Source organism: Cupressus sempervirens, chromosome 9 (assembly GCF_028749045.1).
Source record: "Cupressus sempervirens isolate cs-2001-9-10 chromosome 9, ASM2874904v1, whole genome shotgun sequence".
Taxonomy (NCBI): domain Eukaryota; kingdom Viridiplantae; phylum Streptophyta; class Pinopsida; order Cupressales; family Cupressaceae; genus Cupressus; species Cupressus sempervirens.
Window position 1 is genome coordinate 523,740,786 of NC_143126.1, and position 288,358 is coordinate 524,029,143.

At 34.3% G+C, this 288,358-nt stretch overlaps 3 non-coding genes and 2 pseudogenes across 3 annotated transcripts; 1 reads left to right on the forward strand and 4 right to left on the reverse strand.

Moving 5' to 3' along the window:
• Positions 1 to 4,695: 4,695 nt before the first annotated feature.
• LOC149539651 (T-complex protein 1 subunit delta pseudogene) lies at positions 4,696 to 137,057 on the reverse strand (annotated as a pseudogene).
• On the forward strand, positions 136,867 to 136,985 carry LOC149539652 (5S ribosomal RNA; annotated as a pseudogene).
• Positions 137,058 to 138,608: 1,551 nt separating the features above from the next.
• LOC149539653 (signal recognition particle RNA) lies at positions 138,609 to 138,926 on the reverse strand. Its single transcript, XR_016356614.1, has one exon.
• A 14,960-nt stretch (positions 138,927 to 153,886) lies between these two features.
• On the reverse strand, positions 153,887 to 154,204 carry LOC149539654 (signal recognition particle RNA). Its single transcript, XR_016356616.1, has one exon.
• An 86,753-nt stretch (positions 154,205 to 240,957) lies between these two features.
• Positions 240,958 to 241,276, reverse strand: LOC149539655 (signal recognition particle RNA). The gene has a single exon (XR_016356617.1).
• Positions 241,277 to 288,358: the final 47,082 nt, after the last annotated feature.

The following is a 288,358-nucleotide window of genomic DNA, read 5'->3' on the forward strand; positions in this document are numbered from 1 at the left end:
CCACAATTAAAATTATAAAAGTATATTTCTAGGAGTAATTATATATCACTATTTTTAACATCTATGTTCCATGATCCACTATTATGATGAGAGAGTTCAAGGAATTCAGATTTTTTATTACGCGATAAAAGATAAGACAGTGGCATCAGTTAAAGCTAGCTATGGCTACATGCTTGATTGACAGTGCCTAGTAGTCATACAACCTGACATTGAAATGATCATAAAATCAATCCCCTTATTTGGAAAAACTCTTAACAATGAGATAGATACTTGTAGAATCTCTCTAGAGAAGATAGCATAACAATTATCAACACAAAAAAAGATGATTAATGGAAACATAAGCAACCTACAAAGCCCAATTAAGACCTACATAACTTATCTTCTGAATCATCAGGGTGCATACTAGGCCCATAGAAACACTAGAGTTTAAAACTTATAACCAACACCAAAAAAAACTACAATGATTATTACATACTCACACCAACTCATACCTATAAAAAATAGTAACTATTGGTCATTGTTGGGTTTTGAGACTATTTCCCACACTCCAATAGAGTCTCATATAATTTGAGACCAAATCTTTTTCCTCCTTTCTTTGCCATTTCAATCAAAATATTAGTTGTCAGATCCATTCCAAACATAATTATGTGAAGAACCCTTTCATGCACATTTCATCAAATATATCACAAGTAATAACCCCTCTATTGCATTGACATTCAAACACTCATCTATCCATGTGGAACTCACCATAGACCAAGATTATTGATTTCTCTTACAATTGTGTGTTTTGATTTATTTCCTAAAAGTTGGAGATAAGACATGGTTTCCATCAAATAGATCATATGCATGGTTTGTGTTTTCAGAAATAATTTACGCAATTGGTCACTTCCATCACATACTTCACTAGTTTTCCAATGTATTGTACATAGGTTGGGAAGTGACTATTCTTATTATGAAGACTTACACTTTCAATATCTTTCACAAAAATAACCAACGACTTAGTATTATTTGGGAGATTTGTGATAAAAAAAATATTTATAATCCCTTTTGATCACACTACAAGCCATAGTTTAAATGTCTTTTGTCAACAACATGAATAACAAGAATCAGGCAAAATAGACTCAACTTCAGGATTGACAATGATATTCTCAAATTTCAAAAATCACTCATTACAACCCTCAGATTTTACAATACAAACCAACTATAAATCATACTTCACATCTGCATTCTCTAACACATCTACAACCTTACTATAACACCTTGCTTGGCAATAAGCCCCTTTTGTTTTATCTCTTATCAATGACACCCATAGATTTGCATTTAAATCAATTTTGATTCTCTGGAGTATTATACTCTTGATATTTGAAATTTGAACTTAATGCTTCTTTGAAAATATTTTATAGTATAAACACAATCAACTCGCATATTCTTTTCAAAAAATCATACAATCTGAACAAAAATATAAAATATTGCTGCTACCATATATCCCAATCTTCGTATCATTGACTCCATATACTTAAAATTTTCTCATTTGCAAATATACATAACAAAAATATAGTAATTGATTTCCAAACTCTAGTATCTCACCTATTCTACTCTTCCAAAGGGTTCTTCAAAATCCCAAAAATGACTGCAACCCTCCAAACACCATGCAAATTATACTTGAGCCTCTATCACATTTCTTGGATGTTGATTCACTATATTTCACATGCAACAACTGATACTCATTAATTCTTGCTCCATTCCTTATAGGAATCAGGGTTATGGTGTAGACCCATGAGAGGGAAATTTCACACAACAAAAAAAACCTTTAAACCTTCCCTAATCTCTACACAAAGAAAGCATGCAACCATTATGGAACTGTTATCTAAAAGTGTGCAAAATTTATTGTTTACATAGTGAATATTGAGATTAACCTTGGTAATAACCCCATTGATATTAGGTATCCATTTAACATCAGAATTAGTTCTGGCCTCCATTTCCTTATATATAAAACTTAAGAATCATCACAACCATGAGATAAGGGAGAAGATATTAGGACTATAGTAAATACTAGTACACAAGTAGATTTTCCAAAAAAAAAACTTATGTATGTATGTATATAACTTTATCACTTGTAACTATAAATTTCAAATAGTACAAGCCACAATAGTTTCTTATAATTCTATGGTTCTCTTTATAAGTTTATAAAATTGAAGTTTAAAAATTAATTGTATTTATGTACATCTTTTTCAAGTTTGATATTTCTCTTTTTCCTAAATCACAATCCAAGAATATTTTTTCAAAACACATACTAAATAGTTGGAGATTGAGCCAAAAAATTGTAAGAATGATTTGCTAAAAGAGCCAAAAAAAATGATCTTGCATGATAATCATCTTTTTATGTTCTTTTTGGCATAATTGTTCTTGCATTTTATGATTTTTGGTGAAAACAAAATTCCAAACTAACTAAGTAGGTGATCCAAAATTTAATGATAATTGGTTGAGGCATGTTTACATACCTTATTTCACATGTGATTGAATGCTTCTTGAATGTTTAGGGTAGTAACTCCTTACACTTAACTCTTCATTGAAGTTATTCTCACTGCAACAATGACATTACCTCTAAACCATGCAAAGGATGTTGAAGTGGTTCCCAACATTGAAACACTCTTATAGCTTAAGAAATGGAAAAGCAAATGAAAATTAAATACATGATAAAATGTACAACTTTTAGTCTTTATATACAGAGAGATATCTTTTTAAAGTTTCTTATTACATATTAGCACAATAGAAAAATTATTCCAGCTGCATACACATTCCCAAATCCAAATAATAAAACAATAAAACTCACTCAACCTGTGCTAAGTGAGAAGCCATAACCTAGTTCAATTGGTGTAGTTGTTGATTGGCTAGCTTGATTACAAATTCCTATAGAACTGTCATTAGATTAGGTACAATAAAATGAATAATCAGTTGTTCCCAACTAGGATTAACTTGACTGGTCTATTTAGACCCATTGATTATTGTCACAAGATTATAAAAATAATTATATAAGGAGTGAGTTAGGACGTATATAGCTTAACCTTACATTGACTATAAACTACAACACAAAGGTTGCACTAGGGTATTATAGAATTGTAATTATAGAAAACTGCCTGATTCGCATGAGTGGGTGTATGATGGAGAAGAGCTATATTAGGTGAGTAAAGGACACCAATGTTTAGAGGAATAAAAATACATCAAAACAATTAGAAGCTAGAACTCGATATTTTTTAGAGTGAGTAGTTCAAGGATCTTGATCCCATGTATATGGGTATGTAGGTAGCCTGGTAGGTGGAGTATGCCTCCAGTGTGTAGAAGCCTTGGGCATAGTTATGTAGCACTTAACCATGCATGTATGTATGTAACTATTCTCTACTTAACAATGCCATCCACATTGGCGGGGGGGGGGGGGTGGGTTAGTTGAGCTTGCACGTTCAACACTACTTCATCTCCATTATTTTTTCTCTCTGAATCAAAGGTATATAACTTTATCACTTGTAACTATAATTTTGAAATAGTACAAACCATAATTGTTTCTTATAATTCTATGGTTCTCTTTGTAAGTTTATAAAATTGAAGTTTAAAAATTAATTGCATTTATGTACATATTTTTCAAGTTTGATATTTCTCTTTTTCTTGACTCATAGTCCAAGATTAAATTTTCAAAACACATACTGACTAGTTGGAGATTGAGCCAAAAAAATTAATTAATTAATTAATTTCTATTTATCTATTCCTCTACTAACAATAGTAAAATAATCTCTCATAATTTATTGTAGAATTGTGTTTGGCATGTGAGAAAGACATTATTTTCTCTTATGATAGAATTAAGCTAGCAAGCATCCAATTCCACTTGGAATGAGTACCATTTAATTCAGTTGTATCTATTCATTGTGAAGGCAACAACATCATACTAGTTGTGATGGATCGTAATTATTTATTCTCTTGTTTGAAAGCATTCTTATGTGCTTAATCCTTTCTTTGTCATTCCTTTTCTTGTAGTTTTCTTATACTTATTTTTTCTATTATTTTTACTTAGTAGCATATGTTTTCTATATCTTGCAAATAACCAAGTACAAATCCTATTATATCTTTCATTTTTAAAGGAAAGATAACATATATGAAAGTGCAAATAATTCATCATTCTCTAATCTTTACTTAAACTCGACTTTTTAGTTAATGGGAGCATGTTTTGTTTAATGGTTTGAGAAATTAACTACATTTATGCAGAGTTATCATTGTTCTATTTATATGACAACTTTTTGTCATCTCATTAAAATGCATTTCAGATAAATAACAGGGAGAGATTCACATGCACTATGTACTTAATTTATTTTCTTCCTTTCTCTGTCATGTGATGTGAATAAAGTTCTATAAAGTTCTACAGAGGAAGAAAATAAAGAGCCAAGGTATGTTGCATTGAATATTTTATAATGAATTTGTGGCAAGTGGTGCCATATTGATCTCATGCTTAGTATGTTTATATGACATTGGATTCTATTTTTGTGAAGTAATTATCAAGTTACATTTTTCAAGTTGTTTTCGTCTTGAGCTCCGCAATAGTTTGGCAAAAAATGATTTCTCATTTTGTTTAAAAGATACTACATAATGAACAATACAAGTAATACACATGATAAGAATAAGTTTAGTAAATCAAGACCAATAATTTTGTCAAAATAATAAATTTAAATTATTAAAGACATCCATTTTTGGCTCCAACTTCTTCTCCCTAAAGTGTTCAATATTAGTAATGGGTAAACAATTTAGTGTCTTGGTAATGAACTTGATTTCATCCCTTTCTACATCCTTGACCACCAAAGTCTTTGACTTGGATGGATAATGCATTGAAAGATTAGTGATGACATCTTGTACAATATTCTTTTGGATCAATAGCATGTTGCATCCAGTGGCTTTGATCTTCTTTATCATACCTAGAATATAATTCCTCTCCTCCTTCAAAATTCTATCCATTATTGTATAATCAAAGACCACAATGTTATGCTCAATTTCCATCTTGGGAGGCAAAATCTGGAACTATATTATGCCAATCTTTGCATTCACAATCCTGCTAGGGAATCCAGTCATATGACTTTCCTTCTTATCAAACACCAAACCCTTAACCATCTCTGTATCATCAATAGTCCCACCCAATTTTTGCAGAACTTTGATGTCCCTCAAATCCATAATGTTAGGTTTCATAGGGTCGATAATATTCAGGATGACATCAATAGCAAGTGGAGCCAATGAGGTAGAATATTGGCCGATAACCTTACTATTCAAAGAAGTGCTTGCACTTTTCACCAAAGAGTCACGATCTATCAATTCAACAAGAATAGTCATGGCAGTTAAAACCTCTACAACCTTCTCAAAGTCCCTATGAAAGTTCTTTGACATAATGGACGTAAGATGAACACCCTTGGATAAAAAATTCATGCATTGTTTAAGAATCACATCAACGATGACAACAACTGTTGGCATGTCATCACCAACAACAATATGCTAAGATTTTGAAAGCTCTATAAGCATTTTAGTGGCTAGCTAAGTTACCTCTATTTTTTAAAGAATGGTGGCACCATCATTGGTGATGATCACATCACTTGAGGAGGTGTAGAGAATCTTGTCCATGCCCTTGGGACCTAGTGAGGTTTGAACTGCATCTGCAATAGCCTTCACTACAATGATGTTGGCATGATGGATGATGCCCCGATGCTTGGTGTCAATGTATTTTTTGTCTTGGTAGCCGGTGCTATGCGCGGATGCTATACTGTGGATGTCATTTTCAACTTCTTCCAAAACTTCTCTGTGCTATCTATTTTACCTCTCAAAACCCTAGCATTAAATCAACAAATTGAATGCCCTCTAATGAAACTTTGAGTGTCAGATTGAATCCCTCTCACTAAAACAAGTTCATTCTTACTTCTCATTGTAGTCACTAGCGAATCTAAATACTATATGATGAGCTCAAGTAAAGATGATGACTCCAATATATAGCCTATCCACAAGAAAGAAAATGGAAATTGCTAAGAGGCGTATTGTTGAGAACATGTATTAATATGAATGAAAATGCATTTAAGGCATATTGTGGCCCAATCATTTTTTTTTGAAAACTCTATTTGTCGTTAGAATTTTGATGCTAATTATCATCAATGGAATAACAAACTCATCAAATCGTCTCTCCTTGGCATTGATAGTTTGGTGAGGTTTGTCATCGATAGTATAAAATATCCATTGAATCACCTCTTCCTAGCATTGATAGCTCATCATTTTGAATTAATTGTCTTAGCCAGTGTGTAACATAGATGGGGATGATTTTGAATGGATCTTCCCATTGATACATTGTTGACTATGGAATATGTTGAATGTTTGACACAATTCTAGTGACATTGAATTTTCAAAATTTTGACTAGAACCATGTTGAAAAATAGGTCCAATTTACTAGTGTAACTTGGATTATATTAAGATTTATGTTTGGAAGCCCCTCTTTCTCTTGTATTTCAAATATTGGTCTAGAAGTGGTTAGTTCATGACTTCATCTTACATAGTTTATATTGTTAAATTTATTGGCCTCCATTTCACAACTGGACATTTTGGTGACCGCCATTTCCTATACCTCTTTCTTTCATCTTGGAGTTATATATTTCTCTCTTGAGATCTCTCTTATCTTTCAATTTGGAGTAAGATTTGGTTATCTTGTGTAGTTAGACCTTATTTTTCAACAATTACATTCTCTAAGCTATTATTGTGCATAATAATATCTATAGTCACTTTTGTTCTTGTCTCTCTTTCTCATAACTATGATATTTTTGCAATTTTCTTTTATTTCATGGTGTTCATTTTTTACATGCCTTTCTTGAATATGGAATTATGAGGTTAACTAATACAAGGTTTCCAATTAAGGAATATTTCAAGACCATCATCAAACTTCAATGTGGATTTTCATTCATCTTCTAAATGATTTTATAGATTTTGTTAGTGATACTCCTAATCCTAATCATATGCCTAATCCTACCGATGATCAATCTCCTCATAGCCCTACTACCTTCCAACACCTTCAAAGCATGGTTCACAACTCTAGTATTAATTAATTTTTAATTATTTGATCTCCTTCACTATCTTCCACGCATACCCCTCACTCTCAAGATTATATATACAACTACTCATTCCATTCCTCATTACACTACATTTACCCATCACCCTCAAGACAAACCATTCTCTCCTTTCACCCTTTGCACTACTTATTTTTGGAATAAAAACACCACTAAGAGAGTAGGTGGCAAGTGAATTAGTGATTTAAAATAATTTTAAAAACTTGAAACAATTACAAGTTATAAAAATTTAACACATGAGCAAGATAGTTAATGAATAACAAAGTGACACAATATTTTAATGTGGAAAACCCCTTAGGGTAAAAAACCACTTTGAATCTAAAACTTTATTGGCCTCTTGGACAAATCTTTTAGAGCTACAACTCTAGGAAGCACCAACACCCAATTTTAGAAACACCAATTTCAAGGAACACTAACCCCTTACACCTAAAGCACCAACTTCATGAATACAAGAAGCACCAACTTCAAAAATGAACAAGTGAGATATAAAATTAGAGGATCATCTCTATTACAACACAAATCATGAATCACTAGTTTCAACTTCTTGTTGAAAACACAATGCAGGATATACTTCTTTTCTCCTCAAAACATCCAATATCCAAATATATTTTCTTTTTCCATTAAAAGATCTAATCAAATATTGATATGAATGAATGAAGAAACAATATATAACCCTTCTTCTACCACTGATAAACTTCTACAATGAAAATCAAATCACAAATATGAAATAAGAAACATAAAGCATTACCCTCTTCTTTGCTGTTAAAAATCTACCTGCAAACTATTCGATCTACAAGGAATTCCACACGAATTCTGCAACTTCCATCAAAACCACCTATTGGATGTTTTAGATGAATGTATCATATACTTATAAACCAAGAAATTTAAAATTTTGGAGGCAGGTACATACCCGAAACTTCCATTAGACCAAAACCTCTCAAAACTGCTAAAATTGTCATAACAATTTGGTAACTATTTCTGATAAATAGACCTTTTCTCTTTCCTTACATGTGTTATGCAAAAACTAACAAAAACCCATTTTAGATAACTCCAAAACCTTTCCAAAAAGGTATGATAGTTGGGGTTTATCTAATAAAAAATCTTGTCAACTTTCTAATAGACCAAAACTATTTTTTTTATATCCATTTTCAAAACCAATGTGAAAATTAAGTGTTAATTGTATAACACTTAAGTATTTGTCTTGAATATACTCTGAAAAATAGTGAAGGACATCAAATAAGATAATTACATGATGTTAGCCATACCATATGCTCATTATTGACATCAAGGACAACAATCAAAGACCAAATACCAAGGGTTCAACACTTATACCATGGGATATAATATTATCACAATACAAGGTTAAAAGGGTTTAGGTCTTGGTATCCATGAACATGGTATTAAGCCTCATGTTCACATTACTCAATGAAACCATATGCAAGGCCTTGGTTATGTTTTCTCTTCCCATATTCCTCCTCACTTCCCCCCCTCCACAACCTCATCTTCACCTTCTTTTTCCAACTCAATCTTTAACTCCTAATGACACTCAAGAAGCTTTAGCATTAATATTATACCACCAACTTTTTACTACACCTAAATTAAGGTGTCAACCTTATCAAAAAGAATCTGATTACTAGATTATCATGTCTTTTTTTCTACAATAAGGAAAAATTACCTTGTGATTGTATTGAATTCATTTTGTATGTTCATAATAAATTCAAAAATGTTAAAAATTCTTATACACAAGATATTTTATTCCTCCTTCATTAAATCACTGTGCATTTATGCTCCCTATTGGGGCTACCCTATGTTATTCTACATAATATGTTTAAAAGAGGCATAATAGGTATTTCTCTTTGTTCCTCTTAGCTGGGGGCCAAAATTCATCCTCTATTGGGATCTATTTTGGCTTCTTGATGCATGTTTTCTATACTTTAATATCCTTTCTATTTTGTCTTTTTGTAGAAAATCTCTCTCTCTCTCTCTCTCTCTCTCTCTCTCTCTCTCTCTCTCTCTCATCCAAGTGGATCTAGAAGGCCTAAAAAATTTCATAGTCTTAGAATCACACAGAATCAAGATTGATGACTAGAGCTTCTTGATACAATCTTGACACATTTTGAATCACGTCGAAAGGAGGTCATGGTGAAAATTTATGCTTGGTCAAAATTTAGGGCAAATTGGTCAACTAAAATTGACTTATAAAAAAGAGATAAAATTTGACTATCTTGAAAGTGGTCAACAATGGGTTTCAAATTAAAGAGCCCATCAAAAGCTTTCTAACTACATTCATTTTTATCAAAAATGGACTTCATATGTGATAGTTATGCTTGTTTGAAGTTAGAGGGAAAAAGGTTGAAAATGATGACATCAACATTGATGTCATAATCCCAATCAACCCAATGATATGGAAAATCAGCCCCATTTTGAAAAATGAAAATGGTCTTTTGAACATGATGATTATATATTCTTTTTTTCGAAACCCCAACATAAAATATGGATTAAAAATAATCCCTAAAAATATGGGAATGGAATATATTCAAACCCTTTTTACCCTACATTTCAAACAAAATATTTTTATTTGTTTGATTATTTAAAGGGGTGTTTTCGTTTGTATGGCTTGTAATTATAAAGGCAAAAATAGGGAGTTATTTGTTATTTATTATTTGGGGAAAATGGTTATTATGTTTGTTATTTGGTTTTAGACCAAATAAGGAATATTTCATGTATAAAAGAGGGGGTCATTTTCCTTTGTAAAATATGGAGAGTTTAGAGGAGAATTTTGGGAGGAATTAAATTATTGGGAAAATTTTGTAATCCTTGAGATGAATTTTGTAAGTGAGAAATTTTTGTAAGTACAAAGAATTGTTTAATTTCTTCTAGTATGAAAGAGACAGACTATGAAGGCCTAAAAGCTTGGATGTTGTAAGAAGAAATGTTTTGCCTAGTGACATTAATAAAGTGGTCCCTAAATTGAGAAGCAGACCCAGAGATGTAGTCCTAACATTTAGTTATCAACAATTTGTAGTTTCTCTTCTGTCTCTCTTATTCTCTTAATTCTTTCAGTTTTATTATTCTCTATTTTATATTTTTAAGCACACTGATAAATTTAAGTGTTTAAACATAAATTTTCTTGTAATTTCAATGGTTAAAACACATCAATTATTGCTTGGATTGGGGATTAAAATCTTTATTTTGGATTAAGTTATAAAACTTACAAATCCTAGTTTATAGATCACTCTCTCTCACACACACACACACACTCTCTCTCTCTCTCTCTCTCTCTCTCTCTCTCTCTCTCTCTCTCTCTCTCTCTCCCATAATCTTTCCCACATTTCTAGGTAATCTCTCATTTTTGGCATGACACTTTAGTTGCTATTTTATAACATTTTTGGGAATATCTTCTGGTAGTTTCATCATTTTCAAGATCATTTGGCACTTTATACTAGATCAAGTATTTCCTTCTTGCATCAAGTTTCTTCCTTCAAGGTGGTAGTAGAGTCTGGCTTCTAAGGAGAATATCTATCATCCAAAACATTCAAGTTATTATATCCTTCATCAAGGCATATCACATACATTCCATTCATGAGGTTTTGACTTTATGATTTCCTTTTCGATTCTTTGATTCAAGGCTATTACACATATTTGAGCACATATCAAATTTAATTGCATCTACAAAAGGAATTGTGTCCTTTATTTGATATATTCAATCCTACTACATGTTAGCATTTCCTTTATCATTATTTTTACATCTTAATTTCAAGGTTGATTCCTCAAAAAGGATTGACCAATGAAAGCCCTTATCAAACCAAAAATAAAACCAAGTTTTACGATTTCCAAGGGTAGGATATTGAAATTATGATCATATATCTAGTAATTGTTAGAATGTTTACAATAATTGAGAGTCAATGGGGGAGGGGGTGAATCGGTTATTAAAGGTCCACATGTACCAATTGAACAAAAAACTATCCTAAATAAAATAGACTTGCAAAATGTAAATATTAATAGTAAATCACCATATATAACATCCACACAAGTTTGACACTAGGATTTAATATGGAAACTCAATTTGGGAAAAACCACCAGTAATATGTCACAAATATTTTTGCTCTTCTAAAGTAAGCTTTGTTAGGAGCCAACCTATTAAAGGTTACAAATCACACTGTTAAATTGTTGAAAAGAGATTGTTTTGAAGTGTAGAACCTCTAATGGAATGATCATTATTTTTTTAATGATGTCAAACCTGCTATTTGTAGGTGAGACAATTTCTTTTTGGTTTGAATACTATCATTTAGTTGATTGATGAAGAGGATTTGAAAAGAGGAGATAACAAGAGAACCTAGAGAAAGGTTTAGTTATTTCGTGTATTAAAGGATCACAAAGACCAAGTAAGACATTGATACTATATTATATTGTTTATCTACTTAAAGTTTGTAATAAAAGATTACTCAAGAAAAGACTGGAAGAAGATCAAGTAAGAAAAGTGTTTTTCAAGCCTTGCTAAGTAAACAATGCTAGCCAATCAGAAAATAGTAGAAGCCAAGTAAAAATCAAGAGGTGTCAATCAAAGTTGAGAAACAGTGCAAGTCGAGTGAAAGTTAGTATATGCTGAGTAAAATTTAGTATTTATCGAGTAATAGAACAATATAGATGTTGAGTGATAGAAAATAGTGTTAAATCAAATATTTGATGAATATGAGCCAAATAATTTGATTTCTTGAATTATGTGAAGTGTGTGGAAGATAACTATGATGAAAATGTGGAATAGAATTCAAGGTAAACCATTTTGGGGTGAATTCAAGGAATATTGTAGAGGAAGTTTCCAGAGGAACTCAAATGGAAAAGTGGGCAGATTCATTGAATCTTACCTAACCCTAAAATGGATGATTGTGGTTAAGTGGAAAAAGATTTGTATTCTTTGTTTGTAGAGATAGCTGGCTAGAAGCAAAGGTTGACATGTGCAAGAACCAAAGGAAGACAAGGAGTCTAGGATTTTTTTTCATCTAGTAGCTAGATATAAGAGACTGTAGTTGGCATAGAAAGCAAGAAGGCTTAAGGGCATGAATGCTTGAAGGGTGAACAAGCTATCAGAGCTAAAGAGTATGAATGGAAAGAAGAATGGAGGATTGAACCAAAAATCTATAATCTTAAAGTGAGTTGTAAGTTTTTATCAGATCAATTCCTACTATTGCTTTCTAACAATTGTACCAGTGTGGATAAAATCCTTTGGACTAAGGTTGACCAAATAGTCATTTGTAAATCCTTTAACTAGGTGATATTCTAATGGAATGTTATAAATTCCTCTACTAAGGATCACTCCTAACAAGGTGATTGAAATCCTCTCACTAGGCCACATTTAACAATGTGTATTGTAACCTTTAATAGGGTTGCCCTTTCATAGGGCATCACTTTAGAAGAGTGAGATTGGGTAGCATGTTATTGATGGTTTTTCCAAAATTGGGTTTCCACATAAAATCCTTGTGTTAAATTGTGTGAATGTGCTTATGGTATTTCATGATTACATTTTTACAAAGTTATTTTGATCTGGGACAGTAACCTACTAAGTTATGGTATTGTATGATCTAATGGATACATGCATGTTATGGTTTTATGGATATGAATATGTTAAGAACTAAAAAAATTTATTTTTCCATTTGGACCTTGGATAATTGATTCACCCCCCTAGTTACTGTAAAGAATTTGAACAATTGGTATCAGAGCATTGGTGCTTGTGAGGAATAGTTTGAAGGTACTAAAAGCTAAAGATCAAGATGTATAGAAAGGAAGTGCCCAAATTGAACAAAGAAAACTTTTTTGCATGGAAAAGTTTGATGAAGCTACATCGAGGAGGTCTTGGAGACTATGCACAATCTACCATCACTACTGAGCATGTTGATCCTTTTGGATCCCTAACTACCGATAATCTAAAAAAGAAGAAAGAACACAATCATACAATGCTGGAGCTTGCCTTTTCCCTAAGATACTCAGAGTTTGATGACATCAAAGGATATGATACTGCAAAGAAGATGTTGGATGCTATATAAACAATTTATGGAGGAGATACAAATGTTTTGAGAACCAATGTTGAAAGTCTAAGAGGAAAGTTTGATGACATGAGAATGCAAGAAGGTGAGACCATTGTCCAATATTGTACAAGAAGCAAAGATGTTCTGAATGCTATTAGAGGAGCTAATGGTATTATTGAAGATGAGATTGTAATCAACAAAGTACTAAGAAAATTGTTTCCTATCTATGCTATTAGACTCTTTGCAATACAAGAACTAAGGTGTGTTCTTGGTAGTAATTTAATCCTGGAAGGACTGATGGGTAGAATCACCGCCTTTAAACTCTCTGATTTTGATAATTTCAAAACTAAAAATATTGAATCTTCTTTCAAAGATAAACTGTCATTAAAGGAACCTAAAGAGAAAAATGAAAAGGTCAAACATGTTTCTAGTAATAGTGATACAAATGAGGAGGATGTAGAAGAGCTTGAAGCATTTTTGGTGAGGAGATTTCACAGCAACAAATTGAAATAAAAATGTAAGCTACCTATCACATGCTTCAATTGCAATGAGGTTGGTCATATTGCTGCTATATGTCTAGAGAAGAAGAACAATAGAAGTAGAGACAAATACAAAAGTAAAAGAGATGAGAACAACAAAGATTATAAAGACAAAGGAAAGAAGTCTTACTACATTGTTGAGGAAGAAACAAAAGATGAATCTGATGACCATGATGATGAAGTTGTGTATGTTTCTATGAAGGATAATTTTGATGAGGATGAGGTAATTGCACTACTATCTTATGTGAACAAGAGTTATAGATGGACCATTGACAGTGGATGTTCACATCATATGACAGTAGATAAAAGTAAGTTCATTACCCTTGATTATTACAATGGTAATAGTGTAAGATTTGGTAATGATGCACCCTATTTGATAAAAGGTAAAGGATCAATCAAATTGATAGAAAAGATCATGTGTGACAATGCTCATTATGTAGAAGACTTAACTATAACTTGTTGAATGTGTCACAACTAATTAGTTTAGGTTAAAAAGTTGAATTTGGGAACAAGAAAGCAAAGATCTATGACACTGATGGAAAATTGATTGGAAATGGAGATTAGACTTGAGGTGATCTACTTTACCTTGATATGAATGATGCCACTTATCTTGTTGTAGAATTTGATGATGTGTGGCTATGGCACAAGAGGTTATCTCATGTTAATTTTGATAAGTTAGCCAGTATTAGTAACATGAAAATATTCAGAGGTTTTCCTAAACTAAAAAAACCTGATAATGTGATTTACAAACAATGTTAGTTAGGCACGATGACCAAATCTAGTTTTGAAAGTAAGACTCACTCCTCTAAAGAAATTTTGGAATTAATTCATAATAATTTGTGTAGACCAATTCATGTGCAAAGCTACAAAGGTGACAAGTATATTATCCTATTTTTTGATGATTATTCTAGGATGATGATAGTTATGTTTCTAAAATAAAAATCTAATGCTTTTCAAATGTTTAAGTAGTACATGGCAAGAGTTGAAAAGGATACTAGAAAAAACTTAAAATGTCTTAGATCTAATAGAGGTGGAAAATTTACATCAAATGAGTTTGAGATATTTTGTAACGATAGAGGAATCAAGAGACGGACTTCTATGCCTAGGACCCCTCCACAAAATGGGATTACTAAAAGGAGGAATATATCTATAATGGGCTATGCTAGAACACTGATGATGATGAAGAATGTTGCTTTAAAATACTAAAGAGAAGATGTAAGTACAACTGTCTATACCCTGACCCAAGTACAAGTCAAGAAAGGTACTCATTCAACACCTTTTGAACTATCATATGGATACTTACCCAATGTAAAATATTTTAAGGTATTTGGAAGAAAGTGCTAAATTCTTAAAGACAAAATGAATGGTAAATTTGATGCTAAAAGTGAAGAAGGTATATTCCTAGGCTATTCCACAAGAAGTAAAGCTTATAAGTGTTTAAATACCAAAAATAAAAAATTTGTGGAAAGTACACGTGTAAAATTTGATGAATATACAGAGGTACATGAAGCTGAACCTAAAGAATTAAAATCTTTTGTATACTTTTATGAAGGTATGCCTACTAATGAAGGTGTTGTAAATCAAGTTGTACATAAAAAAAAACAAGTATCAGTGACTGCCAAGTACATCCAATTGATGTCAAGTTATGTTTAGGAATCAAGTTATATTTAGGAGCTAAGTTGCAAACATAAGCTGAGGTACATTCTGATTTTGAGATAAGTGTACATAAAAGGAATGCCGATCTACCTAATAGAGTAGCACATAGTGATTCTAAAATTGATAGATCCATTGAAGAAAGAAGAGTAGAACTAAGATTTTCAAAGTATGTTAGGAGACATCACCCTGCTAAAAAAATTATTAGAGATAAAGAATGTAGACCAATGATAAGGAATAGGTTGAGATGTGATACATGTTTTTTGAGCATGCATGAGCCTAAGATAGTGAAAGATGCATTAGAGAATGAATACTGGAGTAAAGCCATGAAAGAAGAGATTGATCAAATTGAGAAGAATAAGACATGAACTCTAGTACCTAGACTAGAAAACAAGAAAGTGATTGGAACCAAGTGGGTGTACACAAAGAAGTTAGATGAGAATGGTGAAGTCACAAGGAATAAGGAAATATTAGTTTTCAAGGGGTATGCACAAGAAGAAGCAATTGACTATGAAGAAACATTTTCCGTAGTTGCAAGATTGAGAGGAGTAAGAACTTTGCTTGCTTACTCTGCATACAAAGGTTTCAAAATTTATCAAATGGATGTGATGTCAATATTTCTGAATGGTATAATAGAAGAATAGGTTTACATAGAACAACCTAAATAATTTTTTGAACCAACCAATAAGAACATGGTATGCAGACTACACAAATCTTTATATGGTTTAAATAAAGCCCTAAGAGAATGGTACAAAAAGCTTCACAATTATCTTGTGAAGATTGGTTTTGAGAAGACTGATGATAACATCAATTTGTACTTGAGGGAAAAAGCATGTAAAGGTATTTTACTATTTGAAATTTTTGTTGATGATATCATATTTGGAGGTCAAACTACATTATGTAAGACATTTGCAAATGAAATGAATAAAGAATTTGAGATGTCTATATTTGGAGAGATCAAGTTCTTTTTGGTTTGCAAGTATATCAAATGTAATATGGTATACACATCATTTAGTCTAAGTATGTAAAGGAAATATTGAAAACTTTTGGTTTGGAGGATTCAAAACTAGTTAGTACTCCTATGGTGACAGGACACAAATTATCAAAGACTGATGATTCTGCTAAAGTGAATCAAACATTGTATAGGTTTGGGATTGGCAAGTTGAAATATGTACTATATAACAAACCTAATATTGTATTAGTTTTTGGGATTGTTGCAATATTTTCTACAAATCCTAAGGAGAATCATTTGATGACTATTAAAATAATTATGAGATATCTGAAAGGAACAAAAGATTATGGTCTATACTACAAGAAAGTTGATAAATTTGAGTTAAGAGCCTATATAGATGTTTATTGGGCTACCAACATTGATGATAGAAAGAGTAAAAGTGGTGGAGCATTTTTATTATGAAAGAGATTGGTCACCTAGACCAATAAGACACAAAAATTGTATATCTCAATCTACTACTGAAGTTGAATATATGACTGCTACAATAAATTGTACAAATGGGGTATGGATCAAATAGCTACTCAAATTCATGAAGGAGGAAAATAATAAACTTGTGGTACTTTATTTTGATAATACAAGTGTTGTAAACATATCAAAAAATCTTGTGATGCACACAAAGACTAAGCACATTGCAATCAAGTATCATTACTTGAGGGAGTTGTTTCAAGACAAAGAAGTGAGGATGGAATATGTGAATACAAAAGAATAGATAGTTGATATATTCGTAAAAGCTTTACCTAAGGATGTACATGAATATCTTAGAGGTAAAATAGGGGTGATACCCCTATCCAAAGCTACTTAAGAAGCATGAGTTGTGCCCTGCATCAACTGGTTTGAATGTTGCATCTTGCAACTTGATGCAATCGATCTTACTTTAGGAGCTACCTAAAGTAATGAAGGATTTTAATTAGAAGATTTATAGTCACATGCAAGGTGATAGAGGGAGAACCTAAATTGATTATATCTGCATTAAAAGATGACAAGTCTTTGGCATTGTTGTCAAAGAGGGAGATAAGTATCTAAAGAGAGAAATAACCTAAAGAGAGAGATATAAGATAGATATATAGAAGGAGATTGACAAAGCTTACATTACCCTATATAGACGAAGGACATATATTGATAGAGGGAGAAATTTCAAAGATATTATTTTCTTTTTGGTATTGTTGTTGGTATTGGTTTGCCATCAATACCAAAGAGGGATATTATTGAAAATAGATTGTTTTGAAGTGTAGAACTGGTAATAGAACAATGATTATTTTGTCAATGATGTCAAACCTACTACTTTTTGGTGAGACAATTTCCTTTTGGTCTAAATGTTATCATTTGGTTTATTGATGATGAGGATTTGAAAAGAGGAGATAACAAGATAACCTAAAGAAAGGTTGAGGTATTTGTTGTATAAAAGGAGCACTAAGACCAAGTAAGACATTGATACTATAATTTATTGTTTATCTACTTAAAGTTTGTGATGAAAGATTACTCAAGAAAAGAATGGAAGAAGATCAAGTAAGAAAACTATTTGTCAAGCCTTACCTAGAAAACAATTCTAGCTGAGTAGAAAGTAGTAGAAGCCAAGTGAAAATCAAGAGGTACCAAGCAAAGATGACAAATAGTGCAAGCTGAGTGAAAGTTTGTATATGCAGAGTAAAGTTTAGTTGGTGTCGAGCATTAGTAAACTTTAGTGTTTTCCAAGTGAACTATTGTTGGCCAAGTGACAGAACAATATAGATGCAAAGTGACAACAAATAGTGTTAAATCAAAGATGTGACAAATTTGAGTTGACTAATTTGATTTTTTGAATTATGTGAAACGTGTGGAAGATGACTATGATGAGTTGGTGGCATAAAATTCAAGGTAAGCCATTTTGAGGTGAATTCAAGGAAGATTGCAGAGGAAGGTTCTAGAGGAACTAAAATGGAAAAATGGGTAGATTCATTGAATCTTACCTAACCCTAAAATAGATGATTGTGGTTGAGTGGAAAAAGATCTAAATTCTCTATTTATAGAGATAGTTAGCCAGAAGCAAAGGTTTTCGTGTGTGATAACCTAAGGAAGACAAGGAGTCTAGGGTTTTTCTTCATCTAATGATCAAACATAAGAGACTGCAATTGGCATACAAAGCAAGAAGGCTTAAGGGGATGAATGCTTGAAGGGTGAACAAGCTATCAAAGCCTAAGAGTATGAATGCCAAGAAGAATGGAGGATTGAACTAGAGATCTATAATCTACAAGTGAGTTGTAATTTTGAATTAGATCAAGTCCTATTGTTGCTTTCTAACAACTGTACCAATGTGGATAAAATCCTTTGGATTAAGGTTGACCTAATAGTCATTTGTAAATCCTTTAACTGAGTGAAATTCTAATGGAATGTTCTAAAGTCCTCTAATAAGGCTCACTCCTAAAAGGGTGATTGAAATCCTCTAACTATGTCACATTGCATAGTGTGTATTGTAACCTTTAATAGAGTTGGCCTTTCATAGGGCATCACTTCAGAAAGAAGAGTGAAATTGGGTAGCATATTACTGGTGGTTTTTCCCAAATTGGGTTTCTACATAAAATCCTTGTGTCAAATTGTGTGAATGTGCTTATGGTATTTCATATTTACATTTATGCAAAGTTATTTGGACCTAGGATAGTAACCTACTAAGTTAAGTTATTGTATGATCTAATGGATGCATGCATGTTATGGTTTTATGGATATGAATTTATTAACCACAAAAAAGTTTTATTTGTACATTTGGACCTTGGATAACTAATTCACCTCCCCCCCTCTCAATTATTCTAAAAAATTCCAACGTAAATGTGACTTTGTTAAAGGATTTAATCACTCTATTAGGAGTGGCCTTGTTAGAGAACTTTAGAACATTCCATTAGAATGCCACCTTGATTAAAGGATTTACATATGACTGTTAGGTCAAACTTGATTAAAGGATTTCAATACTGATACAATGGTTAGAAAGTAACAACAGGTTTTGATCAATCAAGTACAACTCACTTTGCAAATACAGATTTTAGTTTGCCTCACAAGATGATCCACTGACAGACCTTCATTGTCATCTCAATCTCTAATTCACTTGGCAACCCTTCAAGAAATCACACTTCTCCTTTTCTCAACTCTTTTTAGCCTTCTGCTTAAGTTCGCTAGTCAATAACATCAACTATTGTTCCAACCTTCAACCTTTTAAAAGTTAGCCCTTGTACGTCCTTAAATAGGTTATTTTGATCTTTTTCCACTTAAACACCATTGTTGGTCTTAGAGTTACAATCAGATTCAACATATACAATAAATATATCCACCTTTTGTTTATCCTCTTCTTTTCTAGAAACTTCTTCATGAATCCTTACATATAAATGCACAAAAAATGGTTTCCCTCAATTTAAATATTTGAGGTCATTCATCCTTATCTTCAACATGCTTTCCATATTTAGAGAAATCAACTTTGTTGGCTGAAAATTATGATTTCTCATAAACTGTCAAAATGTTGTTCCTTGGCCAACACTATTTTTGATACTTGGTCATCATTGGGATACTTAGTTGCTACTAGATTTCTTGTTCGACACATATACTATCACTTAATCAATACTAATGCTCGATCAATACTATTTATGCTCAACATATATTGTGGTTCATTCAACACTAGCATGACTCAAGATATACTTCAAGTTCCTTAATCTTTTTCTCTATTGCTTAGTCAAGCCTCTGCATTTGATCTATCTTTGATCACTTCTTCAAGGCTTTAGTGTTACTTTCTTCTCTACTTGTAACATGGTTTAAACAATCACTTTATCTTGTCAAAGTCTAACTAATCAAGTGTTCATTTGTGGTTTACTCTTCATAACTCAACCTTTCATCTAGGTACTTTTATTATGGCCAACTTCTCAAATCCTCTTCATCAATCAAATAGATATGACACTTAGATCGGATAGAAAACTATCTCACCAATAAGGTTTGACATCAATGACAACCTAACAATTGTTCCAGTTGTAGTTTCAAACAATAACTATTTGTTGAAACCTTTATGAAAAAATTGGGTCAATTTTTCTACCGTATCCCAAGAACATGCCTATTTTCCCATGATGTATCAAGACACTTTACCAACAAGTCGATGTCTTCTTAGAGGTCTAAGAAAAATAGCATTTTTTGGGCTTTCTATTGTGATTGTGAATTCAAAGTTCAGTCACAATTTCAAATCCACAATGTTTAGAGAAACAAGACATATTACCTTGCACATTTTGAGGTAAGAATTTTTTCATTCATTTTAGTTTTTATTCTAGACCTATTTCCATTTCTTAATTGGGTTGAATGCATATATTTAGAACCTAGACCTATCTTAACACTTCTCATTTAATCAATTAGTCCAATTTCACATTTTATAATTACACATCTTTAATCAAATTTACATTGCATGAAATAGTAATTTCTTGTGTACTTCCTTGATATAATATTGATTTAATAATGACATCCCTTTATTCATTTGGGTTTTTCTAATCTAACTTGCATTATATTAAGGGTTATGTTTGGAAGCCCCTCTTTCTCTTGTAGTTTGAATCTTAGTGTGGAAGTGGTTAGTTAAAAAATCAATGTCACATAGTTTATATTGTTAAATTCATAAGCCTCCATTTCACCTCCAAACAACTACATAACCCAAATTTGAAAAAGAGAAATTAGATGAAACCATTACTAGCATGTTTAGGTTGTTGGGATTTAGAAGACATTGTTACCATGGACCTTGGTTGGTGGTGACAAAACATAGTTATCATTGGATTTGAAATCCAAAATATGATTGATCTATTTTTAAGCTTTATTTTGACCCCCTTGAACTTTTGGAGTTTAACAATATCCAATACATATTTTTTTATTGGATTCATTGCATAGATTTGAAATATGTGAGATAGATTAATTAGGCTTGAGAAATGCCAAGGATCACCCTTGTATCATGTATAAGAAACCCATATGTATTTGTATTATAGGAAAATGAACGAAATACAAAGAGGTAGATCATTTGTCCTTTTAAGGTTTACACATTTAGAAGGAAGATAATCTACTAGGCTCAAGAACTAAATAAAATAATGACTGTTCTCTAAATATGCAATGATAAAAATGGAAATGATATAATGATTCAAAGTAAATGATAATATAGGAAAGTTATTAAAAAACTAAAAATAAGAGATTGATATAAACTAATAGAGATATACGTTCAAAAATGAAAAATTAGAAGATATATTTGACTTGTGAGTGAAATTTGGAAACATGAGATAGGGTATAGAATGCGTTCGATGCTCTCTACCTAGACATATAATATTTTTGGCATTTTGTTCCTAGTATTTTTTATTGAATTTTTCTAGGAATCTTTCAACAATACTAGATCTTTTTGGATTCTCTTTGATGACTTCACAACTTGTAACTATACATAGGTAAATGAGAAAGAAGGTTGGATAAATTTTTTTTCCTCACTCAAACCCTTTTTAGTAATCAACCTTGAAATTAAATGATATAAAGGAAAACATGATGTCATCTAAGAGATGATAAATTTAAAAAATGAAGTATATCATACCTTGGCAAAGAAAATGCTTCTTTGAATGTGATAAAATATATTGGTGTAATAGTTTTTTTGACTAAATATAAAAATCCAAAAGGAAATCAAGGTAGACAAAACCTTATGGAATAGATGTCGTAATTAACCACAATATTTTATTGAGGAGAAAAGAGAGAAGACTTGAATAAAAGTGGATGAATACATATTTTCTTCCCTGATAGAAATCCTTTTCTTGGCCTCCAATCGGGAAAGAGGCTAGATCTGTGAAAAAAACACCTTGAATGCTTGAGTGGAATGCTAGATCTTGAATGCTTGGACTCAAGATTTTGATGGCTCTTGAACTTGATTTTCTTCAATGCACTTGATAAATTTAGTAGTTAATTTTTGGAATAGTTTAACAATAGTATATGTACTTGATAATATATTATTGATTTCCAAATAAGGAGAGATATGTTGTTATACACATCTACAAAATTTTGGGGGTTAAATCTCAAAAAATCCAACCACAAGACCTAATTTCTTGCTACTATCTTGAGATAGGGCTTTGAGTCAAATTTAGGCCACAATCCTTGGGGATATAAATCTACTGACATTCTTTACCTGAAGGATGATCCATAGTTTGAACAAGGTGTCAAAATACTAGGGTATATGTAGGATTTATAGTTCAACTCATCCTGAGATTGAGGTACGTAACAAAGGCCACTTTGATTTATCTAACAGGCAAATTGAAAGAGTACTAGGAGGCATTTTTAGGACCCTATCCTAATGAAAACCTTGAGTCAATTTGCAATGAGGTTGGGGACATTGTGACTTTCATTAATCATGTTGTGGAAATGGAGTGGGGTCATGAGTTTTGTGAGAATGCTAATAGGTACTATGTCTACAAGGACATTATGCCCCATTTTTAGCCTCTTTCCTTGACTTGAGAGGAGAAAAGGTCCAAATTTTGATGCTCCTAGGGAAGACTTTTAAAGAAAAATACCTAGTCAATGATATTGAGGCTATTGCTCATGGAGAATTAGGGGTAGGGATTCCTTGGGTAAGTGAAATCAATAAGCTTCTACAACTTAGTTGGAATGTGGCCCTACAACCATTTCTATTGGGCCTGAGTATTGCGTAGTTGAAGAACCATAGGAAATGGGTGCAAATTGGTAGTAATTTTTTGCAAAAATGATTTCATCTAGATGAAGTGGAGGAGGGAAATAGTTAATTTTAAGAATTTGTAGACTTAATTGTGTTTTATAATTTCTACACAGACTAGGTTTTCTGAGGACTTATCGTGATTGTTGACATTTTTGTTTGGTTTCTATTTTGTCATATCAAATTACAATCATTGTACATACATCTACCTATAGATTATTATTTTTGAAAAAATATCAATGATAATTTTGTAGTTCCATTTAAAATTGTGTTTTATTGTCCTGTTGATTTCTTCAATATTTTGGCATTTTCAAAATTTTCTTGTAAAATTGTAAATTCATAAGAAATAGAATATATCATTTAATAGTGAATTAAAATTATAAGATTGAGGTTTAACATTTAACATGATATTAACATTTAATTTAAGTAATGGATTATTTAATTGACATTGTAATTAAGTTTTTGCTAAAATTAGCGAGGCCCAACACCCATTAGATCACCATAGATCAATGATATCATTGGTATTTCAGACCAGAGGGCAAATGCAAATCAATCAAAAATTCTCAATACACTAATGGAATGTTTAAACGTGCCCACCATCACTAACTATTAACGATGATTACATGTAAGAAACCAAAATGATCACCATTTGTTCAACTAAGCTCAACAACCCAAGGTGAATTTCATGCAAAATTTGAAGAATGTTCTATTCAAAATATTTAAGATATGATAGGTTATTGAGAGGGGAGGGGTGAATTAGTAACTCAAAAACTTTAAACAATTTAGTACTTTAACCATATATACTATTCACCATTCATTCATCTAATCTACTGCATATATGAGAAATAAACATTCATAACACATGTACACAGTGATTTGGTAACCCAAAAACCTTCCAAATAGAAAGTAAAATTGGGGTGGGGATGATACCCAAAAAATGTCATTACTGCAGTATGAGGTTGGCCTATTAAGGCTTACATTGACCACTTCTGGTGATCTTCCCTATTAGGAGCACAAAGGACTGCTAGGTCCACCTTGTTAGAGGATTTTACAAACATACACTAAAGTATGCACTCTGTTAGGAGATTTATACAAAGAGTATTAAGTCCACCCTATTAAAGGATTTACAAAATTGATTCACCTATTAGGATAAAATAGTGGATCTACTTACAACTTAATTGCTAATTAGATCCTTGAAGTACAGATCACCTCTTGTGACTGATGAATCTTTTACTACTCCTTGTAGACCTTGCTGAATATTCTGCTCTTTTGCTGATTCACATTTACACTTCTCAAAACATTACATGTCTCTCTTGATATTCTCATGCATATATTATAAATGATATAATACATTACATATATACCATTCCAATAATTACAATTGCAAGGTCAGCTAAAACACAAGTGAACAAAACATTACGAAGTCAGCCCAATAGTAAATAACTTAGGTTCACTGAACTGACTCAGTGACCTTTTGATACTTGGCATCCACTACATTACTTGGCATCATAATGCACTCGATAGAAGTGAAGGCTCGGTCCATACTAATCACTTGATGTAGTTCTGAACTCAGTAACCATAGGTGACTCGATAGATGTAGTTGTTGGAAATGTTTGAAAAGATCATGAATGAAGGATAATGGAACTGGTAAAGAATGTTTTCAATCATTGTTTTGTTATTGATGTCAAACTTGCTAGTTGCAAGAATGAAAATTGCTTTAATGATCGAAGTACTATTAATTGGTTGATTGACAAGGAGGTGGCAATCAATAAGATGTAACTAGAGTACCTAGAGAAAGGTTGAAGTTATGATGATATAATGAAGTATGATGATCAGCTAAGCCATTACTAAAATAATGTATTGATGACATACTCTAAGAGGATGGACACAATGTGATACATCAAAGATGTTAGGATTAACTAAGTTCATTAGAAAGAACCGAGTAAGCTAGTTAGAGTCAAACAGATTCTCAGTTGAAGTTGAGCAAGTTCAACTTCAGTATGATTTGAGTGATTACTCAGATGTCGAGTAACACCAAATCCTTTAGGTGTCGAGTAGTAGCAAAAGGTAATGAATGCCGAGTAAGTCTTCAAGTGTCGAGCGCTAGTAAAGATAACATTAAGAAGTCGAGTAACACAGAAGGTGTCGAGCATCAGTAAACCAATAATGTCGAGTTGCTGCATTATTTTGAAAATGAAAGATTCACCAGATCTAAGACGACATGGTAGTTATCTAGAATTTTGTGAACCAGATAGAGGATAAGAATAATGAGCTGGTGGCATAGAACACTATGTAAAAAAAATTCGGCCAATGCAAATGGATTTATCATGAAGTTTCTAGAAGAAATAATTTGGAGGGAAAATAATACCATTTTCTCAAGATAAAATTGAGATTTGAGAGGGAAATTGAGTATAGAACTTCTATATAAGGAGTTACAAGTCAGAGATCAAGGGTGCATGCAAGAGAGGGAATTGGTCATAAATGAGATCATGCAAAGAAGCCTAGAGGAGTAAGAATAGAGCATCAAGACTCTAAGTTGATGAAGTGACCAGAGAAATTACATTGGCATAATGAGTGGAAGAACTCAAGGAGACAGATCTTGAATGGTGAGCAAGTTGTCTACACTGCAAAGAAGAGAAGCCAAGCAAAGAAGAGAACTAAAGAGTGATCTAAAATCTGCATAGTTAGGGTTGCAAATCTGTATCAGGTCAAAACCCTTCTAATACTTTCTTACCATTGTATTAGATATTAAAACCCTACATTGCTAGGTTAGCTTAACAGCTAGGTGAATAAGCCTCAGGAAAAGAATAGAAGATCCCCAAGAGAAGGACAAAGAGATCCTCAGGAGAAGGATAAAGAGATCCTTAGGAGGAGGATAAGAGATCCTTAGAGAGGGATGAAAGATTCTTTCGAGAAGGTGACTGAAAATCCCATGGACTTGGGTGAGCCTAATAGCTCTATGTAAATCCTTTAACAAGGTGACATTCCAAGTTGAATGTTTTTAAATCCTTTAACAAGGTCACATTTAACAGTGTGTTGTAGCCTTTAATAGGGTAGGACTTTAACAGGGTAGACCATCATAAGTGGTTGAAATCAATTGTGCAATTATTTTGTGGGTATCATCCCCACTCCAGTTTTACCTTCTTATTCTTGGAGGGTTTCTGGGTTTTCAAATCCTTAGTGTTATGTTGTGATGCATGTTTACTTTTCATGGTTGTTTGATGTTCAATTGCATACATAATAATTTCAGTTATGTGCCATTAAGGATTTGTAGAAAAGGTTTTATTGGACATCATTGGACCTTGGATAACTAATTCACCACCCCCCCACTCTCACTTATTCTAAATAATTCTAACAGTAGTGTCACTCGGTAAAATTTGAATCCTTTGTTTACCTTGCTTTCACTTGGTAAACACTACACTTTCACTACTTGGTAAACACTGGGCTTCCATCACTCAGTAAACACTATGAAGCTCGGTGAACAATGTATGCTCAGTAGATACTACAGGGCTACACACCCACTCGGTAGCTTCATGAATACTCGGTATGAACTGCTTGCCTGTGCACTCACTCGGTAGCTTCAGGAATGCTCAGTATGAACTAGTTAAGTAATGAACCTACAAGGTAACCACTTAATGCTCGATATACACTATAGACTGAGTGATGAATTTGGTAATCATTCAAAATTGAGTAAGTGTTGTCACTAATGACAAATATAATATAATGCCAACAATCTCCCCCTTTGGCATTAGTGACAAAACACTTATAAGCCAAAACATATGTACATAACCTGACTAAATGAATTTTGGTTTTTTTCAAAATTGATCTTTGTAGAATTGCTGCATATACATTTCTATATATATCTTCTTGATGATGTATATACAAAGGTACTTATGTACACATGCTAACTATATTGAGTGCTAACTCCCCCTATCACTTATAGTGATAACTCTCCTCACTTATTATGTCGAATCCTTCCCCCTTTTTGACAATAATGCCAAAGGATTATATACATACAATTTATATGACTACACCAAAGTGAGATGAAATTCTTGATGTACCTTAAGGATGGTGGCAAAAGTATTATACCAAATCTGCTGCAAATTTTGACAGGTGGAGAGAGCAATTTGAACTTCTACTGATAATTGGATAAAGTGATCAGCCATTGAGAAGTTCTAATCTTGGACCAATGTTTTGCAATGAGTAATATGTTTCTGCATTGTGTCCATGATAGGAAGGAACATGTGTTGGATGTCTATGAGTGTAGACCAGATCTTTGCTTCCTCTCTCAATAGTTCTACCAATACATCTGCCAAATATCTAATTTTGGTGTGATGGGAGGTTGTGGAGGAGGAGTCCATCTTTAACTTGGATGCACTTGATTGCATGTCAATGTCAATCTTATTTAGCTTATCCTTTATTTCTTTAGTAAAACCAAAAACATCACAAAGTTTGGCAAAAAGTGATGTTGCATTATTAAAAGAATTTTCAAAATTTCCCAGAAATGTTGACAATTCAACTTGCTTGATTGCTATCTTTTGAGAAATATGCTCTAGCACCTTATTATCAAATTTTCTTTCAGCTTTCTCAATAAGTTTCTCTTGTCTGAAAGAATCTTCATTAAATTTTTGTACTGCCTCTTCTAACTGAATCAAAATGTGTTGAGTAGAATCTACTTCAACACCTATAGCATCTGTAATTATATCCTTGGCATTCTCAATTATTTTGTATTCCTTATTCCTTTCTAATCTTAACTATTTCTGCATAGCTTTCATCTCTATGAGTTGACTGGCTAACCTCATTTCTTTAATGGTAGCAGTGTCATAGTCAATCTTAGGAATCACTATTTCTGTGTCTAAGTCAATGTCTTCTCCAATTTCCTTTCCAGTGATCAGAAGTTTTAATGGATGCTTTTGTTTGACTTCTGTGATTACTGGTTTGACCTTAGGAACAGACACAATAGTGGAGATAGAAGGGCTAGCAGTGAAAACTGGGATAGGACTTGAGGATTGAATGCCAATAGAAGTGCTAACTGGATCAAAAATTGAAACACTTCCCAAAAATGGTATCACACTCAGTAGAGTACCCATAGTAGTATCTAAACTCATTGGAGTCAAAGTGGATACAGATGATACTAATGAAAAAAAAACTATAGAACTTACTAGAATTGATGAAAACAAAATTGTATAACTTACTGGTATACTCATTGTTGATGAAGGGGCTAAGGAGGCTGACTCGATGGTTGAAGAGGTGACAGATAGCTCGGTAGATAAAGTGCTTGTCACTTCAATTTCAGATACCTAGAGTTGGGAGGTGGCTAATGAAGTTTGAGCAATAGATGTGGCTGTTGTGCTCACAATCTCACTTGTAGAAGCTATCTCCAAAGTAGATGTAACAGTCTCTGGCAGAGAGTGAGGAAGGGATGCAATAACTTTTGCTGCAATTTTTATTGGATCTTCTTCATATTTTTCTTCCTTATGTGCTTCTTCTTCCTTGTCTTCTTCCTCTTTCTCTTCCATTAGTGCATGCAGATCTCCTAGAGTAACTGTCATGGATGGAGTGCTATCAAAATCATCGTTATCACTACTGTCATCATCCTTGATTTCAACAGGATCATCACTAGGCTTTTGCAGATGATAGATGTTCTTCCACATGTTTGTTGCATCTCTTACAACATTTTCAATGTCCTTAATTAAAATCAAACATGTGTGAAATCTAATCATCATTTTACCTTCATTGTTCTTCATTGCTACCTTTATTTCTGCTTTAGTAAAACTCGGTAGAAGATTCTTCAGGGATTGCTCATATATGTCTTTGACTATTTGGGTGGCTGACTCCCATCTTGGTTGCAATCTCTCCAATAGCTCTTTGGAGATTTGAGGGGAAGGCTGGTTTGGGGAGTATTTCCATTTTCCCATCTTATTGAGTACCAGTTGCTCAATCTACATTTTCTCTGCATCAGTCCTTGTTTCAAATTTCAATGCTTTGAAATTTGTGATGCTAGCTCCCTCTTCTAATTTTTTTATCCTTTCCTCAAATTTGAGTGGAGGCCTGACAAGTAAAGTTTCTTTCTTGCCTTGTCTAGTTCTTCTAGAGAATACTACAGTAGGCTTCTTCTTAGGTTTGGTGATAATTGTCTTCGCTTTCTTCTTTAGAGGTTCCTCTTCTTTTTCATATTCAATTTGTTCACCTTCTTCTTCTTCTTCTTCTTCATCCACACCTTTTCCTTTAGTAAGCATAAGAGGGCTAGTTGTAGTTTTCAACTTTGCTATCTTTCTCTTGCCTTTGCTTATAGCTTGGGGTAGCTTAATTTCAAGCTCAATTCTAGTCTTGGCTTCATCATAAGTGCCAAAGGAAGTAAGCTTAGGATCTATAAGTTCATTCACTAGTGCTTCAATAATGTCCCTGGCCTCATCAATATTCACCTCATAAGGAGAGGGTTTCACCCATGCAACTCGGGGTTTGACTACCTGAATGTATACCTTATCACAGTCAACCATGAAGCATACATCATTTTTGTAATCTTCAACCAATTTGGGCAGAATTCGAAACCTGTTGTTCATTCTTTCCTTGAAATCTTCAAAATAATTATCCATAACTTTTTCAAAGTTTACGTCCATGTCAGCAATGAACTCATTAATCTGATATAAAATTGGAATATCTTTTCTCCATACAATTGAGCCCTTTGATGGAAAGAATTTTTGAATATCGAAAAATAAACAAATTAATAGAGAACCAAATTTGTAGGGATTATTCTTTGAAGTCCTTATGCTATCCATGTTTTTGTTCAATTGTTTCAACAACAATTCTGACAACTCAAATTCAAGATTTTTCTTCACAATTTTGAATGCCAAATCAACAGCCTCACAAGGCATACTGTTCAAATGACTGGAGCTATAAATTTTGTGGGCAATGATGTGAATGCCAAACCTTAATTCAACATCAGATATAGTGTTGACCTTCAAACCTCTACCATCCCATTTAGCTAGGGTTTGCTTCTGTAACTCCTCCTGACCTAGGGTTTTGGTAGTTTTCACTTTATTTAGCATGGGGAGATTGGTAATCTTATGAATCATCTTCTTGGTGATTAACACCAGCTGCTCTAACCAAAGTTTCCCATTGTGAATATGACTAAGTATGTACTTGATCCACTTAATTTGGAAACTTCATGGCATGTACGAGATATGGGTTAACCCTTTGGTCTCTAGATGCTTATGCTCGGGTATCAAAGAGCCATCAACTCTCATTTCTTCTAGGGCATTGTCCATTTCTAGGTTTCCAATCTCTTGAATAGAACATTTGAAATGTGTATGAATGTCATTTATGAGAATTACCTTTGGTGGAGTTTGAGATTGAGCTCCATTAGGGTTGAGTGATTCTGCAATTGTTGGAACTAGCTTGAAATTTGGTGCCTTCCACTCCACACCTTTAACTAGCATTTCTGAACCTCTTTTTGCCTTGGTGCTACTACTACTCCTGGATGTCATTGTTGCTTGGTAGGTGTAAGAAAATTTTGAACAAATTCTCTGCTTGAAAATCACTTGAAATCGCTTGGAATTGCTAGAAATTTCTTAGCTCTGTAATTACGGTGAAGAATGAAATCAAATTCTGCCCTTTTGACAAAAATTTTTCCATAAATGCTTGGTACAAAGGTAGCTAAGATGACATAGTGCTTGACAAGTTGTCATTCACGTGCTCGATAGAATCTTACAATTTGGTGATCGAACAAAACTTTTTTTTACTCCCAACCTAGCTCAGTAAGGTCTTCTACCGAATTTCCTCGATAGATGCAACTTGGCGAAAGATATGCTTTCTTTGATCCTTGTGTATTTGGAATACTGATTTGATCATTTTTCTTTCTTTTATTTTGGAATTTCTTGAGATATTACTAGTGACTCTTGAGTGACATTGCCATCATTTAAACTATCTTGCTCGGTAGATTTAGGAATCCACTATTGCCTCATCTACTTCTGAATGTTTTTAGCTTTATTTTTCTTTTCATCTTCAATTTTTCTTTTGTTCATGCAATTTTTAGCTATATGATCGAGTTCTATACATGTATAGCACCTTACAGTAGTGTCCTTCTTCCTTAGGTGATGTCTTGCACAATTTATACCAATATGTCCATATTCTCCACAATAATGACATCTACACTAGGTATTGTAGTCCCATCCAAATATTTCTTTAACAAGTTGTTCAACTAGATTGAATGATTTGGATCTGCATTGGAATACCTTGTGACCATGCTTCTTGCATTTGTGACATTTTCCTTCAAATTTTGGTTTCTCCTTGCATTCATTAGCTTTATGACCATGCTGACTGCAATTGTAGCATTTACCATTGAATTTACCTTTTCCATTACTCCAACATTTGTTTGATGTATTACCTAACTTACCATAGTGATTGCAAGTAGGCCTTTGATTCCTTTGGGCACCTTGTGTAGAGGTTTCACCTTCTTCCTTATAACCAAGTCTAGCTTTACCTTTTTATCTACGAAGATCCTTCTCACTTTGTTGATTTAATTAAGTCATGTTTGCTTGAGATTTCATCATTCTCTCATTGATTTTCTTTTCAGTGATCAAGTCATTTTCCAAAATTTCATTGATTTGTCTTTCAGATCTTAAGTCACTTTGTAAGCTTTCATTGATTTGTCTTTCAGTGATTAAATCATTCCTCAGGCTTCCATTTTCATATCTCAAATTCATAATTTCTTCATTTGCATTAGATTGTCGATCCACAAGATCTTCATGTTGATTGGATTGATTATTTCTTGTCTCTAAGTCTTCAGTTGCCTTGTTTCTCTATTCCAAAACTTCACATAGCTTGATTGGATTTCTTGTTCTCTTTTAAGCTTTCTTACTTCTTCCTACAAAGAGCCATTCTTTGCTAGGAGTTCTTTGATTGCCTCATTAGCTTCATTTGAATTGCTTGATGGTAAAAGGTTTTCAATCTTTTCTTCAACATACTGATGGTTATTCATTTGTCTTGCAAGTTCCTTCCTTCTCTTTAGGGATTGAGAAAGATTCTCCTTTGCTTCTTTGAGTTGAGCCATGGCCATTTCCAGATCTAGCTTTTCATTTTCAATAGCTTTGTCAAGCCTAAATATCTCCATTGTCCTTGATCTTTGCTCAAGCTATCAAACTTTTATCCTAAGAACCACAAAAGCTCTAATACCAATTGTTGGAAATATTTAAGATATGATAGGTTATTGAGAGGGGAGGGGTGAATCAGTAACTCAAAAATTTTAAATAACTCGGCACTTTAACCATATATACTATTCACCATTCATTCATCTAATCAACTGCATAGATGATAAATCAAACATCCATAACACATGTACACAGTGATTTGGTAACCCAAAAACCTTCCAAATAGAAAGTAAAACTAGGGTGGGGATGATACCCACAAAACTTTGTTACTGCAGTATGAGGTTGGCCTGTTAAGGCTTACATTGACCACTTCTGGTGATCTTCCCTATTAGGAGCACAAAGGACTGCTAGGTCCACCTTGTTAGAGGATTTTACAAACATACACTGAAATATGCACTCTGTTAGGAGATTTATACAAAGACTGTTAAGTCTACCCTGTTAAAGGATTTACAAAACTATATCACCTGTTAGGATGAAATATTGGATCTACTTACAAATTGATTGCTAATTAGATCCTTGAAGTACAGATCACCTCTTGTGATTGATGAATCTTTTACTGCTCCTTGTAGACCTTGCTGAATATTTTGCTCTTCTGCGGATTCACATTTACACTTCTCAAAACATTACATGTCTCTCTTGATATTCTCATGCATATATTGTAAATGATATAATAAATTACATATATACCATTCCAATAATTACAATTGCAAGGTCAACTAAAACACAAGTGAACAAAACATTACTGAGTTGGCCCAGTAGTAAATAACTCGAGTTCACTGAACTGACTTGGTGACCTTCTAATACTCGACATCCACTACATTGCTCGGCATTGTCATGCACTTGGTAGAAGTGAAGGCTCGGTCCATACTAATCACTCGACATAGTTCTGAACTCGATAACCATAGGTGACTCGGTAGATATAGTGTCACTTGGTAAAAATTGAATCCTTTGTTTACCTTGCTTTCACTCGATAAACACTACACTTTCACTACTTAGTAAACACTAGGCTTCCATCACTCAGTAAACACTATGAAGCTCGGTGAACATTGTATGCTCAGTAGATACTATAGGGCTACACACCCACTTGGTAGCTTCATGAATGCTCGATATGAACTGCTTGACTACGCACTCACTCGGTAGCTTCAAGAATGCTCAGTATGAACTACTTAAGTGATGAACCTAAAAGGTAACCACTGAATGCTCGATATACACTATAGACTGAGTGATGAATTCGGTAATCATTCAGAATCGAGTAAGTGTTGTCACTAATGACAAATATAATATAATGCCAACATGTTCAACCAATTTTGTAATTTACACAAAGAAAGAAGAGACATGTCAACTGTAATAACTAGTATTTACTATTGTAATCACCTTTACCTAAAATTGACAAGTTATTAACTAGTTATGTTATATGGAAGGACACTCATATAATAAAAATAATGAGAGGGGGAGAGAGGAAGAGAGAAGGGAAAGGGAGAAGCAAACATAATTAGATATGTACAATGCTTGAATGATATCTTTCCTTCTCAAGACTTTATTTATTATTTAAAAATCTTGGTTGGTGTATATTAAGTTCATTGTCTTGTTAAAATATCCTCTCCTACTTGAAGCTTTCATAAATAGTTTTCACTTAAGATAGAAAGGTCTCAATTTTCCTTATCTCTTATAATAGATTTTGAGCTCCAAGAAACTCATACTTTGAGAAATACAAATTCAAGGCATCATATAAATCAAAGAGTTAGTATATCAAGAAAATTTAATCTTTGTAGAAGATTTTCTAAACAACTTTTCTAACGATCCTAGAATTTAAAGGGTTAGGATATCAATAAAATTTGACCTTGGTAGAAGCTTTTATTAATAACTATTTTAATGAAATAGTTCAAATATGATGGTTTATTTGGATAAGAATTAACACCGTCCTATACAAGAAAAAAATTAATGAATTTTTTTTTACTAATTATTTGTGCAAGCAAACATTAGATTGTTGCCTTTCACTATTATTTGTGTAATGTCCCCATCTTTTAAGCATCTCAGTGGAGTTCTTAGCCTTTACATTCTCCGAAGGCTAAGTGGAGAAATAAGAAGAAATTGATTAAATTAATTTCTTATAAATTCATTAAATTAATTAAAATTAAAAGGTGACTTTATATTTAATTAATTTAATTTTCTAGAAGCACAACTAATTATTGCATTGGAAAGGGGCAAGCAGTGCATTTTCTAGAAGTACAACTAATTATTGCCTTGGAAAGTGGGAAGCTTCTAAAGAGTGCAATTAAATAATATTTTTATTTCCTTCTAGAAGGGTGAAGGAAATGAATAAATAGGAAGGGCAGCCTCATTGTTGAGTATCGAAACTGTTGCCATCTACTCTTCTGAATAGCTTGTGGAACCAAGGGTTTTTGTATTTGTTATATTAATCATTGGGAACAAACACTCCCATTTATTTGCATAACTGAGGTGGTAAAATATCTTCCAAAGAGTTGCAACTATTGGAGAAGACAAATCAATCTTTTCATTGTACCAAATTTGTGGCTTAGGGCCAACTTTGTGGAGTAAGGAATAAGTTGGAATTTGCTACAAGAAAATTCATGTTTTTGGAGCAATTATAGGTTTTTATCTACTACATTTTGAATTGTTTGAGAATAGATATTTAGAGCATTGGTATGGTTTGTAAAATCTATTGTAATTTGATTTACATCAGAGTTTTATATTAGAATTTGTTGCCCTAATGTCTTATTGATGTAGATGCACATTTTCCTATTTGTAATCAGTGTTATTAAAAAAATTGCATATTCATTGTTAGTTTTTTGGTGTGTTCTTTGGAAGCATATTTATTAAAGTTTGGCATTTAGAAAGCAATCAGAATTTACATATGCAATATATCTCTTTCTTGCAAAGTGTTTGACAAAATGTCAAACAATTGAATTTGAGAAGGATTTTGTGTTTCACAAAGTTATAACCTATTGGGGTTATTACATTGGTATCAAAGCTAAATCTTGCCATCCCAAGGGTTTAGCAATCCCATGTAGCCACCTGGGGTTGGCTCTCATAGATTTTCCACTAGCAAGAAAGCTTTGATTGATAGGGAACAAGATTTTGATAGGCAACCAAATACCATGGGTGACAAGCAATAGTGTAGCCCACCAAGAGATAATAGGAATTAGGATTAGGAAACAAGGGAATTTTTCAAAGCAATGGTTACATGACAAGAGTGGATGAGTTAGGCTTTGTAGGTACTCACCACCATGGTTGAGAGCATGAACCCACAAGACAGATGGAATCAGGAACAAGGGGATAAAAGGAGTGTAGTGGGATCACCTAGAGCTCATAGAATTCTTTCCAGAAAAGTAGATAGGCCCACATGTCCTACCTTTGTTAGAATGGAACTAGTATAGGAGCTAGCGGAGGAAACTAAGGATGTGACATTTGCAGATATCCTTATTGATGCTAATGATGAATGAGAATTAATAACAATGTAGGTACGTGAGAGAATGACTTTTGATAGGTTTGTGAACCAAAGAAGAGAAGACTACCGTGTATTCAGATAGAATAGGAGATCTCATGGCAAGGATAATGAATTAAAATAGGCTACAAGGAAGATTTCCTTGACTACATTTGATGGGATAGAAAAATGACAACACAATCTTGGATTCACAAGCTTGATACCTTCTTAGCACTAAGACCTATGATAGAAGTGGAGGCAGTAAAATATGCCATGCTATATTTAGAGGGAGCTACACATGATTGGTGGTACTATGGGATGGTTACCCTTCAACACAATCAAGTGACTTCATATCATAACTTCATGGACAGGTTGGTAGAGAGGTTTGATAAGAAGGATCCAGAAGTCTACTTTAGGGAGTTGGCACAATTGAGATAGACAAGCATATTGGAGTATTTCATTAGTGATTTTTAGAGGCTATCTGTTATGGTGCCAGATATATCAGATAGGAGTTTGGTTGTTTTGTTCACAAAGGGATTATCCAAACCACTGAAGGGTTGGTTAAAAGCCTTTGACCCATTCAATTTGCAAGAAGCAATTAACAAGGCTGGAAGTATGGAACAAGCAGCCCTAGTAAATAAATTTTAGTCAAAAGGAGCATTATCTAGCAAAGACAAACCATTCTTCAAGAAATCTGATAGGAATGAAACAAAGGCTGAAAATAAAGATAAATCATTTTCTCCTTTGGATAGAGAGACATTGAATGATTTAAGGAAGAAAAAAATTTTTTTTTATTACAAAGGACCCTATGGCATGAACCATGACTATCCCTTGAGGCCAAAGGGGAAAGAAAACTGGGTTATGTGGGCATATTATGAGGATTTTCATTCTGAAAATTTAGACCAACAATCTAAAAAAGAGGAATCAATTGAAGAAAAGGAAGGCACAAATGATATAGGTGATGAGAAGACTAAAGATAGACATAAGGAGGCCGATCTTAGTAGTGTACAAAAAGAGGGATCATTCAAGATGAGAGGGGTATTGGATAGTCATCGAATTATTACTTTGTTTGATACAGGTGCTACTCACAATTTTATTGATTCCAAATTGATTGAGAGGTGTGGGATACAAATAGAGTAATTTGAGGGTCTTAGAGTGAAGGTAGCTAATGGCTACATCATCAAATGTGACAAGAAGATTATAGGTCTACCCCTAAAGATCAATAATTTGATTTCAAAGCAGATTCTTATGTTGTTAACATGGGTGATACAGATTTGGTCTTAGGTATGATTTGGTTACATGACATAGGGGAGTTCACTCTCAATTTGACAGATATGGAGATGAAGTTTTAATCAGAGGGGAAGCACCATATACTTAAGGCCATTCATGATAATGGGTTTAGGATGATGTCTTGCAAGTGCATGGAGAGCTTGTTGAGACATGACAAGGTTGAGTGGGCAGCCCATTACACTTTAATGCCATCATAGGGGTAGCAAAAATCAAAATATCATCCAAACATATAAGAACCTAATAATTAAGCACTATAAGATTTTCAATGAAATACTACTAGGTAGACCTCTAGATAGAGGTATTGAGCATATTATTGAGTTATAGGAGGGTGCTAAACCCATCATGATCACACTCTACATACATCCAAAGAGATTGAAGAATGAGATTGAGAAAACCATCAAGGAACTAGTTGCTATGGGGCACATTAGGCAATGTAACTCACCTTTTGCTTCTTCTATGGTTTTGGTGAAGAAGAAGGATGGAAATCTTAGGATGTACATAGATTATAGGGTCCTAAACAAGAAGACTATAAAAAATAGGTACCCCATCCCATAGATTGATTAGTTATTAGATGACCTACATGGAGCATGTTTCTTCTCCAAAATTCATTTCAGATTAGGCTATCATCAGATCCAAGTCAGAGAACAAAATATAAAGAAGATGACATTTAGATATCATTATGGCCATTTTGAGTTTTTAATTATGTCATTTGGGCTAACTAATGCTCCAGCTACTTTTCAGTCCATAATGAATAGGGTTTTTTAGCATTAGTTGAGAAAATTTGTGTTGTCTTCTTTGATGAAATCTTGGTGTATAGTAGGACATGGGATGAGCATGTGTGGCACTTAGACACAGTGTTGAGCATTCTAAGTAGGGAGTCCTTGTATGCAAAGGAGTCTAAATGTGATTTGGGATTATTAGAGTTAGTATATCTAGGTCACATTATTAGTGCTCAAGGAGTACACATGAATCCTGAAAATATTTGTACTATTATTGAGTGGCCTACTCTAGTGAACTTGACATAGTTGAGAGGATTTTTGGGGTTGTGTGGGTTCTACAAGAGGTTTGTTAGTGGATATTCCAAGCATGCAATACCCTTGATGAACTTGATGAGAAAGGGGGCTTTCTTATTGACTCTTGAAGCATAAGAGTGTTTTGATAAATTCAAGGAGTTGATGACTCCCTGTCCAATGCTAGCATCACAAGATTTTAGCAAATATTTTGAGTTGCACTGTGATGCATCTGGGAAAGGTGTTGGACTGGTGCTTATGTAGGACAAGCACCCAATTACTTATGAGAGTAGGAAGCTTAGGGAGCTTGAGAAGAGCTTCACCATTTATGATAAGGAAATGTTGGCCATAATGCATGCTTTGGCCAAATTTAGACAATATTTAATGGGTAGAAAATTCAGCATAAAAGCTGACTACAATAGTGTGAAACATTTCCTGGGGTAGTGAGATCTTAATGATAGGCAATAGAAATGGGTGAGTAAATTACAGGCATATGATTTTGATATTACCTATTTCAAGGGGAAAAAGAATGTAGTAGTAGATGCCTTGTTATGAAGACCCCACTTGAGCTTGATGATAGATATATCAGAGAATTGGAAGACATTTGATCCTTGTAGAGTATGCAAAGGATACATGGGCATCAAGATTCATAGATGGATTGATCCGAGATAGTGATTTCACCCTTGTGAATGAGATCATTATTTATAAAGGGCACATTTATTTGGTGCCAGGGTCAAAGGTGAAGAGGATGGTGTTGAGAGTTTATCATGACTCACCTATGGTAGAACATATAGGTTTTACAAAACCTACTAGTAGATTCATGAGCATTTTTTGTGGAAAGGGCTCAAAGATGAGGTGTTGCAATATGTTAGAGAGTGTCCTGCTTGCCAGCAGATTAAATAGGAGCACTCTTACCCAGCTAGCTTACTTAAGGCACTTCCAATTCCTAACAAGAAGTGGGAGTGTTTATCCATGGAATTCATCATAGGACTACTAAGAGCCTAGGGCAGAGACTGTATATATGTTGTTGTTGATCAGCTTACAAAGTTTTCCCACTTCTTCCCAATCAACACTACATACATTGCTACACAAGTGGCATCTTTATTCTTCAGAGAGGGATTTAGGTTACATGGTTTACCTCAAAGCATTGTCAGTGACAAGGATAATAGGTTTATGAGTCACTTATGGTAGGATTCATTTAGATTGTGTAGGACAAAACTCACTCTGAGTACTAGCTACCACCCCCAAATAGATGGCCAGAAAAAGATAGTGAACAAATAGGTGGAGGGAAAACTCAGGAATTACATAGCAGGGCAACAGAAGGCTGGGTTAAGTGGATATATCTATGTTAATATTGTTATAATTCCACTTATCACATATTATCCAAATGTCACCATTCATGGCATTATATGGATATGAGGCACCTAGTTTCATGGATTTGTTGCTATTAGATAGTAGACTACCTAGTGCTAGAGACTTATTATAGGAGAGTTAGGACAATGTGAAGGCTCTTAAGGATAATATCACCAAGGCACAAAATCAACAAAAGCAGTATGCTAATCAGAAGAGGACTGAGTGGACTTTTGAGGTAGGTGATATGGTATATTTGATGGTATAGCCTTACTATCAGTCCACTCTCAAGAAGAGTGGTGTGAAAAAACTTAAGTCACATTACTATAGTCCTTTTAGGGTGATCAAGAGAGTTATAGAGGTGGCTTATGAGTTGGATTTATCAGTAGAGAGAAGAGTCCATAATATTTTTCATGTGTCACATCTCAAAAAGGCATTAGGACACTAGATTGTTCCTTCTATAGTGCTTCCACCCTTGGATGATGAGGAGAAATTAGTTTTAGTACTAGAGGCTATCATTGAGTTCAAGGATAGGAATTTGAGGAGACATACTATTAGGGAGTACTTGGTGAAGTGGAAGGACTTGCCAGTAGAAGATGCCACTTGGGAGAATGAAGAAATTTTGTAGCATCCAAAGTTGAGATTGCTTGGGGACAAGCAATTTCAAGAGGGGCAGACTATAATGGCCCCATCTTTTTAGCATCTCAGTGGAGTTCTTAGCATTTATGTTCTATGAAAGATAAGTGGAGAAATAAGGAGAAATTGATTAAATTAATTTTTTATAAATTCATTAAATAAATTAAAATTAAAAAGGTGATTTTATATTTAATGAATTTAATCTTCTAGAAGCACAACTAATTATTGTATTGGAAAGGAGGAAGCTTCTAGAGAGTGCATTTTCTAGAAGTACAACTAATTATTGCCTTGGAAAGGGGAAGCTTCTAGAGAGGAAAATTAAATAATATTTTATTTCCTTCTAGAAGAGTGAAGGAAAAGAATAAATAGGGAGGGAAGCCTCATTGTTAAGCATCAAATTTGTTTCCATCTACTCTTCTGGATTGCTTGTGGAGCCAAGGGTTTCTGCAGTTGTTATATTGATCATTAGGAACAAACATTCCCATTGATTTGCATAACTGAGGTGGTGAAATATCTTCTAAAGGGTTGCAACTATTGGAGAAGACAAATTAGACTTTTCATTGTGCCAAATTTGTGGCCTAGGGCCAGCTTTGTGGAGTAAGGGATAAGTTGGAATTTGCTACAGGAACATTCATGTTTTTGGAGCAATTCTAGGTTTTTATCTACTACATTTTGCATTGTTTGAGAATAGATATTTATGGCATAGTTAGGGTTTGTAAAATCTATTGTAATCTAGTTTATATCAGAGTTTTATATCAATTTTTTTCCCCTAATGTCTTATTGATGTAGATGCATATTTTCCTATTTGTAATCAATGTTATTCAAAACAATTGCATCTTCATTATTAGTTGTTTGGTGTGTTCTTTGGAAGCATATTTATTAAAGTTTGGCATTTAGAAAGTAATCAAAATTTACATATGCAATATATCTCTTGCTTGCAAAGTGTTTGACAAAATGTCAAACAATTGAATTTGAGAAGGATTTGGTGTTTCACAAAGTTATAACCTTTTGGGGTTATTACGATTTTATAGAAAATGGCAAGCCAATTTTGTTGAAGTGAGTTAAAAGGGTGATGGTGTGCATAAAACTTAAATTTCTCATCTATCAAATAATTCATTTGTTTTGTAATAGTATTGGTTTAGTGGATTCATAAGCTATTAAATTTTTTAAATGGCTCTCACAATTTGATGCCTTCTATTTGCTAATAATTTGAAGGATGGATATGATAACCCTATACAAACCTTTCTTAAACAAGCCATCTCATTCTTGAAGATCATCCAAATAGTTTTCACTTGAAATAGACATCTTTCTTTTCTTTTCTTATAAGAGTTTCAAAGATCTACAAGACTTGTACATCAAGAAAATAATGAATTATTTTCAAAAAGAGAGATGAACTAGATCACTAGTATAAATGGTGAAAAGGTTTCTTTTATCATATTCAAACCCTAATATGTAAATTCAAATTTGGATTCAATATATTCTATTAGACAAGTTCTCCATTCACTATCATGCATTTTATTCACAGGTAATGTGTCTAGTGTACTTTCTTGACATGGATAGTCATGGGTTATTTGTAACTCCAAAATGCTTGCAAGGAAGAATTCAAATTAGAATTCTTCTGCCCATCTTCTTATTGAAATATGTTGTGACAACTTCTCTACCATTCTTTGAGGTGTCAAATCAACTTCACTTACTTTGTGACATGTCCAATCATGAGTATCTTGCATCTATTCTATGGTATTAAAGACTTATCTTCAAATTATCTATGTTACTTACCAGTTACCTCATCTTGTCATCTAATTTGTCTATCTTGGCTCCCTACTTGTCATTAGTGTACACTTAGCAAAACATGTCTAAGTAGATTTGGAAGACTACTTGTCTTCACTAGTTTTTCTTATGTAAAGCAACAGTTTGTCCCTCTAGGATGAATACATTTCCATTCCTTATTTCATTGATTACCTTTCATTTAATGATCAATACATGTTTTTTCAGTGACATCAATGACAACACTTACTCTTAATCTCACTATTAAGTTGCACTAGTCTCATAACTTTACTCCTTAGTCAATTATGCCAACAATCTCCCTCTTTGGAATTGATGGAAACCTTAATCAACTTCAACACTATTTTGTGCCTTTATACAATATTCTTAATGTCAAAGAACAATATATTGACTATTGCATACTTAGAAAATAAAACATGTCATTATCTTGCTTTCCTTTATTCACATCTCCCTCTGAAATAATTGAATCCTTTTGGTGCTCCAATATTGGTTTTCTTTGGTCTCACCACGGTATATTTCCTCTTTTTATGTAGTTCTAATTACTTCTTCTCTTTTTTGTCATATCATACTTCTCCCCATCTTGTGCTTCTTTTTCTTCTGATTGTGTAGGTGTTTTTCTCTACCAACTCATCTATTTCTTTTTTTCTTCTTTCTCTTCATTTTACCTCATTATTAATTCTCTCCCTTTGAAAGAAATGCCAAATGTGAACATCTATCATCATGTCTTTATGTCCCTCCCCCCCCCCCCCCCCCATGGAGTAGTCCTCCTTTGTTCATCAATCTAGTGTACGTATAATATTTGAATATCTTGGATTGATTCTTCACACTTTTTCTTTATTTAAGGAGTAATAGGGGCTTAACCTCTAACTTCCCTCTAAGATACTCATAATTATCATTTTGAAGATATTTTTTGAAGATATCTTCTAGCTTTTCTTTGGTAGGCATATATATGCTTTCTCTCTAAGAAAATGATGATTGATATGTTCTTTGTCTTGTAGTGCATGACCAGATTCTCTAATATGTTTATTGCACTAGTGTTGTTATAGTTATTGACCACTAGTTCCTCTATCTTCTCCTGAATTCCTTATATTAGTTGTTTGATACAAAAAAATTGAGCACAACTCACTATTTCTACCACATACTTAGCCTTAGTTATTGATTCAAAGATACAATTTCACTTTTTATCGACCCATGTTATTAGTCTTTCTCCAAGAGATAATGCACCTCAATAGCTCTCTTTCTATAATCTATGTTTCCTTCCTAGTCAACATTATTAAAAATACTATGGTCAAAGGTTCCCTTGTGAGGATACCACAAACTATATTCTTTAGTACCCTTCAAATATCTAAAGATCCTCTTTACAACTACTTGCTATGACTCTTTGGGATTGGTATATAATATTGCCACTATCCCTACTACCTATGCAATGTCTAGTCTATTGCACATAACATATTATAATTTATTAATCATTGATTAGTATTTTTCCCATTTCCTTTTGGGAAATCATCTTCCTTTGATAGTTTATAATTGGTCACCTTTGGGGAGTTTTCAACTTTTTACTCCTTTAGTCCAAATTTCTTTAACATCTCCTTTACATATTTTGTTTGACCTATGAATATTCTTCCCTTTAGTTGATACATTTTCCTTCCAATGAAAAACTTTATTTCTCCTATAATTGACATCTCAAACTCTTTTATTATCTCTTCAAAATTCCTTCCTCATTTTATAATCTCCTCCAAATATGGTGTCATCCACAAATGTTTTAGTAATGAGAAACCCAACTTCCATTTCTTTCCTCAAATAAATGTTGTTGTTATTGTCACTAGTTCTCATAAACCCTATCTTTATCAGATACAAGTGTAATCTCTCATACCATTCTCATGGTTCCTATTTGAGTCCATACATGGCCTTCTCTAACTTTCATACCTTGTCATTTTCAAATGAAAATACCTTACTTCATTCAATGTATACTTCTTCTTCAATCAATCAATTAAGAAAAGAAAACTTCACATCCATCTAGTACACTTTAAACCTTCAGTATGCTATAAAGACTAGGAGTATCCTAATTCCTTCCCATCTAGCCACTGGTGCAAAGGTTTCCCCATAGTTTATAGCTTCTTCCTATGAATATCCTTTATATATAAGTCTAGCTTTGTTTCTCATTACATCTCCATCTTCTTTCATCTTATTTTTGAATACCCATTTGGTACCAATGACATTCTTGGCCTCTACTCAAGTAACTAAGGTCCATATCTCATTCCTCTTTATTTGTTCAATTTTTGTTTCCATGACCTTCATCCAATCTTCATTCTTTAAGGCTTCTTTTGTAGTCATAGGCTCAATATGTGAGAACAAACAAGTTGTCTCTCTCACCTATATTCTTTTCATTACTCCAATATCCTTGTTTGCAGTAATTTGGTCTACTAAGTGGTTCCTTCTTTCATATTTTGCTAACACTAGTTCCTCTTCTAGTGCATCAACTTCTAGTTCCTTAGATTAAACTTCTTCTACCTATGTTTATTCTTGTGGAACTTGTACACATTCCTTTTTCTTGGTGCAATAAGTGGGGTATATAAAAAATATTTGTAATCCTCTTGTTTTTCACTTCTTCATTCATCATTTTGTTCTAACAACTCATCAACCCTTACATTCACATACTCCACTATTTTTTTTCCCCTAGTGTTAAAACATTAGTAAGCCTTGATTTTCACAAAGTATCCTAAGAAGATACCTTCATCACTCTTAGGCTCACAATTTGAACCAAAAAGTTGGCTCTCTCACCTTTATTCCTTTCATTACTCCAATATCCTTGTCTGCAATAATTTGGTCTATTGAGTGTTGTCTTCTTCCATACTTGGCTAACACTTGTTCCTCTCCTAGTGCATAAACTTCTAGTTCCTTGGGATTAACTTCTTCTCCATCTGTTTATTCTTGTGGAACTTGTTCATGTTCCACTGTTATACTTCCCTCTAAGATACTCAAAATTTTCCTTTTGAAGAGATTTAGTGAAGATATCTTCTAGTTGTTATTTGGTAGGCACATATTCTAAACTTAGCTCTTTTTCTTGAACTTTCTCTCTAAGAAAATGATGATTGATATGTGTGTTGTCTTGGGGTGCATGATTAGATTTTTTGATATGTTTATTGCACTTGTGTTGTAAATTTAATGACCAATAGTTCCTCTATAATCTCCTAAATTACTTGTAGCTTTTTTATCCAAACAACATGAGTTCAACTCACTATTGCTAACACATTTGCAACCATTGCTATTGATTGAGAGATACAATCTTACTTCTTATTAGCCCATGCTACTAGCATTGCTCCAAGAAATAATTCACCTCAATGGTTCTCTTTCTATCATATATATTTCCTTCCTAGTCAATATTAGTACAAATACTAAGCTCAAAGGTTCCCTTGTGAGGATATTGTAAATTTTATTCTTTAGTACTCTTTAGATATCTAAAGATCCTCTTTACAACTACTTGGTATGATTCTTTGGGATTGGCAAACAATCTTGCCACTATCCCTACTACCTATGCAATGTCTAGTCTACTATGCATCACATATTATAAATTATCAATCATTGATTGGTAATTTTTTCATTTCCTTTTGGAAAATCCTCCTCCTTTGATAGTTTAAAATCGGTCACCATTGGGGAGCCCACTAATTTGGACTCCTCTAGTCCAATTTTCTTTAGAATCTTACTTACATATTTTGTTTGACCTATGATATTTCACCCTTTAGTTGAGACATTTTCCTCCCAATGAAGAACTTTATTTCTCCTATAATTGACATCTCGAACTCTTTTATCATCTCTTAAAAAAATTCCTTTCTCTATTTGTAATTTCCTCCATAGATGGTGTCATCCACAAATATTTCAGCAATTACCAACCTAACTTTAGTTTCTATCCTCAAATAAATATTGTTGTTGTTGTCACTAGTTCTCATAGACCCAATCTTTATCAAATATGAGTGTGATCTCTCATACCATTCTTGTGGTGCCTTTTGAGTCCATGTATGGCCTTCTCTAACTTTATATTGAACTTTATATTATGTTTTACATAAGTTTTGGATGGATTCTATAATGCCAATTTTGATATCATAAAAATAAAGCATAAGGTAGAGTATTGGCAAATTGGTCAAGTAATTGATTTGACTTGTCAAATTAGGAACTTGACAAGGAAGGGATGAGATCCTAGATGTTAACCCTCAACTAGTAGAAGGAGATATTTATTTTTTGATACCATGTGATTAAGTGCAAGGATGAAAGATCAAAGAAATCGGTATAAAGGAACGTATTCTTGTTTAGCAAATTTTCCAATTGTATTGTAATAATATGATTGTTATATACAAACTTTAATGATTTTGGTTAAATAAAAATTTGATGGCCAAAATAGAGAAGAAATTTTTATGTATGATTCGATGCAAGGGACCACAAAGGACAAGATAGATATTGAAGCTATCAACACAATCAAGTTTTGATATTTCTATATACTACTTGTAAAGTTTTATCTGATTGTAAAAAGCAGTAATATCACCCACTTTTGTAATCCAACTCCTAATAGGGTTGAGACCTCTTACAAGGTCTAGCACTCTAATAAGGAAAAATATGCTATATGTATGTAATAGATTCCTAACATGGTCAACACATTTCACAAGGCACATTTTATCAATGGATCGTTTTGTGGGTACCATCCCCATTGGGAATTTTCCTTGGCTAGGGTTTCCCTAGCTAACAAAATATGGTGTTATGAGTTTATTTGTGGTATGCTTATTATTTATTTTCAATTTACTCATTTATATAAGTTCAAATTTAATATCTAATATCCATATTTGATAAAAAAATGTTTTGGAATACTAATTTATCCCCCTCTTAGTATTCCCTATTTCTAACAAAACTAGACTTGGTCAACTTACCTAGTTGGCAATCCTTGCACATTGCATTATTAGGTTTTATGATTGGAATATAGATTTTTTGGGTTGTCATTTTGCATGAGGTCAACAATAGGAATCCATTGCATAATTCCTCTCTTGAAAAGCTAATCTCTTGGGATCAACTCCAAGGTTTAGTATTTATTTTGCGACATACCAAAATTTGTTCAATTAAAGATAAATGTGATTTTTCATGAGGAGGCATTTTCTGGTTCTATTATGATCTTGAAATGGAGTGAAATATGTTCGTTGTCTCAAAATGACACACTAAAGAACAATAATTTTTGTATTTTCTATTTTTTTGATGAATACAATTCTAACAATGCAACTAAAATGAGTTCCTATTCTAACAAGGGGTTAGCAAAGAAAATTTAAAAACTAAAAGAAAATAATAAGAAATTGAAATAACATGAAATTGAAATCCTAATGGACATAAGCTACAGAAAACAACACACTATGAGTTAAACTTTTGAAGAAATTAGTAGGAAGCCAATGAAAACAAGAGTAGCGCTTCCTAGAATCCACCGATGCAATCGTCGGTGAGATACTTTAACAATTGTATGATATTTCACCTTTTATCAAATCGCAAGGCCATGAAAAGTGTGCTCATGCAAGACAAAAGGCTATGCAAGAAAAATTTGATGATTTCTTCTCAAGCTTGTTACGTCAACAAAATTCATAAAACTATAGCAAACACTAGAACTAAAAGATCGCACAACCAAAAATAATGCAATAAACCTTTGGCTCAATCACAATCTCATGAACAAAATTCACAAAACAATGACACATTCAGGAAAGAATCACTACACTCCAAATTCGAGCACCAAAAGAATAATTTTATTGCATAATAACGGTGGCCCTTGTTACATATTACAGTGAGGTATTTATAAGAAATTGTCTCCTCAATTTGTGTTGAGAGTGAGAAATATCTTTATGCAATAAAATGCTTTTAAAACATTAAAAAAAACTAAATATATATAGACTAACAATTAATATGGTGCTTAGAGGGACTCCATCCATGTTTTATTCATTAATTAGATGCACGAGCCCTTTACATGTCAAAAAAAAAAAAAAACATGAGAGAAAAAGTAGGAGTCTCTGCAGGTGCCAAAAATAGAAGTTGGTCCTTTAATAGGCATTTGTCAAAGTTAAACTACCATTAGAATACATTCTTGATGCATGGAAAGTGCTATTTTAACAAACAGTTAACTGTCAACGCACCTCTAAATTGTGAAGTTGCAGACCTCTATACCTACAGAGCTGCGGACCTCGATAGGGTAAAAATCTCAAAATTTTACCGTGTGTCAAAATTGAAATTCTAGTATCTGGATTTTGTTCTTCTTCATCCCAAGGCTATTTTTGGATGTTTTCCCTTAAACTTCTTTATCATCTCAACAATTTTAGCTGCATTTGAAAGATCTAAAGCCTCATACTTGTCTTTTACCTTTTGTCTATAATTGTCTACCTCAATCTGAGTATCAACAAATTCCTCGAGTTTGGTATCCAATTCTAACAAGGCTTCTTCTATCCTGAAGGCTTGTTGGATGTCCTCATTATCAAGAACATCCATAGAAATCATCCTGAAATTTTCCACTACTGTCTCTATAGGTAACAACTTTTCCCTTTCCTCATCTTCAAAAATATCCAAGCATGCATCACTATAGTGTCTCTCTACTTCCAAAATTCTTTCTTGGGCTTGGTCCTTGAGCTGATGAATCTCTTCATGTAATGTCTCCATTACTTTATTGCTATCTATTATTTCCTCTATCCAATCATCAATCATGTCTAATTCTTCTCTGGTATATACATCTATCAAAACCTAGTATCTTTGGCCCTTTATGGCTTGTAGAGTTTGCAAATCCTTACTCCAGGCACATACCTCATCCATAATACTGAAGTCTTGCTTCAAAATTGCTACAATTTTATTCACATTCTCCTACGTAGCATGCAGTAACTTCAAATTCTCTGTGATAATTGTAACACCTTTCTCCTCAAAAATTTCTCACCACTCCTGACACGCCTTCAAAAATAGGTCAAGTTGTACACCTCCCCCTTCTGTAAATATGGTATTCATAGTTTGCTCGAGGTGCTTAGGATCAAGAGGACCAACAACTTTAGCTAGATATCCTTTTAGGATCTCAACCTACCTTTGAAGTGCTTGGAGTTCAATCTCATCTTGCTCCATGTGCTTAAGAACCTTTTTGACTCCCATAGTCATCATTTGTCAGGCTGAATCTCATGTAGGCCTTCCAAATATAGCATTCTTTAATTCATAATCCTCGAGGCTAAGGCCTTCTGTATTTGTGCCTTGAAGAGGGAGAGCCACTTGTGCAAATAAATCCTGGTTCCTTATGCTGGTGACAAATGCCAATGGATTTGCCTCATGTGATGGAGACTCGATTTTATTCAGGATCTCTACAATATCACAAATGTCTTCCTTTGAAGCATAGAATTGAGGCATGATATGCGTCTTGCTAAGGACCTAACTCTTAATGATGAAGGACTATGTTCTACAACCTCCTTCCCTTTTTCACTCCTATTGGGAGTTGTATCCTATTGCAAGTTGTATCCAATGTCTTCCTTGATATATCCCTAAGTCATATCCACCTCTCCTATTATCCTTCCTCGAGGAAGCTTCTCAATGAGGTATGAAGATTGTGTGATATCAATTGCCTCCTAATGGTGTTCCTGGCACCATCTCTCAATTGCTTCATATGAGAGCCTAATGAATTGGTCTACTCTCAGAAGATGGAAATCCCTTTCAATGTTGTCGGGTCATAGATCCAAAACCACCTCTCTAGTGACACTCTTAACAATTCTCTCTTTAGGAACAAAATGTTGTGACAAGGCCATGATTAGTTTAGCCGATTGCACTGACCTGGGGTGAGACACTGCATTTACCAATCTGGAATAGGTTGATGTGGATACCAAGGCTAATCTCTCAGTGGGCTTGTTGCAAATTCTTAGGAATTCTCTAAGATATGTGTGTCCCAGGTTAGTATCTCAGATTTCTATGTGGTCATCATGGAATCTCAAATTAGAGGGTACAACTTGGAATTTAAAAACTAAAAGTTTGGGTGTTGCTTTGGATGTGGATGTCATTTGATCACCTGCACATTGTGAGAAAAAAAATTTATTAGTCCAAAGATAAAAAGAAAAAAAAAACTGTAAATTTAAATAAGTAAAAGAAAAAAATGCCCAATTTGCACGTTTTATTTATTTTTTATTTTCTTATTTTTAATTTAATTTAATTTAATTTTTTTAGAATTTATATATATATATATATATATATATATATATATATATATATATATATATATATATATATATATTTTAAAAATTTAATAAGAAAGATGGAAAAAAATGCATGGGTGGAAGTGCAAGTGTGTGAGCAGGGAGTGGGTGTGGCATGCAGGACAAAATGCACGTAATGTGTGGTTAGGTTTTGATGTGCTACCAAGGCCGGGCGCATGGTGCAAAAGGCTGAGTGTGTGCGGCACTAAGGTCTGAGTTGTGTGGTGACTTAATGCATGAAGTGCATGCACGCGACACTGCAGTCTAGGCGCAACGCGCACGGCGGGGGGGGGGGGGGGGGCTAAGGAGCATGCTTTGGCATGGCAATGTGTGGGCACATGGGCCATGTAGAGACATGCTACACAAGTCACACGATGGTACTTTGGGATATTGCGTGTTGCCACAGCTGGGGCAAAAATCTTAGGAACAACGTGCAAAGTGAAAATGTTATACTCATCAAGCTCAGTGCCAATGAGTGAGATGGCAATGTGAAAGAAAAGGTAAAAAGATATATGGGTGGGGGGTGGTTTATAACCCCCACATAGCGCACCTTAGCGCATGCACCGGTGCACAACACACACTCCGCCCTCGTGCGTGCTTGTATGCATGATTTTTTTTTTTTGAAATTTTATAATTTTTATACTTTTCCAATTTTTTGATTTTTTTGATTTTAAAATTTTTTATTGTGTTTTTTTTTTTCAATTTTTTTTGGTTTTCCTAATTTTTTAATTTTTTGATTTTGTAATTTTGATGACTCTAACGCTTTCGACTTTTAAAATACTTCTCTCGACTCTTGAACCATGAGTTCAAGAGTTTTGAAAAAAGTAGGGGCCCCCCATTCCTGAGTTAGGAATGGGGTGTGTGTTGCGAGACCACAACAAATAGCCCCAAAAAAAGGAAGAAATGACAAAGGCATTTCTTCATCAACAAACATTCTTCCAATGTGTGTCAAACACCAACCAAACTTCAAACACCTCGAACGTCTTTTAGATGACTTTACAATCACAACCTCAGAATTTGAAACCTTCAAGCTTAGTGTGTGCATGTGTATTCATTTCCTTTAATGCCTCAAGATGTCGTCGATCAAAGTTTTTCTGACAACTTAAAACAATCTTCCACTCCTAGCTCATTCATTCAAAATCTCCACGAAGGCTTTTCATCGATCAATTGCTTGACCACATGAGAGAATCAGTTTGAGGGCTCTTGGTGGGATGCCACATTCTTTCAATTTTTTGGCAAATTTAATAATTGCTCCATGTCATTCAGAATGTTACTTTTGATGAAGCAATAATTTGAATATAAGATACTTTATTTTTGAGGGCATATCTTTTTCCATTTAAGATTTTTAGAATCCTTCAATCTTAACACTGCATTTTCTCTTTTATTTCCATTTTATTTCTTTTTCTTTTTCTGTATCCTGACCATGCTTAGACTATGTAGTTAGGACATCGATGTTATTTCTTGGATTTGATCTCTTGCAAACATTCCTTGTGTTCCTCTTTTAGAACTTTCAAAAACTCTCACACCAAACAATGACCTTAGCAACCATTCGAGGAGACCCCTCCTGTTTGAACTAGTTGAAGTTTGGATCGTCCTTCATCACCTTTGACTTTGATTCAATAGCACATAAAATAATCAAATTTTTAAATTTGCAAAGTGTTGAGAACTTGTTGTTCTAGGCTTCTGATTTCAAGGATGAAAGTCCCCTATTTCCACAAGATATGTTGGTTTCTAAGTTGGTATAAGACACACAATCGTCCAAATGTTTTGACAAAGAAATACCTCTTCCTAAAATTAGAACCAAAGAGTGGTTAGTAAAATTTTGAGAGAAAATCTCAAGTACACCTTACCCCCTAGGACTAACACAACTTTGAAAGGAAAAACACAACTGAAACCAAACATGCAACATGAAAGCAAACACACTTGCAGGAAAAAAAATTTACTAAATTTATAAATAAAAATCTAACTAATTTATTTTTGTGTCTCTTTTAGGCTTCAAAATAATGCTTCAGAAATTGTCCATTTATGAGCAAGGGGAGAAATTCCCCTTGTAAGGAACTGAGCCTTAAAGTGTTTTCTCCAATAATTTATGCAATCTGATAATGGCCCATCCACAAATGTTGAAACCTTATATGGCTGCCCGAATTTTCTTTTGCCTTATCCCAAAGTAGAACAAGGTCAAAAATTTTGAATGATTTAATCGTGGCTCTCTTATCGAACCATCTTTTTACAATAGCTTGATGTTTAGCCATGTGCTCCAATGCAACTGTCTATTTCTCATTCATCTCTACAAGATACATCAATCTGATTTGTACTTTGTCAGCATCTTTAGCATACCCACTCATGAATTTTAAAACAAGAATTTTGAGATTAAGTGGGAATAGTGTTTCTTTTTCATAGACAAGCAAATATGGAGAAGTCCCCAAAGCATTTTTGACTCTCACTCGATCTATCCATAAGGCATATTTGAGTTGTGTATGCCAATCCCTAGGATTTTCTTTCAACAATTGTCTTATTACTATGATCAAGTTTTTGTTTGTAGATTTTGCTACCCCATTTCCTTGTGGGTAGTAATTTAAAGAGAACTTGGTAATGACTTTATTTTCAAGTGCCCACTAGGTCAAAAATGCTGATGCAAAAGAAAACTCATTATCACACACAAGGGCAAATGGCATATGGAATCTGGTAACAATATGTTCTTCCAAAAAGTCTATCACCACCTTAGCAGTGCAATTTCTGAATGTTTTTGCTTTCGTCCATCATGTGTAGTAATACATAGCTGTGAGAATAAATGCATGTCCTGTTGATGATGGTGGGTTGATCAGACCAATAAAAACCAGCCCCCACATTGTGAAGGGGTGTATCTCATACACAGGCTGTAAGGGCATTGCCAGATTCCTTTCTCTGTTGGCACTAGTCCAACATATATGGCAAGACACACATATTCAAAAGTATCCTTGAATATTAAGGGCCAAAAATAACCTGATCTTGAAATCATCTGAGCCATTGCTTCTACTGAACCATGTCCTATTTCATACTTGTAATGGAAATGTTCCAAGACTTCCTTGGCTTCTTCCCGTCCTAAGCATTTCAAATAGATCCATTCATAGTTCCTTTTATACAACTTGTTGTCATGTAACATGTAGGACTTGCATTTCATTTTAAGTCCCCTACATTTTGAACTATTCATCCATTTGTAGAAGATAATAAATAATGTCTTGATACCAAACATCTGTCACCACACCCTAATTAATGTCAACTTGTGATACAATCATCTTCTTCTAATCATCCTCATTTGTTTCAATCTCAAACTTGAATTCCTTTTCATTTCCATTTTGGTTATCAACTATCATCTTTGACAACCCTTGACCTCTGACTAATCTCATCTATTGAATTTCAAGATTGAATTCTTGAAGTATATCCATCCACTTTCCTCTTCTTTCACCCAAATCATTCTGCATCAAGAACATCTTTACTACTAGATTAGGTACAATTGCATACACTTTACTTCTTAGTATGTAATGACAGAATTTCTTTACCACCTTGATTAATGCAAAGGATTTTTTATCAAGGTTGGAATAATTGAATTTTATATTCTTCAAGAGTAAACTCATAAAAGAAATTGGTCTTTCATCTTCCTTTTCCCTTTTTTGTGTCAGGATCCTTGCACAAGAGTGTTTTGAAGCAAAGGAATAGATCTCAAAAGGTAACTCGTAATTAGGACTTACCAAGACTGGGGCCATAGAAATGTCAACCTTGATATCTTCAAATGATTTCTTTATCTTTGGAACCCATTCCGTCTTAGCCCTCTTTTTGAGTAAATCATTAAGGGGACAAACTATCTCTACAAATCCCCTTATGATTTTTTGCACAAAGTTTATCTTTTTGAAGAAAGACTTCAATTCCTTTTAACTGTAGCTAGTTTCACAATAGATTCAACTCCATCTAGATCAATGGAGATTCTAGCTTTAGAAATAACATGTCCCAGGAGCTTTCTTTTAGTAACACCAAATGAACATTTCTTGGGATTGAGAGATATGTTGTATTTATGACACCTATCGAATACCTATCTTAGATCAGCAATGTGGGTACTTTGATCTTTTGAAAAGATAGTCAAGTCATCCATGTAGATGATTATACATCTATTAATCAATCTTTTGAAAGCTTCATCCATCACTCATTGAAATGTAGCTCCTGTGTTAATCAGTCCAAAGGGCATTCTTATGTAAGAAAAAGTTCCCCATTTGTCGTGAAAGTCGTCTTTAGCCTATCTTCTTCATCAACCATCACTTGATTATACCTTGAATATCCATCTAGGAAAGACATCATTTTTGAACCTTTTACAATTTGTAGTACCCCGTCAAGTGAGGGCAAAGGATAGTTGTCTTTCTTAGATGCTAGAGTCAAGTTACAAAAGTCAACACAAAGACAAATCTCTCTAGTCCTCTTTTGCATGGGAACCAAATTTGACACCCATGTGGAGTGGCAAATAGGAAATATGATCTTACCATCTAGTAGCTTCTTTACTTCTTTCATGATTAGTGGTTCTATGATAGGATTTACCGGTCTTTGTCTTTGTCAGAATGGTTTGGTGTCTAGTTTCAGTGGGATGTCATGTGTGATAATCTTAGGATCATAAGTCTTTAGCTCTTCATAGCTCTAGGTAATAACATCCTTATACTTTTTGAGTAATTTGAGCATGTCTTCCCTTCTAGTTTCACACTTTTCCTATCTATACCATTCTTGGTTCTTCATCAGTACCCAAATTGTATGAGTCACATTCTTCGATTCCCTTTTCTTGGGTTACCCTTCTATTGAGTGATGATTCGTCATGATCAAAGACACATTCTAGTTCAACCATTCCTTTTGGAATAGTGTTGGTTTTTAGATTAAGAATCCTGTCTTCATCCTCAAGCTCATCATCTTCAAGTTTGTCATCTGGTGTATCATCAATCTCTTGTCCCTCAAAATAGAAACTGCACATGATAAACTCAAGTATATGTTGATCATCCTAAAAGACCTAAAAGTTTGTGATATTATCAGGAATGGATGGAATAGCAATCAATTCTATTGAAATTTTTTTCAAGTTGGTTCTTTCAACCGATTGTAAAGCACTTGCTGAAATGGCAAGAGCATCTGCCACCATGTTCTTTCTTCTTGGAATGGATTTGATGTTTAAAGCTTCAAAGTCATCCAATATATCCCATACCCTTTTCTGTAAGAAAGTAATCTTTTATTGTTGCAAGAGTATATGGATTTTAATTATCGTATAAAAAATTGAGAGTCTCCTTCAATTATGAGAGCTGTGACTCCTTTCCCTAGTGCAAAGAGAAGTCCTCAAATTAATGCCTCATATTCTACAGCATTGTTAGTACATCTAAACTATAATCGATATCCAACATAGAAAGACATAAGTTTTAGGTTGACCAATTCAATACCTGTACTAGCTCCCATCTTGCACCTACAACCATCAAAGAAGAGTGTCCAAATTGCATTTTCCTTGGGTTTTTTGACTTTATGCTTATTCATTTGTAACTTTTCTTTCACTAGAACCTTGAATGATTGTTTCTTAGGAATCCATTGTAACTTTCCTTGTGTAGGACTCAATGATTCCCCTTTGTAATCTGTGGATATAGGAAGTGTATGATTTTCTTGTTTATCTTGGATTTCCCCTATCAATTCTTTGATTTCCTCAACTTTGGGTTTAGGATGAATGAATATTGAAGTCCACCCTTTACCTTTTACATATCATCTTCTTCTTTGGACTTTAATCATCCTTGGAGGAGGAGAAGACAAACTTCCCCCATTTGATGAGGTATCACTTTATGACACATATAGATCTTTTCTTTCCTCTTCAATGTTTTCAACAAGGTTGGATGAGTTGACCAAATTTTTTCTTTCTGTGAATTCATCTGTTGAGGTATTTTTATCCTTATTTTCCATTGTGTGTTAGTACCTTCACTACTGCTTCTTGACATGATGAGCATTCAAACTCAGAGTGACTAACTTTGCGTAACCAAATTTTTTTTGGAAGGACAAGGATGTTGTGATTAGCTTCCTCTCCTAAAAATTGTAAATTACTCACTATACTATCTATGAACTATGTCACGATTTCACGTTTGGGTACTGACACCTTAGGTTCTTCATTCTAATCTTGAGGTGTATTGGTTGGAACCATATCCAATACCATCACTTTGTATGAACCCAAACCTAATTATAAGAATGATATCTCATTCGGGGCATTGTAATCTGTAATCATCATTTTCAATTTGGGCTTAGCATCTATCTTGATTTAATTGTTCAATCCTTTCCATGGCAACCACAATTGAGTGAATTTTGTAGAAAACCATCCTCTCAAAAATTTCATCCATTATCTACTTAGAAGCAACCCATATGTTTCTGGGATATCAACAACATGTATGTCAATAACATCTTGAATCTAAGGGTCAACTGTCAACTGTATCTGCAAATCTTTCAATACACCAATGACTTTTACCTCTATTTTATCCAACTATTTTACTACTCAATTGGAGGGTTGAGGACTAACTCCTAGCATTTGAGCTATTGATAATGGAATTATGTTATATGATGCTCCTGAATTAATGAGGCAATTGTGAAGATTCTTCTCATATATCTTGATGCTAAGCAAAAATGGGGGTACCTCAACTTTGTCTTTGAACATAGTGCGCATTGCTTCTATAGCATTCACTTGTTGAGATACTATCTTTTGAGGAACAATATTCGTATTGTGGGAAACCTTTGTATGATCCAATGTCTTCATAAGAGCTTCTCTTTGTTGTGGAAAATTTGTAACATGTCAAACATGGACATATTGGCCTTAGTCCTTTTCAAATCCTCTACCACATTCTATTTTTCAATGGACCAAGCGGGATTCTTTAGTCTAGATGGTACATTCATTTGATTCTGATTCTACCATCCTCCATATACTAGTCTTACTAGTGGTGGATTGTTACTCACTCTTGGATCAGGTGGAGTTGGTTGTAAATCTAGAGGAATCCCCTCTATCAAAAGTTCCTTTCCATTTCTTAGATTATACATATTTTGATTGTCATTGCAAAAAGCAAACATCTCATCATGTTGAAGGTCTAGTAATTGGCTAAATGGGAAGGAGAATTCCTCACTTAATGGTTGTTCACTTGTGTATTCTATGTAGAATCATAAGATTCCAATAGCATAGCATTGAATTGTATAGAAGGAGGATTGTCATTTACCTATGAATTTTGATTCATCTCCCGATTGCCATTATAGTAAGAACCATCATTGTTGAGCACATTTTGGCTATCATCATACTGATTAATATCAGCATATTGGATGTTGTTGTTGTTATCAGTAGGAATGCTTCCATTATTTGGATAGGTATTCAATTGTTTTTTTTGCATTTGGAAGCCATTATTGTGATCAGGAGGATTGAAGTTGTTTCCTCCATTGTTGATGTTATTATTCCTATTGAAGCTCCTATTGTAATTCTAACCAAAATTATTGTTGTAGGGGCCAACATTGTTTCTTTGGACATTTTTATTTTTTCCTTGTGACAATCTAAGATGTGTCAATTTATTGTTCATTTGTGACAAAGTCTTCTTCATTTGACCAACTTCTAAAATAAGGTTATTGTCTATTTCCACAGGAACTATGGCCTTCTATTCAAAGAAAGCTATTTTTGGATGGTCATACCCTAGATATGTTATCACATGATTTTGTGGAGCGAGTTCCTACTATAATGGAATTGGATTCATAGGTATGATCTGGCTAGGCATCATGGGTGCTCCCATGGTGTATGTTGGTATTGTAGTGATAGCTTGCAACGGAAGCATCATTCCTCCTCCATTAGGATTGGCTTGCTTCATAAACATGATTGCCTCTACGAAGACTTTATCCAATGTGTCAATATTTTCTATAGGAAGTCTTCTGAGAAAAATTGTAGTAAGATGGTCCATAGCATTCAGATAAATCTAAATAGTGGATTCAACAAGTATAGTGGATGGCATTTCCAACTTGCAATAGGCCATGTGAAAGCAATGGTTGAAGTGAGAAGCTGTCTCAGTTGGGTCCCTTTTGATTGATATGAATTGTTGATGTATCATAGCTAGATTGATGAATGTTTTGAATTGTTCCAAGAACAATTTTTTGAATATGTCCCAATCTCCAATGCATCTTGATGGAAAATTAATGTACCAATTGAAGGCAGTTTCCCCCAAAGAGTAGGGAAATATGCAAAGAACCACATCCTCATTAGCAACCTACTTGCAGTTGCAAATTTCTTTGAATACCTTAACATGATCTTCAGTAGTTTGAGTCTCACCATAGATGAATCTGGGGCAAAACTTCTTGGGGTTCTTAGACAGGTCATGGAGTACACCTCTCAAGTTTATTAGTAATTCTATGGAATTTGCAAAAAAGGCCATTGGAGGGTTTGGCAGACCTAATGTTGGTTGTTGAGGAGTAGCTATTGGAATATGTGGTGTTCCACCAAGTGGTTGGAGTGGAGGTGGGGTTGAAGAAGATGATGAAAGTTCGAATGGAAGTGGTTGAATTCGAGATGTTCCCTTGTCACTACATGTTTTGTGGAAGTGGGTCAGCTCAAGAAACTCTTGTGCACCTTGCATAGACCTTAATGCTCACTAAAATGTGGATTTTGGATCAATATCCTCCAGCTTGCATCAATCTTGGGAAAAAGCACACCTTTGCAGAAGTACACTTTCTCACCTCTTTGAATTTTGTGCACCATAGAGTTTTGCACACCTACACACCTACGAAGTTGTAGATCTATAGACCTATGTACCTATAGATATATGGACCTATGTACTTGTGAAGTTGTAGAGCCACGGACCTAAATTTCTCAATAAACTCAAAAAATGTCCTAAACTTGAGTGAAGCGCAGATTATTGTAGAAGTGTAAAAATTCCAAAACTTTGACAAATTTTATTCCTTTATGGGAGTTTAAAGGGGCCCTCCTTCTAGTGCCACTTCTATTGGGCGGTCATTTTGCACTAGGTCAATGATAGGAATCCATTGTGCAATTCCTCACTTGAAAAGCTAATCTTTTGGAATCAACTCAAAGGTTTAGTATTTGTCTTGCGATGTACCAAAACCTACCCAGTTGAAGATAAATGTGATTGTTCATGAGGAGGCCTTTACTAGTTCTATTATGATCTCAGAATGGAGTGAAATCTATTCCCTATCTCAAAATAACACAGTAAAGAACAATATTTTTTGTATTTTCTATTTTTTTGATGAATGCAATTCTAACAATGCAACTAAAATGAGTTCTTATTCTAACAAGGGGTTAGCAAAATGACTAACGAAACTGAAAGAAAATAACATGAAATTGAAAGCCTAATGGATGTAAGCTATAGAAAACAACACACTGTGAGTTAAACTTTTGAAGAAATTGGTAGGAAACCAATGAAAATAGGAGCGGCACATCCTAGAATCCACTGATACAATCATTGTTGAGAAACTTTAACAATCATATGATATTTCACCTTTTATCAAATTGCAAGGTTGTGGAAAGTGCGCTTATACGAGACAAAAGGCTATGCAGGCACAATTTGATGATTTCTTCTCGAGCTCATTACATTAGTGGAATTTGTAAATCTATAGCAAACACCAAAACTAAAAGATCATACAACTAGAAGAAATGCAATAAACCTTTGGCTCAATCATAATCTCATAAAAAAAATTCATAAAATAATGACACATTCAGGCAAGAATCACTACACTCCAAATGCGAGCACCAAAAGCATAATTTTATTGCATAATAAAAGTACTCCTTGTTACATATTATAGTGGGGTATTTATAAGAATTTGCCTCCTCAATTTGTGTTGAGAGTGAGATATCTTCATGCAATAAAATGATTTTAAAACATTAAAACAAATTAAATATATATAGACAAACAATTAATCTAGTTCTTAGAGGGACTCCATCCATATTTTATTCATTAATTGGATCATGAGCCCTTTACATGTCAAAAAAAAAAAAAAATGAGAGAGAAAGTAGGAGGAAGGCTTCAGTTGAAGTAGGAGTGTCTGGAGGTGCCAAAAATAGAAGTTGGTCCTTTACTAGGTGTGTGTCAAAGTTAAACTACAGTTAGAATGCATTCCCAATGCATGGAAAGTGCTATTTTTGGAACAAGCAATTAATTGTTAGTGCACCTCTAAATTGTGAAGCTGTGGACCTGCATACCTATGGACTTGCACTCCTATAGAGCTACAAAGATGTGGACCTTAACAAGGTTAAAATCTCAAAATTTTAGTGAGTTTTGTTCTTCTTCATCCCAAGGCTATGTTTGGATGTTTGCCCTTGAACTTCTCTAAACTCTCAGCAATTTTAGCCGCATCTAAAAGATCTAAAGCCTCATACTTTTCTTTTACCTTTTGTCTATAATTGTCTACCTCAATCTGGGTATTAGCAAAATCCTTGAGTTTGTTATCCAATTCTAACAAGGCTTCTTCTGTCCTGAAGGCTTTTCAGATGTCCTCATTATCAACAACCTCCACAAAAATCTTCCTAAAATTTTCCACTACTATCTCTACAAGTAACAACTTTTCTCACTCCTCATCTTCAAAAATATCCAAGCATGCATCACTATAATGTCTCTCTGCTTCCAAAATTTTCTCTCGGGCTTGATCCTTGAGCTGATGAATCTCCATGTGTAATGTCTCCATTACTTTATTGCTATCTACTATTTTCTTTATCTAATAATCAGTGATGTCTAATTCTTCTCTAATATATACATCTATCAATACCTAGTATCTCTGGCCCTTTATGGCTTGTAGAGTCTGCAAATCCTTACTCCAGGCACATATCTCATCCACAATACTAAAGTCCTACTTCAAAATTGCTACGATTTTATTCACATTGTCTTGCGTAGCATGCAATAACTTCAAATTCCCTATGATAATTGTAATGCCTTTCCCCTCAAAACTTTCTCACCACTCCTGACAAGCCTTTCAAAATGGGTCAAGTGTTACACCTCCCCCTTCTGTAAGTATGGTATTTAGAGTTTTCTCAAGGTGCTTAGGATTAAAAGGACCAAAAACTTTGACTAGATATCCTTTTAGGATCTCAACCTACCTTCAAAGTGCTTGGAGTTCAATCTCATCTTGCTCCATGTGCTTAAGAACCTCTTTGACTCCCATAGTCATCATTTGTTGAGCTGAATTCCATGTAGGTCTTCCCAACATAACATCCTTTAATTCATAATCCTCGAGTCTAAGGCCTTCTGCATCTATGCCTTCAAGAGGGAAAGCCACTTGTGCAAATAAGTCTTGGTTCCTTATGCTAGTGACAAATGCCAATGGAGTTGCCTCATGTCATGGAGACTCAAGTTTATTTAGGATCTCTACAATATCACAAATGTCTTCATCTAAAGCGTAGAATTGAGGCTTGGTACTCCTCATTATTTCCTTTTAGATCCATCTAGGGATGTGTCCTACTAAGTACCTGACTCTTGATGATGAAGGAGTATGTTCTATGCCCTCCTTCCCTTTGTCGCTCCTGTTGGGAGTTGTATCCTATTGGGAGGGCTTCCCTTCTATAGCCTTAGTCTTAGTAGACCCTGTAACCTAAACCTCAATGTCTTGGGAAAGTGGTTGAGAATATTCAACCATTTATCCCTCTGACACTTCATCGGTTGCCATTTGTTTTGGTCTCTCCTTTGATGATGACTTCTTCTGAACCTTCTTTTCCTCTAAACTCTAAGGTGGAGGAGTCATCGAGCCCTATTCTACCATTGTAACTCGTGGTGGAGATGGAGGAGTAAGATCAAGACCCTATGTATCTGGTGACATTTGCGTCTAGTCTTCCTATTGAGATTCACCTATAGGGGTGTCCCTAATCTTATCCCTGATCAACTCTATACCTACAGGCATGAAATTAGAATCGGACATTGAGAAAACATCATCGCCCTCTTCACTTTTCTCATCCACCCACTACTATACTTCATCTTTCAAAGAAGAGAGCTCTAAGGTTTCTGCTTGAGCGGATGGTGAGAGACCTATGGAACTCTTTCTCCTTTGCAACTCTGTGGCTCTAGCTAGCTAAGTTCTTCCTTATAGGGGCACTTGTTCCTCTTCTGGGTCTATTTCTTCCTCCTCTTCATCTCATTTTGGAATGCTTTTAGGAATAGATGGATTAGGCACATATCTTCTACTAATCCTTTGCCTCTTCTTCATTTGAATCTTAATTCTTTTCTTATGTTTTTTGGAAGTAGAAGGAGAAGCTAGCTCATCTTGCATAGGAGGAACGGAGACTTGTGGAATCTCTCCCTCTTCTGGTCGGCTAGACAAAATAGGAGGCAATTATGGTTCATCCTGGACTTGGGTAGCTCTAGTATCTTGGGACCCTTGTGGACTCTGTTCCTGCTACTGGGGAATCCTTTGAGGGGAGGTCGTCTTTCTTTTGTTCTTTCCTTTCCTTTTAGGAGGGTGATAATATCCAACCAGGCGATTAAGCTAATATACCATTTCTAGCCTGATAGGAGACTGACCTACGAAGGTAGGAATTGTTACTTTCTTTCCTCTACCTCTTTCTAGGTGAGCATGTGCATGGAAGATCACTATGTCAAGAATTGGATCAAGTGGAAAATGTTTCTTGATCTAATCCTTTGTCATTCTGATGACATGCCTCCCTCGATGATTAATATCATTAGCCTCCTCCCTGTCAACCTCAGCATTCATAATGGGTCTTTCACAATTTTGTCAGCATTGAATAGGGGGTCCAGTAACTCCTTCAAATCTTGTTGCCTTATCTCCTCTGGGATGTTCAACCGGAGAGCCTTTTTTACTAAATGCAAAGTCATCCTACAATAGTCCCTAATGCGGACATCGTAGTCATTTTTTGCGTTCATCTAGTAATCTTCAATAGAATACTCATGAAGGAAGTTCTTTCCTTCTAGACTCTTCACCCTCTCGACATTATCAAAATTGGGCCTAGGAGAGTTGTATTCCTCTAGGGGATAGTTCTCCCACTCCCATTCGAAGGATGGAATATCCTGTTTCCTCTTCACCTGATATGGTCCAATGACTAATGGCCATGCCTAGCCAGGTCTTCATTGCCTCTTTATCTTCTCATAGGCTGACTCAATTTTTTGGGATATCTCCACCAACACCAGTTTGTCACTTGGGTATCTCAGGAGCTTCTTAGGATTGATAGAGTCACTAGCTACACGCAGATATGTAAATGTCTTGAACTAGATGAAGTAGGCCCCGAGAGCTATAACTTGCACTTTGGCTTCATCACATAACCTCTTCCCATAGTCTCCCTCAATGAATTGAATGATTTCAAAGATGAACACATCATTCATGATTGTGTACTTCTTGCTCTATGCTGAGATTTTCTTCTTCACCAGCTGAGGCTAGACTATATATGGCCAAGCATTGGGATCCTGCATACTGCTTCTTCTGTACAAATTGGGATAGTCTATTGCCCTTACTGCAAGCAAGTATACCATGTAGTAAGTCATGTAAAACTTCTTCTTGTCCTTTACTATCCTCAACTACTCACAAAATTTTTCACTTAGTGTGGTGGCCCAATCTAGTGGTATCTTCACTTGTCTGATGGTCTCAATGAAGTTGACCATGAAGGTGCTCAAGTGACCTGCTGCAGGTAAGCCCATGACTCTACTTAGGAGAATGATAGAGTATCCAATGTCTTCCTTCATATATCCCTAAGTCATATCCACTTTTCCCATTATCCTTCCCTAAGGAGGCTTCTCAATGAGGTATGAAGATTGTATGATATCAATTGCCTCCTACTGGTGTTCCCTATACCATCTCTCAGCTGCTTCATATGAGAGCCAAATTAATTGGTCTCCTCTCAAAAGATGGAGACCCTTTCAATTGTGTCAGGTCATAGATCCAAAACCACCTTTCTAGTGACACTCTTGACAATTCTCTCTTCAAGAACAAAATGTTGTGAAAAGGCCATGATTAGTTTAGTTAATTGCACTACCATGGGGTGAGATGCTACATTTACCAATCTGGGATGGATCAATGTGGATACCAAGGCTGATCTCTCAATGGGTTTGTTGCAGATTCTTAGGAATTCTCCTAGATCTGTGTTCTCAGGTCAGTATCTCAAATTTCTACGTGGTCATTATAGAATCTTGACTTATAAGGTACACCTTGGAATTTGAAAACTATGGGTTTGGGTGCTACATCGAATGTGGACACCATTTGATCACTTGCACATTGTGAGAAAAAACATTTATTAGTCCAAAGACAAAATGAAAAAAAAAATTGTACATTTAAATAAGCAAAAGAAAGAAAAGGCCCAATTTGGACATTTTATTTATTTTTTATTTTATTTTCTTTTTTCATAGAATTATATATATATATATATATATATATATATATATATATATAAAGAAAGATGGAAAAAAATGCATGGGTGGAAGTGCAAATGTGTGAGTGGCGAGCGGGCATGGCACGCGAGTGCGCAGGACAAAATGCATAGAAGGAGCAGTTAGGTTTTGATGTGGTGCCAAGGTTGGGGGCACGGCATGAAAGGCTGGGCACGCAGTGCCAAGGTTCGATTTGCGCGGTGACTTAATGCATGAAGCGCTTCCACATAGCGCCGCAGTCTAGGCACAGTGCGCGGGGTGGGGGGGGCTGAGGAGCCCGCTTCGACATGGCAATGTTTGGGCACATAGGCCATGTAGAAACTTGTCATGTGGATCATGCAGTGGCTCTTTGTGATGTTGAGTGTTGTCGTGGCTAGGGCAAAAAATTTAGGTGCAATGCACAAAGTGAAAACATTATACTCACCAAGCTCAACTTCGTTGAGTGAGATGGCAATGCAAAAGAAAAGGTAAAAAGATATATGGGGGGGAGGGATTTATAACCCTCATGCATCAGGTTGGGTCTGTGACACGCCTCAGCATGTGCACTTGTGCACACGATTTTTTTTTTTTTTAATTTTATAATTTTTTATACTTTTCCAATTTTTTGATTTTTTTTTGTATTGTCTTTTTTTTTTTTTTTCTAATTTTTTAATTTTTTAATTTTTATGACTCTGACGCTTTCAACTTTTAAAATACTTCTCTCAAATCTCGAACCATGAATTCAAGAGTTTTGAAAAAAGTAGGGGGCCCCCATTCCTGAGTCAGGAATAGGGCGTGTGTTGTGAGACCAAAACAAGATTCACACACACTTATTTCTTCCTACCTTAATAATATTTTTTAAGTTTACATGGAATGGCCTCTTGTGCCACAAACAACTACTTTTAGACTTAGCTACAAAATAACTATTTATGGTAGAATTAAGGTTTTAAAAAAATTACCATTGCTTTGCTCTCATGTAGCCAACAATTTATCTATTTTTTTCTAGAATCTTGCAAGACCCTTTGTCAATCTCAAACCTATAATTCTTATTACTTAGTTGAGCTATGATCAACAAGTTGTATTTTAATCCTTCTACTAGATACACATCTTCCCATTTAGTGGAATACTTTATGGATATGAAACCCTTACCTATTACTACATAGGGAGCATCATTTATTAATCTTATCATTCTACCTCTACTTCATGGAACTTTATCTAGTCACTAGTCATGTAGTGAGAGCAACCACTGTCTATGATCCAATTTTTATTATGGTTGATGCTCAATATTATAGCTCTTTCTACTCATTCTTCCTTTATTGTCACAAAATCTATCTCCTCCTCATCATAATTAGAATAGGTTTATTCCTTATCACTCACACCTTTTGCAAGATAGTAATGCTTCTTTCCCTTTTTTTTGAAGTTTTTCCACTTCTTGTTCTTTTCCCATTTGTCTAGCTCAAGACATTTGGCAGCTATATATCCTATTTTTCTCCAGTTAAATCACTTAAAATAAAGTTTATTTTTATAATTTCCTTTCTCTCAAGGAAATATTCTTTCCAATAGACCCTCCATCTCTTCTTATATGGCTTAATCAAGAAATAGAGTTTTAAGATCTTTTCTATATCTAAAATTTCTCTCCACTTCTTTTTCCTTCTTGAGTGAAACAAGTGTAATAGAGGCTTTGAATGAGCCTCTCCTTTCTAATACTATTGTCATAGTTATTTAGTTTACATGTAGTTAACTTTCCAATCAAGGAATCAAGTGAAACTTTACCTTTCTTCAGTAATCTTAGATCCTAAATGCTTAAAACCTTTATAACATACTAAGGTTGTAGAGTCCTCAATATTTTTCTCACTGCATCATCCTCTTCTAGTTTGCATCCAACTCTTCTTATGCCAACCACTACATCATTTATCCTTTTTCTATACTAAATATTTTCTCCTTCTTGAATCCTCATGTTTTCATATTTCCCTCTCAGGCTATTAGACTTTGCCTTATGGATGATTTTCTCCTCCATAGATAGTTTTCAAGTTTTCCCATATTTCATATGTTATTTCAAGGTCTTCTACATCAACATACTCCACTATCTTCATGGTAGAAACATAGATTTCCTTCTCTTTTGTTTGATCTACATCCAATGGTGGTGCAGCTTGGATGTACTTCATCCTAACATGCTTCAAGTATACATCTTCCAAGGTTCTTAGATGCAAATTAAACTTTCTAGAACATGGGCATAATTTTCCTTCATAAACTTTGGTGCTTCCCTCTTCATCATTTTGACCTTTTCCTTGAGTGGTTAAACCTATATCTTCAGAGGACCTCAACTCTAATACCAATTATTGGTCTACATACTAGTGTGTATATTGGTGTGTATACTCTCAAAGGAGTGGGTAATTTGATCATCTAAAAAAAAGTTGATTTGTTACCATCCATAGATTTGCACTAAGATATGGATCACAAAACCTTTCTATAATCTTGCATCAACCATTTTACTTTCAATCAAGTTTTTCAATGCTTTGAGTGAGGATATAATAGTATTTTTTACATTTAGCTAATTTGAAAATTGCTAGGCAAAGAAGTTGATATCTCTATGAAAATGAAGGATTAAGTTGTAAGTTAAGAACAATCAATACCTAGTTAAATAAATGTTATAATGAAAGTGTATTTGAAAAAAAAAACATAGATTTTGGGTTTTGGGAATATGGAAAATATACAAGCCTCTACTCAAGGTAGAGAGCTAAAGAAAATGAATATGGGGCCAAAAAAAGTCCAATCCAACTAATCATAATTCATAATGATTTTTTGAACTCCATGTCCAACATATCCATACCATTGTCTTTCAAGTGTGATATTAGAGAAATTGTGTATTGGGAAAAATAAAATCATATCAACTTTGTAACTTTTTATGACAACATTTGACAAAATTTTCAACAATTCTACAATTAACATTTTCCACCCATGATAAGCATCATAACAATTTGAATTAATAGTTTTCCTTTAAATACGCATACTAATAATAGTGATAGAATTGACATGCCTATCACCAAAAATGAGCACATATGTTCTCATGTATTCATTATTCACAAATTATATTGAGGAAATATACATAAATTAAATAATTAACATATGATAATTTTAGCCACATTTGTAAGGTCGATAAGAGAGGAAATGATTAGATATTTGGTTTTTTCATTTGGAGGAGGTGAAAAGGTATTTGATTAAATAAAACATGAAGTACCTAATTAAATGTGAACCTTAGGTAAAGGGGATGTAGACCAAGTAATGAAATGAAATATGTGACAATGACTAGATGTAGGTGATGGATTTGATCGGTAATGCATAGGGACATTAAAGAGTTTATATGTTTCCCCCTTTTTATACAATGTGATTAATTTACATTATGTCAGAAAATATTAAAATTAGAGTGGAATGGAATAAAAGTTTGATAGAAAATTTTTTTGGTAGCTTAGGAATGATGGTGGAAGTGATGCCCTCTTAAGAGAGTTTTTTGGTGAAATGGAGCCTAGTATGTCTCTTAAAAACAAAAAGGTGGTGAGAGAAAGATATGTCATCATAAGTACAAAGTGACTTGAGAGAAATAATGTTAGGGATGATGTAATGCCATGCATAGACTAGATGGTGGATTAGGATGTGGCATATTGATTGATGTTACTAAGATAAATAGATGATATTAATCTACCTAGGTGAGACGATGAACTATTGAAGTGATATGATGAAAAATATGACATTGGATATATGAATGAAGAGGATGGATGATGGGTACATGTTATCATAGTAATATCATTAGAAAGGAATGAAATTTAATCTGATGTATAATATAGTGATATGTATAATGAAATAAGTGATTATGATGATAATGCACCATGTACATATGTACTTACACAAAAACATTTTTTTTTAGCTAGTATAATGATCCAAGGACTCAGTAGTGTTGGTACACCATCATATAAATGATGAAGGTTTCCATGATATTATGATGGACATAAGATGTAAAACTAGAAGCAACAAATGAACACAAATGCATACAAATAAGAAATAAAAATAATGCATGAAATTGTTGGAACCTTATTGGGAAACTGAGATATATTGAGAGGAGAGAAGGGTGAATCAAGATCTATAAAAATTTAAACAACTTGAATGTATTCACCATATTAACCATTTCATACCTCGATTATGTATAACATAACTTGAAATATCAAATGCTGAAATAAATCTAAGTATGTATCACATTCATGAAATGTAAACACATAACACAAAATATTTGGTTACCTAGAAACCCTCCAAGGTGAAGGTAAAACTAGGGTGGGGATAACACCTACAAATCTTCACCACTATAGTAACAAAGTTAGTCTATTAGGACTACAAATTTGATCACTTCTGATGATCTACCCTATGAGGGGTCTACATTTTAAGAGTTTTACAAAGAACATTAGGTCTACCTTGATTAAAGGATTTAACACTTACAATGAAGTAAGGACTTTGTTAAGAGATTTACAAAGGCCTGTTAAGACCACTCTATTAAGAGATTTACCTTGAATCAATCTGCCAAAATTGATTTAGTGCATGATCCTTCAGTCTGCACTTACAATGCTGATTATGGCTCTCCTCCTTCCAATCTTTGATATGATATATCTTTATTATTCTTGATCTCAAATTGGTTTTGACAAGTGAGTGTTAACACACTTAAGTTATTTACTTAGTTCATGCCAAACTAGTAGTACATGCTGAGCACAACATGTATATATTAGACCATGCCAAGTCATAGTGAGTACCAAGCCACCCATGTGTCGATTTACTCAAGTGTTGAGTAGATAGTATATGCCAAGTGACACAGGAGTTGAGTAAATAATGGATGCCCAACAATATAGTTGCTGAGTCATGGTAGAGAGATATTTGTTTTTAAAGGCAGAAACAACTATGTAAAACATTTTTGAGCTGACTTATGATTGAATTTCAATATTTTGGAGATAAGGACAAATCTCTAGTTGGATTCCCTATGCAATTACATACAAGAAATCAAAAAATGGGAAGGATTAAGTGAAAAAATGGATGAATCTTAGTCATAGATTCATACCTAATCCTAAGTCACCAAAGTCTTCTTAAGGAAGAAAAACCCTAAACTCTCTAGCGAGTGTGTAAGGAATTGAAGGAGCAAAGAGAGAAATTTGCATGCACAAAGAGAGCATTCGTGGTGGCTTAAAAGTTATGAAGTGAAATAACATTGCAGAATCAGTTAGAGTAGAACAAAGGAAAGGAAAAAGATACACAAAAGAGACATCTAATCAAGAAGGATCAAGAAGACTTCAGTTTAGATGTGGTTTTTTATCATGCAAGCAAGTGCTAACCATAGGATGAAATCTAAGACATTCTAATAGGTAATTCTAGTCAAAATCTCTTAAAAGAATAGTCCTAACAAGCTATATTAAATCCTCTAGCAAGGTGCTTACTTAGTTGTAAGTTAAAGTCCTTTTGCAAGGAACACTTCTAATAGGGTGTTGAAATCCTCTAACAAGGTGAGACCTTACAAATTTTGTAAGCCTTTAACATGATAGATCTTTCACAAGGTAGATCATGTTTCATGGTCAAAACATTGTAACCTTCATTGGATACACTTTATTACTATAGTAGTGAAGATTTGTGGGTGTCATCCCCACCCCAGTTTTACCTTCTCATTGGAGGGTTTCTAGGTAATCATATTTGGTGTCATATGTGTATGATTACTTATGTGTTTACATGTTTTAGATGTATATTCTTTACATTTTATTTTATTTTACTCATTGAATGTATGATATGGATGTGTGGTGAAAGTTTTATGGGTCCAATTTTTATACTATTGATTCACCCTCCCCCTCAGAAGTTTACCTTCCCTATTGTAATTCCAACAATTGGTATCAGAGCTTTGTTCTCTAATAGAGAAGCTTTGCAGCTTTGAGGAAAGATCTTGAAATGGAAGTCTACCAGCTAAGAAAGACTATTGAGAATCAAATAATTGAAATACAACTCATTCTACAATGACTGGATCAAGCAAGAAAAGATCTAAATAATTATTTGAAGAGAAGGAAGGAAATTGTTATTGTAGAGAATGTCACACAATACAAAGAGATAGACACTAATAAGCTATTTGTAGATGGAAACTCCAATGAATTTGATGTAGTAGTTGTAGATCTAATGGAAAATAATAGAGCCCAAGCTGACGAAATCAGAAATCTCAAGTTAGAGCAAGAATCACAAGCTATACTACTATGTGAGGTGACTAAACAAAGAAGAAAGCCATGATTGAAGAAGATAAAAGAGTTTTGGCCAACAGACTGGAAGAAAAATCATCAGAACTAACCAAGATTTCCAACATGCAATCGGATACTCTAAGTGAAATGATGTATGCCAACTATGAATTAAATTTCAAGGACATTGAGATAACTACATTGAAGTTGCAAAATGAAAATTTGTAGAATGACCTAAAGAGAGAAAATGAATTGGCTAAAAGTTTCAACAAGCCAAATGAAGCCATCAAATATTTTGAGCAACTATTAAGATCCCCTAGATCCAATAATGATACATTTGGACTAGGATACACAATCTTTGAAGGAGATTCATCTAAAAGTGCAAAAGAAAGGAACAACAAAGGTAAGAACTCCAAACCTACATGTCATAATTATGGTAAGAAAGGACATACTACTAATGTGTGTAGGAGTAAGACTACAAATCAGAGTGTCAAGCTTAAGAACATGGTATACTTCCATAAGTGCAACAAGCAAGGTCATTAGGTACATGGATGCAGAACCAAGACCATGCATACACAAAGATTTGAAGGATATTGTTACAACTATCAGAAGAATGGACATAGAGCTTTTGAATGTAGATTAAAACCCATGTGGTCATCAAATAGGAAAACAACAATAAGGATGCAAAATATTGTTAGGAATTCAAGATAAATCTTTAAGTTTTTCATGTTGTTGCCAAGCATGCTAAATTTTCTATGTGTGTCAACCAAAATGCTAGAAGATGTTGAGCTTACAAACTGGCTAGTTGATGTCAAGCTTGTAGTGGTTTCTGAGTGATTGAAATGTTAATGGATGTCAAGTGAGTCTAAAATTGGTTGATGTCAAGCTTACAGCTGTGTAAGCACTCAAGCATTACTTGCAGGGTTTCCAAAGGGTATTTGATCAATTTTCACTCATTTTTCATCATTTCAAATTCAAGAAAGAGTGAGTAGAGAAAAAGGTGATCTAGAAATCCATTCAAAGTATTTGTAGAAGATTTTAGTAGTGATTCTACACAAGTTCATCAAATTTCATAAGGTATTTATCAAGTGTCGAGCTACGTAGTTTAAATTTTATAACCCCTAGTTTCACATTATGGAATCTAGTTCAAAGAATGTAGAAGGAAAGGAAGTTTTGAATGTTTATTTAGTGAGTAATGAGGTCAAGCAACCCATTTTCAAAGCTATTCTTGATATTTCATACAAACAAGACCCTTCTGGTGCATTGTCATTGATTCAATCAAATGTGATAATGGTACAAGATGTAAGAAAATGCTATAACTATAAAATTGGTAGAATTGCTGATATGGAGATTAGGGAAGCATACAAAAAACTCTGTGATAATTTTTTTTGAAGGAAGAGTTCAAAATCATTGAGAGGAAGGGATTAACATGAGCCCTAGATTTTTTGAATGTATTCAAGACAAAGTGGATTAAGATAGTGCTTAGCTGAATCCATGATGGTTCATTATGGCTAGAAAATGGACCTATCAAAATTACTAAGAGAATAATCCATAGGGTTATTGGTTACCCACCCCTAGATTAGCCCAAGACATTGAGAAGTGATTCGAAGGAAGTGATTGACAAAAATATAGGAGCTATCTAGAACAAGAGAGGCATGGAAATTGACACAATCATTGATCATCTGATAAACTTTGCTATAAGGGTTATATCACACAAGTTCTATCAATCTAGTAGATTAACTAGTGTGCCATATATAGGTGTAGATGTGGGATACAAAATTGTAAAGAAAGATCACACATATGATCTAGCAGAGCTACAATTGCAACAATTGATGGAGAACCTTGGAGCAATCAGAAAGACAAAGAGTGCACAATGAAAATTTGGTTCTATATTGATTTCTATATTCTTTTATGTGCAAAACACATTCCCCTCATTTCGCACTGTGGGATGAAAAACCAATAGATTAGTAGTAGTACATAATTGTGAGTACACTTAGCAATTAGGAGAGAATTTTGAATCTTTGACGACAAGTTATTTTGAAGACTTCAAGAAGTCAATAAAGGAAAGATTAAGAATACTAGTATCCTTAGTTGAGAAACACTATGATGATGTATGTTTTCTTATGGATGTTGATTATACATTTGTACAAGCTGCTACACCAAGGGTGAGATGATTGAGACCATTAGGTTATGAAATAAATGTGGACGAGGCCTCTATAGCCATTACAAATTTACTAGAAGAATAGGTACATAAAACTACAAAGGTATTTGGAAATTATGAGATGGTAAAGTCCAAAATTACCATGGAATAGAAGAGTACCTTTGCCATGAAGAAAAAGGAGAAGATAGTGAAGAAACTAAAAGCTAAGTTTGGAGAGGGTGCTAAGGAGGAAGAAGAAACCCAAGAACAAGCACCACTTGCATTAACTCAAGGTATGGGACAAGACCAAGAAGAGGAGGATAATGAAGGTGTCGAGGGAGAAGAAGCTAAGGAAGCACCTACTTGTGTCAAGCCAAAGAAGATGAAGGCTAAGGCTCAACCAGTGACTAAAGTTAAAAAGGTAGCTAAGTTTAGTCAACCCAAGCCTACTGCACCTACTACAAGAGCTAGTACATGTGCAACAACCCAAAAAGCATAGGAAAAGACAAAACAAGCAGAACAAGGAGGTCAAGAGCATAAGAGACCGAGAAGAAAATATGTTGCACAAGCAGATTCTGATGAGGAGAAAATAGAGTCAGATGAAAATAGAAAATTTAAGGTGGTGAGTCATAATCCTCTTTTAGATCTTGAAAATTTATGTAAAAATGCTAAGAATAGTGTAGACCTCTCAAGATTTACACATGTAGATTTTGATAATTTGGGTAAAGTAGAGAAAAATCAAGTGGAGGAGGTCATATATACCATGATGGAAAAATTCAAGACAACTCCACTAGAACTTTCCAACTCAATGCCAAAGAGTCTATATGATAGGGTTGAGTAGAAATGGTACTATTGTCTAGACTTGGAGAAACAAATTAGAGAAACATCTCTAGCCCAAGTGATGCCTGAACTAACTAAGGCACAAATTGCTAAGGCTATAAAGAAATGTGTAGTGATGTTCACACCTAGATATAGAGCCTTTAGCATCTTGTAAAACAATATTGAGGATGTTGTTAAGAAGTCCACACAGATGTGGAAGCTCACTTATGGGTTGACTATAGTTAAGGAAGGAGAAAAAGCACCCATTCAAGTGAAGAATGATGAAGAAGATAATGAAAAATGTAACACTATTGGAGGACTAATAGAAATGAAAGTAGATGACAAGGAAACATCTAAGCCAGAGTAGCTAGAAGAATAGAGTGTTTAAGACACACAATTATCGAGTGTCAATCCTCTACATGTCACAAGTGACACTACTAAAACAACAACTGTCAAGGATGTTTATGATCTATTAGCTTAGAACATCAATCCTCTTACTAAAGATAATTTGAATAATATATTAGAGAAATCTACATTGCAAGATAAACTTTTTGATAATCTTGTTTTGGTCAGTGTGGATGAGCTACAAAAGTTAGTGACTGATGTTGCAAGGGAAAAGGTGAATCCACAAGAACCACCTTCTATCATCCATCTACTCACAAATGTACAACCTTTGGTCCAAATGCCAGAAGATACATCTAACAAGGTTGATACAATTTCCAAGATTAATACTATAGAGAATAGCATAGTGGAAACACAAGTTGCTACTATAGAATAACAAGAAATAGGCTAGATAGACTTATCTACACCTACAACACAAGGACAAGGTGCAAGTCAAGTCATTGTGGCAAAATAGGACAAGCTTGAAGAGAGTGAGATGACACCACAATTGAAGGAGAAAACTACCATCCAAGCCTTGGTAACCTTATTAGTACCTGGCACTCCATCAAGTCATACTCTTCAGAAGTCGATCACAGATACTACTCCATTGCAAATCTTAGTGCCAAGCCCAAGTTCATCAAAGGCTGAACAAGTAATTCAATATGGAGATGTGAGCCTTGATTGAAGAGATTATTTTTCCCAAGTATGATTATGTTAATATGACTATAGAACAAATGAGCATATTGCAACAGGCCCTAGCAAGGAAAAAGCATCAAGAAATTCTTAGAAGGGAGCACAGGCAGAAGCAGACACTACAAGATATTAAAGACATATTTTTAGATGCATTTAGTCTGCCAACTCTTGATGAGACCAAGCCACTAATGGAACAACTGACAAACATAGTGGAGAAGGTCAATAATGAAGACCTCGATACTAATGCTAAATTTTTAGAATGTTCAAAAAAGAAGTTTCAAAGCAAAGTCAATGAGAAAATATCAGGTGATATAGCACTAACACAAGTTGCATTGGAAACTAAGGTCGAGGATGTGAAGAAGGCACTTGAGAACATATTCTCATGTACACTAAATTGTGCAATCCCTCACTCTTCATCCAAGAAACTAGAAGTCACATTCTAAGTTTAGAGAGCCAAATTGTTGCATCGGGTGCAAAACTACCAATGAATCCAACTCAAAATGAGAAGTATTTCAGGACATTGCTTCGAATACAAAGTTAGTTAGCTATATTAATAGCAGATGACACCAACATAAGGGCCAAATTAACTAGCATCTAGGAAACTCTCACCCCTCATATGGAAATTTTGCACAAGGAGCTAGGTTATGCAAAAACCTTAATGAAGAAAGACCCAAATCTTTCTACCTTAGATGGTCTAGTCCACCTTGCTACCAAGCTAGCAATCCAAATGAAGTCATTGGATATAGCATGTGAGAACTAGGATGCAACTCTTAAGATGATATTGGATGTCCATAAATCTTTTTTGGGCAAACACAAAATAAGTGTATAGCCCATTGATATAAGTTTCAAAAAGGGGGAGAAAAATATAAAGGAGGAGAATAAAATATGACATGAGAGAATGGGGGAAAACAAGCAAAGAGGGAGAAACATCAAAATACATGAAGTATTAGATGAAAGAGTATCAACAAAACATCATCAAGTCAAAGTTTATCAACAGAGACACATTTACTCAGCAGGAGTAAATAATTTTGAATACAGAGAAGACATATCAACTCGAGGGGAATTATCAAATTTTGAGATTTTGAAGTTTTGTATATAAGTTGAGTTAAGATATGTTATGCTCATAAGATTAAGGATGATAATGTATACTCAAGTGTTTTTGACACTCATGTTAAAGGGGGAGATTGTTCATCTTAGATTGCTTTTGACAAGTTAGTGTCAACACACTTAAGTTATTTACTTAGTTCATGTCAAATTAGTAGTACATGCTGAGAACAACATGTATATATTAAACCACGTCGAGTCATAGTGAATGCTAAGCCACTCATGTGTCGAGTCACTCAAGTGCCAAGTAGATGGTATATGTCAAGTAACATAGGAGCTAAGTGAACAATGGATGTTGAGCAATATAGGTTCCAAGTCATTGTAGAGAGATTAGTGTATGCTAAGCATCAAAGACTTCAGATGCCAAATAAGATAGTCTTGATAGATTTTTTTTGTAAAGGCACAAACAATTATGTAAACCATTTTTGAGCTAACTTAAGATTGAATTTTGATATTTTGGAGATTAGGATGAATCTCTAGTTGGACTCCCTATGTAATTACATGTAGCCAATTAGAAAATGGGAAGGATTAAGCAAAAAAATGGATGAATCTCAACCATAGATTCATACCTTACCCTAAGTCACCAAAGTCTTCTTAAGGGGGACAAACCCTAAACTCTATAGCAAGTGTGTAAGGAATTGAAGGAGCAAAGAGAGAAGTTTACATGCACAAATAGAGCATTCATGGTGGCTGAAAAGTTATGAAGTGAAAAAAAATTGTAGAATCAGTTAGAGGAGAACAAAAGAAAGGAAAAGGATACTGAAAAGAGACATTTAATCAAGAAGGATCAAGAAGACATCAATTTAGAGGTGATCTATTATCAAGAAAGCAAGTGCTAACCATAGGATCAAAGCTGAGACATTAAGGTGATTTCAATCAAAATCTCTTAATAGAGTAGTCCTAATAGGCTATATGAAATCCTCTAACAAGGTACTTACTTATTTTTAAGTTAAATTCCTTTTGCAAGGCACACTTCTAACAAGGTTTTGAAATCCTCTAACAAGGTGAGACCTAATAGTCTTTGTAAGCCTTTAATAAGGAAGACCTTTCATAGGGTAGATAATCTTTCATGGTCAAAACATTGTAACCTTCATTGGATACACTTTATTCCTATAGTAGTGAAGATTTTTGGGTGTCATCGCCACTCCATTTTTAGCTTCTCATTGGAGGGTTTTTGGGTAATCATATATTGTGTCATATGTGTATGATTGTTTATGTGTTTACATGTTTTAGGTGTATATGCTTTACATGTTATTTCATTTTACTCATTGAATGTATGAGATGGATGTGTGGTAAAAGTTTTATGGGTCCAAGTTTAAACTACTAATTCACCTCCCCCACTCTCTCAGAAGTTTACCTTTTTTATTGTAATTCCAACAATTATGTCCTTCACTACTTCATTAGGTTTCTAACTTTGTTGCTTCACAAATTTCACTTGTAGCCTCCAAAACCTAACTCTACATAATACTTCACTTCCTTTCTCTTAAAACACTATACGAAAAAGGGTTTGGATGTTCTCTTCTAAAGACATGTATAGGGTCTTCTAGAATAAGATCAATGATCTAGATGTTTCCCTTTTTGTCTCTTTATTTGATTGGTTGTCCTTCCTTCATATGGATCAATGATCTACATCAAATTTCCTAACAACCATTGTAAAAAACTCTATAATCATTAAATGTTGTTTACATGTTAGCTCAAAATGGTTTACCTCAAAGTTTGTACCATTTCAGACAATCTTGTTCACTCTGTGCTACTTGACACATATTGTCTCTGATGCTCGACCGTAACTATTCTTCTTGTTGTTACTTGAACTTAATTAACTCAACTCTTTCTATATGACTCAACACCTATATGATTTTTTCCTCGGCATTTATTGAACTCGGCTTATATGGAACTACTCAACAACCAAAGACTTTCTTAGCTCCTATAGAGATTGGCAAATACATGATTATTTACAAGTCTTTCCATGACTTTTCCTATATAGAATAACTCACTCCCAATGATGACTGACTAAATCTTCCTTATATATGACTAAGTTTTTGACACTAATAGAAAATAAAACTCAGAGAGATCAACACTTTAATTGGTATCTTGTAACATATTAAAGAAACTAATAAGTTGGAAGATGGTATTGGATGGATGAATCAACCAGACAATGGAAAAATGATTAATGATAAGGATTGCATTAGATTTTTCCCATGATGAAGGTAAAATTTGATTGATTGATGACATGATGTTATTTTTGATATGGAAATGCATCCCAAGAAATACTAAAAAGATTAGTGAAGAAATATCTTGATGATAATTGGTTTGATTAATTTCAAATTAAACACAATATGTAGAATGATAAGTGTAAACATGCCTTCAGCACCCAATTTTTTAAAATTTTGCAAATTGATCCTGTGCATAATTGTTTTAGTTTCTTGTTGGTTTCTATTACTAATAGTGCCTATGTAAAGTTTTATCTGCGAAGAAGCAGTGTTGTATGCTCATGTTGAACTTGAACTTCAACCTCAAAGTTCAAGAGTGCAAGTTTGAAATGTAGATTCATTGGTTCAGGAGTTTAGGTTTAGAGGTTTAGAGTTTGAAGGCTTAGCATCTACAAATTCAAGAATGCAGATCCAGAAGTTCAATAGTCTAGAAAGATGAAACAACTTTAGGTTTTGAATCTGGATTCATCAGGGGCCCGCCATTAAAAGTTCAAGGTTTGGTTTCACCAGTTCAAAAGTGCAAATGAATGTTCAATATTAAAACTTCAATTTAGAGATCTAAAAACTCAAAATTTAGAATTCAAATTGAGAAGTTGGTGTAAGGACCCAGATATGAGTTCACTTCCCCTACCTAAATATGCAGATTTAGATTGAAAGTTATTTCAAGGCTCAAAATCAGAGTCTAATTTGGTGATTCAAAAGTCCAAATCTATTTCAAAGATCTAGATTCATTTCTAGTGTTTTAGATCATGATGTCTCAAAGATATGAAGTATATTATTTCACAAAGTTGAGAAGATGCAAATAGTGACAACGTCTCGATTACAACCTGAGGAGATAGCATTGAACATTAAATTCATAAACACATCCAAAGGTGTTATTTATATTATGAATGCTTTCATGATCATTAATATTTAGATTCAAGAGCAAAGTTGAGGAAGAACCCTATCGACAACAAAAGGCCTCAATTACAATAGCTAAGTCTAAGTCTTGTGGGAGTCACGAAGAACTTGCAAGAGCACTCAAACATCCTTAGAGATATGAAATCAATTGAAAAGTCCTTTGAAGCTCATGAGAAAACCTACCTAACAATGCAATGGAAAAGCCAAGTATTAGCTTGAAAGAATCAGGTGTGAATATATGCAATGAATGTGACCTTATAGGAGGAGAGATATGATTAAATTTATATTAATAAAGTGATGGTGCCCCCAACTAGTTATACCTAAATCAATTGGGGTTATCGAATCATATCAATTTGTTGTGCAAATCACAGAAAGTGACAACATGGAGTTCATGACATTGTATCAAGACCAATCATTACCTTTTTGATCAAGTCATTCAGGAGTGCACGATATATGTTTGAACAACATCATATCATTGATGATCAAGTAATGCAACAAGCACCCTTCTTCCTTCTTCCTAAAAATGGCTATGGTGGCAAAATAGAAAGCCCAAGCTATGGAATTAGAATCCCATGAAAATGGTAACTTGAAAGCACCGACAGTGCATGTGAATTGTTTGACAAAATGTCACTAGCATAAGAATCCTTAGAGCATGATGCTAAAGAACCACCTAAAACATGAGCAAAAATAAATGACACATATGGTCATGGAACTTCATAGAGAGAGGTGTTTGAATTGTCCAGAGGAGGAGATCGAATGCTAGGAATGAATCACAATAATGACATGACATATGTTCAATAGTCAAGATGAATATGTCAGGCTAGTTTCAAAATGAAAATTCTTTTATATTAGAACAACCCTAAAGAAGCATCAGGTATATCAATAGTCAAATCTCTCAAGAGCATGAGATGATAAAGCATTCATCAAAAGCACAAGTTTCCACCTAAATTGATGCACCCAAAGATATTCACATAGGAGATCAAAGGAAATGCCCCAAGTTGCATTTATATATATCCCAAAGTATAACAAATATGAAGGAAATTTGAACAAGTGTTTGATAGAATACTCATGGACATAAAGGGATAGCTCGGCCAATAGTAATGGTTTGCCCTGTCTACCAATTTGCAGTACACATTTCAATGGGAGTGAAAATTTAGAAGGTGTTGGCTAATCTCTAGACAAAATGTACCAAAGACAAAAAAAAAAGGTCAAATATGATAGTTTTTCAGATTCACTAAAACACAACAAAATTTTCTCAAAAAATTTATTGTTTTTTATCACAAAATATACAGATTATGAAGATCAAATGCTAAAAATTTCAAAAAAATTCACTGTGTTTTCATTTTTTTGAAATTTAGTCAATGGTGCAATTTGTAGGGAGGATAGCCACATCCAATTTAGAATTGGTTTATTGGCACCTTAGAGGCAAATGAAAATAAATGTTCGGTTTATATCTTGTAAATCCATCTCAAGTGATTAGTCATGTTCCCTCCTAAACATTAAAAGGGACAATCCAAAGTTTAAGAATGGTGGAAAATCATGAATATTGATAAAGTGTCAATGTAGCCTTAAATAAATCTAGTCTCCTTCTATTTCTACAAGTCTTGTGGTTGTCACAAGAGGAACATATATTCTATTTTTAATAGGGAAATAGAGGAGAGATTATTTGTTTTCTGCAAAAAGTTGATTGTAATTACAAGGAGAAAGCAATTTTATGGTTTCTTTTGTTATGTATTTAGAACAAAGAGAAGGTTGTATTATCAAATCTTGTGGTTTGAATATATCTTTCTTGGACTGGTATTGATTATGTGGTCATGTCCTTTCTATTTCGAATGCAATCTTGTGGTCACTTATAGTTTGTAGAATAAAATTTTCCTTCAGTTGCTCTGCAATGTAAAGAAGGATTGAATAAATGGTTGTGTGGTTATTTGCTAATCTTTCTCTTTTTATTCTCATTCATAAATCTAGCAACCACATTCATTTCATTTTTATGAGTGAATGTTAGAAAACCTTTATTTCTCCAAGTTAAAAATACACGTTGTTACTTAGTTCATTGAAAATATTTCTATGAGGGAGTTGTACCTTCATTTCATAGGAGAGTTATCAATCAATAATAACTCATTCAAAATTTAGTAACTTTTTGTTCTTCCATTTGTGGCATCTAGAGGCATACTTTTTAATTATTTTTGTAGGAAAAATATGTTTACTAACAATAAGGATCAAATTGAAGGATTTTTTTGGATGGATAAACTTCACCATAGATAGAGTGTTTTGAGGATCATGCCTTGGATTAAAGATGCATGGAATATATTTTATTTTGGTTGTAATTTCAATAGTGGAACTATTAGTAAGAGATAATCCAATCCTAGAGACAAGAAATAATGGTGGTTTGAATGGAATAGTTGAGGGTTGCATAGGATAGAGAGGACATAAATTGACAAAGGGATGTAAAGAGAGATTTTTAAGGACTACACCACATAATATTTAAATGTGTTCATATAAGAATGAAATACAAGTAATATTATCTAGTAAATTTAGTGTAGGTACATGGTATATGGACAAAAGGTGGTTATGCCAAGAGTGTGACAAACTATGCATCATGTGCATTCCAGAAAATTAATAAGATCAAGGTGTGTATGGATGAGATATTCACTAAATAGATACACTAGATGTATATAACTGAATAACATGATAGGAGGAACTTGTATTGTGGAATGGATCAGAAAAATCATCCTCAATTTTAAGGTTGACTAGCTAGTCAATTTATAAATGTTGCCCAAAATAACCTTTATCACTGTAGCTAATTTAGATGCTTCATTGATGACATGCTAATAGTATCAAGTTACTTTTCTATATTATTTCAACTAACAGTCAAATCAAAACTATGATAATACTCTTTAATAGTTGGATTGGCTTTGTCCAAACATAAACATTTCAATAAATGGCCACCATAATTCATACATTAAAGAGTGGTTGTAGGGATACAATAAATTTAGGATTTGAGTTGGACTAAGGATGGACATTTTTTGATTCAAATAGTGGACTTGAGGATTGAGATTGTTATGTATGATTTGGTAACTAGGACTTTGGAGGTGAATGTGTGGATTGATGGATATCAAATGTAGTGGTTTTGGATTTTTATAATTGGGACAAATATTATTTTTGGATAGTATACATATGTGTGATAATTGTAAAGTTGGAGCACTCCTATTGCATGCAATATATGATATTTGACAAATGAATTGCTTTTGATGACTCATGTTGATTGGATTGATTATTCTACTTTTCTCTGGGATTCATATGAACCTTTTCCCAGGGATAACTTTAGTGGCGAATGTTTTGCAATTGGAAAATCTCACTCATTGATGACCCCAATTTTGGTGAAAAAAATTGCACTTTTGCGGTGGTCATATGGCCCAAATTTAATGAAAATTGGGTCTCATGATTCGACAAATTGCCAATAATGATACAAAATTACTTCAAATTTTAGTGATGTCTTTGCCAATACAATTTAATCTTTTCACATGATACATTAAATATTTTCTCCTACAATATCCAAGGCTTGCCTTTATTGATAGTCATATTCATCATTGTGTGGTATAAATTTATGTTAGGTGAGACTTTAAGTACATATATATGACACATGTCTCTATTTCAGAGAGTTTCCTTGGAGGATGTAGTGCCTACCCCTAGTTTACTTTTCATGTTATTTTGCCAAATTCTTTTAGACCATCTTTTATGGTTATGTGTTATGATTTAGTGGTACTTGGTTACCTCATTTGATTGATGTTATTTCATACATAGTTATATATTTAATAAGCTACTTGATACTCAGTTATTCTATGTATTCATGTTTATTCTTTTAATGATGATGCTTTGTATGTTTTATATGGTGATTTGAGTTGCTTTTGTAATTATAGTTATATGAGTGATTTATATATGGTTTCATGGATTCTTACACCATTATTGCATGTATATGGTGTACATGTATGTTTTACTTTATGTTTGACGTTTTTGATGTGTTTGAGGGAGGGAGTCGTAGTTACCTACAAGTTAGGATCTACACGATGTACCAATCCCTTCCATTGCCTATTTGATTTATATTTACATGCATATGTACATGTTTGGCTTTTATGCAGATTGTAGGTACCAAAAATTGACTTCCCTGAATTGCCAAGATGAGTGTGCCCTATCGCAATATCTTAATGGTAAAGAGGGGAGATAGTTCTCAAGTTCAAATTCTAAACTTGAGCCAATTGTCCTAGAATATACGATAAGTATCTGAGTTATTTATTCTTCTGAATTTGTCAAGTGACGTGAATTCGATATTTTTGACCCTTGAGTTTGAATTTGTACTGTCTTTTAGATGAGTTTTCTTATTTAGTTTGTGGGTCTAATGTGATTTTAAGTTATAATTAAATCAAATAAAGATGTTATAAAATGATTTAATTTAACAAAAATATTATAGAGAAAAAAATAATTTTTTTATTATATTTAATTAATTGAGAAATTAATTAAATAGAGGGAATAAATTTAAAGATTTAATTAAAATTCTAAATTTGGTGTAATTATATTAACATACTTTAATAATAATTAATTTAGAAGTTTCATTTTAATAATGAACTCTAAATATTATTATTATTTAAATTAATAAATATACTTTCTAAATACATCTTATTATTTAATAAAAACAAAGTGAGAATAATTTAAATAAATTTTATTCTAATTAAAATGAAAAAAAGCATGCACAAGGGAATTAAATAAATTAAAATAATTAAAGAGAAGGATTTTGCATGTTCGTAAAATTGAAACCCTAGGTTGAGAAATTCTTTATTAGGAGATTAGAGCTCATTTCTCTACACACAGGTTTTGGGCAGCAAACTTTGGAATTGGAGCAAAAGAATTGTTGAAAGTTTTGGAAGGTTTAGATTTACATGCATTCACAAGTTGTCTTAGATTTTGGCTGTGGTTTTGAGGTAGGGTTTGAAAACCCATTGTAGAATATTATTGAAAGATCTATCTACTTTGTATCTTCCTATGTGCTTGCATAATGCTTATTAGTTTTTTGTATTAATCTTTGGATAAAGAATTATGTTGTAGATTTTGAAAATGAAAACTTATTAATCAAGAAAACATGACCAAGGAAAACTTTGGAAAAAAAATTAGAAAATTATTATGATTGTAGTCTTTTAAAACCCTTTCTAATTTGATTATAGAAAATTGGAAGAAAACAAAAAATTGAACAGCTAGGGTTTGAACTTTAAATTTGTCATGTGATTATCATGAATTTTCTAAAAAAAAGATAAATATTCTTCTTATATCTAAAATAATTTAATTGTGATTTTTTTAGAAAAACAAAAGATTAATTGAGAGAAAAACATGTTGTAGCTAAAGAAAACAAATATACCAAATATTGAAAATTAAGTATATTATGGTTGCATGATTTGAGAGATCAAATGCATGAAAAAATACTAATTGTATATTTATTTTTATTTTATAAAAATACTAATTGTATATTTATTTTTATTTTATAAAAATATAATATAGCTTTTGGATTTATTTATTATTATTAATAAAAAATAAAAATTTAATGATTATTTATTAATTCTAATTTTTTAGAAGTAACAAAAAAGTAATAATTATTATTTATTAATTTCAAAAATTATTTTTTCTTAGAAAAGCAAAAGTGGACTGGCCACTATATATTTTATTAATAAAGCCTGATTCAAAGTCTTAACCGAGAAAGAATTAGGAAAGAAAACCCAACATCATTGATGTTACATAAAAAGAGTTAGAAAGTATCACCTATTACAATATTGGCTGCAAGAAAGTCAACAACAACATCTCAAAACAAAATCTGCCAGATCTATACACTATAAGAACTCACATCACATAAAATCTGCAACCAACAACAAATTCAATGTCAAATCAGCCCACTTACTAGCAAGATTTTTTTATCTAATATAATCACTTTATGAAATTCTTCATCAAGAATAGTATTGCCAAGTGGAATGGTCCTTTCTTAATGAAAATTGTCACAACCCATGTTAGCTAAATAATCAGCCAAACCATTTCTTTCACAAAGGGTATGTGAGATAAGGACTTCAACAAACGAGTCTAACATGAGCCAAATTTTTTGAAGGATATAAGCCAATTTCAAATTATGGGATATTCTTTTCATACAAGCAATGATTATTACCATGAAATCCCCTTCCACTTGAATACTACAGAAGCCAACTTGTTTTGCCAAGACCAACCCAAGAAATAATGCTTGTGCATCTACCATATTATTTGAACCATGAGGGAGGGGAGAAGATGTGAAAGCTAGTACATCACCATGGTAATCTCGAATGCATAAACCAACACCATACTGACCTAGATTTCCCCAAGATGAAGCATCAAAGTTCAGTTTGATTTGTCTAGCAATAGGTGGAACCCAATGTACTTTATCTCTATCATGGGACGAAGTTGCACTTGGTTGATGACACCAACCAATAGGCACAAGGATTTTTTTCCACTCACGAATAATAACACTAACCTAGGAAAACAATATTGAGTTGCATTTGAGTTTTGAGTGGCTAGTGCTTACTAGTTCTAAAATGGATTTTTCAATAGAATCAAAAACATTTTCAATTGTAAAAGGGTGTTGGCAGAAGATTCTCTTGTTTCATTCCCACCATATGGGCCAAACCACTAAAGTCAGAATGCAAGTCCAAAGGCTAGAGAAGAGTGAATTAGTATAAAGCTCAAGCCAAGATTGAAAGAGATCCCATAATTTATTTGGAAGGGGAATGAGATAATGAATTTTGGCAAGTACAAATAACTAGCATTGTTGGAAAAAAAAGGATAATTGAGGAAAATATGATCCCTGGTTTCAATCTCTTGGTTACAAAGAAGATAATTGAAAGGCTGAGAGATATTAAATTTAGAGAGTCTATCACTAGTTAGAGCCCTCTTTTTCAGGGTGATCCATGCAAAAAATCTAGCCTTAGGGAGGGTTACATGATTCTAGCAAAAAGAAAAAGCACGACTAGGAGTGTTACATGATACTTTTTGTTGAATAGTTATGTATCCTTCTCTGATAGTATATGTGCCATCTTTGCCAAGAGCCCAAAGAATTTGATCTACTTTTTTTTGATAGATAGACTACCTTAATTGCTAATAACTTTGATAATCTTTCTTGATCATTTTATGAGATAGGGAGATCCCCCAAGTCCTTCCAAATTACTTTTCTAGAGGAAAAACATATTGCTAGAACAAAATCAATTACATAGCAACCCCAAAATGTTTCCATTGTATCAATGATAGCCTCCAAATGCCCCAAATTGATTAGAGGGGGGGTTCCATTCCAAGAATCTCTTCAAAACATAACTTTCTCCCCATTATTCACCTCGCATGAAATATACTTAGTAATCGTGTCTCTTGAAGACATCATAAAATCCCATAAAGTCGAGCCCCTTGGGGTGTCTTGAGTGAAAGCACTCTAAAAGGCCCGGTGTTATCTAAATACAAGTATATTGCATAATTTGACACCATTTTTTTTGTGGCTTGGAATACATTTTCCATACTAACTTGGTGCCAAAGGCCTTATTTCTATTTGCCAAATAATGAATTCCCACCCCACCTAGTGCTTTAACATGTGCCATGTCTTTAAGTGAAATAAGAGGAATTTTCTTTGTACCATCTATGTTTCCAAACCATAAAAAGTCTCTTAACAGCTTATGAATAGTCTAAATCATTGAAGGAGGGGCTTTAAATACTGGAAGATAATAGTTAGGAATAGCTGCCACCACTATTTTAGAGAAGAATTTTGCTAGCAAGAGAAAGCCATCTAGATTTCCAAGCTACCACGCTTGCTTTAATTCTATCAATAATTGGCAACCAGTAGTTTGTTTTGCTAGGGCCCATGAAGAAAGGGATTCCAAGGTACAAAGATAGAAGGTGATCCATTGAAAACCCTAGAATGTTGACAATTTTATTTGTAATAATCTGATTAGTATTGAAAAAGTAAATCTTTGATTTGTCCACATTAATCTAGAAGCTGTCGTGTAAAGGTCCAAAACATGTTTAATTTTCCTGGTTTCCTAAGCATTGGATGATCCAAAAATAAAGATATCATTAGCAAACTGTGAGTGCATGACTGAAATATGTGATTCCCCAATCTTAAGCCCTTGCCAAAATCCAATAGCATGTTGATTTAGGATGAATCTACTAAATGCTTCAACCATTAATATAAACAATACCAAAGATAATGGGTCACCTTGCCTTACACCTTGAGAAGATAAAAAAAACCCCACTGGCACCTCATTAATTATGACTAAAAACCAAGCTCCAAAAACACAAGCTCTAATCCATTTACACCAAGATTTTGAAAATCCAAATTTTTGTAAAGCTTTGAATAGGAACTCACAATAGACCCTATCATGGGCCTTCATCATATCAAGTTTAATAATGAAGGTCGAAGTCTTGGAGGAATTAATTGAATGTAGAACCTCATGTGTGAGTAAGGCCCCTTCCATAGTTTCTCTCCCAGGGACAAAGCCGCCTTGTTCTTGAGACACAATTTTGGGAATCAGATGTTGCATTCTCAAGTAAACAGCCTTTGTGATAATCTTATATATTGTGTTTGTAATGCCCCGCCCAGAGATCCTTGGAAACAAGGATTCAAATCAAGCCAAGATATTTTTTTTTTACAAGTATGAATGCACAAGACAACATCATACAGGGATCACAAAGATCGCAACAGAAGACTTCAACACAATCTCGGCAACCAACGAATCTCTGAACGCCACTACCCAACTGACACACCCAAACAAAAGCCAACAACCACCACAACAAGATGAGGGCACAAGAAAAGACCACTCATCAATGAAACACAAAGTTGGGGTAAAATGCAGAATCCTGAAATTTGGCTAAGCCTGAAATCCTGAAGCCCTAAAAATTGGCTAAGTCTAGATTTCTGAAGCCCTGAAATTTCCTAGAATCCATAACTTATCTCTAAGAGGGCTGAAACCTATCTCAAACAATTTTTCGCATATATTAAAATATATCTTAAGTATCTGAATTTCAAAAGAAACCTCCTGAATTCAAAATGCAACAACATAGGCTTGAAGAATGCCCAAAAGGGTATTCCGATCAACTCTCAAAAAGATTGGATCACGAAGAAAAGTGCCCGCTGATGGCATGCGCAGGTTTTTCACAAAAATCGTGCGACACTTTTTAATAAGGGAGGGCGACACTTCTCCCTTATTGCGTGTGACACTTTATAGTATCTTATGACATTCTTTCTATGGGCGTGCGATACTTTATTAGTGCCGCACAATTCTGAACAAATGTCGCCCATAGAAAATAAAAACACTTCCAGAACTCAAAAATGGGAAAAAAAATGACAAAAGAACCTCCACACCAGGGAGTACCGGATCCACAAAGGCTCGAGAAATGAACGCTTGAGCGCAAGAACAACACAGAAAGGAGAGCATCTATCCATCTAAACTACAGCAGCAAAGAACACACTGAAATAAACATCACAAAAAACAAAAGCAATGTCGCAATGTATAGAAATACCTCTCAGGAACAAAACAACCAAACTAAGTGGGCGGTTCCTCCCAACCGTCAATAGCATCATAAGACCATCGTGGGTCCTAGCCATCCCCCGCGCGTAACATCCCAAGCCACCGACCAGATCATCGGTACTATCGTAATAGGGATGTCACTATTAAAACATGCAACAATATAAGCATAAGGAAATCTAACATGCTAGTAGTAACACATAAGATAATCCTATAGTAGATAACATCACCTATCACATGCTAAATAGCAGTAAGCAATAGATATGCTAATACAACAATTCACAGCATCTAATCATATGCTAAACATCATAATAAGGGAATGCGTCAAATAAAATAACATCATCTAAACATGATATACAAGCATCCCAAAGAAAGCATAAATCACAAGAAAGCATACTTCGGAACCCGAAGTACCAAGTGAAGACATCCAGCAATGGTCGCACTAGGACAAAAGATCGTCTCTATACACCGATCCCTAGCGGTGGTGAAGGTAGCTATGCCTCCCAACCACGTGACACCTGTAGGTCCACACCCATCATGCTAATGGAGATAATGATCCAACCACAAACACACATAAAGCACAACATCCAAGGCTAACACTCACGCCAGACAGTATGATGGCTGAACCAAGAACCTAAGACAATGCAAGGAGTAAAGGTCCTGGTCAGACACTCAATAGGCTACTATGTAGGGGCTGACATCCTGGAGAGTCGCTTGGCATCAAAAAGCCCAAGCTCAGATCGTGTGTCCTCAAACTTAAACGGGTGCTCACACATTGTGTCCTCGAACTTAATCAGGTGCTCACACATTTTACTTATCTTAAGTTTTATTAACAATCACACATTTTATTTAGTTATCACTTGCTTAAAACTTCCTCTGCCAACCCATGATGCCATGATCATTGAGCTGCGAGATAGAAGCCCCTTCCAGATGCTACCCTACCCTACCCATGCTCATCCTACAACAAGTGCCCGTGGGCATGCATACTCCCATCCCAACCCCAATGATCATAACTTCTGGCAAATCCACAGAAGATTGGGCCTCGCAAGTCACCCAACAAATGTATGCACACGTACTCGTGTGTGGCGCACCACCATCACGAAGATCATAACACAAGGACAGGAATGAGAACATAATGCAAAGAAAACACCCAACTAAAAGCAACACGGGAAGGATGGATTCTACACGAATCCCAAAGTTGATAAAATCATACATCATGCGATCACTCAACCGGCCTCAATCCGAGAGTATGGATTCTACACGAATCACAATGATGTAACAAGACCAAACATCATGAACTCACTCAACCGGCCTCAATCCGAGAGTATAGATTCTACACGAATCCTAGCGTTCACGAAACAAAAGCAAAGGTCCAAAAGAAACCTTAACAGGTGTAAAATCACTCAACCAAACACAACGTCGGGAGTACGGATGCAACACGCATCCCAATGCAATATAAAAGGTACAAAAGTGGTCTGACTAATATCCAAACGAATCATCAAGGTCCACGACCCACATTGTGCCAAGAAAACTCGAGAAAATAGGATGGCACGCAAAATGAGGTAAAAACCCCAAAATTTTGAAAAACTTCAAAATTAAAACCCATTTGGCCTTTGGGTTCAAAAACCCCAAAAATCCAAAAATAAATGGAATTAGACACCGTATGCAAAAACGGCCAGCATAACGGCGTAAAATCCCAAACCCTCATCCCAAAAAACAAGAAAATGTGCATACCCGCCCAACCGGGTAGAACTAGCATACAGAAACGAAGGGGAACACTAGTTCTCAGCCTCCAAACAAACGGCTACCAAAAACAGAAGTAGAAATGGAGTAGAAACAATAAAATAGGAAAGCCCTACCTCTCAGCCAAAAGGGCAAAACGAGAATCAGAACCATAAAATAAATATCTCGTAGAAGTAGCTAAAAATTGCGGCAATCCAAGGTTTCCCGAGCTGGATCCAACGAGCCCAACCTCGCGACGATCCCATGCCCGTAGCTCCCACAATGAACAAAATAGTAAATCCTCATGAAGAGGATTTTGGGTTTTACTCTCCAACTTTCCAATTTGAAAGTGAGAAGTGAGGAATTAAATTCCTCTTTGGATATTTATTCACTTTTTGGGTGAATAATCGATTAGGGCATTTAACCAGCCAATCCAATTAAACCCCAAATCGACCCAAATGAAAACAGGCTATTCCTATAAATAGGAATTCATCTATGGCAAAGCTACCAGAAATTAAAATTAAATAATTAAAAAGCCCGAAAACTCAAAAACACATAAATCTCCTTAACAACTTTCGCGACAATGCAAACCTCTAAATGCACAGACACGCTTACTGGTCTAATCACATAATGCAAATGAGTTCGGATTTAATAATCACCGAAAGGTTTAAATTAAACATTTAATAAAGGATACATCGACCATACAAGGATGACATTGGGAAAATATGAAAGGCTGAATCACTAACTCCATGTGCAACTGCCAGGGATATAAATCCTGCACACTAAACAACACGATCAAGTGCAATTGCATATAATAACATAGCCGAAGTAATAAATGCATTAAATCACCTAATTTAACCATTTATTTAATTATATTAAAATAATCTATTTACATCACTCACGTTCGAATAAAGCATAACAACGTAGGAATGAAGTAAATAACCATAGCACTAAATTCATCACATAGCAAAATCAGAGGTATGTCCAAATACTAGATAATCAGATAACATCATAAAACACACTATCATCTCAAAATGGCATCATCATGCAATATGATTAACTGAACAACATAGTAGTCTAATATCTATGATACTGGAATCAAAGAGTAACATTTGACCCTCAGGTCATCTCAAATGTAAAACATCACATAAGAACAGATATCTCTCAGATCAAAATAAAACAAGGTAAATGTCTGTAGCACATAACCAAATAATCCAACAAGAACAATCCATTATAATTACTTAAGAATTTAATAATGATTGGTTACTCTGCATTAAAAAGGCATTTAAAACACATAAGCAAACACAGTCAAAAACATGACTAACCACTGCTACAGGAACCTAGTCCAGTGTAGCATGGTAAAAGAACATAGTGCAATCTCTGCACACATCTCAGGGTAATCACGGAACAACCTCATGATACCACATCAATCCTGGTAACCACTAGCACAAACCTCAGTGAACCAAAAATCACATCATAATCTCAAAGATTAGCCAAAAGCATAATCAAAGCAACTGATACAGAAACATAAATCCAAACACCTCAATGGTGTAAACCACTTAGGGTCACAATCATGATCCCATCACAACAAAAGATCAGCAACGTTGCATCCATCAGGATGACTTACAAAAGTCAAATGGGAGAGGCACTACAGTGTTGCTTAATGAGATAGGCCTAAATTCTAAGAAAGACTTGGGGGTTTTCACCTTAGGAATAATGGCTATATTTGTGGTGTTAGAATATTTAAGCATAGATTTTCTTTTTCACAATTCTTCTATTATCCCAAGCAAATCCTAGCTAATGAAATCCCAACAAGCTTGGTAGAATAGCATTGTGAAACCATCTAGGCCAAGAGCTTTGTCTAGTGGCAAAGAGAAAACCACCTTTCTAAGTTCATGAATGGTGAATGGAGCCATTAATTCAATATTATCTGAAAGTGAGACCAAAGAAGGGATAGCATCAAGGAGGACTTGTGAATTATCATGTGCAAAGGTTGGCAAGTTAGGAGGATGAAGCAGATTTTAAAAAAAAATTACCCCTTCGTCTTGAATACCTTGAGCATCTGAGATTGGATTTCCATTATCTGAATTATTAATATTAAAGATGTGATTGGATGCTCTCTTCTTCTTGGCTGGTGCATGAAAGGATTTTGTATTCTTATCCCCCTCTCTTAACCACAATTCTTAGGATTTTTGATGCGAATATATCTCTTCTTTATTACTAAGTTCTTCCCATTATGCCTGCAACTCCTTTTGTTTATCAAAATTATCAAAAATCATGCCCTATTTGATAGTGCTATCAAAAATCTTTGTTAGTTTTTTTTTTAACTAACTCTTTTTCCTTAAAAATATTTTTGAACACTAGCACATTTCAATTTTTAATATACTTCTTGACACACTTCATTTTTGTAGAAAACTGACACATTTTGAACCAGCACAAAATGGAGTGTTGATCCACCATTGTTTTAATAGAGGAACAAAATAGGGTGCTTGAGCCACATCCTTCAAATTTGAAAGATGGATGATGATTAAATTCTTGATTTACCCTTGGAAGGTCTAGCTATAAGGAAATGGGGAAATGATCAGAACCCTGGGTGGGAAAAAATTTCAGACAAGAAGGTAAAATTTGAAAGTTTCCACTCCTACAAGACAAGAAATCTATCTAGTCTAATTGCAATTTGAGAGAAACTTTCCCTCTTATTGTTCCATTTTAAAGAATCATTGTTAGGCTCAACATCGTCCAAGTTATTGTCCTCTAAAAAGCACAAAAAATCTTGGACCGTTTTGGGGGAAGGGCATATCCCACCTTGTTTCTATGAAGATTTAAGTATAGCATTAAAATATCCTCCCAAAATTATAAGATGGTCATTTTAAGAATGGATGCTACTTGTCAATTATTTCCACAATCTAAGTTTATCTTGTGTCAATGTGGGACCATAGATACTGAATAGGATGAAAGATAGATCCAATCAAGCAACTCTCACTAGTTGCTAGTTATCCTGTTGAGTTAGGGGATGAAATTGTACTACTATAGGGTACCATAATACTATAATACCACCTAAAGTGCCATTATTTTACCTATGTACCAAGCTCCATTGAGACCATTTACTTATTTCCTTTTCAAACATTTCTTGTGACATCTTGGTTTCTTGCAGAAGAATTGTATATACTCTTATAGAATCAAGTTTAGACTTGATCCTTTTATGCTTGTCAGAGGCATTTAAGTCTCTGACGTTCCAAGATGTGATCTTCATTGTTGATAAGGAGAACCCTTAGTTATCCTTGTTGATCTTTTATATGACATAAACTTATCATCTAGGGTGGACTGAATGCTTGCTACTATCTCTGTCTCTATCTTCAAGCCTATAGGCTTTCTTCCTCTTTTTTCTGGCATCAACTTGCTTTGAGAAATCTAGTTAAGTGATTGCTTAATGGATAAAATTAAGTTATTATTGTAGCCACCTAGTGGGGCAGATTGGTCTGAATAATTTGATCCTAGTTCATCCAAATGTGCACCCTCATCGATGTCACTGACAACCTCTAATAATGTATTTCTCTGAACTGGCTACTGGAAGTGATGAAGCTAGCTGAAGATCAAAAAATCCTCACCATAAGAAAAATCTAATGAATCCTTTGAAGCTTGGGGGGTATTGATCTAATTTTTTTTGTAGCAATAAAATCCATGAAAGGTAAATTTGACTATGATTTAGGAACTTGTATCTCTAAGTGGCCTCCCCATAAGACTGTTGCAGATGATTCGAAAGTATGGGGCTGTAGGATGGAAAAATCAATAGGTAAGTTCTCACCTAGAAGAATGTCACTTTCCTCTAATGAAGGTTCATGAATTATTTTAGCTACCAAATCTACCATCATGCTATTAGAAAATTTTTGGTTTTTTAATAAAGCAACAACATTATTGGTGAAGATGCTCTACATATCAATCATATTAGATGGACATTACTAGAACATTAGGTAATTTATGAAGGTATTAAATTTAGAAATGCCTAACTCTATTTTATCAAGATGAAAAGATCTAGTAGGTGGAGGACCAATCTATAAAATTATGGAGGCATAATACATCTGTGAGAGAAAGTTACTCAACTTGTAATAGAAATATGTAAACACTTTGTAAAAATTCACGATGATTTGAGAAGGATTGTATACCAAGATATAAGAAAGCAAAGATAATTCATCATTAGGATTCTATTGATTCTCAAGAGTTTGAATTATAATTGAGCATTTAATCAAATATGTTCAATGGTCTTCACAAACAAGCACCCCTAATTGAACCTGTAGTTTGCATTGAAAATAAAAATGACCCAATTTGTGCTGGAACTTATGAATAGTGTCTTCCTACTGTAGAACAATATTCTAGGTCCAAATCCCCTATTTTAATGTGATACTAATCTGATTTGGAATTTTCTTTGAAGAATATAATAGGACACAAACTTTGATATAGTGATGAGGGAGCTCAAAAGGAATGAGATGATATTTAATGAAGATACCAATCTTGTTAGCAATGAATTCCACAATAGTAAAATCTTTGTATTCTAAAGGTAGTAGAGGTAGGGTGATCCAATGGGGGGGAAAAAGGAAAGCCTTATTATTTGGTTTAAAATTTGGGGACCAAATCTTAGTGAATAAACCCAAGCCTTGACAGAACCAACATTTATTTTTATGAGTGGTATCTCTAAGATCATCAAACTTGAAAATAGCCACAAAAAACCCTGAATCAACATCTAGATGGAAAATATCCTTCAAACTAGCCCAAGATTAAAAACCCCAAGATTTAATATCTAGAAATAGCAGAGAGTTACTTGAGAACTTACTAATGAGAGTGGTTTTCCAAAGGAGGTCAAATGATTCTATAACATATGCTCTGGTAGGGTGATGTTTATTGAATCCTGATGAACATGATAAGATGGAGCCTTTTTAGATTTCTTAGCTTGCCATATCTATGTGATTTTATTTGGATTGAAGGGTGCTCTAACTTGAGGGTGAACATCAGGAGGAAAAACTGGTTGTTTTTGAATTGGAGGGCCAAAATGAACTAGGGAACCTAGTGGAGTACCTTTGCAAATGTCAAATATCGATTATTTTTGCCTTTGATTTACTGCTCTTCACCCATTCTACAATTTAGAGTACTCCAAATTCTTAAAATGGTGCCTAGTAGAGTTTCAAAATTCCCCCCCACCCAGCCCATTCCAATTTTTAAAATGAGCACTTTCTAAAGAATGAAAATCTTGTTGATGAGAATTCATAGGTTTCATAATTGCATGAGGTTCTAATTCTCCATGCTCATAGCTTGATATTCCATTGAACTTTGGAGGGTTCATCATGAGGGAAGAGGTGCCCCCTTGCTGAATGGATGGCCTCTTACCCAAGAGACCATTTGTAGGCAATCTATCTTCCTTCTATGCTAGCGACCTCTATGTATGAGCCCTTGCTTTTGAAATATGAGACTTAATATGGAATCTTGGATTGAGAAAAAATGGTTTGGTAGGTTGGACTATTTTTTCTCCACTGAAGATCTTCTAGACATCATCCTTAACTCCTTAATTTTTGGGGTTAACCTTGGTCACATTTTTTTGAGAAAAAGAAAAGGTTTGAAAACCCTTATTCTTGTCCCAATGAGATTGGGGTCTAGCTGGTTACACAATCAGGGTATCACAATTTTTTTTCAAATAATCTTGGTCAAAATGATGTTGACCACTATGAAGCTTGTGATCAGGTTGTTGGGAAGAGAAATGATGACTTTGTCCATATGAAGCTTGCCTATGAAAGAAACTCTGACTTGTCTTCTGTCTTTGAATTTGCACTTGCTGCCCTCACTCCTCCCTAAACTGTGCACTCATTTTGTGAACTTATTTTGATAAAGCCTCTAAGTAGTCCAAAATATTCTTGAGTTAAAATTTGCATGATATGACACTACATTACATTAAGGAATTATGTCAAACAAATGACAAATAATGACTCTTCAACTGTAAGTAATCATTTTCTTTAGAGAGTTTGTCAAATAATTGGCATACTGGTTCTTGTTTTACACATTCTGTATTCCTAAACCTGTTTTATTTTTCTACATTGAGTAAGCATGTATTCAAGAGAATTCTTTACAAAAAATGAAAGAACCTTGGCATTCCGCCCACGAATGACTGCAAGAGGGTATTTAGGGTATGACTACGAAATGTTTTGGGTGCTACCGTACATGTCACAATTGTAATATCCTTGGAAGATTGCCATGTCCATACAAATATTGCCTCTCAGCTCTTGCACAACATGTGCCACAACAAAACAGAGGCAAGGAGCATCCTTTCTTTCACAAATTAAATTAATACTACTCGTTTAGCTATAAAGTGGATCTTGGTATTAAAGAATCTTTAAGTTTAGTTAAACTATTAGTTGCATATAAATGATTTTATATTTATTTATGCAAGTGGGAAGTCAATAAATAAATAATTGTAATCTAGTTATATTTTAAGAGAAGTTATACTGGAGTTCACTATATAATCATCTAGTTATGAATATTTAATATTATGAGAGAAATTGTAGATAACTTAATTATAGTTATAATTTCAAGTTTGAGTTATCTCGAGTTGCATTATGAATTAAATAAAAAGTAAATATTAATATTGGACTTTTAGAAGTCAAACTAATATTTTAGAAGTGAAATTGATATTAAGATGTAATATAATAATATACATTTATGTTATTGATTAAAATATTATTTAAATTAATAACATGATAATATTGCATGATTGATAACCTTTATCTAACTATGAAATGATTATGAAATGAAAAATTGAATTTGACGCAAATCAAATTTTATAGAATGATATTTTTTTTAAAAAGACTAAATAACTACACTTTTTTTTACATGCATGTTGAGATGTCATGTCTTATTTTGTGGTGGGTTTTGGGGAAACCTAGTAGTTCGACGAGATAAGATTGTTCACCAAAGGCTTGGGAAGTGGTTGTTTTTGTGATATTGTTTGTCATGATTATTTTATTCCCAACCAATGTGCTATATCCATGTGTTTGTGTGATGAGATGAATTTTTTTTTGTAAGCTCATATGTTGTGATTTTTCTTGGTGTGAGGTTTTCGATCAATTATCTATTGGTGCTTTCTAGTTGCTTGTATAGGATTGCGGTGAATATTGTGATTTATCTATTGGTGTTTTCCAGTTGCTTGTATGGGAATGAGGTGAATATTGTGATTTGTCTATTGGTGTTTCACAGTTGCTTGTATAGGATTGAGATGAATATTATGGTTTTATGAGATATTCTTTTTATGAGATTAGGATATGTTATCTATGTGTATATTGGGAAGTGGATTGCAATGGAGGTTGGAGCCCTAAAGAGGTTGCCTAGGTAATCCATTGTAAGTTGTATTAATAAGTGATAAACTTTGATTAAATGGATTAAAATGAATTAACAAGAGTTAGTGTTTTACGTTTTCCATGCCTCAAGTGTTAGTATAGGTTAGGATGGGAGTAGAGAGGATGTTTGGTTATGACCTTGCCTCATTAGTATGCCTTGTATGTAAGAGAGGATATTGATGCCATATAGAGTCACTAGGGGGCCAGAGTCCAAAGAGGTTGCCAGGGTAACCTTAGAGTTGGCTCATGCAATGACACTTTCCCACATGCATAGTAGGTTTCCTATGTGTCTTTGTTGCCTCTAGGATTAGATGTTACTTATTTACTTGGTACCTTTGAGATAGATTGCTATCAGGATTCCTTGACCTAGATTCTTGTTCAACTTTTAGATTGTTATTTGCTTGGGACTTGAGATTGTCTCATTAGCAAAATGGGGGTGGGCCATTTAGGTTCCATGAGGTCAGGTGGTAGTGTTTCTTATACCATTGAGATCCAAAAATTGGATGTACTTGTGCAGTTGTTCTATTCTTTGGATCTTGTGATTATGTTCTATGGTCATATTTTGATTTATTGTACTTGGATTATTCGAGATCCTATGAGATGTTGTATCTTATCTTGATGTATATTCTTTTAGCATTTCATACCATGTGACTTCTATAGAGGATTATTATGCATTTTGATTATGCCATGTGGCATCTTATGTACTTGTATATTATTTCATTTGATTTCATACTTATGGTTATCCTATAATATAGCTTTTTTTTATGTATTAGATTTAATATTAATAAAAATTATGTATGTGATTCAGCATCATGGAGCCCTCAAGAGATGAAATATATATTTTGGATTGTTTGTATGAATGTGAGTTATTGCTTCCACTATGTTATCTCTTGTTTGTTTCAATCTTTCAAAAAAAATTGCTTGACAAACTTAGTGACATAATAGGTTAATTTATTTTGGGTTCCTTGGTGAGGCATTATAGAGTTTTATATCCTTTCTCACTTTGTTTCAAAATAGTTGTTATTCTAGACATGTACCTTTATTTTGGAAACTTTCTCTAAAACATAGTGTCCTTAAAAAATTTTTATTGAAATAGGGTTTGGGCCATTGAGTAAGGACCACCCAACGGTTGTAGAAATAGGGTTTCTATATGTTATATGACATAATATTAACTTAGACTCATTTGACCTTCAATTCCAATAATCAAGTATTCCATATAATAATAATAGAGTAATAGTTTCGAGGTATGTGTACTTATGAACCAAATTTAACTATCAACTACAAACTTAATTTCATAAAACCATATATTTATTAATAGACTATAAAGTAAATTAGAACCATAGGTAGGCCTCAAATGGGTATTATTGTTGTCATTCTCCCTGATAATTACCATTGGGAAGAACATGAAGTAGATCTATGAGATTCTAATACCTTTCATGAGAGCCTTTCTAAAGATATCCATAATATGATCTTTTTTATTGCAGTACACAATTTTGTTCAAACCTTTTTGAAATAATTCCCTAAAATAGTGATTTATTATCTCAACATATTTGGTTCTACTATGAAATATCAATTTTTTTGTCATTTTTATAAAACTCTTGTTGTCACAAAACTACAAGGTAGGTTGATTTTTAACTTGGTGTAAGTCTTCTAAATCATACAGTTTAACAAGACTAAGATATATTGCAACTTTCCACTCTACCTCTATTGTAGAAAGTGATACTCTTGGTTGTTTCTTAGAATTCTAGGAGAATACTATAGAACCAACAAGTAGTTATTAGTAAATCAAGCCTCCAATCACTTATCTCTATGGAGTAGGGTTCACTCGATCTCACACATCGAAAGTAGACAATTTAAGTCCAACTTTGTTAGGTGTTGCAACTAGTTTATAACTTTGCATCTATTTTTTTAGGACATCTAAAGCATAGTTTTTTTGGAGACATAAATACTTCAATTTTTTTCCATAATAATAAACCAAGAAATTAGTGCATTTGTCACAAATCAATGATTTCATGCTCAATAATTGTGGTCCTTCTAAATTCCAAAGATAAACTTGGATTATTCCTTGTGTAGACAAGGTCATCAACATAGATATCTTAGATAAAAATATTTTTAGCTAAGCTCTTTATATAGATATTTGGATCTAATGTCTACTTAAAAGCATACACACTCTTCTTTATTTCATAAATATAATGTTCTATTACAAGGTAATTCAAAACCTCTAAGTTGTGAAACATATACTTCCTCATCAATATATTCATTCAATGCATCACTCTCCACATGCATTTGATAAACTATCTAAGTATTCTAAGATACCAATTCCAAAACCAATATGGTAGCATCCATTTGTGCTAAAGGTGAAAATGTCTTAGTATAATCAATACCTTCTTGTTGAGTGTACCCTTTGGCTACCAATCTAGCCTTTTTTTTTCAATGTTTCCATCATATTTATACTTAGTTTTGTAAAACCATCTTGTACCAATAACTTCCCTACAAGGAGGTAATTGAATCATATATTGTGTGTCATTCCTTTCAATTTTGTCTATTTCATTATTTATTTCTTCAATTCAATCATCTTTTTATTAAGCTTGTTCAAATGTTTGTGGTTCATTATTTTCCATGAATTGAGTCATTAATGCAAAATTCACTTTTTCTTGTGACCTTGTTATTTTCCCAAAATTTTAATCTAAAATAAGAGTTATATTTTTATCTCTAATTATTATTTTATATTAGTGTCAAATTCTTAGTTATATACTAGGCAGTGTCAGATGGTCATCGCTGCAATCGGGAGTCATAACTTTTGACTCAAACCTAGGTTTTCTCTCAAATTTTTGCAGTGGCTTTGTAAGGGGGAGTTTTATGGCCCAAAAATTCATCCCTACTCCCTTGTTTCCAAAAAAAAAAAATTAGGTCTCATAAAATCCATTTAGACCCCCAAAACTCAATTATCATAATATTTGTGTGTTTTCTAGAGTTTGTTTTTTGTAATAACTTCGAATGGATATTTACAAATTCAAAGATTAGTTGTTAGGTCAAGTTGTTGTAGCTTTAAAAAAATCCAATTTTATTTTTAGATTTTAGTAGTTAATTTTGAAGGTTACTTGAAATGGAAAAATTGAAGATTTGTTAAAATCTACCAAAAAAGGTAATTTTCTATTTTTTTGAATTCAAAGAGTTTTTAGTTAGTTAAGAAGCTGAAAATGATGTAGAAAGAGGTTGGTTAATGGAAGATATGCGAGTTTCAAAATATGTTTATTGCATCTATATGTTTCTCTATGTTTTCCTTTGGTATAATGCATTACTATGAATAGGTACTTTGGGTAAGTTACATCATTTGGTATTAGAGTAGGAATATGATTGGGAGAGAAAGAGGAAGAGGAAGAGGAGGTGGAGGTGTCACTCCAATACAAATATTGATGCTAGATATGTAGAGGTAGATTGAATGGCTGAATAAGCAAATGCATAATCAAGGAATACTAGTAGTACAAGGAGAGAATGAATTAGATGAAGAAGGAAATCGAAGGGGTGCTAATCAAAATGAAGAAAATGGATAAGAATAGTTGGAAGAGCTGAGCTACTAAGATAGAGCACTTTGGGCTTTAGAAGGTGAAAATAAAGGGATCAAGATCAAAGTTTTAGACTATGTTGGTAGTCTTAAGCCAGAAGAATTGATAGACTAGCTAAATGAGATGGGGAATTTTATTGAATGGAAGCCTATGGAAAAGGAAAAGAAAATGAATTTTGAAAGAAAAAAGTTAAAAGGACATGCAATGATATGGTGGGATCACCTCCAAAATGAATGAACTAGGAAAAAAAAGGAAAAGCTCAAAACATAGAGCAAGATGGAGAAAAATCTACCGAAAAAGTTCTTACCCTTGGATTACTCATAAAGCCTCTTTCACAAGCTCCATAATTTTAAGAAAAAAAATTTACCTATACAAGAGTACACAAATGAGTTCTATAAATTATCCATGAGAATAGAGAATCAAGAAGATGATGAGAAAATGATTGTTAGATACATAAATGACCTAAATTATCCATGAGAATAGAGAATCCCTATGGATGCTTGCCATATATTATTGGGAAGACCATGGCAATATGATAGGAAGGTCATACATGATGGGGAGAAAAATACTTACACATTTTGGAAGGATGTCTCTAAAGTGGTTCTCTTGCAACTTAAGGATGAAAGAAGAATGAAACCATGTTGTCTGCAAAAGAAGTTGTCAAAGAAATGAAAGTAATAGGATGTTGTTATGCACTAGTACTAAAAAGAGGAGAAGAACAAGAATACTTGATGCAAGCTAAGGTAATGAAGGTGTTGGAGGAGTTTTTTGATGTTGTTCTTGATGAACTACCTGATGGTCTCCCACCAAAAAGAGATATTATACATCATATTGATCTTATTCCTGGAGAAACTCTACCTAATCAGGCAGCCTATCGGTTGAATCCAACACAACATGAAAAGCTAAATAAAAAAGTGACATAACTGATGCAAATGGTTTTGGTCAGAGAAAGCATAAGTCCATGTGCAATACCCACATTGTTGACTCAAAGTAGAATGATACATGGAGGATGTGAACTGATAGCAGAGCAATTGATAAGATTAACATTATGTATCGATTTCCTATTCCTCGGATAGATGACATGATGGATGAATTAGTGGGGGCTAAGTACTATAGCAAGATTGATCTTCAAAGTGGCTACCACCAGATCTACATTTGAGAGGGGGGTGAATAGAAGACATCATTTAAGACAAGAGATGGTCTATATGAATGGATGGTTATGCCTTTTGTGATTTATAATGCACCTAACACATTTATGTGGTTGATGAATATTGTGTTATGACCTTACATTGGTAATTTTTTGTATTTTATTTTGATGATATCGTGATCTATAGTAGAATCAAGGAAGACCACTTACAACACCTGAGGATCATCTTGAGTGTATTAAGGAAGGAGAAGCTCTTTGTAAACTTGAAGAAGTGTAGATTCATGCAAACTAGTTTGAGCTTTCTAGGCTTTGTCATTTCTCAAGATGGTGTTCAGATGGATCTAGAAAAGGTCAAAGCAATCCTAGAATGGCTCAGTCCTTCTAGTATAAAAGGAGTAAGAATTTTCATGAGTTGGAAACTTTCTACCAAGAGTTTATCCAAAATTTTAGTAGTATTGTAGCACCCATAACATACTATACCAAAGGAAGGGAACTCACATGGACAACATATGCTGAGGACAGTTTTAAATTCTTAAAGAATAAGGTAACTAAAGCTCCTATGTTAACACTTCCAAATTTTGACAAAGTTTTTCAAGTAGAGTGTGATGCTTCACATGTTGGGATAGGCGTTGTTCTTAGCCAAGAAGGTAAGCTTGTAGCCTTCTTTAGTGAGAAATTGAATGAAGTGAGAAAGAATTATTCTACCTATGATTTGAACTTTTATGCAATTGTTCAAGCATTAAGAAACAAGAGGCACTATTTGGTCTTGCACAAATTCATGCTATTTATTGACCATATTGCTTTAAAATATCTCAACACACAAAAGAAGTTGAATAGTTGACATGCCAAGTGGGTAAATTTCTTATAGCGATATACCTTTATTTTGAAACATAAGTCTGGAAAATAAAATTAGGTTGTTGATGCCTTGAGTAGGAATGCTACACTATTAACAAAAATAGAAATTGAAATCACTAGTTTTGATGCTATTAAGGCCTTGTATGAAACTGATGATGATTTATGGGAAATTGTAGAACAACTAAAGGCTTCATCTTCTATTAAGTTGGATAATATGAAAGATGACTATTTATGTAGGATGGTTACCTCTTTAAAGGTAAACAACTATGCATTCCAGGTGAATCTATGCAAGAAAACATTATCAAGGAATTTTACAGAGGTGGACTAGCTAGACACTTTGGAAAGGACAAAACAATAAACTTAGTTGTTGGCCCAAGATAAAGACGGACATCACTAAATATGTGGCAAGATACAAAATTTGTCAAGTGGCTAAAGGACATTCATAGATTATAGGATTATACATGCCTTTACCAATACCCATTGAACCATGGACTAGCTTGAGCATGGATTTTGTATTGGGTCTTCCACACACTCAAGGAGGTAATGATTCTATTTTTGTGGTTGTTGATCAATTTTTTAAAATGGTCTACTTTCTTGCTTGTAAAAAGATCAATGCAACTAGAATAGTAGAACTATTCTTCTTAGAAGTTGTCTGTTTACATGGTCTTCCAAAGACCATTAACTTTGATAGAGATACTAAGTTATTGAGTAATTTTTGGAGGACTCTCTAAAGGAAATTAGGAACAAAGTTATAGTTTAGTAGTGTATATCATCCTCAAACTGATGGACAAACATAGGTAGTCAATCAAAGCTTGGGAAATCAATTACAATGCATCATGGGTGAGAAGCCTAAACAATGGGACTGAGCATTGCCCCAGGCAGAATTTTCCTATAATATTTTTGTTAATAGATCAACTAAAAAATCTTCATTTCAAATTTTCTATGGCCAAAACTCCCCAGGTGTTTTAGATCTTGTGTCACTTCTATTGGGAGATAGAATTAGTGATGATGAAGTTGCTTTTTTTGAACATCTTCACCAGCTCCAACAAGATATCAGACAAAAGTTATAGGATAGTAATGCGAGTTACAAGATTGCTATAGATGCTACTCAGAGACAAAAAATATTTTCTGCACATGACTTGGTGATGGTTTACTTGAGGTGTGAATGGTTTCCTATAGGCACATATCATAAATTGAAGTATAAAAAGATTGGGCCTTGCAAAATCATCAAAAAAATCAATGATAATGCTTATGAGGTTAGCTTACTATCAAATCTTGACATCTCCCCTATTTTTAATGTTTTCGATCTATACACATTCCATGGAGATGTTCCACATACAAATGATGTACAGGGAGTGGATTCACAACATCACCTTCCCAATAAGAAGAAGGAAAAGATTGTCAAAATTCTTCACAAGTAGACTAGCTCCACAAGGCATGGTCAACATAATAGATCCCTAATATAGTGGGATGAGTTACTTGAAATAGAGTGTACATGATTATCTGAGTGGGTAGTTTTGTAGTTAGATCCAAAAAGGTTGGAGCAATTCATAAAAACTAGGTACAAGAGTTGTATTTCTTTCAAGAAGGGGAGAATGATGCATCAAATTTTTGGAGTCATTACTTTTGTCCAGAAATATTTATTTTTTAGGTCCCAGAAAATCCATTTAGACCCCCAAAACTTAGTTATCGTAATCTTTGTGTGTTTTTTAAAATTTGTTTTTTGTAATAACTTTGAATGGATATTTCCAAATTTAAAGATCAATTGGCAAGTCAAGTTGTAGTAACTTAAGGAAAGTCTAGTTTTATTTTTAACTTTTTAGGAGTTAATTTCGAAGGTTACCTAAAATGGTAAAATTAAAGATTTCCTAAAATTTGCCAAAAAGGTAATTTTCTATTTTTTTGAATTTAGAGAGTTTTTAGTTATTTAAAAAGTTGCTTAATGATGTAGAAAGAGGTTGGTTAATTGAAGATATGTGAGTTTCAAAATATGTTTATTGCATCTGTACTTTTCTATATGTTTTCGTTCTATAGAATGCATTATTGTGAATAGGTACTTTGGCTACTACCTCATAGGCTAAGTCATGAGATAAACTTATATATATAAACATGTATACTAAGCTCTATAGGAGCCAAGCAAGTATATTATAGTCGAATATTTATAATGTAAGTCGAGTCTAATGTTAATTAAGAAGTTCAAGCACATTGAAGCTGAGTTACATAGAAGGTGCTAAGAAAAGTAGAGATCGAGTGTCAACAACATATATAGTGAGTGCCAAGTATCAAAAAATAGTAAGTGTCAAGAAACAAAAAATTTACATTCAAGTTAGGAATGATACAAACTTTGAGGTAAACCGTTCTAGGTTAACATAGACATAATATTTAATACTTGTAGAGTTTGTTACAGAGAGTTTTACACATTTTATGACGTGGATCATAGATCCCTATGTTGTGTGATGAACAAATTAGATGGAGAGGTGAAGTAAGGATGCATCTAGAAAACTCTTTATGAAATCTTTAAATAGGGTAGAACTTGAACTAGTTTTGTATGATGAAGTGTATGGTGATACAAAGGAGTGAACATGTTATTCATGCGATTCAAGTGTGAATGTGGGAACATTGCAGAAGAAGCAAAGAGTTCTATTATTCCAAAATAGAGCAAGTGACCTACTTAAGCAGTGAAGAACAAAAGAGATATATCAGATCAAGAAATCAAACTAGATTGGAAAGAGGAGATCCAACATCAACTTATCAAAGTAGACTGAGGATTAGGCACTAAATCAGTTTTAACAAATTGAGATAGGGTAAATCTCTTAATAGAGTGGTCTTAAGAGATCTTTGTAAATATCCTGACTATTAAAGTAAATAAAAAAATTAACCCTTTTCTCTAACACCCCCCCTTAAGATGAGAAACAGTGCAAAAAGAGCAAGGAAACTACCATGCAATGCTGAAAGCAAAATTGGGTCTTGGCAACAAGGCCTGATGAGGTACCCAATCACAATAAAATCTCTATGAAATGGAGAAATAGAGAAAACCTAGTGGGAAAAATTCTACTCCAAAAAGAGATAGCTAAAAACCTAGTGAAGGATTGCAGAAGCCTCCAACTAGAGGAATGTTCTAGAAAATAGGAACAAAGAGAGATCATGAAGAAACATTAGTGAAGCATGAAGAAGTCACAAAATCTGTCAAAAAGAAATTTCTGATCTATAGAACTTCCTCTGAAATAAAACTTGGCTAGGTAGAGAAGACTATAATCTACATCGAATCGGGAGGCAAGCAAAGGCAAACAACTGAACTTGAAAATACATATGGCATGAAATACCAAATCCTGAAGAGCTAATCAATCAAACCAAGGAAGCGTGAGAAACAAAAAAAATAACCCCCCCTAAAAAATAAAAGGGTGAGGTGACAAGCAACTGAGAAAGTGGGCCAATAACTCCTGCAAAATAGAAAGAACCAAGAACACCGAGAGTGAGGAAGGGGTACAAACACCTATAAAGGCACATGTCATTGACACATCATGGGGCTAATGTCATGGAAGGGACACTCACTTCACAAAGAAAGAGGGCTCTAAAAGGAAAACAACTATCCCCCCATGGCACTTTATAATGTAGTGCGAGTACAATAAGTCACAATGTTAAGAAATATCCCAAAAATGCAAGGAGTGGCACTTTATCTCAATGTGTTTGCATAAACATGTTTAAAAATGATATCAAAAATGATTAGAAAGGGAAAAGAGCTATTGCAATAGATAGTACAAGCCAAAAGAAGAAATCTCATGCCATGAAAATGATCCTTGGACCTAAAACACCCAAGATATCCACCACAGTGTAATAAAGAAAAAACCATAATAGAAAGATCTTGGAGTAGAATCTAGAAGGCAAACCAACATTTTTGGAAAGAGAATTGAACTAGATTTCCAAAAATATAATGTTTTCAAAAGTGGAGATGGGATGCTGAAGGTATGCCCTCCAGAGTGAAAAAATAAACACCCAACTTTGACTGCCCAAATAGGCAACCAAATTGCATCAAAACCAGAAAAATCCTATACCATTATCTCTATCTTGGAACTAGCTTTCCAATGCTTCTTTTGGATCAGAAAAAGATCTCTATATGCTCAAGATATGACAAAAAAACCAATTGTATGTCAAAAGAGGACCTAAAGGAAAAGGAGTGATGATGCAATGCTAATGTCAACATTTCACTGCTTAAAATTTGATAGCCTAGGGGTTGTTGTAGCAAAAAAAGACTGCCACATGGTATTCACATGGCAATGGGCCCAAAAAAGCCAATGTGGCACCTGACACATGGTAGGTGCCAAGGCAACCACATGAGTAGTGAGGAGGCAGAGGTGATAGAGGCCAACAAGCGATGGTGGAGGTCCTAGTAGTAGAGAAATGGTCCTGACAATGATGGTGGAGGTCCTAGTGGCAGAGCAATGGTCCTGACAACAGTGGTGGACTTGTAGTCACATCCTACAATGGTTTTGAGAAAGGAATGCCTTGTCAAAAATGGTCATCATTTCCCAGAAAACTTAGTAGCAGTGTTGAAAATGCTTTAGCAACTGAAAATATTGTAGGCTGAAAACTCTAAGGGTCATCGGTGTCAGAAAGTACTGCCATTGCCAAAAAAGGTGGTTGCGGGCCAGAAAATGGCCTATGGCCTCTTTTTAATTTTAATTTTTTTAAATCACCTTAGAGTGCATGTAAGAGGTTGTATGACCTTCTAGACAAAAACAATTTGCCTCCCAGATCAACATTGTCCAAAATGGATGAACTTTATATGGAAACAAGGGTTTTGACGCCTTCTGGATCCATCTGTGAGGTCCGTTTGGTCTCAAACTACTCCAAAAGTCAGTGAGTCCCCTGTTTTCTCAAGAAATACCTAAAAAACTCTAGATCTAATCTATCAAACCCTCGCTCTCTTTTTCCTCCAAATATTGAACAAGTTATAGCAGATCTAGCTCTGATGCCATGAAGAATTTATTTTAATTGCCTATTCTCCCTTCTTAAGATTATTCTTTATGTACTTTTTGCATTCCCTATTTAATAATTAATTAGTAATTAATAAATAACTTTTACCTTTTAGGTAACCTATATAACTTTTTAGGTTACCCTTTTGGGTTTCGATCTCCTTTTATAAGGATTGATCTTTTGTAATAATCTACATCTTTTCTTTATTTGAGAATACAATTTGTATATTTTTAGAGAAAACCCTTGCCTCTTCTTGTCTTTTTCTTCTCCATGATAGGTTTTCTAGATGTAGGTTTTTGAGAGCTTTGTGGATTTGATTTGTGTATTTTCTCAAATCCTTCACTGATAGGGTCCTTACTTTTTTGTAATTTTGAAATTCTCTAATAGGGTGAGATCTAACAGTCTTAAAATCTTTTAACAAGGTAGACCCCTCACAGGGTAGATCATTGGACATGGTTAAACATTGTAAACCTAACAGGTTAACTTTATTACTATAGTAGTGAAGATTTTTGGGTGTTATCCCCACCCCAATTTTAACTTCATTTTGAGGTGTTTCTTGGTAACCAAGATCTTTGTTTCATGTGATTACTTTTCATGCATGTGAATGATAGATCAGATATATATGTTATTATAGTTTGATTATATAAGTTATGCATGCATAAGCAATTGGACATGAGATGGTAAATGTGGTGAATGCATTATGGTATTGTGAAAATGTTGAAGTGTTACAGATCCTGAATCACACCCACCCTCTCCCCTCCTCAGTATCTTGGTTTCCAACTAAGACTTCCAAAAAGTTGATGGATGAATCTTTTCTTTTGTTCTTTGATATATATTTTTCTTTCTTTCTATTGCACTAGATGATTCATGTGCATCTTCTTCCTCCTCTACAATATCATCAATTATTATCTCTTTTCCTTTTGTTTCATTCTCTATATTCTTTTTTATTTTTCTTTGATATTTTTATATTTTATTTCTATTGCACTAAGATAATCCACACACATTATCTTCCTCCTCTTCAATCTCATTAATTATTAGCTTGTTTCCTTTTGTTTGATTTTCTATATATTCTTCTATTTCATTGAGTACCATATATTTTCTTATCACAAGATTTTTCCCAACTGGATCATATTTTTTAGCTCCATAAACAAAGAAAATATATTTAAGGCCTTTGTCATCTAGCTTAGACCTTTTCCCTTTTGGTATGTGTGCATAAGAAACAAACCCAAATACTCTAAAGTGATCAACAATTGGCTTTACCCCTTACTAGTCTTGTTCAAGAGTTATTCATTTAATTTCTTTTGTAGGACTTCTATTTAGATGATACATTCTTGTGTAGAGTGCTTCTGTCCAATAAATTTTATCTAGATTTTTCTCTTTCAACACACTTATTGTGATTTCAAGAATAGTCTTATTCTTCCTTTTCAAAACTCTATTTTGTTGTGGAGTGTAGGAAGTACTAAACTCTCTTTTGATTCCAAGATTTGTACAAAAATTAGTAAATTTATTTGACTTGTATTCAACTCCATTGTCTAACCTTATCACTTTGGTATATTTACCACTTCTCTTTTTAATCAAACTCTTGAACTATACAATTTTTTCAAATAGTTCATTTTTCAAAATCAAACAATGCACCCAAGTTTTTTCTTAAGTAATCATCAATGAAAGTTAAACAATACTTGGATTTGTTCAAAGAAGGTGTTTCCTATTTTATTTATCCAACAATATACCTTTTACACACTTTTTTTGTGTCTCATATTAATGGTAGTCCTTTAACCATTTATAACCTTTCGAGTAAAATCAACCCACTAAAACTTAGGTGACCATATCTTTTGTCCCAGGTGTTACTTTCATTCATTTCACTAGACCTTAATGCTTGGTTCAAATGAGTGAAATGAATAGGAAACATCTTATCACCTATTATTTTCTCTATCAAAATAATTTCATTCTTTTTTTATTTATCTCTTATTATGCACTCATTCTTATCAAAAGTTACTTGACATTTTTTTCTCTAACATTTGTTCAATAGACAAAAAATTCTTATTGAGTGTTGGAACTAATAGTATTTCATTAATGTGGTTTACTTTACCATATTTTGTTGTAAGTGCAATAGTCCCCTTGCCTTTTCTTCTATTAAAATTATTATCTCAAATTACTACAATAATTTGATGCTTTTGTTCTAAATTAACAAATATGATCTCATTAGATGTTACATGTGAATAACATTAAAATCACTAAAATTTGTATTAAAACAAGAAATGATTCTTTTTTCTTATCTTTAATAATGTTATGAGCATTCCTCTTTTCTATTTCACCTTGTTTACTCAAATATTATGAATTATAATATCTAAACATATATCAATGAAAGCATTATACATTCATTTTACTATCGTCTCCCCCATTACTTCTACATTTTCCTCTTCTAGCCAAACTAATATAAATGAAATCATTAAACATTCATTTTACTATCACCTTCCCCATTAATTATTCCTTTGGAATAATTTCCTCTTCCTCTACAATTGCTAGATTTACCTTTGTATCTATTCTTACTTTTATTATCACTTTTACTATGATTTTTGAATAATTAGTTTTTTTTCCTCTTATATTTTCTTTAGAGGAAAATTCTTTCTCTAAGAATTCTTCATTACTTATCATTCTTTCTTTGGAAATTTTTAAAAAATATACTTAATTCTCATATTTTCATGCTTTACAGGTCTTTCAAAATCTGAATTGTAGAGACCACACATTCAAAATTTGCAACCAAACTTCTCAATACATTTTAAATGACATGTGTGCAATCTACATCTTCCCCTAGTACTTTAATATGGCCGACTAGACCTTCTACCCTTGTTAGGAATTCATTAACACATTCACTTGTTACCATATTTACATTTTTTTTTAAATCTCATTATTTGTAATTTAGCAATTTGTACACCTTGATCTATATTACTTAGTATATTCCATGCTTTCTTAGAATGAACAAGACTAGTTATCCTAAAAAATAGCTTGAATGATAACACCTTGAATAAAAAATAAAGCTTTATTATCATTTTTTTTATTTACTTTATATTCCCTTTTTTTTTGTCATTTAATGGATTTACATTTGTTACCTCAACATATCCTTGTTGAATAATATCCCACAAATCCTTAGATTTGAGTACTGTTTGCATTCTAGTACACCAATATGTAAAATTGCCTCCTTCAAAGATGTGACTCAACAATTAGACATTACATTTCTTTTCATATTTGTCATAAAAAGATGCACTATCTCTCGAATTCTCAACACAAAATTTTGGAAATATCAACAAATGAAACTCTCCCATTTCCTTTCAAATAAGACCTAGACATAATATTTTTATTATTATTTTTTTTTTTTTGAAAATAAATATCAGTTACAACCAATAATGTACTTAGTTACAAAAACAAATACACCCCTTACAAAAAAATCATGATAAACCTTTTTTTTAAAACTAATTCCCCAGTACATCACTTTCTTATATGATTATGGAATTTATTAAGAAAAACATATTTTCGTACTTTTGTAAGAGAACAAATTTATCATATATAGTATCCTCCAAAAATGATATTCTAGTCAAAACTTTAAAATGCCTTGAAAACATTAAACTTCTTCTACATTTAAAAAATAAATGTTTTAAACTCTTTTTGAAAATTTGGTTTTGCATGGAAACCAAGAGAGAAATTTATGCACATTTTCTCCATAGAAGATTTGCTTTCAACAATAAGCACCATAAATTACATAAATCAATGAAAAAAAATAAAAAATTATAGCAACAAGATGGTTGACTTTAATGACTGGGAAAGTTTGTTCGAAAAAAACTTTGGTCTTTCTCTGATTTCTTTTTTGAAGGATCTTTTAGCTTTCAATTCTTGATTTTCAATCAAATAATGATCTATTGACCACAAAACAAAGAATAAACAAAATCTCCAAGTTACCTTAAAGAAATGAGAGGCATGGCATCCATTAGAAAATCAAATGGGAGGTGACATGATGAAATTTAATCATATACATAAATAAACCAACTACAATCTTAAAGAGCTACACCTATCAACCATAAACTTAGTTGCATACAATAAGATCTAAAGATACACCCTAAATGAGCATTATTATTTGCTTCAAGGGAATTCTTCAATTTGTACAATTACAATCTTTATTTTCACAGGGTTTATTCATGTTGTTCTTTATTTAACCAACCAAAAACTCTCACTTTTCACTTTTCTCTTTCATAAAACAACTTTAGTTCTTAATTTATATTTTTCTCTTTTGATTTATCCTAGTTCCTCCATTCAACACCCTACGTTTAATTTATATGGTAATTTATATTTCATTTTTAATAATAATAAAACTTTATTTTTAAACAATTAATAAACTTTTATTTCACTAGTATAACAAGGGCACATAGCCTACAACTATACAAGCTCAATAAGTGTTTTGACACAAATATGAATAATTATGGAATCATGAGCATGAACACCACAAAACATAATATATCAGCTAAGAAACAAGCTTACAATTACAATAGCACAATGAAGAATTAAAACTAGATGCACTATCAACAATGCAACGACTTAACCATCACACTAGAAGATAAATCCTATAAAACTAACAACTTTATCTATTTATTTTAAAGTATCAAATCTTTGTTTTACATTTAATTTTTGCATATACTTAAAACTAGAGTACTCAAAAATCACTTTTTTGATTAAAATAAATAAATAAATAAAAATATATATGTGTGTGTATGTCTATATATGTATGTATGTATATGCACACACACACACACACACACACACACACACACACACACACATATATATACATATACATATACATACATATATATACACACATGTACACACGCGCATGCACACACACACACACACACACACACACACACACACACACACACACACACACACACACACAAAGTGGCTAGGCACTTTTACTTTAAAAAATTTAAAGAAATGGAAGAGGAATGGTTGACATATAAGGTAGATATAATGAAAGAATGATAAATGTGTAAAATTAAAGAATAATTCAAATAGGTTTAACTTTACTTTGAGAAATTAACATAATTTATTTATCATTCTAGATCTAGTCATTACACTACTAATTGTATTTCCAATAGTCTTATCACCATAATGATTGAAAGCTACATACATAAGTGTTCTATGATCTTCCCTTAGTTCTTGAATCTAAACATGTATCCTATTTTCTATCTCAAAGGATCGTTCATGTATTTTAATTTGATTCTAATTCTAAATTAAGCTATGTCTTTGACTTGTGTTTGCCTAATTCACTTCTTGATCAAATTCATAATCAAATGGTCATTCTTGCACCTAGACCTTTCATTAATTTTCACATTTGCACTTCCAATAATCTTCTTCAATCTAAGATTATAACATCCATAATATTTTATCCTAGTATAATAATTGAGAAATATCCATTCATCACTTCTAGGATCAAGCTTTACTATCTCATCATCTCTTTTAATGCGTCACTTTCTTCCAAAGTTTCTAAAGTAATTAACTATAGATACATGAAAAAACTAAATATCATAAAAAAATTTACCCATTCCATGCCTTTTCTGAACTCTGTTCAAGGTGTATATTGAAGTATTTACTACTTCTATCCAATGAACATGTGCTAGCTTACCTTCAAACATCATGGTTCTTTTTGTATCCAATGTAGTTTCTTTTTCTTCTCTTTGCTACACCATTTTCTTGTGGTGTCCTAGAGGTAAAGTTTGTCTAAGAATACCATTATCCTAAGAGTGTGTATTAAACTTATTAGATGCAAATTCTTCTCCTCTATCAGTTATTAAATATTTTATCTCTAGTCCAAATTAAATCTCTACCTTATCTATTTAGCTTTTTTGTTGTAAATTCTTCTCATCTCTTAGAAAATCAATCCACGTCATTATAGAGTAATCATCAACAAAAAGGATAAAAAATGTCTTTCCATGTTATGATATTGTCTTAGTAGAGCCACATAAGTTTGTGTGTATCAATTCCAAATTTTATTTAACAATAACTATCTTTATCTGAAAATTATTCCTTATATGTTTACCCATGACAAATTCTTTGTACATTGTGTTAGTAGGGTTCATAATCTTAGGAAAATATATGATTGCATTAGAACTATTGGTTCTCACCATTTTATCAAAGTCAACATGAATTTCATGCCATATCCTATTGTCATCAATCTTAGAAACAAAATAACTAACGTCTAACGGTTTTAATTAAAAAATATTAGCTATAGTCTTAGCACCATTTGTAGTCATATTTCCTCATTAATCTCTAACTAAACATATTTTATCTCAAAATTCAAAATGATAGCTCTTGACTACAAGTTGTCCAAAACTTAAAAAAGTTATGTTTTACACCATAAAAAATATAGAGCATCATTTATATTATTTTTACCATCAAGAATTATAGAACCCTTTCCCTTAATCAAGAAAGGAGTATTGTTCCCATATTTGATAACACCACCATCATACTTTTTCAACTCAACAAACTTGTATTTGTCACCTACCATGTGATGTGAACATCCATTGTCTATAATTCATTATTATTTCTTCTCAATATGTGAGACTAAGGGTTTCTCCTCCTTAACATGACCCCCATCTTTAGTAGAGAAAAATCCTATTTCATCTTCATTAGCATTGTCTTCAAAATTAATATCCTTAATATCAAGCTCATCATCTCTAGAATAATAAAATTCCTTAGGGTATTTTGACTTGTAAGTTTTAGACTTAAGTTTAGATATTCTGCTAGGATATCTAGAAGCAAAGTGATCAACCTTCTGACAAGTAATTTTCCTTGAAATTATCTCTCACCTTTGTGTTCTATTATCATGATCAAAGTTTCAAGCTCATCCAAATTTATTTCTTCTTCCTCTATTTTTGTCCAATGCCTAGCATAATATCCAAGGTTTTCACTACTAGTGGTCACACTCTTTATTAGAATTATCTTATCTTTATGAGCATTATCTTTAAAAGCACATTCACCATTATGAAAATATCTTTAAGTTTATAAGTTTCAAAATCTTATACCTTACCAATTAGTGTCTCCTTTTTTAATCCCTTGGAGAGGAATTAATTCCTTAATAACATTGACCTTTCTCATATAGGATGGTGTCATATATCTAAGAATATTTCTCACAGTTTCATCTTTAGTTATGAATCCTCTAGTGTTTCTTATTCTTGTGACAATATTTATAATTCCCTAATCATAGGCTCTAATTGTCCCATCTTCTTGCATTTTTTCATTCCATAATTTTTTCCATTTTTTTCCCAAATCTCATGTTTTGAATCCAATTCTTATACCATTGTAATTTTTTCTTCTGATAGTGTATTGATTAAGGATTATATTTCAACCATACTACACTCAAATTAATTCTTCTTGTCATTTTTACATGAATATAGGTTTCTCTTAAATTTTATGAGAGTGACATTTTCAAGATGGAGAATGAAAGGGACCATGCAAAATTTGGTTTTATACTTGCCAATGTGGAAGAAGAAAGGGCCCTAAATTTCATGATGGACCTCCTCAACCTGTTGTATGTGAATGTGGATGAAGGAGGAGTAGAAGATGAATAAAATGTGGAAGTGGACCTAGAAGGAATTTAGGTTGTTTCTTTTCTTGATGACAAAAACTAAACCATTTTGATTTATTTTTGCAATCGTAATTGTAGAAATGAGTAGCTAGTGTTATATAAAAGAAATTATTGTAAATAGAATGTGGGGAAAGGAATGGAGAAAAAAGGCATACTTTTAGGTTTTTAGCTTCTATGTAAAAGATTCTATTCTTTTTGGTTTTTCATATGAATGCATATCAAAATTTTGTGCTAGCATTCTTCGAGCCTACATTTCTATGTTTCTCATGAATTGCTTTCAGATAATTTCCAAAGTTATGCACTATTTTATATTTTAATAACACCTATGGTAATTTTAAGGTTTATTTCCCTTGTTCGTACTACATTTTTTTTTATGTAAATGAACTTTGTTTCATGTACATTCAGTATCTATTTTGAGATAGTTTATTTTATTTCTTTGCATGCATGATCATTTCTTTTCTTCACTTTTTGGTTAAATGTGTATTGGTTTATGTTAATTTCATATCTTACACAAGGGATTTGTACCTCTAAGGTTCAGATATGGTCTTGGTGTAATTATGCTTCCCATCTTCCTCTTGTGAGTATTTTGTTACACTCGTTGGGCTCATGGAGTCATTTCAATGTTCTAATTTAAGGTGACAAAACAATCACCAACAAATACCAACTAGTTATTGGATGTAGAATAATAATAATTGCCACAAAAAGAATACTCACTAAGTGGGGGCCCTTAAAGAGTCTTCTCAAGACTCAATTATCTAGAAACCTAACTCAAATGGAAATAACCTACAATGCAAGGACTATGCCCCACTTGGCTCTCTAACTATTGATATTCTCAGTTTGCCCATCCTTGTACTCCCACCTTTTGCACTAAATTTTTAAATTTTAATTTATTTTATTTTATTTTATTTCATTTATGATATGGAAAGAAAAATGATCTCTTTTATAACCTAGGATAGGGCAATGCATTTCTAAATCTACATATAGTTTATAAAAATATATAACTATCTTCTATCCCTCGAAAGAGGCACATAATTTTCTTTGTCTATGACTTAGATACTTATAGAGTGTTGAACATAAGGAGAATAAGATTAGTGGGCTTGGTGGAGGATGGAGAAATAATAAAAATAAAAGAAACATAGATAAATATGTTAAGAAATGGAAGGGGCATGGTTGACATATGAGGTAGATATAGTGAAAGAATGGTAAAAGTAGGAGATGAAAGAAAAGAAAACCCTAGGGGAAATTCCTAGGACATTATATAAAACTAGGCAATGAGATCCCTTTTTTCCTTCCACCCAATATTTTGACATATTCTTCTCATTTTTTTTTTAAATGAGCATTATTTTTGGGGATGACACTAATTTTGGCATTTTTTGCACTAGATAAAGTAAGAAGGTGTTATTTAGCACCTAATTTAGTGTTTCATTTAGCATCTAAATTAGTCTTATCTAATTTAGTGCCTAAATTAGAATTTATTTTAGTAGTACCTAAATTAGTGCTTGTTTTAGCACCTAAATTAGTGCTTGTTTTAGCACCTAAATTAGGGCCACCCTTAAACATTACACACTAAGGGGAGAATCAAGATTGAGAAAAAAAAAAGTCAACTTTGACTATTTAACACCTTTGGTCTAGGAATTAAGCTTAGTGTGTGATATTTAAGTTGTTCCTTAAATTAGTGCTTAAAGTAGCATTATGCATTATAAAAGCCCCAAAATATCCTTGTGCATGCATACATCACATAAGCTCCAAAACTTATGTATATTTTCTCTTGGAATTACTCAAAATTTATCCATAATTAATGGAAAAAATAAAGCCCTCATAAACTATTCAAAATTATATACTTAAATAGTTCCTAGAACAATTGAAACCTTGTTTTGTGACTATTCCTACAACCATTGGAACTCTATGATCTATGATTATTCTTACTCCTCATAAATTCCTTGTTATATCAAATTGAACATTAATATCAATTTACAAACTCTATAAGCCTTTGTCAAAGTTGAAGAGAAAATTGTATGTCCCTTTGTTTCAAATATTCAGGGAAAAAACACACCAACATTTTTTTTTAAAAGGTAATACAACTATGTTAAACACATAATAACCTTTGAATATGTTGCAGGGAATAATAACAAGATGGGTAAGTTTCAAGTCACAAGGTTTAAGTAATAATTAAATTTTGATTACATTACATGAGGATGCAGAGTCAACATTCCAACACTTTGCATGGGTTCAAAACCCTAAGTCCTAGTGCTATAGGAACACTTAGTTCAAGTTGATTAAGTCAATTGATTAAATCATAGTTTCATGTTTAGGATGATATTATATCATGCTTAAAAAACATTTGATCAATAACACAAGTTACGAGGTTTTATTTGATATCTTTACACTTAATTTATAAAACTAGTTCAATCTTCTAGGTGCACAAATATGTACTTGTAAGTTAACTTATCAATACCTTAATACTTGATCTTGATTGTTAGAATAACCCATAGAAATAATTAAAACATTAATATTCTCCATAATTCTAATTACACTATACAATTTATCTTCTAACATAATCTGACTCATCTTACCAAATTATTTATCCAAACCCTCCTCTAAACTCCTAACATTATCGACAATATGAACTAATTAAACCCTCAGTTAAATATATGGTATTACTATAATGCAATGATAAAATAATTCCCCTAATAAAATAATATGATTTTTCAATTATATTCTACAATTAGATAAAAATCTGAAAACAAAACACTAACCTCCCAACCTTATACTCATGTCCCCTACACTTAACATTTATCACTATAATCCCAATACCTAAAAATGTCCCACAAGGAAAGATTTAATTTAAAATTTCTAACTAGAGAGTATTATAAGGTATCATATGAATATTCAATACAAGAATTTCAAATACTATAACTAATCCTACTTGCACAAACTAACTCTAATCACCCAACTTTATAAACACAACTTAAAACCAATTCTTACTAACTAGACAAGGATTTCTACACATAGTAACTAATCCTCTAACCACCATTATTAATACCTAACACTCACTTATTAACTCATAAATAAAATACTAACAATAAAATTTCCAACTAATACAATTAAAAAATCTCTACCATCTAAGCCTTGATGACAAATCCTAAACACTTCGCTATTCAAATCACTAAAGTTTATTAGACTAACTCTAACCACATTACAATTCTTATTTTACTTTATTTTTCCTTCTACAATCATACATTGCTAATCCCCTTAAAAAGAACTACTAACAATGATCTAAATACTAACCAACCTATATTAACTATCCGAACTATCCCCAACACCTACTAATCCCAAAATATACCCCCACCCCCTTCAATAGCTTTCCTAGACCCCACCCAAAACTATCCAACACTCCACAAGCTCACTTGAGCCAAGAGGGGGCACATCAATGTCCTTGGCACATGGCCCAAGGTCTACCCACTTGGTGAGGGTGGAGGGTACACAAACAATCATATTTGTTTTTAATAAGTGTTGACTTCTCCATCAAAAATTTGTCACCAATACCAAGACCAACGTCCATCCTCATAAAGGGAGATGGTACACAAAGTTGAGTGGGGGAAAAATTTAAAGGTACTAACTCATCTTTTTTCTTGTTGATTTTCCATACAACTTTCAATGTAGTCAGACCTGTGTCTAATAAAGGTGGAGAATGATATGAAGAGATGCAACTATCCTCCCTACAAACTATATAGTTGACCAATTTTCAAAAAATTGAAAACATCATGGGTTTTTCTAAAAATTTCAGCATTTGATCTTTGTGATTTGTATAGTTTATAGTCAAAAACAAGAACAAAATTGGAAAAAAAAATCACTATGTTTTGGTGAATTTGGGGAAAAAAAAAGTTTGAGTTTGTTTTGTCTTTAGTACATTTTGTTTGGAGATTAGCCTGTCTCGATATGAAGAAGGAAATGGGGGTGGGGACCATATGTTGTCCCATCCCCCCTTCCACAAGATGACTTTTTTAATTATTATTTGATATTTTTGGGTACTACTATCCATTTAAAGATGATGATGTGGTATTTAAAAATTGTTTAAATGAACCCTTAATTTTTCCATTTAAATCTAATATTAACATTTTTAGCAAGTGGGTTTTATCATTTAATATATATATAGAAGAGTATCTACAAGAATATTGTCTACATTTTGTGGCAAATATTATTTTTGTTCCATACAATTGTCAACATCTTGTAGATGCACAATTGATCTCTTTTTTTTGTTAACATATATTTGACTTTCTCCTTCACTTTATGAGTTTGCTCATGGGATTAAAATAGCATGGGGATTTATATTTTCCCATGAGTTGTGGGGTGATTTAATGTAGTGTTCGAATGTTTCAATAGGGATTTTAATTCTATTTTTAAACCATTAGGTTTGCTAGGTAAGATTAAAGTGCATTAACATTGAATGTATGAATCTGAACATTGAATCTTTAACAAGAACTTATAGGAAAACAATTCAAACTAGATTTAAATCCTCATGAAATGTCATGATATTACTAATGCCAAACCTTATTACTTTCATTATTGGAATTCAAGATTCAAGAGATAATTTATGGAACAATTAACCTTTACTAACTATGGTATCTACATACATTTGAAGATAGGAATCGCATTGAAATTAAATGAAACATTGTCACATGATATACATCTTTTTCATAAAACAAGTTCATTTCTATTATCAAGATATGAAATTTACAACATAGGACCTATTCCATTGATCTTCACCAAGTTACAACTTCATCTTCAATACATGAATGAAAATACAATAGGAGGTAATATAATGGAGAAGTCTCCAACAAAATGACTCAAGAACACCATCAATGCTCCAAATCCAAGTTTCTCTATCATAAGAACCTATCCAAAATTAGGAAATGCACATAAAACTAACCATAGAGAGAGCTCACCTCCCATTCTAGATCTCAAGGAGACCACCCACTAAGCTAGGAGAACCGGTAACCAATGGGTGACAACCAAGTCCAATCACAACAACATAAACACAACAAAAACACCCATCCAAGGCTTGCATAATGGGATTCACCTTGAACCCATAACCAAGGAGTTAAGGTGGACTACCATGTAGGATATTTCCAAATGTAAAACATACAAATAAATATGCCTCTTCCAAATCTAGAATTCACATACAATTTCCATACTTTCTTCTACTTATCTCCCCTAAAGCAATATCAATAACATTGGCATGCAAGGGCCCATACACCTTGCATTTCTTACCTTTTCTCACCACAAGAAGAGACTCTACACTTCCATAGAGTCCAACTAATTGCTTCCTCCATTCTTGGCCACTTCTTCCCTATCCAAGGGGGAGTAATGTCATTACACCCTTCACAAATTCCTTCATTCAAAATCAAAGAATGAACACAATAAGAATGAAATCAAAACTAAAATCCCATCCCCTTACATTACAACAACACAAAATACATGAAGCACATATTCAAGAGAATGAAATAATATACTAATCTATTTGCCAACAAGAACAAGATTTTATGACAATAGAGGTAACTGACCTTCATAAGTTTTATTGTAAAATGATGGTTGAGAAGAGCCCAATCAATTTTGCTTCCTTCAATCTAAAACCCTAATGTCTCTAAAATTAGAGAGCTAGTGAACACCCTCTAATTCCTAAAAGGACCTCTAAAAAGGCCTCCAAAATCCACCCACCAACTAGCAATAAATTTAGAATTGACTCTAAGTTCTTTGGCCACCATCATGTCCCCTATCATATATGCAAGATTGGAAAGGAGTGAGGGTTTTGGGAGAGGTCAAGAGGCCTCTCAATTTTCGCAACATATGGGAAATGAGATATTAAAAGGGTCACTAAGGCCACTAGGGGATTCTAGTAGTGTCAAAAATGTTCCCAACCATACCCCTAACACTTAGGTACTTAGATTTCATTAAAATTGGCCCCTGAGACCACTTTTTGACCTCTAGAAGTGACTAGAAAAATCTGAATCTAATTAACCTAATTGGCAGGACTTTACAAGTATCTTAAATCAATGGGGTTTAATTAGGTTCTTAATAAGTCAGTTAGGTTTATCATCACATTTCCAACCTTAGTATACATGTCATTACACAAACACATGACAAGTGTCAAGTGACACTATAAATCCACATTACACAACATTGATATGTCACTAATTACATAGTGAAAACACCTAATACATACACACAAATTATGATCATGAATTAAATCACTCAACAACAAGGTTCAAATCTCTTAATTAGATTCAACCTTGGCTTTATTGTTCACACATATGGTTGGTTGTCGATTCTCTGATAATTTCCATGGTAACAATCTTGCATACTCAATTTGAATATTAGTAGCTTGATAAAATCACATATATATAAATCAAATTGTATAATCAATTGACTAAACATTCTACATTCTCATTTTAATAAAAAAAAATTCATTTCTACACATGATAACACATAATTGATTGCATAATTGAAATATCATAACATATTCATCAATTTGAATTAAATATTGAAATGATCATCATGATGCACGCATATACCTAAATCATCATAAACATCATCAATAAAGCATACTAAAGTATCTGAATGCATATAACATAGTCACCAAGGTACCATAAATAACATCATAAGGTAAAACACTACATAGCATCGTTAGTACAAATCAATATTTAATAGGCAAACAATGTAGAAAGTCTCAAATCATAGGTATCAAAACAAGGACATACCAATTGATATATGTTTCTATTAAAACCCTAAACTATAAAACCTTAATTCATCCCCATCATCATAATCATCTAAGTTCATAACTTCTATCACCTAGTTATGTAGATTTATCCTAGAGAACACATGCAATGTTTATGATTTAAAGCATCATTTTGAGCAACCAAATAACTCATCCCAATACAAAAGTACAACCTCTTGTACCTAATACCCTAACAACCTTAACACATCATAATGTAATTATCATATTTAAAATTAAGCTACTTAAGAGCACTTCTGGTGAGTTGATAATCTCTGTCTTCAAATTACTAATCATTCAAAAGTAGGTAATTATTAATTTATATTATTGCAACAATCATCAACTCATTATACATAAGATTGTTTTCCTTGCAAATTTTAATGCAAACTCTAATGCATAAGTCATATTTATAATCAACACCATCACAACCCTTCTTGTTATATTATCATTCTCCCTAATACATGAAATGAAATGAAAGCTCTAACTCAAAAATCTCTCTCCAAGGATCACTACAACAAAGCTATTAATTATCATCTACAATAACATCAATTCTTAGTAACATTTTTCTTAAAATAAGATATTGTGTTTGATAAAAAGTTGGCACAAAAGTGCCTCCAACCTTTTGTGTCATCTTGTAAATATAATAATAGGGGAAAACATATTTAATAATTATTAATTACACATTTTGTAAATATAATAATAGGGGAAAACATATTTATATCTTACTTTTTAATTTATATTTACTAAGCACATAAAATAGCACCTAATAAATCTAAATCTAAATCTATATATGGATTAAGTAGTACTTTATATACACTTATTAAATATAAACTAAAAAGTAATGGAAATATATGTCTTATTTATTTGCTATAGTACTCATCTAATATCAATTAAAAATTTTAAAGTATTTCAAAGGTAGCTTTCCTTCATATTTACTAGATCATTTAGGAAGTATTCTTACAATTAGGGCTTCCAACTCATATGTCTTTCTCTCTTCTTCAATCTCTTCCCAAACCTCAATTTATCTTCCACATCTAGCTAAACTTGATAAACTTGTATAACTATCATACTCAGCTATCATTCTATCATTGTCCTCAATACAAGAATTCCTATATATAATTAATCTTCTATCCTTATTGTATATTTGAATGCAACCTCAACATTTATATTATTAATTGTAGTCATCTTATATGCGTAAAGCCTTCTGACCGATGCTTCTCTAGGAATCTTTCTAATTGCCCTTGGTTATTCAATAGGAGAAACTTTCTCATAGTAACACTCTAGCAAAGATCTCATAATCTTGTTAATAGCTTCATCTTCTATCAAGGTTTCTCCAACATATTTAGTTAAGAAAACTAGATCATCCATCCTCTCCACAAATGATATAACATTCATATTTTCCCTCATCCTCATATCTTCGTACTTTTCTTCCAATCCATACCATTTATCTTTCTTAACATATTCATGACTGTCATAAGATATTTAAAGTTTAGTCCATACCTCATTAGATGTTCTACATCCATAGATATGTGATTTTTTATCATTTTTTTCAAGGCACTAATAATAGCTTCTCTAGCTCTAATGTTCTCTTTGAACTTACTCTTCTCAACATTAATAGCTAGCAATAAATCATTTGATATAAAATAGCCTTGGTCAGTTGTAATATACCAATACTCATCTATCATGTACATGAGATGATAGCCATATAATCCTTCCATATTAGATTATTTGGATCAACAAACTTTGGAATCTCTTTCCCCAAACTTTCCATACCAGATCTCCTTCAAGTGGTTAAGATCCTCCAACAATATCTATGCTCTGATACTAATTATCAAGCCAAAAGAAGAAAAGAAAAATTGAGAGGGGGGGGGGGGTGAGTTAGTTGTAATGATTAAGTGTGAAAACCTCTCAAACATAAACTAATCTAAATAATAAATGTTGAATTCAATACCCTCAAACCATAACACAACAATGTCAAATTTGTTCTTGAGGAACCTCATTAGGGAAAACCTTAATAAGGATCTAACCCACAAGATGCTTGGTTAAGATAATGAAAAATAGAGAACAAAATATGCACATACATGCAGATTCTTATCGCTGAATCAAAAGGGAACATTTCACTAGAGCACATTGATCACATTTAATCTCAGATCTATCCCTTGGTCATGTTTACCAATCTCATTACAATAATTACATAAAAATGAACAAGTAGTCCATTACAACCAAACTAACCAACATCATCTCTTATGCTAATACAACTCCAATAAAATATAATATCACTTGTATCATACCAATCTCACATACATATTGTACTATCTCAAATTGGAAGCACTTCAATTTATGATCATTTAGTGTCTATTTAATGTAATTTAATGTTACATTTTCATTTAAGATGTATTTGCATATCTCCTTTATATTTTTCTTAAATGGGATCTAGGTAGGACCTAATAAGTCCTCCTTGGTATTCCTATCTTATAACTCAAAACTTGAGGTATAATATATTTACTTATGTCCTCCATTTCCTCTTCTTCCAATTGATTCAACTCTTTTTTTGCACTAAAATATAATTTCCTTGAAATATGTAGTTGATTTTTGAGATCTAAGACTTGTTCTTAGATCTTAAGGTTGCCCAAGGGATTGCTACACTTGGTTGGAAGGGACATAGTTGTCCCTTCCCAATCAAGGTGTTAGTTTGTGGTGACTAATCAAGGAAGTACTATACATACTCCATAATTCCTTGGCGAGGTTGAGGTTGGGCCGGGTTGGGCCACGAGAAGGTTTATTCTTTTGGGGCTATTTTATTGGCATTTTATGGCCAATGTGTTGTAACTAATTTCAACCCTAAAGCGGTAAAAATACCTGTCTAAAAGGGCTTAGGGTTAGGGATAGTTTCAGTGTGGGTGATGCGAAATTGCTTCTTGTGGCAGTATTAAGCTATAAGGGATTACAAATTGTAATTAGGTTGTAATCATTGGATCATAATAATACTGGACTTGATGTTTGATGGACATAGCCTAGGGTTTGGGTGAACCAAGTTAAATCTTGGTGTCTTGTGTTCTTTTCAATGTGATCTATTATTTTTTGATATTGTTTATATTTGCATGTAATTTTTATTTCTATCTGAGGTTAATCCTAACAAGTGGTATTAGAGTGAGGTTATTTTTCAATTATCCTTTGCAGGAAGGTCTCACGATTGAGTTGGAGTGATGACAAATGAGGGTAAGCTGAAGCTTGACAAGTTTAATGGGTAGAACTTTCAGTTGTGAAAAATGCAAATAGAAGACTATCTTTATTAGAAGGATTTATTGAAGTCATTGGAAGAAAAAACTAAGAATCACTTGGAACTATGACAAATGAGGACTGGGATCTTTTAGACAAAAAGGAACTTGGAAGCATTTGATTATGCTTGGCACCATCCATGACATTTAACATTACAAAAGTGAAGACAACAAAAGAGTTGATGAAAACCCTAGTGACACTGTATGAAAAGCCCTCGACTTCAAATAAGGTATTTCTCATGAAGCGTTTATTTAATATGAAAATGGAAGAAGGTGGATTTTTTGTGGATCTTAAAATGAGTTTAATACTATTACTATCAGTTATCTTCTGTGGGTATTAATTTTGATGAATAAATTAGGGCTCTATTGATTTTGTGTTCTTTGCCTGAAAGATGGAATGGCTTAGTAATGGCCATGATTAATTCTATCTCTGGACATAATACCCTACAATATGATGATGTGATTAGTGTTATTTTGAGTGAGGGAATTTGTAGGAAAACCTCAGGTGGATCTACACTGGAAAGTGCTTTGAGCATGCAAAGAATAAGTAGAATGATTGAAAGAGGAAATAATTCCAGAAAATCATGGGAAATCAAGAGGAAAGTTGAAGGGGAAGAGGTCTCAATTGAGAGAACCAAATGACTGCTGGTATAATGAGAAACTAGGGCATAAGAAGAAAGATTGTTGGACTCAAAAGAAAAATGAAGGAGATAAATGAGAAGGGAACAAGGAGGCAAATATGGTAAGTAACATATCTGAAGAGGATGCTTTGCTTCTCTCTTTAGAAAGTATTGATGATTCATGGGTTTTAGATTTTGGTGCTTCATTCCATGCTGCACCTAATAGAGGTTATTTCATTGATTATGTCCAAGGGGATTTTGGGCTTTTTTATTTGGCGGATAATGAACCATGTCAGATTATTGGAAAGGAAAAAGTTCAGATTAAGTTGCAGAATGAGAATCATTGGCTACTACATGAGGTAAGATATGTTCCAAGGCTAAGTAGGAATTTAATTTCAGTAGCGCAACTCGGTGATGAGGGTTGTGTTGTTACTTTTAATAATAAAAATTGAAAGGTTTCAAAAGGTTCCCTTATAGTAGAAAAAGGTGTGAAAGTAGGCACCTTATATCTTTGTACAGGTTATATTATTCCTTCTACTTTGATTGTTTTAGATAAAAATAAATTTTCAGGAACAATTATTGCAGTTGACTAGGGAGAACAAACTATTACTATAAATTTTGATTCAATGCTATGGCACCACAAACTTGGGCACATGAGTGAGAAAGGTATGACATTACTTCATTCAAAGAAAGTTTTACCAAGTTTGAAATGTGTTAATATAGGTCTTTGTGAAAGTTGTGTGTATGGAAAACAAAATAGAGTAGATTTTGTGAAGACTGTGAAGGAAAATAAAAGTGAGAAATTAGAGCTTGTGCATACAGATGTATGGGGTCCAACTCAAGTATCTTCCCTTGGTGGCTCTCATTATTATGTTACATTTATTGATGATGCAACTAGGAAAGTATGGATTTATTTCCTTAGACATAAATTTGATGTATTTCAAATTTTTAAGAAATGAAAATGCTTGGTTGAAAATGAGATTGGAAAGAAATTAAAATATCTCACATATGATAATGGTGTTGAGTATTATAGTCATAAATTTGAATATTATTGCTCCACTAATGGTATTCATAGATGGAAAATTATTCCAAGGATTGCACAGGAAAATGGAGTGGTTGAACACATGAACAAGACTATAATAGAGTGTGCAAGGAGAATGAGGTTACATGTTGGGTTTCCCTTAAACAAGTGGGTGAAGGCTGTCAATACTATTGTATATTTGACTAATAGAGGTCTCTTTATTTCTTTGGGTTGTGGTATTCTAGAGGAAGCATGGACTAGTAAGAAGGTGAGTTATTCTTTTCTCAAGACTTTCAATTATGAAGCATTTGCACATGTTTATTCTAAAAATAGAACCAAGCTGGAAGCTAAGTCAAAGAAATGTGTATTTTTTGGATATGGAAGTGATGAATTTGGTTATAGGCTTTGGGATTTTTAAAATCATAAAATTGTAAGAAGCAGGGATGTCATATTCAATGAGAAAGTGTTGTACAAAGATCTATTGCAGCAACATGAGAAGCAAGAAGATGATTATGTAGTGCTAAATGATACTCCAAAAGATGATATTCCAGAAATTCCTCATGATGTGCAACAACCGCAACAAAAAATACCACACGCCTAGTGAATATTAGATAGTCAACAAGGCTAACTAGACCTTTATAAAGATTTTCTCCCTCTTTGTATTCTATTTTACTTACTGATGCAAGTGAACTGAAATATTATGATAAAGTTGTGCTAGTGGGTACTAAGATTCAGTGGAAGTCTTCAATGGTAGACGAAATGGACTCCTTGCTGAAAAATAAGACTTGGGATCTATGGAAGTTACCTAGAGACAAACAAGATTTACAGAATAAATGGGTTTACAGGTTGAAAGAAGAGGATGGAGATAAGAAATATTTAAAGCTGAGTTAGTTGTAATAGGATTTGCACAAAAAAATGGCATTGATTTTGATGAGATATTCTCTTCTATTGTTAAAATGACTTCTATTTGCATTGTTTTAAGTATTGTGGCTACTAAAGATTTGTATTTGGAGTAGCTTGATGTTAAAATAGTCTTCCTTTATGGTGATTATTTCGGATGAAGATATATATATGGCATAGCCACAGGGATTTGAGGTCAAGGGTAAGGAGAACCTAGTGTGAAAATTGAAGAAAAGTTTATATGGCTTGAAGGAAGCACCTCGACAATGGTATCTAAAATTTGAGAGTTTTATGTATGAGCATGGATATAGTAGGTGTCATTCATATCATTGTGTTTACTTTAAGAGGTTAGATGATGAAAACTACATTATTTTATATTTATATGTTGATGATATGCTTGTAGTTGGGTCTAACATGGATCACATTAAGGGGTTGAAACACCAATTAGTACATGTGTTTTCTATGAAGGATTTGGGGGCAAAAAAACAAATCCTTGGTATGAAGATTTGCAAAGATAGGAAGAATGGGAAACTAACATTATCTCAAGTTGATTATATTGTAAAGGTGTTGCAATATTTCTCTATGGAGAATACAAAAGCTATCAGCACACCTTTATCTGGTCATTTGAAGTTGACTAAGGAGATGTGTCCAAAGACACAAGAAGAGGAGGATAAGATGTCCAAGGTACTTTATGCTTCAACTATAGGAAGCTTGATGTATGCTATGATATGTACAAGGCTAGATATTAGACATGTAGTGGGAGTTGTTCGTAGGTATATGAGTCATCCAAGGCTTGAGCATTGGAATGCAGTTAAATGGATTCTTTGATATTTGAGAGGAACCTCTAGTAAGTGTCTACATTTTGCAGGCTTTGCTAATGATTTACAGGGATATGTTGACTTAGATTTGGCAGGGGATATTGATACCAGGTGGAGTACTACAGGTTATATATTTACTAATGGTGGGGCAGCCGTGAGTTGGGTTTCTCGTTTGTAGAAGGTTAATGCTTTATCCACTATAGAGGAAGAGTATGTTGTTGTTGCAGAGGCTAGCAAGGAGATGATATGGCTTCAATTCTTCCTAGAAGAATTGGGACACCCTTAGAAGGATAATTATTTGTTTATAGATAGTCAAAGTGTCATTCATCTTGTAAAGAATTTAGCTCTACATTCAAAGACAAAACACATTCAGTTGTAGTACCATTTCAATTGGTTAGTTTTGGATGATGAACAATTAAAGTTGGACAAGATACATACAAATGACAATCCAACAGATATGTTTACAAAGGTAGTGACAAGGGAGAAGCTGAACTCATCTTCAACTATGGTTGGTCTTCTAGACTGAATAGAATAAAAGAACAACAAAGTCTAGGGTGGTTTGATCTAGTGGGAGCCTCGTGGAGTAGCAACATATCTACAAGATTAGTCTCCAAGTGGGAGATTGTTATTTATCGTGGAGCCTGATCAGTCCCCAAGTTGGAGATTGTTAGTTTGTGGTGACTGATCAAGGAAATACTATACATACTCCATGATTCCTTGGCAAGGTTCGAGGTCGGGCCAAGCCCCAAGTAGGGGTTAATTTTTTGGGGGCTATTTTATTGGAATTTCATGGTTGACATGTTGTAACTAATTTTGACCCTAAAGTGGCAAAAATACTTGTATAAAAGGGCCTAGGGTTAGGGATTGTTTCAGTGTGGGTGATGCAAAATTACTTCTTATAGCGGTATTGAGTAGTAAGGGATTATAGATTGTAATCAGTTGTAATGACTGGATTGTAATAATATTGGACTTATTGTTTGGTGGACATAGCCTAGGGTTTCGGTGAACCGCATTAAATCTTGGTGTCTTGTGTTCTCTTCTTTGTGATCTATTATTATTTTTTATTGTTTATATTCGCATGTAATTTTTATTTCTGTCTGAGGTTAATACTAACATTAGGATGTAGTACATCCCTATTGGACCAATCAAGGGCATAGTGCACCCCTGCATGGATCCCATTTTGGGTCTTTCTCATCGGGACCTTCCTCAAGGTTTGATCTAGAACTTAGTCTTTGAGCTTGGTCACCTTGCAAGAGAGAGTTAATCAAGAATCCTCTAAAAGCACCCTCAATTACTTCATTTTGCATGTATGGAGATCAAGTAAGTATATGTGAGCATGCCTGAGCAATAAAGTAAGATCAAGAAAGAGTACATGTACTTTATGTGGAGAAGAAATTGTGGATATACCAATTTGTCTTTGTACATTTGCAAGGTGCACAAAGGAAGGAGGCTTGGAAATACCCTTTAAAGAAAAAGATGTCTCCATCTTCTCCTTCCATTCTATCATTTGGGCATCAAGATTCGAGAATGCAGTAGAAAATATGAAATATGGGTATGGCTCAGAGTACTTTAGCCTTGGGGGCTTGGTATACTTTCTAGGTTATCCTCAAATCTATACATTGTTGTTTTGTCATCATTCAAGCACATAACTTCATGATAGGATTTGGATCTATGGATTTAGATCTTGGAATCACACATTCAAATCTCATACACAAGAATAACACATTACAATTAACATAACAACTATTTGTGGAGGTGTAAACCACCAAAATGGGGGGTTGACTAAGGAAAACCCCTACATAGCCACCCAAAACACCCTATTTCAAATATCACTAGATATTAAAAGGAAAGATAAGTTTCAAATATAAGCACCCTCTTCATCATTTATCGAAACTAAAAAATCAAAATCAAGGTCAGATATAGTTGGTTAGGGATGCACTGCTCCCCTACTTTAGGAGAAAGTTGACATTGCATGAAAGTTGACCTTTCCAAATTATTGAATGAATTTTGGGTTTTGAAAATTTGGTGGTTTCAAGCCTAAATCCATATATGTTCATCTACAATAACTTCACAACAAGAATAAATTCAGTTTCAAACATTTGATCCTCCTTTGAGATAAGTTTGTTACCCATCTCTGTCATTTATGCATGTTATTTTACATTGTATATTTTCCATAGATCTAAAAGTAACTAATTAGGATATCAAGGGAAAAGTGTATTCTTTTACTTATCTTCATAACCATTAGATCTAGGTTTGAGTTAGTGCTCCATTACCATTTGGATTGCATTGACCTACTAAGGTTTAATACCTTTGGAGATTGGTTAGAAATAATCATTTTTCTTGAACTTGTCCTCTTGAGATGTGAGGCTATGTGATGAACTTATTCCCTTGGTTCAAATCCCCCCTACACATGTTTGGTGAACTCGACATTTTACATTTACTATTTTGATTTTAGGGTTTTATTATTGCATTTTATTAGACATTTCATACATATTATATTTCCTCTCTCATATGTTCTTGTATTTCTTTATTCCAAAAATACAAAAAAAATCATTTAATTAGAAAAAAATCATTGCATAGAATTTAGTTTGTATTTCAAGATGTTTGATTTCTTTTATGATTACTTTGATGATACCTTCATTATGCATAAGGATAGTACTCTAGATTAGATATTTCATGTATGGAGAATGTGTTGGATGAGGTTTCTCATGATCTTATTCCACTCTCTTCCACATATTTTTCGAATAATTTTTATGATAAGTTGTGTGTATGGCTTCCTTTTTGCACAATTTTTTATTCTATTGATGTACCTTGTGTATGCTATGAAAAACCTTTGATGACTATTAAGAGTTGTCCTAAGATTTCTATTAAGGGTAAACCTACAAACCCTTTGAACTACTTTTTTGATCCATATTCCATTGCTCATGCTTATTGCACTCAGAATAATCCTCAACCTACTATTGTAGTTTCTTCACCACCTTCTCAACCTATGCTTCCTCAAGCACCTTGATTTCCAACTACTTCTTTCAAGCAGTATGACTCAATAGAACAATTATGAGCTATGCTTGCTAAGATTTCTCTTTGGGGATTTTTTCAAACTTCACCTACCTATCATGAAGCTTTGCAAAAGGCTTTATCTACTCTTCCCTTTCCTCCACCTAATATAGATACAATTAATTCATTTTTGGATTGTATGTATATTATGTCATTTGTTCCTCCTATTGTCTTCATTGAATATGATCTTCCTCTTATTGATGTTCAAAATAGGTGTGATGCTCTTATGGTGGTTGTGCCTATTAATAGGAACACCATATGATGCACTCTAATTGATAATGGTTGGGGATTGAATGTTTTTAGCATGGACATATTAAAAGCTATGCAAGATTATCCTTTCACAATTCAACTTGATCACATTCCTATTCATATATTTGATAACATTGCTAAACACTCTTTGGGAATTATTACATTACCCATCAATGCTAGTCATGAAATCTTGGATACCCCTATGAATGTTATGCCTAGACCGTTGAATAACAACTTTCTTTTAGGAAGACCTTGGCTACATTCTATGCATTTTTTTCCTTCTATGCTTTATTGGAAGGTGCAATTTTTTTACAAAATCTCATGTATATAATTTATGTAGATGATACACCTAACCCTTGTTTAAATTCAAAATATGCTCAATCTTCTTCTACACAAGAACCTAAGACACTTGAAATTAAAGAGAAACCTATGAAGAATGAAAACTATTCTTCCCTTTCTGAGGATGATTGAGGTACTCTATATTTTAATTCTATATTTATTAGGGAATACAAAGTGTTAGATTTAAACTTCATGAAAAAGTAAGATGAGCCTAAAAAGAAAGTATCTACTCTACTTTTGGGTGAGCTGAAAAATATATTTGTGCCTGCTTTAGACTGAAGAAACTATGGAGACAATAAATCCTAATTGTTATGATATACAAAATTATGAAGCACCTTTAACTCTTAAGAATATGGTTGGTTGTTATGGTCTTCATTAGACTTTGCTAAAGAAATATGGACTGAATAGTAAGGGTTGCGGAAAATTTGAACAAGGTATACAAGTTCCTTTGGATAGTGGATTTCCTAAACATACATATGGGTAAAGGTTCAATCCTTATTAACAATGTTTCCTATTCCCATTAAGTATTAATCACATTTGCAATGGACCCTTAAAACTCATTAACCCATGATATCTTTTGGATTTTGACATGAAAACTGAAATGGATTTATTTCCCAATGATGATGCTCCAATGAAATTTCTATGAGTCTATGATAATATTCCTTTTTTTCATCACAAGAAGTGATGGAGATATTACTTAAATGCTAATAGTTACTTTGGGGAAAACATGACTTTCGATAACACATATGATGACAATTTACCAATTGAAGATTCTATAAAAAGTAATTTTCTTTTAACATAAAGCATTAGTGTTCAAATGGACTTGGTTGATTCTCAAAATGTTTGACTCAAGAAGAATGTGAACAATTTAGTATTCTCCTGATTGAAGTCAAAGATATATTTGCATGGTCTTATTTGGATATGCCTGGCATTGATCCTATGACTGTGAAGCACAATATTGTTCTTGCATAAAATATTACTCTTGTCAAGAAAAATATTTTCAAGATGAATATGAGAATTGCTGTTCTTGTTAAACAAGAGATTGAAAAGCTCTTAGATGAGTTGGTTTCATCAGCTCTATTGATTATTCTCCTTGGATATCAAATGTTGTTATTGTTTTTAAGGGAGAAAAGAAGCTTCTAATGTGCACTAACTTTCAATAATTAAATAAAGCTTCCTTGAAGGATGATTTCCTTTAATTAATATTGACACGATAGTGGATTCTATAGCTGGACATGGTTTATTATCTTTCATGGATTGATTCTTTGATTATAATCAAATATTTATTGCCCTAGAAGACCAATATAAGGCCACATTTATAACACCTTAGGGAACACTTTGTAGGGTCATGATGACTTTTGGATTAAAGAATGCAGGTGCAACTTATCAACATGTTATGACTCTTATATTTCATGATTATATGCATAAGATCCTCCAAGACTATGTTGATGAAATTCTTGATAAATTAGTTAAACATAAAGATCATATTGATATCCTTAGAAAAATATTTGAATGGATACAAAGATATGATATGCGGTTGAATCCTCACAAGTGAGCCTCTGGGGTAGATAGTGGGAAATTGCTTGGATTTATTATTTCCAATACTAACATGAATCGTAAGAGAATTGATTTCTATTTAAGATTAAAATAAAATATCATTATCACAAGAGATGTTGAAGAAAAAACAAGAGATAAAGGTGACACAGAAGTGTTCATAGAGTAAGCCAAAAATGGAAGAGGAGATCAAGGGATCTTCAAGGTGCATGCAACATATCTACAAGGAAAGTTGTGCCATTATTAGATCAACTATTATAGTTTTCTTTCTCACCATTGTGTCTATTTTGTAAGCTCTTAACTAGACATGCTTCATTAGCAAGCATTTGTAAAACCTCTTAAAAGGTACCTCCTAGAAGGAATATTGTATATCCTCTCATAGGATAGTCTTAATAGGATTTTTTAATCCTCACAGGTTATCAATATTCATAACTGAATGCATTCTCAAAAAGAACAGTTGTAGCCTCTAACATGACAATCTTTTTATTCTTTATGTTTTTTATTCTCTCATTGAGGGTTTACATGTACAAAACTCATGTGTCATTGATGTATGCTTTCTTGTGTGAGTTTATATCATTTTATTGTGTTTCTTTCATTCTATTTTATTTTCTTAATCCTCACAAGTTATCAATATTCATAACTGAATGCATTCTCAAAAAGAACAGTTGTAGCCTCTAACATGACAATCTTTTTATTCTTTATGTTTTTTATTCTCTCATTGAGGGTTTACATGTACAAAACTCATGTGTCATTGATGTATGCTTTCTTGTGTGAGTTTATATCATTTTATTGTGTTTCTTTCATTCTATTTTATTTTCTTAATCAATGTGGAGTTTAAAGTAATTGAAAAGGTATCTCAACTAACCAATTTGAAAGTTAGCACTGACTAATCCCCCCAATACCAATTCAATACAACATATCCATATTGTACTGATCAATAACCTATAACATACATAGTTTGAGTTTGTTTGCAACCTTAGAATATAAAGGCCAGTGGGTATATTACTCCCGCTATGTTTTTTATTCTCTCATTGAGGGTTTACATGTACAAAACTCATTTTTCATTGATGTATGCTTTCTTGTGTGAGTTAATATGGTTTTATTGTGTTTCTTTCATTTTCATTTTTCTTTCTTAATCAATGTGGAGTTTAAAGTAATTGAAAAGGTAGCTCAACTAACCAATTTGAAAGTTAGTACTAACTAATCCCCCCAATACCAATTTGGTACAACATATCCATATTGTAATGATCAATAACCTATAACATACATAATTTGAGTTTGTTTGCAACCTCAAAATATATGCTAACATCAATAACAAAACCTATCATCAATAAAACATATCTACTACTTCAACAATCTCCCCTAGTGCCAACAACCTCCTTTACTTCCAACAATACCTCTCACATTACTATGGTTTGTAAAAGTTGATGAAAGCCAATGCAGGTTTAAAATACCCACTAAAATAGTGTAGACACTGAGTAGGCACTATTTGAGCTTGATCATTGGGGAATGTTGCATCTTGGTTAGCATGTTTCTGGCAACGAGGCACCCAGAAAGCCTTCTTCCACCCAATGTGACCTTAATTTGGAACACGAGGTCCTATTTAGATAAAGGAGGTTGGAATTAAATGCAAAATCGAGTTGGGGAAGTGGAACCAGATGTGAGAGGTCATACATGCTAAAATATGGCCTAGATAACCAAGAATTGCAAAGGGGTGAAATTTTATGATGCTAAAATACTAAATTGTGTAAAATAATATCTTTGTTAACACATCCATATGTCTCAACTCTAATTAATTTAGGCCCAATATTATTATTTATTATTCAATCATTTAGGCATTATGAATTCCATGAATATTCTTAGAATGTTTCTGGATTCAATTATGTAAATATTTTTGCATCAATGTTTCAGATCACACTTTGTGATCCATCATCAGAATAAGAGAAAGAGAACATCATGGATCATAGAGTGTGATCTGAAACATTGATGCAAAAACATTTACACATTTGAATCCAAAAATATTCTAAGAATTTATCTATGGATTGTGGAAATCCACTCTCTACTATCAATGAATATTGTTTTTTGTTTCACCTTTCTTTTAATTTTAAGAGCATTCGGTTGCCTCATTGTTATATTTACACTCCTCTCATGATTCTTAGCACCCATTTTCAATCGCCCATCCCCTTCTCCTCTCGTACCTCGACTCATGTTCATTTCGAGTGCTCGATAAGGCATGTTCTTAGTGCTAGATAAGGTGCATTCTAGGCACTAAAGATGATGTTCCTCAACAAAGTAATCTCTGTATGGATGAAACGGTTGATATAACAATTGATTCTTGTGATGACGAAAATAAAAGCTTATAAGATTGGGAAATTGATCCAACAACTTCCAAGGGCCATAACTTTTTACCCCCATCTCCGTTCTTCTTGAAATTTTCCACGTGGCTTCATTGGGAGGAGTTATTCGGAGAGAGACTCATGCCTTTCTTCCGATTGGCGCCTTTCGTGTGCCAGATAAGGTGCATTCTTAGTGTCAGAGTTCTTTTTACTGTCTTGTGCATTCTACGTGCTCGATAAGGTGCACTCTGAGTGTTCGATAAGGGGTGTTCTAGATAAGGTTGCATTATGATGCATGGGCTAACATGAGGGTGTGAGAGTTTGATGTTGGGTGTGATCATACCAGCATTAGTGCACCGGATCCCATCAGAACTCCGCAGTTAAGCACGCTTGGGCCGAAGTAGTATTGGGATGGGTGACCTCCCATGAAGTCCTGGTGTTGCACGCTTCTTTTACTTTTTAGAGCACCCAGTTGCCTTATTGTTATATTTACACTCCTCTCATGCTTCTCAGCGTCCATTTTCAATCGCCCATCCCCTTCTCCTCCTGTACCCCGACTCATGTTCATTCTGAGTGCTTGATAAGGTGCATTCTTAGTGCTAGATAAGGTGCATTCTAGGCAATAAAGATGATGTTTCTCAACAAAGTAATATTCGTACAAATGAAACGGTCAATATAACAATCGCTTCTTATGATGACCAAAATAAAAGCTTATAAGATTGGGAAATTGATCCAACAACTTCCGAGGGCCATAACTTTTGACCTGCATCTCCGTTCTTCTTGAAATTTTCCATGTGGCTTCATTGGGAGGAGTTATTCGGAGAGAGACTCATGCCTTTCTTCTTGTTGGCGCCTTTTGACTACCAGATTAAGGTGTGTTCTTAGTGTCAGAGTGTTTTTTACTCTCTCGTGCATTCTGGGTGCATCAATGTTTCTAATCACACTTTGTGATCCATCATTAGAATAAGAGAAATATAAAAGATTTTTTCACAATTCATAATAGTAATAATTTATTTTACTCTTCTATTAAATCTAAATCTAAAGTTTTGAGCAATATGCATTGTAATTAGTACGGGTACCTTCTTCGATGAAATGATCTTCATACATGCATCATACTAATCTTCCTCACCTTCGTAATGTTCAACACAAATTTCATCAGACGGATTTCTTTCCTCTTTAATCATTGAGTGTGCATTTGTAGGGAAAACTACTAGGTGGATTTGAAATCATGGGCTTACCAAAATGAGGAGAAACAAAAAACAATGTTCATTGATAGTAGAGAGCACATTTCCACAATTCATAGATAAATTCTTAGAATTTTTTGGATTCAAATGTGTAAATGTTTTTGCATCAATGTTTCAGATCACACTCTGTGATCCATGATGTTCTCTTTCTCTTATTCTAATGATGGATCACAAAGTGTGATCTGAAACATTGATGCAAAAACATTTACACATTTGAATCCAAAAAATTCTAAGAATTTATCTATGAATTGTGGAAATGTGCTCTCTACTATCAATGAACATTGTTTTTTGTTTCTCCTCATTTTGGTAAGCCCATGATTTCAAATCCACCTAGTAGTTTTCCCTACAAATGCACACTCAATGATTAAAGAGGAAAGAAATCCGTCTGATGAAATTTGTGTTGAACATTATGAAGGTGAGGAAGATTAGTATGATGCATGTATGAAGATCATTTCATCGAAGAAGGTACCCGTACTAATTACAATGCATATTGCTCAAAACTTTAGATTTAGATTTAATAGAAGAGTAAAATAAATTATTACTATTATGAATTGTGAAAAAATCTTTTATATTTCTAAGTTAGATTAGAACAATGAAATAAGAAAGAATAAAATAAACTATTACTGTAATGAATTGTAAAAGACTCTTATCTATTTCTTTGTTCTTATTTCTGTGTTAGATTAGAATAAGAACAATGGAACTCGTGTTTTCTTATTTCTATGTTAGATTAGAAAAAGCACAATGGAGCAATGAAATTCATCTTTTCTATTTCTATATATGATGAGAACAATGGAATTCAAACAGTGGAACATGGGAAGTTAATAGCAAAAGATGGGGGTTCGAGGATGAGCAGGCCGGGAGGATGAGTGGGAGAGAGGGGCAAGCGGCGCGTAGTCCTTCCACTGTAGGGAGCGGGAGGTAATCGTTGCTCTGTGAAACCAGCCTCACGCGGTCCCCTCCGCCTTACGCTGCCAGACAGAACGCATCCCTCCTTCGAAGGATGGCCTGACAGCAACTCTCTACTTGGAGCAGGGCGCGCCACAGTCATATGCCACGCGTTTCTCCCTCCTTCCGACCAAATCCAACCTGTTCCTCCACCTTGTGCGTCCCCACTCGGGTTACAAGCCCACGCTACCGAGCTCGACATCCAATGTGGGCAAACTCTCCATATTTAAAATTGTTTTTAATTAGTTTCCTGCTGCGTGTGGGATAAATATATCCCCTTCAGACCATCGCTGCGTCTTTCTGCTCAACAATAAAATAAAAGTACGATTCACATGAAATAATGCGACGCAAACAGATCTGTCCTTGCGTTTTCAGGAAGTAAAATCCTCGCGAGAGGAGAAAGAAACTTTTGTTAATAAGCTTGATGCGATCGAGCATTGAAGCGTGTGGGTAGAATCGCTCAAGAACGCGTGGTAGTTAAGGACAAATGCAGCTATATTTGTGTTACATTCGTACAAGTATTTAAGGGGGAGATTGTTGCACGTACTACCAAAATAGTTCAACCAGGGATCGGTGGAGCATTTCTATTTTTCCTTTTTCTCTCCCACGTATTATGCATAAGGACATATATATATATATATATGATTTCAATCTAAGCACATTAAAGTAAAACAAATGTCATGATATTTACTACTTGAGTTGTCCCCCATAAACAACAATACAAAATGTTAATTTTGTTTAGCAAGCTTCCTACCTCTATAAAGTTTATATAAATTTCATAGAATTAAATGAAATGAACCATAGTATGCTTTTGTTTAAAGTCTTATAGATATTGAGACTTAGAAAAAATAAAATTTGTTAAGAAGATTAATCATTAATAAATCTTTTCTAAACCTTCATACAAGCAAAATATGAAACTGTTAAATTTCATAAAGAGTGTCATAAAGAAGAATAAGTCGGTCAAGATAATGTATTTGACTATATTGATGTTGTTGAATAGGTTGAAGATGAAAACCATAAAGGTGTCAAAAAAGTCCCTATCTTGATGGAAGTATGATTTGTGTCTTGTGGAGCATCCAAACTTCAAGTCAATCCACATTTTTGAATATTTTGACCAAGTAGACACTCCTATATCAAGAAATGCTCGTGTGAATTACCAACAATGAAGTCAAGAATGATGATCTAACGAAGATTGATCTTCAAAGTGGCCACCACCAAATCTGCATTCAAGAGGGGGATGAATGGAAGACATCATTTAAGACAAGAGATGGTCTATGTGAATGGATGGTTATGCATTTTGTGATTTCTAATGCACCTAACACATTTATGCGGTTGATGAATATTGTGTTGCGACCTTACATTGGTAACTTTTTTGTAGTTTATTTTGATGATATCGTGATCTATAGTAGAATCAAGGGAGACCACTTACAAAACCTAAGGATCATCTTGAGTGTATTAAGGAAGGAGAAGCTCTTTGCAAACTTGAAGAAGTGTAGATTCATACAAACTAGTTTGACCTTTCTAGGCTTTGTCATTTCTCAAGCTAGTGTTCAGATGGATCTAGAAAAGGTAAAAATATTCCTAGAATGGTCCAGTCCTTCTAGTATAATAGGAGTAAGAATTTTTCATGAGTTGGAAACTTTCTACCGAAAGTTTATCCAAAATTTTAGTAGTATTGTAGCACCCATAATAGACTATACAAAAGGAAGGGAATTGACATGGACAACAGATGCTGAGGAGAGTTTTAAATTCTTGAAGAATAAGGTAACTAAAGCTCCTATAGTAAAACTTCCATATTTTGACAAAGTTTTTGAAGTAGAGTGTGATGCTTCACATGTTGGGATAGGCATTGTTCTTAGCCAAGCAGGTAAGCCTGTAGCCTTCTTTAGTGAGAAATTGAATGAAGTGAGAAAGAATTATTCTACCTATGATCTGGAGTTTTATGCAATTGTTCACACATTAAGAAACTAGAGGCACTATCTGGTCTTGCATGAATTTGTGCTATTTACTAATCATATTGCTTTGAAATATCTCAACACACAAAAGAAGTTGAATTTTACATGCCAAGTGGGTATATTTCTTACAGGGATATACCTTTGTTTTGAAACAGAAGTCTAGAAAATAAAATCAGGTTGTTGATGCCTTGAGCGGGAGTGCTACACTATTAACCATAATGGAAATTGAAGTCACTGGTTTTGATGCTATTAAGGCTCTATATGAAACTGATGATGATTTTTGGGAAATTGTAGAACAACTAAACGTTTTGTCTTCTAGTAACTTGGATAATATGAAAGGTGACTATTAATGTAGGATGGTTACCTCTTTAAATGTAAAGAACTATGCATTCTAGGCGAATCTATGCAAGAAAACATTATCAGAGAATTTCATAGTGGTGACTAGTTGGACACTTTGGAAAGGACAAAACAATAAACTTAGTTGTTGGCCCAAGATAAAGAGGGACATCACTAAATATGTGACAAGATGCAGAATTTGTCAAGTAGCTAAAGGACATTTACATATTAAAGGATTATACATGCCTTTACCAATACCCATTGAACCATGGACTAGCTTGAGCATGGATTTTGTATTGGGTCTTCCACACACTTAGGGAGGTAATGATTCTATTTTTGTGGTTGTTGATCAATTTTTTAAAATGGTCCACTTTCTTGCTTGTAAAAAGACCAACAATGCAACTAGAATAGTAGAACTATTCTTCTTAGAAGTTGTCTATTTACATGGTCTTCCAAAGACCATTACCTTTGATAGAGATATTAAAGTCATTTTTGGAGGACTCTCTAGAGGAAATTAGGAACAAAGTTATAGTTTAGTAGTGTATATCATCCTCAAATTGATGGACAAACATAGGTAGTTAACCGAAGCTTGGGAAATCTATTACGATGCATTATGGGTGAGAATCCTAAATAGTGGGACTTGGCATTGCCCCAAGCAGAATTTTCCTATAATATTTTTGTTAACATATCAACCAAAAAATCTCCATTTCAAATTGTCTATGGCCAAAACCCCCAAGGTGTTCTAGACCTTATGTCACTTCTATTGGGAGATAGAATTAGTGATGATGGAGTTTCTTTTGTTGAACACCTTCACAAGCTCCAACAAGATATTAGACAAAAGTTACAGGATAGTAATGTGAGTTACAAGATTGTTGCAGATGCTACTTGGAGATAAAAATAAAATTTTCTACAGGTGACTTGGTGATGGTTTACTTGAGGTGTGAATGGTTTCCTATAGGCACATATCATAAATTGAAGTATAAAAAGATTAGACCTTGCAAAATCATCAAAAAGATCAATGATAATGCTTTTGAGGTTAGCTTACCATCAAATCTTGACATCTCCCCTATTTTTAATGTTTCTGATCTATACACATTCCATGGAGATGTTCCATATATAGATGACGTACAGGGAGTGGATTGGAAACATCACCTTCCCAATAAGAAGAAGGAAAAGATTGCCAAAATTCTTGACAAGTAGACTAGCTCCACAAGGCATGGTCAGCATAACAGATACCTAATATAGTGGGATGAGTTACCTGAAATAAAGAGTACATGATTATCTAAGTGGGTGGTTTTCTAGTTAGATCTAACAATGTTGGAGCAATTCACAGACAACCACTTGCAGGAGTTGCATTTCTTTCAAGAAGGGGAGAATGATGCATCAAATTCTGGGAGTCATAACTTTTGTGTAGAAATATTTATTTTTTAGGTCCCAGAAAATCCATTTAGACCCCCAAAACTCAATTATCATAATCTTTGTGTGTTTTTTAGAGTGTTTATTTGTAATAACTTCAAATGGATATTTCCAAATTTAAATATTAGTTGGCAGGTCAAGTTGTTGTAGCTTAAGGAAAGTCCAGTTTTATTTTCAGCTTTTTAGGAGTTAATTTTGAAGGTTACCTAAAATGGCAAAATTGAAGATTTGTTAAAAATTTCCAAAAAAAGGTAATTTTCTATTTTTTTGAATTTAGAGAGTTTTTAGTTATTTAAGAAGCCATAAAATGATGTAGAAAGAGATTGGTTAATGGAAGATATGCGAGTTCCAAAACATGTTTATTGCATCTATATTTTTCTATATGTTTTTTTTTCTATAGAATGCATTGTCGTGAATAGGTACTTTGGCTACTACATCATAGGTTGAGTTATGAGATAAACTTATATATATAAACATGTATACTAAGCTTTATACTAACCAAGCAAGTATATTATCGACGAATATTTATAATGTAAGCCGAGTTTAATGTTAACTAAGAAGTACAAGTACATTGAAGCCAAGTTACATAGAAGGTGCCAAGCATAGTAGAGACCGAGTGTTAGCAACATATATAGTGAGTGCTGAGTATCAGAAATAGTAAGTGTCAAGCAATGCAAAATTTACATTCAAGTCAAGAATGATACAAACTTTGAGGTAAACCATTCTAGGTTGACATAGACATAATATTTAATACTTGTGGAGTTTGTTACAGAGAATTTTACACATTTTATGATGTGGATCACAAATCTCTATGTTGTGTGATGAACAAATTAGATGGAGAGATGAAATAAGGACACATCAATAAAACTCTTGATAAAATCTTTAAATAGGGTAGAACTTGACCTAGTTTTGTATGATGAAGTGTATGGTGATACAAGGGAGCAAACATGTTATTCATGCAATTCAAGTGTGAATGTGTGAACATTGTAGAAGAGGCAAAGAGTTCTATAATTCCAAAATAGAGCAAGTGACCTACTTAAGCAGTGAAGGAAAAAAGAGATATATCAGATCAAGAAATCAAACTAGATTGGAAAGAGGAGATCCAACATCAACTTATCAGAGTAGATCAAGGATTAGGTATTGAATCAGTTTTAATAGATTGAGATAAGGTAAATCTCTTAATAGAGTGGTCTTAAAAGATCTTTGCAAATCTCCTAACTATTAGAGGAAAAAAATCACATTAACCTTTTTCTCTAACATGCCCCCTTAAGATGAGCAACAATGCATAAAGAGCAAGAAAACTACAATGCAATGCTAAAAGAAAACTTGGGTCCTAACAACAAGACCTGATGAGGTACCAAGCACAACAAAATCTCTATGAAATGGAGAAATAGAGAAAACCCAATGGAAAAAACTCTACTCCAAAAAGAGGTATTTGAAAACCTAGTGAAGGATTACAGAAGCCTCCAACTAGAGGAATGTTCTAGAAAATAGAAACAAAGAGCGATCACGAAGAAACATCAATGAAGCATGAAGAAGTCACAAACTTTGTCAAAAAGAAACTATTGATCTATAGAACTTCCTCTGAGATAGAACTTAACCAGGTAGAGAAGACTATAATCTGCATCGAAGTGAGGCAAACAAAGGCAAACAACTGGACTTGAAAATACAAATGACATGAAACACCAAAGCCTGAAGAGCCAATCAATCAAACCAAGGAAGCATAAGAAACAATAGAAGAACCCCCCCACAATGCAAAAAATGGTGAGGTGATAGGCAACTGAGAAAGCAGGCCAATAACTCCTACAAGACAAAAAGAACCAAGAACATCGAGAGTGAGGAAGGGGTACAAACACCTATAAAGGTACGTGTCATCTACACATCATAGGGCTAATGTCATGGAAGGGACACTCACTTGACAAAGAAAGAGGGCTCTAAAAGGAAAACAACTATCCCCCCATGGAACTTTATAATGTAGTGCAAGTACAATAAGTCACAATGATGAGAAAGATCCTAAAAATGCAAGGAGTGGCACTTTATCTCACCATATTTGCATAAACATGCTTACAAATGATATCAACAATGATCAAAAAGGAAAAAGAGCTATTACAACAGATAGTACAACCCAAAAGAATAAATCTCATGCCATGAAAATGATCCCTGGATCTAAAACACCCAAGATATCCACCATAGTGCAATAAATAAAAAACCATAATAGAAAGATCTTGGAGCAGAATCTAGAAGACAAACCAACATTTTTGGAAAGAGAACTGAACCAACTTTCCAAAAATACAACATTTTTAAAAAAAATGGAGATGGGATGCTCAAGATATGCCCTCCGGAGTGAAAAAATAAACACCCAGCTTTGACTGCCCAAATAGGCAACCAAACTGCATCAAAACTAAAAAACTCCTACACCATTATCTCTGTCTTGGATCCAACTTTCTGATGCTTCTTTTGGATCAAAAAAGACCTTTGTATGCTCAAGATACAACCAAAAAAAACAATATGTCAAAAGAGGACCTAAAGGGCAAGCAAGAGTGATGATGTAGTGCTTACATTAGCATTTTACTACTTTAAAATTGGAAGCCTAGGGGCCATTGCAACAAAAAAAGATTTCCATGTGGCATTCACATGGCAATGGATGCAAAAAATCCAACATGGCACCTGACACATGACATGTATTGATGTGGCACCAGTGCCATGTGGCAGGTGCCAGGGCAACCATGTGAGTAGGAAGGAGATTGGGCAGAGGCAAAGGTGGCAGAGGTCAGATAAGCAACCTCTTCATCATAATTTTCAAAGGAACAATAATTTTCAAATATAAGCACCCTCTTCATCATTTATCAAAATTGAAAAATCCAAATCAAGGTCAGATATAGTTGGTTAGGGATGCACTACTCCCCTACTTTAGGAGAAAGTTGACATTGCATGAAAGATGACCTTTCCAAATTATTGAATGAATTTTGGGTTTTGAAAATTTGGTGGTTTCAAGCCTAAATCCATCTATGTTCATCTACAATAAGATCACAACAAGAATAAATTCAGTTTCAAACATTTGATCCTCCTTTTAGATAAGTTTTTTTACCCATCTCTGTCATTTATGCATGTTATTTTATATTGTATATTTTTCATAGATCTAAAAGTAACTAATTAGGATATCAAGGGAAAAGTGTATTCTTTTACTTATTTTCATAACCATTAGATCTAGGTTTGAGTTAGTGCTCCATTACCATTTGGATTGCATTGACCTACTAAAGTTTAATACCTTTGGAGATTGGTTAGAAATAATCATTTTTCTTGAACTTGTCCTCTTGAGATGTGAGGCTATGTGATGAACTTTAGGTTAATTCCCTTGGTTCAAATCCCCCCTACACATTTTTGGTGAACTCGACATTTGACATTTACTATCTTGATTTTAGAGTTTGATTATTGCATTTTATTAGACATTTCATACATATTAGATTTCCTCTCCCATATGTTCTTGTATTTCTTTATTCCAAAAATACAAAAAAATCATTGTATAGAATTTAGTTTTCTTTCAAGATGTTTGATTTCTTTTATGATTACTTTGATGATACCTTCATTGTGCATAAGGATAATACTCTAGATCAGATCTTTCCTGTATGGAGAATGTGTTGGATGAGGTTTCTCATGATCTTATTCCACTCTCTTCTGCATATTTTTCGAATAATTTTTATGATAAGTCATGTGTATGGATTCCTTTTTGCACATTTTTTTATTATATTGATGCACCTCGTGTATGCTATGGAAATCCTTTGATGACTATTAAGAGTTGTCCTAAGATGACTATTAAGGGTACTTTTTTTATCCATATTCCATTACTCATGCTTATTGCACTCAAAATAATCCTCAACCTACTATTATAGTTTCTTCATCACCTTCTCAACTGTGCTTCCTCAAGATAACATTGCTAAACACTCTTTGGGCATTATTACATTACCCATCAATGTTAGTCCTAAAATCTTGGATACCCCTATGAATGTTATGCCTAGAACGTTGAATTATAACCTTCTTTTACGAAGACCTTGGCTACATTCTATGCATGTTTTTCCTTCTACACTTAATTGGGAGGTGCAATTTTTTTACAAAATCTCATGTATATAATTTATGCAGATGATACACCTAACCCTTGTTTAAATGCAAAATATGCTCAATGTTCTTCTACACAAGAACCTAAGACACCAGAAACTAAAGAAAAAACTATGAAGAATGAAAACTATTCTTCCCTTTCTGAGGATGATTGAGGTACTCTAAATTTTAATTCTACATTTATTAGGGAATACAAAGTGTCATATTTAAACTTCATGAAAAAAAGAGATGAACCTAAGAAGAAAGTATCTACTCTACTTTTGGGTGAGCTGAAAAATATATCTGTGTCTGCTTTAGACTGAAGAAACTATGGAGACAATAAAGCCTAATTTTTATGATAGAAAAAATTATGAAGCAGCTTTAACTCCTAAGAACATGGTTGGTTGTTATGGTCTTGGTTACACTTCGCTAAAGAAATATGGATAGAATGGTAAGGGTTGCGGAAAATTTGAACAAGGTATACAAGTTCCTTTGGATAATGGATTTCCTAAACATACATATGGGTAAAGGTTCAATCCTTATTAATAATGTTTCCTATTCCCATTCAATGTTAATCACATTTGCAATGGACCTTTAAAACTCATTAACCCATGATATCTTTTGGATTTTGACATGAAAATTGAAATGGATTTATTTCCCAATGATGATGCTCCAATGGAATTTCTACGATTCTATGATAATATTCCTTTTTTTCATAATAAGAAGTGATGGAGATATTATTTAAATGCTAATGGTTACTTTGGGGAAAACATGACTTTCAATAACACATATGATGACAATTTACCAATTGAAGGTTCTATAAAAAGTAATTTGATTATAACATAAATCATTGATGTTCAAATGGACTTGGTCGATTTTCAAATAGTGATTAAAATTGGAAAATGTTTGACTCGAGAAGAATGTGAACAATTTAGTATTCTCTTGATTGAATTAAAAGATATTTGCATGGTCTTATTTCGATAAGCCTGGCATTGATCCTAAGACTGTGAAGCACAATATTGTTCTTGCATAAAATATTACTCTTGTCAAGTAAAATATTTTCAAGATGAATATGAGAATTGCTCTTCTTGTTAAATAAGAGATTGAAAAGCTCTTAGATGAGTTGGTTTCATTAGCTCTATTGATTATTCTCCTTGGAAATCAAATATTGTTATTGTTTTTAAGGGAGAAAACAAGATTCTGATGTGCACTAACTTTCAAGATTTAAATAAAGCTTCCTTGAAGGATGATTTCCTTTAATTAATATTGACATGATAGTGGATTCTATAGTTGGACATGGTTTATTTTCTTTCATGAACTGATCCTTTGGTTATAATCAAATATTTATTGCCCTAGAACACCAATATAAGACCACATTTATAACACCTTAGGGAACACTTTGTAGGGTCATGATGACATTTGGATTAAAGAATGCAGGTGCAACTTATCAATACGCTATGACTCTTATATTTCATGATTATATACATAAGATCCTCTAGGACTATGTTGATGAAATTCTTGATAAATTAGTTAAACGTGAAGATCATATTGATATCCTTAGAAAAATATTTGAATGGATATAAAGATACAATATGCAGTTGAATCCTCACAAGTGAGCCTCTGGGGTAGATAGTGGGAAATTGCTTGGATTTATTATTTCTAATACTAGCATGAATCGTAAGAGAATTAATTTCTATTTAAGATTAAAATAAAATATCATTATCAAAAGAGATGTTGAAGAACAAACAAGAGATAAAGGTGACACAAGAGTGTCCATAGGGTAAGCCAAAAATGGAAGAGGAGATCAAGAGATCTTCAAGGTATATGCAATAGATCCACAAGGAAAGTTGTGTCATTATTAGATCAACTATTATAGTTTTCTTTCTCACCATTGTGTCTATTTTGTAAGCTCTTAACTAGACATGCTTCATTAGCAAGCATTTGTAAAACCTTTTAAAAGGTACCTCCTAGAAGGAATATTGTAAATCCTCTCATCCCTCACCACTCCTTTCCCAACACTCCCAGATTCGTTCAACAGAATACTTGTCCCATGAACCAGTGGTTTGATGAGGCATGTAAAATCTTCCATTTCTCTTTATGCTTGCCTTTTGATACTCATTCCCCCACTTTCACCAATTTACGACTCTCCTACAAATGCTTTCTTCGCCATAAGAAGCGATTATTTATTGCTTCACAAGGCAGATCCCTTCGTGACACACTTATTCAGTATCCCAAGTTGTTTTGGCGCATCATGTTCCCTCAGCATAGCCAACCCCAGTCCACCCTTGACCTTTGCTTCCTTGCCTCTCATGTCTCCATGTTGTATGATATCCCAAGTCAGTTCGCTCCCCTTCCGAGCTCATTCCCCCATTGTCACTTTATCTCCACCTCCAACATTTACGAGGCCATCAAACTTATGAGATGTAGTAGGGTAGCTGATGAGGAGGGCTTTTAGGCTGAGCTCTTCAAGCTCGACACCATGATCCTGGGCCCTTATCTCTCTAAACTCTTTAATAGAGTGGTATGTTTTGGTTTTCCATAATCTTGGTTGAGACACGTTATTCACCCAATCCATAAGTCTGGGCTAACCTTTGATCCCGAAAACTATAGAACCATCATGATTGGGCATACATTTGCCAAACTTTATGCTATAGCATTGAATACTATTGTATCTAGTAAGCTCGGTAGGAGGAATTGAAGGGCTAAGGGTCAAGAAGGATTTAGGGAAAACTACCAAACCATGAATCATATCTTTACAGTACAGGCTATTATTGAGGAGGCTCAACACCACTTGAAGAAAGTCTACTACTATTTTGTGGATTTTTGTAAGGCTTTTGATTCCATCCCCAAAGCAGCTCTTTTTTGAGACTGAGAGATATTGGTATTTCTAAGATCTTATTGATGGCTATCATGAGGTTATATGAGATAGTGATTGGTAGACTCGGGACCATAGAGGGCTTCTCTGACCCTATCTAGAGCACCATTGGGGTGAAGTAGGGATGCCCTCTCTCGCCCACCTTGTTTAGGATCTACATTGATGAGCTTGAGGCTTTTCTCAGTGACTCCTCACTTCCAAGTGATGGTTGTCATCTACACCAGGTATTGATCTCCATCCTTCTCTTTGCTAATGATGTGGTTCTTCTTGTGTCTTCTCTTGAAGAGCTTCAAAGGATTTTGGATAGACTTGCATCTTTTTGTGATATGAGAAAGCTGGTCATGAACCTTGAGAAGACTCGTGTTACGGTCTCCAATGGTTTGAAGACCTCACATCTCCATTTTCACTTCCAAGGTCGAGAAGTTGAGATTACATCATCTTACACATACCTTGGGGTTAAGTTTTCTGGATCTTATTTCAACTTGAGACCAACCATTCAACCTCGGATAAGTAAAGGGTTGGGTTCCCTTGCCATGCTCAAGAGACAGTGCTTCATACACCACTTTCAGGACACACAATCTAAGCTATCCCTCCTAGATTCCTTAGTAAGACCCATGTTGCTCTATGGTGCGGTGGTTTAGGGTCCTTCCCTTTTAGACTCGGATTGGGCCATGATGTAGCATACCTAGACTCTGCTCCTCCATTGGATTATTAGATGTCATAGATCTACCCCCCACAGTATTATTTTGGTTGAGTTTGGAGCTCACTCATTTAGGTTTGCAACCATTTTTTACCTAATTTGGTTTCTCCACCATCTTCGTGGTTTTGCAGACTCGATTGAAGGCCAACACATATACCCTTACTTAGCCTATTGCTCCTCAGTTGCTATTGTAGACTTCAATCTAGCTACTAGAGCCTGTTGTTGGTATGCTCAAGCTACTATCTTGCTGAGTTTAGTTGGGATCGACATCGGCCATCTCCCTCCATACCAATTCTCATTAGATGCTCCTGCTCATCTACTCCCCTCTTGGCAGAAGTTGAACAGACATGTCATACTTGACATCTATAGGTAGTATATCATACAGACTTGGGTGGATCCTCTAGGGGGACTACGTTCGAGGATGGCTTTCTATGCCGAGCACTTCTTAGATATTCGAGATGGGATTTTTTTTTCCTTGAGTACTTACACAGATATTGGACACATGCCCTACGTATCTCCCTTGGCTCCTTCAGGGTGGGCTCACATAGACTCTAGATCCAAGTTGATCACCATATTGCTAGAGAGGATTGGGTGTGCACACTTTGTACCTTAGACAAGGCAGAACCTGAGACTCATTTTCTTTTCAGATGCCCCATATACTACAAGATTAGAGGGAGATTTTACTATTTATTTAGAGATTGCAGATCCCTCTTGGATTTTTTTAGGTACATTGATCAACGTTGCATTGAGCTCTATCTTCGTTAGTCCTTGCAGCTTCATGATCATACTTTACAGCTTTCATTTCCTAGGAGTCAGACCTAGACACCACTTATTACGACCTTCTTCTCGCCCTTAACTTCGGTTCGGGGTGTGAAGCATCTGTACAGTCTCCCTAATATGGGCGATTCCAGATCTGTGAGACCTCGCAAGGGACCTCGTCACCAATGACACTCCTCTTGTAGCACTTAGCTTCATCACAGGGCCTCTGGTAGCCGAGCTAATAAGTCATTGTTAGACTTTTTATCTACAAGGATGGATAACTAATCTTTCCCATGATGTCTCTTGCTTTCGTCTTCTTCTTTGTTTTTTTTTTTTTTGTTCTTGTTCTTTTGTGGTCATTGTTTGGTGCTTCGTTTGTCTGTTATTTTCTTGATGTAAGCTTCCAGTCCCATAGACCCTTGTTGTGGTCTTTTGTTGGACATTAATAATATTATCTGATCTGATCTTATCTTATTATCTCATAGGATAGTCTGAACAGGCTTTTGTAATCCTCATAGGTTATCAATATTCATAACTGAATGCATTCTCAAAAAGAACAGTTGTAGCCTCTAATATGACAATCTTCTATTCTTTATGTTTTTTATTCTCTCATTGAGGGTTTACATGTATAAAATTCATGTGTCATTGATGTATGCTTTCTTGTGTGAGTTTATATTGTTTTATTGTGTTTCTTTCATTTAAATTTTTTTCCTTAATCAATGTGGAGTTTAAAGTAATTGAAAAGGTAGCTCAACTAACCAATTTGAAAGTTAGTACCGACTAATCCCCCTAGTACCGGTTCAATACAATATATCCATATTGTACTTATCAGTAACCTATAAAATACATAATTTGAGTTTTTTGCAACCTCAAAATATAAAGGCTAGTGGGTATGTTACTCCCGGTATGTTTTTTAATTCTCTCATCGAGGGTTTACACGTACAAAACTCATTTATCATTGATGTATGCTTTCTTGTGTGAGTTTATATGGTTTTATTGTGTTTCTTTCATTTTTATTTTTCTTTCTTAATCAATGTGGAGTTTAAAGTAATTGAAAAAGGTAGCTCAACCAACCAATTTGAAAGTTAGTACTGACTAATCCCCCCAGTACCGGTTTGGTACAACATATCCATATTGTAGTGATCAATAACCTATAACATACATAATTTGAGTTTGTTTGCAACCTCAGAATATAAAGGCTAGTGGATATATTGTCACCACTATGTTTTTTATTCTCTCATTGAGGATTTACATGTACAAAACTCATGTGTCATTGATGAATGCTTTCTTGTGTGAGTTTATATGGTTTTATTGTGTTTCTTTCATTTTTATTTTTCTTTCTTAATCAATGTATAGTTTAAAGTAATTGAGAAGGTATCTCAACTAACCAATTTGAAATTTAGTACCGATTAACCCCCCAAGTACCAGTTTGGTACAACATATCCATGTACTAATCAATAATCCATAACATACATAATTTGAGTTTGTTTGCAACCTCAGAATATATGCTGACACCAATTACAAAACCTATCATCAATAAAACATATCTTCTACTTCAACGATCTCCCCTAGTGCCAACAACCTCCTCTACTTCCAACAATACCTCTCACAACAATGTGGTGTGTAAAAGTTGATGAAATCCAGTGCAGGTATAAAATACCGGCTAAAATAGTGTAGACATTGAGTAGGCACTATTTGAGCTTGATCATTGGGGAATGTTGCATCTTGATTGGCATGTTTCTGGGAATGGGACACCCAAGGAACCTTGTTTCACCCAATGTGACCTTAATTTGGAACTCGAGGTGCTATTTGGATAAAGGAGGTTGGAATTAAACGCAAAATCGAGTTGGGCAAGTGGAACCAGATGTGAGAGGTCATACATGCTAAAATAGGGCCTAGATAACCTAGAATTGCAAAGGGGTGGAATTTTATGATGCTAAAATACTAAATTGTGTAAAATAATATCTTCGCTAATACATCCATATGTCTCAACTCTAATTAATTTAGGCCCAATATTTTTATTTATTATTCAATCATTTAGATATTATGCATTCAATGAATATTCTTAGAATGTTTCTGGATTCAATTATGTAAATATTTTTGTATCAATGTTTCAGATCACACTCTGTGATCCATGATGTTCTCTTTGTCTTATTCTGATTATGGATCACAGAGAGTGTTATCTGAAACATTGATGCAAAAACATTTACACATTTGAATCCAAAAATATTCTAAGAATTTATCTATGGATTGTGGAAATGTGCTCTCTACTATCAATGAATATTGTTTTTTGTTTCTCCTCATTTTGGTAAACCCATGATTTCGAATCCACCTAGTACTTTTCCCTACAAATGCACACTGAATGATTAAAGAGGAAAGAAATCCGTATGATGAAATTTGTATTGAACACTATGAAGGTGAGGAAGATAAGTATGATGCATGTATGGAGATTATTTCATCGAAGAAGGTACATGTACTAATTACAATGCATTTTGCTCAATGATTAAAGAGGAAAGAAATCCATATGATGAAATTTGTATTGAACACTATGAAGGTGAGGAAGATTAGTATGATGAATGTACGGAGATTATTGCATCGAAGAAGGTACATGTACTAATTACAATGCATTTTGCTCAATGATTAAAGAGGAAAGAAATTTGTATGATGAAATTTGTATTGAACACTATGAAGGTGAGGAAGATTAGTATGATGCATGTATAGAAATTATTTCATCGAAGAAGGTACATGTACTAATTACAATGCATTTTGCTCAAAGCTTTTGATTTAGATTTAAAGAAAGAGTAAAATAAACTATTACTATTATGAATTGTGAAAGAATTTTTTCTATTTCTAAGTCAGATTAGAACAATGAAATAAGAAAGAATAAAACAAACGAATTGTAAACGACTTCTATTTCTATGTTAGATTAAAAAAACCACAATGGAACAATGAAATTCGTCTTTTTCTATTTCTATCTATGACGAGAACAATGGAATTCAAACAGTGGAACATGGAAATTTAATAGCAAAAGGTGGGGGTTCGAGGATGAGCAGGCCGGGAGGATGAGTGGGAGAGAGGGGCAAGCGGCGCGTAGTCCTTCCACTGTAGGGAGCGGGAGGTAATCGTTGCTCTGTGAAACCAGCCTCACGCGGTCCCCTCCGCCTTACGCTGCCAGACAGAACGCATCCCTCCTTCGAAGGATGGCCTGACAGCAACTCTCTACTTGGAGCAGGGCGCGCCACAGTCATATGCCACGCGTTTCTCCCTCCTTCCGACCAAATCCAACCTGTTCCTCCATCTTGTGCGTCCCCACTCGGGTTACAAGCCCACGCTACCGAGCTCGACACATAGTATGGTCAAAGTTCCTATACTTAAACGTCGTCTTAATTAGCTTCCTGCTACGTGTGGGATAAATATATGTCCCCTTCAGACCATTGCTGCGTCTTTCTGCTCAACAATAAAATAAAACTAGAGTGTTCTCATTTCACAAAACCACGATTCACAGGAAATAATGCGACGCAAACAGATCTGTTCTTGTGTTTCAAGGAAGTAAAATCCTCACGAGAGGAGAATTAAACTTCTGTTGATAAGCTTGATGCGATCGAGCATTGAAGCGTATGGTAGAATCGTTCATGGACGCGTGGTAGTTAAGGATAAGTGCAGCTACATTTGTGTTACATTCGTACAAGTATTTAAGGGAGAGATTGTTGCTCGTAATACCAATAGTTGTCAACCGGGGATTGGTGGAGCATTTCATTTTCTCTTTTTTCTCTTCCATTATGCATAAGGATATATATATATATATATATATATATATTCAATCTAAGTACATTAAAGGAAAACAAATGTCATGATATTTACTACTTGAGTTGTCCCCCTAAACAACAATACAATATGTTAATTTTGTTAAGCAAGCTTCCTACCTTTATAATGTATATATAAATTTCATAGAATATAATGAAATAAACTATAGTATGCTTTTGTTTAAAGTCTTATAGATACACACTTAATAAAAAAATAAAATTTGTTAAGAAGATGAATCATTAATAAATCTTCTCTAAACCTTCATACAAGCAAAATATGAAACTCTTAAATTTCATAAAAAGTACCATGAAGAAGAATAAGTCGGTCAAGATAATGTATTTGACTATATTGATGCTGTTGAATAGGTTGAAGATGAAAACCATAAAGGTGTCAAAAAAGTCCCTATCTTGATGGAAGTATGATTTGTGTCTTGTGGAGCATCCAAACTTCAAGTCAATCCACATTTTTGAATATTTTGACCAAGTAGACACTCCTATATCAAGAAATGCTCATGTGAATTACCAACAATGAAGTCAAGAATGATGATCTAACAAAGAGTAAAAATGAAATTAGCTTGCTTGATATTTATTTTCTAGATCGGAGTTTGGAAACTTCAAGCAATGACCTCCACTAGGACAATAGTGTCTACATCAATCTTTTATTTTTAGATGAATGTTTTTCTCTAGGTGAACATAAGGAAGCTAATATGCAAAGACAATATTTGACATATATATTTAGCGTAAGTTTCTTTGCGTCACAAATTATATGAAGGTTATCTAATTTATGGATTTGTTTCTTCTCATTCAAACCTATTCTTCTCAACTTGTAAATAGCTTTGTGTGACCATTTTTGAGTCCCTTGCAATAGGTAGACCTACCTTATACATATCTCAGGTAGAAGTTTTTGTCGCGTGTTCCATTTTTTCCTTGCCTTTAATTTCTTCAATTAGTCCCTCTTCTTGTCTCTCCTATATGATTCTTTTACCCATGGATAACACACTAATGATCTTGTTGAGACTCTAGATTCATGCTACATCCTTTATAGTTTGTGTTCCCAGTTATAGCCAATTGTTGGCCCAATTTTTGACTAACCAACATTTAAACTTTAGTATTCGACTCATTATCTAGCTCGTTGAATGTGTGAATGTTGTAAAAACAATTTCAAATTGGTCACACATACTTATAGTCAAAAGTTGCACCTATTTCCCCACTCGTCATGTTCTCAAGTTCAATAAACAAAGTTACTTAAGCTGTTACAAGGTTGTGAAAAAAATTCTTGATTTTTCATAGATGGTAATTTAAAGTTATGACTAAAAGTTACAAAATGAACCCAAAGTACCAAATGACAAAAAATTGAAGGGTTTCAAAATTTAGTGCATGTTGTTAAATCGTTCCAAATTATTGATGGAAAGGGAAATGTATGCCTTATGGATCCTCAATAGTAATAATAATCAGTTTACTTTGCACATTTCTCCAAGTAGTTCAAATAGCCAATATAATTTAATGTGCTTGATTATTATTGGTGAAGTTATGAAGAGCGTTAAAAATATTGACATTCTTAAGCAACTATTTCATTGACAATTTTAACAAGCTTCACAAATTCCTAGTAGTAACAAAGCTCAAACATATTGAAGTTGTTTATAATTTTGTAAAGACTAATAACTCTTTGCAATGGAGTATTGTATATAATAGTTTTTAAACCAACTAATGTTTTCACATTAGCTTTTCACAAATTATCTTTTAAATATGACATCTATTTAATAATATCTCTTATTTTAACTAAAACTAATTAAATTTTTATGCTTTTCATATTATCCAAACAATTATTTGGTAAATTACTATATTGCCTCATTTTTCATCTATACTCAATTTTGCTTGGGAGTAAGGTGTTGTTTTAAAATAGATATTAACCTAGTCATCACATCAATTGTGTGTTTAAGAACCTTACCATGAGACCGAACGTTTTAATTTTTAACTTGTTATATTTTGTACTTAGATTTTGATATTTTGAAAGAAGTTAAGATGAAATACAAGTTATATCGTCAAGCCAACTACATCCTTTGAGATTAATTCTATACATATATGATAGAGAAACAATATCAAAATCTAGAAATGAACATAAAGTTGTTAGTTTTTTGGGATTGCTACAAATGTGATGGCACTGTCATTTTTGTGGTATGTGTTTTTCAAATGTAGATCCAAGTTATATAAATAGGAGTAGAAGAGATATGTCAAGATCAAATCAATTTGACTGAAGCTACAACATCAACACCCCCTCTTAGCGAGAGAGGATAAACACATGACCATATATTACCTTAATTTAATGTAATAATATCTTTGATCAAAAGATATTCAACATTTACATATCAAAAAATGTTCATAAGGTATGTGCACATGCGTTCTCATAATGCTTACCATATGAACAACCATGGTCTATTTAAGGAACTTAATCAACCATGCAAGTGATCTTCTATTGTGATATGTCTATGATGCCTATCACAATAGAAGGCCATGGTTTGTTTAAGGAACTTAATCCACCATGCAAGATATCATCTATCATGATGTACTTAGACATCAAAAAATGTCCATCATAATAGATGGCCATCGTTTGTTTAAGGAACTCAATCCACCATGCAAGTTTACAATCTATTATGATCTATTTCAAGCATCATAAAATGTCTATCACAATAGAAGGTTAAGTTATTAAAAGATCGTCACATATCAATAACTTCTATAGATACAAGTGATAATAAATTAGAAGTCATCACTTCCTCATGATGTACATTGGAGGTAGGCCCATTAAAATGATATGGTTTTCCACAAGGACTTTCAAACTCCCTCTCAATATGCATCATCTAAGCTCCTCATCCAAAGTTGTCTTTGAAGAAATGTCAAACTCCCCTTAAGTTCGAAATCAATCTCCCTTTTCCTTAATACTTACCACTATTGAGGTATGAAACCCAATACCTAGCTATAGCCCACCACCTTATATTGATCATTATTTTGTCTATGTTACTAAGCCAATACTCATGTGTGAAGTCCATACGTGTTCTAACTCATTAGTTTCACAGACCCATTGGCTCATTAGTTGCATATGACAATACACACAGGAGGATTTAATTTCCTTCAGTCCAAATATTTTGCAATCTCACATATGTTTGTTGACCTTATGGTCAAATCATTTGTCTATTAGTGACTTAACATTGAGTTGGTTTCATTTCTCCCAAGCTCTATAGTTGCTACCGAGCTTATCATTCTTCTAATAGTGTTAACCAAGTGTTTCAATTACTACCAAGCTAAACAATTAAATTGTATTTCATGTCAAGCTTCATAGTGTCTATTGAGCATCTGAGACAAATTACAATGGTTGCCAAGTTCTACTGTGTTTACCAAGCTTCAAAGACAATATATAGTGTTACCTGAGTGTAGCAATGGCTACCGAGCTTTTCAGCATAAGTGATGTAGATCATAGTGTTAACCAAGGTCTGTAGTGTTAACCAAGCATATTAGTGTCTACCAAGCTCACAATGTTAACCAAGTGAATTCACTGTTTACCAAGCCATGCAATGTTAACCAAGTGATTCAGTATCTGCTGAGTTTCTCAGTGTTCACCAAGACATACAATGTTGACTGAGTTCTTGCTACTCAAAGTGATCAGTATGAATCAAGCTTCATAGGTCGGTCGAGTACTAGAGTTTTTTGAGTGTTGACAATATTTTCCAAGTGTCAGAACATCATTGAGTTGTCTTCATAACCCAAGTTATGGTAGTAGGCCAATTTTGTGAATTATGATGAATTTGGTATTGTAGCTAACTCTAGAAGGTAATTAAATAGATTGGTATACATACATACATACATACATACATATATATATATATAGTGTATTACATCATATCCATTGTAATAAGTAATCATGATTGTGAAGAAGTAAGAAGCAGATGAGAGTGAATCAGAGAAGGCTACAAGTAGTATAAGGAATTGTAGAGACTTATCTATCACATCAAGGTGATCATTGTAATTCAAGGAATCTCATACAAAAAATTAGTTGTAGATCACAAATCAGCCACTAGTTCATCCTAATAGGTGCATTAGGAAAATCCTCTAACAAGGTGGACTTAACAGTGTTATACTAAATCTCCTAACAGAGTGCATACTTCATTGTATGTTTGTAAAATCCTTTCACAAGGTGGACTAATAGTCTTTATTGCTCCTAGCAAGGAAGGTCATTAGAAGTGACCAATTGTAAGCCTTCACATATGACACAGTGTAATCTAGGTGTACCCCAAAATGAGGTGATCCAAAATCCAACACACTAAAACATAACAGAAATACAACAACAAGAAACAATAATGCAACACAAATGTAAGATTTGATACCAATTCACAACTCTTTTTTCATTAATAAATGATTACATATAATATGCCCGGTTGTAAGGTCTTCTAGAAGTTAGGGAAAAATATAAACAATAATTACAATACTAGTTATGCAAGATCCCACAAGATCCAATTACCACACACTAATTCCAACTAGTCTAGATCCACAACTAGATAAGAACACCAAGAAGAATCCACACTTCTACCCTCAAGTCCACCAAGAAATTCTCTGGTTCCTAAGCTACAACCCTAGCTCTTCAAAATTTGCATCTACTCCTCATCATGTCAAAATACTCTACAAGACCCCTTCTTATACCCAACTAAGTCACAAGTCGGCCCAATTCATTACAAACTAAATTAAATCCCTTACATCAAATATAGGTTGAGCCACAAGTCAGCTACAACACTAAATTAAATATTCATACATAAATTAAATGTCAAAAGCAAGCTCACAAATAACTCGACACCCATGGAAACCAAGACCAAACTTAGTGTCAACAAAACCAAGCCAAGCACTAGTAAATTCCCAAGCATTATTGAGTTCCAGAGACCATGTTGAGTTCCAGAGACCATGCTGAGTTCTAGAGACCATGTCGAGTTCCTAGACCATGTGAAGTTCCCAGACCATGTCAAGCAACCAAAGAACATGCTAAGAAATACAACGTATATCAAGCACTAGAGTATGTCGAGATCCCAAGCATAAAATATGCCCAAAAGTGACTAAATCCACAACCACAAACTAGAACTCCTCCAACATGTAGGATTCTAAGAAAGCCTAGGATGCTCCTACATCAGACATCCTAGGTTCTAAAAGATGTTCTAGTAGCTGGAAGAACATCTTCTGGGATTCAACACATAAATCCCAAATTGGTTCTTCACATATATATCCTCCAGGTCTTCAACTTGTACACTCTTTCCCTTATTCTTCTTCCACTTCTTCACATCCATCTTTGGTGTGATATAAGTCTGATTTCCATATTGATCTCCAACCTTCCTAGAATTTGCCAACTCAACTTGACTACCAATACTCAAGTTCCTCTTACCGAGCTCTTCGTTCTGCAAAGGAATTAGGGAAAACTTTTGACTATCTTTCTCAATAGTAAACACATTTTTGACACAATCATGCACAACCCTACAATCATTCTGCCAAGGTCTACCAAAAAACACATGATAACTATTCATGTCCACAATATCACACAAAACTTGACCCTTATACTGCTCAATCTAGAAATAAACAAGGCATTGCTCCCTCACTTCCAAAGCACATTGACCTTGCAACTAACCAATCCTATAAGGATAAGGATGTTTCCCTCTCTTCAAACCAAGTTTCTAAACCATCTCCTCAACAAAAAGATTATTAGTAGTACCACCATCCAAAATCACCTTGCAAACTTTACCACTAGACTTACAACAAGTCCTAAAAAAACTAGTCATTTGACAAGAATCTAATGTCCTTTCACCAACCAGTACTCGCCAAGCCAACAAAGTTTCTCCTTTCTCAAGCTAACTACCTTGAACTACAGGCTCATTCACAAAAAATTTGAAAAAATTACCTCTAAACTCACCTCCACCTAGCCTCCTTTTTTGATCAACAGGTTTTGGTTTGCTTTCTACACTCAGTTTAGCTTGTGTTGAGTTGTCCTGCTTCTCCTTCCCTCTAGCATTACCTTGACTTTTCCTCTTTAACTTATCCTCTACCTTCAAGGTGTACTGATAACCATCCTCAACTAAAGAAATATTTGGAAAACCAACCTCATCTTGAATATCATATCTCAAACCATTAATGTACTGAGCTACCTTTTCCTTTGACAATTCTTTATGATCAGATCAAATAGTCAACTTGTAGAAATCCTCGGTATAATATTTCATAGACATATCTTTCTATTTTAGATTCTCTAATCTTTTAAAGAACTCAAGTTTATAATCAACATGAATGAATTTATCCTTCAACTTAGTCACCATCAATCTCCATCTAGTGATCTTTATTTCACCTTCCTCCTCTTTGTCTCTTTATAATTCTTTACACCAAAGAGCAGCATGTCCTTTTAACTTAGTTTGTGCCAACCTCACTTTGAGTAGATCCTCAATTCCTCAAGCTCAAAGTAATCTTCCATACCAATCTAATCAATCAGGTCTTCAGGAATCAAAGTACCTAAGAAATTAGAAACCTCTATCTTATGCTTTAGCTTCAACTAAGATCCAGTCTAGAAAACTGACCAGACCTAGTTCCAATAGGTCTCTCTACAAGATCAATTATGTCCTCACCACTAGATCCAACAACTTCAAAGACTTCAACAACTTCCTCATAACTACCTTTAGTACCCACATGCCTAGGTACACCACCTAAAGCACTCACAATTTCAACAATCACATCACTCTTCATCAATGAAATCTCATATCTAAATTATGCTCTAGTGTTCTCTAAGATCCTTTTTTCCACAACATCACTAAGATTGTCAATTTCTCTAGGGTCCAATCTTCTTAGAGGTGTCTTCCAAAATCATTGCAAACCCAAAGCAACAGATCCACCAATCCAAAAGATCAATCAACTCCACAAGATCAACATTCTCTATAAGTCCTAGTGCAAACCACCTTAGCTTTAGCAATCCATCCACACACACAGGAAAACCTTCACTCTGATATCACTTGATGCAGTGCAATTGAGATGTACCCCAAAATGAGGTGATCCAAAATCCAGCACACCAATGCACAATGAAAACACAACAACAAGAAATAATAATGCAACGCAAATGCAAGATCTAATACCAATTCACAACTCTTTATTCATAAATAATTGATTACATATAATAAGCTCGATTGTAAGGCCTTCTAAGTTAGGGCTAAATACACACATCAATTACAATATCATTTCTGCAAGATCCCACAAGATCTAATTACCACACGCCATTTCTAGCTTGTAAGAACCCCAAATAGGCTCTACGCTGATCACTGTTTGTTTCCCTGGGTGTAATAATTGTTTTTGGTTTGTTTTTGAATGTTTTAAGCTGTTTTTGGGTTTTTGAGTTGATGAAAAGAAAATACAAATATTGAAAACTAATCTACCTCAAATTATAACTCAAATCTGATTATAATGCTAATCAAATTCATTTATTCAGATGGCTCCTAATGTTTGTACAATACTTATTGCTAGAAGCATACATTAAAAACATCATCATTAATAGTTGAAAAAACCTGATTTTTGTCTCCGATACACAACCACGCTGCTGGTTGCTTCCTCCTTGGGCAGCGCCTATCAAAAACCGCAATATTAAATCTCTGATTTTTAATTCACTGTAGCACTGTACTGTTCACAGGACTGTAGCTGCTGTTTTAACCCCTTCCAACCTGTAAACAGATTCATCCACTTTTTCCTTACTGAAACACAATATTGACTCCAGAATGAAGTCAACTCACAGGCAAAATTCAAGTGATATTTCACACCCTCAAATTGCATCAACTCTGAAGATACTACGTTCTCCACAGTCTGAATTCTTCTTAAACTTGTAGAAACCCTTGTTGCCACAACTTCAAGAAATTTCACAAGGCAAAGTTTTTAAGCAATTCTCATAACCTGCTCTTGAAGGAAGAGAAGGTTTGTTTATAAGGACTCCTCAACTCCAGAATGAGTCTCCACGCTCAATGTGGGATAAAAGATATAATAATAACATAAAAAATGTTATTACATTAAAACTTAGAAAACCCCTTTTAATTTTTCCATAAGCTTGGACCCACAATTAATTGAAACGATGGCCCCTTTTATGATATCATGACCCTCACTTAAGTTATATATTTTAACTTAACAATATAGGCTCAAAACCAATCATGTTTATTTTAACTAAATAAACATTAATATCTCCATTATTACTCAACATTTTTTAATGTCATTTGGACTGGGAGCTAACATGATAGAACTGCATATGACCATACCCCTTTTCTAAAAATAGCAGGGGTCTATCTTTATAACTCCAAAACTGCTAAAAATAGCCTGACCAAGCCAAACTCAAAGGAAAACTCATCATAAACAAACTCTGGCAACCCAGAAGAGTACTCTGCTCTGGTCCTTGGAGGATCTCCACACCAAGGTGACCCTCTATCCAATCTTATTAGCCTACGAGGGTCTCTGATAGGCTAATCACCAGCTAAAGTGATGTCTCTAGCTAGAAGGGGACATCACATAGCTAGTCCATATCCACCACTGGATAAGAACACCAAGAAGAATCCACACTTGTACCCTCAAGTCCACCAAGCAATCCTCTAGTTCCTAAGCCGCAACCCTAGCTCTTCAAAATTTGCATTTACTCTTCATCCCCTTCTCTAAGCTAGAATGAATCATTATGCCAAAAAACTCTACAACACCCCTTCTTATATCCAACTAAGCCACAAGTCGGCCCAGCTCATTACAAACTAAATTAAATCCCTTACATTAAATATAGGCTGAGCTACAAGTTAGATACAACAATAAATTAAATACCCATACATAAATTAAATTTCAAAAGACTCTACAAGACCCCTTCTTATACCTAGCTAAGCCACAAGTTAGCCTAGCTCATTACAAACTAAATTAAATTGCTTACATTAAATATAGGTTGCGCCACAAGTTGGCTATAACACCAAATTAAATAGCCATACATAAATTAAATGTCAAAAGTCAACTCATAGACAACTTGGCATCCATAGAAACCAAGTCAAGCACTAGTAAATTCGCAAGCATTGTCGAGTTCCAGAGACCATGATGAGTTCTAGAGACTATGTTGAGTTCTAGAGACCATGTTCAGTTCCTAGACCATGTGGAGTTCCCAGACCATGTTGAGAAACCAAAGACCATGTCAAGCAACATAGTGTATGCCAAGCTCCCAGGCATAAATTGTGCCCAAAAGTGATCAAATCAACAACCACAAACCAAAACTCCTCCAACATGAAGGATTCCAAGAAAGCCAGACACCCCAAGTTTGAAAATATGTTTTAGTAGCTAGAAGAACATCTTTTGGGATTCAACACATAAATCCCAAGTTGGTTCTTCACATATATATCCTCCAAGTCTTCAACTTGTACACTCTTTCCCTCATTCTTCTTTTGCTTCTTCACATCCATCTTTGGTGTGCTACAAATCTAATTTCTATACTGATCTTCGACCTTCCCAGAATCTACCAACTTAACTTGATTGCCAATACACAAGTTCCTCCTACCGAGCTATTCATTTTGCAAAGGAATCAGGGAAAACTTTCTACCACCTTTCTCAACAGTAAACACATTTTTGACACAATCATGCACAACCCTGCAATCATACTGCCAAGGTCTACCAAGAAACACATGACAACTATTCATGTCCACAATATCACACAACACTTGATCTTTATACTACTAAATCTGCAAATCAACAAGGCATTGCTCCCTCACTTCCAAAGCACATTGATCTTGCAACCAAACAATCCTATAAGGATAAGGATGTCTCACTCTCTTCAAACCAAGTTTCTAAACCATCTCCTGAGCAACAAGGTTATCTGTACTACCACCATCCACATTCACCTTGCAAACTTTACCACTAGACTTACAAAAGGTTCTAAACAAACTAGTCCTTTGACAAGAATCCAATGTCCTCTCACCAACTAGTACTCACCGGGCCAACAAAGTTTCTCCTTGCTTAGGCTAACTGTCTTGAACTACAATCTCATTCACAATAATAGTTGTCCTACCAATCAAACATTCAAAAGTTCTATGCCCTTCTTTACTACATTTGAAACTATTTCCTCTAAACCCACCTCCACCTATCCTCCTTTCTTGATCAATAGGTTTTGGATCACTTTCTACACTTAGTTTAGCTTTTGTTGAGGTTTACTGCTTCTCCTGCCCTCTAGCATTACCTTGACTTTTCCTCTTCAAATTATCCTTTGCCTTTAGGGCATATTGATAAGCATCCTCAACTGAAGAAATATTCAACAAATTGACCTTATCCTGAATATCATAGCTCACACCATTAATGTACCGAGCTACCTTTTTCCTGTGATAGTTCTCTATGATCAAATCAAATAGTCAATTTGTAGAACTCCTTGGTAAAATCTTTCATAGACATATCTTTCTATTTTAAACTCTACAATCTTTTAAACAACTCAAGCTCATAATCAACATGAATGAACTTAGCCTTCAAATTAGTCACCATCAATCTTCATCTAGTGATCTTCATTTCGCCTTCCACTTCTCTATCTCTTTGTAGTTCTTTCCACTAAAGAGCAACATGTCCTTTTAACTTAGTTTGCACCAACCTCGCTTTGAGTGGATCCTCAATATCCTCAAGCTTAAAGTAATCTTCCAATTCACCAATCTAATCAATCAGGTCTTTAGGAGTCAAAGTACCTGAGAAATTAGAAACCTCCATCTTATGCTCCAGCTTCAACTGAGATCCCAGTCTAGAAAATTGACCAGTCCTAGTTCCAATAGGTCTCTCCACATGATCAATTTTGTCCTCACCACTAGATCCAACAACTTCAAAGTCTTCAGCAACTTCCTCATAACTACCTTTGGTACCCACATGCCTAGGAACACCATCTAAAGCACTCACAATTTCAATAATCATGTCACTCTTCATCAATGCAATCTCATATCTAAATTCTACTCTAATATTCTCTGAGATCGTTCTTCCACTATATCACTAAGATCATCAATTGCCCTAGGGTATAATATTTTGTTAGTTTAAAGAATGATTTTGACAACTGAGTGTTAATACACTTAACCATTTTTTCTACTAAGCAATGCCAAACAAAGAGTAGGTGCCGAGTAATATGAAGTGTTGAGCTATATCAAGTGTTGAGTGTTAACAAGTGCCGAGTGTTAACAAGTGTCAAGTAATTAACAAGTGTCGAGTGTTAACAAGTGCCGAGTAACAGTAGGTGCCGAGTGATATAGTTTTTCTTAGGTGCCGAGCTATCCAGGAAACAGCATGTGCCGAGCATCAACAATGCTTCAGGAGCCGAGTAACTCAGAATATCAACATAAGAGTTTGTAATTGCACAAACTATGATGCAAACAGTTTTTGCAACTGACATAAGGAAAATCTCGAAGGATTTAATGATGAGATCGAATCTTTTATCTTTCCTATGCAATCTACATGCAACCAATAAGAAAAATGATAAAGGCATGCAACCAATCAACAAAAGACAAGTATTGAGCGGGAAATTGAGATTCAATGTGGATCGTAGATCCATATCTAACCCTAAGTCTTCGAAGTCTTTATAAGGAAGAAGAAATTTCATTGTAAAGGTATATATGAGTGGACATACAAGGGTGCACAAGGAAATCTATTTTCAGAAGCGAGGATTATCAGATCACAAAAGGATCAAGATCAGAGAAAGTGAAACAGGTGCCTGCATTCAGCAATCAAGGATTGTAATCCATCAGGTTCATTATACCTAATACTTTCTAGCAATTGTATTAGAATGAAAATCCTATGGTAATAGGTTAGCTTAACAGCTATTTCGTAGATCCTTTAATTAGGTGATTAAATCCTTTAACAGGGTGACACTTCATGTTAAGTGTTTGAAATCCTTTAACCAGGTCACTATTGACACAATGTAAAGCCTTTAACAGGGTAGGCCTTTAACAGGGCAGACCATTAGAAGTGGTTGAACAATATTGTTGTAGTAATTTTTGTGGGTATCATCCCCACCCCAGTTTTACCTTCTTATGCCTGGAGGGTTTCTGGGTTACCAAATTCCAGTGTTATGTGTTGTTGATGCATGTGTTTAGTTTCATGTTTATTTGATGTATTTACATGCATGCAATTTACTTTCAGTTAAAAATTTTATTGGATAATGTGGGATACTTATGATTCAACCCCCCCCTCTCATAAGTACTCTTTCCATATTTGAATATTCCAACAACTGGTATCAGAGAAAATCCAGGTTCTCACAAGGAAAAGCCTAACAGCTTGGAGGAAAAGATCTAAAGATGGAAGCTTTCAAACTTGGAAAGATCATTGAAAATCAGGTGATAGATGTGCAACTTGCTCTGCATAGCTTGGAGGAATTTAGAAACAAGTTGAGAAATTCATTAAAAAAAAAGGAAGGATCTAGCCATAGCCGAAAATGAGATAAACTACAAAGAGATTGATACCACCAACATATTTTCTAACGGAGACACTAAAGAGTTTGATGCAGCAATAGCAGAACTGGTGGAGAAAAACAAAGCTCAAACAGAGGAGATAAGATCTCTCAAGATGGAACACGAATCACAGGCCATAATGATATGTGAAATTACTGAACAAAAGAAAAGAGCAGTTGATGACAAGGGCATGATGGAAAATGACAAAAGAAATCTTGTAAACAGACTTGAAGAAAAATGTACTAAATTGACAAGGATCTCAAACATGCAAATGGATACACTTGCCCAAATGATGAACCTTCATCATGAACTCAATGTGAAAGATATTGAGATCTCTACTTTGAAGATGCAGAATGAAAAAATGCAAAATGAATTGAACAGAGAAAAAGAGGTGGCAGAGAATCTCAACAAGTCAAGTGAAGCCATCAAATATTTTGAGCAATTACTAAAATCCCCAAGATCAACCCATGATACATCAGGACTTGGATACAACAGCACTGAAGTTGGAGAATCATCAAAGAGTGCAGAACAAAGAAGTGATAAAGGTAAAGATGTTAAACCTACATGTCATTTCTATGGAAAGAAAGGACATACATCTAATGTATGTAGAAGCAAGAATGCCCATAAGCATGATAAACCTAAAAGTATAAACCATTGTCATAAATGCAAGAAGCAAGGTCATCAAGCATATGAATGCAGAACCAAAACTACTAAGACATCAAGATTTGATGGACATTGTTATAATTGCAAAAAGTATGGACATAGAGCTTTTGAATGTAGATCAAAGCCTATGTGGACATTAAATCAACTAGCAAAGACATCAAACCATGAATTTTGGATTTACAACACCAGTTACAGTTGTCACTATTGTCAAGAATATGGACATATACCACAGAACTGCATAAGAACACATTTTAGAGGGAACTACAAAAGATGGTTGAGTCAAACTACATGTTTCAGTTGCTTAAAAACTGGTCATGTCAGCAGGAATTGCCCAACAAGGTCAAAGGCATCAAGTTTTGAGTTCAGCAATGGAAAGGCAAAGATAGATGTTGGACATATCAGAAGTGAAATGAATAAGACATGGAAGAAGAAAGATGAGTATAGCACATCAAGTGCAAAGATCACTTCACCTAATAGGTCAAGTGATCACACTTCATCAAATTAAGCAAGAATAAGTGTGTGGGATTGATAAACCAAGATTACATCATACATCAGTCCCAAGACATAGAAGAACTGCAAAGAAGAAATCAGCATAAGCAAAGATGCTAAATCAAAATTGAGAATTTTTGCAAGATCTGTCAAAGTTGTCTTTAGGTGCCGAGTTGCTAATAGCGATCGAGTTGATAGATGATGTCGAGCTGTGAAATATCAATAGGAGCCGAGCAAAGTGAAACACAATGGGTGCGAAGTCATGTTGAAACCCTTCAGGTGCCGAGTAGATAGTTGGCAGCGCACTAAGCATTAATTACTTTGTTTTGAAGGGTACATAAATTTGATTTTCGATCATCTTTCCACCATTCAAATGAAAAGCAAATCCAAGAAGAGCGAAGAAGATCAAGGTCAGCTCAGAAGCCATTTGTGAAGATTTCAACAGCGATTCAAGACAAGTTTCATCGATTTGAGGTATTTTACTTAAGTGCCGAGCTACGTAGAATTTATAAACTTGTTTAAATCGTAAACCCTAGTTTGGTAAACAATGCATCTGGTTCAGGAACCACTAAGGGTAGAGAGAGTCATGAGATATAGCTAGTCAGCAATGAAGTTAAACAACCTGAATTCAAGCCCATTCCAGAAGTAGCATACAAGAATGATCCCGCAGGTGCATTATCAGTTATTTTGGATAAAGTTGTTATGGTCCAAGATGTTCGTAGATGTTATTACTGCAAAATTGGAGCCATAGGAGATTTAGAAATCTATAATGCATATGACAAACTATGTGAGAACAAAAGACTGAAAGATGAGTTCTCAATAACATAAAGAAAAGGATTAACCAAAACCCTAGAATTTTTTATTGTTTTCAAAACTGAATGGGTATGGATAGTTTTGAGCAAAATACACGATGGAGCTTTTTGGTTAGAGTCAGGGCCAGTAAAATTCACCAAGAAAACTATTCATAGGGTTACTAGTATTCCAACCCTAGATCGGCCAAAGACCCTGCAAAGTGACAAAAGGGAAGTAATAAAGAAAAACACAAGTGCTAAATGGAACAATAGAGGAATGACTATTGACACAGTCACAAATCCCCTACTAGATTTTGTTGTGAGAATCATTTCACACAAATTCTATCAATCAAGCAGGTTAAACAGTGTACCTTGTATAGCAGTTGATGTTGCATACAAGATAATTAAAAAGGATCACACATATGATCTAGCGGAGCTCATGTTTCAATAGATTAATGAAAACTTGGCAGCTATAAGGAAGAGCAAGGGAGCTCAGTGCAAATTTGGATCAGTTTTGATGTGCATATTTTTCTATCTGATGAAAGAATTCCCTTCCGTAGGTAAGGTGAGATGGAGTCCAGACAAAACAATTGTTGAACAAATCAATGGATACATTGAATAGATGGGTGAAAATTTTGATGCCCAAATGACTAGTTACTTTGAGGACTTCAAAAAGTCCATGAAACAAAGAATGAGGATTCCAGTCTCATTGACTGAGAAATATGAAAACAAAATTTGTTTTCTTGTAGATATAGATTATACCTATATACAAGCAGTTATACCTAGAGTAAGATGGCTTAGGCCACTAGGTTATGAACTTGATATTGATCAAGCTTCTACAACGATAATAGTCCTACTTGCATAAGAAAATGATAAAAATGCAAAAGCTTTTGGAACCTATGATGTTGTTAAATCAAGGGTGATAACAGATTTGAAGACTGTTTCTACAGTAAAGAAGAAAGAAAAAATGGTGAGACAAATCAAGAGAAAATTTGGTGTTGAAGAAGAAGGAACAACAGAAGAGGAAGGAGAAGACATTGAAGAAGAGGGAGATAAACTTCAAGGTCTGACTCAAGGGTTAGGAGAAGATAAAGAGGAAAGTGCTGAGGAAGAAGAAGCCGAGGAAGCACCAGTTAAAAGAAAAGCCACAACTCCTCCTGCTACTCAATCCAAGGGAAAGCAAGTAGTTGCTCCTGCACCAAAGAGACCTACCACAAGGGCTACAGCACAAAAAGCCCAAGAGGAGGAAAAAGGAAAGAAGAAAAACTCAAAGAAGACTGCTGCCGAGTCTAAGAAAAGAAAATTTATTGCCCAGCCTGAAACAGATGAGGAGAAGACAGAGTCAGAGGACAATAGTCAATTTCAAGTGGTAAGACACAAACCTCAGACTGTTGTTGATAAATTATGTTCAAAAATTAGGAATGATGATTTGAAAGGTTTAAAGAACCTGAATTTTTCTAAGCTCACCAAAGAAGAGCAAAATAAATTAGAGGAATCTGTGTATGCTATGATGGCTAAATATAAGCACACACCTCTAGAATTAGATGAATCAATGCCGAAAGAATTGTATAAAATTGTAGAGGATAAATGGCATTTTTGTTTACAAATGGAAAAGGAGATAAGGGAGTCAACATTAGCTAGATTGTTGCCTGATTTGACTAAAGATCAAGTAACAAATGTAGTAAAAAGGCATAATAATAGATTCACTCCCAAGCATAGAGGATTCAGCATATTACAGAATAAAATTGAAGAGGTAGTTACAAAATCCACAAGATTGTGGAAAATAGTTTACAAGAAAATAGAAGATGTGTATAATGAAGAATATAAGGTAGAGGCAAGTGCCAAGATAAGAGAAAAGAAGATGTCAGGAACCAAGGAAAAAGAGAAGGAACAAGTGGAGAAGAAAAGTGAAGAAGAAAAGGAAGAAAAGGCACATACAGAGGAGAAAGAGGAAGAGAAAGATACAGCTGAGCCACAAGATCAAAGTATGCAAGACACATAGGTATCTCCTCCTAGTCCTCCTCATGCCACCATCACACCTACAGATATTATAAAAATAAAAGATGTTACAGACACTGCAAATCCAAACATCAATCCATTAATTGCAGAGGATTTAGAGATCTCCTTGACCAATCATCACTAGTAGCAAAATTAAGTTCAAATCCTGTATTGGTAAGTGTTGATGAATTACAGAATCTAGAAGTTAAAACAAAGATAGTCAAGGTAAAGGCACAAGTGCCACCTTTGACCATACAAACTACTGGTATTCTATTTCTTCCACCACCACCTCCACCAAGTGTAGTCACTTATACACTTCAAATGTTGAGTACAGCAGCAGGGGAAATAAAAGAAACATCTGAACAACCAAAAAGTTTAACCCCGCCTAGAGATCATAAAAGGGATACTCAAGCTGAAGAAAAAGATGAGACAAAGAAGGAGTCTGCAATACAAACATTGGTTTCATTACCAAAATCTGGTACTCCAACACAGACTTTTCAGTAGCCGAGCACAGATGGGTTATAGCTACAAATTAGGACACCAGGCTCGAGCTCATCAAAAGCAGTCAGGAAACTTCACTATGGAGTTCCTGAGCTTGATGAAGAAATAAAGATCCCATATTATGAATCTAGCACTCTTACTGAAGAGAAGATCAATGAAATTCAGAGTGCATTGGACAGAAGAAGGAGACAAGAAGCACTAAGAAAAGAACACAAGCATAAGCTTACCTTGAATGAAATTAAATACATATTTATAGAAGCTTTCTGCTTATAGTCTCCAGATGAGTCAAGACCAATTATAGAGAAACTATCTGATATAGTTGACCAGGTGACTAGTGAAGACCAGGAAACAAATGCCAGATTGCTCGAATGGTCAGAAAGGAAGTTCCAAGGCAAGGCAAATAGTAAAATATCCGGTGATATAGCACTGTCACAAGAAGAACTGGCAAAGAAAATTAAAACAGTTAAAACTGTACTAGGAAACATCTTTTTCCTGTACAACAAGTTGTATGATTTTTCCACATTCACACAGGACACTAGCTAGATAATACTGAGCTTGGAGAACAATTTGAAGATTTCTAGCATGCAACTCCCCATAAATCCAACTCAGAGTGAGAAGCATTTTGCCCAATCGCTTCACACACAAAGAGAGTTAGTTGTCTTAGCAGTAAAGGAGGCAACCACAAAAGCTAAATTGATGCAAATTCAATCCTCAATAACTCCTCATTTGGAACTACTTCACAAGGAGCAGATAAATGCAGAGACAGTCCTCAAGAAAGTCTCCAATCTTTCTTCATCTGATGGACTTGTACACCTAGCAGCAGAGATTGCCATCCAGCATAAGACATTGGATGTCACACTAGCAAATTGGGATGCAGCTCTAAAGGTACTCCTTGAAGTAAATAGTATATTTTTGGCCAAGTATGGAATTTCCTTGTAAGACCCTTGACATAAGTGTCAAAAAGGGGGAGAAATAAGTATGGGGGAGTGATAAGAAGAGATTAAGTATAAGGGAGTTAAGTACAGGAAATGAAATGATAAGTATGATAAAAGGGGGAGATAGCAAATTTTGGGAGCAAATTTTGAGATAGCAAATTTTGATTAGTCAAAATGCAGAAACAGGACAGAAATCATTGAGTGTACATAAAGGATCAACCAATAAGGAGTCATAAGGATCTTAGTTAAGTGTTTTTGCCACTCATGTCAAAGGGGGAGATTGTTAGTTTAAAGAATAATTTTGACAACTGAGTGTCAATACACTTAACCATTTTTCCACTAAACAATACCGAACAAAGAGTAGGTGCTGAGTAATATGAAGTGCCGAGCTATATCAAGTGCCGAGTGTTAACAAGTGCCGAGTGTTAACAAGTGCCGAGTGATTAACAAGTGTGGAGTGTTAACAAGTGTCGAGTAACAGTAGGTGTTGAGTGATACAGTTTTTCTTAGGTGTCAAGCTATCCAAGAAATAGCATGTGCCGAGCATCAGCAATGCTTCAGGAGCCGAGTAACTCAAAATATCAACATAAGAGTTTTTAATTGCACAAACTATGATGCAAACAGTTTTTACAGCCGACATAAGGAAAATCTCAAAGCATTTAATGATGAGATCGAATCTTTTATCTTTCCTATGCAATCTACATGCAGCCAATAAGAAAAATGATAAAGGCATGCAACCAATCAGCAAAAGACAAGTATTGAGCAAGAAATTGAGATTCAATGTGGATCGTAGATCCATATCTAACCCTAAGTCTTCGAAGTCTTTATAAGGAAGAAGAAATTTCATTGTAAAGATATATATGAGTGGACATACAAGGGTGCACAAGGAAATCTATTTTCAGAAGCGAGGATTATCAAATCACAAAAGGATCAAGATCAGAGAAAGTGAAACAGGTGCCTGCATTCAGCAATCAAGGATTGTAATCTATCAGGTTCATTATACCTAATACTTTCTAGCAATTGTATTAGAATGAAAATCCTATGGTAATAGGTTAGCTTAACAGCTATTTTGTAGATCCTTTAATTAGGTGATTAAATCCTTTAACAGGGTGACACTTCATGTTAAGTGTTTGAAATCCTTTAACCAGGTCACTATTGACACAGTGTAAAGCCTTTAACAGGGCAGGCCTTTAACAGGGCAGACCATTAGAAGTGGTTGAACAATATTGCTGTAGTAATTTTTGTGGGTATCATCCCCACCCTAGTTTTACCTTCTTATTCCTGGAGGGTTTCTGGGTTACCAAATTCCAGTGTTATGTGTTGTTGATGCATGTGTTTAGTTTCATGTTTATTTGATGTATTTACATGCATGCAATTTACTTTCAGTTAAAAATTTTATTGGATAATGTAGGATACTTATGATTCACCCAACCCCCCCTCTCATAAGTACTCTTTCCATATTTGAATATTCCAACATATTCTTGGAGGCATCTTCCAAAATCTTTGCGAACCTAAAGCAACAGATCCACCAATCCAGAAGATCAATCAACTCCACAAGATCAACCTTCTCTACAAGTCCTCGTGCAAATTGCCTTAGCTTCAGTAATTTTTCCGCACACACAAGAAAAAATTCACTCTGATACCACCTGATGCAGTGTAATCTAGATGTACCCCAAAATAAGGTGATCCAAAATCCAACACACAGTAGAAACACAACAACAAGAAACAATAATGTAACACAAATGCAAGATCTTATACCAATTCAAAACTCTTTATACATAAATAACTGATTAAATGTGATATGCCTAGCTATAAGGCCTTCTAGGTTAGGGCCAAATACAAGCATCAATTACAATACCATCTCTACAAGATCCCACAAGATCCAATTACCACACACCAATTCTAGCTAGTCTAGATCCACCACTGGATAAGAACACCAAGAAGAATCCACACTTGTATCCTTAGGTCCACCAAGCAATCCTCTAGTTCCTAAGCTGCAACCCTAGCTCTTCAAAATTTGCATCTACTCCTCATCCCCTTCTCTAAGCTAGAATGAATCATCATGCCAAAAGACTCTACAAGACCCCTTCTTCTACCCAACTAAGCCACAAGTCGGTCCAACTTATTACAAACTAAATTAAATCCCTTACATTAAATATAGGTTGAGCCACAAGTCAGATACAACACTAAATTAAATACCCATACATAAATTAAATGACAAAAGTTATCCCACAGACAACTCAACACCCATAAAAACCAAGACCAAATTGAGTGTCAAAAAAACCAAGCTAAGCACTAGTAAATTCCCAAGCATTGCCAAGTTCTAGAGACCATGTTGACTTCTAGTGACCATGCCAAGTTCCAGATACCATCTCAAGTTCCCAAACCATGCCGAGCTCCTAGACCATGTCAAGCAACCAAAAACCATGCCAAGAAACACAATGTATGTTAAGCTCCAGATTATGTCAAGCTCCTAGGCATAAACTATGCCCAAAAGCGACCAAGTCCACAACCACAAACTAGAACTCCTCCAACATTCAGGATTCTAGGAAAGCTTAGGATGCTCCTACATCAATAGGACAAATTTATACTACAATGCTAAAGCTTATGGATATCATCTCCACCCTAGTTCTACTTTGTATTTGGAAGGTTTTAGGGTCACTATATCTTGTCTCAAAAGTTTTGTGTCACCCAATCTATATGTTGCACAAATCCAGTAATCATGTTGTACAGATAGATGACAAGGATGATGAAGAAAAAGATATTGAAAAAGATAATAAGGACATTGATGATGAGGAAGTTGGCAATGTAGAAGATGATGTTGTTGAAAAAGATCAAGAAGCTACTAGAGGAAACCTTCCTAAGACTCAAAGTATACAAGAATCTGATGCAAAGAATATAGAAGTGGAGATTATGGCCTACTTTCCTCATTCTCTGAGAAAATCCTTTATGCAATCTAGCTTCGAGAAGGATTCTACTGAGTTAGTTGAGGTGAAGACTACATTACCAAGCACATAACCAATCTGTGGAGCACCTTTACCGAGTGAAAAGATGATTGATGTTGTTATCACTTCATCTACCGAGCAACAGGCTAAGATCATTCAAGCATCAAGCTCAATTGAGAAACAACAAGGTATTCTTGCTATTAGTTTGATTTCTACTATTCCTATATTTGTTGATGTTTCTACTTTTTCAACTATTATTTCTACTGTGGCTAGTGCAATGATAGTTGAGACTCAGCCTCAACCGAGCATTGAAGTTTTGAATATATGAAAATAAATTATTTCCTCTACTATTCATAAAGAAGAGGTTCAAGAGGTTGAAGCCTCTAAGGAACAAATTTATCTAGAGGAGGACATTGTAATACCAAATTGGGATCTTTCCAATCCAACTCTTGATTAGATGGATACCCTTGGTGAGCTCTAGAAGAAAAGAGCAAGGAAACAAAAGCTCAAAGGGGAAAAGAAAAAGAAAAACTAGGTACTTGAAGACATCAAGAGCATATTTTTTGATGCTCTGAGCATTAAAATTCATGAGAAACAACCTATTTTGGATTAAGTTGTGGAAGTTGTTCACAAGTACTACAAAGAGCTGAATGGGTAAGAGAAAATTGTACAGAGGATAGAGAGAAAGTTAGAAAATAAAGTTTTCAAGTAGGTAGCACAAAAGATAACTTTTAACCAAGTAAAATTATCTACTACTTTTGCTACACTTGAAACTTATATAAATAATGTTATTTCTTTATTTGTAAAGTTAAGTGATACATCTATCTTTACTAAGGACATAAAGGATAAACTATCCAAGGTAGATGAGGGTATGAAGGCAAGTGCACAACAATTGTCACTTGATCCTAGTTGCAGCTCTACACATTTTGTGAAGATCAGGTACTTGACAGATCTTTAGGCATAATTATTGAGGGAAGAAGCTAGGATTAGGGCCACACTTACAAATATTCAATGTATGATCCTTCACAACCTGGATGCACTGCAAAATCATATTGCTCATGCAAAGACATTGACCCATGTGACAATAACTTCTCCATAAAAAACCACATGATTGAACTTTTAGCAGAAGTGTAGATAGCCTTGCATGTATCCAAGGTATTGCAAGAAAATTGGAACAAGACCATGGAAATCATTTTGAAGGTATACAATGATTTCTTGTCTCATTTCTGTATTAACTTGTAATATGTTTTTTGCACCTTTGAAATTTATATAAAAAAGGGGGAGAAGTTAAGATTATTGATAAGATTTTTGAAAAAGGGGAGAAGAATATTATACTCCAAATATATGTATAGAGGAGAGATGTATGGGGGAGTAGTAATATAAGAGAAAATAAATGTATAAATAGCAAAAAATATGTTTACAAAAGAAATTTTGAAAAATCAAAAAAATAGAGTAAGACGTTACTGAGCTACAAAAGTAGACAACAATCAAAATCAAGTTGAAGGTCCAGATTATTGATAAGGTAGTTTTGATATGTAACTTTGAGAATTTAAATTTTTTGGTATGATAAGTGTTTTTGTCACTAATGCCAAAGGGGCAGATTGTTGACCTGATGGTCAAATCACTTGTCTATCAATGACTTAATGCTTAGTTAGTTGGTTTCATTGCTACCAATCTCTACAATTGCTATCGAGCTTATCATTCTTCTAGTAGTGTTAACCAAGTGTTTCAATTGCTATCGAGCTAAACAATTAGATTGTAGTTCATGTCAAGCTTCATAGTGTCTATTGAGCATCTAAGACAAATTGCAGTGCTTGCTGAGTTCTAAAGTGTTTACCAAGCATCAGACGCAATATACAGTATTACCTAAGTGTAGTAATGGCTACCAAGCTTTTTTAGCATAAGCGATGAAGATCATAGTGTTAACCAAGCTCTGTAGTGTTAACCAAGCATATCAATGTCTACTAAGCTCGTAGTGTTAAAAAAGTGAATTCAATGTTGACCAAGCCATGTAGTATCAACTGAGTGATTTAGTATCTACTGAGCTTCTTATTGTTCACCAAGTCATACAGTGCTAACTAAGTTCTTGATACTCGAAGTGATCAATATGCTGAGCTTCATAGGTCAACCGAGTGCTAGAGTTTGTCAAGTGTTGACAGTTTTTTTCGAGTGTCAGAACATCATCGAGTTGTCTTTATAACCTAAGTTACACTAGTGGGTTAACTTTGTGAATTATGATGAATTTGGTAATGTATCCAACTCCACATGGTAATTAAATAGATTGATATATGTGTAATATATTATATCATATCCATTGTAATAAGTAATCATGATTGTGAAGAAGTAAGAAGCATATGGGTGCGGATTAGTGAAGGCTACAAGAAATATATGGAATTGTAGAGACTTATCTATCACATTAAGGTGATCATTGTAATTCACTACTACATTTGGATGTGAATTACGATGGCAAGCAATCAGAATTGCAACTGCCAAGCATCACCCATGCAATAGAACACAATAATGGACCCTATCGAATGGGCGTTAGACTTTTGGTGTCGCAACTTACAATGAAAAAATCCTCTGTTGCAATTACTATGATGCACTAAGCTATCACAAATTGGTAGAAGACAAAGAGAAAAGGTCACCACCGTATTATCATTCTTGTGATAGACTACTGTAACAAGTATGACATCTAGCAGTTTCTCTAGGTTGTCATAATTGTGATGGTGCGCGATAGCAATGCCAAGGGTGTGACGAAAATCCATCGGATTTTGCCATCACAAATGTGACGATTATGCAATGGAAATGTTGTTCACTCATTGCCATGTCATTGTATGTATCATCACAATTGTAGTGGCATGCTAATAATTTTTTTTAAAGAATGTTGCTATGGACCACATACGTATAATGCAAATACCCACATTCAAGGTGAGCCCCACAGGTTTCATACTCTTTTTCACTGTGGATCCAAAAAACCTTAAGTATATCTTCAAGACTAAAATTGATAACTATTTCAAGGTCAATGTTATGAATTGGACTTATGGACTTATAGTTTTGCTCATGAGAATTAGTGTTAATTTTTGGTTGATGGTATTTTAAAAATATATAGCCAAGTGTAGAGACTACAAAACAAATCTACAATTTGCACTTGGCTCATTTCATCAACTTGGCTCATCTTGTAATAAAATTGAGGGGTTTAAATTAAAGAGAAGGTGATGAATGTACATTCTTGCAGACGATCAATTAAAGTGTGGGAAATACATTCTTTTGTTCGAAAGTATTTGCAACTAACATAGAATATAAAAATATCTAATCAAGAAACTCTAATAAAAAATTTATGGGAATGAAATTTTTTTACAAAAGTTCAACAACCAACTCAAAGATCATGGTAGAAACATATAAGAAATCATAAAATTTTACAAGTAACATATTCAATATATTTAATCTCATTATTTGAACCTCAAAAAAACATGCCATTTGCAAGTCACTTTCACTTTATACAGATGTTTACGTAAAAGAACTCAAAAGTTTCTAAAATCAATCCAACAAATCCTTGTGCAAATGTTGAAGTCTGTTCCTATCATTTCTCAAGATGACTACTCTTTGCAGCATTATGTCAAATGGAACAAATGTGTTTCTATCTATACTACCACATTTCTGCTAGGCATTTTATCATACAATTGACATAAAGTTGACGTGCAAATTTTAGATCACCATATCTTTGGACTTTCTACTAAATAGCTTGCACATTACCTATGGTTCAATATTTTGTATGGAACTATATCAAGAATATTTCAAGAAATTCAAAGATCCTAAGGCCTTCTCAAAAAAAATTTATGCAAAGGTTGCAATCATTTCATTCTATGGGTAGTTGTTAGTTCTAGGAATTCAATAAAATAGTTCACATATATCCATATTGCATGTATATTTACCAAAGAATTCAATCAGTTCACTCTTTGTGTAACAAAGATTTCACCCTATGCCAAAAGGATGCATTCGAGTTGGTCCTAAATCTGCAAATCAAGCCTAATCTTGCTCAATCTAGGTGAAGGGAGTTAGGAGAAAAAGAAAATTCCCATTCTTTGATGCTATTTCATAGCTTGACAAGAGTTTCTAAATATGTAATTTAATTTGGGGGTCATTTAGGTTTTGTAGGAGAAAAAACTCAAATACCTCAATAAGAGGGCTAATTTTATCATGATTCTTTTAGCCCTTACTACAACAAATTGGATTGTGGGTTTTTTCATGGACAAGAACCAAAGTATCTATGGTTACATGTTGGGTCTAAGTAACATATAAACTCATTAATTCTCTACGAAAAAATATAATTTGATTATATCCTAGTTTGTTTGGCTAGAGAGTTTGTAACTCTACCAAGAATTGTTGGATTGTCTTGTTAGATAGCTTAGGAAGGCCACTAATGAGTAGAATATTGGATGGTCATTAAGACCTTGTTAAGAAAAAATATGTTTGGTTAGTTAAACCACAATCCCCTCTAGATCAGATTGGTATCAAATCCATTATTGTTGTGATCAGTTTAGTATATGTTAGTCACCAAAGAATTATTATTTCTAGAAATATCAAAGGCCAACAAAATGACTAAATATCAAAATGTAGGACTCTTATTTTAGTACTAATTCCTATCCTTTATTTGTAACATATCAACTAATGATTTGATATTCATGCATAGAATCGGTCAAGAAAGATCAAATACAATAATGTTGATACATGAAAGGGATCAGATATATTATCCATTCTTCTTCTATGCATATCAATGACCTGGGCTTATAATAATATTGGTTAAAGTTAACCAATCTAATTAGGGCCATTGTTATGATTTGATTAGTTAATAGTGAATCCATGCCATGAACAAATATGGCTCCACATCATGGAGACATGTCCTTTCATGACATGTCTCCTTCATAACATACTTACACCAATTTATCAAAGCTAAGAGATTTCCTTTCATGACATGTTTGGTGATTTCAGACTTGATGAATAAGAAAAATTCCAATCTTATATGGGATCTTTAACATGGTATCAGAGCCTAGTTAAGAGAAAAATCAAATTTATTCAGAGAGATACTTCTTCTATTATGGCAGGTTCTGTGGAGTTTGAAATAATGTCTATTGATGTTTGTCGATACAAGCTCGGCTATCTCAAGAGTTTTTAGCACTTTCTTGAGATAATGAATATACTCCAAAATTAGACAATAGTAGGCAAGATCACAGAGTAATCTAGGTGCATGATGAATAACCATTTTTAAAAATAGTTAAATTGTTCTAGTTGTTGATTAACTGGGTTGATTACTTCATTATTATATGATCTAATGGTAATGTTAGTTATTATTTTAACAAACATGAAAATATTATTATATATACATATATACATGAAAATAACAATGCACTTTCTAAGAGTTTACAATTGTTCAACAAAATTAATGTCTTACAAGAAAATGCACCTAAAGAACTATTAGCTCAGAAGCAAGAACATGGTGTTGAAATGGTATAGAAAGTTCTTGAAATGAGGGGTCCACAAGTGAGGGTGTTAACCAATCTTGAAAACTTGACTGTTGAAATGAAATCTATCAATGATCAAACACCTATACTAGAATCACAACACAATGTGAAGTTGATCTTAGATAAGGTAGAGGTAGATGTTCAAAATTTTGATAATCAAAATTTAAGGCATGAGAGCAAAGGAGAAGGAGTGGCATTAGAAAGAGATGGAGAAGGAGTGGCTTTAGAAAGAGGCTGCATAACAGAAACAACAACTTGATAACATAGAGGATATTATGGGAGCCATTGGATAGAATCTAAGAAAGTGTTGTGGTAGGTACTATGACATTGGAATCACTTGCAAGTGTCTTTGAGAATTTATAGTCCAAATATCAAATTCTTATAAGAGTGTTTCAAGGTTGGGAACCACTTCAACATCCTTTGCATGGTTTAGAGGTAATGTCATTGTGGTAGAGGCTTTTGCAAGGGAATGAGCCTCATGATTATGGCATTTATATAGAAGCAAAAATTGCTTCTTCAACTCCTTACACTCAACTCTTCACTAAAGTTATTCTTTAATTCCTTGCATATGCAATTTTATCACCTTCGAAGACTGTATTTTATCCTGCTAGCTAGGAACAACTGGTTATTCATTTTATTATACCTATTGAAATTTACAAATGGGAAGATTTGCTTCTAAAAGGGGGGTGTGAATCAAAAGTAACAATATTTATTGTCTAAAACTTTTAACTAAGATCATTCACATGCATCTACCATATCTATTTAACATAAAAGTAAAGACATGCATGAAAATAGATAACATAAGATTTTGGTCACCCAGAAACCCTCCAAAATGAGAAGGTAAAACTGGGGTGAGGATGACACCCACAAATTATCAGTGCAACAATATGTAACTATTTAAGGTTAAAAAGTTTGACCACTTCCAATGGTCTACCCTGTTAAAGGCTTTACACCCTGTTAGAAGTGACTTGATTAAAGGATTTATAAACACTTACTTGGAATATTACTCTGTTAAAGGATTTAGCACCTTGTTGAAAGGCTTACAACATGGCTGTTAGACCAACCTATCTCCATAGGATTTTCATTCCTAATACAATGGCTAGAAAGTATTAGAATGTATTGACCTAATGATTTATAATCTTTAATTGTTGATTCTAGATTCTTGTTCTTCTCAATCTAATTTAATCCTTCCTGATCTGATATGTCTTTACTCAAAGTGCTAATGCTCTATTCTAACCAACTAAGTTCTACAATGTTTCTCTTCCTTCTTTAAATCTTTACACCCTTTTGAGCTTCACTAGAATTCTCCCAATAACTCTCTTACACACACAAATTATGGGGTATCGACCTCCTTTTAAAGGTTTTGAAGCCTTAGGGTTAGGTATGAATCTATGATTAGTAATCATCCTTCTTTTCTTGCTCAAATTTTTACACTTTTCCTATTGGTTGCATGCTTTCTCCATTTTTCTTATTGGTTGCATGTTAATTACATGGGAAATGAAAAAGATTCAATCTTATCTTTAAGATCCTTTGAGATTCATCTTAAGTTGGCTAAAAAATGGTTTACATCTGAGTTTGTGAAGACACAAACTCATATGTTGATTCTGTGTTACTCAACACTTACTGATTGCTGATGCTTAACACATATAGGAATTCTATCTCACTCGGCTCTTATAGTAACTTTGTCTTTCTCGGCATCTATACTTTGCTCGGCACCTATAGTGACTTAGCATCACTTATCACTCAGCACTTGAATCTTGCTCAGCACCTAAGTTCACTCAACACTTTTTGAATCTTTGGCTTAGCACATACTATGGCTCGACATTTGTATCATACTTGACATCAACTTAGAAATTGGTTAAGTGTGTTGGCACTCAATTGTCAAAACCAATCTGTGACCAATAGTACCCAATTTGATGAGAGCTATACAAGAATTTTTAATCGACCTAGTGAATCATCAACTAGATCCATTTAACTAGTTATGGCTAGTTTCTTTCTAAAAATATCTGCTATGATATGTTTTTGTAAATTTTCTTGCAAACTCTCCCCATTTTTCCTAGTCTGCATTATTTTTGTGTAGGATCTTGAGGTAAGTCACTTAGTATAGGTTGAGTGAGGTTTATTGTTTTATTATTTAGATTCTAGAATATGTATGCAACTAGATCAATTTTTCTATTGTGCTAAGATGTATAAGAACCATAAAAAAGATCTCTAAATATACATGTTTAGAAGGAGATATAAAGAGATACATATTTCAAAGTAAAAGAAACCAAAATTTACATAGCCCTTGAAGAAAATCAGAGAGCTAGGGCATGGAAATGAAATCATAGAGAAAGGGTACAAGCAAGGTCAGGTCACCAAAGTCATAGAGCAAGGGCATGGCACCAAAATCGCAAAGTAAGGGCATGTCACCAAAATCAGTAGATATCATATATAAACCTTGGTAGAGATGTAGCTAATGAAGTTTGACTTTTTCATATTGTAATTTACAACAAGGATTATAAATTATGAAATTATAAATGTTACTTGTTTTCTCCATTAAGCATTGCATGTCATATAGAACACATAGTGTGAGTCAATTTTGAAGGGGCTAATGTTTCTCACTATCAAAAAAATGAAACATAGGTTCAAGTACATGACATTGTGGTGGCCTCCTTTACTAATTTGGCCATGTTTTGAAGACAAATCTTTGCCCAGACTTTAGGATCCTCTGCTTCCTCTCTATAATATTATTCAACATATCACCACACTAAAAGGAAATATTGAGAATAGTTCATGAATCAATGTATACTTTAGAATGATCTAATGTCAGTTGTTTCCACTATTCAAATTCTTCTTCATGTCTCCCCAATTTACAAAAAAAGTTATCAAATGCAATTAAACATAATTGCAGATAAATATAAACATTAGAATACCTTAGAGATGAATAATTTGAGGCAATCCCATGGTAAGCCATTCTTTTGAATACTTCATACATTGAAACTAAATTTCATAAATAAATGAGTTTGACTATGGAATCCTTCTACATTGCCCAAAACCAAGAGATTCACACAATTAGTTATCATGCAATCATAGGTTAATGTTGAGCTTCCCTTGGTTTCAAGAATAGTTTAATATTCTCTACTAATCAGGGCCAACCACATGAAGGTTGAAGCTTGCAACCACCCACCACGTCCCCCCCCCCCCCAAAAAAAAAAAAAAAACATTTAAATTTCTTGTTAACATCTAAAATTTATTCATTCTATTAATAAATGTAACATTCATGAATTAGCACATGATAACATTCAATAACACATTAGTTTCATTAGAATATTCACACTAACATTGAAACATAAGATTCAGTAGAACATTCACATGAACATTCAATAGAACATAAATAAAACATCTATACATAAACATCAATCATTATCCAATAAGTTACATAAGTTACATGAATCATTTCTTTTTTTCTTTTTCTGTCCTTCCCTATATGTTGTAGAGGCATATCCATATTATCATCGATATTTCTTCTCACCTGTAAACGTGTACTCACTATCCTTTGCACAGGAAAGTCCTCTGCAATAACAAATGAAAGGGTTACATTTTAAAAATTGAGACTTTAAAGACTTTAAAGAACATTGTAGCGCTCTTTACCTTGTCCAACCACATCATCTTGCTAGCTGGCTTGGACCTCATCATGTTCATTAGGAATAACCTCTGCATCCAGTGCAACTTCAATACAAGATGTTTTTAAATCCCAGCACATATTATAGTTAAATTTGTATTACTACACCAAATTCAATTTAAAATGTTTACTTGTATTAATAATTCAGAAATAAAAAATAAAATAGAAAAATATACCTTGAGTTCTAGGATCCATATTCAAATCACTGCATCCATGGTGCTTGGTTGATGTATCAGGATGGTAGGCTGCAATCCAATGTAAATAATTAGTACATTTATCAGCAATATACACATATAAATACAAGACAAATACTAAGAAATGTTAATTATTCATTTTAATATGTATAAATATATTTACTATAAAGTTTTAAATAAATATATAATCATTATTTCCTTACTCAAAACAAATAAAATGACTTATATTTTTGGAACTTAATATCAAATATAGTAATTGCTAAAGTATAAAATTTGAAATAAAAATTAATTGACTTATTTACCTCATTGATAGATCCAACAGAAGAGGCTTCTACACTCATTGCTCAAATTCATTCAGACATGGCTGTATAGCCTTGTCCGTAGGCTAATTTCTTGTCCTCTTCAGAGATTTTTTTAAAAATCCATGGCCTACTTTTTTGCATGGTGTCATGATTTTTTGTTTGTAATCAATTTCATCAAGACCAAATTGTTTACAATTTATAAATATGTGCATATAATTTTTCATTTACTTATACTCACAACTTATGCAACAAGTTTTGAATATCCACTCGAGTCAAGCTTGTGCTGCCCGTGTTTTTATTTTCTTGCTTCAGTTTCCTTTAATGTGTCAGCAAACCTATGTGAGGTTGAAAATAAGTTTTTGATTAGATAAACAGGTTTTATAGGGACCCTGAAACCCAAGAGTTAAAAAATTAACAAGGTTGATAATAAGCGTGAAAAGCCCAGCCAAAAGAGTTCAAGTTCAAGGGCTAATAATAAACCCAAGGCCCAGCCAAAAAACAAAGATCATAGAAAAGAACAGGAATAGATACAACAAGAAACGACAAAGGAAAAAGCCCTGATAAAAAGCCAAAAAATAGATTGAGACAAAAGAATAGGCAGTGGATTAGTCCTCATTCTTTCTCCCCAGGTCTTGCATGGCCTGAGCAACCTCATAGGCCATCTGGTTCTCCACAGCCTCTTGCTGGTGCACCCTTTGATCCTCCTGGTCCTGATCATTGTTGATGTTGTCCTTTGCAGTGTCAACCACTAGTCTAGATTTTTCCCTATCTTTTCCTTCCTCTTCTTCCTTCATTACTCTGTCTTTGACCCAGCTAGTTAAAGATATGATCTTTTTGTTAATGGAGCTAAGCAAAAAAATCATCTGGTTTGAGAGATTATGATTGTAGATTTTGAGGTTGTTAATCCTTCTCTTTGCTAGACTGAGCCTCTCACCATTTCCATCTCTATTATCAGAATATGCTCCATTCCTATTTTCCTCCATATGACCCACCTGCTCTTTGACCTCCTCCAGCTCATGGAAAAGCTAGTTGATTGATTTGAAGTTATCAATCATACTGTTGTGGGCATTGTTCAAGAGGTTTAGCCCAGTTTCCCTTGCTTTATCTGAAATAGAAACAATTACTGGGTCTATGAGTTCTTCAAGTTGCTCCCCTTCTTGGTTTTCCACAAGGACCTGCAGGTTCATGGCCTCTCTAAAAATGCCCATTTTTGAGGTCCTAACATTAAAGTTTTTCCAAGCTTTCCTCCTGTCTTTAACCTACACCTCCCCACCCTCGGTATTAGATTCCATTTTTTTCTCCTCAGATTGGGCTTGAATATGGATAGGAGAAAGAGGCAGTGAAGACATATCCCAATCTTGCTGCAATCTCTCATCCTCTAGACCCACCCTCTTGCATTTCTTCCCTCCTTGGTCTTCCTTATTTTCCTCCTGCATCTCCTTTTCCTCCTCTTTCATCTCCACATCCTCCTCATCATCATTGTCAACCTTCACATCCTTCATAGGTTGCTTCTGCCCATGAACCCTAGGGCTTTTTCTACTAAGGGTAATGGAAGAAGGCAAATTCTTGACCTGATGGGTGACATTTTTGTCAGCGAAAGAAATCTCACCATCCTCAGAGCTAAAGCTCTAAATATCATCCGAGTCTGAAGAGAAGCTGGAGCTTCCAGAGGTCACATTCTCAGTCTAAAGGGGGGCATTTCTTATTGTCTAAGCCTTAAAGTTCTTTATAAATAAGCAACAAGAGCCCCTCATGCAGAGCGGGGTTATCAATGGGCTTCTTTTTGAAGCTAACCATTGCCTTGCTCATGGAAGTTAACAAGTAAAAAGGAAAAGAAATTTTACAGCTGTGCCAAAAATGATTCAAAAGGACAAAGTGGTGGGTACGAGCCTGATCAAACCTAGGGTCCAGAGTAATGTACTTGATTACAGCTCTCAGAACATACCTCCATAGTTTCTTCATGGTATCAGGAACATAGTATGTGTCAATCTTCTTCAAGGCTTTTAGTTCCTCCGCATCCTTCACAAAATCTCGCACAGCGTTAGCCGAGAGCTTCTTATCCCTAAAAAACTTAAAACCCTCAATCAAGATTTCAAAAATAGTGGATATCACCTCCTCAGTGATCATGAAAGATACCCCATTCACCTTAACTCTACCTTCCTTCCATGAACCAACCATGCTATTGGTCACCTCTTGATCAAAACCATGCAGTTTTGTCATGTATCTTGTAATCCTTCCCTGATCCAATTGCTCCCAAAATTTTTCCCTACTCCATTTCTCTATTTCACCAACTGGCTCCTTTCTACACCTTTCACCTACCATATCTACACTCTGTGCACCCTCAATTCTCATATGCACCTCGCATTCTAACTGATAGGAACCTCTGTGTATGAGCAGAATGTAGAAAGAATTAACTTTTATGTTGCTTCTATTGCAAATGCAAAAAATGACCCACAAAGCATGTCGAATAGTCTGTAATAAGTTACAGCAATTACAATTTCCCATGCTACCTTTTTGGGAAGTACCCTTTCCCCTTGATCCATTCATTCTCATAATTGCACATTGATCTTCTCTGTACTTCCTTGGATCTTGTCCAGTTCGATCATACTTTTGACATCCGTCGAAAAAATATTTCCAAGATGCCATGTCATTATTTGGTTTGCGCTGATCCCTATATTAGCAAACCTGTCGGCTACCGAGTTAGCTTCCTGAAATATATGAGTGATGTGGACTCTACCAAATTTTGCAAGAGTCTCATGAGTCTCATCAATAAGATTTGCAATCAACCATGAAGGCTGAGATTTTCCATTAATACATTTTATAATGTTGTTTGAATCCCCTTCAAGCCAAAGATTAGTAACTCCAACTTCAAAAGCTAGTTTGACAATATTACATGCAGCATTCGCTTCCGCAAAGTGGTTGGTTTGAAATCCCAGTGAGAGGGAAAAAGCCGCAATACCATCACCATTTTCATTCCTTATTGTGCCTCCACTTCCTGAGGAGCTAGGATTTCCCTTCGATGATCCGTCGAAGTTGGCTTTATGCCATCCTTCTGGGGGGAGAAGCCATTTGGCTTCCTATCTTTTTGTCTTTCTGTCTTTTGCCTTCTCCTTTTTTCTGCCACCTAATTCTATATCTCCCCCTTTCGTTACTGAATAGTTTTCCTTAATGTTTGCAAATATTTTCTTTCCTATCACTATAGCTAGCTCCTCTTTATCTCTAAAGATTCTGTTATTTCTCTCCTTCCAAATGCTCCAACAGAAATGAGGCAAGATCCAGGAACTTAATTCCTGAAGATCAAACCTATTGAACATGCATTTCCATTGACAGAAGAGATCCAGAAGGTTAAAAGGCACACACTAGCTAAAGCCCAAGTCTTGAGTAAGGAAAACCCAAACCTCCCTAGAGAAAGAGCAATGAATGAACAAATGATTGCTAGTCTTCATCTGATCTTTACATAACACACATCTGCTGGGCATAATATGACCTCTTTTAATGAGGCTATCCTGGGTGAGGATTTTGTCTTGTAGAGCCAACCAATAGAACATATTAATTTTTGGAATGAGGCTAGGGAACCAAGCCCTCGACCAAGGAGGAATCTCATTTAATCTCGAAAGGGTCGAATACCCAAAGGCAGTAGTATATAGCCCATTGGCGTTATCTCCCCAGACCAATTCATCCCTATTATTATTTAGGTCCATAGAGTTTAGCATAATCATAATAGGATTAAGATCTTCAGAGATGACGAAATGGTCTATCCATCCCTGGTCGTTCCTATAGTTACTAACTTTTTGCCCAAAATGGTTGATGCAGTCATTCACCCAGACCTCATAGCTGGGGTTTTTCATAAGAGGGCCCTAAATAAGTCATCTATTGGACCAGAACTGGATATCCTCCCCATTTCCCAATTTCCAAGAGACTCTAGAATTTGTCAGGTCCTTGGCTTTTAAAAAAACATTCCAAATAGCGGATCCTCTTGGGATATCTTTGCTGAAGAGGGTAAATTGTTTAGACGGCCTCTTTATATACTTGTTTTCCATAATGTCTCTCCATTCCCCTATGCTGCTAAAGATACACCATATTTACTTAGCCAAAAGAGCCTTGTTGAGGTGAGTTAGCTTCCTGATGCCTAGACCTCCATATTTCTTGGGAAGGCTAACTTTTTCCCAAGCAACAAGTGGATACCTTTTATTCTTTTCAGCCCCCATCCACAAAAAGTCTCTCTGAATTTTTTCCTTCCTCTCAAAAAATTTCACAGGGATCACAAAAAGGCTCAAAGCATAAACAGGCAAGTTCTGAAGGGTGGATTTAACCAGTTGGCATTTTCCAGCTTGGCTAAGAGAGGCCCCTTTCCAACCAACCAGCTTCTTACTAAATATGTCCATAATGTCGTTCTAGAAAGAAACAGGAGGATTCATGCCCAAAGGAAGCACAAGATAGGTAGAGGGAAGCTTCCCCACACTACATCCCAGAATTTTGGAAATTTTCTTTTCTTTGTCCTTAGGAGTGTTGATAAAGAAAACAGAACTCTTATCCCAGTTGATGAGCTAGCCTGACCCTCCGGAGTAGATATCCAATATGTCCTTCATTTCCTTTGCCTCCTTAACAGAAGCCTCTCCTCCCATAATAGTGTCTTCAACAAATTGCTGATGCATAAAAGGGTCACTTTTAGAAGAAGGTTTAAAACTTTTGATTCTCCCTTCCTTCTTATTCTTCTCAATAAGTCTGCCTATGCATTCCACCAAGATTATGAATAGAATAGGAAAAGGAGGATCCCCCTGACAAAGACCACGAGAAGGTTTGAAAAAATTAGAGGGGGATCCATTGACTAAGACAGCAAGTGAGGAAGTAGTAACCAGCTGAGAGATTAGCTTACAAGTTTTGTCATCAAACTCAAAAGTTTTAAGCACCATATCTAGGAAAGACCAGTCAACCCAGTCATAGGCTTTTGAGAGGTCCAATTTAAGTAATATCCCTTCCCTTTTTCCAGCACCCATAGAGTGAATCACTTCATGCAACATCATTATGGAGTCTAAAATTTGTCTGCCTGAGACAAAACTAGTTTGTTGTTGAGAAATAATCAAAGGGAGGAGTTTGAGCAACCTGGAAGTAAGAACCTTCAATATGATCTTATAAAAAGAATTGCATAGACTAATTGGTCTAAACTTGTCCAAGGAATTGGCTCTAGGAACTTTAGGAATGAGAACTAAAAAAGTAGAGTTAATCTCCTTTAGAATGCTTCTAGCCCCAAAGAATTCCTGAACAGCCTTCACCACATCCTTCATCAAAATAGGCTAAAACAATTGGAAAAAGAAAGAAGGGAAACCATCAAGGCTAGGAGATTTATCTGTCGGCAGAGAGAAGAGAGCTTCTTTAACTTCTGAATTAGAGGGAATGGCTCGAAGCAGTTTATTATGGTGAGGAAGGATGATCTAAGGGATGCAGGAAACAATGTCATCCTGATCCACTTTGGATAGCATAGGATCCCAAGACAACAGGCAGGAGAAGAAAGAAATAGCCTCAATTGAGATTTCCTCATCCTTGGTCAACATTCCCTATCCTTTCTTTAAACCTATGATTCTGTTATTAGCACGATGTTTTAGAGTAGTAAGATGAAAAAACTTCGTATTCTGGTCTCCCTCTTTGAGCTAGTTAACCCTTGATCTATGTCTCCAGAACTTCTCCTCTTTACTGATAATATTGTGTAAATCTAAAAGGATAAATAGCTTAGGCTCTTTGTTTAACTCATCATATCCATCCTCCTGAATTGAGGCTTGGATAGAAGAAAGATTGGCAGATAGGACTTCTTTCTCAAAGAATATGTGGCCAAAATATGTTAGATCACATAAGTATTAACAATAATTATGTAACACCCTATTAGGAAACCCAAAATAAATTAACCTAAAGTTTCACTAAGATTGTCAAACATTTTATTTTTTAAAGATAATAACTTAACAACAACAGATATAAAATAGTGGAAGCAATATCATACACATAAACACATACCATAAAACAAATTACATTTCCTAAGGGTTGCATGACGTTGAATCACATTTAAGTTTAATAATACTAAAACTAATATATAACACATCCACATTAAAGAATAACTACAAGGTCAAATCCATTTAAATAATATACAGTTATCTCGAATGCCACTTGGCAATAATCAAAATGCACAATCATCCGCTATATAGGTCACAGGGTATGAAAGGATGAAAGAATATACATCATAAAAATAGATTACATCATCTCATAAGATATATGAAATCAAATACAATACAACCATCCATCATAGTACATAAGAAATAGAATGAAAGAGAGTATAGAATAGGGAACTCTAGCCACGACTTCGAACTGTCAAATCTCAATGGTAAAAGTAAAAAGCACTACCACCCAACCTTGTGAAACCCAAAAAGGGTCCACTCCTGCCATGCTGAGGAGATAGCCTCAAGTCCCAAATAGGATAACAATCCCAAAATTCAAAAGTAATATCCAGGTCAAGGAAAACCTGAAAGCAATCTAACTCAAGTTACTAAGACACAAGTGACATCTAAACCCAGAGGCAAACAAAGACACATAGGAAATTTACTATGTAAGTGGGAAAGTGTCATTGCATGAGCCAACTCTAAGGTTACCCAAGAAGTCTTTTAATACTCCAACCCCCTAGTGTCTCAATGTGACATCAATATCCTTTTGTACAGATAAGGCATACTAACAAGTCAGCTCTATGGTTACCTTGGTTAGTCTTTTAATACTCTGAACCACCTAGTGACTTTCTATGGTACCAATATCTTATTAATTCATTTTAAACCCATTTAATGAAATGTTTCACTTATTAAAATAACCTACAATGGGTTACCTGCCAGCCTCTTTAGGGCCTCGGCCTCCATTGCAAGCCACTAAGCTATCCTAAGCCTAATAAAAGCAATAGGTCTCATATGACCATAAATCACTCATTTGTTCTTAAATAACCAACTTGAAAAATATTGAAAATATTATTGATCATAATCGCACATTCCACCAATACGATCATCCTAACTGGACTAATCCAAAATCAAGTACACATAAATAAAATCCATGTCATAACATAACATCACCAAAAACAAATCATTCAATCACCTCAGTCCTATGCAAGCAACGGGGAAGAAATCCAAAGATAACTGATCAAAGACTCAAAGGTTATGTCAGAAAAGGTCATACCATTCACCTTGCTTCTATACAAGAAATTGGAAAGAACATCAAATCATATGATCAAACTCATCATAGCACACAAATGACACATTACCATGGTCAGGTATAATCAAAACATCATCATGACATCATAGAACAAAACTCCCAAGCCTCTGGTAAACATCTTGACTAGTCAAAGCTAAGTCAACCCCTAAACCCCAACACCAGTAAATCACATGTCGCATAAAGAGTAAATGCAAAAGTGAATTTCATATCTCATTAGGTTTTCAAAAACACCCAAGTTTAATTTTCACTTATAGTTTTTCAAGTTTTCGGTTTTGTTTCCAAGTGTCATAAATACCAAGTTAAACCTAAAACCCAACATGAAATACATCATACATTTCATTAGAAGTTTAACAACTATTTTCATAAATCATCTAGTTTTGAAAACACAAAAGTTTGATAGACAATCAAGGTTTCAATTTTTTTTGTTTTCCAAGTATTACAGATTCGCTTACATTTTCAATAAACAAACAGGGTTTTGACTTACATACATCATTTAACAATGTAACCCTATAAGTTCATTAGATTCACTTAGATAAATCAAATAATAAGTTCAAAATAAATATTTTAATTAAACCTAGTTGATTTAACATTAAAACTTTGTTTAAATCAAACTACACAACTTACAACTAACTTAATAACACTAATGCAACTATTAAATAATAAGTATTAAATTATTCAACATAAAAATTATAAAATTATCAATAAAAGTATACTAATTTATTAATAACTATAATTATTATTTAATAATATAATTATTATTATTTTAAAATTACTAATTACATTTCATATTAATTAAATTAATTAATAATAACTTAAAATTACATTAACTAAATTAATTAATAATAAAATAAACTATATTAAAAAAAAGTAATAATTTAAAATTTTAGTAAATTAAATTTTTATACAAAAAATGCATAATATTAAAAGTGTTTTAGGCTCGTGCAGCTAATAGAAAAGTTGTCATAGTAGCAATACATAGTATTGCTGCTATTGTAGCAGTACTTGTTGTGCAAGGGCAAAAAAAAGACCACCGACATGGAAAAGAAAACACGAGGACAAAGACAGGGGATGGGGGGGTGGTGGCCCGCACCCACCTAATTATATATATTTTTAAATTATGTTTTGTGAAACATAAAATAAAAGCCTCCCATAAACAATTCCATTTTTAATATTTAATAATGTAATTACATAGTAATTACCAATTACTATGTAATTATATATAATATAATTTTTCCAGTATAAACCTGGTATAGAAATCTAGACCAAACAGTCAAAATCTATAAAACAAAATTGGTTTTCTTTTCAAAACTCACAACCTAATTTTAACAAATCCATTTGCGAAGCCTCAAATTAACAACAAAGGTTTTAATCCCTCCATTCATTATAGATGCTTTTGAAAATGAAGAGCAATAAAAATACAAACAAGGGTTTCAAATTCGTATATAGATAATCTCAAATTAAATAATAATATCAAGAACAAGGGTTTTAGATTCAATTTATTTACAGAGGTTTCTGTTGTCACAAAAGCTTGCACCCTTGTTTGAAGTCTTACCTAAGGAAAACCTTGTGAAACATGGAAACAACCTCCAAGCTATGGGACTTGAACTATAAGGCCAAGTCTCCGGAGAAAGATGGCTTTCTCTACTATTAGGATGCACTTAAACTATTCTTGAAGAGAAAAGGGAGAAGGAATACATGAAAGCAACTACCTAATCTATTCTAATCAAGTAATGCACCAAAATAGGGTGTTCAGACTAGTCTCTGCCCATACATGAATAGTACTATTATTACGACAGTCCAAAGATATATGGATTCAAACTTGTTTTAATTTGTAAACTACATAAAGATCAGACAACCACATGAGTGACACGATGAAAAATGCTTCACGTCTTATCACACAAGCCAAAGAGATACAAAAAATGTAGATTATAGATATTAATAGTACATCAAAGAGAGGTAGGCAAGCTTGCACAGTATGACAATGGTTGAAAGAGATAAGGCAGACAATCATATAATTCAAAGGTGTAAGAGTGAATTTATAGTAGCATGCCAAGGAAATGCTAGGGAAAACAGAGAAGATCTGACCGTAAGAAAGAGTACAATATTTTCCTTTATAGTGCCAACATAACTTGGATAACTTCCCTCATAAGATAAAAAATCAACCACTACAATCAAATCTTCAGAGAATAATAACTACAAAATTGAAAAAGATCTGATTATGGAATAAATCCATACATGAGAGGATCACTTCTTCACCAAACAAATCTTTGAGAGGTCAGGAGTGATGGTCATTTAATCTCTGATTGAATGAATGGATCAACTAACGATGATTGAGTATCTCTTTACATTTATCAAGCCTAGGGATCAATGAAAGTAGTTATAGGAGATTAGAAAGATCAAAATCATCATTCAAGGAACTACTTCCATTGGCACCAACTTCCAAATTGATCATGACCTTTGATCAACTAAGGTTTAACCATCAAGTCCTGGTATGTGGACCAAACATTTCTTACCATTATGCCACTCTATCATCGAGTTGATCTTTATGCCTTACATTTGACCATTCGTGATCGTGGCCTTGCCACCATCTTTCCTTAATAATTGTTACTACTTTCAAAATAACAACCCACTGATCATCACTACCTCACAACCTACTCTTAGAATTCTTTACTAACTACTATGACCTTGTGAAGATTGAGTTTTGACCACATCTACATTGTCACCACCTTGACCAAGGTTTCCTCTCTCACCCTTGCAGCCAAGTGAAATAAGGGGAACTACTTGATCACAACTCAAAACTTAGCCTATTCTTGACTTGTGGTGATCATGCAATGGCTATAGATCTGGATGATCTAATGGTGCATGATATGTCTTTGAAGCATTGAAGATCTATCTTTTTTGCATTGTCATAACTTAAACTATAGCATGTTAACATAACCATGTGATTAGGCAAAAATAAAGTAGTTGCACCTTTGCCACCTTGACCCTAGTTGATGCTCAATAAACCACGACTGTGTGAATCACATAGTCATAATTTAAAAAATTCTAAGGCATGATATAAGATACAACCAATGCTTAATTTAAAGCCCTAAGTGACCATTGGGTGATTTATCATTTAAATTTGATTCTTTGGTGGGAGGGAATTTTGGCTAACATTTCTAGTGACTTCAAGGGGATGCAAGCTTTCTTAGCATATGACCAATTACCATCAAAGGATCCATTGAGCTATGGAGTCTTGGCAACCATGAAACTCATCAATTTTATCATTTCTACCAAATTTTGAGCTATAACATGCCTTCTTCTTCTATAACTTCTCAAAACATAGAACCAAAACTCTCTGCTACAAAATAAAACATGTGCTCATGCACTTCTTGAAAATAAGAAAGAACAGGAAAAAAAAACTACTTTGACTATGTACACAAACACTTATCTCATCATAGGCAGGGCTTGAGATATATTCCATTGATTGGAATAGGAAAGACTTTTCCATTAGGCCTGCTCAATTGAAAAACATTAGATTGTTTGCAACTAATAATTACATAGGGACCACTCCATAAAGCATCAAATTTTAAATGTATCCCTACCTTTTCTCTGTCTGCATCCCATTGCAACACAAGATCACCTTCCCTAAAACTTTCGGCCTTATCCTTCTTGTCAAAACTCCTCTTCATCTATTGCTGATTTATTTCTAAGGTATGTATTGCTTGACCTCTTTTCTCCTCTAACTCCATCAAATCTACCATTCTTACAAACATAGCATCATCTTCAATTAATTCTAATTGATGAGCTAGCTCAAGAGTAGTAAACTCTAGTGAGACAGGAGCCTAACTTCCATGCCATATACTAAAATGAAAGGAGAATTTCCTATGGCTCTTTTGGGTGTTATTCTATCATTCCAAAGGGTAGTCTTCAATTTTCAATGCCAACATCTTTGGTTATCTTCAACAGTTCTCTTGATGATTCTGATCAAATTTTTATTGGATGACTCAAACAAGCCATTTCCCTAAGGATAATAATTGGAAGATGTGCTCAAGTAAATTCCATGATTAATTGCCCTTGCAAAAATATGAGCTCCTATAAATGATTTAGCATTGTCTAATATTATAGTAGAAGGTGCACCAGATCTTGTGACAATACCATCAAGGAATTCTACAATTGAAGCTTCTATAGAGTCTTTTAAGGCTATTGCCTCTATCCACCTTGTAAAATAATCTGTAGCAACTAGAATCCATTTATGACCAGAGCTAGAAGGTGGGTTAATAAGACCAATAAAATTTGATCCCCACTAGGTAAAAGGCTAATCATTGATCAACCTAGATGGGGTGAAGTGGGAGGGCTACAAGTTTTTGTTTACTTGAGAAGAAGGCACACTTTCTGCACTTCCTTACATGCCTATGGTAGTCATGGAACAAAGATTCCTAGTAGTAACCAGCTCTCATGATCTTCATTGTAGTGGTTCTTATTGAAAAGTGGCCACCATCAAGACCATCATGAAGCTCTTTAACTATCCTCTCTACTTGATCTGTATCAATACAACTTAGCAGGGCTCCATTGAATTCTCTCCTAAATAAAACACCATCAATTATAGCACAAGGAATAGACTACAATCTGAACTATCTTCTCTTAGCTTTATCCAACCCTTGAGGATATCTGTTCCCAGTTAAGAAGGTCTTCATATCATCCATCCAACTCCTTGGACTGTCATTTCTCGCCTCCTATTATTTTGTCAACACCAAGACAACTTCTTCATTAGGCTCATGAGATGAGATCATATATTCACACAATCCTTTTCCTCTTATTAGTTTGTTGATATGAATATCCACATCATACTCCATTACCTTAGTGATCAAACTAGCTCTTTTCTCACTAATGTCTTTGCTTAACAAGAAATCCTTAACACTAGCATGAGGGACCAAAAAATGGAATTTTTTCTAAGATAGCAGGTGTCTAAATTTCTTCAAGGCTCTTATGATTGCAAGGGTTTTCTTTTCCACATAGCTATACTTACTTTCATATTCTTTGAGTCCTTCACTAAAGAAAGCAATAGGTTGTTCTTAATTTTTATCATTTAGTTAAGTCAAAACAACAGAAATATTTGACCCACCTCCTAAGGTGTAAAGAATGAAATCCTTATCAAAATTTGAATTAATGAGAGTAGGAGTTGAAGCTATGCCTACTTTGATCTCTTCAAAACTTTATTTCCCTTCTTTAGTCCATGAGAAGGCCATATTATTTTTTAGCATAATTGTAAGAGGTTTCACCATGGTAGGTAGGTTAGGAATAAATATTCTCACAAAATTTATTCTACCAAGAAAACTTTCCAGACTTTTCTTGTGACTAGGAAGAGAAAGAGCAAGTATAGCATTAGTCCTCTTTGGATCAATAGTCAGACCATCCTTAGATACAATATGTCCTAATAATTTCCCTTGGTTAGTGGAAAAGACACACTTTCTTGGATTCAAAGATACTTTGTACTCTCTACATCTTACAAACACTTGTTTGAGATGACCAAAATGCTCTGCTACATCCTTTGAATATACTGTGATATCATCAAGGTAAACTAACACAAATCTCTCAATCAAATTTTTGACGGTCGTCTCCATTGCTTTCTAAAATGTGGCACTTGCATTTGTTAGTCCAAAAGGCATTTTACTATAGGCATAGGTGCCCCATTTAGTAGTGAAAGCAGTTTTATATCTATTAGCTTCCTTGACTAACACCTGATTATAACCTGAGAATCCATCCAAGAAGGAGAATCTCTCTAAAACACTAACCTTGGACAATATTTTCTCCATGGAAGGGAGAGGATGATGATCTTTGAGGGATGCTTGGTTAAGATGCCTAAAATCTATGCATAATCTAATCTCTCCACTCTTTTTCCTAATAGGGACAAGTTTTGCCACCCAAGAGGAATGCTTGATAGGGAAAATGATATTGGCCTCAATTAATTTGAACAACTCATTTCTCATTATGGGATCAATCTTGGGATTTACTAGCCTCTATTTTTACCTAACAGGCTTGACATTATCAATTGGATCTATAGTATGTTGAAACAAAATAGAGTTAAACCCCTTTAAATCATCATATGTCCAAGCAAATATATCATTAAATTCTTGACATAGATGAACAAAATTTTCCTACTCAACCTTAGAACATACATTCCCTCTGCTTAATGTCCTTCCATCAGTATGATTGGCATATGGTCTCCTTTATTTGCAGTCAGATTCATTCCTCTTTCCCTAACTTGATCGTTAGGATTGAAGACACTCTCTAAGGTAATAAGACCCTTAGGTAACTTGATGAAGCTGAGGTTGATGATTTGATCACCATATTGGTCATGCAATCTTGATTGATTTCTATTTAAGAACTCTGCTTCATTCTGCAAGAAACTCACAATTTGTGCATCAGACTCAAAAACCTACCAATGGATATCATTATTAGGGACAATGAGTATAACCACCACTTTAATCTTATGCTTCTTCTCATCTTTGAGGCTCCTTGGGAAATCATAAGATGCACCCACTGCCACAAGTCTATCAGTGTGTCTATTTCCTCTTCTAGAGATTCTTTGAATATTAAATGCATTGAAACCATCAAGCAAATCCCATACTCTATGTTTATAAGACTTGAGAACATTATTCTTAGTAACATTTTGATTCCTCACCTAATTGACCACCAGCTCACTATCCCCATACACACTCAATGCTTGGATTCCTCTTTTTTGAGAAAGTAAGAGACCTTGAATCAATGCCTCATACTTGGCTATGTTATTAGTACAACTAAATTGAAGCCTAAATGAGAAATAGTACCTTTCCAGTGTAGGAGAAACCAACATTACACCAACCTCTAACCCATTTTTATTTCCTGATCCATCAAAATACATACTCCATATTCCACTTGTATCTTCTTTAGTTTTCATCAAATTAGGGACAAGAGTATCTTTTTCTAATATACAATAAGTACCTAGACCGGTCTCTAAGGTTTCTAATATAGGACCAAATTTATAAGCATTAGCCCACTCATCCAAGAGGAAATCGGGTTTATAAACTAAAGAAGTGGCAGGCTCATTCACTATATCATTTTCATCTATCTCTAGGATGGTGCAATTCATATTGATGAGATTGGGAGTGTAGGACTCAATATGATGGAGGGATAATGGTTCTACTCTAATTGAAACTTTGGTTCCATATCTAGTTCTAAAAAACACATACAACCAATCAAAAGAAATATAACCACCTATTTGAGCAGTGAAGTCTCTTGAAAGACAAATGACAGAGTGTGGCTTGACCTTAACAATTGATATATGTTGAACTACAATGCAACCTAGGCATGCATGTAAGGACATTTCAACATTCCAAAGGATTCCCATAGTCTTGACAGTACTACCATCTAACTCCAATACCTCCTTAACAAAAGGTTCATATTTCATTTCTAGGATATTAGCAACACACTTGGGAATTATTGAACTGCTAGCTCCTGAATCAATCATGCAGTTGTGGACTAGCTTATCTCCTATAATTAGAGAAACATAAAATGGAGGAGGTCTAACCTTTTTACTTGTTTATATCCCTCTTGATGGTTGTACTAAGCTCAAAACATCCTCCACACTAGATGAATGATCTTTGAGTTCAATGTTTTCCAACTCCTATTGTAGCAACCTCCTTTGTGACAATACAATAGTTACAACATCCCACATAGAAATGTTTACATTGGCCTTCCTCATCTGCTCTATGACACTAAAAGGAGCATTAGATGTTTTGGTGAGAGCCTTGGAAGTAGAAGCTTGAGGTGGGATAGTTTGTGGATTATTCAAATTATCTTTGCTTTCACCCTGCCTTTGCTGCTGAGGGGCATTGGCAGGCTGATTCACATTGTGTTGCTGGGAAACTACTTGTATATGAGGCACTACACTTGATGTGGAATTTTGATTAGGAGTTTGAGGAGAAACCACTTCCATGGCTCTTTTCTTGCTCCTGGTATTATAAGCACAAAAATCCTAGTTTACATTACCATGTTCTTCCACCAGGCAGTTCATAAAAGAACACTCATCCTGCTGAAAAGTATCAACAACTTGAATAACATTGTGTTGTTGGGCAACCACTTGCTTTGGTACAATTAAAGCCAAGTAAGATTCTACCTTCTAGCACATGCAGTATCCATAGGAGTAGATACAAGAAGGTCATAAATCATGATCTTGGGCAAGGTTGTTCTGATGGACTAGAGCCCTATTTAGGTTGGTGTTCAAAGATTGGGGGTGGTCAATAGGTCTATTCTGATTGTGAAGGTGATCAATAGGTTTATTCTGATTGTAGGGGACATGACTCTAGTTTGGAGGTCTACCAGGAATGGGACCTTGACTTTGGAGTTGTAGGGGCTTATTATTTTGAGCTTGTTTCCTGTTCATGGTCACCAACTCATTTCCCATTTTTTCACTACTGCACTATTATCCTCCATCTTCTTTTCTTGGTCTTCCATCCTCCTTTCTACATTCTGCATCAATGTCTGCATCATGACCTCAATCCTATCAACCCCATCATAGGATGTGGAGGCTATTGGAACTACAACAAGAGGCTACTTATAGAGGGGACATGAATAGGGGCCATAGTAGGTTGATGATTAGGTAGGTTGGGGAAGAAAGGCATTGGGGCCCTTGGAGCTAACTTTCCTCCTTGTATAAAAATATTCTCTGCTCTTATGGTAATCTCATAAGCCTTTAGAAGAGTATCACCTCCCATAGATTGCAAGGTGGTAGCAATATCACTGTTGAAGGCTCTAAGATAATACAAGAATGCATTACTAGGAGAGGGCTTCACTGTAGTAGGTATCCTATCCTAGCTCTTTTGAAACCTATAATTGAAATCAATCATACACTCATGGGGAGCCCTCTTAATAGTTGTCAATTGCTCCAAAAGTGATAGATGGTCACTTTTGTCACTAGTGCATTTTACCCTAAATTGTGACCAAAAATTGCGACCAAGTATTTTAAATGGGTTGGTTGGTCAAGTTATAAAGCAAATTTTTTTTTTTTTTTTAATAGCATGCTTGTGTTGGTCGCAATTGCAACAAATTATTTTTTTCGCAATTGTGACACACACCACAGCATAAAATAAAAGAAAAGGGCAAAAATATAACACATTTCATTTGGCATGAGGGTTGCTTCTTGATGTGCCAGTGGTCGACCTCCATTGACCCACCACTTCAACTCCTTCACTTCCAGCATTTTTCTCGTAGGAGGGCGTAGATTTTCAAGGGTAGGTTCTGAAAGAGAGGACTCGGCATTGTGTAGGGACCATTGTAACAGGTAAGAGTTTAGCACTATATGGTTTTCTTTACCACAACATTGTGTAGGGTTGTAATATATAAAATTTTGGTGGTAACTCCCACAGTCTAGTTTTATTGCCCTCTATCTTGTCTAGACTCCACACAAATTCACCATGAATGGCTTCATCCCCTCTTCCAAGCACTCAACTCCTCATGCACAATCAAGCCTTGGATCATGCCTTTTTTTATATTCAAGTCTGTTGTCATTTAGGTTTGCACCCTTGTCCAAGGCCTATGCGCAAGGACAACCTAGTGAAACATGGAAACAACCTCACAGCTATGGGACTTGAACTGTGAGGTTGAGTCTCCGGAGAAGGCCGGCTTCCTCTTACTGTCAGGGCACACCTATCTATTCTCATAAGGGAAAGGGACAAAGAGAGCAGTAAAGAAAATCTACCTAGTCTAATCTAAGGCGGTGATGCACCAAAACAGAGTGTTCAGACTCATTTTCCTGCCCATATATGCACTACGAAACTAGGGTAACATTCAAGGTCATACATTCATTCAGACTTATATCAACCAACAACCACATGCAAAATAGGAGATGAACTGAATAACACTAGGAATAGAATATTTCACTTGTATATTATTCAATAGGCCAAAGATAGATACAGTATGCAGACCACTGATCTCAACAATGCATCAACGAGAGGCAAAACGATACACATACACATTGATGGCTGAAAGAGATGATACAGGATGTTTATCTAGCTCAGAGACAAAGGGATTTTTCACTGCAAGTCTGCAAGCAGCAGCCGAGAAAATCAGGAAGAGTCGACCCTTACAAAATGTACAAAATCTGCCTTTATAGTTCAAGCGTAACTGAGATCTTTTTTGCTGAAATGACCCTACAACTACTTGCCATTGAGTACCGTGGAAGAAAATCATGGAAAAAATCTCCAGAAAATTTGATCTCTTTTGCCAATAATGTCCTGAGAAGACTAAAAACGGTGCCATAACTGCGCTCCGACCTGGTAGATGGATCAACGGGTGGGTGGAGTGTCATTCTGTGTTTTACATTTACTCTGGTAGGTCAAGATTGATCATGGATATTAGATTGCACGACAAAATTGATTATCCTCACCTCCTGGTTCATGAATCCGTCAAGGTCAAAAGGTCAACCGGGCTCCCTATGCGTCAACTAAGCCACGCGGGCCAATTGCATTTCTTTATTTCACCACCTGGAGGTCCTCCCGTGGTTGACCACCCTTCATTGGACTAACCACACCACCCTGAATACTATCATGATTGTGACGGTTACACTAACCGCCAACCGCCATCCTAGACTACGCCAGTTGTATGAAACATGGTTCCACCAGGACACGTGGCGCACGGGCGCTAACTCGCTATCATAAAATTCACGCAGTTTCTCCATGGCGAGATAGCGCCTGTCGCTAATCCCTGTAGATCTGACGATGTAGAACCCACCTCTGCAACGTGCTGGTTGCGTCAAGAAATTGGTCCCACGACATGTCCTTTCCCTAACCTGGCATATGTGGCAATTCTTGATTCACCATGGACCCTCCAATCCGCGATTGGGCCCATCCTGTTTGGCACCACCTCAGCGACGCATCCTGGCGAGACTTGACCTCACCGACACGTGGCAAAAGGGCGCCAAGTCGCTATGCTAAAAAACCCGCAGCTTCACCATGGCGAGATGGTGCCTACCGTCGATCCTTGCAGATCCGACGATCGTGAAGACTCACCATTCCTTCTGGAACTACTGGGCCCGTTGTACGCCATGCACCGACTCATACACATGGCACCTCCTTATTTGGTTCGATGAAGACTAGCTGGCAACCCAAGACCTGATCTGCAGAGCGACCACGTGTCAGCTAGGTGCCATGTCACTATGCGGAAATCAAGGCCAAATTCCCATAGCGCCATAGCGCCCACTGACAGCGTGCCCTGAGATTTACGTGTGTCCCCATCCGATTCACCACGCCGACTGTGCTTGCACAGTACCCGCTAGGACCCATCCGTCTGATCATTTCTTGCCATGGTGAACTTTCTGCTTGGGCACTATGTTGCCATCGAAAAATGCATGGGTTTTCCGTTGGCGCCATAGCACCTCGTCGTGTTTTTGAAACCTTCGAGCCATGAACCTGTCTGCCCACCGCCATGAAACTGCTAACCTGTCGTACTCTGCAACCTGCTACCGGATCCATCCCACTCATTGCCATATTCGTAACTGCACCACAACTTGGATGACACCTGGCGATCCCTCGTGAGACCTGGTCCTGTCGATCCACGTGGCAGATGGTCGCCATGTCGCTATGATAAAATTTGCACATCTTCGCCATAGCGAGATGGCGCCATCTGTTGATGCGACCAAATCCGATGATCGTGAGGACTCGTCGTACCTCATGCTTTCGCCCTCCATGTCGATACACCTGGCATCGCTTTGAGACACGGCCCCACCTGACACGCATGACCAGGGCGCGATGTCGCTATCATAACCCTCACGCAACTCCTCCATAGCGCGATGGTGCTTACCATTGATCTGAGTTGATCCGACGGTGGTGAATGTAAGCCCTGACTGTGTTAGCCATGCCAACAGGAACTCTGACCTGGCACACGTGGTCTCTCCTGATTCGTCGTCGCAACACCCGATTTCGTCGATCGTCAAAATTTGCCGCCGTGACTATTTCCGTCGGGCGCTATGTCACTATGGAGATTTTAGGCCGATTTGTGATAGCGACATAGTGCCAAGGGCGTTAAGAACCTTTTTCGACCCGCAAAACGCCAGACCCACCTCTGCAACATGTCCTTAGTGCATTATTGTGCTATCATAAATATCGTGCATTTTCTTTATAGCACGATGGCGCCAACTGTCGATACCGCTTAGATCTGTCGGCCAGAAAACTCGCGAATCGTAGCATTAAAATACCAACTCTAAGACTAACCGTTGAATAAGCCGTGTGTTTGAATCTAAATCCTTGGTAGTAAAACCAGAGGTAACACTTATGGCGACTCGCAGGGGGCATGAGCCTGCTCAATGCATGACCAGTGCTTGAGAATAATCCATTGGGCCATAGAGTCAAAAAAGAGGGCCCAGAAGTTACAGAACCAAGAGCTGCAAGAAACCCTAACCCTTAATGAGGAAATCAAAACATTAAAGAACTGTTGAACTCTGGCTTTGTCTTGCGACTTGAAAACAAAAAAAAAGGACCTCCTTAGCAACTTGAGACTTGTCAAAACTTCGAGAATTGGCGACTCAAGAAGTGAGCCATGTGCACGCGCACTTATTGTAAAACAGGAACAACAGGAAGCAACTAAACTAACTATGTACATGGATTCACAACTTTTAGAAATAGGGCTTCAAATGGATCCCATTGACTGGAATGGGCAGAATTTCACCATTTGGCCTGCTTAGCTGGAACGCATTGGCCTGTTTGCAACTGGAGATCAGATAAGGGCCACTCCATAGTGGATCAAATTTGGAGTGCCTTCCTGGTTTTTCTCTATCTAAGTCCCACTTGAGAACTAAATCTCCTTCTCTGAAGATTCTGGCCCTTGCCTTCTTATCAAAACTCTTCTTCATCTGCTGCTGGTGTATCTCCAGGGTTTGCATAGCTTTGTTTCTCTTTTCTTCCAGTTCAATTAACTCTACCATTCTCACTGACATGAGACTATTTTCAACCAATTCCAGCTGATGAGCCAACTCCAAGGATGGGAATTCCAACGAGATTGGAAGTCTGGCCTCCCTACCATATACTAGCACAAAAGGTGAATTCCCAATATATCTCTTGGGTTTTATCCTATCAGCCCACAGAGCAGTCCTTAATTTTTTATGCCAGACCCTCTGATTGTCTTCTATCGTTCTCCTTATGATTCTGATCAGATTCTTATTGGAGGATTCAGCCAAAACATTACCTTGAGGATAGTAGTTCGATGATGTGCTCAAATAGATATTGTGACTCATTGCCCATGCACAAATCTGGGTTCCAATAAAAGATTTGGCATTATCTGAGATGATAGTAGAAGGAGCTCCAAACCTAGATACAATTCCATCAAGGAATTCAACAACTGATGGCTCTGTAGCATCCTTCAAGGCAACTGCCTCTATCCACCTAGTGAAATAATTGGTAGCAACCAAGATCCATTTATGACCTGCACTAGATGGAGGATTAATGGGGCCTACAAAATCCAACCCCCATTGGGTGAAGGGCTGATCCACCTGAATGGGGTGAAGAGGAAGAGCTGCAAGTCTTTGTTTGCCTGAGAAAAAAGCACATCTCTCACATTTTCTCACATACCTATAACAATCATGGAACAGAGATGGCCAGTAATATCCAACCCTCATTATCTTTATGGCGGTTGTTCTTGCAGAGAAGTGGCCACCATCAGGGCCATCATGAAGTTCTTTAATCATCCTCTCAACCTGATCTTCTTCAATACATCTCAACAGGGTCCCATTAAAATCCCTCCTGAATAGGATATCATCAATCACAACATAGGGAATGGATTGCAGTCTATATTGTCTTCTTTTAGCTCTATCCAATCCCTGAGGGTATCCATTCCCTGATAAAAAGTTCCTCATGTCATCCATCCAGCTCCTTGGGGCATTAACATTTCTTTCCTCCTGCTGCTCTGCAATTACCATAGCAATCCCTTTATCTGAATCCTGACCTGATAACATTTCTTTGTATAATCCTCTCCCTCTTACCAACTTGGTAATTTGAATATCAACATCATAATCCATTACCCTACTGATCCATCCAGCTCTCTTTTCACTGATGTCCTTGCTTAACAAGAAGTCTTTTACACTCACATGGGGCACCAACAAATGGATCCTATTGTGGGATAAGAGGTGTCTAAATTTCTTCAAGGCTCTAATGACTACAAGGGATTGCTTCTCAATAAAGCTATACTTATCTTCATATTCCTTGAGCCCTTCACTAAAGAAGGCTATGGGTTGCTCCTCATTCTTGTCATTTGTCTGAGTTAAGACAATAGAAACACTTGACTCACCACCTAAAGTGTAGAGGATGAAATCTTTCTTAAAATTTGGGTTCATGAGAGTGGGGGTTGAGGCTATGGCTGCCTTAATTTCTTCAAAACTCTCCTTCCCATCCTTGGTCCATGAGAAGACCATATCTTTCTTAAGCATGGCTGTAAGGGGTTTCACCATGATGGCAATATTAGGAATAAACCTTCTTACAAAATTTATCCTACCAAGGAAACTTTGCAGCCCTTTCTTGTGTTTAGGGAGGGGAAGGGCAAGTATGGCTTTTCTTCTTTCTGGATCAATGGTCAACCCATCCTTAGATACAATGTGTCCCAGTAATTTTCCTTGGCTTGTAGCAAAGACACACTTGGCTGGGTTGAGGGAAACCCCAAACTCTCTACATCTTAGAAATACCTGTCTCAAATGATCAAGGTGATCTTTTACATTCTTGGAATATACAGTTATATCATCAAGGTATACTAAGACAAACTTGTCGATTAATCTTTTGAAAGCTACCTCCATTGCCTTTTGGAACATGGCACCTGCATTTGTTAGTCTGAATGGCATCTTGCAATAAGAATAGGTGCCCCATTTAGTAGTAAATGTTGTCTTATATCTGTCAGATTCTTTAACCAACACTTGGTTATAACCAAAAAATCCATCAATAAAAGAGAACCTCCTTGACCCACTGACCTTGGACAGAATTTGTTCCATAGAAGGGAGAGGATGGTGATCCTTAAGGGAAGCCTGATTAAGATCCCTAAAGTCCACACATAGTCTGATTTCTCCATTCTTCTTCCTTACAGGGACAAGGTTAGGCACCCATGATGAGTGTTTGATAGGAAAAATTATGTTAGCTTCAATCAACTTGGATAGTTCCTTCCTCATTAAGGGTTCAATCTTGGGATTTACTGGCCTCTGTTTTTGCCTTACTGGTTTGACCCTATCAACTAAATCTATGGTATGCTGAAACAAACTAGGGTCAAACCCCTTTAAGTCATCATATGACCAAGCAAACACATCGTTAAATTCTTGACATAGATGAATGAAATTTTCTTGCTCAACCTTAGAACATACCTTCCCCATGTTAAGAGATTTTCCATCAGCAATAGTAACTGGAGCATGATCATCCTTTTCTATAGCTAGATTTATTCCTTTGCCTCTTGTCTGATCATCAGGATTAAAGACACTCTCCAAGGTAATGAGACCCTTGGGCAACTTGTTGGAACTGGGGTGAATGATCTGATCACCATACTAATCTTGTAGTCTTGACTGATTTCTTTCTGAAAATTCTACTTCATTCTACAAGAAACTCACAATCTGCTCATCGGACTCAAACACCTGCCAATGAGTATTATTATCAGGAACAGCAGGCCTTACTACCACCCTTATTTGTTGCTTCCTCTCTTCCTCGAGATTCCTTGGCACATCATAAGATGCACCCACTGCTGCAAGTCTATCAGCATATTTTTTTTCTTTCCTAGGAATGCTTTGGATATTAAATGCTTGGAAACCCTCAAGAAAATCCCAGACTCTGTGTTTGTAAGACTTGAGCAAGCCATTTTTGGTGATATTCTGATTTCTCACTTGGTTCACTACCAACTCATTGTCTCCATATAATTTCAAGGCTTGAATTCCCCTCTTTTGGGCAAGTAGGAGACCTTGGATCAAAGATTCATACTCGGCCACATTATTGGTACAACTGAATTGGAGCCTAAAAGAGAAGTAGTATCTTATTTGTGCAGGAGAGATCAACATAACACCGGCCCCTACTCCATTTCTATTCCTTGAGCCATCAAAGTACATATTCCATATTCCACTCATGTCATCATTAGCTCCAACAAGATCAGGAACTTGAGCCTCCTTCTCTATTATGCAATATGTACTAAGGCCTGTCTCAAGAGTTTCCGACATAGGCTCAAACTGACATGTGTTTGCCCACTCATCTAAGAAGAAATCAGGAATCTCTACTATGGAGGTGGCAGGCTCATTTACTATGTCATTTTCATCCATCTCCAAAATGGGGCAATTCATATTAATGAAGTTGGGAGTGTATGGTTCAGTGTGATGAAGGGCTTGAGGTTCTGCTCTAATTGAAGCGTTGGCCCCATATCTGGTCTTAAATGACATATAAGACCAATCAGCAGATATGGATCCACCTATTTGGGCAGTGAAGTCTCTTGAAAGATCGATGGCAAAATAGGGCTTGACTTCAGCAACAGATATGTCTTGAATCACAGTACAACCAGGGCATGCATGTAGGGCCATTTCCACACTCCTAAGGATGCCTACAGTTTTGACAGTACTCCCATCTAGTTGTAACACATCCCTAATAATGGGCTCATATTTCATTCCTAAAGCATCAACAACACACCTAGGCATTACTGAGCTGCTAGCCCCTGAATCTATCATGCAATTATGGACTAACTTGCCCCCTATAATCAGAGAAACATAGAATGGAGGAGGTCTAACCTTTTTATTTGTCTCCACGTCACCTGATGGTTGTACTAAACTAGTGTCACCCTCCCTGGTAGATGACTGATCTTTGGGCTCAATCTTTTCCAATTCTTGCTGCAACATCCTTTTCTGCATTGGTATGGTGGCAACTGCATCCCACATGGAAATGCTTACATTGGTTTTCTTCATTTGCTCTACCACACTCAAGGGTGCATTAGGAATTTTGGCGGTAACTTTGGGAGCTGTACCCATGAGAGGCCGAGATGAAGCAACATAGGGATCACTTGCATCCTCCTTTCTTGGATCTTGCCTTTGCTATTGTGAAGTGTTTGTCTGCTCATTTTCTTTTTGTGTATGAGGTATAACACTCGAAGTTGAGGCCTACTCAGGAGAAAGGGGGGCAGTATGTTCCATAGCTCTCTTCTTGCTTCTTGTGTTATGAGCAACATAATCCTAGTTTACATTACAATGCTCCTCCATCTGGTGATTCATAAAAGAGCAATCACCCTGCCTCTGAACATATGAGGCCTCCTTGGGATGATCTTCCTTGTGTGATTGCTTTATTGCGGACTCCTGGACAGTTAGGGCCAAATAAGATTCTGCTTTCTGACACAGGCAGTAGGTATAAGAATAGTTACATGAAGGACAGAAGTCTTGATTTTGGGCTAAGTTATTTTGAGGAACTAAAGCTCTACTCTGATTTGAGCTTAAAGCAGCAGCATGACTATTTTGCCTATTCTGATCAAAAGAGCTATTCCAATGATTAGGAGGCCTACCACCACTTAGAGCCTGATGTTGTAATTGGGGGGGCTTGCCACTTTGGGCTTGCTGCCTTTCTAAGGCCACCACCTTGTTACTCATTTTTTGTATTAGAGAAAAACTATCCTCTAATCTCTTCCCTTGGTCCTTCAACTCCTTCCCCTGCTCTTGCAATTTTTTATCCAGAGTCCTCTCTCTTTTAGCTGTATTCAGCACTAGACCTTGGAGCATTTCCTTGAGTTCCTCTATTCCGTTTGAGGATGTGGAAGCTTGGGGAACTGGAGTAAGGGCTTGTGATGTAGAAATTGTAGGAAGGGGAGCTATTGCTAGTTGGTGGTTGGGAACATCAGGAAAGAAAGGCATAGGAGGCCTTGGAGCCAACTTCCCACCTTGTATTAGGATATTCTCAGCTTTTATAGCTGTCTCATAAGCATTTGGTAATGTATCTCCTCCCATAGTTTGGATAGTAGTGGCAATGTCACTATTGAAAGCTCTAAGGTAATGCAAGAAGGCATTACCAGGGGTAGGTTTCACTATAGTAGGTATTCTATCCCATGTCTTTTGGAATCTGTAATTAAAATCAGTCATACATTCATGGGGGGCTCTTTTTATTGTAGTCAGTTGCTCTAGTAGTGACAAATGGTCACTCTTATCCTCAAAATGTTTGCATAATCCTGCTCCTAGTCCATCCCAATCAGTTATGGAACCATGAGTTAAGCCTCTATACCACTGTAATGCTTTTCCTTTTAAAGATGAGGCTAGAAGTCTGACGGCAACATCATCTTCTGTAATACCATGAATATTGCAGACATTCACTACCTCTTGGATATGCTCTAGAGGGGAAATAGAAGTTTCACCAATAAAATTAGGTATACTTTTTAGTGCAGATACTGGTATATCATGTCTTTGGGCTAACAACAGAGGACTTCCACCATTAAAGGTGGCAAAAGCATGAACTCTTGGCTGTGCCATATAAACAAGTGTTCTATTGATGAGTGTTGATGGCAATCTAGGCTGAGTTCGAACAGTAGGGGGAGTAGAGACAGATCTTACAGGTATATCAATTGTTATTCTACCCCTAACTGGTGATAATGAAGTTCTAGTCCTTCTTCTCCTAGGATTTGAAAGGGAAAGCTCTTGATATTGAAATTTACCTCTAGAAGATGCCCTTGTTTCAGTCCTGGGCATGAATCACTGCAAACTTGGTCTGGAACCAGACTTTTTGATGTTTAGAGTCACCAAGTACTTGAAGAATCAGCCTCTTGAAGGCTTGAAAATTGAAGCTAGCACTACTTCTTCAGCATTTATCTCTAGAATTCTTTCTTCTTGACACCAGTAGACCTGAAATCTTCTGATATGAGTCCCACCGAGTGTGCCAAAAACTATCGACTCTTCCTAATTTTCTCGGCTACTGCTTGCAGACTTGCAGTGAAAAATCCCTTTGTCTTTGAGCTAGATAAACATCCTGTATCATCTCTTTCAGTCATCAACGTGTATTTGTATCATTTTGCCTCTTGTTGATGCATTGTTGAGATCAGTGTTTTGCATACTGTATCTATCTTTGGCCTATTGAATAATATACAAGTGAAATCTTTTGTTCCTGGTGTTATTCAGTTCATCTCCTGATCTGCATGTGGCTGTTGGTTGATATAAGTCTAAATGAATGTATGACCTTTACCCTAGTTCTGTAGTGCATATATTGGCAGGAAAATGAGTCTGAACACTCTGTTTTGGTGCATCACTACCTTAGATTAGACTAGGTAGATTTGCTTTAATGCTCTCTTTCTCCCTTTTCCTTCTGAGAATAGATAGGTGCACCCTGAAAGTAAGAGGAAGTCGGCCTTCTCCGGAGACTCAACCTCGCAGTTCAAGTCCCACAGCTTGGAGGTTGTTTCCATGTTTCACTAGGTTGTCCTCGCGCATAGGCCTTGGACAAGGGTGAAAACCTAAGTGACAACAAAGTCCTTTCTTATGTATTGTTAGTTGGTACATGATTTATTATCCTCCTATATTCAATAGTAGAAAGTGTTCCCTTCTCTGCCATGTGGTGTCAATTCAACCACACTATAAGGGGTTTCATAAGAATGCGCTTGGGGACTCCATGTTGGTGGCATTTTCTCCAAAATTAGTGGTTTGAGCACTCCATGCATTAATCTTGTGCTACTTTTTTAGTACTGACTGCTTAATGCATCCCGATCTTTTGTAACCACGTGTTGTATTCATCTTGTGGAACTTCTGGTCCATCAAACTATCTATTAGAAGGGCTTTGAATGTGCATTACAAAAAATTTCAAACAACTGTAATACTATGTACCATATAACAGCTGAAAACAACAGTACTTATGAAAAGAGATTGAAGTTATATTGAGCCCTTTGAATTGAACAAAGAAATTAACCAAGATAATCTTTGATTTCATGTGGAAAGTGGCTTGGTGAGATATTCATTTACACTATCCTGACAAGGCAATTTTTTTGTTGTGGCATCCTACTTTTGGGGAGCTGAAAAACTAGCAATTTAGATCTTAATTCAGTGTGTTGAGAAAGTTCTACCAAAAACATTTAGATTTTTTGAACCTACGTTATGATTGACTTCATTGACTTCAACTATTTCACTATTTTAAGCTTCATGCAACAATTTGGCTCACGTTTTGTGTCAGTTGTACAATGCAATTTCTTTTAGACATTCCAATGGTTTGAATCTGCAGCCTGTGACCTTTTGTCTACCAATTACTTTGGTTATTGGTAAAACTGATGAATAATATTCTGTATTTGGAGAAGTTATTATGGATTGAAGAAATCTTATCTTGTTTAATAATATTTTATATAGGATCATGAGCTTTAGATTGGAACTTTTTATATTGGGAGCAACACAGTAATTATATTTGTTATTTGATATGGAAGTAGAATTCTTAGAGTGAAATTTTTTGGATTGATAGTTGAGAATGATATATTTTTGTTATTGGATATAAGAGTATGAGTTCTAGATTAATATTTATTGGAAAAATAATCAAGAATAATAATATTTTTTTTATTGTTTGATATGAGAGCATGAGTCTTAGATTAGAGCTTCTTCAATTACAAGCTAAGAGCAATAATTATTTTTGTTCTAGTCTGTATAGTAGCAAGAGCCTTAAACTAAAACCTTTTTAGTTGAGTGCTAAGGACAATAATTATTTTTGCTACTTGGTATGGAAGCTTGCGACCTAGCTTGAAAAACCTCTTTGATAAGAACCAAGAACCATAATTTTTTTTTCTACTTGATATGAGAGCACAAACCTTAGATTGGGATATTCTTAATTGGTAGTGAAGAACACCAATCATCTTTGTTACTTGGTATGGGAGTGCGAGCCTTGTACTGAAACCTCATCAATTGAGAGCCAAGAACAATAATTGTTTATGTTACATCACTAAGGGAATTTCCCTCTCATTTTCTTACAAGCCCTCAAGAACTGGTGGAAATCAGGAAACTAATATGCTAACTAGTTTGAGATTTCTTTTCTTCTGCATTAAATGGAATCTGCTTGAAACTTAATGGAAGTTTGGTGCTTTCACTAATTGTATGTTATTCGTAGGGTTACAAAATAGTGTTAGCAAAAAATTTCTAGTTGCATTTGAGATGCACAAATCTTAGCTTTTTCAAACAGTTATGGGTATTTGTAAGGGTAATTAAAAATGTCACATTTATCACTTGTAGTGGTGCATTGACCGGCTGGATTGGGGGCATCATAGAAGTTCAATTCATTGACTTTATTTTAATGTTCTCCACGAGAAATTTAGTGTGCCTATTTAACAATTTTCTCCTATACTTCTTTCCTTCTATTATGTGGCCTTATCTCACCAAGCTTTTCTTCTTTGGTTTTGCATTGATTTGTGTCTTATCAATACATCTATATTTTATTGATGGAAACTTATGGCTCAAAATTAGTATTTTGTGTTTTAGTGAGCAGATAATGGAAAATGTAGAAGTATCCTTTTAAATGGAAATGTTGAAAATATGCTTTGCATATATACAACTAAGCCAGTCTTGATACCAAGGATGTCTATGAGATAAGGTAATATCTTCCAAAACTCATAACACATTTGTACATGATCCATAAATAAGAATTACAACAAGTGAACAATAAGGTAAAGGCCATGTGAGATAAATGTACATTTAATATATAGTAATTATTCTATTACAATTTGAAATGATTAGAACTCTTGAGTAGTAGTATATGAAATACTATACATCTCTAATGTAGTTTCTCTAGCATTTAGGAAAAACACTGGCATCATAGAATATCATTTCTTTAATATTTTGAGAGTTAAAAAATATGGTGAACTACTTATATATTTTTAATATTTCAAAAGTGTCATATAAATGTGGAACCAATTTTTGTTGTGTCTTATAAATGTGGAACCACATTACAGTGCGAGTTTGGTATATCCCTACCTTACCTTCACCCATTATGTTAACGGATTTTGACTGCAGTGAAAACAAAACCTTCCACAATTATTAATTATAAGTCAAGTAATATTTTGAATCATAATGATTCTGGGATTTATATACATAAGTTGTCTATTTTTATCTTTCAAATTTGCTTTACCTGCTGCAGTTATTTCTATAAATTAGATTTTTTTTAATGTAATTTTTTGACATCTCTAGTAAAACTTAATCTTGTTTGGCATCCTCTTGGGTGATGGAGTTAAACAATCACAAATAGGAGTTATAAACTAGTATAGGAGTAGTTATGCATATAATTTCATACATCTGCACTGTAATTTTCAGAAATGTGGAAGCACAACACTACAATCACAATACCAAATCCAACTCCATAACTTAACATGTCAATTTCAATAGCATGTATCAAAGATGAGAGAAGTTCTCTGTTAGATTTCAAGGGTAGCCTTTATCTTTCCTTGGGTCAGTTATCCTCTTGGCATGGATTGAATTGTTGCGAGTGGGAGGGCGTTGGCTACGATTATCATACATCGCATGTGATTACCCTTGATCTAAGCAATCAGTTGAGCGATGAAATTCATCCATCGTTGTTTGATCTGCAGCACCTGCAACACTTGGATTTTAGCTGGAATTACTGTCAAGGTATTTCTATTCCTCCACAGTTCTCAAAACTGTAGAGGCTTTCATTTGTTAGCTTGTCAAATGTTGGATTTGGTGGTGAGGTTCCTCTAGTGTTGGGAAATATGTCAAGCTTGCATCATTTGGATCTTTCATATAATTGGGAATTTAAGGGTGGTAAGTTTGATGTATGGGCCAGAGGTTTGAGAAGCCTTAAATTCTTGGTAATGAATGAAGTGCCTAACAATGGGCTCAAAGCACTGGGGTGAGGCCCTCAGCAGTCTTCACAATCTCACCCGAATTCAACTATCTAGTTGTGGGCTGTCAGGTAATATTCTAGATCTATCAAATCTGACCTCTTTGTCCCATCTACATTTATCATGGAATTCATTCCCGTCCAAACTACCCTCTTGGATTGAGAATGCATCTTCGTTGGTTTCACTTGATCTTAGCTACAGTAATCTAAATGGCTCCATCCCTTCCAATTTCATGCCCCATTCGAAATTGATAAATCTTGACCTTAGTGGTAATAATGACTTGAAGGGAAACATTTCTTTCATTTTAGGCCATTCCAACTCACTTGTTGCTCTATCTCTTTGTAGCTACAATTTAAGTGGAGAGTTTCCCCACTCTGCTACAAACTATTCAAAACTTGAGATCATGGATCTGTCCCATAATAATTTGGAGGGAACTATGCCGTCCTCTTTTGACAACATTTTATCCCTTGCACATCTGGACCTCAGTAACAACCAGCTGTCAGGAAGAATCCCAGACTCCAATTCAAAGCTGGCAAGTTTAAGAGTATTGTTACTCAGCCATAATCATCTGACTAGCTAGATTCCACCCTCTATATGTGAGCTTTCAATATTAAGTGAGCTGCATCTAGGCGATAACCAGCTATCAGGAACAATTCCAGATTCTCTTTTGAAGATGGCCAGTTTAAAAGTGTTGGCACTTGCTTCCAATAGATTAAGAGGCAACATTTCATTTCAGATGCTCAAAAATCTAACTCGCTTACGAGGATTGGACCTTTCTGAAAATCAGTTATCTATTACTATATTTGCAAGTTGGATTCCATAGTTTGACCATTTGGAGTACTTGGCATTGAGGTCTTGCAATATAGAAGGTGTGTTCCCTGCATTTTTGTCCCAACAATATCAAATGAAGGAACTAGATCTTTCAAGTAACAAAATTGTGGGAAATATTCCTTCATGGTTGTGGGATCTTCATAATCTTGATACGCTCATTCTTTCAGATAACAATCTAGAAGGTTCTCTACCTTGGCAGATATCCCATCAATTTTTTGCAGTGGATTTGCAAGGGAATAGATTGTATGGCACACTTCCTACTCTAGATTTTGTTTCATTCCTATTAGATCTGTCAGATAATATTTTTAACAGCTCAATTCCAAACATTAGCCCTCCATCAGATATTTGGGCATTGATCTTTCTGTCATTGTCAAGAAATAACCTCTCCGAAGAAATTCCAAGTTCTACTTGCACAAATTCAAATAGAGTGGGCATTTTGGACTTGTCAAATAACAAGCTGATGGGAAAGATCCCTACAACTATCAGGTTGTGTTCTCAATTAGTGGTTTTAAAATTGGCTCACAATGATTTGGAAGGGGAGATTCCATAGGAGTTGGGAAATCTCATAGCTCTTCATGTACTAAATCTCAATGGCAATAGGTTTCAAGGTAATATTCCTCTGTCCCTTTCAAATTGTATAGGTCTCAAAATATTTGATTTGGGAAATAATAAATTTGAAGGTAAAATTCCTATTTGGATTGAAAAGCTGAAAGATTTGAAAATTTTGAGCTTAAACTCTAATAATTTCGAAGGTAAAATTCGATCCCAACTTATGAGGTTGCATAATCTCAAAATTCTAGATTTATCGAGTAATTATTTATCAGAAAGTATCCATCAAGATCTAAGTAATCTATATGCTATGGTCAATCAATCTCAAATTATTGATGAACAACTTACCTTCTCTTATTTCACTGATTTAAATCTGGACTATCCTTATGAATCAAAGTTCAAGGATGAAGTAAAAATTTAGATAAAAGGAAGGGTTCAAACATAAGAGAAGATAATCTATGTAGACAAGTTCATGGATCTCTCACATAACAACCTCTTAGGCAATATTCCTCCAGCACTGGGAGTCCTCCAAGGTTTAATTTCTCTCAACTTCTCAAATAATCAGCTATGTGGTTCAATTCCTGAATCCTTGGCAAACATGGCTCATTTAGAGTCTCTAGATCTTTCAGAAAACAAGTTGTCAGGAAAAATTCCTCTCAAATTTTCAAATCTAACCTTCCTCGAAGTATTGAATCTTTCAAACAACATGTTGTCAGGATTAATACCACAGGGAAAACAATTTGCAACATTTGAGGCTTCCTCCTTTTTAGGAAACCCCAACCTTCATGGGTTTCCCCTTGAAAATATGACATTGGGTTGTGGTTTAGGTTGCAAAGAGCATCAAGCAGAATGGAATAAGACTACAGTTGGTAGCAGCAAAGATATAATGGAGAGTTGATGGTGGGCAGTGGGATTGGGAATAAGTTATGGAGTTGGATTTGGTATTGTGATTTCAGTGTTGTGCTTCCATAGTAGTTATAAACTAGTATAGGAGTAGTTATGCATATAATTTCATACATCTGCATTGTAATTTTATTTTTATGCATGGTTAGAACACTAGCTATAGTTTTTTAGTTTAGGAATTGAAGCATTATATAAACAAGTATGTACAATGTAAATAATATTGACAATTTTTTTGCAATAAAGCTTTATGCAATTGTTGCTTCACTCATGGTGTGAGAATGCTTATATCTATGTCATTTGATTTTTTTCCACATCTTGTTCAAAACATATAATGCAATCTCATCTATGAAGCATATTAAAAGCTAAGGATTTGGAGTCACTCGTATACAATTCATTTTTTGTGCAAGTTGTTTAATTATTCCAAAATTCCTTTTTATTAGGGGTTTGGTAGGATCATCTGAATTATCAATGACCTTTTGTCTATACCAGTAATTCTCTAGTTTAGTAATTCGGTACATTGCAATTTCATGCTTTCAGTAGAAGATACTAACTTCTTTTTTGGTTAATTTTGGTCAAGTTGATCCTCCAACCCTAAAATAGATCACTAAAAAGATGAAATGTATCTCACTTTATGTATTTGTTATTCACTATGAAAAGTATTCTTTGCATGATTCATGTTAATGTTTCTTACTATTAATTATCCCATGACGTTTTTTGTAGGAAATGATATATTTTATAGGAGGCTTTATGACCTCACATTGCGAAGATTCGGGCCCACCATATGTAAAAGGTGGAACATCATAACTGAACTAATTTTATCCCACTATTTTTTTTCATATCATTAATTGGTGCAACATTTTTCCTTTCATTCGGGTCTTTTCTTATGCTAGCTATATTTAACAATTTTGTGTTTTTTCTTAAAAGGTGGAACAACCAAGATCAAAAATTAAAAGATGAGCTCATCAAAGATATAGAGCATGACTTTGGTAGTAATATTTTGATCATAATAAATTGTTACAAAAAGCTTCCAGACATCTTAAGGTTGTGAGGGACACATATAGAAAGAGCCTTGTCCTAAACTCGAAGTACGCACGTCCTCCCTTTGTTTTAGTGAGGGACTGGAATGAGTTCATTTTGGATGCAAAGGAGAAAGGGGAACGTCCAAAAGAAAGTACACCAAAAAATTTGAGAAGGTATGCAATACTATTAACTACTAGTACATTAATGAGAAAATTTAGGGTTCAACTTCAGTATCAACAATTTCAACTAGCTCAATTTAATCTATCTATTGATGAAAGGTATGTAATTCATATGCTGACACAATTGCTTATAAATCTCAATCTCAACCTGGGCATAAATCCTACATAAGATATAATTGACACAATTGCTTATAAATCCTAAATTCATATGCTGACACAATTGCTTATAAATCTCAATCTTAATGCTGACACAACTGTATATATCTCAATCTGGGCATAAATCCTACATAAGATATAAATAGTGTGCTTATAACTTCACATATAGCTATATTATGTCTTGAAAATATAGTAATGCACAACTACATGTACCATAGTTGTATGTGTTAGCAGTATAGGTGATCAATGATATTCAGCAATTGTAATGACAAGTACAATTTTTTTGAAAAACTTTGCAAGAATTTTACTAATGGTCAGTCTCCTAAAAGTAATAAGCATCATGTTCAATGCCAGAAACACAAGTTAATGACAAAAATCATGTTCCTATCTTTGAGGACTGACAACAACCCTTTTAGATTTATATTTATTGGTATTGTGGAGAGATGATCCAGCCTACACTAGGTAAGACAAACTATTTGAGACTTCATTTGGATGACATGATGTATGTTACCTATAGACCATGGCTAGGCATAGAGCCATAAGATGATGTCTTCCCCTAGCTAGGATTCATGTTGGTATCTTAGCCACTAAATGGCCATTCTTCATTGAAGATAGAGAGATTTCCACGAACCCATGTCTAGAGACAGTTTGACTATCAATGCAGTATATCACATGAGTACAGTATTTACACCTGCTTCACCAAGGAGGTAAAGAAAGGTTGTTTTCCTAGATTGGACCCAATTAGATGTATGGAAGATGTTAGTGGCCTTACCATTTATAGGTGGGACTACTTTCTAGATGTAGTGAATGATGGTGTCACTCCCTAGTACATAGAGCATTTGGCCACACATTCATTTCCTCATATAACTAATCCTATAGGGGTAGTTAGTCAGGCACCACACCCTGATTTTCAACAACCATAAGAACATCCTTTGAGGGAGGAGAGACCATTATAATGGCCACTAGTAGTTCTTGTTACAATTCCTTCTGATACTATTAGATTGGATCTTAGATCAAGCAACAATGAATAGGCACATAGGCCTACTCATGTAAGAACTCACAGAGAGATGAGCACCATGGGTATAGTAGGAGGTGATGCCAAGAGACATAGGGTAGAGGAGCCACCACAATAGGATGTGGGTGGAGGAGGGGATGATGACATGCCAAATTGGCCTCCACAGGTTTCACCCATAGGAGATGTATTAGCATAGACTCAAGATTCTCTATGACATGTGAGGGAGAGATTGAGGACTTCTCAGAGGTAGCTGGGCAAGTTACAGGTGCAAGTTATAGTTAGAGATGTATGACTAGCTAGAAGAGGGGAACTGTGAGATAGTAGATCTATGGTCTGAGATCACAGAGCTAAAGAGAAAGATAGAGTTAGAGCGAGATGAGACCTGTCATCATACCTCTTGGGTTGCTCATTATTATGTAGTATATGAAAATGCAGTACCTATAGCTCAACATGTCTCAAGGTTCTTTGATTATGCTTGAGCTTCTGATGGTGTAGTGCCTCCTGCACATGCAGATGTTACTCCTCCTCCTCCTGGTGATGAGGGGGAAGGTTGTAGTTAGGTCCATGCTATCTTTTGTTCCTTTTTGTATCTTTATATTGATCATGAGATTCATTGTATATTTGATGTATCATTTTGAGACTTGAGATATTGATAGTGCTCTGATTAGCACTTAGTTTTGATCTTTTGATTGTATCACCCCTCTGACATGTCAATGATATATATATGAAATTGGATGTGAATTGTCCACTCTTAGAAAGCATTAGAATTATTGATAGCAGTTTTCCCAGTAAGATAATGGTGAGATTTTGTTTACCTAAATGTCTCTATTTGGAAACTGACACTCAACTTCTGGAACATTTTGCAAAAGTGAAATCGATCAGGAAAATCACCTGTTCTGATGATGAAGATTTTGCTAATGTCAAAGTTCTACAATGTTTTCCTTATTTGAAGGAGTTGTGCCTGCATTGTCCATTATTGGTCGTGTCCCCTACAAGTGTAAGCATTTATGTTATTTTAATCTGCATGAAAGCATTTGTTTGCAAGCATTTAAAGTTATGAATTTTTTTTTGGAAAACTCTAACCCAAATTTCATTCTTATAAATAATGCTGATAATTTCTGCTATGTCTTTCCACTCTATGAAATTTACTATTTCTTAAACTCTTATATCTTATTTATAGGAACAAAATTATGTGGCATTATTAAAGCAAATAGTTTAAACATGATCACATACTAATCTTCATAATTTCTACAGTAAAAGTGTTAAAGTTGACTTTTTATTTTATTCTATCCTTAATTCTTCTTTTATTGTGTGACTTTTAAGAATAGTTGAAGCTTATCTAAACAGTTTTCTATCCAACTGTCAGCTTTGAAATTGTTTGTTGTGGATGTAGACTATATGAAACATCCTCCAAACTATGATGTAACATTTTTTATCTTCTCAAACATTCTGAATGGTGCTCCACTGCTAGAAGCAATCAAAATAAACATAGATTAAGATAAGTCTTAAGTCATGAGTCTTTTGTTGGAACAATGCTAGGTAGTTCTTGTTAGTTGCTAGTTATCTTAGCAAATCAATGGGGATTTTGTTTTAGTTACAACCACCATTTATAAAATCAGTTCCATGCAGTGTGGAGGCTAAAGAAGCACTTGATACACAAAGGTGATGTCTTTTAAATTGAAAACAAAAAAATACTCACTTTTCAGCTACGGGTAAAAATGAATGCTACTAAAATAATTTGAAATCTAACATTTGCCCTCAAGTTTATACCTGTTGCAGCCTTGGGGATAAAAACACTTTGAGTGTGAAACCTATGGATACTCTACAGGACATCAAGAACCAGCAGGTAATGATACCAAGGTAATGCTACCAGACTAATGCCTTTCCACTAAGCATATAGACTCTAAACTGTAGCTTGAACCAGTGGTTCCTCCATGAAGCCCCCCCCCCCCCAATTTACCAAATATGTTCACATCCCATTCAACTAAATTGACTTATCTTTGATGGAAAAAAAAATTAATCTATAAAATCTACTAGTTGTTTGAACTTTTAGCTTATCGTTTACTTTGTGTGACAATGGATAATATAGACTGTCAAAATTTATGTGTAACTATATGGAGAGGAATGTTAGAATATGGATAAATAGCATGATTACACATGTCAATTAAAGGTATGATGCTATAATTTCTTCCCTTTTTTCATATTTTTGGTGGAACATGCTACTTTATGCTAAAACCTTCATACCAATATATAATAATCCACTATTTAGTACTGATCTTTATATCTATATCATCTAACATATTTCAAACTTTTCATAGGTTGCAAGACACATCAATGGCAACAAAGGTGAGGCTGGAAAAGCTTGGGCAGCACAGACTTGGCTCTGGGGGATATTCAAAAATCAAAGCACACGTTGTAAGTAGCAATAAATGAATTGCAAAGAAAAATTATTTATAAAATGCAAATAATTTTGTTAATTAATAAAAAAATGCAGGGCGCTGATTTTAATCTAGAGGCCACAAAAGAACACAAAAAAATTGCCTTCAAGCAAGGCTATGCAGCAGTGGCTGAATGCCTATGGCAAACTTCCATTGCCCCAACCGACTAGTCTCCTACATCATGTGCATAGGTAAATACGCCAAAATATATATTAGAAATTGAATACTTGAGAAATAATTTATTTGATAATAATGTGCATGACATTGCAATGCAGCTTGTTAATCGTGACACAAATCATACACAGCATCACGAAGCCCCTGATGTGCATTGTACTATCGATGGAGGTGCTCATTTGTTATTTAAAACTAATTATATAATTATTAATACAATTTAAAAATTTTAAATTTTTGTGTTGAGGATATAGAATCATGTCATGTTGAACGAGTGTCGGAGGATGTTCAAAATGATCAACAGGTAGATCATTATGCACATTCAGGTAAAGAAAATCTATGTTTTGTTCTTTTGAATTAATTTTTTGATTTATAGTTCTTTTACTTAAATAAAAACTCGTAATTCACTAATATAAAATGGTGCAAATTTAACTCATGAAGTACTTGTTATTGCAGCTGACCCCCTTTTGGTGCAATGGCCTCATGATGTTCTTGAACGGATGAGGAGGAGACATGTGTTAGAACTAGTAGAGGAGGGGGATGACGAGGACATTGATATTCCTCTTAGAAATTTTATGAAAAAAAGAAACGGCAAGAAAGAAAAAAAGATATGATTATTCATGAATGACTTACTCTTGAATATTGTTAATGAATATTGTTAATGAATATTATTCATTAATATTGGGTGTTAATGAATATTGTGTTAATGAATTATTCATGAATGACTTACTCTTGAATGTTGCGTGTTAATGAATTTTGTGTTAATGAATTATTCAAAAATGTTGTGTGTTTATGAATTTTATGTGTTAATGAATGTTATCATGTGATTATAATGATTGAATGTTATATTTCAAAAATGGATGAATTGAATGTTATTAAATGTTAATGGGGATGACGAGGACATTGATATTCCTCTTAGAAATTTTATGGAAAAAAGAAATGGCAAGAAAGCAAAAAAGATATGATTATTCATGAATGACTTACTCTTGAATATTGTTAATGAATATTATTCATTAATGTTGGGTGTTAATGAATATTGTGTTAATGAATTATTCATGAATGACTTACTCTTAAATTATTCATGAATGTTGTGTGTTTATGAATTTTATGTGTTAATGAATGTTATCATGCGATTATAATGATTGAATGTTATATTTCAAAAATGGATGAATTGAATGTTATTAAATGTTATTGGGGAATTTAGAGTGATGTTAGGAGGGGGGGGAGGGGCCAAATGAACTTCCACCTTCACGTGGTTGGCCCTGTTAAGTAGAGAATATTTAACTATTCTTGAAACCAAGTGAAGCTCAAAATTTAAAGATAAGCTTATAGTTAATAGTGACAACCAATTAGCAAGTCGAAATGAGGCTCTTCGTTACAGGTACCTTTTTAGTTTTTAAAGCACGATATAATGTTTTAATATTGTATAGTTTTTTTTCTTAAGTTAAAGTATTATTTTACTATAACAACATAATTTATGACCATTTTAGTAACTATTCTAACATCGCTTTATGACAAATCTTGTTTTGGCAAAGATGGTGATACGTGGTGTTGTCTATTCCTTGGGAGATTGGATTGCACAGGTTTGTATCTCAACATCAACATGGAAAATGGTGTGAAATTGCACTTTCCTTAGTCGTGATTGCATACCTATTGCACTCTTTTGTTTGAAAAATGAATAGAAATACCATATCTAGTAGCTTCTCTATGTTGTAGTCATTTATTGGTAATGATTCAATGTCATGCCATTTGATGGTAGCTTCTAGAGTTTCATTTAGTTGTAAGGTGTGTCTTATCTTTTCAAGTTTGTATACTCCATTTGGTAGTTTGGTATTAATTGATGATGTCTAGGATCTTCTACCTTCACTGTAGTCTTCATCATCATCCAACTTGTTGTTTGGTATTTTCCATGTTATCCTCTATTTCCATGGTCTTCAGCATGGTTGTGATTATCTATCTAGTTCAAAGACTCTATGAGCCTAAGGTGGAAGTCATTTAGAACTAATAGTTGGAGAGATCATGTTTCCTCCCGTAAAACTAGAAAATGTCATAAGTTTAAGGTCAAGAAGGAAGAAGTCATAACATTTTGAGTAGCAAAATATGCTTAAAATTACATATTTAGTTGATTCTTTGGTGAAGTTTCTTATTTCAATTCAATTGATTTTGGTTGTCAACCAAATTCCTAACTCCAATGTATATTGTATTTTAGTGCTACATTTTCATAGGGATCTAAGTAACATGACAGTTGACTATTATTTATATTTGACAATTTATGTTGTGCCTTACTATGATCCTTTGATAATAGAGGAGAAATTTGAATTTGTTTCTCATGTCCCATGTTGGATGCTTCTTCTTGTGTAACTAACCACTTTTGATGTGGGTTATGAACTCTGATGCTAGTATGTTATTACACTGCCATTTATTATAGAGTAGATATAATAAGTATCTATGAGTTTACTGTAAGGATCTCTAAACATGAGTAAAGCAGTATTACATAATGTAGATCTAAACTCAAAATTCATGATGTTTTCCACTCTGGAGAAAGAGGGGAACTTAATATACTCGTAACACACCCCATCAGAAGAGATCCATTGGATGGTTTTTTTGGGGGTTTGACTCTCCTGGTGTAGGACTAAGCTAGGCTTCTAGGTGCTAGGATATTTGCTCTTGTTGGTGGTTCTAGACCCACTGAATGCTCTAGATAATTATCTGTCAAATTTTGGTTAAAGGAGCTATACTTGGGCTGTCAAGTCTTATGCAAAATTTGTCCTATTTTGTGGTGATAACATGGACTTTTATCAATGTAGAAGTATGGTCTATAAATTCTTAGAGTCTCTAGTGCCTCTAAGATTTACACCGTTGGGTGACTAATTCTTTAAAGTCCCTAATGTTTGGTGACATTCAGCTATACCTATGTGAGTTATGTTTGGGTTTTCCTTCCTCATCTTCATTTCACTTTTTTGAGTTGTTTTGCCCGAGGCCATTGGAAATTCCCTTTGCTAGTTCCTACAATTGGATGGATCAAGTACAATTTTGGGCTATTCTATGTTTGTATTCTAGTTGAAATAGAGATCTCTCCACTTCAATCATGGTTGATGAGAGGCCATGGGTGAAGCATTGAATATGATGGTTTTCCATTTTGTTGTAGAGATTGCATCTCTATAGGATACATGCCTAATGATTTCCATTTTGTGTTGGATAGGTGTTGTCACTTGATGGAGGGCCATGAAAAATGACCATTTGACAATTAGAGCTTTTGATTATGTTTTAGATTTTCCTTTTGAGGACTTGTTTTCTAATGAAGAAGAAACTTTTTTTGATTATATTAATGCTTCTAATGCTGTTGGTCTGAGCTAGACTTCTATCGCTTCCATTCTTCTCACAATTTTGGATGTTAGACCGTATTTTAGGTGCGATGCATGCTAGCGTTGTGGCCTATGTTGTTGAAGTTACTGCTCCCACTTCTATTTTGAACAAAATTCTATTGATAATGCTGACTCTTAAATAATCACTCTTAGGCCTTGTTGATAGGTTGTAGTGGGGTTTCCTTTATTGCAATCCTAACAATAGTGTTGCTTAGACTTTTGTCCAAGTACATAGGAAGAGGTTTTTTTTGTTGTGTTTTTGATGCCCTATGTTTATGCTTTCATCCCTTGTTTGTGTAAAGGTTAACAACCCCTTTTTTTGGTTGTTATAGAAAAACAACATATCAATATCATCATTTCAGATTGAACAATACTAGACGAGTAATGATACTATCTTGAAAAATACAAGAAGCCAAGACTACAATATACACTCATTTGATGAAGCAAATAAAATCCTTCCAACAATAATTAGTCAGAACTATCAAAGTGAATTTTTAGGATTGTATAAACACAGTTGAAAAATGGATCAAGAAGATTTCATGTCTTTCTCATGGCAACTTTGGTTATTATGTGTAAAATTGGCCTCATTCTTTTAACAATTATTTTCATGTTATCTATAGAATTTTTATTATTATTTAAGTTTCTTTTTCTTGCAAGATGAACTATGAGATGCAATGTTACTAGTGTTTGCAAATAAGTAGGATATTCCCAATGCAATGAATGCTGCAGAGATCATGATAAACTTGGGTTGCATTCTCTTAGGCAGTGACACTTGTGAGTATTACATTCTTTATAATTTTTAGTATTAAAAATTGTAGATACTAATCATCTATTATGTTGCACTATTTCTACTTTGCATATAGTTTATCATCACTCTAGTAAACGAGAAAAAAATTGGAATGTTAAGTGTTGCTTGTGAAACAACTTGTATCATGTCCTAAGGTGTATACAAAGCATCTGTGATAGTTTGTTAGAAATAAATCCTTTTATTTTAGTTCTTATGGCTTTTGTTTTATTTTGCAGGTTTGAAAGATTATAGTGGAATAGGGTTCAAGAATTTTGTATTACAAAAACATCTTATTTCTTTATTGATATAGATAGATTGAGGAGGTAAAAATTCAGTTTTGATGCATACTCATATGTAGGATGCAAACTTATTTTGATGTGACATTATGTGTGTTCTCTTTCACATTTTACTATCAATTTTCTATCCAATTTAATGACCCAAAACTACTGAGAAAAATTGCGAAGGTCACAATTGCTATTAAAATCTTGTACTACCTTTTTATGTTTATTGCTTACCTATCTGCAACTCCACAATTGATATTGACAGTCTCTTGCCCTCACCATGCAACTAAACTACTTTAGTTTTATTGATGCAGCTAAACTACGAGTTCCTTTTGTGTTCTTGACAAATCATAAGCTTTCAACTTTTGTGAAGCCATTACAAATGCAAATGAACAACTAGTGAGGTGTCAATTTTAAGGTAATTTTTTGTTTCTATACTGTACAGTTCAATTGCTAGAAATATTTCATCTAGATTGTTAATTGATAGATTGTTAACTTTTCATGTCATTTTCTACTTTGGTTGGGTAGTTCTCCTTGCATTTGTAAATTGTAAATCTTGTTGTAGTCTTTAGCCTAATGACAGTTTGGTATTACATCTAGGGCGATAAAATAGTTGACTTAAAACTTTGCATTAAAGAATACATCAAGGGATAATATTTGAATTGTGGATATTTGTAAATTATGTTGGTTTTAGACATAGTTATAGTTATAGTTATAGTTATATATGCACTCTTATGATGATGTGATTGGGACTGTAAGATTTTTTGTCACGTTTATCTGTTTGAAAAATAGATGAAATTATTGGCTTTCATTCCTGATAAATAATTCTTTCCTAATTTTATTCTTCCCTGCAGGAACCAATGTTTAGATGTACTATGCCAATTATTGCAAAGGCTTTTCTCTCATAGGAGCCTTCTAAACTGCACAAAATTTGAGTTGTAAAGCATAATTGCTCAGTGGAGACTCAAGATATCATGCACATTTCTTCCTCCTTCCCATTGTTTTGTATGAAATAAATCATGTGAAGAATGAAACAATGGTGTGGAGGTAGAAATGTGCACGATACCCTGACTCTCATGCACCGAGCAATTACACTTTAGAATCAAGTTTTGTGCAATTTAGAAGGCTCCTATGAGAGCAAAGCTTTTACAATAATTGGGATAGCTTGTCAAAATTTCTACATATCTTGGTCTCAATTTTGACACAAATGCAAATAAGAATTGGTATTTTGGTCACAATTTCAACACCAAACTGGTCGCCTTTGACGTCGCTTGTATGGAACTGGTGTAGAAAAGTAAGGTGTTTTCGTCGCAATTTTGATGCCAAATTAATGTAGGTTTACGTCAAAATTTTGACTAGTGGCACCCGCAAATGAGGAAACAACAATTTAGCTTGGACTAGGGAAATCGACAAAATTTACCTCAGTAAGTCCACCTTTATGGAGTCAAAATTTCAATGCAAAATCTATGTGGCAAAAAATTGACCAGAAAAGACTGACAGCAAACTTGGTCGCCTTATCGACCTACTCTTGTCAAAATTTTGACCTTTTCGCATCAAAATTTAGGCCTAAATTTACTAGTGTTTCTTCGAAATGTTTGCATAAGGATGCAACTAACACATCCCAATTAGTAATAGAGTTGTGAGGAAAACCTTGATACCATTGTAGTGCCTTTCCTTTTAGGGATGAGGCCAAAAAATTGCTACATCATCCTCAGCGATGCCATGAATATTACAGACATTAGACACCTCCTAAATATGTTCAATAGGAGAGATAGAGGTTTCACCAATAAACTTAGGTACACTTTTAAGAGTTGATATTAGCATTTCATGCCTTTTGGTTAATAGGAGAGGGCTCCCACCATTCAAAGTGGCAAAAGCATGAGCTCTAGCCATGTAAACAAGTGATCTATTAATATGAGTAGATGGTATCCTAGGTTGAGACCTAACAACATGAGGAGTGGAGATAGATCTTGCAGGGGTATGTGTTGCTACTGTACTTCTAACTAGTGATATGGATACCTTGGCCTTTCTTCTTGAACTCAAAAATGAAAGCTCTTAATATTGAAAATTACCTCTAGAGGATGCTCTCGTGTGTTTCTTGGGCATGAGTCATGACAACTTTGGTATGGGAACCAGATTGTTGTTGAAAGTAGAGTCACCAAGTACCTTTGAAAAATGAGCCTCTAAAGGCTTAATATTGAAGGTAGTACTATCTCTTTAGTATGAACATGGAATCTTTCTTTGACACCAAAAAACTTTAAATGTTTTAATATGATGTCCCATTGAGCGTACCGAAAATTGTTGTCACAAAAGCTTGTACCCCTGTCTGAAGTCTTACCTAAGGACAACCTCGTGAAATATGGAAACAACCTCCAAGTTGTGGGACTTGAATTATGAGGCTAAGTCTTTGAAGAAGGTCAATTTCCTCTACTATTAGGATGCACTTAAACTATCCTTGAAGAGAAAAGGGAGAAAGAACATATGATAGCAATAATAAGATGATGCACCAAAATAGGGTATTTAGACCAATCTCTTCCCATACATGCATAGTACTATTATTATGACAGTCCAAAGATATACAGATTCAAACTTGCTTTAATCTATAAACTACATAAAGATCAGACAACCACATGAGTGACACAAGGAAAAATGCTTCACTTCTTATCATTCACGAGCCAAAGAGACACATAAAATGCAGATTATAGATATTAATAGTATGTCGAAGAGAGGTAGGCAAGCTTGCACAGTATGACAATGGTTGAAAGAGATAAGGCAAACAGTCATATAATTCAAAGGCAAAGAGGGATTTATAGTAGCATGCCAAGGCAATGCTATGGAAAATAGAGAATATTTGACCCTAAAAAAGAGTACAATATTTGCCTTTATAGTGCTAGCATAGCTTGGATAACTTCCCTCATAAGATAAAAAGTCAACCACTATAATCAAATCTTTGAGAGAATAATCACTGCAAAACTGAAAAGATATGATTATGGCATAAATCCATACATGAGAGGATCACTTCTCCACCAAAAAAATCTCTGAGAGGTCAGAAGCAATGGTCATATAATCTCTAACTGAATGAATGGATCAACTAATGGTGGTGGAGTATCTCTTTGCATTTATCAAGGTTATGGATCAATGAAAGTAGTTACAAGAGATCAAAAAGATCAGATTCATCATTCAAGGAACTACTTCTACTGCCACTAACTTCCAAATCAATCATGACCTTTGGTCAACTGAAGTTTAACCATCAAGTCCTACTACATGGACCAAACATTTCTTACCATTATGCCACTCTCTCAATGGTTTGATCTTTATACCTTGTGTTTGACCATTTGTGATCGCGACCTCGCCACCAACTTTCCTTAATAATCATTACTACCTATGAAACTATGACCCACTAATCATCACTACCTCACAACATACTCTTAGCATTCTTTACTAACCACTACAACCTTGTGAAGGTTAATTTTTGACCCCATCTGCATTGTTGCCACCTTGACCAAGGTTTTCTCTCTCACCCTTGCAACCAAGTGAAACAAGGGGAATTACTCGATTGCAACTCAAAACTTAGCCGATTCTTGACTTATGACGATCATGCACTAGCCATAGATCTGGATGATCTAACTTTGCATGATATGTCTTTTAAGCATGATAAGATACAACCAATGCTTAATTCAAATCCCTAGGTGACCGTTAGGTGATTTATCATATAAATTTGATTCTTTGGCAAGAGGGCATTTTGGCTAATAGTTTCTTAGATGAAGAATGATAAAATCACATACAAGGGTTCTCAAATCAATTCAATTTTGAAAATAGTTTTGCAAACATGGAGAAGACAGAGAAATCAAGAACGAACAATTATTGCACAAACCCACAAGATCCTATTTGGATATGATGTTAAACTCACAAATGCACAAAACACACAAGAATTTCCTTCTCTTTCGAAAACCCTCTTCCTAGAAATCAACTCCCCCAAACCTATGTAATTGCAAAATGAGCACTAGATCTCTGATAAAGAGTTCTCCCCTAAATTTAGGGCTTCAATAGTGTAATCACCTGAGAAGACTCGTTGATCTTATATTTTAATATTTTATTACATTTTAAATATTCATGCACAACCTTTTATCATTTAATATATCTTTATTAAATTAATTCTCTTTCTCTCTTTAATTTAATTTATTATATTTTAATTTCATGCATAAACTTGATGCAATTTAATTAAAATAAACTTTATTGAATTTATGTTTTCTCTTTCTAGCTAATTACGAGATGTTTTTAATATAATATTTATTAATTTAACTAATAATATTATTTAGAGTTTATTATTTAAATAAAAATCCTAAATAATAAATATTAAATAAAATAAAATATAAATACACCAAAATTAGAACTGTAATAAAATCTTTAAATTTAATTCTTTTATTTAATTAATTTCTCAATTAGTTAAATATAATTAAACATTTAATTTTCTTTATAGAATTTTCATTAAATTAAATCATTAAATTATCTTTTAATTTGATTAAATTATAACCAAAAATCACAACAGACACACAAAGCCAAGTACAACAACTCAACTAAAGACAAAGAATAGAGTCAAACTCAAGGATTAGAATGACGAATTCAGAAAGGTGAAACTAACTCAGATGCATGTCCTATTTTCTAGGACAATTGGCTTAGGTTAGGATTTGGACTCAAGAATTATCTTCCCACTTATACCATTGAGATACTGCGATAGGGTATGCTCATTCTGGCAATCTAGGGAAGTCGATACCTAATACCTACAATCTGCATAAAATCCACACATGTACATACTCATATATTCTAAACTAAACACGAAATGGTGAGGAGTAGTACATCGTGTAGATCTCAACTAGTAGGTTACTATGACTCCCTCCTTCAACCACATCAAAAATGTCAATCATAAAATAAAACATACACGTACACCATACACATGCAAGTATGGGGTAAGTAATCATAAAACTGCATATAAATCATTCATCCAACTAACATCATGAAATAACTGAACTCACTATACGAGCATACATGTAACATCATCAAAATAATCTTGAACACATGAAATAACTAAGTAACTCAACACTTATATCATCTGAATATGAAATATATTTAATCTAATCTTGTGACCAAGTACTGATAATCATAAACATAAACATAAAAGAAGCCTAAAAGAATTCATTAATACCATCAAAAAAGTCAACTAGGGGTAGGCATTAAAAATTATTACATAATTTAATTCTTAATATTATGACATACCTTGTTTCCTTAGGTGGTACCAGTTCTTCATCATCTAATGCTTTTTGAATAGTGGCATCCTTTATAAGATTCTCTCACTCAATAACGTGAATATAGGGTGGCCATTGATAACAAGAGTTTTTTTTCATTTGGGTCCTGTAGTTGAACCCAATATACTTCAAAGCTTAGCCTTCTTTCTCAAGGAGCCTAAGTCTTTGAAAGACGTTGGGTCCAAAAAGAGATGTCATGGCATCAATGAGTTGGCACTTTAACTCTTTTGCTTGAAAATTCCACCTTTTAAAAAAAGAAAAAACTGTTAGATTCATAAAGGAATTGAACCTACCTTTTAATTTACTTGAAGAAATTGATCAAATTAAGGAAACATGATCTAGAAATGAAATCAAAATATGATACCCTATGCATATGGTCAGCCCAAATATACACAAACTTTCATCATTATTTTTTCATAAAAATTATTATTCCCTGAAAAATAATAATATGATTAGTAGTTATTACAGGGGACTACATAGGAGGTTAGTAGATTTGATTATGAGTATAAGATTGTATAGTAAAAGAAAGGATCAATCTTTTAAGTACTTGGAAGTTGGGGTACTTTTAGGGGAAGATCATCTTCATTGCTAACAAGCAATTGATCACAATTCTTTAATGTTCTCCTACATTGAGCACAAGAACACCCAGGAATGTCCTCATCACCTCTTGCATAAAATGAATCCAATATTACAAAATTCCCCCTAAGAAGTAATAGTTCAAGAGAAATAAACACATAAAAAATGAGAGAGAAAAAGAGGAATTGACTTACCAATAGGCAATGCCACTGTATGTATTGCCGAGCCATGTGTTGCCAAATTTGTAGTTGGTAGTGCCTCTTGAGTTCTGGTCCTTGTACCAAGTGGCATAGTGAACATAGGATCAATGGTAGGAGCTAAAAAATGAGATTGTTAGAGCATAATAAAACAATATTGTTAGAGCTATTAAAAAAAAATTGTTCAAGTAAAACAAAAGTGTAGGATAGAACATGCGATGTACTTGAACCACCTGAAGTATCATCCTCTAGGGGATCACCCATTAACATCCTTACCATCCTCTGAAACAATAACACATGCAATTTATTTAATGACATAAATAAAAGAGTATACTATAAAAACTGTTATTGAACTTTTTTTATAATTAAAAACTACATTAATACTTACTAAATATGTGTGAACTAGGATCAACAACCTATTGATTGTATCTTCTGTTGTAGGAGTCCGAGGTTGAGTTAATGCCACTTTTGATAATAAAAATTCATATATCATTAATACACTTTTTCAATGCAACCACAAGATTAGTAGCTAAATTAAATTCAATAGTAAATTCAACTGGCTCATTGTGGTACAGCTCCTCGTCCTCGTGGACTACTTTTTCCTTTCCCTTGTCTTAATCAACACTCATTTGCAAGAGCAATATTATTAGCTCTATATTTAAAATCAACCCAAAATAGTGGTGAATAATAAAACATAATAAAAAAATATGCATTAACATATTTCTAGTATCTAATTTGTACAACAACAATGAGTTTTACTTGTCAAGAAGAAGAATCATCATTGTTGTGCAGATCCTGTGGGTGTTGATCCATATTGTGCCCCTGTATTTTAGAAAAAAATCATTGAGACATGTTAAAAAACATGTGTTATTATTCTAAGTTAGCAAAAAAAAAAAAAAATTAATGGTATGTTTATCTTCATTGCTTTGAGTTGATTTTAAATTTGCATAGTATGTACCACCCCATCCATGATAATGGCTTTGTTTGTGTTTATGTGATTCAAATTGTAATCAATAGGAGGCTCTTCGCCTCCATATATTTATTTTATAGCAAATACAAATATGTGATTTCCCTCACATACCTCAAATATGCAATTGGATGGCTTCTTAGTTGATGTAGGTCGTGTACTATTTATAAAACTTGCAACAATCCCTGATGCTTTTGGCCTTCTGTCAATGTATATAGCTACTATTTTACTTTGTTCACTAACTTTTTGTTGTATATAATTTACTACGAGTGCATACCTACACATACTTTTTTTTAATCTAACAATCTGCATCCAATACTCCATCAATTCAACAACCTTGTTGTAAGAGACCTCTATGCCATCCATGGAAAATAGGCCCAAACCATTTAATGAGGATGGTGTTATGTGATATATCCTCTCTGCAACACCAAAATTAGTGTTTATTGGAGGAAGTTCATTGGGGATCCATTGTTTCTATAAATGTTTGTAGCTAAAAGGTGCATTGAAGTTGCCTTTACTCTCATCATCATAAGAACATGACCCCCCTTGAGCAAGGAAAAATTTTGTTCACTTATTGAATTTATTTTTTATAATTTTACCTTGAGTCGATCTCCTTGATTTAGACATACTATATGTCTCACTTTCTTCTTCAATTCCTACATTTTCCTCGCTCGAGTAAAACAAATCTAACAAATACCTACTCGTTGGTACTTGGACTCCACAAAATAAGAGAGATAGGTGGCAACGAGAAAAATATTTTACAAATGGTAAAAGACATTAATCTCTATGGGGTGTACTGACTTATACCTGATGATCCATGAGTGTATGTGGGATGCTCATGAAAGGGCTTCATGTTTTTGCAATAGTAAATCAATAGTCTTATGCCAGCTAAATAATTCATGATACATATACTCAAAATTACATTGAATATTAGCATCACATATGAATTATAAATAGTAAAATATTTTACAAATGGTAAAAGACATTAATCTCTATGGGGTGTACTGACTTATACCTAATGATCCATGAGTGTATGTGGGATGCTCATGAAAGGGCTTCATGTTTTTGCAATAGTAAATCAATAGTCTTATGCCAGCTAAATAATTCATGATACATATACTCAAAATTACATCAAATATTAGCATCACATATGAATTATAAATAGTAAAACATTATAATCATCGTCATCATCCTCAATCATCATCCTCCTCCTCCTCATCATCATCATCGTGATCAGTAGAAGCATTATTTACATCAGGAGCATCATCTACTTAATATTTATATCTGCATATATGGTTTTGAAAGAAAAATTTGGTGTAATTAATGTGTCTATCTGAAAAATTATTGGAAATCTTGTACTTAATTTTTATATCTACACATATGGTTTTGAAAGAAAAATTTGGTGTAATTAATGTGTATATCTGCAAAAATATTGGACATGTTGCACTTGTTTATATCCGCACATATAGTTTTGAAAGATTTTTATTTGTGTATTTAAGCCTCTTCATTTTGATTTTGTTCAAGGGAATCCCATCAATAATAATAGAAAATAAGAATGCATTTTCTAAGAGTTTACAATTGTTCAACAAAATTAATGTTTTACAAGAAAATGTACTTGAAGAAATGTTAGCTTAGAAGCACGAACATGATGTTGATATTAGATCTACCTTGTTAAATCCTAATGGGTTGGACTATTATTATTTTTCCCCATCACATTTACTTTGATAGTCATGTTAGGGAGGTGATCTCACCTAGTTCATCCTCATGACTTTGAAGTCCTTAATCATGATCTTGGGTGCTCAAATTAATGCCCAAGACATTTGCGCCTTAGGGTCCTATTTGATCATCATTTGAAAGGGCCTCAATGTTGACCACAAAATATATTTCAATATTTTTAAAGATTTAGAGGTAATGTCACTCAACTCTTCACTAAAGTTATTCTTCAACATCGTTGGCTTCCATTGTTGGGCTAGCGTATGGAGCCTTTATATCCAACCATTCTTTATAAGTTTGGGGAATGCACTTCATGCCTAGCATGCAAGTGATGCATCTCCCAAATCCTTCAACTAACCTAAATCCTTGCTTCTCCCAACTGTATTGTTTCTCTATTGTTATATATTGTAGAATAGATTTTCAATTTCTTTCTCCATGTTTTTATGATGCATAGAAAAGGCCCATATCATCTTAGGATAACACTAAGGAAAGTGGTTGCACAAGAAATTACCTTCTTAAGTACCCTTGCATAATGAAATCCTCTCTCTTGAATCAATTGTTAAATATAGTGAACATGTTGATTTCAACACACTTAATCCTCTAATGCTCCACTAGATTGCACAAAATGTGAATAGCACTCTAATTAACACATAATTAGTTGCACAAGAAGATAGTTATCAAACTAGTATTATTTATTCATCATTTTATCCATAATTAGTCACCACAATTAAAACTAAAGCCTATTACCTCACCTATAATTGGATTTAATATATCTGATTTAAATGTATGTTTAGTAGCTCCAAAGACAAAAACAACATTAATTTAAAAATTGTTATGACATTATAATAATTTACATAAATGGAAACAAACTTAATCTCTTCATACACATAGATGGAAAAAAAAAAAAAAAAATCCTAGTCTGTATCAACAAATAAAATTTACATGAGCAATATGTATAATTTACCGACCTTTTAATTATAGATGCACTCTTAAATCAACAACAACAATTACATACATTAATTTAGTATTAGTGTGCAATCCATGTCCAAAGAGGATTTATTAGTACTTACTACAACTTCCACCAATCCATGCAAATTGGAAAAGCAACAAACTCTCACAACATTCACTTCAAATATATCATTAGGGCTTAAAAACAATAATCTCTAGTATCAAACAAGAAGCTAAAACCTTAGGACCTATAATGGAAAATTCAACCCCAAAGTATAGCTTCAATAGCAATGCAAGTGATAACCCATGTGATGTTCTACAAATATCAAGAAAATGAGTGCAAGCTTGAGTGCCAATATTGAGGGAAATGAGTGGCACAATTTTCACGGACTTGATTTAATAAAGTAAAAATGTGGAATAGAAATAAGTATTCCAATTCCACCTATTTCGGTGAAATTGAGATACCCATTTTTTGGGGCATAAATGGAATACATATTCCTATTGTATGCTTATTCCCAATTCCTAACTGTTGCACCCAAATGGAGAATTCAGAGATTTCAAGAATAGACAGATGTCTATTCCAGCCATATTCCTATAACCAAATGGGCCCTAAGTAAAATGATGTGGAGGAAAATGTTAAGGAGTATGTATGCAGCTAGATCATTTTTGGTAAAGCTTATTGTTTGTTTTATTGTACTTAATCTAATGACAGTTCTACAGGAATTTTTAATCAACCTAGCTAATCAACAACTAGACCAATTTAACTGGGTTATGGCTTGTTTCTTTCTTAAAATATTTGCTATGATTTTTTTTTGTAAAATCTCTTGCAAACTCTACCCATTTTTCATGGTCTACATTATATTTGTGTAGGATCTTGAGGTAAGTCACTTAGCACAAGTTGAGTGAGTTTTATAGTTCTATTATTTGGATGCTGGAATATGTACCTAATCTGATGATAGTTCTATAGGAATTTGTAATCAACCCAGCTAATCAACAACTAGACCAACTCAACTAGGCTATGGCTTATTTCTTTCTAAAAATATTTGCTATGATATATTTTTGTAAAATTTCTTATGAACTATGGCCGTTTTTCGTGGTTTGCATTATTTTGAGTAGGATCTTGAGATAAGTCACTTAGCAAGGGTTGAGTGAGTTTTATTGTTTTATTATTTGAATTCTAGAATATGTACCTAATCTAATGATAGTTCTACAGGATTTGTAATCAACCTTGCTAATCAACAACTAGACCAATTCAACTGTGTTATGGCTTGTTTCTTTCTAAAAATATCTGCTATGATATATTTTTGTAAAATTTCTTGCGAACTCTGCCCATTTTTCATGGTCTGCATTATTTTTCTGCAAGATCTTGAGGTAAGTCACTTAACACAGGTTGAGTAAGTTTTATTGTTTTATTATTTGAATTCTCAAATATGTACCTAATTTGATGACAGTTCTACAAGAATTTGTAATCAACCCAGCTAATTAGAAACTAGACCGATTCAACTAGGTTATGGCTTGCTTCTTTCTAAAAATATTTGCTATCATATATTTTTGTAATTTTTTTTGCAAACTCAACCCACTTTTCATGGTCTGTGTTATTTTTGTGCAGAATCTTGAGGTAAGTCACTTAGCATGGGTTGAGTGAATTTTATTGTTTTATTATTCAAATTTTGGAATATGTACCTAATCTGATGACAATTCTACATGAATTTGTAATCAACCTTGCTAATCAGCAACTAGACCGATTCAACTGTGTTATGGCTTGTTTCTTTCTAAAAATATCTGCTATGATATGTTTTTGTAAAACTTGTGAACTCTACCCATTTCCTGGTCTGCATTATTTTAGTGCAGGGTCTTGAGGTAAGTCACTTAGCACGGGTTGAGTGAGTTTTATTGTTTTATTATTTGAATTCTGGAATATGTAAATAATCTAATGACAGTTCTATAGGAATTTGTAATCAACCTAGCTAATCAACAACTAGACCAATTCAATTGTCTTATGGCTTGTTTCTTTCTAAAAATATCTGGTATGATATGTTTTTGTAAAATTCTTGCAAACTCTGCCCATTTTTATGGTCTGCATTATTTTTGTGCACAATCTTGAGGTAAGTCACTTAGCATGGGTTGAGTGAGTTTTATTGTTTTATTATTTTGATTCTAGAATATGTATGCTATTAGATCATTTTTTCTATTGTGAGATAATATGTAATAAGCACCTTAGATGAGATATATCTAACTATATAAACGGATACATGTTTAGAAGGAAATATAAAGACATACATGTTTACAAGGAAAAAGAAAAAAATGTTTACATGCGTAACTCTTCTTGCCCCTTGAAGAAAATTGCAGAGAAAGGGTACGTAGATCACAAGGGCACGACACAACAAAAAAATTGTAGAGCAAGGGCACAACATGACAATGAAATCGCAAAGCAACAACGCACCATGATAATGAAATCATAAAGCAAGGGCACGTCAACAAAATGTAGAGATCACAAAGGCACAACAACCAAATGCACTGATCACAAGGGCACAACAATGTTCACAGCTCTCCACCCTCATTCAGAGCTCTCCACCTCTTTCATGCACATCTCTCCACAATCAAAACAAATAGAAAATGATGTATTTTGTGTTTTCTTTTTTTATTTATGCTCACGGGGGCATCGTAAGTGCGACTCCACCGTCACCATTGCGATGATGTTGGGGAGAATTGAAAAAAAAAATGAAAATCAACATAAATTACACCATCGTCACAATTTGACCCCAAATATTGCAGTGATTCAAGGAATCTCATACAGAAAATCAAAGTTACAGATCAAAGATCGACTACTGGTTCATCCTAATAGGTGCATCAATCAAATCCTCTAACAAGGTGGACTTAACAGTCTTATGCTAAATCTCCTAAGAGAGTGCATACTTCATTGTATGCTTGTAAAATCCTTTCACAAGGTGGAATAATAGTCCTTATTGCTCCTAACAGGTCAAGTCATCAGAAGTATGCACTCTATTAGGAATATGGACAATGTTTCTGCATTCAGTTGTATAAATATTTTTGCATCAACATTTCAGATCACACTTCGTGATCCATCACTAGAATAAGAGAAAGAGAACATCATGGATCATAGAGTGTGATCTAAAACATTGATGCAAAAACATTTAAACAACTGAATCTAGAAATATTCTAAGAATTTATCTATGGATTGTGGAAATCTGCCCTCTCCTATCAATGAAAATTTTATTTTTTCTCCTCATTTTGGTGAACCAATGATTTCAAATCCACCTAGTGCTTTGCCCTACAAATGCACTCTCAATGATTGAATTATATTGAGCTCTATGAAGGTGAAGAAGATTTTATTAAATTGAACTGAACACTATGAAGGTGAAGAAGATTAGATTAAATTGTATTGAGCATATAAAGGTGAAGAAGATTATATTAAATTATATTGAGCACTATGAAGGTGAAGAAGATTAATTCTTTGAAGAAAAGAAAACTTAAAGATAATTTTGGTTTCAATAAATTTGCTAAATTTATTTATACACTAACATCCACTCACACTCTATCATTACAAGAATCATATACTATTATGGCTAGGATATGGTGATAGATCCCATGGCTCTTGAAAGGAACCCATTAAAAAAAATTGTGACAAAATATTTGCTACTTAATTTAAAGCGTCCTTCAACTAAATAATTAGTCTAAACACAATAAGGATTATATTTATATTCTAACTTTAATATCATATAGAACCTATGGTATGAAGAGAAATTTGGAAAAGTTCATTTCAATACTTTTATAAGAAATTTTGACTTGATATAACAAAGTAGCTTGATTCAATATTAGGAGGAAAGATCCATGAAATAAAATTGCCTTAAAAGTAGTGATTATCAATTATATACTTAAAAGCAACTAAGCCTAAGCATAAGATAACTACATAAATTGCTGGAAAAAACAATGGAACTAAAAACAAGCCTTATCATTGTAAATAATGTAAAAATCACCAATTAAAATTAAATTTCCACAATTTCCGTAAATAATTTATTAAAACATAATAAAAAGATAGCCTTTTCATTGTAAATCTTTAAAATTCACCATTTACAATCAACATTTCTGCAAATAATCTATAAAAGACAATATAAAGGAAGCCTTTTCATGACAAAGATGAACTAAAGAAAATTATTTACAGTCAAAATAAAAACAAAAATGAGGTCTAAGGAGACGTTTTATTGTAAAGGATGAAAAAGTTAATGGAAAATTAGCTCCAGATCTAATAGGAGCTAGATAGATGGAAAACTAACATGGGAAGACATCTGCCACTGATAGGAAGTAACTTCAAATGGCCTCACCTGTCCTCTTCGCATAGGAGAAAGTGGTAAAACCCTGAAAATAGCAAAAGGTGGAGGTTCGAGGATGAGCAGGCCGTGAGGATGAGTGGGAGAGAGGGGCAAGCGGCGCGTAGTCCTTCCACTGTAGGGAGCGGGAGGTAATCGTTGCTCTGTGAAACCAGCCTCACGCAGTCCCCTCCGCCCTTACGCTGCCAGACAGGAGACATCCCTCCTTCGAAGGATGGCCTGGCAACAACTCTCTACTTGGAGCAGGGCGCGCCACATTTATATGCCACGCGTTTCTCCCTCCTTCCGACCAAATCCAACCTGTTCCCCCAACTTGTGCGTCCCCGCTCGGGTTACAAGCCCACGCTACCGAGCTCGACATACGAAATTTTCAAACTCTCCATATTTAGACTTGTGGTTAATTAGTTTCCTGCTACGTGTGGGATCAATATATGTCCCTTTCAGACCATGGCTGCGTCTTTCTGCTCAACAATAAAATAAAACTACAGTCTTCTCATTTCACAAAACCATCTGTTCTCGCGTTTCCAGGGAGTAAAATCCTCACGAGAGGAGAATCGTCAATAAGCTTCATGCGCTTGAGCATTGAAGCGTGCGGTAGAATCGTTCAAGGACGCGTGGTATTACATTCGTACAAGTATTTAAGGGGGAGATTGTTGCTCGTAATACCAATAGTTGTCAACCAGGGACTGGTGGAGCATTTCTTCTTTCTCTCTCCCACTTATTATGCATAAGGCTATATATAAGATTTCGAAAACAAATGTCATGATATTTACTCCTTCAGTTGTCCCCCTAACAGTTCAAACTGTGCAAACTGTTAATTTTGTTAAGCAAGCTTCTTACTTCTAGAATGTCTATATAAATTTCATAGAAACCAAAATGAAATGAATGGTAACCTGATTTTGTTTAAAGCCTCACAGATGTATTTATTGAATTTTTTAAAAAAATCTTTCAAGAAGATGAATTATCAATAAATCTTTTCTAAAACTTCATATAAGCAAAATATGAAACTCTTAAATTTCATAAAGAGTACCATGAAGAATAATAAGTCGGTCAAGATAATGTATTTGATCATATTGATGTTGTTGAATAGGTTGAAGATGAAAACCAGAAAGATGTGTCAAAACAGTCCCTATCTTGATGGAATTATGATTTGTGTCTTGTGGAGCATCTAAACTTCAAGTAGATCCACTTTTTTGAATATTTTGACTGAGTAGACACTCCTACATCAAGAAATGCTTGTGTGAATTGTACCAACAATGAAGTCGAGAATGAAGAATAAAAATGAATTTAGCTTGCTTGATATTTGTTTTCCAGGTCGGTGTTTGGAAAGTTCAAGCAATGACCTCCACTAGGACAATAGTGTCTACATCAATCTTCTCTTTTTAGATGAACGTTTTTCTCTAGGTGAACCTAAGGAAGCTAATATGCAAAGACAATATTTGACATTTATATTTAGCATAAGTTTCTTTGCATCACAAATTATATCAAGGTTATCTAATTTGCAGATTTGTTTCTTCTTATTCAAACCTATTACTCTCAACTTGTAAATAGCTTTGTGTGACCATTTTTGAGTCCCTTGCAATAGGTATACCTATCTTATATATATCTCATGTAGAAGTTTTTTTCATGTGTTCCATTTTTTTCCTTGCCTTTAATTTATTCAATTAGTCTCTCTTGTTGTCTCTCCTTTATGACTCCTTTACCCATGGATAACACACTAATGATCTTGTTGAGACTCTAGATTCATGCTACATCCTATATAGTCTGTGTCCCCATTTATAGCCAATTATTGGCCCAATTTTTTACTAACCAAAATTTAAACTTTGGTATTCGACTCATTATCTAGCTAGTTGAATGTGTGAATGCTGTAAAAATAATTTCAAATTGGTCACACATACTTATAGTCAAAAGTTGCACCTATTTCCCCACTTGTCATGTTCTCAAGCTCAATAAACAAAGTTGCTTAAGCCGTTACAAGGTTGTGAAACAAATTCTTGATTTTTCATAGATGGTAATTTAAAGTTATGATTAAAAGTTACAAAATGAACCCAAAGTACCAAATGACGAAAAATTGAAGGGTTTCAAAATTTAGCACATGTTGTTAAATCCTTCGAAATTATTGATGGAAAGGGAAATTTATGCCTTATGGATCCTCAATAGTAACAATAACCAGTTTACTTTGCACATTCCTCCAAGTAGTCCAAATAGCCAATGTAATTTAAATGTGCTTGATTATTATTGGCAAAATTCTAAAGGGCATTTAAAATATTGACATTCTCAAGCAACTACTTCATTGACAATTTTAACAAGCTTCATAAATTCCCAGTAGTAACAAAGCTCAAACATATTGAAGTTGTTTATAATGTTGTAAAGAATAATAACTCTTCGCAATGGAGTATTGTAAATAGTAGTTTTTAAACCAACTAATGTTTCCACATTAGCTTTTCACAAATTATTTGTTAAATATGGCATCTATTAAATAATATCTCTCATTTTGACTAAAAATAATCAATTTTTTATGGTTTTCATTTTATCCAAACAATTATTTGGTAAATTACAATATTGCCCCATTTTTCATCTATACTCAATTTGGCTTGGGAGTAAGGTTTTGTTTTAAATTAGATGATAACCTAGTAATTGCATAAATTGTGTATTTAAGAACCTTACAATGAGACCAAACATTTTCATTTTTAACTCATTATATTTTGTACTTAGATTTTGATCTTGTGAAAGAAGTTAAGATGAATTACAAGTTATTGTCAACCCAACCACATCATTTGAGATTAATTCTATAAATATATGAGATAGCAACAATATCAAAATCAAACACGTTCCAATAACTATATCCTACTTGTATTACACCGCTTTGCAACTCGTTACCGCTCAGATTTGAATTTTGAATTTGTTCATGGCAGGCCCCAGGCCTCCAGATCCTCCACCCTACTCAGATCTTTAGATGGTGCTAGCTTTGCATAGGGATTTGGATGACAAGACAAAGGTTGGTAGGTCCTTGGGTGATGTTGGGAAGTCTTTCTCCGACACTGTGGTTTTGGGTAATGGGGGACCTGCTAGTTGTCCACTAGATGGAGATCAAAAGTTGATAGATGGGACATTGAGAGGCTAGAAGAATGCACTTGTGGGCTCTTTGGTGGCAAATTTTTCAATGGAGGGTCCCAAGATTACTCATGGCATAGATGGGCCAGTGATCTCCCTCCCCTATACCTTGGTGGACAATGTTACCTCTAGTCTAAAACTTTTTGTTGTGGGCAGATTCGTAGGCTTTATACCTACAATCAAGATGGTTCATAAATGGGTGAGTCAGAAATGAAAAATTAGGGGTAGTGTGGGTGTTTTAGCAATGTCAAGTGGCCTCTTCTCTTTTAAATTTACGTTGGAGGAAGATATCAACCTCATACTCTCAGGAACTTGGTACTATGGGAAGCATTGTCTTGCTTTGGCAAGGTCACACCTGGGCTTTCATGCTAATGCTGAGCTCAATAAGCTAGCTCCAATCTAGGTAAAGTTACCAGGACTACCCCTTGAATTTTGAGTTGAGAAGATCCTAAGGTGGGTGGTAAATTATTTTGAGCATTTTGTTACTATGGACAAAGTAACTATGCAAAAATCACGACTGGTATATGCTAAATTCTATGTGAATGTGGCTTTGAATAGGGCCCTCCCAACTATGGTCATGCTCAAAACCAAATGGGGAGAGAAAGTTCAACCCATTGAATATGAGAATGTGGGCCTGTTCTATCAGAAATGTGGTCAATTTGGACACCTTATAGTGGACTGTAAGGCTCAAGTGTAGAAGGATAAACAAAAGGAAGGCTCCCTAGGAATTGTTGTGGAAGAGGTGGGGGAACCCTTAGATACCCTAAGCTTGGTGGAGGAGATTGTTGATGTTCAAAAAATGGAGGATAACCTGGTGCAGACTTCCCCAGGTAAAGGACCAAAGCGGGATATTATTCCTGGGGAAGTGAAAGCTTAAGTAGATAATGAGAAAATGGGTGAATATCCCTTTAGACGTGAGCTAGAGGAACTAGTTAGTTCACCAATGGGACAAATTAAGGAAGGAGAAATGATGGAGGAAGGTGAAATAGTGGTTAACCATCCTCTTCCTTGCACTCCATTAAAATAGGATAGAGAGGGACTCTAAGAACTAACAACCATAGAAGGTGCTGCCCAGGAGTGGGTATGAACCCCATAAGGATGATAAAAGCCTCTCTTGCAAAGATTGTTGCTTAAGTGATGGAAAGCATTGAGAAGGTTGAAAAAGAACTAAGCCCCAATTCACCACAGGAAGGGGATAATGGAGAATGGGAGGTTCAGAAAAGGAAGAGAAGAGGGAAAAAAAACCAGATATAGGGGCATGTGGGACAGTTGGAAGACTGACTAGCAGAGAAACTAGGACCAAACAAGCAACAAAGGACATGGCCAGTGGTAAGAAACTTACACTGGAGACTGTAACTAGAGGTAAGAAATGAAATTCCTCTCTTGGAATCTAAGGGGGTTAAATAATCTCCAGAAGTAGTATGCTCTAAAATAGTGCATATTTCAGGAAAAGGTAGATTGTGTGCTAATACAAGAAACTAAAATGTCTAATGCTAATTTTGATAGAATTGCTAGTCATATTTTCTTGGGTGCTGCTTACATGTATATGGATGTTGAAGAATCCTCGGGGGGCATTTCTACTATGTGGAACTCGTGTTCTATGATAGGGGTTGAAGTTTGGAAGGATAGAAATTTCATAATTACTGATTTCCAAACTAGTATTCAACATTGGGGGCTTATAAATATATATGCTTCTAAAAGTAAGGTAGGGACAAAGGAAACATATGACAAGTTGGTAAGGATCCCAAAAAATATGAAAGATAAACAATTAATGTGTATGGGAGATTTTAATACCCCCCTTTGTCATTCGAAGAAAATGGGGGAAACGTGGACTACCCTAAAAGTTTGCAAGACCTTAATGACTAAGAAGAATGGATTTTATTGATGTGGATTTGAGAGGGAATTCATTTACTTGGACCAATAATAGAAAAGGGAATGATCTTATCTAGGTGAGATTGGATGGGTTGATGGTGACAGGTAATTGGAATAGTCTAAGCAATTCCATATTGGAGAACCTTACTAGAACTACTTTAGATCATTCCCCTTTAATCTTTTAGTGGGAGGATGGTTTAAAGGGTGGACCGAAACCTTTTAGGTATGAAATAATGTGGCAATATCACCTAGAATTTAAAGATAGAATTCAGGATTGGTGGAATATAAGGTTAGATGGCACTACTATGTATAGACTGACTCAAAAGCTTGATAATATAAGGAGAAATGTCAAGGGCTAGGCTAAGAGTTCCTCTAGAGACTTTTTCAAAATCAAAGGAGAAGTGGAGGAAAAACTAAAATATCTCCAAGGGAAAATTGTTGAAGGAAATAACCTTGAAAGTGCAATTGAGGAAGAAGAGGAATATAGAAAAAAATGGAAGGATATTATGTTGAAGGGGGAAATTTATTGGAAACAAAGATCAAGAGTCCAATGGTTAACTGAGGGGGACAAAAACACTACTTTCTTTCACAGGTCAGCCTCTGATCATAAAAGAAGAAACACAATCAATAGATTGGAAGGGGAAGGAGGTAGGGTACATAAGGACCAGGAGGAGATGGGAAGACATGCGGTGGAATATTTTAGCAAAGCTTACATCAAGGATAATAATGCAAGAAATCATGTTATCAGAAGAAGTTTGATTAATACGATCCCACAGGTGGTGGGTGCGGTGGAAAACAACCACATTCTAGGAAACATCATGGAGGAGGAAGTGAAATGTATTGTGTTTTCTATGAAAGCTTATAAGGCCCCAGGTTTAGATAGTTTTCCTCCAGCTTTCTTCTAGCACTTCTGGGAGATTGTTAAAAGTGAATTGGTCTAGGCTACCAAAGATTTCTTTAAAATTGGGAAGATGCTAAAAAGGATTAATAATACTTTTATTGCTTTAGTCCCCAAAACTCTGACACCTATAAGCCTGATGGATTTTAGACCAATAAGTCTATGCAATATAGTATATAAGATCTTTGCCAAAGTTCTAGTCAATAAGATAAAACCATTTCTAGAAGAAAAAAATTGGTACTCCACAAAAGGGATTTGTTTCAGGAAGACAAATCCTGGATGTAGCGATAACCATAGATGAGATCATTCATTCTATGGAAAAAAATAAAAGACCTGGAATGGCCTTCAAGTTAGATATCTCCAAGGCCTATGATAAGGTGAAGTGGGACTTCCTCTATGATGTGCTCAAAAGAGTGGGGTTCAATGACAAAGTTATAAACCTAATTAAGACGATGGTAGGATCGATTCAGTTTTATGTTCTTTTAAATGGCTCCCCCTAGGGCAATTTTGGAGCGAAGAAAGAACTAAGACAAGGTGACCCACTATCGCCCTACCTTTTTATTATGGTTGCTGAGGTATTGGGGAGGTCTTTCACCAAACTAGTTAATACAGGATGTGTTAAAAGAATTAGGCCTACTACTACAGCTGATACTAAAGTGCTACAACAATTTTTTGATGATACTTTCCTCTTTGGAGAATCTTCGGTTATGGAAGCTAAAACCTGGAAAACTATCCTTTGTAATTATGAAGAAAGTTTAGGCTAGCAAGTTAATTACTATAAAAGTAAGATCTATTTTTTTAATATTGATGCCTCATTACAAAGGAAGATAAGAAAAATTTTAGGTTGTTAGTCTACCAACCTCCCAGATACTTATCTTGGCCTACCATTAGCCACTAAGGAGGTGACCAATGATTTATGGAATATAGTGGAAAGAATTCAAAAGAATCTAGCAGGATGGAAAGGGAATATTTTAAGGAATGCTGGTAAATTGTAATTGCTCTCGGCGGCTCTATAGGGAATTCCAATTTACTTCCTGTCCCTTTTTAAAATTAACCAAAATATGGCAGACAGAATTGAGAGAATACAAAGGAATTTCCTCTGGTCAGGGATGGAGGAGAAGAACAAATTGAGTTTGGTTAATTGGGATGAGATTTGTAAGCCAAAGGAGAAAGGGGGTTTGGGAGTTAGAAGACTCTGGGATCTAAATAAAGCATTCCTTACAAAGATAGCCTGGAGACTGGGAGAAGATAATATGGATTGGGGTAATATAATGAAATCTAAATATTTCTCAAATTCTCCTTTTACTTGGAATCTCTTCAATAATGATCTTCCTAGAGGCTCCAAAATCTAGATGAATATTTTCAGGAGTAGAAGCTTAGTAAGGGAAGGGACAAGGTGGATTGTGGGGAATGGGTGGAGTATTAGATTTTGAGAGGATAATTAAATGGGTGGGAAACTGTTGGTTTACAACAAATTTAAAATACAAATGGAGTTACTAAAAGAAGACATGGGAAGGAGGTGGAGGACTATATGGATCAAGGGAGGAAGTGGAAGAAACTATGTAAAGACGCTTACACCCAGGAGGATATTCAGCTTATTAAGGAATTGGAAATGATATTAGGAGCACAAAGACCCCCAATTATGATTCAAGAGGATACTAAAGTTTGGGACTTAATTTCTAGTGGTCAATTTACAATGAAATCGGCTTACAAACATCTCTTTAGTAAGGAATTTTGCCCACCATTATGGCATAAAGTTTTCATTATTAATCTTCTCCCTAAAATTATAATTTTTTTGGTAGACTGTTCACATTGGTAAAATTTTAACTCTTGATAATCTGAAAAGAAGGGGGTTTTCTATCACAAACCGATGTTGTCTCTACAAAGAAAAGGAGGAGAGTATATCTCACTTGTTCCTTGAATGTCAGTACACATTGAATATTTGGGCTATGGTGTGGGAGAAATTTGGTCTAAATTGGGTTCTGAAGGACAACCTCTATCAATTTGTGGAGAATTGGAGTTGTCCCTTCTACCACCCAAAATTGGTTTTTCTGTGGAAAATTGTTCCACCATATATTTGTTGGCATATATGGAAAGAGGGAAACAATAGAATATTTAGGGAGGTGGAAAGACCTAGGGAGGTGATTATGCGAATCATGGAGAAATTGCTAAAGGAAAATTTAAGGGTAGCCAAATGTAAGTTACCGAAGGAAGAACCAGGTAGGCTAGAAGGTCAGATTGCTAAAAATGGGGTGTTCAAGAGGACTTTTATCATTTTGCTAACTCAAAAGTGTTAAAGAGATAGCAAACAAGATGGAAACCACCAAACCTAACTCAATTCAAACTAAATTTTGATGGGGCTACTAGAGGGGGTATAGGAGCGATGGGTGGAGTGCTAAGGAATGGGAATGGTGAAGCGTTGTTAATCTACTCTAGGAAGGTGGGGGGTGGAAGTAATAATTTGGCTGAAGCTATGGATCTACTTTGGGGTCTTCAACTGATTAGTGAAATGCAAGTTAAGGAAATTACTATATAAGGGAACTCCAAATTAATTATTGATTTGGTAAATGGAGTGTCCCAACTAGGATGGAATATTCGAACTATCATCATGGACATTAAGCACATTTTGGAAGGGATGGAAAAGGTCCACCTGCAGCACATCTATAGAGAAGGAAATAAGGTGGCAAATGTGGTGGTGACCAAGGGTTTTGAATTAACGATAGTCACGTGCTGGAGAAATATGGATAATCTAAAAGAGGACATTATGTCCTTGATTCGCAAGGAAAGAGGGGAGAGTATTAATTAATTATGACTGCAAAACTTAAGGTTGGGGCCAAATTTGGCAATTTCTTCCTTAGAAAGTTGGAATTTGCTAAATTTAATAAATTTTTTAGAGAAATGAGGAGAAGATGTGGTCGTACAAATGGTAAAATGAATGGATACAAATTAAGGAGAGTGTCATTTTGCCATTATGGTAACTTACTGTGGAATTCAAATTACTTCCTCTTTGAAAGTACGAATAATATTATTATTAAGAGTGTCAAAAATTTTAGGGGTGTAAAAATTATGATGTTAAACATGCACTATTCTCATAAAGAATTCACATGGGATTTTGAAGTGTCTCGAAAATGGGCTTGTATAACCATTTTGCTTTTCGTAGAGAGGTATAGAGCTAAAAATATTAGTAGTGATATTGGAGAAAAAGAGGTTCATATGCATATCACTAAGGTGGAGGATTCAGAAGAAAGTGGGGAAGAAATGGGTGGAGCCCACAAAAATTGAGAATTTCAAAGACAGGATGGTGACCTGGTTCTTGTTAAAGGAAAGGGGATTTCTGCCTTACATGCAGGTGATGGCGAGGTATGATGAGAATTGTGCCCTCCAATTCATCAATGGGTGGAACAACCGCAAGGTAACCATAAATGGCATTACTTTCCAAGTAAATGAAGAAGTAATTTCCATGGCCACTGGGCTATCTTTGAAAGGAAGTAAATGGAGAAAGGTCACTAAAATGGTAGATGAGGCCAGTATGAGTAGTTTTTTTTGCGAAGGGCGAAGAGCCAGTGCACTACAGAGGAGGATTTAAGAGGGATAGGCTGCCAGCTCCATGGGATGATGTCTGCCTAGTGCTCATGAAATACATTATGCTGGAGGGCGGGTTTGGTGTTTACTACTATTACCACTTTCCCCTCTTGAATCATTTTACAAATAGGGATTTTATTTCTATCCTATTTTTTCTGCTACATTCTCTAGAGGATATGGTTAGTGATGTTAGGGAGAAGAGGAACAAGGGGCATGACTTTACCATTATTCACCAAGGCTTGATTTTTTGCCTATACCAATTCCATCTTGCCCTTTGTCTCGTAGGGTGGTGGTGGTTGACAACCAGCGCCACCATCAGAGTTCCCCTCGGAGTACCAGCACCGGTACTAGAATTCATACCCTGTGGCCTTCCCCTAGTCGTGAAAATAAGAAAAAGAAAAAAGTTGAAGTGGTTGTCGAACATAAGGCTAGTAAAAAGATTAAAGTTGAAAAACTGGTGGAGGTGGAAGAGGAGGGCTTGAAGGAGGAGGGATGCGAAAAGGGTAGGAGAAGGCCAGGTAGACTTGCCAAATCTCAGGCAAGGCATAAGCAAAAATCTAATAGATTCAGGGTTGAAGAGGTGGAGGAGGAGAGCTCTTAGAACAATGAAAGGGAGAGGGAGGAGGAGAATAACTCTGACTTCAAGAGAGAAAAAGGGAAAGAGGAGGTAGAAAAGAGTGAGAATTATGCCAACAATTCTATTTATAATGCCTAGATGTCTGTAGGGAACACTCAAGAGTTGCCTAGAAATGCCATCACTATGGAGACTACCGATGTTTTTGCCAGCTTCACCCTACAACCCATTACCTTCTGTGAAGATAGTAACAAATTTGATACCTCCCCCATTACCATTTCCTTCCCAGTCAAGGAAAAATCCAAGGTTTATACTAACCCAAAGGTCTTGCAGGATGATAACCAGGTGGAAAAAGCTAAAGAGGAAGCTAAAAAGGTGAGAACTAAAAACAAAGAGAAGGTCGAGAAGTAAACGAAGGTGATTGCCCACCTAAATCAAAGGGATAATGTTTTAGAAGAAGGATTCTCTACGTTCTCTAAATTCACCCCAAAGGTCACTCATGTTGTTGCCACCATCCTCCAATTGCTGGGCCAGGAGAAAGAAGAAATAGGGATGGACATGGAGGATCATAAGCTTCTCTTTAAGTTTCTTGTTGATGATTGGGCCCGGGTTCTTTTGGCAGGGAAGGGAAAGGAAATTTTTTTGAAATAAGTCTATAGTTTTAAAGGATCATTGGATCCTAGTTGTTTTATGTTAATTATGTTGTTACTTGGTTTGCTGGTATCCAGCTCTTACTCAGACTTGGGTTGGCTTGACTATGCCAACAATTTTTTTGTGAATTTTAGTAGTATAGTTAACTCTATGGACTTCTACTATAGTTTAGTTGTTTCTATTCATAGTAGTATTTTGGTTAGAAGTTTGGGTATAAATATTGTGTTTAAATTACTTCTTAGTTTGCTTTCATTTCAGTAATGTTCTCTTTTGATTATTGCTAGTGATGTGTTGGTTACCAGCATTTTGGTTTTAAGGGCCGACCCCCTTGTTTTTGGTCGCTTTTAATTTCAAAAGCAATATCAAAATCTAGAAGTAGATATAAAGCCTAAAATGAATATTTACAAAGAAAATTTTGTTTGATATATATATATATATATGTATGTATGTATAAGACAATGAAATACTTATGTGGAATGATCAAGTGAGGTACATGCCAAGGAAAGGCAAATGAATATAATGGGTAATTGGACAAAATGAAATGTACAAATAGATACAAAGCTTGAGATGAGTAGCGAGAAGGCTAGTCACCAAATGGTTATGACTTCTTTCTACTAATATTTGAAATATAACATTACAAAATGAGAACATGAGTCATGAAAGCCAATTTTGTTTTGATATCTCATAAGAGATAGAGCATACTCCCTATGGCCTTATTAGATTCTATGAGACTTTTCTATAAGCTAAAACTTTATGACTCCAAGGCTCGCTCCTAAATACTTCATTGCCTGAAATGAGTCCTCGAGGCCTTATTTATAGTGGTAGATAAAGAGTGTTTGTGGGAAAATGCCACTAGGTGTGTGTAACAACTTTTTAAAAATGTAGGTGGTAGATGAAATATTGGTAGAGTAAATGTAGAAAATTATAGTCAAATTTAATCTAACTAACCATACATGTAGATTCAACATAGACAACTATAGTCTTGAAATTTAATGTAGTTAATCATAGACATAGATTAAATATAGATAACTATAGTCAAATTTAACCATAGTTAATTATAGTCATAGATTAAGCATAGTTAACATAGATTAATATTAGTTAATTATATTTTAGAAGAAGTTAGCTTACTAACCTATAATATAACATATCTAACTTTTAAGATATAAAACTAACATAGTCAAATATCAAGTAGAACTAAACTAGAATAGCCTAGTTGTTCAAATTTAGAACTAAAAATAAACTAATTTCAAAAGATATACAACACAAAATTTAGAGTCAACTTAGATGTTCAAATACATATAGCCTAGTTAAGTTCCGTCTACATCAAACCTAGAAAATCAATTCAAACCTCTAGTTAACTTAGTTGCTCAAGTTTAGTAAATAACCTTTATTTGTACTTAGTTTCAAATTAACTTCAAGTTTTTTATCACACATGTAAATTTTTGTGTTCAAATAAATATGCAATGCATTGCTGATATATATACGTGTTTTAAAATTATCTATATTTTTTAGTTTTTTAACTTAGATTTGATTAAATAATGCATACATAATGTTGTACATATATGTTTTAAATTAAAACTTGATTATTTATATTTATATTGTATGTATATGTGTGTATATGCATGTACATATATCTTTGTCATACTTGTATCTTAGATATTTATAGGCATACATCTTTACATCATACATTATGGCATCTAGTATTGGGGCAACACCTACATCTTTAGGGGAGGATTTTCCTATTAGGGCTACACATTTGATGACTTCTGATGATCTATCATGTGAGGGGTCTTCCTTGTTAAGAGCTTACAAGACTTATACAATCCACATTAATTAAAGGATTTAAAACTTACAACTAAGTAAGCACTTTGTTAAGAGATTTAAAAAGGTCTGTTAGGACCACTCTGTTAAGAGATTTACCCTGAAACACTTGCTAGAATGTATCAATACATGATCCTTCAATTTGCAATTCAAATGGTGATAACAAATCTCCTCTTTACAATCTCTGATATGATCTCTAATCTAATATATATGTATTTTGTCCTCATTGCTTTTCTCAATCGCTATGTCTTATTTCCTTTCACACTTCACCTCTAGCATACAAACTTGAAACCTCTCTCTTACGCATCCATACGTACAAAATTAGGGTTTGGTTCCTCTTCTTATAACCATCTATAGAAGTTTCCAGGTCAAAAATAAATGATCTAGATCTCTCTCTTTTGTTGCTTAGTCCTTTCAATTTTTTGATTGGCTAACCACCTTGCATAAGGATTAGTGATCCATAATAGAACATGTGATCATCTTTGTAATTGACTCCTTAAAAAAAATACATATCCATATCAACAAAAATGTTTTATCTTGGTGTTTGTGTCATTCCAAACAATTATGTCTAAATTGGTTTACTCGACACTTGAACATTTTGAAACTCAGTCATAACTATTTTGCATGTTGACACTAGGAATTCACATACTTGGCTTATACCATTTGACTTGACATCTATACGCTCGACATGAACTATCTTCTTGATGACTCGACATTTATTGGAGTACTCGATGACCATAGACTTACTCAATAGACACTACTACTCAGTTCATACATTAAATATATACAAGTCTAATTACAAGGCTCAACATGTATAGGATGGCTCGGTTGTAGTGATGATCGACCAACTATATGACTAAGTGTTTGACACTAATAGACAACATGACATAGGGATCAACATAATATTGGATTACAAAGTGACAAATCCAGTCAATCTAGTCTCGAGGGTCACATAAAGTCTTTTATTGCAAGATATGATCACCAATTTAACATTAAAGAGGACATCATCAGAAAATATGATCATAATTCTAAGATAATGAAAAGGGTGAAAATTTGGGGAATTTTGTTGAATTTTGAAAATCAAAGGCTGAGTAAGAAGCTCCTACATTTCTATGATGAAATATAATTGGAGGTAATTAGGGTGGACAAATGCATTCAGGATTTTGATAAGTTATGTAAAGAGCATGGGAAATAAAAGAAGGGAAAAGAAATTAAGTGACATCAACCTTTACTAATCCAAAAGAAAAGAAAATTGCTAATAGGTAATTCTTCCTTTGAACTAAAATCTAGTGTGTCTAAAGAAGGTTGTACCCATTGGCCACTTATGATGATTTAGATGAAGAAGAATGGTCAAAGGCAGTTGCACATATTTTAAGAAGCTTGAAAGAAGGTATTGCAACTAAAGAGCCACGAACTACACTAGTGTTCTGTACTGCCTACCCCTAGCTTGCTTTTCAGTTATTATTGACCAAACTCTTTTAGGCCAACTTATGTTATGTTTGATGGTTAGCGATGTTTGATTTTCAGATTATTAAATATTTTTTCATACTTAGTTGACTATATGATGAGATTACTTTGGTACTAGTTATTTCATGTATGCATGATTACACTTTGATGATGATTGTTTACAATGATTCCAATTATTTCACAATGATAGTTAGATGGATTATTTATATATTTGTTCTATGGATACTTACCCCATACTTGCATGTGTATGGTTTACCTGTATGTTTTCTTTACATTTGATGTATCTGATGTGGTTGAGGAATGGAGTCATAGTCACTAGCTAGTTAGGATACACGATGCACCACTTCCTACCATTGCATATTTTGTTTAGAATATGTGTTTGTACATGCATGGATTTTATGCAGATTGCAAGTACTGGGTATCAACTTCTCTAAATTGCTAGGATGAGCATACCCTATCGCATTATCTCATTGGTAAGAGAAGGGAGATAATTCTTGAGTCTAAATCCTATCCTTAAAATCATTTGTCCTAAAAAGTAGGGCAAGTATCTGACATGCTTACCTTTCGAATTCATCATATGACATAAATTTGTGGTTATAACCCTTGAGTTTGATCTTGTATGTTGTATTTTATGATGGGTTTTCATAGTTCATCTTGTGGGTCTATGGTGATTTTTCTATTAATTAAATCAAACTAAAAGAATAATTAATGATTTAATTTAATGAAAAATTATTAAGTTCAATATTTAATTATACTTAATTAATTGAGGAACTAATTAAATAAAAGAATTAAATTTAAAGATAAAATTATAGTTCTAATTTTAGAGCATAATAATATTTATTTAATTTAATAATAATAAATTTATGAGATCATTTTTAAATAAATGCTAAATATTATTATTACTTAATAAATATTTTTATCAAAAATGCTTCAAAAATTAATTAAAGAGAGAAAGAGAAATTAATTTAATAAAGATATTTTGAATTGCAAAAAGTGTGCATGAATATTTAAAAAGTAATAAAATATTAAAAATAATTTGATCAGGAGTTACCTCATGTGATTGCATAATCAGAGACCCAAATTTAGTGGAGAACTTTTTATCAAAGATCTAGAGCTCATTTTACAGGGACCAGGATTTTGAAGAAGGGATTTTCAAAAAGAAGGGTTTCAGAAGAAAGATGATTTCGCGTGTGCTTCGTGCCTTTGCATATTAGCATCAAATTCAGGTAGAATCTTGTGATTTATTCACATAGTGATTTATGTTCCTCGAATTTCCTATCTTCTTCATGTTTGATAAATCTATTTTCCAAGTTTTAATTAAGATCAATCTTTCATGGTAAATTTTATTGTTATTTTTATCAAATTTATCTATATTCGAGAGATGGAGTTTTTAGAACCCTTGTTCTCTGAATTTTAACAACTGAGTATTTTAATCGAGTAGGGTTTTGAAAATAAATTGAATTTTTAGAATGCAAAATCGATTGGTTTATTGGGTTTTCCCTATCAAAGTATTTTGCAGAGTTCTCTAATATATATATATATATATATATACAAAAAAATTATTGGGAAGGGGCGTTTTGTTTTGTTTGATTTTATAAATAAATAAAAATATAATTATTTTTTTATAAAAAAATTGGACTAGAGGAGGCGGGCTACCACATCCCACCTCCCCCTTTTTGTCTCCTGCAACGTACATGTTGTTGTTGCACAGCGTATTGCTATAGTAGCAACAATACATCGTACTGCTGCTGTGACAATAAGGACGATGTGGTAGTAGGGATGTTGTAGGCCGGTGGACCTTTAAAAACGTTACCAACCCACCCACCTTTTTTTATTATTAAATATTTTTTAAAAACAAAAAATTATTTAATTGAATTTTTATAAATTTTTATTTATTATTAATTTTAAATTTATTAATAATTAATAAATTATTTATTATTGTTAGTAAATACTAATTCATTTGATTAATGTAGTTTAATTAAATTTAATTAATAGTGAGTATTGGTTAATGAGTGTAAGATATAAAGGGTATTGTGTTATTATTTAATAGTTATGATTATTAATGATCCCGTAATAATTTTATTAAATGATTGATAATTATTATCTAATAATTAAATAATTACTATTTAAATTATTTTATGATATTTAATAAAGGCTTTTGTATTTTCATAAGTTAATGGTAATTGTGCAATTTGTTTTTAAATGGGAAATGGGTTAAGTTGTAAAGGGAAAATTGAAAACTTGCATTGTAATGAACTCAAACTATGTGTTTTCAAAATCAAATAGAACTACAAAACTACACTGTTTGTTGAATGTTTACTTCTATGTTGGGTTTCGGGTTAACTTAGTGCTTTGACCAAATCAGGATGTTTACCAGAGGCTTGGGAGTTCTATTTTTTTGTAATGTCATGATGATGTTTTGATCTCAATATTTTATACTCAACCATGGTAATGTGTCTTGTATGCTCTATGAGGAGTTTTGATCTATTGATTGTTATTGTTTTCTAGTGTTCTTGTGTGAAACTAAGGTGAATGGTGTGACCTATCTAATTTAACCTTTGAGTCTTTGATCAATTATTTTTGGATGCTTTCCAGCTACTTGTGAAGAATTGAGGTGTTATTGTGAATTGTCTTTTGATGCTTTCCAGTCACTTGTATATGGCTAAGATGAAAACTATGATTCTTTGATTTGTACTTTTATGAGCTTAGGAAATGTTATATGTATGTAATGTCAGGCAGTGACTTGCAATGGAGGTTAGAGCCCAAAGAAGTTTCTTGGGTAACCCATTGTAGCTTGTTTAAATAAGTGATAACATTACATTAAATCAGAGTAAAATGAATTAACAAGATTCATTGCCTTTCCTCGTCCATGCCTTGAGTTCTAGTACATACTAGGATGGGAGTAGAGATGATGTTTGGTTGTGACCTTGCTTCGTTAGTATGCATGGTCAATATGAAAGGATACTAGTGCCACATAGAGTCACTAGGGGGCTAGAGTCTAGTAAGGATGCCAGGGTAACCTTAGAGTTGACTCATGCGATGACACTTGCCTACTTGCATAGTAGATTCCCTACGTGTCTTTGTTTGCCTCTGGGTTTAGATGTTGTTTATATCTTGGTACCTTTGAGTTAGATTTCTTTTAGGTTTTTCTTGACTTAGATGTTGATTTTGACTTTTGAGTTTGTCATCCTAGTTGGGACTTGAGACTATCTCCTCAACGTGGTCGGAGATTTTGAATATTGAGTTTGTTATCCTATTTGGGACTTGAGACTATCTCCTCAATGTGGTGGGAGTGGACCTTCTTGGGTTACCACAAGGTTGGGTGGTAGTGCTTTTTACTTTTACCATTGAGATCCGTCAACTAATGTCATGGCTGGAGTTCCTTGTTCTGCATTTCCTTTCATTCTATCTTTGCGTACTATGATGGATGGTCATACCTATTGTATTGCATTTTAATTTCACGGATCTTAAAGAGATGATGTGATCTATTTTATAATGTATATTCTTTCAAGCTTTCATACCCTGTGACATGTACAGTGGATGATTCTGCATTTTGATTATTGCCAAGGGGTATTCGGGACAATTGTATATTATTTAAATGGATTTGAACTTCTTGTTAATCTTTAATGTGGATGTGTTATTTATTAGATTTAATATTAATTATATTCAAATGTGATTTAACGTCATGAGATCCTAAAGGAATGTAATATGTTTATGTGTTGCTTATGTATGAATATATGTTATTGCTTCCACTATTTTATAATTGTTGTTATATGTTATCATTAAAAAAAAATGTATGAATTCAATTTCACATGAAGGGCCATCGCTAAAGTGGACCTCAACAAGTGTGAGCCTCAAAAAAAATTCAACGAAGTGTTGGTCAAAATTTCAACCAATGCTTGGCAATTTTCTACCAAGCATTGGTCGAAATTTTGACAAATGCTTGGCAGTTTTCCACCAAGCACTGGTTGAAATTTTGACAAATGTTGTGTAGTTTTATACCAGCATTAGTTGAAATTTTGATAAATTCTTGGTAGAAATTGTGCCAACAATTTTGAAAGTTTTCGACCAATGTATTGGTCAAAATTTCAACAAACCAGTAGGTTGGTTGAAAATTTGACCAATAATGGTCAAAAAATGAGCCCAAATGTACTAGTGTGATCTAACACCTATGGACCTTTCCTCAACCAACCAAAAGAACCTGTGTACTACTAAATAAAGATTCCCCCCTATGATAATGTTGAACTACACCAATCAACAATGCTACGAGCATCAAGAAGCTTTTCTCCTTAAATCTTCAATTGCTCCTTAATTAGAGCTCTCTTCACACATGCCCTTGTTCCATCATGTTTCTCTTTCCCATGGTTAGACTCAAAAAAAACTCCAAATATGAGGTGCCCCCCTCTCTACGTGCATCCTACACAACCAATAAAACATGTGAACATTCTTGAATTGACCTATGTAATTATCTGAACAAATGATATGTCTATCCATACCAATGTCATGCTCCTATAAGAAATTAAAATAATTCTTGAAATAATGTTGTACAAACTTGTGAGAGTGAGATCCATCATCACTCATGTAAAAATGGTACTCTCTAATAATATTTTGATTATCTTCCGCACTATCAGGAGCATGTCTATGTGTTATGTAGACAAAATTAGCAATATGAATGGAGCTGTAATACTGAGATTGTGTCTCATTTTGGGGCTGCAATGTGTAGTTCTCTTCAAAGTCAACAACTAATATTATAGTGCCAATGAGAAAAGCCTCCTTGCAAATTCTAAATTGATGATCCAACCATTGAGACCTATGATTATACCTTGCATACTTGTAAAAAACATTTGTCTTGAAATCTGAAATAAAACTAGCCAAACTAATTTCTTTTGGAATGAATTCACATATAGAGCCCTCACCTCCACTCTTCAATGTGTATTTCACTATTTCATATACCATTTTTTTCACTATTCTCCTCCCAAGATCTTATTCACACCCCTCATAGAAACATGTGTCAAACTTGGATAAGCCACCACATTATGAACACTTCTCATTTAAGAAAGTATTTCTATAAAAGAAACAACTATCAACTCTAGGACATAAAAATTGATCTAGCAAGTCTCTTGATGATTTTGGAAGCCCACTAGCACCACAATTCTCCAAAATTTCTTTACTATGAAAAGTAGAACAAATGAAGCATAATAGTTCATGATGCATAAAAAACTCCATAGGATATTTGTAACATGTATTTCAAATTTTAAGTGGCATACAATAAATGGCTTCAAGGATTCAAAAGCCCTTTGTGATATATGCAATCTTGGATGACTCTCTCTAAATTCTTTGAACAACATTGTTTGACTTACCTCCAAATAATGTTTAGGATGTGTTGTGTGGTCTCTAATGTCAATTATCAACTTCAACACATCTTTAGCATTGGGTGAGACTCTTGAGCTAGAGTGCCAAAACTGTGTACTTTTTTGCTTCACATCATCAGTTAGCTTCTTGTCAAAGTGTGGAAGTCTCCCCATGTATCATTTTGAAGAGGATCATCAATTATCTCTCGTCTAGTAAGTGTTGAGATAATGGGTGTTGCACACATTGCATAATATTGTTATTTTATTATTTTATTTTATTGATTATGTAATGTTGTACCTAGATGGACATACAACATGTAAAGATTCCCATGGAATATTCTTGATGAGTTGTATTGTAACATTGTGAAAATATTTCATGTAATTATTTAATATTGGGGAAAAGAATTAAATGCCCAATATTGAATGTGGGGTCAGTGGGTTAGGTAGCACATGGTTTTAGCACATGGTTTATGTAATACCACTTAGTGGTTTTGTGGGATTTGCTACTATATAAGCAACCACAAGGGTAGTTGTTGTAGAGAGTAAGAGTGACAAGGAGAAGACAAAAGGTAAGAGTCGAGTGAGACAAGGCTTGACAAGTTAGCCAAGGGAGCATTTGTGAAGGTTGAAAGCATGGCATGGGATGTGTGGATTCATGCTTGTTCACATAGTTTGCTCGGTTGTGGCTATGGCCATGAAGGCTTCCATGGTTGTATGGAAATGGTATTTTTGCTGAATAATACATGGTGATGGATGCTTTTGGAGGCCGAGTTTTTCCCTCAATGAGGGTTTCCCAGGGTATATCTTGTGTCACAATTTTATGGGTATGTTGTCTATTCTCTTGCATGTGGATTTTAATTCCGTATTTATTTCAGATCTATTATGGGTTATGTGGAAACGGTTATATTCTTTGTTGCCAAGTTTCCTTACAGTAAGTGATTTTCTCAAAGTAGTGTGATTTAGGTTCAAGTCAATACAAGTTTGTCTCATATATCTACCCTTTCTCAAATGATGACTTACCATAGAGGTTGTAATAACCCTTCAAGTAGCTCTCTTATCCTTCTTCCTGTTATTTTTCTCAATGCTATTGAGAGTACTAAAAAGATTCTTCACAATAATGGAATTTTTTCTCATTTTTTAATTGACACGAATCTTAGATTTGGAAAGCATAGATCTCATCTTTGGCATCTTTAATAAGTGCATAAAAAATTAACATATCTCAACCACTATCTTGTTGCCGAAAAACATCGTATAGTCTTGAAGCCCATAATCATCAATTTCAATTATCCATTTTGGTGTTCTAGGACCTTCATTTCAATTATAATTAGGAGATATGTAGTGTTCCTCTATATTTTCATTTTTGACATGGTCAATCATGACATTTACATTATGAACTAGTAAATTTTCATTCTCCATATTTTCAATCTTGGTATTATCAAAATCAATTGGTACATTTTCATTCCCCAATTGAACATATTCATTTCTAACTCTATGATTTCACCTTCGATCAAAACATCATCAACTTGATTCACATTTAACATACCTTATCTCTTCCTTCGGTGATTTACCTTGTCTCTTTCTCTATATGTTGCAATGTCTTCATTTGATATCTTCCTTTTCCGTTTAGCCTTTCGATGACTACCGCTCCCCATTCAGACAACAAAACTTGACACCTAATCAAATCTTGTACCAACATTTTTAGTCGAATGGCCTCAAACAAACTTTTTTCTCCAAACCCATGAAAATGGCAAAAACAATTGTGATTGTCAAGTCTGTGGTAACAGAGAATATTTTGGGAAAATTCTGCCAATAAAAAAATTCAGGTACCTGATCCCAAATTAGGTATTTGATCTCATATCGAGTATCTAATTCAAGATTGGATACCGATATGATATCAAGTACTCGAAATCATTGTGCAAAATTTGGAGGGAAATCAATTGGGAAAGTGTGTGAAATGAACAACTATTATATACTAGTACATATTAGTATATAAAATCAATTAGTGTGGGAAATATAAAATAGTATATATTATATATTAGTAGTTATTATTATATAATATAATAATAATATATTATTATTATTAATATAATATAGTAATATACGATTATTATTATTATATAATCTAGTAATATATTATTATTATATAACATATAGTCATATATTATTATCATTAATAGTGTATAATACAGTAATGTATTATTATTGTTATCATTATTATTAGCATTAGTATTAGTATTATTATTAATATTATTATTATTCTTATTATATAGTAATGGGATCATAAGCTAGGGTAATCAATCGGATGGGTCGAATGAGGTCGTAGTCTAGCCCACATCCCCATTCGACCCATTGCATGGCGACATGTGTCCCTAGGAGTCCTAGGACCCCTAAGGACATAGTGTAATTGATGCAATGGGCCGAATAGCCGATGTGACCCCATTCGACCCATTGCATGGTGGCATGTGTCCCTAGGAGTCCTAGGACCCCTAGGGACATAGGATAATCAATCGGACGACATGTGTCTCTAGGAGTCCTAGGACCCCTAGGGACATAGGGTAGTCAATCAGATGGGTCAAATGGGGTCGTCGACTACCCACAACCCCATTCAACCCATTGCATAGTGACATGTGTCTCTAGGGGTCCTACATAGGGTAATCAATGCAATGGGTCAAATGGGGCCATAGGCTAGCCCACGACCCCATTCGACCCATTGCATGATGACATGTGTCCATAGGGGTCCTAGGACCCCTAGGGACATAGGATAATCTATCGGATGGGTCCAATGGGGTCATGAGCTAGCCCACAACCCATTCGATGTAGTGCATGATGACATGTGTCCCTAGGGCTCCCTAGGGGACATAGGGCAATCGATGCAATGGGTCGAATGGGGTCGTAGGCTATCCCACAACCCCATTCAACCCATTGCATGGTGACATGTGTCCATAGGGGTGGACATAGGGTAATCGATGCAATGGGGTCATAGGCTAGCCCATGACCCCATTTGACCCATTACATGGCAACATGTGTCCCTAGGGGTCCTAGGACCCCTAGGGACATAAGGTAATTGACCATATGGGTTGAATGGAGTCATAGGACCCCATTCAACCCATTGCATTGTGACATGTGTCCCTAGGGGTCCTACGACCCTTAGAGACATAGGGTAATTGATGCAATGGGTTGAATGGGGTTGTAGGCTAGTACATGACCCCCTTCGACCCATGGCATGGCGACATGTGTCCCTAGGGGTCCTAGGACCTTTAGGTACATAGGGTAATTAATGCAATGGGTTGAATGTGGTGGTAGGCTAGCACACAACCCCATTTGGCCCATTGCATGGTGACATCTATCCCTAGCAATCCTAGGACCCCTAGGGACATAGGGTAATTGATGAAATAGGTCAAATGGGGTTGTAAGCTAGCCCACAACCCCATTCAACCCATTGCATTGTGACATGTGTCCCTAGGTGTCCTAGGACCCCTAGGGATATAGGATAGTTTATGCAATGGGTTGAATGGGGTTGTAGGCTAGCCCACGATCCCATTTGACCCATTGCATGGCAACATGTGTCCCTAAGGGTCTTAAGACCCCTATGGACATAGGGTAATTGATTGGATGGGTCAAATGGGGTCATAGGCTAGCCCACAATCCCATTCAACCTATTGTATGGTGACATGTGTCCCTAAGGGTCCTAGGACCCCTAGGGATATATGGTAATTGATCATATAGGTTGAATGGGGTCTAGGCTAGTCCACAACCACATTCGACCCATTGCATCGTGACATGTGTCCTCCCTAAGGACATAGGGTAATCGATGAATGGGTTGAATGGGGTTGTAGGCTATCGCATGACCCCATTTCACCAATTGCATCATGACATGTGTCCCTAGTGGTCCTAGGACCTCTAGGGACATAGGGTAATCAATCAAATGGGTCAAATGGGGTTGTCGGCTAGCCCACAACCCCATTCAACCCATTGCATGATGACATGTGTCTGGGACATAGGGTAATCAACCTCATTTGACCCATTGCATGGTGACATGTGTCCCTAGGGATCCTAGGACCCCTAGGGACATAGGGTAATCGATTGGATGGGTCAAATGGGATCCTGGGCTAGCCCACTACCCCATTTGACCCATTGCATGGTGACATGTGTCCCTAGGGGTCCTACGGGTCCTACAACCCCTAGGGACATAGGTAATCAATGTAATGGGTTGAATGGGGTTTTAGGCTAGCCCACGACCCCATTCGACCCATTGCATTGCGACATGTGTCCCTAGGGGTCCTAGGACCCTTAGGGACAATATAGGGTAATCAGTCATATTGTAATTTTATAAACTATATAATACTATGTGATAATTTCTATAACTATGTAATAATATATTATAGTAATATATGTAATAATATATATTTAATAATATAATAATAATAATAATATATTATAATATTATAGATAATATATATTATTATATATTAATATATAATAGTATGATCCTAATATATTATGTAATCATATTTAATATCATATATAATATCATAACAATAAAATTTATTATATAATATTAAATAAAATAATAATATTCAAATATCATTATATCTTAAATGTGAAAACATATTTAAATATGTTTTTTAACTTTTTGTTTAAAATGTATAACTAGTTCTCACCTTCTAAATTTTTGAAGATTTTTATTTTGCCACTACATTTTGGGTACCCTATTAGGCTTGGTATTTACGAAACCTCTTTGATTAACTCAAAAATCATGTTTGAGACATGTTTCTATGGCATTCAGACTTTGAGTAGCCATCTAACAATATTTTTTCATCCAAATTTCATGAAACGAAATAGGTTTTTTTATAACACTGTCAAGATTCCATCAATATAATTACTATCAAATTATTAGTACGATGAGTATTTATTAGTTAATTTTTAATGAAGATGTCTATAAATTGCTAATTGACATATTGATTGAAAAATAGCTATAACTTTCAAATGGTATAGCATTTTTAAAATCCAAAAGTTATATCACATTCTATGCTTCGCCTAGTTTAAGAAAAAAAAAATTAAAAGTTTTCAATTAGTTAAGGTGGTTAGACACGAGAGTTTTTTTATTATGAAAAGTTACAGTAGGAAATTCATATTTAATTATTTATTTGGAATAAAAAATAACCAAAAATATGCTTCACATCCTAGCATGAGTCTACTTTTTATATCTATAATTATATTTTAAAATATTATCATTTGATTTTGATTAAGGTAGTCAGACATACACCTACTTTTTATTTTTGCCGTGAAATGTTTGCAGTACTGCATTAAAATCCAAAACTTTGACAAATCAAATAATTTATTCTCAAGATAAGGCCTAGTATTTCATAAACTACATTTAATTTCCTATAGATTCTTTGTTTACAATTTTTTTTATATAGAGACCATAACTACTTTAAAATTATGTGTCAAGTTAAAATAACCCTAATTGGTTGGTTATTCACTGCCACTTAAGGCCATAGTTTGGTTGACCATGATCCTACACATACCTGTGTGAGTGCACATGGGAGATGGTCTTTTGATTTAGATAGGAGTGGGAGAGGGTGAGCTTGAACCACAAGTAGAGTGGTCATCTACAATTCATACAAATGCATTTGCCAAAAGTGAAGGAGGGGTGGAAGTTGTTGCTAGAGTTTATGATTTCTCATTAACTGCATCATGTGTAGGGCTTGTTGGGTGGAAGGTGAAAAAGGAAGGCCACCACCAATAAATCCATAGTCCCAATTGTGGAGGTCAGACAGCTAGTGGTGAGGCATTAGTTTCTTGTGTCTGTACAAAAGGTCAGTAGTGTAGCGGCTTGAAAGATTTCAAACAGTGAGGGCATTGCTTTGAGGCAAGGAGGTGTAGTTGCAGGGGTGGACGTGTCATCATTGGCAATGTTCAAGTGGAGATAGTTCTAGTGCTACTATGTCAGTAGTGAAGCCAAATGGTGGGAAAGGATTTCCCAACTTCTCCAGAGAGGACGTTGTGAAGTGGTTCTATCATTAATAGTCTAGTGTCTCCTTTTTTGTTTTGGCTAAGTTTGCAAATATATGGGTTGATGCTTAGGTGTTATGTCTATGGTTTTTTTGGGGATATAAGGAAACTTTTTCATATTTATGATCAGGGAGATGAAACATCAAAAAATGTTTTCACCAGAAAATTATTATGATATGATTTAAGTATGATTTAAGTATACCAAGACTTGCAAGTCTTCCACACTTCATAAAGTTGTCCAATAAAAATAGTTTAGACATTTTCATGGCTTAGTTAAGGCATATGTATTCTTTGATAGATTTTTATTTCTTTGAGTTTACAAAACACATTTTAAAAGAATTAAATTCATAGGAAGTGAAACTTTCCAAAATTTTGTGTTCCATAATAAAGGGTACTATTAGGTCATAAGTTTTAAGATCTAGTTCCTTAGTTAATACACAAATATATCAGCATTGGCAAGGAAAGCCATTTTTCTCAAATGATAATATTTACACTACCCTATGTTTGTATCTTCACATATGCATTTGGTATATCTACAATCAAAATTATAATAAAATATAATTAGAATTTTTAAGTGGTGCAAAGAACATATAGTATAATTTTTTTGGCAATGGAATGAGCAAATTAATTACATCTTTTCACTATTCTCAAGAATTCCACTAGGGGACGGTGGATGTGGTTTCTAACTTTTAGTTTTGATTGATCTCAGTCTTTTTATTTTATTTCCCTTAGTACTTCATTTTGTGACAATCTTCTATTTTGGTAGGAAAGCACAATAAAACCTACTTGATTTTTGTTACAAATAACATTGTTTGAAGTTGGGAATAAGGATGGAAGAATGTGATCTTTTTTCTTTTCACTTATATTTTCAATTTTAATATTTTGTATTGCATTTATTTTTCGTTGCATGCTTCTCTTGTCTACTACATGAATCTCTAAATTCATGTTGAATTATTATTCGATAATGGTATTGCAAACTAACTTTTGTAAGATCTTTATTTTTGGTAGGTATTCAAAATAATTATTATTCTATGCATGTAGTGGTGTCATAGTATTCTCTAAATTATTGTGTTTGGTTAAGGTACATATATTCTTTGATAGAGTTTCCTTTCTTTGAGTTTACAAAATACATTTTAACAAGAATTAAATTCATAGGAAGTGAAACTTTCTATAAAAAATTGTTCCATAATAAAGGCTACTTGGTCAAAGGTTTTAAGATCTAGTTCCTTAGTTAATACATAAATATATCAACACGGGCAAGGAAAGCCATTTTTCTCAAATGATAATATTTATGTGATTATGTTTGTATCTTTACATATGCATTTGGTATATCTACAATCAAAATTATAATACAATATAACTAGGTTTTTTAAGTGATGCAAAGAACATATAGTACAATTTTCTTGGCATTGGAATGAGCAAATTAATTACATCTTTGCACTATTCTCAAGAATTCCACTAGGGGATGGTGGATATGGTTTCTAACTTTTAGTTCTAATTGATCTCAATCTTTTTATTTTATTTCCCTTAGTACTTCATTTTGTGACAATCTTCTATTTTGGTAGGAAAACACAATAAAACCTACTTGGGTTTTGTTACAAATAACATTGTTGGAAGTTGAAAATAAGGATGGAAGAACGTGATTTTTTGTATTTTCACTTTTGTTTTCAATTTTAATATATTGTATTGCATTTATTTTTTGTTCCATGCTTCTCCTGTCTACTACATGAATCTCTAAATTCATGTTGAATTATTATCCAACAAAGTTATTGCAAACTAACTTTTGTCAGATCTTTATTTTTGGTAGGTATTCAAAAGAATTATTATTCTATGCATGTAGTGGTGTCATAGTATTCTCTAGAAACTATTGTGTTTGATTCCTATAACATATATTTGGTTTTAGCTTGTTGTGCAAGGAAACTATATCCATGATGTCTTTTACTTTGATTTGTTTCTTTTTAAGGGAGGCATTACTTAGGTTGCAAGGATTATATGGTCCTTAAGAGGAACTCTCTCCTATGTCATAATCTCATGTTCTTAAGGAAAGAGAAACATATGTTAAAACAATTGTAGTTATATGCCTTAGATCAAAAACTATTAATTAAGGGAACATTATAGGTACTCGGTTCCAAGGCCCAAATTACATCTTTTAGATAGGGAACTTAAACATGTAGCATCAAAAGCACTTCCACTAAAATAGATCTAACTAGATTTAAAAAAAGGCATTTTTGGAATCGTTGCTTCTCTTGAAGATACAATGCTACATCAAATAGAGTTCATCAACTATTTTGAAATAAATAAAGATGATAAGAAAATTCCAAATGTATATCAACTTCATCATTGGGCTGTCCCAATACAATATATTCAAGAGCATCTACTCATTGTCTTCTACTATTTTATTTAGTTGAAACACTAATTTTATTCATACCTAATGCTTGTAGAGGATATGAAATACACATATATCTTGATAACATTAGTGGAATGAAAAATCCAATAAATATGGATTAGTCACAATTGACCTTTCTAGTATGAATTCTAAGCATATGGTCAACTCCTATAATAAAAATATGATGCAAGTAGTGCTCTGACTTGTGGGACAATATTGCTAAGAGTTATATTCCATAACAATGCAGCAATATAAGATACTAATAGTCCAAGCCAAGATCAGAAAGTTCACACATATATAGCTTGATCGTATAAGCAAATTAAAAAATCCAATGGACATGGACTAGTTACAGCTGATCTCTCTATTATGAATTCTAGACATGTAGCCAACTACTAGATATGTGATAAAAATATGGTACAAGTTCTCTAAGTAGTGGGACAATATGTCATTTTCACTATGCCACAATGTTGTAGTAGTACAAGATAAAAAATAGTTCAAGTCAAGATAAGCCAGTTCAATCATTTGTTTCAAAATTAAAACTCAAATATTCTACCAATATTGACCACATTGAACATCAGCCTCTTATTGTATTTTACTGAAATGAAAATCACATTAATATTAATCTATATAATCAAACACCATTACATGCAAACAATAAGTTGCATTCAAACAACAGGGACTGCACTAGAGATTGGGTGCCTACCTAATGCAAAAATAGCAGTGATTAATAGTAAATTTCAGCACTTTTAAAGACATTAGTTGAATTGATTCACTGCAAAAAAATTGTGTATAAAAGGAAATATAATAAGACACCACTTTCAGGACACATCGTCTAGGCTATCCCTCCTAGATTCCTTAGTAAGACCCACAGTGCTCTATGGTTCAGTGGTTTGGCGTCCTTCCCTTTTAGATTTGGATTGGCCCATGATCGAGCATACCCAGACTTTGCTCCTCTGTCGGATTATCAGATGTCATAGATCTACCCCCAACAATATTATTTTGGTAGAGTTTGGAGCTCACCCATTTAGGATTGCAGCCATTTTTGACCTGATTTGGTTTCTCAATCATCTTCATGGCTTAAAGATGATGCAAATGTGAATGTTATTTAAGCCAGTGATTTGTGTTTAACAGGAGAGGTGATGCTCGATACAAAACCAAAGGAATGCTTCATCTTTCTATAGAATATTCCCCATGGCTTCTTAGATATCCCTAGATTCTTCTTGGGAGTCAAACTTTTTTTTCCCTTCTGAATCAACTTTCTAATTATTTACAACACTATTTTTATTCGTCTTAATCTTAAGGGTTGTCAATTCTTGAGTATCTTTTTTGAGGATATGAATACAATTTCTAGACGGGGTATACATGTTAAATGGACTCAAGTGTGGAAGGTGGTTGTCTGACCTTTGATGGTGGTTTTCAAATGATGTCAATGCTAGGAGGCATGTCTTTAGAATGTCTGAAAAATGTAGCAAAAAGTCTTACATTCTATGACCGATTTAATTTAGAGTTCTCATGGATGAAAGTTCATGGTAGGTGATGCAAGCTATTGTAGAATTATGATCCTTAAGGATTGGTTTCTTGCATTATTTGCATTAATAAAATTGAAGTTTTATATTCATATTTGTAGATTTTGATGCTTATTTAAATATCTTTGTACTTGTAAATGTATGGGAGGCGATTGTGTAAAAGATGAAAAGAAATAATACATGAATATCAGTGCTACATAATTGTAATAGAATTTGCAAAATGTGGCATAGTAAGTTTGAGAAAATGAAGATTTAAATAAATGGTTTCTAGGTAAGATGAATTCTTGATTCTCCAAGTAAATATTGGTGTCAGGAATAAAAAGTAGATACCTTATGATTCTATCAAATTTTGAAGTCATATGAAATGAAACTATGGAATGCATCTAAACTTTACATTATTCAACTATTTGTGGGAGATGTTGAGGTATTTTTGAAAAGAAAGAACACTCCCTAAGATTGATTTTTGTGGGATTAGACTATTAGGTTAGTTTGGTGATATATTTAAATACTCTTGAAATGAATCTACACCTTACATCATTGGCTAAATTTGTGTGGGATTTGTCGCTCTTGGACTTTCTTTGGTGTGAAAGAAATTGCATTCCATATTGCTAAATTATTTGAATGTATTTTGCTAGTTTCTAGAATTAATTTAGGTCACAAACTATTAGTTTGTTTTGGTGAGATATTTAAATTTTTAAAAAATAAATTTGTACCTTAAATTGTCGGCTAAATTTGTATGAGATGTTTTGTTTTTGAAATGATGTTTTGGAAAAGAAATTGCACTCTATATTACTATTATTGATTTTTTTAAATGAAATTATGCCTTATATTATTGGCTAGATTTGTGTGAGATGTTTTATTTTTTAAATGATGTTTTTAGAAAGAATTTGCACTCGTTAAATTTTTTTGAATTTTTTTTTATCCCTTGTCATTTCCTTCAATATATTACCCTAATATATTTTTCTATTAACATAGCTATTGCACCTTAACAAAATGCAATTACTAATCTATGAGAAAAAGGAAAGATAACCATAAATAAATTTCAAAAGATGGTTGCAAACTTGAGCATATCTCTCATCATATGACATCCAATCAGTAAATTAATTCCAAAATGAAGATTGAAAACAAGTGTTGGTCCTTTAAAAACCAGGAGTAATAAATTTATATGTATATTAAACTATTAAAATATAAAAAATAATATTTTTAAACAAAAATTTAAAAACTATATTTCGAAGAAAAAATTACAATAATTCACATGTTTGTTTATAGTCGCTGTAAAGCGCAAATTCAACCATTTTTTCAAATGTTCAAATTTGCCAGAAAATAACAGTTGAGGAAGAAACAAACCATAGTGCAGATTCATCCATTTATTTTTCTTTAATGATCGTTGGGAAAAAAACATGTCAAAGCCCACATTAATGATTTTTTTTTCTTTAATGAATAACACATTCTGACTTTTGAGAAAAAAAATAGATCAATGCCCATTGAAAAAATCAATGACTTCACTTCTTTTAAATAGGTCATTTTAGAACATGACACATTGTAATTTGTTCTTATTTTATTTTTTATTTGATGCATCCATGTGTTTTGTTTAGAGTACATCATATAATCTATTCTTCTTTCACATTCATTTATGAAGAATCTAAATATCAATTTTAAGTGAGTTTGGTGTTTCTCAATTCATTTCTTCACCCTCTTTTTATTTCTGGATGAGAATCAATATTGTTAGTGGAAAAAATTGTTAAGACATTTTATCTTAAATAATTATAAGTAGTTGATAGGGCTATTCTAATTAAAACACATATTGTCTTGCATTTTTCTTGTGTTTTTTGGTATTTCTAATTAGATCACATAGTGTCTTGCACTTTTCTTGTGTTGTGTGGCATTACTAAATAAATCACATACTGACTTGCATTTTTCTTGTGTTATGTGACAGTATTTATTTTAATACAATTAGAGAACAGATATCTAATGATGCTTATGTGTCAAAATTTCATTCAAATTTCAATTGGTTTTAAGGCTTCACACATTCTTTTTCCACTACATGGTTGGAAGCTATTTTTCATGAACTAGTTGACATATTTTATGATCTAGAAGCTGAGAGACTCAGATTACTGCGACTGAATGCTCATACCCATGTTCCATGTTCTATTTCATTATAGGTATGGTGTCTATCATAAAATTATTGCAAACTACTTAGATCCTATATTTATAGTCCATCATCTTCCAATTTTGAGTTGATTTTTCACTAATATTTTTGGGGATTTCAAAATTATGGAAAGAATATTTTTTGAAAAAGTAAATAAAATATTAAAGTTGAAGCGCAAAATTTCAAGGTGAGATCATATGTGAGAAGGGTTTTGATTATTAACTTGTTAATGTACTAGTAATTTTTTCTCATATAAAGAAAGGGATTTTATTATTATTTTCTATTGTAATGTCCCCATATTTTTACAATATCAATGGAATTCTTAGTCTTTACGTTCTCTGAAGGCTAAGTGGAGAAATAAGGAGAAATTCATTAAATTAATTTCTTATAAAGTCAAAAAAAAAAGAAAAAAAGAAAAAAAAAAGTGACTTTATATTTAATTAATTTAATTTATTAGTGAGGGCATTAATTATTGGAAGGGGGACGCTTCTAGTAATTTAATTTTCTAGAAGCACAATTAATTATTGTATTGCAAGAGAGAAGCTTCTAGCTAGTGCATTAATTATTGGAAGGGGGAAACTTCTAGTAATTTAATTTCCTAAAAGCACATTTATTATTGGAAAGGGAGAAACTTCTAGAGAATGCAATTATTAAATATTTTATTTGCTTCTAGAAGGGTGAAGAAAAAGTATAAATAGAGGTGAGAGCTTTATTGTTTATCATCCGATTTTGTGAAGTGCATTTGATATCAAGTTGGGAGAAGAAACTAAGGTTTTCGATTTCATTCAACCATTGGAGAACGTCAAATCTTCAATGTTGCAACTATTTGAGGTGGTGAAATATCCATTGAATTTGGTATTTAGGAGAGCTTCAATTTAGGAGTTCTATTTTGTGCTTAATTGGAGAAAAGATTTTGGTTGTTATAGTACACATGCACGATGTTGTGTTGTAGTATCTATGTTTAATTCAAATCCATTCTCAAGAATCGCTATTATCATTGTACTTCATAAGCATATGATTTTTTTGTGATAATTCATAATCAAATTTTAAGCATATGATTTTGCTATGATAATTCATAATCAAATTTTGAGCACATGATTTTGCTGTGATTATCAGTTTCCATGTATTTGCATTCAAAATTCCAAAGAATTGCACTTGCATATTAGTTCCTTGTAAGAGGATATTACATTGGTATCAAAGCTTGCTTGCCAAGTGTTTGACAAAATGTCAAACAACTGAACTAGCAAAGAATTTGGTATTTGTTGAAGTTATAACAAGTCGGGGTTACTACATTAGTATCTGAGCTTTCTTGCATAGTGTTTGACAAAATGTCGAACAACTGAACTAGAGAAGATTTTGGTGTTTGAAGAAGTTATAACCTGTCGAGGTTACTACATTGGTACCAGAGTTATTGACCTACCATCCTGTTGGGTAGATTGGACATTGAATCAGTTAGTTAATCATGTTTACTTCAAGTACCTAGAAGCAGTGGGACAAGAATATGGAGAAGCTTAAACTAAGTTTGAAAATGTTGGATGAAAATCAAAAAAGGATGAATGAATCTATTTTAGACCCTGCAAAACTAGATAAAGTGGCACGATGTAAGGTTTCCATTTTTAAGAGGACTACATCAGATAACAAAGAGAAAGAGGAACGAGAGGTCTCTATAGTATCTAGAAGCCTCTATGATGAATTCCTAGTAGTTAGTGACCATCATACAACTGACCTTATGGACAGCAAAAATCAAACCTTAGAAAATGAATCAAAAAATTCATTTGATGACAATGAATCCCAAGATCATGATGTGGATAGACACGCAGTCACCTTGGAAGTGGAAGTGCTTGAAGATACTGTTATATTAGTAGTTTCTACCTCACCATTTGACCCGTCCTATGAGGTGCATAGCAACAAAACCCTAGATTTTGAGATGTGCATAGAGGATAGCATACACAATTTTATCTTATCATATGGTGAGTGACATTGATTTAGCCTGATATCACAATGCGGATGAAAAATTGGAAGATTTGTGTGGAAATTTTTCATCACAAGGGGATCATCATTTAGCAAGTCAACTGAAGGTTAATGACAGGATGGTTGCCATAACTGTTGAGCATTTTGATGTTGCTCATCAAATGTTGGCCATCTATGGTTGAAGTACACCTTTGACAAATGAGCATGGTGATAGTATTTTTTCCCTTGCAAAGATACATGCACTCCGAGAAGCGATTGGAATGATGAAACAAAATTACCTACAACTACTTGCAGATAGAGATTTTCTTCTCGAGTAGGATTGCATTTGTTATGTTGCATTGTAGGGAAAGGAGGAGAAGGTTGATAAGCTCACTCATGAGCTTGAAGTGACTATGGACTCGTTGCAGAGTGCACAGTTGGCGCTTCAAGAGTCACAATTACAGATTGAGAAGCTTACAGAGGAGTTGAGTTTGGCATAGTCTCCACCAACTGCAAATATAGTATAGTTACATACAGAGGCAGTTGATAAGGATCTTATACCCACAGGTTGTAGTGTGGATGTGGTTACATCTATCATAGAAATAGGTACAAAATTTTCAGCTGGGATGAGTACCTTGGTTGTATCGAGTTCTCCTAAGATTAGCACCATGATAGTTGATATAGGACAATTTACTAGTAGCTCTTGCATCACAATGGTGGATTCTCCTTAGAGTTGTGTGGTAGTACATGACACTACTCCATCATCCACTAAAGGCATTCACAGAGTGTTATCTAATTGGGAGTATGGATCTCATGTTGATTTCTTACCATCTCCTCGAAGCAAATCTGTCACTTCATTCCATGCAGCTAGTTTTGGATGCCAGCTTGTTTTTCAACTTAGAGGGATCAACTACTTGATTAAAGTGTTGTTAGTAATGAGCCATTAACAAAGTTTGGTGCATGCATTTTACCGCGAATATATAGTGAGGAGTGCCCATCACTTTTCTTTTGACCCATGCACGGAGGACTCAATGATGCATCGGTATGGATTGGTTTTGAAATTATACCATCCTCTGTGGGATGGCTATTCACCATCTTTGAAAGATGGGATTAGCGGTTGCAAGCATCCGAATCAACTTTTTGTGGGGGATTACTTGCAAGGACAGCTATCAGTTATACATCATGCTGATATGTATCCAACAGGGTTTGCTACTCCTACGTCACAAAGTTTTCTTATGGGTACATGGTTACAAGATGACTATGGTGTCGGTTGGCATGATGGTTTGGTTAGTTATCACATCAATGGGAGTTTAGCAGGAGTTGTAGAGAGATGTATTGGATGGGTTCCATTGGTTTGCTTCACCACTTTTGGCATGATGAATTTGAGGTTAGAGTAGCATAGAGGAAGCCAGAGGGCATTGGAGTAGTGCTTATGCAGGAGAAGCACTTTATTGTTTATGAGAGCAGGAAATTAAGAGAGCTAGAGAAGAGCTTCAACATATATGATAAGGAAATGTTAGCCATTATGCATGCTTTGGCTAAATTTAGGCAATATTTTGTAGGTAGAAAATTTTGTATCAGAACTAACCATAGTAACCTGAAACACTTTTTGGGGTAGTGAAATCTCAATGATAGGCAGCAGAAGTGGGTGAGCAAGTTACAATCCTATGACTTTAATATTACATATTTTAAGGGGACATAGATTGTTGTTGTTGATGCTTTATCACATAGGTCCCATTTGAGTTTATTGATAGATATATGGGAGGATTGGAGACACTTGATCCTTGCAAAGTATGCAAAGGATGAATGGACAGCCGGATTCATAGATGGAACTATTCAGGACAGTAGATACACCCTTGTGAAGGAGCTCATCATTTACAAAGGGAAAATATTTTTGGTTCCAGGTTCAATAGTGAGGAGGATGGTTTTAAAATCTTTTCATGATTCACCTATGGCAAGACATATTGGTTTCTACAAGACATACTAGAAAATTAGAGAGCATTTCATATGGAAAGGGCTCAAAGCAAAGGTACTTCAGTATGTTAGGGAGTGTCCCACCTACCAACAGAATAAGTAGGAACACTCCTATCCAGCCGATTTACATCAGCCACTTCTGATTCCTAATAGAAAATGGGAGTGTTTATCTATGGACTGCATCACAGGACTACCTAAAGCCCAAGGCAGGGATTGCATATGTGTGGTTGTTGATCACCTTACGAAGTTTTCACACTTCTTTTTGATCACTGCTACATAGGTGGTAGATTTTTTCTACAAGGAGATATTCAAATTACATGGCTTACCTTGGAGCATTGTGAGTGACAAAGATAGGAGGTTTATGAATCACTTTTGGTAGGAGCTATTCAGGTTGTGTGCAACAAAGCTCACTCTGAGTACTAGCTACCACCCTTAGATAGATGGTCAAATGGAGATAGTGAATAAATGGGTGGAGGGATATCTCATAAATTATATAGCAGGGCAACAAAAGGCATGGGTAAAGTGGATTTATCTCTGTGACAATTGCTACAATACCACTTATCACATGTCTATTTAGATGTCACCCTTTATGGGCTTGTATGGGTATGAGGCACCCAATTTTATGGATCTTCTTTTCAATGATAGTAGAATGCCCAGTGTAGGTGATTTGATACAGAAGAGTCAAGACATTATTAAGACTCTCAAGGATTATATAACCAAGGCACAAAATGAGCAGAAGCAGTATGCAGATAAGAAGAGGACATAGCAAACTTTTGAGGTTGGAGATATGGTGTACCTTATGTTGTAACCTTACCATCAATCCTCTCTCAAGAAGAGTGGTGCCGAGGAACTCAAGCCATGATACTATGGTCCATTCAAGATTATCAGGAAAGTGGGAGAGGTGGCTTATGAGCTAGATTTGCTAGCAGAGTGCAAGGTGAACAATGTTTTTCATGTGTCATGCCTCAAGAAGATGCTAGGACATCATATTGTTACTTTTACAGTGCTCCCACCCTTGGATGATGAGGAAAAATAGATATTAGTGCCAGAGGCTATCATTGATTTCAGGGAAAGGAACTTGAGGTGGCACACTATAAGGGAGTATTTGGTGAAATGGAAGAACCTACTAGTAGAGGATGCAACATGGGAGAATGAGGAGATTTTGCAGCATCCAAATTTGAAGTTTCTTGAGGACAAGCAATTTCAAGGAGGGCAGACTGTAATGTCCCCATATTTTTAGCATATCAATGGATTTCTTAGCCTTTACCTTCTCTGAAGGCTAAGTGGAGAAATAAGAAGAAATTGATTAAATTAATTTCTTATAAAATCAAAAAAAAAGAAAAAAAAAGTGACTTTATATTTAATTAATTTAATTTATTAGTGAAGGCATTAATTATTGGAAGGGGGAAGCTTCTAGTAATTTAATTTTCTAGAAGCACAATTAATTGTTGTATTGCAAGAGAGAAGCTTCTAGCAAGTGCACTAATTATTGGAAGGGGGAAACTTCTAGTAATTTAATTTCCTAAAAGAGCATTAATTATTGGAAAGGGAGAAACTTCTAGAGAATGCAATTATTAAATATTTTATTTCCTTCTAGAAGGGTGAAGGAAAAGTATAAATAGAGGTGAGAGCTTCATTGTTTATCATCTGATTTTGTGAATTGCATTTGATATCAAGTTGGGAGAAGAAACTAAGGTTTCTAATTTCAGTCAACCATTGGAGAACGTCGACTCTTTAGTGTTGCAACTATTTGAGGTGGTGAAATATCCATTGAATTTGGTATTTAGGAGAGCTTCAATTCAGGAGTTCTATTTTGTGCTTAATTGGAGAAAAGATTTTGGCTGCTACAATATACATGCATGATGCTGCACTGTAGTATCTGTGTTTGATTCAAATCCATTCTTGAGCATCGCTATTACCTTTGTACTTCATAAGCATATGATTTTGCTGTGATAATTTAGAATCAAATTTTAAGCATATGATTTTGCTGTGATAATTCATAATCAAATTTTGAGCATATGATTTTGTTGTGATTATCAGTTTCCATGTATTTGCATTGAAAATTCCAAAGAATTTCACTTGCATATTAGTTCCTTGTAAGAGGACATTACATTGGTATTAAAGCTTGCTTGCCAAGTGTTTGACAAAATGTTGAACAACTGAACTAGAGAAGATTTTGGTGTTTGAAGAAGTTATAACCAGTTGGGGTTACTACATCTATGTACAATAGCCTACCAACATAAACATACTTTTTTTTTGTAAGATTGATATGATCGACTATTCTTATTATGATTTCTTAGTAGTGAATGCTTGATTTTTTAGCTAAAACCAATTCCACTAATGTGACTTCAATGAATGTTTGGAATGCTAGATGTTTGATCTGATTCATTTCTAATACACTTTTTAATTCTATGACCTATGTCTCTATGTTGGGAGGCTATATTATATGTAATAGTAAGTATAAGGCTTGAATTCTCTTGTTTATCTTGATTATCTATAGACCTTCATTGTGAAAGGTGGCATGAAAGAAGGATCAAACACTTATGATGATTTAATAGATAATTAATAGTTATAAATTGTATGTTGACTAGTTTCCTTAAGTTTTGTTTCTTTTAATTCAAATCTAAACTTTGTTTTGAGAAACATAGATAATGGTTAAAATTTAGTAAGTTTTAGACATTGATTAATGAATAAAGAGGTCTATTAAAAGTATATCATATAAGTTATAAAGCATAATATATAAAGCCAAGTGATGACTTTTTCATGTCAATACTTACTTTAAAATGTACTTGAAAAGATTCCTTAGCCTATATAAAAGTTATTCAATACTTTAAAGATAAGGGTAAAGGATTCACACCCCTTAACACAACTATTTTTCTAGAAACAATATTCCTAAACATTTGTACTCTTGATTTAGTAAGTATTAAATAACTATTTATCAAGTTATATGATTTTCAATTATTTTACATTTTAAGGTGACCATTTATTTGATTTTTTCTATTATTGTGTTCCTTACCTCACTAATTGAATCCAACCTTAAATCATCTTGGAACTATCAACTTTAATCTGAGCTATTTATTTCAGTGACCTCCAATTAGTCAACAATTATTAATATTTGATGTGCTTGTCAGTAGAATGGATTTTTCAGTTAGATTTGAAGTTCTAGTGATTATTTGAACTAAATTATTTGTATTATGTTAGTGATTCTAGTTAGGTATGGTGGCATCCTCTACATGTCATAGTCAATTAGTTTGATAGTCAAATGCTTTATTTATCAACTATTTAATATTTTTTATTTATGAAGGGGCAGAGCCAAAGTTGATTGAATCTACTTGAGTGAAATAATACCATGTTAATAGTATTAGAATAAGGTTGATTACAATAGAAATGACATTTAAATGCTAATGCCTACCCACCTTGTTGTTAACATTATGCTTTTTGTCATTCTGTGATAAAGAATATACTTTCTCTTCAATGCCGACATAATGTTTAGACTTCATTAATCTTCCCCCAACAACACACTATCCTTCAAGCCACTTGCTTTCAAATGTATGATCTTTCTAAAGAAAATTGATATGACATGCTTAATGGAAATTGTAAGGTTTCAACCATTGAATGTCATCCCTTAAATAATCTTTGCCTTTGTAACTATGATTTGTAGATTTAATATAATAAAAAATTTCTAATAAAACATTGATATGTCCCTTTAACAAAGATCTGAAACAAAGATGTAGACAACCAACAACATGACCAGTCATTCCAAGTAATGGATGCAACCCATGAACCTTTTAATTTTATGCTTTTTCCTTTTCGCATTTGTATTTATATGCATAGATTGAATTCTAGTTTATTTTCCTTTGGTTAGTTTCACAACCTATGTGAAACGTAATGAACACTTGATAGATAAAGGTTATATTTTTGGAAAAGATATGTGATATATGTTTTCTCTATGTGATGGTTTTACTTTTTGTCATAAAATGTAACTTATACACATGGAAACACAAGTGTTTACATAACCAAATGCATGCTCATAAATATTTAAACCAGAAATCAGTATAGCAAAACATGGCTCTACCTATTTGATCCAGTAGGTGAAAAATGGGTAACAATTACAAAGAACTAAAGCACATAGAAGAGAACACAAGACATATAACTAATTCCTAGGCTATGTCCACCAAACCACAAGTCCAATATTCTTATTATCCTATGATTTCAACCTGATTACAATCTACAATCCCTTCTGACTCAATACCACTACAAGAAGCTACTAAATCCCCATACATTATAAAATCCCTAATCCTAAGCCATTTTAGATAGATTTTTGTTTCTTATAAAGTTAGGGCTAGAATATGTTGTCCTATAGAAAAAATTAATTGCGGATGCCTTTTTACAATAGTAAACTCATTTTTTACTTTGAGGGCACTACCACTTGACCTTGCCCTATATTGCAATAGGAAGTGCACCTAGGGTGCAACCCCAACACACCGCCTTGGGTGCTGCCCCTTGACATAACAACAATCTCTTTCGTGGAGACTGATTAGACTCCACAATAATAACCTCCCACTTGAAGATGGAACATAACACTAATAAACTTGTAGCTCTCACTGGAATGTAAAACCACCCTAGACTATGTTGTTCTTTTATTTTGTTTAGTCTAGAAGACCAACCAAAGCTATAAAGGAGTTTAACTTCTCCCTTGTAGTCCATTTGTAAACATATAAGTTGGATTATCATTCATATGTATCTTTTCCAATTTTAACTATCCATCATCCAAAATTGATCAAATGACATGGTAGTGCAGTTGCATGTGTTTTGTCTTTGAATGTAGAGCATAATTCTTAGCAAGATGAATGACACACTAGCAATGTGTAAATAGATAATTCTCCATATGTGGGTGCCCAAACTTTTCACTAAAAAATTGAAGCCATATCCATAATACATCTACCTCTTTAGTGGATAGATAATACATCTTTTATAACCAAAAAATCCAACTCACTATTTTCCCACCAATAGTAAATACATATCCTATAGTACTTCGTATGGTATATAAATCCCCTACCAAATTAGAGTCAACATAGCCTTGTAAATTAGTAGTAGAGCCCCCAAAATGTAAACATTTACTGGATGTACCTCTCAAATATCTAAGAATCCATTTGACTGCATTCTAGTGCTCAGTCCTAGGATGACTCATATGCATGCTAAGAACTCTCACAACATGTGAAATATCTAGTCTAGTACACCATGACATACATTAAACTAGCTACAACTGACATAGAGTTAATTTTCTATTCTTACTATCTCTGTAAATTTTGATAGAAATCATTTTTTTTTTTTGTCCCCAAATCTTTCATAGCAAAATAAAGTGCTAATTGTTGTTTCAATCCCTTGATGTGATCCATGTTAGACTGACCTACAAACATATCATCAAAATATAAATATAAAGTAATGTAGTTGTCATCATCCAACCTCTTAAAATAAACACAATGATCTAAATGACACCAAGTGTATCCATGCTCATTCATTAAATATCAAATTTAAGATACAATTTTCATGGTGCTTGCTTCAAATCATATAAACTTTTCTTTAATCTACACACTAAATTCTCCTTACCCTTGTCCTCAAATCCATTTGATTGTTCCATATATATTTCTTCATCCAAATTACCATGAAGAAAAGTTGTTTTAACATCAAGCTATTCCAAATGCAAATCTTCAATAGCCACAATACTAAAAATAGTATGAATAGAAGGCATTTCAACAACCGGAGATATGATCTCATCAAAATATATGCCCCCTTCTCTATAGAAATCTTTTTACAACTACCTAGTTTTGAATATTTTCTTACCTCCATCCTCTTCTATTAGCCTATAAACCCATTTATAACTTAATGTCCTTTTACTGGAAGATAACTTGCATAAATCTCAAGTCTGATTTTTCAACAAGAGTCCTTTTGTTATGTCATTGCAAACTCCCACTAAATCTTTTGTACCTACATGCACAACTTCATCATATCTTTCTAGTTCACCAACATGTATTAATAAAATAAAGTACTTGAAGATGGAGAAAAACTTTCAAGAGGTCTATTTTACCTTGTTGACCATCTAACATTAATTTTGGTTTGTGGTATTTTTTGTTGATGTTGTTACGGACCATGAGAGATTGATGGAACATCATCCTTTTTAGCATCATCCAATACTACATAATCATTTTCATTTTTCTCATGCTAATGCAACAGATCTTTATACAACACTTTCTCATTGAATATAAAATCCCTACTTAAAATTTTATGATTCTTAAAATCTCCAAATGTGTAGCCAAAAAATCATCAATCTCACATCCAACAAATACACATTTCTCATATTTAGCTTTCGTCTTGGTTATATTTTCAAAATCTATGTGTTGAAATGCTTCACAATCAAATGTCTTGAGAAAAGAACAATTCACCTTCTTACCTATGAATGTTTCCTCTAGAATACCACAACCTAAAAGAGTAGAGTGACCTCTATTGGTTAAATATACAATAGCATTAACAACATCTTCCCACATATTTAAGGGTATTCCAACATGCAACCTCATGCTCTTTACATGTTTCACTATTGTCATGTTCATGTGTTCAACCAATCCATTTTATTGTGGGGTCCTTGGAACAATCTTATGTCTATGAATACCTTTATAGGAGCAATAATCTTAAAACTCTTGCTCCAATACTCACCATCATCATAAAATCTAAGACATTACCAGTCTGATTTTCTACCAATCTTTTATATTTCTTAAAAGCTTTAAATACATCAAATTTATGTCTAAAGAAATAAATCGATACTTTCCTAGTTGCATCATCAACTAATGCAATATAATACTGAGAGCCACCAAGAAAAGATACCTAAGACGGTCCCCATACATCTATCTGCTTAAGCTCCAATTTCTTATTTTTCTTTTCCTTCCACACTTCAATACTCACTTGTTTTTATTTTCCATACACATCATCAATGAAGAACCAAGGTAGTGAATCATTGAACAAAAAACACTGGTAATAAAATGGACCCCAAGATCCAAAGAAGACAACTCGGGCAGTGGTGCTAGTAGAAGGGAGAATATTTCCATGAAAAGAAAAAATAATGCCGAGTTTCATGACTTTTTCCAGCCTCTCTAGCCACATCGAACAGGTTACAATATTTATCAAATTATAGTAAGAAACCATAGTCATTGAACTAACATGGGAGGAATGACATCATCATCCACATTGGGCCCACCAATAATCTGACATGTATAATGTGGACCTAACTTTGTTATGACTATGATCCCTGAAGTTATTATTGAGAAAATGTGGTAAAACAATCTAGAAGAAAGAATTGAAGGGACCATTAAATTGTTGACTTGATAGATGGATTTAACGTGGAATACGAGCTGATATGCCGGTTAAAATGCATCAACGAACAAAGGGTGAATATGTTGGCCCCTTAATTACCATTGATGTAGAATTACCATTTTTTTAAGCTTGTGACATGTCATTATTACGTGGCCAAAATAATAATAAACCTCTTACATGGAGATTATCTCCATGCTGATATTACGTGGCCAAAATAATAATAAACCTCTTACATGGAGATTATCTCCATGCTGATATATCCAAGTGGACACCGATGACATGTTTGATAAAATCAAGATTTTGTTAATGTGATAAAATCAAGTACCCATACTTAGGAGAATCCTAATGATTTTTCATAAAGAAGAAAACAACTGAATGAACACTCTAATGTTCTAGAAATAGCATTTATAACTTACCGTAGCAGTGTGAAAAATCCTTTCAATAGACTCATATATATATATATATATATATATATATATATATATATATATATATATATATATATATATATATATATATATATATATATATATATATATATATATATATATATATATATATATCCTTAAGTTGGGAACCATACAACTTATATGTCAATCTCAAGTCCACTTCATTATTGGTGTTTATAACATAATAATAACATCCCTTTAAATGTGAGCACTTCCAAAGTTTCATATTCTCAATATATAGCAAATAGAAATAACTTTAGACAGACACGATACTCACTTCCATAAGCATTGTCATGAGTTAATTGTGGGATAGAGTAAATAATCCAAATGGAATTCTATCTTAATGTATTAAGTTATTGTAGAAAAGAAATGAGGACAATTGACAGGAAAGTCAAATAGAAGTCAACTATCACATGTATTATTAGTCATAAGAGAAAGACAATGCTTATAACATTGAGCAGTTGATATGATAAAACAATGATTTGCAGAGATAACGATACTTAGATACCAACTAGCTTCATACCCCAATTTTGTATCTATATTATGTTGAGATTAAGTACTCCATTGTGTAGAATTGGTATATATGTGCATGAGAATCAGTTACAATTTTAAGATGTGTTCATGTAATGGAAACCAGTCCAAAATGTCTTGGATCCAAAGAAAAAAAAAGGGCAAGGTTTGAAATCACTTGGAACTATCCTAATCTGATTTAGAATAGTGGGATCAGTATTCTTTTGAGTAATATTCTTATATTTTTAATTTTTTTGTTCCAATGGGAAAAGATAAGACAAACATGAAATTATGAGTACGGAAGAAGCTATAACTTTGCAAAAGGAGTGAAATCTACTTGTAGTACAAGAGATAAAGAGATAGTTTGTCAAGTGTTATTTGTTAGAAGATGCAAAAGATGTAGAAGTTGATGATCAACAGAGTTACAGGTTGATATCATTCAACATGGTAAGGAAGAGAATATAGTATGAGTATAGAAGATGCTATAACTTTGCAAAAGGAGTGAAATCTACTTAATTGTACAAGAGATAATGAGATAGTTTGTCAAAGTGTTATTTGCTAGAAGATACAAAAGATATAGAAGTTGATGACCAACAAAGTTAGAGGTTGACATCATTCAACATGATAAGGAAGAGAATACAGTATGAGTACAAAAGAAGCTATAACTTTGCAAAAGCAGTGCAATCTACTTAATTGTACAAGAGATAAGGAGATAGTTTGTCATAGTGTTATTTCCTAGAAGATACAAAAGATGTAGAAGTTGATGATCAAAAAAGTTAGAGGTTGATACCATTCAACATGATAAGGAAAAGAATATAGTTTGAGTATAGAAGAATCTATAACTTTGCAAAAGGAGTGAAATCTACTTAATTGTACAAGAGATAAGGAGATAGTTTGTCAAAGTGTTATTTGCTAGAAGATATAAAAGATGTAGAAGTTGATGACCAACAAAGCTAGAGGTTGATATCATTCAACATGGTAAGGAAGAGAATATAGTATGAGTACAAAAGAAGCTATAACTTTGCAAAAGGAGTGTGATGCAGGAGCATCCAGAGGTATAAGGGAAATCCTGTGTCACCAAAAAAAAAAATGTACTTAGACTTAGTTTCTGTTTCATGTGTTTTCATTTCTAGATACCCATTTGGGTCAAATAAAGGTTCCAACTCTCACAGTTTCACTATCAGTGTTCTAGGATAGAGTATTTGAACACCTTGGGATACGTGTAAATGCCAAAAAAATAGGAGTATGTAATTGAGCCATCATTTTGGTGAACTAGGAGGTGTAAATTGGCCAGATGAATGTAATTGTAATTTAGAGCATTCCAGAAAAAGAATCAGGTCAAAAGGCCCCACGATTTGAAAGTTATTGCAGTTTTTCAAGTTTTGGAGACCTCTTAAGAATGCTTCAAAGTCAGGTTAGAGGCATTAAATGACCTCAAAAAGGGCCAAAAAATGGGGGATGAGCAAAGCTCGTCCATAGGGCTATAGAGCGCTTAGAGAGCTTTTCGAAAATGTAAACAGTTCGTCAATCGGAGCTACGGTTCAAAAGATATGCCTCTCGGAAGTTCGGTTACCATTTCTAGATTCTTCTAGATTTGCGTCGATTTCTAACGTAGCTTCTGGAGCCTTCTATTTGATCGGTGGATGCCTACTAGCACTTTCTAGAATGTATTCCTAGTCCTTAACCCTTTGGGGTCTATTTAAGGACATTTCTGGCATTGTAAAAGGCAGTTCGGAGTGGAGTTTGAGAGGAAGTACTGAAAGGAGAAATTATCTCCAGATTTATGTTATTGGAAGCCCATAGGGCATGTTATGAAGTCTATTTTCTCTGTACTAAATGTACTAGCTTATTTTCACAGTTAATACAATTTCCCTTTTCTTGTTGTGTCCATTATGTGTTTGGGTTGTGTCCCCATCAAGTGGTATCAGAGCTGATTTTCCTGAGTGTGTAGACAGAGCGCCGACTGTGAGGCAATTTGCACCAGGACTGTGTAGTTGTGGGTTTGAGTTAAGAGAATGCCTCCACGAAGAGAGCGTGGTGGAAGGAACGGAGCTGTTAATCCTGAGGAGGTTAGAGCCCTCCAAAGGCAGGTACAAGCATTGCAGGAGGAGCTTCGTAGAAGAACAAATGTTGCCGCAGGTGACGACAATGAGGATGAAAATGAAGAAGAAGAAATTGGACCATAAGGGGAATTTGATGAGGAAGTTCTAAATCAGGCAGAGGAAAGGCTTTTTAGGGCCATTACTAAATTTGAGAAAAGACCTACAATTGATGTGGGTGTATTTTCAAAAAATCTAAAATCAGATGAGTTGATCGATTAGATCAATGAACTGGAAGAATACTTTGAGTATGAGGATATCAGGAACCTAGATAGGGTTAAGTTTGCAAAGGCCAAACTAAAAGGTCATGCCAAAATCTGGTGGCAAGAGGTTCAATTGGAAAGAAACAGAAGAGGAAAGGAGAAGATCACAAGGTGGGATCACATGGTGGACAAATTGAAGAAGCAGTTCATTCCTATGGACTACGAGCTTGATTTGTTTAAGAAGATGCATGGGCTAAAACAAGCAAGAAGATCAGTCCAAGAATATGCAGAGGATTTTTATCAACTTTTGATTAGAGCAGGGCATGTAGAAGCAAATAAGGAGAAGGTTTCTCGTTATATCAGTGGGTTGTGACCTAGCATCCAGGAGGAATTAAGTCTAGTAAGAATGACCAGCGTTGAAGAGGCATACCAGTTTGCTCTACGAGTTAAAGAGAAGTTGAATAAGAGGTTTGAAGGGAGACAAAGAGGGTGTGGTCAAGGAGGAAGGGGAAGCAGTAGGTCATCTGGAGGTCGAAATGAAACCCAAAAGAAAAATGAAGATGTGGGTACTAGTAGGAACCAGAGGAATGAAGGTTTCAACCGCACCCGTGATCAAGACTTTGGAAATCAGAGAGGAAGAGGTAGAGGACGTGGACAAGGAAGAGGAGGCTTTCGTGGTACCTGTTTCCATTGCAATGAAGAAGGTCATCCTGCCTTTGAATGCCCTCAACGACAAGGAAGGACATATGGGAGAGTTGAGGTCCAAGCTAGGGTTGCTCATGTGGATGAGGATGCACAATCATCACATTCAGAGGATGCAGAAAGAGGAGAGACCTTGGTGAATGAAAGGGTCCTACTAAGTGGTGAGATTGAACCAGGACAAAGGAGGAGTTTGTTCCATACCAGATGCAAGTGTGAGGATAAATGTTGTGACATGATCATTGATGGTGGTAGCACTGATAACTTGGTATCAGAAGAGATGGTCTCTAAGCTGAAGCTCAAGAGGGAGAGACATCCCCAGCCCTATCAGATTGCTTGGGTAAAAGATGATCATAAGGTCCTGGTAAGTGAACAATGTCTCATGAAATTCAAAATTGGGAGTTACCATGATGAAGTTCTCTGTGATGTTATTCTGATGGATGTTTGCCATCTATTTTTGGGTAGACCATGGTAGTTTGATAGACATGCAGTACATGATGGTCATGCAAACACATAATCTCTAACAAAGGATGGAGTTTGCCACAAACTGAAGCCCATGCAAAAGGAAGGTGAAAAGGTATGTAGTAGTGCTAGGATTTGTCTTGTTGATGGAAGGAATTTTTTAGATGGAATGAAACATCAGCGTATGTGCTATGCTTTGATTCCTAGGAAAGATAAAGAAAGTAGTAGTGAAATACCACTTGAAGTTTCAAATTTACTAGGTGAATTTGGAGATATTATCTCTGATAATGTTCCAGAAGGATTGCCACTAGTAAGGAAAATGAG